The 241,226-nt window shown below is 40.6% G+C and overlaps 2 protein-coding genes across 6 annotated transcripts; one reads left to right on the forward strand and one right to left on the reverse strand.

Annotated features, from left to right (window-relative positions):
* The first annotated feature begins 28,117 nt into the window (after positions 1-28,117).
* Positions 28,118-52,588, forward strand: RNPC3 (RNA binding region (RNP1, RRM) containing 3). 5 transcript variants are annotated; one of them, XM_089515791.1, is made up of 16 exons: positions 28,118-28,301; positions 29,243-29,290; positions 31,933-32,051; positions 34,392-34,475; positions 35,216-35,327; positions 36,159-36,227; positions 37,505-37,644; positions 38,144-38,269; positions 40,074-40,210; positions 41,439-41,591; positions 41,767-41,861; positions 41,949-42,007; positions 42,509-42,641; positions 44,951-45,027; positions 51,281-51,324; positions 51,795-52,588. In XM_089515791.1, exons 1-14 carry the CDS (start codon positions 28,131-28,133, stop codon positions 45,023-45,025), a joined length of 1,521 nt encoding a protein of 506 aa, XP_089371917.1. In that variant the 5' UTR covers positions 28,118-28,130; the 3' UTR covers positions 45,026-45,027; positions 51,281-51,324; positions 51,795-52,588. The 5 variants fall into 5 exon arrangements, with proteins under 5 accessions (XP_089371917.1, XP_089371918.1, XP_089371916.1 ...); XM_089515792.1 differs by having other exon boundaries at positions 51,811-52,588; XM_089515790.1 differs by having other exon boundaries at positions 51,281-52,588.
* Positions 52,589-76,016: 23,428 nt separating this feature from the next.
* On the reverse strand, positions 76,017-240,750 carry CFH (complement factor H). Its single transcript, XM_089518312.1, has 28 exons — positions 240,566-240,750; positions 221,901-222,092; positions 220,735-220,840; positions 216,357-216,433; positions 212,175-212,369; positions 211,516-211,686; positions 209,619-209,783; positions 206,946-207,137; positions 205,560-205,742; positions 203,186-203,371; positions 200,944-201,120; positions 199,385-199,558; positions 196,281-196,463; positions 191,551-191,730; positions 190,052-190,198; positions 188,783-188,953; positions 183,964-184,140; positions 140,075-140,251; positions 133,697-133,873; positions 129,629-129,805; positions 124,744-124,926; positions 122,555-122,748; positions 90,603-90,720; positions 85,768-85,959; positions 84,195-84,377; positions 81,572-81,754; positions 79,429-79,628; positions 76,017-76,446 (listed from the first exon to the last, which is right to left on the reverse strand). Exons 1-27 carry the CDS (start codon positions 240,630-240,632, stop codon positions 79,432-79,434), a joined length of 4,524 nt encoding a protein of 1,507 aa, XP_089374438.1. The 5' UTR covers positions 240,633-240,750; the 3' UTR covers positions 76,017-76,446; positions 79,429-79,431.
* Between the last annotated feature and the right edge of the window lie 476 nt (positions 240,751-241,226).

The following is a 241,226-nucleotide window of genomic DNA, read 5'->3' on the forward strand; positions in this document are numbered from 1 at the left end:
ATCACTGGGACTCTGTGCTGATGATGAACTGATTAGGAAACAGATATATTCAGCTAATTTCCTGATGGTTCCTGAAGATCTTGTTGCTTCAGCAGGTGATTCTGTTGAAGTTCTGACTCACCTCTGGAATGGGAAAATGGCCAGGAAAGAATTGTTCTTAAGCATGCTTTCTTGCCATGTGCTCTTGCAACTCAACCTCTTGATTTTCTAAGGAGCTAGTGGTGATGGGGGAGGGAGAGTGAGACCGATATTAGGGAAATTTGGTGGAAGACTCAGGGTCTGATTCAACTCAGTCTATGGTTTCTTTGAAGGTCTGCTCTGTAACAGTGCATGCAGCAAAGAAATTAGACTTTTCTGTCATTATTCTGCCTATAAGGAGCCATCCAAGTGATTTTGAGTTGTCCAGCTTTATGTAGGCTATTAAAGTCGAGGATTTTCCACATTAATGGAAGACAGTTTCATGCAATACAAAAAGCCAGAAAGCATGCTTAGCTTGCATAGTTTCTATCCCTGGTGTGGTATTTTGTATGATCATTAGAAGCAAATGGGGTAGCAGTTTCACAATATGAATCTACTATGCTGATCTACTCAAAAAACAAGTCCCATTGAGTTCAATGGGAGTTAACGCTAGATAAGGGAGTATATCCTCTGGGCTTGTTCACACATGAAATATCTTATCAAATCCCTATGGTTTTTCTATGATAAACTAATGAAAAGCATTGTCTGTAATGCCTCCCAGATCCAGAGCCTGCATGTCCACTGGACAAACTGTAACTTATGGTATGCTCAGTGCTTTGGAGCCCTCTAACGTTGGTTGTTCTGTACTGCTTTGTGTTGCTGCTGTTATCATTTCTATGTTGTTGTTTGTTAAAGCACAGAACATGGTAAAGGCAGTGATGGAAGGCAGTGAGAAACAAATGTGGCAATAGCCTATGGATGCCACTGTAAATGACTATGCACATATTTTTTCCTAAAAAATAAAAAAAACCTTTCTCTCTTGACTATGGATAACGTATTTTGTATTTTGCCTTTGTTTTTCAGTAGTAACATTCAGAGGAATGTTTTACTTTCAAGAAACCTGAAGTAACTGAGGAAAACATTTAATTGCCCAAATGCAAGGTCAATGGTGGCTACTGTCTGCATGGTCATTCCCTAACTATGGTTTGTTGGTTTTGTTAATTGAGGTGTAAATACTAACATTTTGAACCAAAATTTAGAAATCAGAACTGGAAAGAATAATAATAAATAATAAAATATTTATTTTTAGCCCGCCTTTCCGTAGATCAAGGCGGGTTACAGCATATCAATACAACAAAAATTCACATTAAAACAGCAAAAAGATTACATTAAAATGGCAAATGTAAGTTACCATAACACAGTCCAGCTAGCACAATATCCAAAATACATTAATACACTAAAATACAATAACGGGGGGGGGGGGGGGGAGGGGAGGGGAGGCTACATTGAGGACAGTTAGGGGAAAGCCTGTTGGAACAGAAGGGTTTTTAACCCCTTCTTAAACAGGTCAAGGGAAGTGGCCGAGCGGAGCTCGTTGGGAAGCGAGTTCCAGAGTTTGGGGGCTGAGATGGAAAAGCCCCTCTGCGATGTTATAGTATATCTCGAGTCTGGAACTCTAAGCAGTTGCTTCCCAGCCGATCTGAGTGAGCGGGGCGGATTATATGGAGAGAGGCGGCCCTCCAAGTACCCTGGGCCCAAGCCATTTAGGGCTTTATAGGTAATAACCAACACCTTGTATTGCGCTCGGAAGCGAATGGGCAGCCAATGCAGATCTTTAAGCACAGGTGTTATGTGGCTGGCCCTGGAAGAACCAATGACCAGTCTAGCTGCCATATTCTGGACCAACTGTAGCTTCCGAGTATGGTACAAGGGTTGCCCCATGTAGAGCGCATTACAGAAATCCAACCGAGAGGTTACCAGAGCATGCACCACCGTTTCAAGGTCTCCCCGGCCCAGGAAGGGTCGCAGCTGGCGTATCAACCAAAGCTGATAACACGTGCTCCTGATCATCGCGTCCACCTGAGATGTAAGGTGAAGCGACGAGTCCAGGAGCACCCCCAGATTGCGAACAGACTCCTTCAGGGGGAGCGTAACCCCATTCAGGATAGGTGGACAAACCTCCAATCCCGGGCCGGGGGAACCTATCACGAGCACTTCCGTTTTCTCTGGATTCAAACTGAGTCTGTTTTCCCTCATCCAGCCCATTACCGAGTCCAGACAAGCATCTAGAGGAGAGATGCCATCCCTAGTCACTGCATCAGTCGGAGAAAGAAGAATCGACTAATTTAACCATAGCTCATGGTTTTTGAAAGTTAATTCTAATTTGTTCCTTTTTTTTCCCCAGTAGCTAAGGGTTTTTTAGAATGAATTATTTCCTTGCAGTTCTGGTACATGTCTTCTTTTCTTTTCACCTTGAATATGTTTAGATGAAAGAAACTTGCAAGTTTCTGTTCCAAACATACAATCCATCTCTATATTTCATTCAGCCCCACTCCACCCTAATTCATCTCGCTGTTGAACAAAAATACACATAAAAGGAAAAGGGGGAAGCCAGACTCGTGTTTTTTTTTTAAAGAAAGCTCAGCAATAACAAAATCTATGCCTAGGCTTCAGTAAAAGGTGACCAAACATCAATAAATATCCATATGAATTTGACATTTATATCCCATTTCAGAACTTATGTGTGCTGATAAGCACAACAAAGTGGATATAAATGCTGGAAATATTAAGTATACCCCAGGATCTCCTGAGCAGCAGCCATCAAATATATTTTTTCTGTTACTAGCCAATTTTTATTTTTATTTTTATTTTTTGCCTGATAGCCCCTGTCTTCACTTTTAAAATATTAACAGACTCCTTACACATGGGATCAAGTGACTGCCCTGTTCCCTTCACCTGTAAAATTTCAAAACCTACTTGAAAAGGGCCATTGTTTCCAGGAATGCTAGGTCTATCTCAGAAAAGAAAGTCTTCATTTTTTAGCAGAAATTTGGAGCCTGCCTGAGAAGCTCCTTCTAGGTGAAAACTACAGCATTCAAGAGCTAAACATTTCTCTAACTGAGCCTCAGCTTACCTAGGTTTTTCCCCCCTTCTTTTTTCTTCTTCTCCTGCTGAGTGGGTGGGAAAGAGGAGGAAGCCTTCACCACGAAAGCCACTGGGCTCGACTACTATTCAGAGTTTGAGACACAAGTCCCTCTGTTCTGGCTTCTGTCTTGCGCATTTATGGGACTTTTGGACATTCATATGAATAAGCTCATATGTTTAATGATGGTTTTGAAACAGGCTTAGACTTTCATAGGTGGAATACAGGGCAACGCTACAATATGTGTATTGAAACTCTGACAGAAGATGCCTTTTTTCAACCCAAACTAAAAATTATTTTAGAAGTAAAAAATGGGTAATAGAAAAACCCATTTGACCATGTTTGTTAAATTCGCACCGCCATATAATATATACAGTCCTACCTTTCATAAGAGAATCCACCAAGACTTGCCAATGGTGGCTATTTTTAACTGAATTGTATCTTGGTGCTTAGCTTTTGTTGCTATTTGGGCAAAATGATGTGAGTTTTGCCAGCTTTTATAAAAAGCATTTTCAACTGCTGTGTTCCTGTGTCATGATTAATGTTTGTAAATCAGAAAATTTGAGAAGAACAGGCTAATACAGGTTGACTCTCCCTTATCCAAAATGCTTGGGACCAGGACTGTTTTGGATTACCAAAATGTTTGGATTTTGGAATACATATATAATGAGTTATCTTGGAGATCGGACCTACCAACAATAAGATCATTATGTTTCATATGCACATGTACACATAGCCTGAAGTTAATTTTATACAATATTTGTAATAATTTTGTGCATGAAATAAAGTTTGTGTATACTGAACCATCAGAAAGCAATCAGTAAATCTACAGCGTTATTTAAAGTATAATAATAATAAAGCAAAGGTTTCAATATCTCAGCAAGTCATGAAAAAAGTTTTGGTTTTTGAAATATTTTGGATTTCAGTATTCCAGATAATGGAGACTCAAACTGTATATGAAAATAAAAATAGTTGTAGATGATAGCAATGAGTTTGCAAAAAACTAATTTAGTCTGTGGGTAGAGTGCTACTGAGGAAGGAGATAAATGTTTGTAAAAGGACAAGCATCCTTTTTTGAAAATAATTTCTTTTTCAACCTGAATAAACATTGATGATAATTGGTTCTGTACTTTCTTAGCTGATGCTTTGGAACTGATATCTTTTGGCACAAATGGATTTTACCTCTGCTTTTTTTGTTAATAACTTTACTCAATCTCAAACTGAAACAAATGTGTGGGTATTAAATATTCAGGCTGTGACAAATTGCAGGTAATTATTTTCAAAATGAGTTTACCAGAAAGTAATAAAACTTTATAAATAATAGATGGAGAACAATGTATCTGTATAAGGTGTGTCATTCCTCACCTTGTCCTTTAAGATAACTGTCCTGTGCTGTAGTGAAAAGAAACTAATATTTAACCATGCAACAAGTATAGGTGCTTTAGACAAGGAAACTTGTCTTTGGGAAATTCTGGCTTTGAATCAGTTGTGACTCCCGGAATTTAGGAATGAATTTTGGCACACCTAGCCTTTCCCACAACATGACAGCTATGCAACTATAGCCTACAACACAAAGGAGCAAAGCAGGCCTGCAAAAATTGCCAGCTTCAGGGTGGTATGGGGGCATAGTGTATGCATGCCGCATGCCCCAATGCTCCCCCCCAGCTGGCATCATGCTGCCCTGCTGACCACACAGTGACCGGCGTCATTGTGTTTCTGCTGTGTGGCATTTACATGCGCCACACCACAGAAACACAGAAAAACTGTTTCCATGGTGGAAAGAGTGGTTTTTTTCCACCCTGAAAAGGAGCTGCATTTTGCCACTTCTTTTCGGGCCAGAAAGCACTGGATAGGGGCCGCAGTGTGTGGTTGCTGCAGCCCCAATCTGGTGCTCAAAGTGGTGGCATTCAACTGCCTCTTTTCAGCCATCTCTTTCAGCCCATAAAAAGAAAAGGATAATGAATAGGTAAGGTATCAAGAAACATCCAAGAGATTGGCCTGTGCAGATCTCCTGTGTGTCTCAAGAATTCTTAAGTCTGAAAAAAATTCCAATAAAGACTGCATTAACAAAGAGAGAAAGAATGGCAGAGACAAGCCTCTATGGAGGCTTCCATATGCAAGTCCTGTTTCAATGAAAGAATGGTGTTGCTGTTGTGCTTTTACACAAACCATACAAATTATGGTTTACTTGTGCAGAGATAGGCATGACATTCTGAGATTCATGACTTCATCCCTTCAGGACAGATAATTAATAATAACAGAAATTTAATTTTTCAGGATTGCTACACCAGGGGAGCAAGAGTTATTTCCCCCTCGTGTCATTTTCCAATGAAAATCTCCTCTCTCCCCCATCCCAACTTAAAGGTGAGATTTTAAATGGAAAGTGGGATAATGGAAGGCATGAAGACAGACCCAGGTACCCAAGCCTGGTCAACCCACTGTGGTCACAACAAGGCCCCCAGTCATATGTTTGATGCTGGGTGCCTTGTTTGTAGCCTTGGAGTGACTGGCGCCAATGATGAAAGCAGGCAGCAGTGCAGGATGCTGTACAAAGAGCTGCCCAGCATCACCCTGGAATATGTAAGTAATGGGGAATTTAGGTAAGCTTCCGGGCCAGAATACTCCAGGAGCATTTTGGACAATGTAGACCTGTCCTTAGAACTCTGTAGTTTCTACACCTCAACTAGACCATTAACATTTTCTGGCACCCACTTGCCCAATAAGTCAACATATAAGTGTTGACTTCTATCAGTGAACACTTACAGAAGTTCAGTTGATTCGTTTGGTTTAATCTAATTGGGACTAAGGGGCTGTGTAGACTGCTCCTAAGGGGTGGCCTGCAGACACCCATTTTACAGCCAGATCGGGACCATGGCAACTGCACACCATGGCCCCAATAAGGCTATTGCAGGGCACAAAAATGAGCCGCAAAAAGCAGTTCCTTTTTGCACCCTACAAAGGGCACAATAGCTGTGGCGCTGCAGCTTTATAGCACTCCTTTGGCATTGTGTTGTGCAGACGCAGCTTCAGAGGAGTGTTGTGATGCCGTGCAGTGTGCAACATCACGTTGACCTAGGGGTGGAGCCAGGGTGTGCATCATATGGACACTATGCTCTGCCTCCAACCTGGCCTTTCCTGCCGGTGTGCACAGCCCCTAAGAGTTCAGTTTAGGACTTTCTGAGTCATTCCCAGTGAATTGAAAGTACATCCAGTTTTGTGTTTCAGGTTTAACTCCACTTTGACTCCCAGCCTCTAATGACTGTTAAGGATAAACCACTGTAAATTCAAGGCATCTTAACCACAATTTTAGTGTACAAAAGTTAAAAACAAATAGAAACAATATACCTATGATATAAAACTGCATCTCCTATCCATAAGCAAAATGTGGTAAGTTTTTTTTTTCCAGCACAAAGATTTACATTGAGGATTCATTTTGTGTAAGTGAAAAATTACTCTTTTAGTGTATTTCGTATTGTATCCCCCCCCCCCCCAATATATATCCAAATGCTGAAAATAATGTAGTCTATTCAACACATTTGGGACACAATAACTGATTCATTTTCATGCATAAACCCCGAGTAGTTCAACTAGTCTGATGAGAAATAACTTCAAATAATTTTAACACCTCCTGCCTTAAGCAAAACATGCTAAAAGCATTATCAATCAGAATCAACCTCAATCTACTTTACAACCTGGATACTATGTGAAGGGAGTGGCAGGGGGAGAAAGAGAGACATGGAAATAACAGAATCCACATTGAAAAGTTTGTCACTTTGAACTTTCCCATCACCTTATCAGTGTATCCTCCCAGTCTAAAGGACAACTCTGCAATGTCTGAATGAAACAGCACACAGTAACTCCTTCACACATAGGTCTTTAATTGATTACAGCTGTGTTTACAGAAGCAGAAGAGAATTTACACAAAATGATAGATTGCCTTCAGATATGAAAAGAAGCTCCTAAAGTTAAGGGTAGGGATGTCCTTTGGAATGTCCTCTTCAATAATGGAAAAGATGAGCTTCTTATGTCATCTCACTTCTGCTGTTCCTTTGTCTCCTGTCCTCCACAGCCTTCTGCTCTACAAAGGCTATAAAATTTTACAAAGAAAAGAACATCACATTGCTCAAAAGTGTGGAAATATTTCTGTTTTTAAAATGGTAGCACCAAAGATCCAATCAGAGGTGAATGAAATATGAACCAAAGCCTACTGCAAGTCATTCATACAGCATCTGTCTTGCATCAGTCAAAGTACCATCAGAAAGTTTAATTTGGAATGGCAGCATTTTACATCGCCAATCTTATCCTAAACATGTTGGTTACAATACTCTTGTTTTTGTCTAGCAGATAATTTTTTGATACGTGGAACTGAGAACACTTTTATGCATGTGATACATTTCCTTTTATCCAAAGGTTTGCCTGTAGATGGTACAGATTCCTAGGGAACTGGCAAGTGTGAGGTGGTCACCTCAGGCAGTAGAGTCTGGAAGGTAGCTGTAAGGCTGTAAAGTGTACCATGTGGTCTGCCTGCCCTAAACATCCCCAAGCAGGTATCAGTGGAAGATGGGATCCCATTGTCAGTACTGAAGATTCCAGCCCAGTCAACTTTTCTACATTGATTGGGGGGAAAGGTGTCCCCGCTTTCTCTAATCACATAAAGGTTGGAAAGTTACCTTTTTAAAGTACATCTGCCATAATTGTAGGGCTAGTCCAAACATTGACTTTGGGGAAGCTGTAGTCCAAATAGTAACTTTTCTATGCTCTGGCCTCAGGCAGCAAATGTCTCAGGCTGGCCCTGCATCAGACTGAAATTGTATTGCAAATAGGAAAAAGCATTCCTAACAAGTTGTCTAGTTTCTCATAATTCTTGGATCAGATCAGTGTTGCCTAAAAAAACCAACAAACCTTCTAGGCAGGAAAGGGTCTCCATTATATGAAGTCTGCAAAAACCATTTGGAATGTAAAACATCCAACTGTGACTTGTTTGCTCAGCAATTTGAAGCTACACCCAGAGAAACATTGTACCACCTGAAGTTCATATTGAATCATCCAAATTAGGGCAGAGCCTGCCACCAGAGGCAGCCACGTCTGGTCTTGAATGTCATGATAGGACAGCAAATTCTTGGTTACTTAATTTGCTATTATTATATTGCTGTTGTGGTGTAGTGCTTTGAGTGTGGGACTACGACTCTGGAGACCAGGGCTCAAGTTCCTGCTCGCCCGTGAAACCCACTGGGTGATCTTGGGCAAGTCACATGCTCTCAGCCTCAGAGGATAGCAATAACAAACCTCCTCTGAACAAATCTGGCCAAGAAAACACCATGATCAGTTTTCCTTAGGGTAAGCATAAGTCAGAAATGACTTGAAAACACACACCACCACCACCATCATTGTCAAACAGAGGAAGAAATATTCATACCACACCTCATCTGCCAAAATAGCTTTTCTGGTTCTAGGTATCATGACCATGGCTGGGGCAGAAGAGCAGTTGTTGCTCCACTGTAAGTAGATGGATATCTTGGTCCCACTCTGCTACAAATGCAAAATATCCTTTAGAGCATGAATGAGAAGAGTGTGGAGCATGTGCTGCTCATGACTCCCAGACCTCACTTTAATGGACCAAAGCCCCATGGCAATTTCTTGATCTGATCCCCCCCCCCCCAATCTTTTGGCATGAAAACTGCACTCAAACTGGCCCATATGTGGAAGATCTTTCATGCGTGGATTATATTTTTATTTGCCTGTTTAGAGTGACCTCTGCTGGGCAAATGAGAGAAACACCAAACACATTTCTCAAATACAATGAGAAGTACATTCTGTAATACAGAAACACTTTTGTGTGCACATGCAGCTCGAAACCTTAAAGATAAGATACACAGCTGTTTTCTAGCTCTGGTCTTACAGTATAATTACAGTCCTGGACAAGGTGTGAAGCTGTTACTGTTAGCTATGTGAGATTCAAGAACTATAGGCTCAGTATTTAATCAAGAGTCATCTTCCTACTGAACTATGGAATTTTTTTTTAGTAGTTTGTTTGAAGTTAAACCAGATATTTAAAAGTGATATCACCCGTGCTGTGCATACACACAAGTGACCAAGTACATCCAAAATGGGAAGCCTGCGATCTTATACATTTTACTCAGAGTAGGCCTAATTGAAAACAGTGAGCCTTCCAAGTAAATATGCATTGGATTGTTCTGTCAGTCTCGTGTCTTTTAGATCAGAGGTGGGGAAGGTGTAGCCTGTGGACCACCTATGATTCCTAGATCCTTTTTTTCCCCCTAGTTTCCACCAGTTCCCCAGAGCCACATGAACCACTGTTTTGGGGTTTGGTGGTATAGGTTTTGAGTGGTGTTTGTTCCCAAACCCTCATCAAAACCATCCTACATGTGTGAAAATGCATGGCAGCAACCACTCAACCCTACACAACCAGCTCTTTCAGTCACATCCCACCTTAATTTGCACCTGGAAGTGATACAACTTAAGTTTTGGTTAGGAAGAATTTTTTGTTTTTGTCTTTTCAAAGGAAACAACAAGTAATTTTAGCAATATTCTTCCCACTGCAAGAAAGTCTTAAACTTTTTGAAGACTATTCACAATTCAGAATTTATTCTGCACAGAATTAGCATTTGATGTTTTTCACAGATAATAATATTTCTGCATGGAAATACAATTTCCTGTGTAGCAGCTGCCATATGGGCACAAAAATGCCATGTGCAACTTTTGCCCAGAATAAGTCCCAAATTGCAAAGATTCTTGTCAGTCCAGGATTCTTCTCATCAGGCTTTTTCAATGCTCAAGAAACAGGTTTTTCAAACATGTTATGAATATTTTAAAATTAGTCATTCCATATCAACTTCTTGTTATTAGCTTGGATGGGATATAGGTAAAGATGGAGATATTTGGGGGCACTTTTGTACAATCCCCTAAGAGGTTGCCAACTTTTGTTTTAGATAAAGATGGAGCAATAAATGTTACAGAAGTTGCTGTCCATATTGCTACACATTTGTTTGATTTCAAATATTGCTCTATATTGAGGGTAATTGCTTGTTAACCAGTGTTGGTGATGGACTATGCACTTTGGAAAACTGCTTATTTTAAAGCCGAAATCATATCATCCATTCTTTATATTGTAAAAGTAAGTCACTGTGGGTGGATTTTGGAGAAAGGAGAGATTGTCTCGCATTGCCACAATTTATTTGTTAAGAGCCACAGGAATCTGCAAGACACTAATAATATTCTTCCAGAATGTCTTTAATTCTATTGGATGTGACCTTGGACAAGTCAAATGCTCTCAGGATATTATCACATGGGTATAAGAAATGGAAGAGAAACATAATGCTGCTGCCATAATAGTACAATGGTGCTAAGATTTTTACACGACATCGCACTTATCCAGTACTTCTCATGTACTAACCTCCCATTAATAGCTTGCCAATAGCCTGAATAAAGCACTATTGTGAAGGTGAGGAAGTCAATAACGTTTCATTCACACTATTGCAGAGCAATCTGGCACCTTATACAAGAATGCATTTTATTACAGACAATTTGTTGTCATTGCTAAGATATTTTTTTTGGCATGGATTTTTCTTGTATTTTGAGGTGTAGGGTATGATTTTGTTTTAACTGTATGTAAATAATGATGTAAAATATACCAACTTTAATTTGGGACAGAACCAGGATTTTCACACATGCGCAGTAGCGGTGAAACGGAGCATGTGCGAAACGTTAAATAATTATATGTTAACAATACAAGACTGGATGTAAATGGAATGCAATTGCATTTCTCTTCCGTTTTTGTATTGAAAATATCTATTACTGTAACGCTATTGTTACGTTATCTTCCAATAGTGTGATTGTAATGAAATTGGCCCTCATGTGATAATCTCCTCAGCCTTGGGGGAAGGCAATGGAAACCACCTCTGAACAAATCTTGCAAAGAAAACCCCATGATAGGTTCGCCTTAAGGTTGCCATAAGTCAGAAACTACTTGAAGGCACACAACAACAACAGATTTCATAAGATATGATGGAAAAATCAAATTACTTGTGATTGCATACTATAGCAGAAGTTCAGGCTAGACTCTTAGGAGTAAACCCTATTGAACAGTGGGGCTTACTTCCAAGTAATCTTGCTGCAAAGTCAATGGCTATTCCCTTATCTCCAAAATAGTAACTTACATGTCCACATATACAATTATATTCACAATTTGTTGGTGAAAGAGTGAGGGGAAAAATTCCCCAAGCATTTCTAACAGGTCACCTTGAGATTTTTACCCACCAAGGCAATTTTATAGGCCTGCTTAAGCTCATTTTTAGAGCTCTTTCTAACTGGAAATGTTTTTCCCTTAGTGTAAATTGAACCTCAGTGACTGCTCTGTAATCTTTCCTAGTTAATAGCATTGAAAAGAATGTGTGTGAGAGAGAGCGGGGGGGAAGCAGAAGGAATGGGGGACTGAAAAATATTGTTCAATGAGACCTGAGTGAGCTATTTGGCACAAACATAGATTCAGCTGTGTCTTTTCTGAAGCTTTTATTACAGTCTCCAGAGTTATGCGGTTTCTTTCCTGGGACTTCCTGGGTTTTATACCACAAGTTCAAATCGTTCTGCACAGTATAAATGCTACAAAGCAGCACTGTACAACCATATGGCTCTCATCCATTTTGCAGCTTGTTAAATGTAATTTGTGAGCTTGCTTATTCAATTAAGCCCCACATAGGACTTTTATCCAACATTCAAGAAGATAATTTAAATAATAAAGATATGTTCTCTCCCCCATTACCATGATTTGACTAATGTAGTGAACACATTCAATGCTTTCAACTAACTTGCTAAATTAGCTGACACCCAAATTAGAGCAGGCAACTCTTTCATCAGTGATAGCCATACTGAAAATGTTACTAGGTAGGGAATTATAACATATTTCCATACCTTGAGGGTATTAATTTAGCCACCTTCTTGTGGCATGTGTTCAGTCATCAATCTTAACATTAATTTAGTATTAAAACTTCCGGATTCCAGTCCAACATGATATTCTATTGGGATCCATAATACAAGCACTTTAAGAATGTGGTGGCACTGGTTCCAAGTTCATAACCACACAATGCTCACATGGATGTGCTTTCTATGAGATTTTGCAACGCCATAAGTAAACTGTACACATAGCTCACACAACCAGTGAAAATCCTGGTTGTCAGTTGTGACGACGTCTATGTGAAAACACTTACATTTTTCACAAGCAGTAATTTGGTGTGAACACTGCATGCAGTACTGCTATGCTCCCAAGGGAAACTCCATAAATGTGTCCCAGCCTTAGAAGACCAGTTCCTCAGGATATCTCATCAAGCTCTACCAGAGCTGGTACATGGGAACCCTGAATTACTGCCCCCATTATGTGCTGCCACTGGTCAGGCTGCCTAGAAAGGAGAATAATTGGGATTTTAAGTACATCTGGAGAGCTACATATTTCCCAGCCCTGTTCTGGAGCAACCCAAATTCTCTTCCGAAGTTATGTGTGTGTTTGTGTGTGCGTTTGAGTTGCCTAGCAACCCCATGAATTTTATAAGCAAGAAATGCTGAGAGGTGGCTTATCATTGTTTTCCTCTAAAATATAGGCCACAGAACCTGGTACTCCTTGGCGGTCCCCCATCCAAGTACTAACCACACCTGACCTTGTGGCACAAAAGACATGAAACAATAGTTTCTCCCTTCCAGGAATATACCTGAGTGTTCAGGGATAAGAAGTACAAATAAGCTCTTGAGCAGAAACAGTGGGTTAATAATGGTGGTGAAATGATGGTTATTGCACTGTGTGTTTGGCACACAAGCATAAATAGCTCTGGTGCTGCTCATACGTGGCACATAGCATAGTTATTTTCTTTCACCCCAGCAGATATTATTGGAGGGTAGGTCAAGGGCTGGAGACAGGGCTTACAGCAGCAGGTGCCACCATTAACTGATGGCCTAGACGCAATGTCTCCCACAATTAGGCTGACCATGGCGTGGGACAGACTGTAAAAAAAGGACGGTCTCCCAGCACCTAGTTTTAGTCTGCGGGCAAGCCACAGCCTCCAGACTGCCAGACTTCCCCGTGGACCAAAAAGAACCCACAAAAAGCGAGTTCTTCTTATGATGCCATTATGACATCACAGTGCACCAATGGTGCACTCATGATATCATAATGGCGCCGCGATGTGCGGACACTATGCATCTGGCATGTAATTATGGCGGTGCCCATCTGTACAGGGCGCCACCATTTTGATGCCCTTGTCACGTGCAAGGGGTGAGGGGCATCTAGAAGCATTGCCCCTCGCACGTGTCAAGGGCATCCTCTCGTGTTCATCTGGACCGGGCCCATATTTCCTTGAGACAAAAATGGGATGGTGTTATGTAATATTTCGTTTACTTTTTTCATGAAAAAAGTAAAATGATAAATTTTATTACATGAACATATTGAACTAACAATTTGCCTTTAGTGACAGAATTCATACAAAAATTAAGGTAGATCTTGGCGAAAAACAGATGGCCCTAAATTGGTGGCTTCATGCTGCCCCTTTGTGCACCAGATTGGGACCACAGCAACCACACACCGTGGTGCTGATCTGGCCTTTATCCACTCCTTTTTGCACCAGGGAAATGGCGCCCCTTTTGTCACCACTGCGGCTCTCCTCCACTCCTGTGGTGTGCAGTGTTTGGTTGCTGCACTGTAGAAACATTTCCACACTTCCCACCATCTTGTCAGGTGGGCAGCGTAAGCCGGATTGGTGGCAGAGTTTGGGCATTCTATGCCCCCATGCCATCCCCTAAACAGACTCTTATTGCCAGTCTGTTTTGCCCCATAGAAGGAGACTGTATTTCACCATGATTGTACCATGAATATTTCACCAAAATATTCTCATGCAGCAAAGTTTGGTCTTTCAACACCTTATCATAAAACTTCTCACACCACTCCATGACAATTTTTTTTTACAACCAACATTTCAAACAGGGATCTTCAAATCATTTTTGCAACTTAATAGGGCATTTTTCTTGAAAACAGGACAGAATTGACATTTATATTAAAATATTGGGATGGCCTGGAAATATGGGAAAAAAATAGGTACTGTCCCGTTTAAAATGGTACGTACGATCAGCCTACCCACAATTCAGTGGTAGCCATAATAGTATTCTCTGCAAAGCCATCTGTTAAGTACTAGACGACATGGGATGAGCATCACTTTTGAAAAACTGGGGCAATACTGACACAGATATGAACTACAATATAGGCTTCCACACAGAAGAGGAATCGCTAATGAACTATACATATAATATTACAAAGATGTAATGTAACGTCCCTGAAAGAGACCTCTTAATGCACTTGCCATGGGGTTTTCTTATCCAGATTTGTTCTTAGAGGGTTTGCCATTGCCTTCATCTAATGTTGCGAGAGTGTGGCTTGCTCAAGCTCATCCAATGATTCCATAACCAATTGAGGATTTAGAACCTGGTCTCCTGGATCTCTAGTCCAACGGTCAAACCACTACAGCACTTTCTTTGAATGTGCACACCATGTTCAATTTAGCAAGGAATTGTTTGGTGACAGATCTCAGCATGAGCCTGATATGGAGACAAGGTAGATCTAGACCAATTTCTGAATGGGTTTCTGTAGATCGGCAAGGATTTCTGACACCAAGTTGTTTAACAACAAAAGCAACAAAATGATTCCCCCCACCGTCTAAATTTCAGAGTCTAAATTATATTGCTGAAATGAAGAGAACTTGGAGTAGTCAGGCATACATTTTGGTGTGGAGAGACTATGAGCAATATTCCAAGTATGTATGATACTCTGAGCAAATTCCTGGACTCAAGAGTTCTTTAATTCTACGTACAGTTGGCCCTCCATATCATTAATATTTTATCCACAGATTCAACCATCCATGGCTTGAAAATACTCAAAAATATATATAAATTCCAATAAACAAACCTTGATTTTGCCATTTTATATAATGTACGCCACATTACTATGCCATTGTGTTTAATAAGACTTGAGCACCCATGGATTTTGGTATCCATGAGGGTCCTGGAACCAAACCCCAATAGATACCAAGGGCCCACTGTGTATGCCTTTTGTACCAGGCTCTGCTTGGTAAATATTGATATTTCAGGGTGGCTTTTTTAAAAAATAAAAATAAAAAGATATTTTAGACTACAATTCCCAGAACCCCAGTGATATAGCAATGAGGATGGAGGCAAATGAAGGCATTGCCTCTCAATAAGATTTCTGTCACCCCCAATGAAATTTTCTTATAGTCCTTAAATTTCTAGCATTGCAACTGTGCACTGAAAAAATGTAGTTTGGGCATTAAAAAGCAAAGATATGGTACAGTCTTGCAATACTCCAATGCTAAAATTTCATGACCTTTCTAAATCATTTTACTTATACAAGGAAGCCTTACTGCATATGAACACTTTGTATGCAGCAGGACTCACCTTTCGTACATCAACAGCCGGATTTGAAAATTAATTCTCCACTTTGACACATCTGCTGACACCAAACTGGCATTCAATGCTTCATCAGAGAAAAGCAAATTTAGTAATCTTGGCTTCTGAATGTAACATACTTGAAGGAATTTAAAGTGAACAATTTCTCTGCAGACTTGCAGAGAAATCACAAAACATTAGACTTTATTAATAATTCAGATCATCACTGTAACAGGATGACTTATACAATATATATTCACCTCCTAGTCACAGTTGTTTAATTTACACAATTATTTTGCTTGTGGAAAATACTGTATTTTAAATTTGTTTTGCTTTGAAGACGCTTCACCACATACTTTCTAATTAACATTACCTGGGTGCTATTTTTATCATTACCTGTGCATACCTTTTCCCTCAGAAACATCTCCTGTATTGGCTAATGCCCACGCCCTTCTGTTCCCCTGCCCGATTTTTGTCTATCCCCATATGAAAATTGTTTTGCTACACCACTGTATAACCCCCATCCCCAGCAAAAGTAGTTAGAGGATCCCAGGAGTTTTAGTTCAAAAAAGCAACTCTTCTGGGCTCTTTAAATAATAAAATGCACAGTTCTGAAGCTTTTCCATACTGCTCTAAGCACTTATTCTAGACTACATGGACTTTCTTAAGGCATGATTGCTATTTTAAGTCCCAAGAGCCACTTTTCATCCCTCTCTAGGAGAAATGTGGCATACAAATGAAATTAAATAAATAAATAAATGAATATTGCCAGATGTGATGAATATGACAAATACACTGTGTTAACTTGTAATGAGAAGTAATGCAAGTATATATCACCACAGCCAAGTTACAAGAGGTAAACCACGTGCCACCAAATATCACTGTCAACAATTATAGGTTAAATATAAAAATTGCCTAGTCTAACTCTAGTTTCCTCATCATTTTATCAACATAAAACTACATCTTTCTTGTTTGGAAGAGTTTATGGCCTGACCACTGCATTCCAGGTGGTTATGACAACTAAAATTACCCACAGATCAGATGTCATCTTATCTTGGAAGAGAAATCCGCCATACAGAAAAGACATAAATTATCCCACTTGCTACAATATGTTCTTTATGAATGCATATAGGGGGCAAGTGGAAATGAAAGAATTGAGTATATTTAGAGTTGAAACTTTGTGGCCAATGTGTCAGAGACAAGTTTTTGACCCCAAAAGCAATTCAAACTAAAATGATTGTGTTAGCAGATACCAGAACACTTGTTAAAACAAAGTTTGGGAGAATATATATGTTCAGGGAGTTGAATGAATGATGGATATCAATATATAAGAAACTTTCAGTGATGTAAATTATTTCAGTAAGATGGGGAAGGCAGAAGAAAGATTGGGATCTACATATACATCTCTGGATGGTTTAGACTACATGAGCGAAGGGTTCTTATCCACTGTTGTCTAAAAACTGCAAAACCTAAAATTTCCCCTACCCCTAAATAAGGATGTTGAAAAAGAATGTTTGGGGTAGAGGGAGAGAATTTGAATATGAAGGAAGCAGTGATTCTGAAACCAGTCATACATTATTGGGCTAAGTATATGTTCATAGGCAACTTTCCCTTTAATCTGTAGCATGTGCTGGCCTGCCTGCTATTACTACTATTACTGGATGTGTTTGATGGGCCAGACTGTTCTAGTAAAATCAAGTGGGTACTGCAGGCTGAGCATTACAGTGAAGCCTGTTAAGCTGTTCCATTGGAGTGATACACACACTAACAAATAAGCATTATGAGTATGTTACAAGTTAAATCACTATGATTTCAATTTCACAGCTGAGCTGAAGCTAACTGATAGTGATTTGGTGCGACAAAGCTATACGTATGTCTGCATTTCTAACCCTAAAAGGGAGTACAAGCTGCAAGGCATAAGTTTGTCTATATACTTCATAGACAACGCTAGAACTACTTGTGTATTTAACAACTCCTATGTCCTGGACACACAAGAGCCCAGACCTATACCATTACAGTCATCCCTTCTTATACACGGATTTTTTATACACAGAGTCAGGCAGTCACGGTTTAAAAATGTTCAAAAAAAATATAAATTTCAAATATCAAACCTTGATTTTCCATTTTTTACAAGGGACACCATTTTGTATGTCATTATATTTAATGGCACTTGAGCATCCACGGATTTTGTTATCCACAGGGGATCTTGGAACCAAACCCCAGCATATAACAAGGGTCCACTGTATGAGGAAGAACAGGTACTTTAGTTGGACAGATCCTTTTAAACTCTTTAGTTGCCAGGTCTCATATATTTTTTGGCCAAGTGTGACTGATATGAATAAAGCCAACTCCTGGGTTATATAGGCTAAAATGGTGTAGTGGTTTGTGTGTTGGGCTAGGACTCTGGGAAACCAGGATGCTACTACTGTTCTGCCATGGAAACCCACTTAGGTGCCCATGGCAAGTCATATTCACTCAAGTCAGTGACTAAGGAGATTATCACACTACACTCTTAAAGTGTTGTTATTCCACTTTAACCACTATGGCTGCCTCCTGCTGCATTCTGGGATGTACAGTTTAGAGAGGGAAATTCAGAATTCTCAGCCAGAGAGTTCTTAGGCCTCACTGAACTACAAATTCCAGAAGGCAGCAAGAACAGTTAAAATGGAATAGCAATGCTTTAAGAATGTAGGGTGATAATCTCCTAGGAAGAGCTGTATGACTCAGGATGTCATCCTGGAAAAGCAAGCTGATCTTGGATGTATAATTGAAACTAGGAACTTCATCAAATCAGAACCTGTAACATTCCCAACGAGTTCTGAAAAGTCCTGTGGCAGAATGATCTGGGAACGGGACTCATCGCATTCGAGAAGAATGGGATGATAATGTAATGGGAACACATTATATTGCACAGCACCCCCTTTGAATGCCTTATCTGATGTTTCATCACACTGCTTGCTCATGCTATACCATGACATAGCATTAGATTTCTGTGCTGCAGCATCACAATACTGTCTCTTCATCTAACAAAGATCAATAAATACCTGACGGAGCTTTCTTAATGGGAAGACTGAGACCCAGTATAAATTAGTTTTTCAGACAAATTCCAAAGTGTTTTTTTTTTTAAACCTGAAGCTTGAAGATGAGTGATGGAAGGCAAATTGAGTTCACTGAAATGTTAATTAGTAAGTAATGTTAGTTAGAATAGAGTAAAGCAAGAGTAGTAGGGAACAATTATTGTATGTCTCTTGAATACTTATGGAATATTTAAAGAAACACTAATTATATTTAGAGAGCCCTGGTGGCACACTGAGTATATATAGGGAGCCCTGGTGGCGCAGTGGTTAAATGCCTGTACTGTAGCCACTCACTCAAAACCACAAGGTTGCGAGTTCAAGACCAGCAAAAAGGCTCAAGCTTGACTCAGGCTTGCATCCTTCCGAGATTGCTAAAATGAGTACCCAGATTGTTAGCTTACAGTTGTAAACCATTTAGACACTGCTTAGGTGGTATATAAATGAAGCTTGTTTATATTTGTGATGATGTGATGGATAATATTTTAAATGTTCAATAAATAAATAAATAAATAAATAAATAAATAGGGCCAACACAATCTAAATCTAGTTACTGTATAGAAAGAGAGATAAATAATGGCTAATAATCAACTTTGACTAGAAAGAAAGTGGGATGATAACTCAAGGTATAGATAGGTGATAGTTTTAAGTCATATTTAGGGAGAAACAGGAAGTCTTTTTAATAGGGGAAAGCATGGGAGGTGGAGAGGCACAATAGTATAAAGTAAAATTGTGTGTATATTGTATGTATATCATATGTGTTCTGTTTTGTTTGTATGTGTGTATGTGTGTTTATACGACTTTCCTCCTCCTCCTCCTCCTCCCAGTTTTTTTTTTTTACTTGAAATGCCAAATTAAAAAAAAAAATACTGAATTAAAAAAGTAATTTTTCCAAGTCAGGTTATTTGTCAAGTCACCTCTTCTTGCATCATTCTTCATAAAAATCTGAAGAGCTAGCTAACACATCCTAAATGAGGGGGGAAATGGAACAGCTTGGAATGATTTTTATTTATAATTCACACATTTTAAAGCAGATTGAGCTTTTTGACACATATAATTGAAAACAGCATCATGAGCCAGATGAGCTTGGTGTAAGACATGTGTGAAGAAAGAAACGCGAGGGTGTAAATTTTCTACCTCGTAATGCACTCCTTTTTATCTCCACTCTGCTATTGGATCAGACACAATATGGCTTCTGAGAAACCATTCTATCCTGTGATCCAGCTGCAGAGCAAACAGCAAGGAGCCAGATGTACAGGAAGGAGTGGGCAGCTTGCACAAAAGGATGGTGTGACATATACACACTCCCCTTGAAAAATGTGGAGCTGGGGAATCACTGCACTTCCTAAATTAATATATCAGTAACGTCATCTGGACTGAAGGGAGTGAGATGGAGTGAAAAGGTCATCTAACCATCACTACATTGACAAACTTTCCTGGCAGCAAGGGTGTTTCATTTATAGAATAATGTAAGAAAGGACTTTAAATTATTAAGGATGGTTAAGGGGAGGAGAGGATAGTAGACAGTTCTAAAAGGATTTTGCTCTCGATGCCACACACATTGCTCAGTATGTTTCTAGTCAAGCATTTAACTAATATCTCTTCCAAAGCTGGGAAATATTACACTTTTGGACTGTAAATCCCAGAATCCATGACCCAGCTAATTGGGCAATAGCTGGGCAATTTGGGGAACTGTAGTCCATCCAAAGAATGATTTTCAACCAAGCTCTGATTCGTCCGTGCTTTGTTTTGAGGAAAGTTGATTATGTATTGACCTCAAATTTGGATAGCAATTAATTAATAAAGGAGGGAGAAGGTAACCAACAGGTAAAGTTGAAGTAAAACTGGGATTAAAGAATAGTAGGATGACCTAGATTTGAATGTTGAATGAGAACTCCAGGATTATTATTTTTAATGTGCCAGTCATTTCTGATTTAGGGTAACCCTAGTTTGGCCCTATCACAGGGTTTTCTTGCCAAGATTCATTCGGGGGATGCTTGCATTGCTTTTCTATGAGGCTGAAAGAATGTGACTTGTTCAAGGTTACCCCATGGGTTTCCATGGCCAAGTGGGGATTTGAACCCTGGTCTCCACAGTTGTAATCCAATGCTCACAGCACTACATTACACTGGCTCCAGGAGGCCAGGGTTCAAATCCTCACTTGGCCATGGAAACCCACTAGGAGACCGTGGGCAATTGACACACTCTCAGCCTCAAAGAAAGGCAATGGTAACCTGGAACAAATCTTGTCAAGAAAACCTCCTGATAGTTTTTCTTTAGGGCTACCAAAATGGAAACAAAGAAAGGTAAGAAGAGTGTGATAAGGGCAAAATAACAATGTAGTGTAACAATTCCTATATAGGCAGAAAAGACCTCTCCAAAGCAGAAATGTACATAGTAAAATTATTTGATCCTTTTGGAGAGGTGGGATACAAATAAAATTTTATCATCATCATCATCATCTATTAAATGGCCAGCGCGTTCCAATGAAAACCAGTCTATAGGCCATTTTGCAATACCTGCACATATTTTTGAACCATCTCTCATACCTTCCAACATTTCCTACATGAAAACCAGAAAAAAGAATGAGATATTCAACATTGCCCACACCTTGAACTCTTATATGTACTGTGTTTGCATTCCCTTGATAACATTACCTGCCCATTTTCTTGGGATGCCTAAAGTGTGTGTGTGTGTGTGTATTTCAAAATGCTCAATTTAAGTTTTATGTTGTTGCAGTGCTATAAATTTGAGGACTGAAGAAAAAATTCATGGGGTGGGGGCAGATTTCTTTTATCTTATTCCTCAAATTTGCCCCCCCCCCCATAGTGATACACCTGTTGTTGTTGTTGTTGTGTGCCTTCAAGTCATTTCCAACATGTGGTGACCCTAAGGCACCCTATCACATGGTTTCTGAGGTTGTGTGGTTCTGGGGCTGAGAGCATTTGACTTGTCCAAAGTCGCCCAGTGGATTTCCATGGCCAAGCAGGGAATCGAACCCAGGTCTCTTGAATAGTAGTCCAACACTCAAACCATACACCACACTTACAATCACCCCATTTTACCCTATGTTTATATGCAGTGTCTGGAAATAGCCCTAAAAAACCATGTCAGGAAGAAAGCAGGTATATTTTTGTCTCAAAGAGTAGCAGAAGCAAAATTTCAATGGACCTCAGTATTAGACTGAGAAAAGCATCCCTATTTGTGGCTTCTCTACAAAAACTGTGCAATCCATTCAATTCCATTAACCCAATTAAATTAATGATTGAGGATGGGTTTATTTTTATTGTTATTTTATTTTGGGGGGAGAAACCATCTCTGACAACTAGCCATTCTCTTTCATGGAAAATACTGTATGTGTCTAACTTGGTTGTGTCAAATGGCCTTCAAGGTTCCCCTTCAAGGCTTAGGATATGCTAAAATGTTTTCTTCCTTAGACATCACTGTCATTTTTATTAGATCAGAGAATACTGGTGATTGCCTCATGTTGAAAAAGTGGGGACCTTTAAGGTAAGCTCTAAAATAGCTCTGAAAATGGAAGGGGGAAAAAGCTTTATATCCCAAGGGTGGGTGTTAACATTTTAAAGGTTTTACGAATGTCAAGGTTGCTTCAGCATTTTATTTATCAAAGTCAGTTAGTAAAGATTAACATGTTCTCCCAAAGGATTTCAGTGTGAATGGAGTGTTGTCTTTGTGATATTGTTCATCTTCTAAAGAATATTGGAAGTTTATTTGTTTCACAGAGAAGGCACAACAGAGGATGTTGGCTAAACTGTGCCAGTTTTAATTATTTTTACTTAATCAAAGATATAATTTGAAGAAAATGAAAAAGTTTCATTCCCCTTTTTCCGCACTTTGGAGTTAAAGCAATGGAATGTATCTGATAATTCTCTATGACCATACCCCCCCCCCCCCCAAAAGCAAACATTTGGGACAGCATTTCAGTGCGTCATAGAAATCTAGGTTTCCGGAGTTTTCTTGAGTTGTAGGATATTCATAGAAAGCGGGATGCTGCTTTGTAGACTGTGCCCGTCATCTTGGGCTGTTCTACAACCCTGGCTTGTCCTACATAGGAGTGTCGTCCACATGTAGGAAAATCCTACAAATCAGGATAATCCTACATAGGGCTGTCCTCCACATGTGGGACAGTCGTACAAATCAGGGTTGTCCTATGTAAGACTGTCCTCCACATCTTGGACAAGCTAACTAGGGCTTCTACAAGTTGAAGTCGAAAATACCTGGAGTACCAAGGAAAGATCTGTTCAGGTTAACACAGTAATGATGCCTTCTCTTCTGTGGCAATGTGGGACATGTCCTGGAAATATAGGTCAGGTCCTGGAAATGTAGGACGGGAGCCCTAGAAATGCTGGACAGTCTCCACCTGTAGGATGTGTCCTCCACATGATTGTCCTTCAAATCTAGGTTGCCCTACTGCACTTGTAGAAGATGTCCAGGAAACGTGTTGACCTTTGAGTCGAAAGACCGATTATGGTTCCGATTAAGCAAAAAAAGTTAGGACATGCTATATGTTAGAAGTAAGCCCTTCCCCAAATTTGGTCCTCCAGATGTTTGGGACATTACTATCCAGAACCACTGATTTGAAGTTAAAACCAAAGAGGAAAGATCAAATAACAAATCCTACTGTACTTGGGCAAAGTTGGACGTTTCGGGGAAATTTAGGTTGGGTCCTGGAAATGTGGACGGGAGCTGTCTAAAGTTAGGGTGGCCTTCATCTGTAGGCTGTGTCCTCCAGACATCTGTCGTAGAAATCTAGGTTTCTGTAGTATCCTGGAGTTGTAGGACATTCATAGAAAGCAGGATGGTGCTGCGTAGGACTGTGCCCATCATGTTGGGCTGTTCTACAACCCTGGTACTTAGGAGCATCCTCCACATGTATGACCATCCTACAAATCAGGATAGTCCTTTATAGGTCCGTCCTCCACATGTAGGACTGTCCTACAAATCTGGTCTGTCCTATGCAGGACCGTTCTCCACATGTAGGACTGTCCTACAAACCTGGTTTGTCCTACATAGGGCCATCCTCCACATGTAGGACAATCCTACAAAATTACAAATCAAACACCTAGGACTATTCTCTACATCTAACACTACCCTGCAAATATGGCATGTGTCCTACACATTCAGGGCTCTCATAAAAAGGTCCTCAGCAGCGCAAGCCCTAGAAATTTGCTCCTCCAAACAAACATACTCCAACGCAATCCTTAATTCTACTCTGCTGTCTAGATGGGGGATATTTCTTGGATATCTAGGATGTCACCTGAAAACGGAGGACAACTCCTGGCAATAGAAGATGGCTCTAACAATTCTCCGATCTGTTCGGCCTAATGAGCCAAGTCCTGACTTTTAGCCATGCTCACTGGGGCATTCGCACAATTACTCTCCATTTTCACTTTGTTCGCGGGATGTTTTAAAGGCGCTTTAATCTCTCTATAATGCCGACATTAGCCCAAGTGTGATAAACCCCTCAGAAGTCAGCCGTTCCCAAACTTTGGGCCTCCAGATGTTTTGAACTTCAGCAACCAAAACTGTTCAAAGGGTGCAGGGACGTAGCCAGGATTTTGGGAAGGGGGGGTCAAGACTAAGTGCCACCATTTTGAGAGGCTAAGAGCCCCCCCCGCCAAGACACAAAAAGAGGGTCGAGCGTTTACCCTGGACACCTCGATGGCACCACTTTAACTTCCGTTATGGCTTCGTGCTATGGAATCTTGGGATCTGTAGTTTTGAGGACCTGTTGGGTCATCTGTCAGGTGCCACAACAAACTACAAATCCTAGCATTTCATAACAAGGAGCCAAGGGCAGTTAAAGTGGCATCAAACTGGATTATTTTTTCAGTGCAGATGCAAACTGAGTCCTTCCTCTGAAGGTGTTTACATCAGATAAATTCAGCTCGATAAAGCAAAGTGCAGCTGCTCAAGCAACGAGCGGCAGCCACTCTGTTCATGCTCAGAGACACTCTGCTCATGCTTTGAGACCCTGTATTCCAACTTCTGAGCTGAGCTAAGAACCCAGGCTGCATCCACACAACATTTCATTCCCACTTCCAAGAGGGATTTTTAATTTTAAGACACACACACACACTTTTTAATTCCAAGACTTATCTATCTATCTACCATAATTTTTAATTCCAAGCCATTATAGGTTCCTTTCTTTTTATAATAAACAAAACCCTTTAAGAGAATCCTATTTTGGGAGAAAGGCAGGGTATAAAATCAATCAATAAAAATTATAGTGCAATAGTCCATCAGTGCATGGCTTGCATTATAAGACTATAACTTTAAAACTTTATACATTTAAAAACAATTAAAATCACAGTAGGCTCAGAGTGCTATAGAATCATGGAATCATAGAGTTGGAAGAGACCCCAAGAATGGCCATCCAGTCCTACCCCATTCTGCCATGCAGGAACTCCCAGTCAAAGCATCCCCAACAAATTATGTAATGGGGGTGTCCATCTACATTGTAGAAAGATATACTATAGATTAATGCTATGGAAAATCACCACCTTGAGTCTGTATATTGGGAGAAAGGCGGGATATAAGAAAATAACAACAACAACAACAATATCTGGGTATTGTAGTTTTTTGAGACATTTAGCATTCTTTGTCAGAGAGCTCTGGTGGCACAACATACTACAAATCCCAGGATTTTCCATAGCATTAAAGTAGTGTCGAACTGGATTATTTCTGCAGTGTGCAGCCTTATTAGACTGCAGTTCCCAGCAGTCTGTGGTGCTGCTGGATGATGGGGCCTGCAGTCTAGCATTGCCTGGAGCAGGGCCATAGGACTCCACAGCCCCGATTCATCATCTTAGATTGATTCCATATATTAATTAATTAATCATAAAATCATAGAGTCGGAAGAGACCCCAAGAAGGGCCATCCAGTCCAACCCCATTCTGCCATGCAGGAACTCTCCATCAAAGCATCCCCATTGACATGCTAAAAAGGGGCCAGCTAACTGTATTGTATTCTCTTTGTCTTTTAAAAAAGAGAAAAAACAAGGCTGGAAGGAAGCCTCTTGCTTTTTGCATCACAGACCCTCCTCTTTTTTGTTGTTGCAAAAATCCAGAAATGACTGTTTTTGAAAACATGAGTCCATTCTCAGGAGAAATGTCCAGAGCAGAGTCTGAGGCCTGATACAAACAGCCAAAATAAAGCTGCTTCAAGTCACTTTGGAGGTATGCTGTTTCAATGATACATGCATCCTAAGAGTCCAGAAGTGGCACCAAAGCCACGCTCCAGTCCTAAGGACTGGAGTGCAGCTTTGCTGCAGCTTCCAGACTCTTAGGACGCATGCATCATTGAAACACCATACCTCCAAAGTGACTCAAAGCAGCTTTATTTTGGCTGTCTGTATAGGGCCTAAGTTTCCTTTCTCTGGACTTCTGAAACCTGAATTTATTCCAAAACCCAAAACTGACCCTGAGAGCATCTGGTCTGACCCCAAGAAAAGGAAACCTGGGAATCCTGAAGGTTTAGATCAATGACTGAATTATTGAATTATACAAGGAATAGTGGTCTCAGGGTTTTGCTGAAGCTCAGTGTACAGAAGCACAACATTATTTTAAAAACATTGTGTATTAAATTACCTTCAGTCTATGTCTATGAGATGCATATGAAACATACATGGATCCCATCTACCATTATATCCCATTAGACATATGTAAATATACCAAACTCTGAAAAACTCCAAAATCCAAAATACATCTAGTCCTCAGCATTTTGGGTAAGGGATATTATTATTATTATTATTATTATTATTATTATATTGTACATAGATATAACTGCTGAAAGTTAGAAGTCACCTTTTCTTTCTTTTATATTTCCTTTTAGAAGCTTCCTTCCTTTCTTTTTCTTTCTTCCTTTTCCCCCTTCCTCTTCCTCCCTTTCTTTTCCTTCTTTTCTTCTGTTCTCCCTCCCTCCTCCCTCCCCATCATTCTTCCTTCCTTTTTTGCCTTCTTCCCTTCTTCTTCCTACAGGATGGAAGAGACTTTTATTCTGGCAAAAGCACAAGGGAGGAGGAGGATTGGAAGCCAGACTCTGATGGAAAGGAAAGGGAAAGAAATCATAGGGACCCACTCCCTCCTCTCTCTCTCTCTCTCTCTCTCTCTGAGCTTGCAACTTTTGCTTTATCTTTCCCCTTTTCCCTCTCTGAGTTCTCCGTGGTTTTAATGGGGGGGAGGATGGAGGAGGAAGCAGCTTGAACACCCCCAGGGCCTGAAGGGGGGGGGGCGGACCCCCCCCCCCCTTAGCTACGTCCCTGAAGGGTGTTTGCCTTCCTCTGAGGCTGAGAGAGCGTGACTCACCCAAGGCCAATGGGTTTCCATGACTGAAACAAAGTCTCGCAAATCAGAAAGGCAAAGGGAGATTTTTATTGGTGATAATTATTGCACTGACAATTTCCAGTTTTCATCTTTCAGACGAACGACACCCTCCAAACAATAGTTAAACCAATGAATAATGTTTTCTTAGCCTATATAGGTTTAGTTTAAGTCTACAGCATGTTTGGGGAATGCAACAAAGAAACGGCTATGTAAATCAAGATGTCTCTTTAGTACGTAATGTTTTTAAATGTAATAAAAATGAAGCTTAAAAAAAAAAGAAATGGCACTAATGTCCATGGTTTGTTAATTTGTTGTCCTAATTAGTGTTTAGCCTAGTTTAGTATCTTAGCATGCTTTTAAATCTTAGGTTAGTGTCAATCGCAGTCTTATATATACATTTATTGTCGCATATGCTCTCGCATTTGCTCTACTTTCTCTCCCTCTTATTTTCCTATATCTTTTTGAGTTTCTTTCTGAACACTTAGTAAGTACTAAGTACAATAAATACATTGCAGGCCCATCCTGTGAGTAGTTTTACAAGGCCTTTGGGTGTTTTTTTCCTGCCAAAAAAAATAAAAATGCTGGTGCCTCCCAAAACCACAAATCCCAGGCTCCTGTAGGATGGAGCCATGGCACTGCAAGCGGTGTGACATTGTGTTATTTCCACACTTTAGAGCAGTGTAGGTCCCCCACATTGTGCTCTTTAAGGGATTTTGGACTTCAGCTCCCAGAATCCCACACTTTTGGCCAACATGTCTGAGGCCTCTGGGAAATGAAGTCCAAAATCCCTTGAAGGGCACAAGTTTGGGTACCTCCGCTAAATCTCTCCCGCAGTGGTCCCCAAACTGTGCCCTTTAAGGAATTTTGGACTTCAACTCCCATAATCCCAGGCCATTGGCCAACATGGCTGAGGCTTCTGGGAGATGAAGTCCAAAATTCCCTTAAGGGGCACAGTTTGGGGACCAACACTGCTTTAGACTACACCCTCAGCTCCTTTTGTGCTTCAGTGTTTCTAGTCTCGCGAGATTTCGTCTCCTTCTTTTAGGGAAGTGTCTGCGGACGCTGCGAAATCTCGCGAGATTTTTCCTCCAACAGAGCTGGCGGCCGGAGGCGCATGCGCGTTGTATCCTCCGTCGCCTGGGCGGCCTCTCCAAAATGGCGGCGCCCAGCGCTGAGGAGGTTTCCAGGCAGCTGAGGCCCGGGAGGAGCAGCCGCACCCTGTTGGTGCGACACCTGCCCTCTGTCTTGACGGCGGCGGAGAAGGAGGATCTCCTCAGGCACTTCGGGGCCTCGTCGGTCCGAGTCCTCTCCGACCACGGCAGGCTGGTAGGGAAGCTCTTGGAAGAGAGGAGAGAGAGGAGCCATAGGCAGCTAGGCTGCATCCAGACTGGGGAAATAACCCGGTTTGGCCCCGCTTTTACTCTTTGTGTGGCTGAAGGCTATGGAATTATGCCCCGCTCTGGGCCCCACGACAAACTCCAACTCCCAGAATTCCATAGCAAAGAGTCAGACAAAGCGGTGCCAAACCGGGTTATTTCTCCAGTCTGGATGCAGCCATAGGCACTTTGGTTTTTGTAGCTTTCCCAGGCAGAGAAGGCTAAAGAAGACCTTAGAAAAACTACAAATCCCAGGTTTCCATTGGAACCATGGCCATAGAAGCAGTGCCAGGCTGCACTACTTCTGCAGTGTAGACGATGCTGCCTTCCCCCTCACTTAGATGAAAGGATGACATAGGAATTGGATGATCTCATATAAGAAGAGACAGCTAAGGGTTGAGTAGGTGTGTGTGAGGATGATCATGGGTTTAAAATGGAACCGAGAGCTGAACAAATGAAAAGAAATTCAAAATATAGGGGGAAACAAACAAAACCCTGCAATTTGGCTCAATAGCAGCAGATCCTAAAAACCCTGTGTGAGTCTAGATGATCACAAGCAGCGGATGCCCTTACCACTAGAGTCCTTTGGGACTGGGGTTGAGCAAGTTAAAATGTCTTGCTAACAAGTCTACAAGTGGTTCTTTTTTTTGCTAAGGAATTGCTAATTCTAGGACAGACCTAGAAGATAAATCGTCCTGTCCATGCACCAGAATGAAGGAATTCTGTTTTGGTCCTCCGTTGTCTTGTTTGCTTCCATTCTAACATGCACTTACTTGGTGGGATTATGTCCCTTGCTTCATTTCTGTTGGTACTCAAAAATTCTCCAATACTGTGTATTTTATGTATTAAAAGTGTTTGTACTAACGATTCTACGTTTGATTTGTTTTCCAGAAACATACAGCTTTTGCTACTTTCCCCAATGAAAATGCAACAGCCCAGGTATGTATCGTGGTTACTTATTATTGTTTTCATTTTGATTTTTTTAATCATTGTAGGTCAATGTATTTCTCAGTACATAAACAAAGTATTAAAGGTTTATACTCAACCAGCTCTTCAAATGATAATGATAGTGGGTAAAATTGCCCTTTTATGTATACAATTTCACCCCAATCCTATCCTCACCTATATAACTGCATTTATACCTAAGACTGCAATATTGTGCTCTTATCAGCGCATTCTGAGGAAGCAGATTGTAATCCATAGAAGTGCGTGCTAAAATATGTTAGTGTCAAAGATGCCCCAGGACTCCTTTCCTCTCTTTCCCTTCCTTTTATACTGAAGCAGATTAACACAACTGTCTCTTGGGGGGGGGGGGGAATACAGTCCACCCTCCATATCTGCAGACTTGCCATTTGTGGGTTTCAGCATCTGTGGACAGCAAGCCAACATGGGAGGAGGGAGGTGGTGGTGGCAAGAAAAGGAAGGAGTAGGAGGAAGGAAGAGGCAGAAGCAAGGGAGGGAAGATGAGGGAGGAGGAAGAGGCGGTGAGGGGGAGGAGGAAGGAAGAAGAGGGAGAGCAGTGGCAGAAGAGTAAGAAGAGTGGAGGCGTCGGAGGTAAGAGGAGAAGGAGAAATAGGAGGAGCAGTAAGGAAGAAGAGAGAGGAGGAAGAGCAGCAGTAGCGGGGATAAGAGGAGGAGGAGGACGAAGGAAGAAGGAAGAGGAGCAGGAAGAGAAGAAAGAGTGATGGTGACGGTGGAGGAGACGAGGAGGAGGAGGGAGGAAGAGGAGGAAGAGATGGTGAGGTGATGGGAGGAAGAGGAGGAATGAGGAGGAAGAGTGGCAATGGTGGAGGAGGAGGAGTGAGGCAACCACCTGCCACAGGGAGGCAGGCTTTGGGAGGGCAGGTTGGCAAAGTCCCATTGTCCCCAATGGTGGCTGCACCACTATTGAGGAGAATAGGACTTGAGCATCTGTGGATTTGGGTGTCAGCTGTGGGATCCAGAATGGATTCTCCATGGATACTGAGGGCCCACTGTATTAAAGGAAAATGTTAAGATTATAGTCATTTGTATGACCCACTGGAAAAAGTGGAGGTTGAGAGCACACATACATATTCTTCTATAAAGAGATACTTAAATTTTAGCTTTGCTAAAAGTAGAGGTACTTCTGTGAAAGGTGGGAAACTTTTTTCCAGCAAATAAGATGCCATACACAACAGTTTCAGTTTTTTATTGCAATTCCAGTGGAGTTGCTTTGTTTAAAAGAAATTGTTTTGAAGGGAGGGTATATCATTAAGTAATAATTAGAGAAACAGAAGATTCAGTTCTTCACAAAGAACTGACAAAGTGTGTCAGAAAGCTGTAGATATTCTGCCCTGCATATGTAAAATGCTAATGTTGGCATTATTGAGACATTAAGAAAGATTAGGGGGAAGAGATTGGCCTCGTTCACACTAGAGTTGATTACAACCACGAGTGTGTTTGGGGTGAATCGACACAAGCATGCATGAACGAGTTCTTTTGAATACGGAGTTGTCACAAATGTGAACATCCTAACAATCAGATTTGGGGCATCCAGGAAGGAGGGGCAATGGGCAGAGGGTGGGCAGAAGGGTGGAACATACCCAAAGGTCTGGCCAAGCATTCTTTGTCCCCTCTCAATGCTTGTGGTTCTGTGGAGCTCTTTGTGATTTCAAATTTCCTGCGCTGTCAAAGTGATCCATTTAAATTACCATGCAGCTATTTTCTGCTTCTGCTGATGAATTGGTTCCCTTTTACCCTGTGGGCCAGAGGTACGGGAAGTTCAGGGGGGGATCCTTGGGGGGACATGGTGTGGCGTGTTTTTTTTAAAAAAAACACTTTGACAGATTCTGTACACTGTTGCATTTGTGTGAGTTCATGGGGGGAGTCATGGGTGCCGTGGGGAGATGCTTTCCTGGCATGCATGGAAGAATACCCCCATGGCACCCATGGATTCATGCATGCCAGGGAAGAATCCCCCAATGGCATCTATGACTCTCCCACCCCATGAACCTATGCAAATGCAACAGTGCGCAGAAGCTGGCAGTTTTTTTAAAAAAGAAACATGCTGCACCATGCCCCTCCAGGATTTCTCTGAACTGTGGTCCATGGGGAAAAAGGGAACCAATTCACTGGCAGAAGCAGAAAACAGCTGCACAGTGCTTTAAAGGGACCACTTGACAGCACAGAAATTTGAAATCACAAAGAGCCCCAAGGAACCGCAAGCATTGAGAGGGCAAAGAGAATGGTGGTTTGGCAAGACCTTTGGGATGGGTATGCTTTACCCCTCTGCCCACCAACTGCCCCTCCCTCTAGGGTGCTTGCTCTAATCACCATTTTCAATTGGTAACAAATTTAAAGGTGAACTTTAATGCGAACACGGACAGCTTCAATCGTGGCAAGCAATAGCCTGAACATCTATTTGGTGTTAAATCGCTACATCGGTTTGAAACGATCCAGTGCAAAAATTCGTTTATCAACTAGTGTGAATGAGGCCATAGAAAGGAGAAGCAAGGAAATTTAAAATTTAAAAATTTGAAATTAAAAAAAATGCTGATGAATTAAACTGTTTTGAAATGCATTTAAATAGTGATTTATTTGAGTGTTGTGCTTCATTGAAGGCTTTATCCAGATTACATCAGCTGAGCCTTCTTGGCCATACTCTAGTAGTTGAATATGCAAAGGACCAAGACAGTGCTCGTGCTCTTAGTCAGTCGTCTTTATCTGAAAAGGATAAAAGGTATGTAGAGATTGCTGTATTTTCATACTGCAGTAGATTTATAAAACATTGAAAAATGTTACTAAGAGTTATTTATAAGTTCCACAGTTCCACAAATATGGAAGTACTCAGATAACATATGTTCACATTCAGTTCATACCAACTTTGCAATGTCACTTCAGCTCCACAGCCAACATCATTCTTTTTCACTCATTTGTTAGCATGAGCTTTTTCACCTTGTAACTGAATATAGCTCTACATATTTCAATTTTTGTATGCAAGTTAAATGATAGTTTCCCAAGGAGTATGAATTAAAAAGTGAGTAGTTCTGACATGGAAACAATACCCATGTTTCAATTTTCTTTGCTCAGAAAGCATAGTGGGAAGGGAAGGGAACAAAATGGAGACCTATCTGAATTTTTATATTGTGACTTTAGCACCTAATGTGGCTGGAAAGCATTACATATAAACTTAAGTATTTAATATGTGACAAATAGTTTTGAATGGGGATTTATATTTGGGAGCCAAAATTAAACTAATGACTTCACAGAAATGTCAATAATTGATCATCCATTTTAATAAGATGTTAAAAACTGCCATTTGTTTGTTTGTTATTTGCCATCAAGTCGTTTTTGAGTTATGGTGACCCTATGAATGAGAGATCTCTAAGGCCCTGGACAAACAGGCCTATAGTGCGCCCTCACCATACGTGCCTCACTCCTAGCACGCATCAAAATGGCAGCGCCCTGTACACACGGGCGCCGCCATTTTGACGCAACGGACACTTAGCGTCCGCACATCGCGCCCCCTTGTGATGTCGCGAGTGCACCATTGGCACATTGCGGCATCACAAGGATGCCGTAGAAAGAAACCACTTTTTGCGGGTTCTTTTTGCCGCGTGAGGAAGCTGCACGGTTTGTCTGCTGCGGCTTACTCGTGCAGCAAAACAAGGCACCGGCAGACCATCCTTTTTGGGCAGTTTGTACCCCGCCTAAGAGATATGGTCATCAGCTGCCCTGCTCAGATCTTGCAAAGTCAGTCCCAAGACTTCCTTGATTTAATCAGTCTACCTTTAATCCTTGTTTTTCATTTGTATTCCACTTGCTTAGTGTTTTCATCTTTTCCAGTGAGTCACATCTCATGAAATGTCCAAAGTATAACAACCTCAATTTAGTCATTTTCGCTTCTAGTGAGAGTTCAGGCTTGATTGGCTTTAACACTTATTCATTCATCTTCCTGAAAGCCCACAGTATGCTTAGAACTCTCCTCCAAATCACATTTCAGATGAGTTTATTTTCTTCCTGGCCATTTTCTTCACTTGAAAGATTTCATACCCATATATCGAAATTGGAAATACTATGGTCCAGATGTTTCTGACTAGGATATATAATGATAAGTCTACAGCTACCTTTGCAAGTCTTTGGGATGAAACAGACTGCCCCTTTGCACTGCCGTCTAGGTAGCTTCAGAGCATGGTGTTTTGACGTGCACACTCTGAAACTGCCCAAAAGCCATTTTCCTTAAATGGAAATCAGTGCAGTAGTCTGATCGTTACTACACTCTTTCTTTTTCTAAGGAATTGGAATATATGTAGAACATTTCCAATCTATAGATCTTTGTTTTGTTTTCCATATTTATTGACAGCATTTTTAAAGAAACAAGAGTGGATTCTATATCTAGCTTGAAACAGCTCTATTAGTATGCCATCTGTCCCTGATCATTTATTTCTTCCAAGTGCTTTGAGAGCTTCTTCCACTTCACTTTCCAAAATTGTGGGTTCCTTTTCAGATGTTTCTTACTTGAATAAATTTCTCATAATTTATTTCTTTTAATTAGTTCCTCAGTGTTCTACTTCTATCAAGTTTTTATTTTGTCCTGGTTATAATGTGTTCCCTGATTGGTCATATAGCATCTTCGTTGGTTTGAATTTTGCTTTAATTTCTGGGATCTTGTGAATGATGTCTCAGGTTCTACTTTTTTGTTATTGTCTTCTATTTCTTTATGTTGATTCTACTGTCCTGTATGTGGAATTTCTCCAGCTAGATTTTAAACTCAGGTAAAGAGTGATCAGTTCCAAAATTTACCTAAGCGAATACAGTTGGCCCTCCATTTTTGCAGGGGATCCGGTCCGGACCCCCCCTCCCCCCATGAGGATAGGCTTGAATGGGGCGTGTTCCTGGGTGCAGGTCACCCCTCCACAGATATTCGAGGTTGCGGATCTCAGATCCATAAGTTAGGAGGGGCAACTGTAGTTTGTTTTTTAAAACATAGTTTGTTACAGTATAATATTACCTAGATTCATTCTGGTATGCTATGTTATTTTGTAATGTGGTTGATTCTTTTATATTATTTATGTTTTAGCCTTGAAGAACCAGTAAAAGAAGAGAAGGAACAGAAAGATGTAAGCAGCCTCAAAATTGAAAGTGGAATTGCTCCTAGCCATGGGTTAGTATTTTGGTTCTGATGGTATAAGCTGAAATGGTTTCCATTTTCTGGGCCCCCACAAACATCTGTCTAAAGAGGTACATTGGTATATGAATATCTGTTTTGTACAGTGGTCCCTTCTTTTATGCGGGGATCCATTCCAGACCCCCCCCCCACCACGTAAAAGAAATTGCGCATATGCTTGAGCCCCATTAGAAATAATGGGTCTCATGCTTGCGATGGCACGTGCATGCCATGGGCACACACACTATTGTTCTTTCCGGTGCACAGCGCCAGCTTTCAGCATACACTGAAAGCAGCATATAATGGGCCCGCGTATGACGCGGGTGCACTGTATATTCAAAATCTCCCCACTTGTAATTGTCATTGTACATTGTTGGGATCTAAAAAGCCCTTATGGTTTGCATATGCCCAGGGAAGTAGTTGACCTTGAGTCACCATGACTTACCTTTGAAACTTTCCTTCATTTCAAAGGTGGTTTCCTATCTACCACCAGGGACTACCTTTCAGGAAAGAAAAATGTATGTGATTCCTTGCATTGTTCTTGTAAAACTGACAGTGGTACTCCAGTTCTTAGATGGAAAATCTTACATCCATAATACATTAGAATTGTTAGTTTGAAAGCTAAAAACGTAATTATCTACTTGTTTTAAAATCAAAACATTATATTCTACTTTTTAATATGCTCACATTGCTTTTGCCTCTTAAAATTTTTATCTCTTATTTATTTTCCCTAACAGGTTAACGTTTCCCATAAATTCTTGCCTCAAATATCTATACCCACCACCTTCAAACGCCATCTTAGCTAACATAGCAAATGCCTTGGCAAGTGTACCCAAGTTTTATGTACAGGTACGTGTAGATTTGACTTTGAGACTTAAATCTTGATACTTTAAAAGTTTGTCTTTGACTTCTCCATCTAAAATAATATGGGGTTGTTACAAGTAGACGTGTGAAAGTATCTTGGTACATTTTTCATCTAAACAGGCAATACTGGGTGTTGCTTCTAGAATTGGAAGACAGATTTTGCTTTACTATACAACATTCTTTCTGGCTACTTCTTCAATTTATTGTATGCTTATTATATTTTATGAATGTTTTATTGTTAGCTGCTTCGATCTTTATGGAAAAGCAGGAGACCATTATTATTATTATTATTAGTTTATAAATAAATATAGTTTATTGTATGCTTATTGTATTTTATGAATGTTTTAATAATAATAATAATAAAAATTATTTATATCCCACCCCTCTGTGCAACGTAACCTGGGCGGCTTATTTTTATTGTTTTATTGTTAGCCGCTTCGATCTTTTTGGAGAAGCGGGAAACTATTATTATTATTATTCAACATATCACTTTCATTTCTCTACTTTTTAGAAGATTATTTTATCTCCATCTTTTTTTAAAGTGAGAAAAAGATAAATAAACATGCTTGGATGATAAATAAATTCAGCTTTGTCATGCAGCGTTATTTATATCTTTTTGTGGTCCCAGAACTTGCTCTTTATATGCAAATTTCCACGTATTCGAAGTGTGGAACAATTGCAGAAATCTGTTTTTGCTCTTGTTGCATTTGGAGTGCTTTAAATGTGGTAAAAAATGTTCTAAGGATTACTAACCTAATGACTGATTCTTTGAATACAAAAAATGTTTTATGAAAACTAAACTGATATTGCTTTTAGGTTTTGCATTTGATGAACAAAATGAATCTTCCTCCTCCTTTTGGGCCAATTACTGCTCGACCTCCCACGGTATGTAACAAAGTGTAAGGAAAAGCATCTTTGGATATATGTTTTAATTCCTTGAAGTTTATGGGGAGGAGCAAAAAAACTGATTGGTTTCTTAGAAGTAATTACATGATCCAATTGCCATTTTGAGTCTGTTTTTCTTCTTAAAAGATCTGATCTCCTTACAATATTGCAAACTGTTTTTTGAAACTATTTTGTCAAAAATATAAGGTAAATTTTGCCTTGTATATCTTTGGTTCCTGTCCTCCCACACCCAGATGGATCTGTACTAGAGTGAGCTAAAGATCCAGATAAAGTTTTATTTGAGGGATAAAACTGGACATTTCCTGACAGTATTGAAAAAAGAAACTCACATAATGAATTTTCTATAGACAGCTTCTCCAAATAAGCAAAAACACAGATGTGGTCAAATTCTGAAGTCAGAATTTGCCAAAACTGAACATCTCTATTCCTGTCACCTCATCACAATTAAATCTGTAATGGTGGTCACACATTCTGCTAGTACAGTGATGGGAAAAGTGTTTCATGGCTACTTAGAAGTAGATGTTGAAGGGGAATGAGTGACATACATATTGCATCAATACCAGTACCTTTGTCCTTAAAGGGATTTTATTGCCATTGAATTATACCTTTACATATTGCTAAATGCAAGAGGGCATGTAATATGCCTGTCTGAGGGTAGAGGTATGAAGGAGGGGTACTCTTCTCTGTCCCGCCATTGGGAGCTAAACTTGTATGAAGGGATGGGAGAGGACCTTCTCGGCTGTGGTGCCCTGGATGTGGGATGTCTCCTCAGGCAGACCTGAGTAGCATTGCTTTTTATATTTTGGCACAAAGTTTTAAAATATCTTTTTATTCAGGCTTTTGGAGCCTAGTTGTCTTTTCAACTGTTTCAACCTTTTCCAGTCGAGAAGGGAGGAACATTCTTTGGATGGGTTTCTCCTCCCTCTCTCTCCCTCCAGTAGGCAAGAAGGGTTAGACCTTTTTGCTTTTTCCACCAGTGAGAACAACCCCAGAAAGGTCAAACTTATCCTTGCCTGCTGCTCTGATAAGATGTGTTTTCCCTAACTCTTGCTCCTGAACTTCCTACTCTCAATCTTGCTCTTGTTTGTAATCACCTTCCATTTTCCAACTCCTTTCGAAAGTGTCCTGAGTTCCTGGAAGACAGATCTGGGTGCGGCAAAACATATATTTAAATGGAAGAATTGTTAAATGTATGTTTACTAACACACACGTGTTCAGTATCAGAAGCTTTGCATGTGTTTTTATTCCTTATTTAGTATGAAGAATATATCCCTTTACCACCACCTATTCCACCGTTGCCTCCTGAAGAGCCTCCTTTACCTGAAGAAGATGAGAGTCAAGATTCTAGCAAAGATGAGTCAGAATATGAAAGTGCTGATGAAGAAGACAAAGAAAGGTTGGTAATATTTTAGAGTAAGCTCCTGCCTTAAGACTTGGTGTCCTCTTCCCTTTTGGAATACAGATAGTAAAGGTTTGCTATTACTATCTTTAGCTGAAATTTCTATATAGGTCTTGACTATGTCATACAACCTCAGAAGTGACTTCCAGTGAAATCAAAGCAATTTGTTTCAAATATACATAGCAGGTCTAGTCTACTGCCACATAATGGGGAAAATCTGTAACTTTATATATACGTTACTAAAAATTTGTTGTTTTTCTTTAGTTTACCATGGCAACGGAAAAGCTAATACTCCATTAAGGTGGGGAAAAGAAAAAAGTAAAGACAAAATCAAGGGACTCAGCATAATTTTAGATTGTATGTACCAGGCATTTGTGGGATTTCTAATCTCAGCTTTTTTCTTGAGAAACGAAATGACCCCAGGAGAGGTGTCAGAAGGGATTGAGTAACTAGCATAGCAAAACTTAATGTGTGTGTTCAATGTGTTAAAATATAGGTTTACAAAACTGATGGAATTAGCAACTCTTCAACCAAAACGGCAGATGCCAACAAAACAGCACCGCGTGAGAAAAAAGAGGAAGATAAAAGACTTATTAAACAGCTCCTTAGTTCCTTCCACCAGGTATGGACATAATTATAGCAGTATAGTCAGCTCCCCTTATCCACAAATTTTTTAATCTAATGATTCAGTTATCCATGGCTTGAAGACATTAAAGAAAAAATGAATTTCAGTAAGCAAACCTTGACTTTGCCATTTTATATAATAGACATTTTACTATGCCATTATATTTAATGAGAATCAACAGATATTGGTATCCATGGGGTGTCCAGGAACCAAACCCTAGCAGATACCAAGGGCCCACTGTACAAAATGTTGCTAAAAATGCTTTCTTTAGTATGTTAACTCAGTATGTTTGCTGTTTGAAACAAATTTATTGTCAGAAATGTGTAGGAAAAAACATACAGATTACCAAACACTGACAATAAATGACAGCATATTCTCATAGCACAGAACAACAATCTTCTCTGTCTTAGCTACAGTGAGCTTCGAAGTATTTTGATTTTTTTAAAATCCCTTCCTATTGAAAGAGACAAATTTTGGCTCACCTAGTGTCTCTGTGTAAAATCAAAGACGTAAATCCTATCTTTACAGTCATTAACTCAGCTTCTGAATGATAAATTAACATTATATATTTCTATATAGTGGGTTTCCTTTACTTGGAACCAGGAGTTCAACTCAGGCTGCTGTCTCTGCTTGAGCCCAGTATAGTGATAATTCTCTGACACCACTGTAAAGATAACAAGATAAAGTCTCATTGTAATGCTGTATAGATTCTCTGAATTTTTTCATAAATGTATTGTTAGGTATTGCCATGTAATATCTTATATTACATATTGTTTTGGGGGTGTTTTGGATGGAGTCATGTGGAATACATGGGGATTGCATGCAGAGGATCCTTGCTAAAGGTTGGTCCATAGCTGATCAGGCTAGTTGCCTAATCAAGGACAAGTCTTTTGCATTCAGTTCTCTCTTTACTTGATGTCATCCACAGTCCCAAAGGGTTCTGTGAAGAACTGGAAAAAAATCCCATTCAGCTCCCCAGGGTTTGCAGTGCTTTTGAGATCAAGTTCTTATGTGCAACTCTTACCAAATAACTGTCTTCATCCCTGTTCCTTTATGTGAATGAAGGGAATGAAGGGTTGAATAAGTTAATGCCCACACTGCCTGTAAAAGTCTGCAAATCAAGGCCAATAATTCTTGTTAGACTTACTTGAAATAAGAAATGAGTCACAACTGGAAAAGAGAAATGGCCTGAATCCTTGAAAGTGTACATGTGTTTGTATGTGCCTTTAAATCGCTTGCCAGTACTCAGAGGTCACTTTACCTGTTTCTTCCTCTGAGATGTAGATTCCAGCAGTGTAAAGTGTAAAACTATTTTAATTTTTCTAGACTAAAGGTACATAAAAATAGTATCTGTTGGAATTTCACCACAGATCATACATTTTTTTCTTCTGTAACTGCTTTATATTTCTGTATCTTGTCAGCCTGAAATCATGGGATTTTCCCTGATTTCCACAAACATTCTTTTTATCCTAAGGTGATAAACAATGATGTCTCAGTATTTGATCATGCATAATGACTGAAAATTGAATTTTTGAAATTAAATTAATTTCTGAATTAGTGTGGAGGAACCTGTAATCTGATTTTTCAGATTATATCACTCAAAGTGATTCATAGCAGAAAATTATTTTTTAAATAATTTTTTTAACATTTTAAAGGGCTGTTTTTAGACAGCTTGCTATTCCACTTTAATAAACAAACAAATATGTCAATAAATAAATGTAAATTATTTAGGAGTAGGTATTTGGAAAAAAAATAATTCAGAAAGATAACTTTAATGGTCTTAACGTTGTATTTTAAACAGTAATTTGCACCCAGCACTCTCGCCTTCAGATGTGTTCGAGCAGCCGCAGACTGTAGGTCTTAAAAAAATTGAATTTCACATTTCGGCTGGCACACCTGCTATTCTTCAGCAAAGCTGGGAGAAGGAGCACAATGATGGTATGGGATGAGCATCTGTCTTTGCACCACTTCCAAATTACAAACAGTTAAAAACAGTTGCAGCCAAGTGGTTAACAAACTGAGCTATAAGTCTCTTACAAGTCTGAGTGTCCCTTCTTTGGTGAACTCATGAGTTGGCCTTAGGCGAAGCATTCTTTCCCTTTCCTATCTGTAATATTGGTGAAAGTATGCATGGCTGTTGTAAGACAGTTCCCTGATTGGATGACACAAGAAATCAAACTGTAGGACCCCTGGCTTGGTGCTTATGAACTGTATAGTGGTTAATGCAGTGTAATTGCTCCTATTTGCAGCTGGAGCAGCTAAACAAACTTCAGAATGTTTTTCCTCATTGGTTTAGCATGTTTTATGAATGCCGGTGCTTTCTCTTTCCGATTTGTTTCTCTCTTCACAATCTAGAGAAATGGGGAGAGGGAGAGGGCTTTGCATTTTTTTCTGGTTTGTTAGGAAAGGAGCAGATGACAGAGGAAACAGTTTCTGTGTTCAGACAGTGTGCATCAGTAAACTCTTCATACACAACAAACCAGAGTTCCTGTTGTTCCCTGGCTTACTGGATGTATAATTGGACATTTTAAATTATGATACAGATGTTGAATTTATGAATTATGATTTAGAGCTGTATCATGTTGTTGTTTGTGCTATATCTGTTCAGTAGATGCAGTGGCATTTTCAGTCTGCAGGTTTGTCAAAGACTGTAAATGGTCCAAAATACACTGCAGAAATCCAGTTAGAAACCACTTTAATTGCCATGACTCAGTGCTAGGGAATTCTGGGAACTGTACTTTCTTCTGGCACCAGAGCGCTCTGACAGGGAAGGCTAAATGTCTCAAAAACTCCAATTCCCAGAACTCTCTTTCATTGAGCCAGGGCAGTTAAAGCGTTCTCAAACTGGATTATTTCTGCAATGTGTTTTGGACTATAGTTACAGGCTTTTATTACTCTAAATTCTGCAGTTTCTCATATGCTTTACCATTGCAGCTTTTTGTTTCTGTCTTTTTTCATTGCTTCATTCAGTATTTTAATGACAGTGTTCACAGTCCAGAACAGACTTAATTGTATTTAATTTATTTATTTAAGTCTACTGAAATCACTCACTGTAGGCATGCTTAGATTTACATGGGATTGTAATATTCAAGTTAAAGGTAACATCTCTTGTGTTTCTTGCTCTCATCCCATTTTTTTTTTTTACATTTTTTCTTCTTTATGCAAGCAATTGACGAAGTAAATAATGCAGGCTTTGGAAAAATCTTTCCTGCTCCCAGTTCCAACCATAAAGACCAGATGGAGGAAGAAGAAGATGATGAAATACCTTCAGAATTCATTTCTAAAAGAGAGCTAGAAAAAGGCAGAGTATCTAAAAAAGGTAATTTAATTTTAACCCTTTTATAATATACAGGGTAAATGCTAATATCTTTTTATGCTAAAATGATTGCCTTGTTTGGATAGAACCCTTGTTTAATGTTGTATAACATTTAGTAAGGAAATTGTTCTTTTAAAAAATCACATTTACAAATAACTTTCCTCTTTTTTTGTTCAAGAAATGGAAACACTTTCTGTCTTCAAGAACTATGAGCCTGGTGATCCAAATTGTAGAATATATGTGAAGAATCTCTCTAAACAGGTTCAGGAAAAAGTAAGTAGGAATTGCTCAAAAATAATTTTGCTTAATTTGTCTAGGACTCTGCTAGCTTTTCTTTACAAGATTGTCTTTTCATTCCAGGACTTGAAGTTTATTTTTGGAAGATATGTTGATTTTTCATCAGAGGTTGAACGAATAATGTAAGTAATGGCTCTATGACTTTTTGAATAGGTTGGACTAGGGTTGGCTACTTGGGCTGTGATACATTTGTGAACATCACATCTTTCTCCTACTTTCTTTTCTTTATCTGTTTAACTCTTTATCTATAAAAGTTATTTTCTTTATCTGTTTAGCCCTTATTCCAGTGGTTAAAAAAAAATCAACATTTGCATTGAATGACTTTTGGAGTATTTTTACAGTATGTGGGAGTTGTAGTGTGTTTCAGGGAAAATACCTGAGGAGAAGAGCATGGAAGGTAAATAACCACTGAATCTGTTGAAAAATCCTTTGAATCCACAGACTTTTTATTCCATCACTCATCTGTTGGGAAACTGATGTGGACAGTGTGGATTTGTTTCTGACTAAAAGAAAGTTCTGTTGGCTCTGCTTATGTTCCAAGAAAATGATTTAATGAATCATCACTGTGGCTTATTTACATGAATGATCTGTTGTGGTACTTAATGTCTGTTGACTTACCCTAGGTTTGATATACGCTTGATGAAAGAAGGCCGCATGAAAGGACAAGCATTTATTGGGCTTCCTGATGAGAAAGCAGCTGCAAAAGCCTTGAAGGAAGTAAATGGATATGTTTTGTTTGACAAGCCCATGGTGGTTGTATCCTTTCCTGAAGGTCTTTGTTTTTATTTAAATGTTGCCATCTGAAGGTGGGTTGGATCATCTCCTTGTATGTATTGGGGAATCTCTTCTTGGAAAGCACACCGTTCTGAAAGTTAATACCTTGCATCCATTTTGTTAATACCTTGCATCCATTTAGTACTTCAAAGCTCTTGAAAATCAGTTTTCTCTAGTGTTCATATCTCTCAGGAGTCTTGCAGTGTTAAGAGCTGATACAGTCTGCCTGTGAATAGTGAACACATGTATAAATAGGGAAACGGAGTTAAAAAGGCCATGCAATGTGCCTTCCCCCCTAATGTTCAAATAGTCCAGCCTGACACTAGTTGAAGAATTCTAAGATCGGTCCACAACTCTGTGTGCAGCTTTTTAATGACAGGTCTTTTTAGGAGTAATTGAGATTGCTTTGAGAGCCCATCAGTGTTTCACAGTCTTAAATTACTTTTTATTTGCCTTATAATGAAATATGCATTAACACTGCTTGTGTAGTTTGCGTGTTAAACACTTTACAGTGTATTCTCTCTCCTTTTACTTTGATTGTATGCATTATGCAATACAAATGAATTCAAAAACATAACCATGTTAGTCTGGAAAACCAGTATGCAAAGGGATCTTGTGGCACCTTTGGGACAAACTGAAAGAAAGAAGCTGGTCGCATGGGCTTTCATAGACTTGTGCCTACTTCCACCACATACATCTGAAGAAGTAGGCTCAAGTCTATGAAAACTCATGCTAATAACGTCTGTCTTTCATTTAGTCTCAAAGGTGCTGCAAGATCCCTTTGCAAAATGTAAATGTGTATTGAATTAGGAGCATAATTTGTTTGACATATTAACAAACAAGTCATTCCACAATAATAATAATAATAATAATAACAACAACAACAACAACTTATTTATTTATAGCCCACCCAATCATGAAGAATCTGGGTGTGTTACAATAGTAAAAATATATGGAATACAATAAAATCCAAATTTAGTCCCTTCCCAACCCATCTCCCAATTCTAAAATTACAATTACACAATTTAAAAACAGTTAAATACAATCATTTAAAAATCGGAAAAAATAGGTAGGCAACCGACATAGTACAGTGGTACCCCGGGATACGAATTCACCGCGTTACGAAATTTCCGGGGTACGAAAAAGTTAGATTTAAAAAAACTGTTCCGGGTTACGAAGGATTTTTCGGGTTACGAAAATCTTTTCGGCGCGAAATTCAAAGCGCGGCTAGCGGCTTTCCAGCGGCTTTTCGGGTTGCGAAATGTATCGGGTTACGAACGGCGCCGCGGAACGAATTAAATTCGTAACCCGAGGTAGCACTGTATGTGGGAAGAGGAATTAAGTTAGGAAGGCCTACCAGAAGAGATCCAGCTTCTTAAAGGCTGCGACAGTGGAAATATGACATATCTACTCTGGCAGGTCATTCCATAGCTTAGGAGCAGCAGTAACTGAAATTAGTCTAGACTTTTTCGGCTGAAGTAAGTTCTTTCCTGAGGACCTTAGTGTGTGGGACCAACTGTACGGGAGAAGGTGATCCCTTAAGTATTCTGGTCCCATGCCATATAGGGCTTTAAAGGTAATCACCAACACCTTGTACCTTGCACAGAAACTAATTGGCAGCCAGTGAAGGGACTTCAAGACCGGTGTTATATGGTCATTACGAGAAGTTATTACTTATATGTCCAAAAATCAAGTTCTCCTTTCTTATAGAGACAGTATTATTTACATAATAACATAAAATAGCCCAGACCATAATCATTGAATCATTCAGTTAATAAATCAGAAGTGCTGTTCTTCTAATTTTGGTTGTATCAACATAACGTCTTCCCTTTGTATCCATGGAGGATCTGTTCTGGATCCCCTCCCCCCCGGGAAAAAGAAAAACATGGGACCTTAAGCCCTCATTGATTTCAAACATGTGCGCAGCCACTAACATGGATGTGTGCATGTGCCCCCACTGAAAGCAACAAGGATTGCCTTCTGCGGATGGTTAAATTCATGGATGGCAAGCCCACTAATATTGAGGGCCTTCTGTAATATCTCTTTGCAAAACAAATTATCTTTGGAAGTCTAACAGACCAAAGTACAGTAGTGTTAGATTGTGTCAAGCTGTGGAACAATTTGTTCTAAAAATGATGAGTTTTTTTTATTTGTAATAAATGACTAAGATAGTAGTTATGCACTGGGAAGTGTCATAATTTTCCATAGTATTTTATTTCCACATTCTCTGTTGTCAGTGAATCATAGTTGCAATCACTTGCTTCCCTTCCTTTTCTTAATAAAAATCTCAGCAATTTGCCCGATCAGCAAGGCCTAAGCCAGATTCCAAAGAAGAAAAAAGAAAAGACAAGTTGAAAAAAACCTGAAGGTAAGTAATTCTTTAACATACCACTTTCCCTGAATAATCTTTTTTTGTAAAAATTGCAGAAGTTATGAATTTGTTTTCATTGAGGTAATAAATCTTTTTTTAGACTGTCCATACTGTAAATTCAGACTCTAATAAATGAAAAGTCTTGTAAGTTTCACACGGAAAGGTTGGGAAGATGGGAAGTATAGTAATAAGACTCATTTTCTATATCTCTAGTCTGACATCTTTTTTTAAGCTTGTAGGGAAGCTGCGAGACACCACTTCAGCTCCATTTTCTTCATGCTTGACTCCCCCATACACTTTACTATTATGGATTATTTGTCCAGGAACACAGGGAAGCTGGGAGTAGAGAAGGTGGGGCTCGAACATGCTTCTCTGACCCACTGTATGTTCTTAGAAAACAAAGTTGCATTAATAAGTCATCAGTGTAAGGACAAATCTTTCTATTGGGAACTAACTTAGCATGTGGCCTTACACTTCCAGTATGATATGATATAATCCAGACATAGCTTCATTGTTATCTTGGTTATAACTACACTAGGCCTTTACATCAATGCTAGCTATTTTATTAAGCTACTTCTTACCTGGTTGCAGCAATATGTTTTTTACATTGGAATGAAAATACCTTATAGTCTTTTACATGTCTTATTTTCTCCACTTAGAATGTAAGATCACAAATAAATCAGTTCCTGGTGTTTTAAGGCAGGATTCTAGATTTACCTCTTAAGAAGGTTCACCTTGTACCTACAATGTTGTGCTTTTATTAGGGGGTACAAGCCTTCTGCCTATTTTAATTGTTTAAACACTTCTTGAAGCAGGATGTTACCCACCCTGATGATTTGATTGCTAGAGATGCAATACATGAACATAAGTAAATAACAGGCTGCATTTCAAATGAAGGAACAGACAAAACTATCAATTTTTCCTGCCCGTGAAAACCCTATGAAATTCATGGGGATACCATTAGTCAAAAGGCGACTTGAAGGCACATTTACCGAATAGGTCATGGCCCCAGCTAGTCACTTCTATTTTTTAAAAATGTACATATCCATCCATTGCAACCTGCTGGTCTCCATTTGTTTGAACCACTGCTTCCATAATTCCTTACTGTTGGTCATGTGGGAAGATGGAGTTCAAAATATTTGAGTGGTAGCAGATTACTTAGTCCACAGTAAAGTTTGAATATATATTGTAATTTAGATGGCATCCTGGAATGCACACCAACAATATGTTTAGAAAGTTTTTCTTCTGGCCAGATCTGGAGTGTTTGATCCTCAGATTCTATAATTACCTAACTAATCAAGGTGTGCAGTTTCTAACAGTTTGATTACTTTGATCACACTTGTCACATTAAATCTCTGGTAATGCATGTTACAATATATTCCAAGTAGTTAGTAATAGGTTTTTGTTTTTGTATTTTACATATCTCAAACCCTCAGTTTGGGACCCTAAAGCACTGACTGGAAGAGAGCTTTCTGTGTATGTACACCGTCCCTCCTTCACTCACACACAGCTCTGTGTTTAATGCTATACAGCTGCTCTCTGATAGAACAAAATATGTGTAGAAGACCTTCACCTCCCTTTGCCTGTACTCAGCAAACAACTGAACAGCATTGAAGAAGAAGCCGCTTCGCGAGCCCAGTTATCTTTGTAGGGCTGTGGAGCACTCTGTCCCTTGCTTAGCCAGCATGGAAGCTGACTCGGGTCATGTGGCGGGTTGTTTTACCTTTTAGTCCCATTTGCGTTGAACTCTTCCACAGGAAGTAAGAGCAAGTAAGACTTTCTGCTCCTTCAGGCCCACCTCCTACTTGCTTTGGACTCAGATGGCCTGAGCTGGCAATAGCTTCAAACTGCTTTAACACTACAGAAAGAGAGCCAGCTACACCTCTTTCTTTTTTCTCTCCTGTCTCTCCCATTGTCTCACCTTCTCCTGTTGATCACTGGGTAGTGAATCCCATCCTTCCCATGACTCCTCACATTTCTCCTAACCTGATCCCCATTCAGCCTCTCCCTGTCTCCCTGCTTCCATTCCTCTGTTCACTCTGGAACTGTTGCTCTGCTGCCCCTAAAGCAGCAGCAATTCATGACCTTTTTCTCTCCAAATCCTTTAACCTCCTCGCTCTCACAGAAACCTGGCTCCCAGCCCACAATACTGCTACCTCCGCTGCCCTTTCTCTTGGTGGTCTCTCCTTCACCCACACAAGCCACCCTGAGGGTCGAGGAGGAGGGGTTGGTATCTTGCTGTCTAACTCCTGCCAGTTTCAAGTTCTATCTTTTCCCCCCAGCTATCATTTCTCTTCCTTTGAGTTTCATCCTATTAGACTCTTTTCTCCTCTACAGCTCCGGGTTGCAGTAATCTATTGCCCTCCTGGTTCTGCTACCCAGTTCCTCGCAGACTTCGAATCATGGCTGACATTCTTTCTTTCAGATTCAGTCCCCACTTTGATCGTAGGTGACTTTAATATCCACGCTGATGATTCCAATAACCCTACAACGTCTCGCTTCAACTCTCCTAGCTTCTTTTGGCCTCCAACCCCATTCCAACTCTTCAACTCATTCTCTTGGTCACTGTCTTGACCTAGTTCTTGCTGCAAACTGCGCCATTTCTGACTACCTGGCACTTGACTTTCCACTATCTGATCATCACTTAATCTCCTTTGCTCTCACTTATACTCCACCTCCTCGTCATACTGTTCAACGCCATTTTCATAACCTTCAATCTGTTGACTCTAACCGTCTTGGTCAGACCCTGGATTCATCTCTCTCTTCCCTAAATCTCGGGAATTCTGCTGATTCAGCAATGTCTTTATTTAACTCCACTCTTTCGACTCTTGACCATTTTGCCCCTGTCTCTGTACACACTTCTTCCTCTAAGACTAGGCCTCAGCCCTGGCTTACTCCCATCATTAGATTTCTCTGGTCCTGCTCTAGAGCAGCTGAACGTCTTTGGAGAAAGTCCAAACAGCGGCCTGATTTTACCCATTTCAAATTTGTTCTTTCTTCTTTCTCACGCGCCCTCTCTATGGCAAAACAGAATTATTACAAATCATTGATCTCTGCCAATGAGAGGCGCCCGCAGCGCTTGTTCTCCACCTTCAACTTTTTGCTTAAACCTCCCTCTCCTCTTGTCTCTTCATCATTCTCTCCTAATGACTTTGCTAATTATTTCATCCCTAAGATCACCACTATTCGCTCTGAGATAGTCCCTCCCAATTCTTCTTCTGCTCATAATCTTCTATCGCCCTCACCTAACAAATTTTCTGTGTTTCTTCCTGCTTCTTTGGATGAACTCTCTACACTTCTGAACTCTTGCAAACCTGTAACCTGTTCTCTTGACCCAATTCCTACTTGTCTTCTAATCTCTATAGCTCCTTCTTTTCTGCCCTCGCTTCTCCATATCTTCAATCTCTCTCTCTCTACAGGCTCTTTCCCGTCGGACTTCAAACATGCTCTCATTTCCCCTATTCTGAAAAAACATTCTCTTGACCCCTCCTCTTTGTCTAGCTATCGTCCGATTTCTCTTCTTCCCTTTCTTTCTAAGGTTTTGGAACGGGTTGTTTATTCTCGCTGTCTTGAGTTTCTTGAAGCCAACTCCATTCTCGATCCCTTTCAGTCTGGTTTCCGCCCACGGCATTCTACAGAGACAGCTCTCACTAAGATCTCGAACGATCTTTTACTGGCCAAGGCAAATGGCCTTTACTCTGTTGTCATCCTTCTTGATCTGTCTGCAGCTTTTGACACTGTTGATCACTCTCTTCTAGTTAATATACTTTCTGACCTTGGGTTCTCAGACTCTGTTCTCGACTGGTTTCGGTCTTATTTGTCTGGCAGATCTTTTGCAGTGGTTGCTGGCGGTCAGACTTCTTCTCCTGTTCCCTTATCTGTTGGAGTTCCCCAGGGCTCTGTTCTGGGTCCCCTTTTGTTTTCTCTCTACACACTGTCTTTAGGTAAACTCATTAGCTCTTTTGGTTTTTCCTACCATCTGTATGCCGATGACACCCAGTTGTATCTTTCCACCCCCGACCTTTCTCCAAGGCTTGAACAGCAAGTTTCATCATGTCTCACAGCTGTCTCGCAGTGGATGCGCCATCGGCGTTTGAAGCTCAGCATGTCCAAGACGGAGCTTCTTGTCTTTCCTCCTAAGCCCTCCCTTCAACACTCCTTTTCTGTCTCTGTGGACAACATTTGTATTCAACCAGTCCAGCAAGCCCGCAGTCTTGGTTTCATCTTTGATTCTTCTCTGTCGTGTATCCCTCAGATCCAGACCACAGCCAAGGCTTGTAGATTCTTTCTATACAATATTGCCAAAATCCGACCATATCTCTCCGCCTCTACTGCCAAGATCCTGGTCCATGCCCTAGTGGTCTCATGACTGGATTACTGTAACGTCCTCCTGGCTGGGCTTCCTCTTTCTCACCTCTGTCCTTTAATCTCTGTCCAGCATTCAGCTGCACACATTATCACATCCGCCCACCACTCTGACCACATCTCTCCTGTGTTGGCATCCCTTCACTGGCTCCCCCTCCCTTTCCGTATTCAGTACAAGCTCCTGCTGTCGATGTTTAAAGCCCTCCATGGGCTGGCCCCTCCTTACTTATCAGACCTTCTTTCTCCTCACCTTCCCACCAGGGCCCTCTGTTCTGGTAGTCAAGGTCTACTGTCCCAGCCCAGGATTTCCTCTGCCCCATCCCGGATTCGCCCCTTTTCACTTGCTGCCCCTCACTCCTGGAACCACCTTCCCCCACGAGCAAGGGCCATCACTTCTTTAACCAGCTTCAAAACAGAGTTGAAGACCATCCTGTTCAGAGAAGCATTCCCAGGCATTGCATAATCATCGCTTGCTATTTGATGTTCTTTCATTGCCTGTTTTATCGAACCATTTCCTGTATTGCTATGTACTTTATATGTATTAGCCTACTAGCCCCACCACCTTTCCCTTCTCCTTTTATGTCATGTCTTTTTAGATTGTAAGCCTGAGGGCAGGGAACCGTCTAATTAAAAAGATTGTATGTACAGCGCTGTGTAAATTTACAGCGCTTTATAAGTAAAGGTTAATAATAATAATAATAATTTCTGTAAGATTAAAACATTAGTCTGGATCCAACACTACAGAAAAAGAGCTAGGTTGGGTTTAATTATTCATATTGCTTTAAAATCTAATGTTTTGTTTATTCTTAACCAAAATTTATTTCCACAAATGCTGTCTAGTATAATGTTGGCTTTTGCATTTGAATTCTGTTGTGCATGGGGGGGCGGGGGGGAGTTAGTTCTGGTCTGAGAGTGTTTTCATTTATTTTATTATCCAAAATGCTTTTCTTTGTATGTCAGTCTTTGAGGCAAAATTGATCATTGCCATAAGTGGAAACTGGGTTGCCACAGATTGAAGAACCGGTTTAAGTGCTGACATTTTAAAGTCAAATTGCCTTCTGCTGTGTTAATGACCTCCATAACTTAATCTCATGTTAAACTGATGTTATCTCATGTTTAGTACTGGGAATGTTGCTTATTTGTCACCAAACATAGCTAGTACATATGGTTGCTTCCAGTATCTTTTCCTTAGCACAAGTTCAGGGAAATCCTCCTCTGTCCCAGCCAGGAAATAGATCTACCCAGCATAAATAAATGACTTTGGCAGGAGATGATGGTCAGTACATTTTTTTCAGACCTTTTGTCTGTAGCTTAATATATAACCATAGCCTGTGCAACACTCAAAGTGGAGGAATTCTCCATAGTGTCAAATAAGATGAATGTTAGGAAAATTGCTCTCCACTCCAATTTTATTTCTGTGATTATAATGAAGAATACAAAGTAGTTGATGTATATTGTCCTGAGATTAATGCTTTCCTGATGTGTCATTTCACTGAAAATGTTTTGAATAGATACATTAGGCATAAATGAGTGGGAAATGGATTAGAAGCTGGACCATGCTGTCATATTCTTGCAAAAATATGAAGGTGTTGAGTAACTTCTGCCTAAAACTGCAATCTTGGGCAAAACCACACTGGAACAAGAGAGAAAAGCTTAGCTTTAGTAAATGGCATAAAAATATAATTCTGTTGTGAGCTCTGCCATTACATTGATATAGTTGTTAAAATATATATTTGTGGGTTTCAGATCTGTTTTGCACATTTCTTCCTCTTTTGTTTTGTCAGAAGATTAATAAGTGACAACTTGTTTACATTAGGCAGTCTAAAGAATGAAACCTGTAACAGAGAATAAAAGGATTAAACCATATTCTGCTGTTCTTCTTTAGAAACATTCCTGCGTAAATACTGCAGTAATACTGTCATGCAAAGTGTATCCTTTCTTGTTGTATCCTTTTTTTGTGTATTTTCCCTGCATTTCTTTTCTAGAATTGCATTAGAGAGTAAATCAGTAGATCTCTAATGACACAATTTCAGTAAGCCATGTGCTTGTTATTTAACAAGGTCCCTAGAATAGGGTGAGCCAGCAATAGGGGGGTTAGGGGGGGCTGTATTAGCCCCTAAGGGGACCTTAGGGGAACCACTACACCTCATACCCCTATACTTTTGAGAACTTTTTAAATGAGGGGGGCTGTGGGGCCACAGAAATGGCCACACTTTCCTTACCCTTGCTATAGAAACTCGTAGAGTAAAATGTAACTTTTAAAAACTGCATGAGCCAATACTTTGACTACTAGACCTTCAGCCAGTATACTTTGCTCTGCTTACGTTCGTAGAGCTTAAATGCTATATACTGACTGAAGGCTTCAATTATATATACTGAAATTATTTTGCATTATACAGTCTTCCAATATGACAGTGTCTTGAGGAGACAAAGCTCTGGTAAAACATTTTGTCTTATGAATAACAACTTTCAGAATTTTTTTTCTTTTGGATGCTTTTCCCCCATATTAATTTGAAGTAGCAGTTGAAGCAGTATTACATAAGCAGTAAATGAAATTACTGACTTCTGGTTAGCTAGACATGTTCCTTATTTGGACTAAGGCTGATGTTTTGTATCAGCTGTTCGAGTTGGATCCAGACTTGCCTTTCTGCATATGGAAAGACTCCTTCTCTTTTCATCAAGGACCAGTCAAAAGGACATTCCTATTTGAAGAGAGAAGAAGATACTTTTCATTTATTTCCCTCTTTCTTACACTGTTTGGAAAGGTTATACAGCTCTAGAGCAAATTTACAGAATACTCCAAGGAAAGAGTCAGTAAAACTCACCTCTCCCTCCCCACTCCATCTTTCTTCAGTGGAATCAACCTGTGAGCAAAGTTCTCTCCAATAATTCTGGATCCAAAGTTTAGTTTGTCACATTATTCATAATTCTAAGCTTTCTAGTTGAGAAGTATGTGTATATGTTTAATGTGCCTTTAAATCATTCCAGGTTCATTTTCAATCCCATGTCTTTCAAGCTTGTTCAAGCTCTGGACAGAAGATACAAGATCAGCTGGACTGCTAGACAGTTTGTAAAAGTACTTAAAACATCGCACATGTATGTATGTACTTTTAAACAATAAAAGCTTTTCAATGTGCCACATAGCTGTGGAATATGTTGTAACTAAAGAACTAATAAACTGTTTTTCAAATAGTGCCTATTTTTTTGATAATGATTTTGTTTCCCATTGCTAGAAAAATTCAAGCACTGAACAACCAAATTTTCCCAAGGGGCGTGCGTTTCGTCCTGTTCCAGTACATACATATGAACACTTTCCTGTAGATGCTGAAGCTTTTGATGATGAGGGTAGAAACGTCATTTAGACTTAATTCCTATGCGTAATTGTCATCTTGAATGAACAAATAGCAATTATGAATGATGCAGACTTAACCAGCAGATCTTTTGAAAAATAGATTTATAATGGAGCTAGATGTTTCTATCTATCTTGGATCTACTCTTGTATTTCCAGGTAATCTTTTTTTGCACACTTACATAGTAATCTCACCTTGTACAAAGAAATTTTCATGCTGTAGTTCCCCATGCTTAGAAAATGTTATGGGAAGTTGGTACACAAATGATTAAATGATGCATTTGTAATCAAATATCAGATCTCAAACTTTTCATGGCTCTTTAGTCACAATCCTGCAAGGCTCAGTGTTGCATAGTAGTTCTGTATATAGAACTATTGTTTTGTTGTTGTGTGCCGTCAAGTCATTTCTGATTTATGACAACCCTAGGGTGAACCTATCACCTGGCTTTCTTGGTAGGTTTGCCATTTCCATCCTGAGACTGAGAGAATGCAACTTGCCCAAGGTCACCCAGTGGGGATTTGAACCCTGGTCTGCAGAGTCACAGTCCAGTGTTTAAACCACTATGCCAAGCTTGCTCCTGCTGAAATATTTATAATAGGTATGAGGAGGAAGCAGTCATCACTTGGTAGGGAGAAAGAGACTACTAGCCTCCATAGTGACAAAAATGAAAAATACACAAGTCAAATTTTAACTTATGCCTATGTATTCCACTAGCAGGATGCCAACTTTGGTTTGAAAGGAAAGTGAAGCAGAAAGCCTCTTGTTCCTCAGTTGAAATGCATTCTAGAATCTTATGCTTCTTGAGATACACAAAAGTCACTTCCTTGTCTCTTTGCAGACTTTCCTCAATGCCATGCTTTTCTCTGTGGTATCATGTGAAATTGGCCTCAGTCTTAACTGGAGATGAATTTGGGGGCCTGAGGAAAAGTAGCAGAGAGACCAGTTAATATGAGTGGATTATGGAGAAAAGCATGGAAAAGAGAACTGGGCCCGAAGCTGTCATCTGAACCACTTAAAAAGCCCCATTCCCTCAGAGCTTGTTCATTAGAAATCCTATGAGACAAGGTGAAAACGGAAGCAATGTTTTGTGCAATGTAAGCATTCTCCAGAATTTGAGAATCTAACCTGTGCACACAGCTCCACAGGGGAGAACAACAATACTTCAAAGGTGAGCTTATCATAGTTAGAATAAATCCCTCATTGTTTCATACCTCACCATCACCAAATATAAACATGTTAAGAGTGTACTATAGCTCACTAAATAAGCTTTTAGTACAGTGGTTCCTAAAGTACACTGCTGCATGTTGTTGTGATGTAAGAGGCTGAAGCTGAACTTAGTAAATCTGTGGAAACATTATTTTCCTTTTAAGTGTGAGGCCAAGAATGTTGTTTAGTAATGAGTGTAAGCAGGCTGACTCTGCATCCCTAGTCAGTAATGGAGCAGGTGCGATAGCAGGATATGATAGACTTTTAAAGTAAGTGGGACTGCATTATGCTTAAAGGGCTTCATTTATTCAGATTAATGTATCTATGAGTAGCCTTATAGTTGAAGCTCTCAGGGCATACATAAATGAGCAGGATAAAACAATCATGAAGCCAAGAAGCTTTCAAAATATTCAATAATAAAAAGCAGCAGCAAAAGCATAGTAGAAGCAGCAAATATCAAATAAATGTAATCAGAATTTAGTTACACTAGAACAAACAAATTGGGATTAGGGAAAGATTTAGGCAGAAATGAAAACTGCCAGGATGGTGTAGCATTTAGCATTCTGGTGCTCTTAGAACAGTGCAGTACATACACAAACAATGTATAGACTGGATAGGCTAAAGCTAAACCATTTCTTGCATGCATCAAGCTTTATCAGCATTTTAAAAATATTTTTTTACAGACGAGTGAGCCACAGGAACACTGCTATAGCTTTAAAATGACGCACATTCTACATAAGGCTTAGCGGGAGGCAAGAGAAGAATACTTAAGTGCTACTGTTGAAGTCCCGGTGTCAAGGGAAAGAGACCCTGAATGCCTTCTTTAGTTAGAAAAATAGCTACCATCTGTTCCATGTTGGAATCTGCGAAAAAAGGTTCTGAAACCAGATGTATCGACTAACCTTGTCTAGATAAGTGTTTGATTTTACTTTAACTATCCAAGTCAGAGGGCTAGTTCACGAATTCAGTATTTATCAAACATTAGCTTACCTCTGAGCCCAGGTTATCACACTTTTTTATTTTGATACTACTTCGAGCATTGACCTTTACTACATGTAGTGGCATCCTGCTTTCTACATACACTAGGCTGTTCCATGTGATGTAATGAGATTATGCATACAGCTTATTTGTGCAACCTCTTTCTAGAAATAAAGGGTATAGTAATTCCATTTATTATTTATGTGTGAATTGACCTACCATGAAGAGGGTTTATTCACAAGGGCAGGGTGGGGGACGGAAGGGGTGAACTTTTTTCTTGCACTGCATTGATATTTTTAAAAACCTCAGGCTCTTTGGCTTAGAGCTGTCAAAATCTACACTTCTTGAAAAGTACTGAGATATTGATAGCTTCTCTTTTTCTTGGAGAGTCAAAACAAATGCCTTTAAGTTAGGAGTGGGGAAACCTATTTCACTGCCTTTTGGGACTTCTGTTCCCTGAAGTTCTAGCCAAGGACTATGGGAGTTGCAGCCCAAAAGATCTAGAGAGCCAAATTTTGTGCTCTTTCTGCTCTTGTTTTGTACAAAGAGTAGTGAGGAATCCCCCAACTGTTGTCATTGTGTGTGTGTGTGTGTGTGGAGGGGGGATGACAAAATCTAGAATCCATCCTGTGGTGACACCTTTGCAGAGCCAACTAAAAGGTGCTAACTTTTGAAATTTCATCAAGCAAAAACAGTGCAATAGCATATGGGGGGAAGAAAGTGGCAGTGGTATGGTCACATCATCTACACAGAGATGTAAAGACATCAGTTAGCAAAGCCTCTGACAAAGAAGCTCCTTTTTACAAAGTTTTTTTAATGCCCCTTTTTCCTTTAGCTGAATTTTTAAAAGTCATCAGGATTGCAAGGGATGATGAAGGAGCACTAGAGAAATGCAGACCTTTAGTTCTGAGTTGCAATAGTGTCTCTAGAGTAAACAGTGCAAGAAAGCTTGAGCTGGGAAAGAATAGGATTCTGCTTTAGCCTGTCCTAAAGTAACTGTGCTTGCAACTGGCAAAGGAAACAGTAGCTGCCTCTAGACCCCTCAGCATGTGTGAACAGCAAAACAGAGAAAAGGGGAAAGCAGATAAACCTCTCATCGGTTGGGACAAGCAAGAAAAGTCACTTTCAATTGGTCTCCAGAAAGTTTGAAAAATGTTTTTTGTTTACTTATGCACAGGTTACCTGAACTAGGCATTTCAAATGTATGTACTGTTTTGAATAAAGTTTGATGTACCATGTTGCACTGCTCTTTTACTGGACTTCGGGAACTTATTCTTTCCATGTTATTTCTGCCGCTGGTACTAAATTTTCTGTTAAAGAAATGCCCAGAAACACATCAACTTCATTCATGGGGGTATTCCTGTGAAAGAAAAATGGAATTTGGCTTCTTCCTTTGAGGTTACAAAGCACCCTCCATCCTAAGAATTGTATTTGCACTGAGACAGAATGATTTGTTTCCTTTGTTTCCTCTCCATTTACAGCTATGAGGGCATCACCTTTCATTGGCATATGCTTCCCATAATGTCCAATATATAGACCTTTAGTGATGTCATTAAGTATCAGTCATGGTTGCACAGACTCCACTGATCTGCTAAAGTCCTGCAGGTTCAGGCCCATGGCCTCTCTTGAGTCCAACCATCTCGCTTATGGTTGCTCTCTTTCTACTTGCTGTGTGCCTTCATTTCTGACTTAGGGTGAACCTAAGACAAACCTATCATGGGATTTTCTTGGCAGGATATGTTCAGAGGAGGTTTGCCATTGTTTTCCTCTGAGGCTGAGAGCATGTGACTTTCCCAGGATCACCCAGTGGGTTTCATGGCCAAGCTGGGAATCGAACCCTGGTCTTTGGAGCTGTAGTCCAACACTCAAACCATTATGCCATGCTGGCTTTCTTTCTACTATTCTCTATATTGCCTAGTGTTATTGCCTTTTCTAATTATTCATTTTTCTCATGATGTGGCCAAAGTATGATGGCCTCAATTGGATCATCCAGGGAAAGTTCAGCTTTGATTTGTTCAGGGACTCATGTGTTTGTCTTCTTGGTCGTCCACGGGATCCTCAGCACTTTTCTCCAGCAAATAAGCTGATTTTGTTTCTGTTGGCTTTCATTTCAGTCCAGCTCTCACATCCGTACATGGTGATGGGAAATATGATGGCTTGAAAGTATATATAAACATTTCAACCCATGACCCTGAGATCCTTCCCTTGCCCAGGACTTAAGACTCAGGGTCACACAGGGAACAGTATTAATGGCCAGCAAGGCTGCCCTGAAAAGGTTTAGTGGGCTGCATCCACATTGCAGAAACAATCCAGTTTGACACTACTTTCACTGTCATGGCTCAAGGCTATTGAATTCAGGGAATTATAGTTGGTCGTGGCACCAGAACTCTGTCAGAGAAGGCTAAATGCCCCACAAAACTACACTACCCAGAATTCCATAGCTTGGAGCCAGGGCAGTTAAAGCGGAGTCAAATCAGATTATTTCTGCAGTGCGGATCTAGCCTTCGTCTCATCCACACTGCAGGGGGAAAAAAAATCCAGTTTGACACCTGGTTAACTGCCCTGGCTCAATGTAGTGGAATTCTGGGGACTGTAGTTGGTTGTTGCCACAACCAACTACAATCCCCAGATTTCCATTGCATTGAGCCAGGGCAGTTAACCTGGTGTCAAACCAGATTATTTCTGCAGTGAGGATGCAGTGTGAGATGGCTATTGTATTGGGCCTCAAAGCAGATCTGGCAAGGGAAAGTGTGATGAGATGGATGGCCACAAGAGGGCAACCTCCAAATACAGTACTTGCACTGGCTGGAAGGCTTGAAAGTGACCTTTTAGCCATAGAGCTGGATTGCAGCCCTTGGCGTTTACCAGAAAGGGTTTCTGCAGCCCAAATCTGGGGCTTCTGCGGATTGGGCAATTTGAAATGACGTGTTATCCAGAATGTATTTCCATACCTCATTGATTTCAATGGGGGCTTCTGCGGGACTTCCGAACTGGCTCCTCATTTTGGCGCATTTTGGCGAGTCCACTAAATAAGGGGATTGACGGGATTCGCATTGGGGCTCTGTATGATCTCACTGCGAATTGGTCTGGTGTGGAATCCCAGTTTGCTTGTTCTCCTGACCACCATTGCAAAGACCCCCGGGTTGCAAATCTCCCATGATGCCCTGCTGCAAGTTGCCCCATTTGCTTCCGCCAGGGCTGGGGAGCGATCATGGCTCCATGGGGCTCTCTCTCTCTCTCCTTCCCTCTCCTTCCCCACTGGAGCCGGCCAGCGAGTGCTTTCTCCCTGCCCCCCCCCCCTCTCTCTCACACACACACACATTTCAGCCACATCTATATTTACATCTATCCTCCTGTCATTCTTATCTATTTCACATACACACACACTCATACAGACAGACAGACACACACACACACAAAGGGGGGGGGGAAGGTGCCTGATGGGAGCTCCGTTCATGCCCTGCCTTTGGCCTGACCTGACCTGACCCCTTTCCTCCTGCTGACAGGTCCCTGAGGCTGAGAGAGAGAGTGACCTGTCAGTTTCAACTAAAGTAGACCCATGGAATCAATTGGGAATAAAAGGGAAATGCAGAGCAGGCATATAACACTAATAATAATAACAATAATAATAATAAAGGCTCTTAAGTTCCAGGAAGTGACGTTTGCAGCACTCATTGGGGCATTCCCCTCCTTTTTTTTAGAGCCAGATGCCAAGATGCTCAGATTCTGTCATCAGATTAAAAATCTCTGGTGTGTGTGTGCTTGTGTTGTGGTCATTTGGGTCTGCCCTTGGCCCCATGTTCAATCCCAAAATGCAAGCTAGTGCCATCTCTGTATCCTGCCTCCCACTCCCTTGCCAGCCCAGAATGCCTCATACACAGGTAATAATAATAGTAATAATAACAATAATAATAATTCCTCACCTCGGAATGCCAGAAAAGGATGAATTTTCTTTCTTTCCCTAGGCTCTCCCCCAATTTCCATAGAGCCAGTAGCAAAACCTGTATCAATTTGACAATATGCCAAATTGGACAGAGAAACATTTTTAACATTCAGATTGCAACATCCCTTCAGATTGAAACATTCCTTTGGATTGCATTGCAGCAATTGATTCCAAGCAGCTAGCCACATTCCATCTAAATATAGATCTATCCATGGCAAAAAATATCGCATTGCCAGAGAAAATTAATTTTTAAAAAATAAAAACCAAAGGGAAAGGTCCCTGCTTTGCTGTGCTCCCCTGCCCTGCCCTGAAATGACCCCCTTTTTAAAACCTCCAACGGAGGAGAGCTGGCCACAACCTGAAGCAGTCCTTTCCACTGTGGGGTTGTTCTCACTAGGTGAAACCCCGCATTCTGAATCGAATCCAAGGAGTGGCGTTCCTATTAGGATCCGATTTAAACCTAGAACGGTTCTAGAGCAACCCGCAATCGTCTCCACTACAAATCGAATTGTAGAGCGGAATAAAATTTTGATTCGAGTTTTCCTCATTTAACGCGTGTTAAAAAAACACTAGGGTCCGACCTACGTTTTTCCATTGATTCGATTTAGGAACCGGAGCATTTAAATAGGAACGACAGCCTTTGAAATTGCGTTAGATGAATGGGAGGAGCGGAGTGCGATGGGGCTGTCCTTGGGGGAGTTGCCCTTTCTGTCCCCATCCGTCTGGCTGTCGCCATTTTTGCTTCCCTCACCCCTTTGTCCGCTGTGGTCTTTCAATAAGAGATAAGGATTATTTTTATTTTTTATTTTAATGGTTTACAGGCGCTTAATCTCTTCAGCGCTTTAAGCGCCTGAAGTCCCGGCTGCTCAAGCGCCTGCATCTGCCAAAGGAGTACAAGGCTTCCCCCGGTGGATTGCAACCTCCCCTCTGTGTGGGGAGAGCCCATTTCTAACGGAGGAGAGGCAGGAAGGGAAGGCTCCTCTCAAAGAGGCATTCCCTGCCCGCTTGGGCTCTGATCTCGCCCAGGCAGGGAAGGGAAGGGAAGGCTCCTCGCGAGGAGGCATCTGATCTCGCCCAGGCAAGGAAGGGAAAGCTCCTCGTGAGGAGGCATCTGATCTCGCCCAGACAGGGAAGGGAAGCCTCCTCGCGAGGAGGCATCTGATCTCACCCAGGCAGGGAAGGGAAAGCTCCTCGCGAGGAGGCATCTGATCTCGCCCAGGCAAGGAAGGGCTCTGATCAATGGGGGGGGGGGGGGATAGAGCCTTTCTCCCTCCCTTTCTCAAATGGAATCTGCCTTCTCCTCCAACCCTGGAAAGAGAATCTTTGGGAAGAGTGCTCCCTCCCTGCTTTTCCAGCAGCCTCCTTCATTGATCTCTGTGCTCTCTGAAGGGATTCTCCCTGGCTGTCTTGGGAGACAGGATGCTGCCCTCCAAAACCTATCCCATAGTTCCTCTGGAAAGAGCTTCGCTTTTTGCCAGCAGCCTCCTTCATTGATCTCTGTGCTCTCTGAAGGGATTCTCCCTGGCTGTCAATGAAATGGAAACGATGCCAAAAGATAAATCGCTTCCAAATATTCCGGATTAACGTTACGTCATTCTGACGTACTATTGATTGACAGCTCCAAATAAGGTATGGAGGAGAAGAATCGCTTTATTTAAACACCGATTTCATGCCAAGTAGGAACGCTTGCAGGTAAAAACTTCGATTTAAATAACCAGATGGGAACGATGAACAAAGCGATTCGGATAGCGGGATAAGAACAGTGTTATTTTGAATCGATTTTATTAAAAACGTTGTATTTTAAATCGTTTCAAATCTTAAGTGGGAACAACCCCTGTGTCAGATTTCCCTCTTTTGCATTCCTCCTTCGGCTCTTTCCTCTCCTCCTCCTCCTCCTCCTCCTCATTCTCGGATGAAGGGGAGGGAATGGCAACTGCTACAAAGGGAAGGAGAGAACTCCCAGAATTCCACAGCATTGAGCCAGGACAGTTAAACTGAATCCCCAGTGTGGATGCAACCTAAGAGAAGGCAACTGAATGACAGGAGGATGGGGGTCTGACACAGAAGATGCTTTGAATTTCGCTGCCAGGGATGGGAAAAAAGGGGCAGCTGTCATTGACATGAGGAGCATGAAAGTGGAGGCAGGCTCCCTTCTTGTCCCCAGAAGTGCAAAGGTTCAGGATGCCTTCAGGGCTCCACTGGGCATGTGCAAGGGTCCCAATCTGAATCATTGAATCCCCCATGGTCTGCACCGGTGTGGAACTACCATTTGCATTCACTCCGCTTTCCCTGAATCTGCATCACGTGACTTCCTTCAATTCGATTCCCCGTCAGTCCGGAAGGGTCACGTAACAGCAACCAGGTATGAAAATAAATTCTTGTTATCACGTCAATCTGAATGGCCCAATCTGCAAAAGCCCCTGCAGAAAGCTCATCTGATAAACACCCTTGTCTTTCCAGAGGAGGTCATGCTGCATTCAGCCCATGGAGCAGCCAGGCAAGGATGCACGCGATTCCTAATTCATTTACACAGGCTGCCTTTCATCAAATGTCAGGTACAATGTAATGGCTTCCCTTTTCCCGGGAATGGGCCTCCTTTAAAGTTTGTGTTTTAATTTTCATTGTATTCTGCTTTTAAATCGCAAGCCACTTTGAGTCCCAATTTTGGGGGCAAAGTGATATATAAATAAATAAAGATGATGATGATGATGATGATGATGATGATGATGATGATGATGATGATGATATAATTGTGCTTCTTTAAATCCAGGTTAATCATACAGTGACCAGGGTTCAGTTTGGCCATGGAAACCCACCCTTGGCAAGTCACTCTCTCAGCCTCGAGAAGGGAATGACAAACCTCCTACAAACAAATCTTGCCAAGAAAACCCCATCATAGGTTCGCCTTAGGGATGCCATAAGTAGGAAAGGACTTGAAGGCACACAACAACAACATTAGTTCATATTGGAAACAGCCTCCAATCCCACTGCAAACCTAGCCTAGTCCCTGTTTCAGTGAGCATGGATCCAAAACACACTGCAGAAATAATCCAGTTTGAGACCACTTTAACTTTCCTGGCTCAGTGCTAGGGAACCCTGGCAATTGGAGTTTATTCTGGCATCAGAGCTCTCTGACAGAGAAGGCTAAAGGTCTCACGGCCATCTGCCGGGGGTGCTTAGATTATGTATTCCTGCATGGCAGGGGTTTGGACCAGATGGCCCTTGGGATCCCTTCCAACTCTATGATTCTACTTCCTCAGAAGCAAAAATACCTAGTCTATAAAATTTTATGCTGCAGTGTTTTTTGAATGGTTAGACTCAAATGTGCTAAAAGATCTCTTTGCATTTAATATGGCAGATTAACATGGCTATGTCCCTGAATTCTGTTCCAGCTGTTTAGGATTGCGATCACTTGTGAGCCCATAGTTCTCAAATCCTGCTCTAGAATGAACAGTGCTTGGTGGTGATGGCTCAAGCAATTCTTCCCACCCTCTTATTATTATTTGGAAGTCTCCCTTTGGAGTTCTGTGTGATTTTGGACCGTCTAAAGCTGGGAAAGATCCCTAAGACTGTGTTACCCCAGCCATCAGTTATCCATTTGAGCTAAATACAATTCCCATCAATATAGACTGGTCCTGGAGTGTCTGCATTAAGGGTAACAAATAGCTCTCAGTGCTACACTGTTTTTGCAACAGTTTGTTTAAAACAATTGACCAAAATCTTGCAACTAGATTACACAACAACAATATTTTATCAACTTACACAGACATTGAGGATTTGGGCTCTACCCATTCAATGTGCATACTGCTTGGCCACCTCTTGTGTGGTTAATGCTTTCATATTCATGTGAACATTCAAAGAGTACTTTTTCCTCTAACAGTGCAACTGGTTTAGTTGTGCTGAAGACAATGCTTTTATCAGCTGGCTTTGGGCATGCCTCTAAGGAAACAAAGGACAGATCTTATTAACAAGCAACATACTAATTTGGAAGGTTTTTTACAATCACTAGAATCCTATTTCTTAACATAATGTTATATATGCTTAGGTAAGTATGGTGCAGTACAGACTGCCAAAAATGGAGGTTGTCATACTTTGGCGACATCATGAGAAGGCATGAATCATCGGAAAAGACAATGATCCTAGGCAAGGTAAAAGGCAATAGAAAGAAAAGAAGACCACATATCGCATGGCTGGTGTCAATCAGAGAAGCCATGGTCATGAGACTACAGGACCTGAGCAAAGCAGTGGAGGACAGGGTGACTTGGAGATGTTTCATCCACATGGTCTCCAGGAGTTGAGGTCAGTTCAAGAGCAATTAACAACAATGACTAAGTAGCAGAGATGCTAAGAAACCCTGTTAGTGAATTATGAAGATGCATATTGGAAGAATGGCAGGAGTGCCTGATGTTCATTAGTGTCGCATGTGCTTCAACTCCATTGTGCATTTTTCACTTTGCCCACTCTGCTAAAGCAACAGCAGCCAAACCTGCCCAGTTCTAATTGTTACATATGTAAATTCACTTATGGAAATGTAATTTCCAGACAGGATTAAAGATAGCTGCTTTGAGGTTTGTTGTTTCTCTGGACAGGGCAGGCATTTTTTATTTTTAAATAAATAAATACAATAATATAGATAAACAATATATTAAAATGGGATTTTATCTTCTTTTTAAAAACAAAATTAGTTACCTTATTTCTTTTGGAAAGCTCAGATCCTGTGAGCAACTTCTTCACAGTGTTGTGAGGGATGTGAGGGGGATATCTATGAACAGGACATTCTTGAAAACAGTTTGATTTGCTTTGGTTATTTTTTTGTTTTTTGTTTGTTTGTCTGGTTGTTAAGGAATATTTAAATTCAGAACAAACCATGTGGCTCATGAGTTAAAAAATAACAACACAGAAGTGGGTAATAGCTTTACTAGGGCCAATGAAAAAGTTTGAAAAGTGTGTAGACAGAGCCCTTCCATCAATTAGATGGTAACAACAGCAACAGCAAATTGAAGGATATATATATTTTTAATGTGGCAGAGACAATGGCCACATCTTTAGATTTCTGTGCTTCCCGCATCCAGCATCATATTATCTGATCAGCAGATATGGGTACCTGAAAGCTTGCACATATTGGTTGTGCTAGAAATATTGCCCAGTTCTTATTTCCTTTTCTATAAAGCACTGTTCTGGAAACATGGCATTTCTTGAATCCAGTGTTTTACTTCTTGTAAATAATAACCATATTTGAAGGCTATCTTTCAGTTTCCTTACTGTATCTCAAATCATCAAATGCTTCACCTGTCTGGAGACTGGGCTATAGAAAGTTGTCTGTATATTCTCAAAAGTCAAAGCTAGTCAAGTTAGCAAAGTCACTCATATATGGTTAGAAGTGATAATAAAAAGAGTCAATCTACTACTTGAGGGGAAGTGGATCTTTTTAGCCTTATGCAGGGCCACCCTGGTATGCTGTGGGTTGAAGTGACATGTGACAGGGAGTGTCATGAAGGGAAGAGGCAGAATTTGCATCTGAGCAAAGCAGCAAGACTTTTGAAAAACTGTTGACCCTATCGGAGAGCAGCATCTAAACTGAACTTCACATAGGAGTATTCAGAAACATATCTGAGATTAATACATGGTGCTCAAGAGCAGGGATGTAGCCAAGGGGGGGGGGGTTCTTGGGGTCCGGATCCCCCCTTCCATTAGAAAAATGAATGGTGTGTGCTGCTGCGCCGCCGCACCCAAGCCCCATTATAATGGTGACACTTAGTCTGGACCCCCCCCCCCTTCCTAAAATCCTAGCTACGGTCTCTGTCAAGAGTACTGTCTGAGAAATTTATACAATAAGCTGATATGATGTCACTGTTAATACAGATCACAGATAAGCACATATTAAATTGTATGGGTGGGCATTGTTTATCATGTATACCTCTTTTAAGAGTTGACATAGATTTTTTCAGTGCTAAATCAATAGGGTTTTCAATACTATCCCATATCAGAACAGTCTTTTCCCCTGCATGCAGTGTATGTATTGCAGAATCTAACATCTTTAAGGATGTTAACCTACACACATGTACCTGGGATTGAGCCTCATTTAAGTGACCATGCCTTCCTTCTGAGCAGAGATGTATTGGATTATACCAAAAAGCACTTACTGATACACTCTGGGTTTGGTATCCATCCACCTGGAAGACATGTTATCTCTCCCCTGTCAAGTCCTTGTGGCATTGTGAAGCCACTTTGGCAGCCATATGTTGTTGTATTACCAAGCTGAAAACTTCTACTTGGCTTCATAAAAAAACCATTGGGTAAGTCAAAGAGAGTACAGAAGACTGATTCTAAAAGAGAAAAAAGAGGGAGGAAAAGAGGAATGTTACATGTATTACAAAAATGCTCTATTGGATCAAATCAAAGCGGTCCTCCAGATGCTCCTCTGTAGCTCCTTATTTCTTGCTCAGATGATATATACACTTAGGTGGGATACACACCGCCATATAGTACGTATTGTATACGTACTAGGGTTAGGAAGGGGGGTGCTTCCGCACCCCCCTAACCCTAGTACGTATACAATACGTACAAGATGGCGGCGCCCCTTCCACATGGACGCCGCCATCTTTACGTACTGGATGCATAGCGTCCAGATGTGTCGCAGCGCCTATGATGTCGTGAATGTGCCAGCGGCGCTTCGCGACATCATCAGTGCGCCACAAGAAGAAGCTCCGAAATGGAGCTTCTTTTTTACTCCGCGCGGGAGCCGCACGGTTTGGCTGCTGCGGCTCCCGCGCGGAGTAAATGGCGCCGGCGGGGAAGCACCGCAAAGCGGCAGTTTGTATCCCGCCTTAGATTAAATACAGCGGAACAAACTGTTGTTTCACCATAAATTGTTATTGTAACTAATTTTAAATTCGAAAGCACAATTAATACTCTCAAATTCATTTGCTTGTCTTCCTCAGGCTTCCCAGAGTTCCCAAATAGTATGGCCAAAGCTAATGAATGCCAGGGCTGGTAGGCACAGACAACTGGAGGGCAAGTTGGAGGAGGCAGTCTCATGCAACAGCCATGTGAGGTAGGTATGTCATCATTATCCTTGAACTACACAGACAAAGCTGTCCAGTATAATTGACTCAAGGAGGAATATAGGTAGTATAGCAGCTTGAGCACTGTACTAGATCTTTGGGGGACCAGAGTGTGAATATACAGTGGGTGACTTTGGGCAAGTCACATTCTCTAAGCCATAGAGAAAGCCAATGGCAAATATTCTCTCAACAAATCTTGCCAAGAAAACCCAAGGACAAGTTCCAATTAGGCTTGCCATAAATCAGAAATTATTTGAAGACACACAACAATAAATATTACATAGTAAGAGAAGATTAATGTCATGGCTTCATCCTGCATAAACCTAAGATTAGTAATTTGGTAAAATGCTTGGAATTATCTCCAGCACAATGCTAATGCTTGCAGTTCAGGAGACAGGTCTTGTGCTTTCTAGCACAGAATTCAAAGTATCTCACCCAAGTACCAATTCAAAGTTTCATAGAATGAAGCCATGCCAGTTGAAATAGTATCAGACTGATATAGTGCAGTGCTATACTACAGTGTACTGTATAGTGCAGACGCCATCTCAATTCCTTGACCAAAATAAGGTCTTTAGTAGTTATGGTATATCCCTATGTGTTTTAGTACTCTCGAATTAATTACAAAATCAATTTACTTTTTACAACACTGTTATAAGAAACACCTGAACTATAAGAATCCTATAAGCCTTTCCTGATTTTACTGCATTGCTTTTTAATGCAATACTAATGTATTATTATTAAAGCATTATTTTTAACTGTTTTAATGTTGTTGTTTTTGTTTGTTTGTTTCATACAGATCTTTGACGGTAATAAAGTATATTCTATTCTATATGCTTTTCCTTTATTTTTTTGAAGAGCAGTAAAATAAATAAAACAATAAAAACAGACAAAACAATCAACATTAGAAAAATAAGGAAATTATTTTGTCATCTCTGGTCCTCTATAGTGCCAGGTATAAAGCAATAATTCCCATAAAAAGAACTGAGAAGACAATGAAGATTAGGAATTAACAATGCTGTCAGATACTGCAAATAGGCTCACAAAAAAGTCAATCTGCTATATGCTCTTTAGAAGAATGTGGAGGAAGTAAATATATGAACATTGTATCTATATTAATTATTCTGAAAGGAAATAATTATTCTGAGAGGAAAAAAAAGTTAGGGGAAAAACAGAGGGGAACCCCCCCCCCCAAATATTTTTCCCCCGCTCCCTGAATTTTCTTATCTCTAGGAGCAAACATTTTCTCTTGGAGGAAAAAAACCCTCTTTTGTCTTACCATTTAGGGAAGTACAACATCTTGACAGCAGAAAGAAAACCGTACAGACCAACAAGGGCTTCATAGTGCTCCAGGCAACTATACAACTGGTTTGTTTGATAAAATCTTCACTTTCAGTTAATAATCACTTGAGGGACTGATTCTGCAAGGTGCTTTATTTTGTTTTTTCACCAATACTTCCTTCTAATTGTGTGCCTACATTTTTTGTGCTGTTTCTGCTTTGCATGATACTCTAACCAAAGAGGAGAAAGGCTTACGGGAATGAGGTACATAAACTTTTAACCTCAAGGCTATTTGCAAAAGGCTGGGAGCTTTGTGTTGTAAATTTGACATGAATGATTAAAGCATATCTATTCATCAGTCAACAGCAGCCAAATGTTTCCTCTTCCCAGTCACACACATAAAACAGATTTTTGTGCTTTTAAATCCAACAAGTTTTTGTGTTTGTTAAAACACCTCGGATTACAATGTGTAAAGTACTTCATAGCACTGAGATAACTGAGCTGATGCAACAGCCAACATTGCTTTATTTATTTATTGCTTTAACCAGCATTGTAATGATGAAGGTTGATGGGAATAGCAATTCATCAACATCTTTCAGGGGCACAGGTTCCCCAACCACAATCCAAAGGCAAGGCCTTTGTAGTCAGTTCATACCGCATAGGTCCAGACTATTTGAGAAACCATATCTCCCCATATGAACCTGCTAGAGCCCTAAGATGTTCAGGAGAAGGCTTTCTCTCAGTTCGACCACCATTGCAGGCTTGCTTGGTGAGGACACAAGAGAGAGGCTTCTCAGTGGCTGCTCCCACTTCTGGAATGCCTTCCACAGAAGGCTAGGTTGGCTCCCTCTCTACTAGCCTTTTGTTAACAAGCAAAAACAGTTTAATTCAGGCAGGTTTTTAATATATAATCATGGGATGCGTCCATCTATTTCTTTAGATATATAAGAATGACACCATTTTCTGGGACTTGGGGAGGAACTCCTAGGATATTTTGCAGGATGCCTTAGTAGGTGTGCATCTTGCCATAAGGACACAGCTAGATGCTTCCCAGCCCCAGCACCCAGTCTGACATGGCCACTATATGACAACATCAGGGAGAGTAAGTGGAAGATGAGTCTTGTGTGGAGGGAGGAAACAAGATTTTACCTTGGCAAAACTTTGTATTTCATCTCCCCATGCAGGATGTCAGCTAAGAATGACCCATGGTGGAATGTGCATGAATTTTATATTCATTGGAATATTCTTTTTGTATTTTTAAAGTAGTTGATCGTTAGCCTTCTGCCTTTGGGATCAAAGTCACTATTATGTTTAAATAAAATAAATATTGTCAACAGTTTCCTATAAGGTAAAATATAGGAGGAAACAACCCATTTCCTGTGGACTTTTCAACAACATTCAAATACCTTTTGGCCTTTGGTTTTTAGCTTATTCCAGCAAATGGAGGTTTTAGTAGGGTGTAGTGTCCATATTTGATTAGGTTTAAAATGTGTTTTTAAAAAACTGTTTTAAATTTGTTTGTTTTTTTTAAAAAAACAGAATTGTGGTTTATTTAATTTTTAACTTTTGTATTACTGTTGTTGCGGCTGAACTGTGTTTTAAGTAGTTGTAAGCTGCATTGAATTCTGAGCTGTGAAAAAGGTGGGTTATAAATTAATTTATAGTAATGAGATTTATGTGAGATATTTTCTATCTTCATATATAACACACAAGTTAAAATTTCATGGGCAAAAATTATGACCCATTGTCAAAAAAAGAGAGAATGCTATTCAATATTTTCATTCCTTGTTATTGAATCTTACATATTCTATCCTATTGAATCCATGCAGTATCAAGATCTTTTGTTCTTAAAATTTGCCTTCACCAGTTAACACTTCATGCCATTATTGAATCAAATTTTGCTGAATGATAAATTAAACAGAGAGCTTAATTTAGAAAGATGAAAGTTTCCCCCACAAAACCAACTTTTATGATGACCCAAACTGATAATAAGTATTGCAACGTGTCAACAGAAAAATCCAGAATTGCAACACAAAGCTCACAAACCATCTGCAAATAAATCAAATGGGGTTTGAAAGTTCATGTGTCTCTTTCCAGTAATTCTTTCCCCTCCCAGTTTGCTATTGGCAGAAGAGAATCAACTTATATCAACAAAAACTCAACAACTATGGCACAGTTTGATAAAGTGGTGATGGAAACTGAAATAAGATAAGGATGCTTGCAGCATAAGTTTATTAAAATAATGTCTTGAAATGATAGATATGAAGATATATAAAGTGGAAATAAATAAAGCCTAATGGGGCTTTAGAAGGGATTTTCTTTCAAACCACAATCCACATCATACCACACAATGAACTCCTGGTATAATAGTTCATAACTGTGATGTGTGTGAAAATGTTAATTGCGATGGTGCGATTTTCACATGATTTTTGCTATTTAACACCCCCCCCCCCCCCATTTGCCATGTGTGATAAAGTCCATAGGCAGGACAAATGCATCTCCATGTGATAGAAGGTTGGTCCATCCCTGCTCAAGGAGGCAAGGGCAGAGAGAAATTTGGGGTAGTTGTGTTGTCGTTGTTTTCCTTGGCTATAGGTCTGATGTGTGTGTATGTGCCTTCAAGTCAACTGCCAATTTCTGCCTCTCATGTTCCTTGGTTCATGTTTGAACACTGCATTTGGTGATCCCTATGTAGACTAGTCCACAGCTGCATGGTATGTAGTAAACTCCTGCAGCTGTGAGAGGGATTCTCTTGTCTTTTGCTTTCAAGGAATACAAGACACACTTCAGATTGGGTCAACCAGAAAAATCAGCAGTAGCAAAACATGCTGTAAACAATGCTGGGCATAAAATGCTGTTTGATAACACTGAAATTCTGGACTATGCCAACAACTATCAGGTCAGAATGTACAGAGAAGCCACTGAAATTCATAAACACCTGAACAACTTCAACAGGAAAGAAGAAACCCTTAAAGTAAACAAAGTTTCACTACCAGTCCTGAAAGACACCAAACTTAAGACCCAGCAATTGCAAATAAAAAACACCCAGGATGAGGGAGTTCCCAGAAAGCAATAGATCATTAGGTAAATAGACACCTGGAGGTCTTGTCATTCAGCAACAGAATAATACACAGGTTAACATGTAAATCGCTTCCTCTCAGCCAACAGTATATATACACCACTCTCTTCCATGCCAGCATTCTCTGATGATGCCTGCCACAACTGCTGGTGAAACATTAGGAATAAACTCTTCTAGAACACGGCCTGATAGCCCCAAACCCCCACAAAAAACTATGGATACTGGCCGTGAAAGCCTTCAACTTCACATCTGAAGATTCTCACACTTGGCCTGAGAAAGTAGTAAATTTCTCAGCTGGAAAATAAAAAATTAAAGGGGGCAAGAAAACAGAAACCCAAATGTTGTAGTGAAAGGAACCTATTGCACAAAGACAGAAATCTAATGACAGTAAGATTGAAAGCTTATTGATGCGTTTTGCCTATCAATGAAAAGGTGCATAACAGTAAAAAGTGGAATTAGAGGCAGCAGGACAGACATGACATCCTGTTAAAATTCCTCTTTTTATCCTCATGTGTTAAAGTCCTTTTTTACAACTGCATAACCAGGTACCATCTCCTAGCCCAACCCCACAAACCTACCTTAACAGTCAGCAAAGCAATGGAGACCTTTTCTGCTGGTGATCAGGGTGCATTAGGAAGACATTTCCAGCCCCTTTCTGCCAGTGATCTGTTGTGGAATGGAGCAGGACGACATGGGTGCTGCTTCTGATTGTCAGAACCTCATTAACTGACAATAGGGGAATGGAAACATCATCCTACTGTACCATGGTCACAAGCAGAATAGAACTCCATTCCAGCTTTCTGGAATTTAAATAAAGTGAGATGGGAAAGGTTACAACAGTAGCAATAGTGCCAGAGTCATGAATACACAATATAATTGAAAATAGTAGTTATAGATCCAGAATTCTGTTATGAATCTATAAGTGCAAAACAGGATGTCAAAAATAGTCTATGCAGGTCAGATTTCCATCTCATTTGCTGGCCCTTGTCTCCACTCACTTCTGGCATCATGTTAGCAGTTCACTCACCTTTCAAACACTATGGATCTTGTAAAAGAGAATGTCCTAAATCTTGCAAAATTCTTATCAAAATGGACCCAAAGATGTCCTTTAACATGTCATGCCCAGCCTGGAGGAGGACTCTGAGAATGAACCAGAGCCTCTGGGACCTGAGTCTGCAGCTGTGGAGCTTGAGTCCAGCTCTAGCTCTGCTGTGCCCACTTCAGCAGAGCCTGTGGCATCTCAGGAAGCTCAGCAGAGTCTGTCTGTGGACAGGGAAGAGGATCAAGGGAGTGTACCTACCTTCAGTCAGCATAGAGCTGAAAGGGGAGTGCTTTAGTAGGTTGCAGAGGCTTTATCAGAAATGTGCTGGTAATCAGACACACCTAAGTGCCTGCAACATGCCCATGTAAGCATCTGTAAGATGTTTGCTTAGTTGCCAGTGATTATCTGACCTTTTTGGGGAAAGTACTCTGTCTCCCATTGCTCTTTGGATTGAAACCTTGCTTCTTGGACTGTTGACCCATCTTGACTTTCTGGAATCCTTGACCTTTGGACTGCCTTATCAACCTGTCTATCTGATAGCCTGGACCTCAGACTTCTTGACAACTCTTTTGGTAATGCCTCTTGTGATTCTGCACTCAGACTCAAAGACTTTGTTACTTTGCCAGTTGGTGATTTATTTGTTTGAGACCTGAGCTGGTCTTATCAGCCATTTGGCTGCTTTCCTGGACAGAATAATCACTGGCTACTAAACGAACATCCTACAGCTGCTTATATGGGCATTCTGGGAGCTTGCAACTACAGAACTTATTGGAAGCCCTCTCCTTATCAGAGATGATGAAGGAGGGCAGCAGAGACAGTTTTCAGGAAAATGCAGGAGATCTTGGTAGAATCAGTTGAGGGAATGGCTGCTGCTAAGCCTTGGAGAGGCATGTAGAGGTTGTGGGGGGCTCCTTGCTGAGGGGTATAGTGGTTTGTGAACATGACAAGATGTCTCAAGAGGTGTGCTGTCTTCCTGGGGCAAAGACATATGATGTGATGGAGAGACTGACAAGACTTGTCAAGCCTACTGACTGTTACCCCTTTCTTTTGTTCATGTGGGAACCAATGATACTGCACTGCACAGCCTTCAGAATATCAGAAGGGATTATGATACTCTGGGTAGGAAATTGAAAGAGCTGGATGCACAGGTTGTCATCTCATCTCATCACCCAGTTGAAGGGGATGGTACAGGAAGGGAGAAGAAAATAGCGGATGTGAACAACTGGCTTCTCATAGGGTTCTGCATATGGTGCAGCAGAGAACGATTTGGATTCTTGGATCATGGGCTGCGATTCCATGATGGGGGACTTCTGGCAAAGGATGGTTTCAACCTCATGCCAGTTAGCAGAAACATTTTTGCTAATAGTCTGAAAAATTTGATCAGGAGGGCTTTAAACTGAGTTATGTGGGGGAGGGAGACAGTAATTTGGAAAGCAGGATTCATCAAAGGCTGAAAATAATCATCATACTGTTAGAGAGGAAACAAGGCAAATAGTGAAAAGACCCAAAAGTGGGAGGCAAAAAACTTTACACAGGCACCAAGTGGGGAGGACCCATCATTTTAGATGTCTCTACACTAACACATAGAGCATGGGAAATAAACAAAATGAACTTGAACGCTTAGCACAATAAAGCAAATATGATACAATAATAAGCTTCACTGAAACCTGGCGGGATGAGTCTCATGACTGGAATATAGTAATAGAGGAGAATAACCTTTTCAAGAAAAATAGGCCAACCAGGAAGGGAGGTGGAATAGCATTATATGTCAGGGATGTTTACACCTATGAAGAGATCCAGGACATATATCCTGGAAGCCAGGTGGAGAATATCTGGATAAAAATGAAAGGGGGTGGAAAAAACAGGGATGTTATTGTGGGAGTCTTCTACAGAATCCCAAGTCAAGCTGAGGAATTCGCTGATGCCTTTCTAGAACAGATGGCCACACTGACAAAGAGAGATGTAGTAGTGATGAGTGACTTGAACTATCCTGATATTTGCTGGAAACTATATTCAGCCAAAACCTCAAGGTCTAGCAAATTCCTTATGTGCCTGGAAGACAGTTTCATTGTCCAAAAGATGGAAGAGGCAACAAGAGGATCAGCTATTTTAGATCTGATCCTAACCAACAGGGATTACCTGGTTAATGGAGTATGGGTAACGGAATCCTTAGGTGGCAGTGCTCATGTTCTCTTGGAGTGTGTTATACCGTGGAAAGGAAAAGTCAGGCATAGTCAGACACATTCTAGACTTTAGGAAAGCTGATTTGAGTAAACTTAGGGAAATACTTAGGGTGATCTAGTGGTCAGGAATAGTAAAAGAGAAGGAGTTCAGGATGGATGGGAGTTCCTCAAAAGGGAGCTACTTGAAGACACAATTTCAAACTGTTCCAACAAGGAGGAAAAATGGAAGGTGTCTCAAGAAACCAGGATGGATGACTAAAGAAGTTTCAATGGAGCTATGTTTTAAACGGGGCATTTTTAAGAAATGGAAAAAGGGGGGAGTAACCAAAGAGGAATTCAAACAAATAGCGAGCATCTGTAGGAATGTGTAAAGTCAGAAAAGGTAAAGTGCAGAATGAGCTCAGGCTTGTTAGAGAGGTTAACAATTACAAGGGCTTTTGGGGGTATGTCTGTAGCAAAAGGAAGAAGGAGGAAATGGTAGGGTCACTGCATGGAGAAGATGGTGAAATGCTAACAGGGGACCGCGGAAAGGCAGAACTACTGAGAACCTTCTTTGTCTCAGTCTTCTCAGAAAAGGAAAAAGGTGCTCAGCCTGAGGAAAATGGAGCAGAAGACGCAATATAAGTTCAGGAATACTTTACTAATCTAAATGAATCTATTGAACAGACAGGCTAAAATAAAGCTGCTTCAGGTCACTTTGGAGGTATGCTGTTTAAATGACATTAGCATCTTAAGAGGCCAGAAGCTGTGCCAAAGCTGTGCTCCAGTCCTATGGACTGGAGTGAGGCTTTTGTGTGGCTTTTGGACTCTTAGGATGCATGCATAATTTAAAAAGCATCCTTCCAAAGTGACCCGACTCAGTTTTATTTTGGCCTGTCTGTTTGGGCACTAATGCCCGGAACAGATGGGCCTTTGAGGCACCCTCGTCATGTGTGAGGGTTGCCTGGTGGGAGGAGTGCCCACATGCCTGGCAGCCATCGCAGGTGGCGAGGGCACCGCAGCTGCAGCGGCACCCTAAGTGCAGTACCATACATTTCTCCGTGTTGAAATTCAGCTTGTTAGCTTTGGCCCAGCTTTCTAATCTCTTACGGTCATTTTGAATTTTGATCCTGTCCTCTGGGGTATTAGCTACTCCTCCTAGTTTGGTGTCATCTGCAAATTTGATAACCATGTCCCCAATTCTGTCATTGGTAAAGATGTTGAATAGCACTGGGCCCAGGACAGAGCCCTGTGGGACCCCACTGGTCACATCTCTACTGGATGAAAAGGAACCTTTGGGTTTGGCCAGTCAACCAATTACAAATCCATGTAACAGTTACTTTGTCTAGCCCACATTTTACAAGCTTGTTTACAAGAATGTCATAGGTAACCATGTCAAAGGCCTTACTGAAATCAAGATATACTATATCCACAGCATTCCCTTCATCTAACAAGTTGGTAATTTTATCAAAAAAAGAGATTAGATTTGTCTGCCATGACTTGTTTCTCTGAAACCCATGTTGACTTTTTGTGATTATGGAACTGCCTTCTAGATGTTCATAGACTCTCTGTTTAATGATCTGCTCAAGAATCTTTCCTGGTGTTGATGTCAGACTAACTGGACGATAATTGTTGGGATCCTTTTTTTCCCTTTTTCAAGAAGGGGACAACATTTGCCCTCCTCCAGTCTGCTGGGACTTCTCCTGTTGAAGGCTTGCTCAACCAGCCTGGTGGGGGATGGAGGCTAAGCAGATGCATGATCCATATCCATGGCTGTTATTGAGGGAAGATATAGCATTTAGGTGAGCACCAGTGGCACCCTCTCTGGAACTGCCTCTTTATGTCATGTAACTAAAGGGCTAGGGAAAGAGACTTTCCTTGGGGCTGACCTGAGGCATAAACCCTCACTTTAGTCCTGTGAGTTGAGTGAGGGAATCTTGGACTGGTGTTTCAGATGCAGGTGGGCTGGGGAGCAATCCAATCCTGGATTATTTTAGGGGCTCAGGTGTTTCACCCAGGGGAAGCTGGGGACGTGGTCAGGGGAAAAGACTGCCTGTTCCAGCTGCTCCTGTACTGGGTTGCTCCCTCTATTTTGCAGATCTCAAGAAATAAATAAATGAACAGTACAATTTAAATAAAGTGGCCCATTTTACAAACTAAGGTGCAGTACAGGGTGGTCTGTAGACACCCATTTTTGGTCCATAGCATTGTCATAGCAACCAAACTGTGAGGCTCCTTTTTGGGATGTCATAAGGGCTGTGTCACAGCCTTTATGATGTTGCTTCCTGTACATGATGTGTGGATGCGGCAACACCCACATGTCATGCACACGCCGCCCGTGTGGGCGGGGCGGCACTATAATGACACCACCCATATGTTGTAGGTAGGGCTTGGGGCATGTGGTTGGTGCGCGCTCCGAGACCTACTTTTGCTGCCAGGACATCACATTCTGGTGGTGTGTACCACACCTAAGTCTCAGTGTCTGGTCTTCTTATTCCCCAAGTTTGTCAGCAAAATCATTTTTGCAAATAGGTACTTTTTATTTTTCAACATAAACAAAATTCTTACAGATGAAAAGTAACTGCTGAAATGATATACTGTATCGTTTAGGGTTTTTAGTCTCCTTTGCTAGTTTTCATGCAAAGTACATGGATTCTCAGCTTCTGGGTTTTTTTCTTCTTCTTTTAATAGATTTGCCTTGTTTCAAATATTAAATGTGGACTTGGCCTATGATTCTTTTAACTTCATCTTTTATAAATATTCTGTGAAGTATATGTAGAGCAGAAGGTTCACAATCCATTAAAAGTAGCTGCTACAATCTTTGAAAAATGTATTGGAAAATATAGTGTAATTTTATGCTATTAAAGACAGTTGATCTATGGTTTCCAATGATGGCATGCTGGTTAAAAATCTCTGTTGTAAGCTTCTCCCCATTCCTTGTATTTGTACCTGTAAAATATAAAGTGAACAGGTAAGGTTATGTACATTGTTATATGTATAGATTTTGTATAAATATCCTTTATATAGATAATAATTTATTGCAGAACAGAGTCAATTCATAAATTGCTTCAGAAATAATTGCTTCAACCATAATGTTCCCATAAACAAATAACAGTATATGAATATTATAAGATTGTTTCAGTGTCTAACATGGGTAGTGTTTTCTTTTCATTGGCAGGTAGTGACCTCCTTCTTTAAACAGAGCTTCAGCTTTCAAATGGTTGCAGGAATGCAACAAGTGTGTTGTTTTTTTAATCTGTAATATGTTTTAAAGTGTTTCTAATTGTTCTAAGTTAATGTTTTGACTTGTTTAATTAATTTTAAAATTTTGTATTACGTATTTCACAAACAAAGCTATTTTTTAAACCTACAACATAAGTTACACTGGGTCCCATATGGGAGAAAAACAGGATAAAAATAAAATTATATAATTACAAGGGGAGAAACAAATGAACCTGTCACTGTGTACAGTGTTATCTTATTAGAAAAGTCCATACTTCTACAGATGTTGACACTTTCTGGTCATTTTTATCATTTTAAGATCTAATTCTGATAAATGCTAATAACTTAAAAGAGAGAGAGAGAGAGAACCATCAGAAATATTGTTCCCATACTTTCTGAATAATATGGCTTTTAGTGTGATAAATGAGTATATTTCCAAAACTGGCCTTATTGTACTAATATTTTTGTTATATAAATGTTTTTCAACACAAATTTAATATTTTGTATCATTTACAGTACCAGTAAATACGTAATTTCTTCAGCTGTATAGAAAAGAATGAGGCAGGGACATTAGGACAATCATAAGTGTCAGTGTGACAATCAAGAATAACCAAACCAAAATTGTGTCCCTAACTTTTCAATATATCTGACTAGCTTTGACACAGATGAGTTTTGTGAGGAAAATGACCGCCAGTTGCTGCATCCGGGAACCACAGCGGTCAAACCATGCAGTTCCTGGATGCAACAAAAAGAAGCCCCAAAATGGCACTTCTTTTTGCGCCCCGGAAGTGGCGCTGCTGCACGATGTGCAGACGCTATGCGTCCGCTACACCATGATGGCGGCGCCCGTGTAGAATGGGAGCCGCCATTTTGTATGTCCTCAGGATGTACTAGGGTTAGGGGCATGCGTAAGGCACACCCTTTCCTAACCCTAGTACGTCCTGAAGACGTACTTTATGCCCGTTTGTAATGGGTCATAGTTAGCCTGAGTGGGAATATTATTAGCTTGTAGGCTAGGAATATAAGCAGAAAGGATAGTGTGAGTGTCCTTGAAAATTAGTAATACTGACATTCTGTAGAATGTTGAAGATTTGTAACAAAGGCGCTTTACAGACGGGCCCTATGGGGCGCTGTCATGACGTGCTAGGGTTGCCTCGGGGTGTCCTTTACAGATGCCCCACAACCCTAACATGTACCTGCTGTGCCATAAAGGCGGCACCCTGTATACATGGGTGCCGCCAGTATGACATCACGACTGCACCACAGCCAAATGGCGCGGCATGGGTGTGACATGCTCACGCTGCTGCAGGGTGCCGGAAGAAGCTATTAAACAGAGCTCCTTCCTGGGAAGTGCTTCATTCCCTCAGCCACCTTTCTCTCCCAGCAGTGGCTTCCTGGGGTGTCCTGGGGCATGCATCCCACTTCCTGGAAGATGAATGGGAGAAGCTAGACTGGGCTCTACAGGCTAATGGTTACTCCAGCGCAGACATCATAAGGGCTGCCAGACCCAGAAAAACCCATAAGAGTGAAGACAATAGAGAAACCGGTGAGGAAGCACAACCTACAGACACAGAAAATCCAGCAAATGCTGCACTCAGCAAAGGACAGGAGGGACCCTCTCATGGTCACAGGAGATTACTGCATAACGTGAACCTGCAGGTAAGTCTACATAGGGACCACCAAACACAGTGTTCAAACATGAATCAAGGAACATGAGAGTCACTGCAGACTGGTTCAGCCAGAAAAATCAGCAGTAGCAGAAGGCATTCTAAACCAGCCAGGGCATAAAATGCTGTTTTAAAACACTGAAATTTGGGACAATGCCAACAGCTATCGAGTCAGAATGCACGGAGAAGCCATTGAAATCCACAAACATCTTGACAACTTCAACAGGAAAGAAGAAACCCTTAAAGTAAACAAAGACACTTTACAGACCACCCAAAAGGGCAGTCTGTTGGCGCCCTTGTTTGCTGCACGAAGGAGCCGCAGTGAACAAACCACGTGGCTCCTCTGTGCAGCAAAAAGAAGCTGCAAAAAGCAGCTGCTTCTTGCGGCGCCGTTGTGACGTTGCAAGGTGCCAATGGCGCCCTTGCGGTGTCACAAGGGTGGCGAGACGTGCGGACGTTAGCATCCGTCACGTCAAAATGGTGGCACCCATCTGTATTGGGCACCGCCATTTTGACGCCCTCGTAACATGCGAGGGGCAAGGTGCGTCAGGAAGCACCGCTCCTCATGCATAACAACGGCGCCCCATAGGGCTCGTCGGAAACGCACCAACCAAAGTTTGGCTTCCAGTCCTGAAAAATACCAAAATCAAGACCCAGCAAATGCAAATGAAAACCACACAGGGGGAGGGTTCCCCCCACAGAGACAATGGATCAATAAGTAAATAGTCACCCTGAGGCCTTGCCATTCAACAACAGAACAATTCATAGATTAACATGTAAATCACTTCTTCTCAACCAACAGTATATATACCCCACTCTCTTCCATGCCAGCATTCTCTGAAGATGCCAGCCACAGCTGCTGGAGAAAAATCAGGAATAAACTCTTCTAGAACATGGTCTCAGCCTGAAAAACCCACAAAAAACTATGGATGCTGGCCGTGATAGCCTTTCACGGGATTTTTAATTCACAACTTTCTACAGGATACACAAAAGCTCAAGTAATCTGTGCTGGATAGTCTTTTATTATTTTTAATATACTTACATATCATATACATTGTGGGTATTTAATTGTGCCATTTACACATCGTACTAAGAATGGAGGGGAAGATGGAGCTGGATCATAAGGCCTCCTACAGATGAATTCTATTTGATCTCCAGCTTCCAAATACATTTTTTCATCTCTTGACCACCTGAACCTTATATTGTTACGTTGCATGTCTTCTTGACTTGCTGTACATGGAACTGCAGAAAGACAGAGATTATTTAATGTTTTAAAAATAGTAAATGCACTGGATGGAAGTTTTTTTTTTTCTGAGCACATAGAAATACAAAATAAGATAAGGAAACAGTTATACTTTTAGGAAAAAAAGAAAGGAGAAAAAATAGAAAGGAGAAAGTGACACAGTAAAATCTGAGATCATTCATGGCTGTAACCTTCAAGAGATGAGAGATGAGAGTCCAACTGTGAATATATTGGATTATTGTCAGCTGTCAACCTGTCAAAATGAATACAATAGGCCCTTCCCAACCAGGGACTTGTCATCAACAGATTGGGGCATACATGGATGGCGCCACCTCATTCTCCTCAAAGGCGTCACATGGATGTGGCCACACCAGCACAGTCATGCATGTATAGTGGCACCATTAGGAAGAGCAGGATTTAAGGTCCCACATTTTTTGCCTTCTGCGGAGTGAGGTAGTGGTGAGGAAGGGTCTAGAATGGAACTGCCATGGATATGAAGGGCCAACTGTACACGTTACAGGTTTTTTTTCCCTGCCAAAAAGTCAGAATGAAAGTTAACATTTCTGTATTTCCAAAAATAGTGAAAATAAGTGTATGGATAGAGAGCCAGTGTGGTGCCATGGTTTGAGCATTGGATTACAACTTTGGAGACCAGGGTTCAAATCCCTGCTCGGCCATGGGAACCCACTGGGCAATCCTGGGCAAGTCACACTCTCTCTGCCCCAGATAAGACAAAAGCAAACCTTTGAACAAATCTTGCCAAAAATAGCTTGCCTTACGGTTACCATAAGTCAGGAACAATTTGAAGGTACACAACAACAAGAAGAATATGAACTCTTCTGGGGAGGAGTGACAGGAACACATATTAAAAGAATATATTTAAGAATTTTCTTTTTAGTCAATTCAGTGAAAGAAAGACTAGGATAGAGACTAATATTATGCTAACATCAAATTGTTGTCTAAATCTCAGACTTGGGCCAGCATTGTGGTGATTATTTTCAGTCCCCAGGCCTAGCTGTGTGATGCATAAGTCATGAATAAAAACTGCATTTGACTATTCTTTCAAAGGCATGACTTCTTCATTAAGTAGCCAATGATGCAAACTAAGAAGGCAGTTTTGGGATGAGGATCTGATCTGCCTAATTTCAGTCCTAACATATCTCACATTTGAGTAATTTCAAATATACACACTTTTATCTCATATGCAAAGTGTGCCGAATCAATATACAAAGGAGAGGAATGTGCTAGCCCTGCCTCTCATTTCAACTTGGTTAGTTTCCTCATGCATACAGTGGCAAGTCTGAAGAGGAGAGCTTCCCCTGTGCATTCCCAATGACATTAAACAAAACCCGAGAGATGAGAGTGCTATGTGTAGGAGAAACTCCCCATAAGGATGGAAACTGAGATAAGGGAGTGGGATCGAGGGTTTCCCCCTCTTTGGATATGGATTCAACATGCTTTGTAAACAAGTGAATAGGACTACAGTTAGGATACAGTTCACTAACCTGTGAAATCCAAAATATCCTATAGACTCAAAAATTAATTGAAAGAAAGCCCCTCATTGCTGTCTGTTCTTCTGCTCATTCTTCTCTATGGAGTAATATATACCTACTGCAGTGATCCTCCCCCCAAGATTACAAAAATAACCATAACTGTTTATGAGTAATGTAGGAGGAATAAGAACATTTGAGTATATGAACTCCAAGGGTTTTTCCAATTCTGTCATTCTGTGGGATGGGGATTGGTTGTCAACTGGATACTTGCAACATGGGATGGCTAGAAGTCTATGCTTCAGTTATATAAAATCCATCTCTCGCTTTCAATGAATAGATAAAAGCTGAAACACCTCTGCTATCAAAACCATGACATAGAGATTAACATTTTTTCCACATTTGCAAGATGTATTCCATCCAAAAATGAAGATCTGAGCTCATTTTCATACCTGTACACTTTGGTGTTTCTGACCAATGTCCATTGAGACAGCGCACTACTGGATTGCCTTCCATTCTGTAGAAACGTTGGCATTTGTAATGCACAACTTCATCTGAATTATATGCTGATTTAGACATTTCAGTAATATCTCCATTTTCAATAGAAGGTGGACGTTGACATTGTCCTCCAGTCTCTATGACATAGAATTCAAAGCAGTGAGTCAGAAAAATACTTTTTTGTGTGACACCTATTTTGATTACAAATACTTTTTGTAATGAGGAGATCATTTTGACTACATATTGTACTCCACACATATGTGCCTTTAACCAACTGTAGGTAATAGTTCCTGATGTGTAAAAAAGAGAAAGAAGTGGAAATACTTGGCAGTTTAAGCACTGTTCATTTTTTAAAAAAAGGAAAACAATCCATCATTGTTTCTTAATCATAGGCAATCAATGGGCAAAAGCCCCTATCAATACATTCTCGTTATTGTTCTCTTTCAAGTATGGATGACATTCATTTGCCATTTTCTTAGTAGCTCAAAGAGACCAAGCAATTCCTTTTTTGTGGATAAAGCATGAGCTTGAAGACAGATTTGCATTTTGCTCCTCTGTTTACTGTCAGTGATTATCTTATTGATATTAACTGCTAACAGTAGATTCTGCAGAAACCTACACTAGTGTGTAGTATTTGTGCATGCAGGCCTTCTGCTTCCTTAAACACCTCCATCCATTCTCCCACTTTAATTAAAAGTTCTGGAATTCTTGCCCTAGCCAACTAAGCCATGATGACATTCAATCAAAAAACCACCATTTTCATCAATACTTTTGGTTCACTCATAGCATTAGGATCAATTCACTTTTCAGAATATTTTTGATATGTTTGTTTGTGAGAAGATTGGAAAGGAAAGGGCAGAAATCCTGTTCTTAATATGTATGTTTAATTGCTGAGGCATGTTGTGGGAGGAAATGTAAGGGGCCATCCAGACTACCTTTTGTATCGAATTGTAACCTGGATTAAAAGTCGGAAATTCCCATTGGCAACAGTTTAAACACATCAGAATTAGGGTTTTACACACCCAAACCAGAGCAAATCCCCCTTAGAGCGGTTTTTCCAAAAATGGATTATTTCTCTTCCAAACGCCCCAACCCTAGTATGTACACGGTACGTACAAAATAATGGGCGCTGCCATTAGGATGTCACAAACGTGCCACCTCCAAACGGGGCGGTGCAGACATGACGTCCTCACGCCGCACGAGGGCAGTTGGGACGCCTTTTTCGCGGCCCCAGAAGGAGCTCCGAAACGGAGCTCCTTCTAGGATTTGTGACGCTGGCGCAGCCTTTAGATGGCTCCGCCAGTGACGCAAGGCAGAAAGGGACCAAGCAGCCCCTTTCTCCTCCTCCCCGCTGCCGTCGGGTGTCCTTGGGGCATGAAACCCCAAGGACACCCCTTTCCAGGCCGCTGGGAAGTGGCCTTTTGCTGCTTCCCTGTGGCCTGGAAAGTGGATTGGGGCCTCAGAGGCTGCCGCTGTGGCAGCTGAGGCCCTGATCCGGCGGGTAAAGTGCCGGATACAGGTCGCCCCAAATGGGCGGTCTGTAACGCACCGTAAACTTGGCCCTGGTCATGATTGGGTCAAGTTCAGGGGAGGGATTTAGGTCAGAGGGAGAGCAGAGGGCAGAACATGCCTCCCCTCTCGCACTGGCTTTTTGCAAGTGGCTTTCTCTCTCTCTCTCTCTCTCTCTCTCTCTCTGTCTCTGTCTCTTTTTGTAATTTTTATTTTTGACAAATTATGTGACTACTTGTTCTACAGGTTGATACAAATTGATAGAAGGTATCTGCTTGTGCTACATTTCCCTTTCGTTTTCTTGCTGTCGGCATGGCAGGTCACTTTGCAAGTGGCATTTTTTAAATATTATTTTTTGTGTGTGTAATATGCGAATGCTACAATGCAAATGTTACAAATGTTTCCCTTTCAATTTGGCAAATTGATACAGTGTGTGAATGCTTGTGCTACATGTGTGTATGTAAGGAGAGGTGGCATTCTGAGGTAGCAATCGGAGGGAAAGCAGATGCAGAGATGGCATTCAGGTGGCCTCCCCTGCAAGTGACGTTGTTGTTGTTGTTGTTGTTGTTATTATTATGACAGATTATGCGAATGCTTTGGGCTGGAAGGGAAGAGGTTCCAAAGAGGAAAAAATGCTGGGCTGGAAGCAAAGGGGAAGCTAGAGGCTGGCATTCAGAGGGAAGGTTGTGGAAACCCATGACTTTGGGGGAGTCACACTCTCTCAGCCTCAGGGCAAAGGCAATGGCAAATCTCATCGGAACTAATCTTGCCAAGAAAACCCCAGGAGGGGGTCATTTTAGGGTTGCCATAATCTGTAATGAGTATGGAAACAAAAAGTCTAGGGGGGATAAAAATGAAAAGCTCAGTAATTTTATTAAAACAAAGTAAACCAATAGGAAGCAAGAGGAATGAGAGAAGATAAAATGTATGCAATCCTTTGGACAGACAGGCTTGTGTTGGCCTGTATGCCACGCCCTAATGTAAACAAGGCTAGTGTTGCCAATAAGTACTAGGCTTGAGAACTGCAAATCCCAAATAGTATAACAAACAAAAGGAAGTCCACCTTACCTACTGGAGCAATACATCTTGGAGTGGGTAACCAGCCATTTTTTGTGCATTTGACTGTTGCTTGCTGATTTGCAGGATAGTATCCCCTATCACAACGAATTGAAATATCATCACCCTCTATGAATACAGCATTCCATGAATAGATTAGTCTACCATGTTGAATTTGTTGTGGATTACACTTTTCTAAAGGCAGGAGAAAAATTATGTTGTATCATTTATAGAAGTCAAAACTTATTTATACAACAGGCAGACAGGCATTATTGTATACATGTATTCTTGGCAAATGTTTAAAAAATGCAGGAAATCATACCTTTTTCTTTTTACATTGTCATTCTTGACTAGGTTGAAAGGAATGCTGCAAAGCTAAGTGTTAGGTGAATCTCCAGAGACCCTCTATGGCTGAAGATCAATTCCGACAAGACAAAGATGGTTCTGGTGAGCACTTCTTCTTTTGATTCTTTTGCCTTATGTATTGGTGTTCAACCCGATCAGTAGGACAGAGTTGTATTCCCACTGAAGGGTCAGATCTTATTTGTTCTTAGAAGCCCATGTTAATGAGAGTGGTTAGCTTTGGTTGGCATATTGGCTGCAACCTGTTCTTCAAAGAAATAGCCTTTCCCCAATAGATACACTACTGGGATTCATGGCATGGGGACTGGTGACTGCAGTGGCTTTTTGGGATTTTTGCTTTTTATGATGTTTTCTTAATCTTTCCTCTAGGAAGGATCATCCCATTCTCACATTATCTTTCCAGGCCCAGATGAAGGCCCCAGACTTTTTATTTATTTATTTTTTTAAAAAATTAAAACTGTTCTCCGTTACATTTGTTTTATGGCCCTTTTATTTTTTCAGGTATTTTACAGTGCAGTTACTCGGTCTAGTACAAGTCATTTGACTGAGGCTAAGCAGTAAACCTCCACTATCCATCTCTGTCAAGGAGCAGAACCCTCTTTCTCTTTCCTTTTCCATAGTTCATTCTCCTTCCTCAAAACTGCAAGAGAACTTTATGCCTTTAAGAGAAAGCAATGTATTGATGCAAAGCCCATAATAGAATATCTTTTCCAGGAAGACGTATAAAACCCAGAAGTGCCATCTCCCCCATTACAAACCACAACCCAAAGGCCCTGAACTACCACCTCCTCGTGGAAAATAGCAAGAGGGATCCATCTTTTGCAGCACAGATCAAGGAAAAGACCCCCCCTTTCCCTCTCCCTTTCCCTTACCCTCTCTTTTACACACACACACACATTTGAACTTCCCCTCCCTAGGGCCATTCTGCACATTTCACAGCAGCAGATTTTGGACTGGCAAGGGAACCTGCTTCTCTGAAGGGATTTACCTCATTACCAAAACTTGTCTCCAGTTCTGCATACGTCAATAATTTTGCATTTTACAACTTGAAACAGAGTGTGGAAAGTGACCACAACAAATGGCCATTTCTCTTGCCCCTGTTTCACTGCTTTTTAAAAATGAACTTTCCACAAAACTGAAATGAAACAACACAGAAGATGCACGTTAGGTTTAAACATGATTATTTCTATCCTTGTTAGGGGAGTAGAAAACATTTACTTACTGAAGCATTTGGGTTTTGGATTCCAACCATTTTTAGTGCATGTCATACTATGCCATTCATTTTTATTTTCTGCCAGAAATCCCCTATTACATTTGAAGTAAAGCCAGTCATTCACTCTCTTTGGAAACTGTGTTTCTGGCTCATCGTAATATAGTCCTCCATTCTGTATACGAGGATATCCACACAGGTTAACTTTGGAAAAGAACAGAGAGGAATAAATTAAGCCATAATAAAGATGAATATTCCAATCATCTGTTGCTTTCCTTCTCAGTGTTTCAAGATTATTGCACAAAGCTTCTTTACTGATGCTGTTTCAGCTTTTTAAACACCCAGAACAGCAACAATTCTTATCACATTGCCATGCAATTGCAAATTGATAACAGGTTGACTATGGATCTTCTCATGCTACTCTTTGGTTTCCCCATTAGCTATTTGAGATTATATAAGTATAGGTATTGTCTTTGGCAGTGGGGTATGTGGAGTGAAAGTTCTTTAAATCCCATTTTTACTGCACAGGATGAAACAGTTGGCTACTCAGCACTAAGAAGTTTTGCTTTCAATGGGAATGGTGTGTGGGTATGTTGTCCATGCAGTGAAAGCCCTTTAAATCCCCTTTCAAGTGCCCAAGACGGATTGCCTCCCCAGCAGTAAGAAGTCTTCGGTTCTTTAGGAATGGGGAGGGGTGCGGTGAAACCAATTTAAATCCTCTTCTCTCTGAATTACCCCTGAATGACCTTTGGCATATACGTCAATAATGAGCTAACCGTGGGATTGAAAGCTATTCACGGAATTTTTGCCATTTATTAAAAGCAGCAGCAGAAACACAGATTGACTACTGGATACCTATTGCCTAGACACAATGTGGTGCAATAAGATCCCACGATTACAGTTTCGGTCCCACTTCTATCCTGCTATTGAAGAACCATGCAATCTCCTTTATGTCTTTTGTACTGGCATTCTCTGCATAGGTCTAGAGAAATGGGGTGCATAATTCTTGCATTTTTAAGCTTGAAAGAAGCAGATTTCTTCTGACCTGCAATGAAAAGGACTGCATCCTTGCCCACTGTTCTGATTTGGAAAGGATAGAAAACAGTACCCAAGCTCTGTTACAATTGCCTCCCTCTTTTTCACTTTACCATGTCATATAACTGCACATTGAATACTTACTTTGTCATTACATAATGACTGAGTAATGAACTAGCAGTTGAAATAAGGAAGGCTAACAAATCTCAGAAAATGTGAGACTGTACAATTTGTACAATGACCACTTTTTTTCCAGGCCAGAGAGGCAGAGTAAAGAACCAGGATTTAGAATGAAGAAGGCTAAGAGGAGACTCAGTATCAGCAATTCCCATTATATGTATATGAAAGAAAGCAGGGAAATGTTTCTCCTCTTTTCTCCTCCCTTCATTGGCTCCCCTTCCCCTTCCACATCCGGTACAAGCTTTTGTTACTGACTTTCAAAGCCCTCCATGGATTGGCCCCTCCTTACTTATCTGACCTTCTTTCTCCTTACATTCCTACTCGCACCCTCCGCTCTGGTAGTCAAGGTCTCCTGTCACAGTGTAGGACTACCACTGCCCCCTCCCGAATTTGTCCCTTCTCGCTTGCTGCCCCTTACTCCTGGAACCTTCTTCCCCCACATGCACACCTCGTCACTTCTCTACCCAGTTTCAAAACTGAATTAAATACTATATTGTTTAGAGAAGCATTCCCAGAGGTGAGCCCCTCTCTGACCCAGGAAGCCTCCTTTTAAGCATCCATTAAGAAGCCAAGCACTTCCTCCAGTCCGTCTGCCTTGGTCCAGGCCTCGGAGGTGGAGAAGAACTGCTGGACCTGATCCTATTCCCCACCACCACTCCCTTCTCCTTTTGTGTCGTGTCTTCTTAGATTGTAAGCCTGAGGGCAGGGAACCATCTAACTAAAAGATTGTATGTACAGCCCTGCGTAAATTTACAGCGCTATATAAATAAAGGTTAATAATAATAATAATAATAATAATAATAATAAATCAATTCAGCAAATCTGACTTTTGCTAGTTTCTGAATTCCTGTTGGCTTACAGTTCCTATACAAAATGTCACACAGTTGTTCATCCCCAAGAAGTTTCTTGGTCTTTTGCATCTGGCCCAAGCATGTGCACAAAAACAATGTGCACATGAAAGAACTATGCGTTTTACATCTCTTCACAACTGTTCATTGCACAAGCTGTCTTGTCCTTCCCACCATATTCCAAAAGGCTTCATTACCAGTAGCAGGGAAGAAAGCAGTCCTGGAGGCATTCTTGTTTCTCTGGCCCACACTGAGAAAAGGTGTGGGAACACAAATTACCTGCATCCACAGTAAGATCAAGACATTTGCACACGTTTGTCATCCTTATTTTTGTTATGAGTGCCCTCCTATATAGGAAATGAATGCGAACAGCATTCAGTTGGGACTTCACATTGTCCTTTCTCTGTGGAAAAGCTACATGGCTAAAGCAATGTCTAATACTTCTGTTCCTTTGTCACTATAAATTCCCCTCTCCAATTCCCATGAGTTCTGGGTGGAGGAAGTAGAGGCTGCATATGGGAAGCCCAGAAACTCTTAGACTAAAAACTGAGGTTACCCTGTCGTATTCCTTATTCCAGTGCTTCCTTCACATCTATGGATGTCACATGTACTTTGTAAAGGTGTTGGGAAAGTAAACACCATTGTTTGGCTAACTCTAGGCAGGATCAGGAGGAATGCAGTTCACTTATAGTCTGCCACAAATAAGCTGTGCCTCCATTTATACTACAAGCCACTGTCCATGCCTCCTTCCCCTTTCTGAAGTTTGGAAACAGGATATGGGGCTCGGAAAGGAAACAGGTGGGATTTTTCCCCCTAGTACTGGAACTGGAACTACCACAGCCACAGACAGTTGCTCCTATGGAAAAACATTCCACCAGGGCTTGAGAAATGCTTTCTTCTCTTCTTGTTCCAAGGTAATGCTCTGGCCTTAATATAAAAGAAAAAGGAGACAGTAGAAGGAACTTTATAAGAGGACACAAAACTTTAGCAAGCATTCAAATCAAAGGTGCTGAAAAAATTCTTAAGCCTTTTGCAATATAAATGAAGCGATATACTTGGAAACAACATTTCACAGGGCAAAAATCCCAGTCTGACCACATATGATAGGCAAGAAAATTTTGGTCCCTGAGCAGCTTCTGAAGAATATGAATATGAAGAATATATGTATAGAATGTGACAATTTTAATGGTGACAACTTAATATGAAAGAAGAGAGATTTGCTGCTAGTATTAAAATATCAGAAGATCGTCAGAGTCCCAAAGGAGTTAACCTTAGATAGGATTTAAAAAGTATGGAATCCTAATTAACTGAGAGTTCTTAAAACACTGACATAAAGAATCAAGGAATTAGTGGAGCTTGTTAAAGAAGCCTAATTTGATCACCATCGATGTTTAAACCAATCAGTTATATATTCATATTCAAACAAATATGACTAAAAGAAGAAATACTTTAGACCACTAAACTAGTATTGTTTTGAAACAAAAATGGCATCATGTTAAAGCAATTTGATTTAATTCTACAAAAATAATTTCAAGTAAAACAAAGTGTTCTCATACCCAAACTTCTTTGTGAGGAGAGACAGTAAGAAGGAAAAATCCCCACCTTGGGCTCTCATAACTCCCATATGCACAAGAAAGGGCAGGTGCTTTTCCTTAAATATTAATGGGTTTATAAAGGTTTATATGACAAATAAATGAAATGATAAACATTTTTAACTTCTCCCCAAATGTAAGAGACATCTTTTTCAACCCATTAACCCAGGACTGGCAAACTGCAGCAAAAACTAACCCCCTCCCCCCAGTAATTTCCCTCTGATGGCCTCTGGTGTCACATTTTCCGCAGAAAATGGCCCCAAAAGTGTGACCCAATAGTGACTGGAAATCTATTTTCAGTTAGCACTGCCTGTATTTTCAATTAATTTTCTGTATCTCTTTTTTTTTCTTGAGCTTTTGGGGAGTTTTAGAGTTTTTGAAAAGGAAAACTGCCAAATTCGGGTGGTGCTCTATTGTGTTCTGGGCCACTATTAAAAAAAAATGTAACCCCCAAAACTTAAATTGGAGTGGTGTCTGGGGGCTTTGGGAGGGTTTTAAGGCTTTGGGCATCCAAAAAGGGAGGGATCAACTGATCTGCATAGACATATAGACATAAATTGGATTAAATCAATTATCCCATTTCGCTCGGTCCCAGTGAGTTCAAAGAGGCCTACTCTCAGAACAATTTGTTTAGGATTGCTGCCCAAGTATCATCAGGCACACAAAATGATATATTGAGTGATGTAAATATTTATTTGTAAACCACTCTTTATAAAGATGTCCTTTGCTGCTATATGGGACAATGATGCAAATTCATGCAGAGGAATAATATATATTGCACTCTATAGGATGTATTTCTGGAGAAAATATGTACGGCTGCATTACCCAAACTCAACCTCAAAGATATACCAAAATTATGACCGATTCAATTATATAATAGACATTGAAAAGATATTAACAAATAGTCAAAAGGGAATTGAACAGCTATTCTATTTCCTCATCTGCAGTGGATTTTGTTGGGGATAAGATTTTTGGAGGAAAGAAAATAAGAGAAGAAATGGTGGGATAGTTTATGAGGGAAGGTTGCAGCAAAATAAAAGCCTCATCTCGTAGGATTCCCTTTGAATCAGAGGTGCTTAGAATTAGAACTTTAATGAAGCCAAGTAGAGACTGATCAGACATAATGGTATATTGTTTCAACACTGACCTGTATTATAACATATAAATGATTTAAAATTTGAGAACTACTTACCTTCCTGTGCAGTGCAAAGCACAAACAGGAGAAGCAGGGCAGTGGAGCACAGCAAAGTGCATGCCATCCCTGAGCCTCCACAAGGGCCCTGCCTCCCTCCCAATAGTTTCCTCCCAGACTAGTTCTTCCTCTGCCTTTTCATAGTGCACTGTGCCCTTTTTAATATTGCAAGGAAGGACCTTGCATAAGCTTTTTTCTCCAACTTCCACTACCCTTTTAATCCTATTGCAACACACAAGCAAAAAAACTTTTATTTTTTTTGGCAGAGAAAAATGCAAATAATGTAAAAAAGGACTTTCCCAGTTTCTTCACTGACTAGTTTCTGACTTTCCTGGAACTGCGCATCAGTGAATAATCTCACCTAGTCGACAAAACCTCAAAAGTGATCCTTTTGGTTTATCAATTACCTAAAGGAATCCACTTTTTTATTTTTATTTTTGTTTTGTTTTCCCCCAAACCCTCTATTTATCAGAGCTTTCTTTTCTGATAACAAATGATTAAATGTTGAGGAGGTAGATTTTAAGGAGGATTACTTCACAGGTCATGGGATGGCAACTGTCCAATGAGATGGGGAGTTGAGCAGAACCACAAACCCTTGAGATGCTTCTGAAACAGAGGTTTTAAGATAAAGCCTGGAAGCAGCATAAGGCTTGAGTCTATCAAAATTATCAGATGGGGAAAAGGACGTCTTTGTCCCACCTTTTTTCCCATCCTTATCGCGTGATTGCAATAAGATTTTGATATGATGTCACGCTTATTCTGCCATTGTCCTGTTAGTGAATTGTAATTGACTGCAATTGTGTGGGACTTTCAAATGATGTCATGATGATCCTGTCATTGTCCCATCAGTGAAATGAAATTCTCCTTGTCATTTTGTATTAATGGAAATTTCCATTAAAATAAAATGACAGGACAATTCCACTTCAATGCCAGGATATTGACAGGATAAGAATGTCATGTGACTGTCTTTCATGCGACCATGATAAAGATGGACTCCCATCCCCATCCCATCCCCATCTGAGAATCTCCTGAGAGAGTCTGCGTTTTGAGGTCTGGCTATATAAGTCTGCCTGCCTGTTGGCTGGCAGGGGGAGGAAGCTGATGGAGCTGGATAATGGAATTGAGGCTCCTAGCTATCCAGAAACATCAAGGACTACAAATCCCATCTGAGCTTCACGTAAGATTAGGAAATGTACTAGCTAGTGGCATTAGGATTTGTTTTGTTTTACTGGCTTGGCTGAAATGACTGTATTCTGTAATTTACATTTTTCTTTGTGCCTGTAGGACAAGTGGTGCTGCATATTGTGGTATCCTTTTGCTCTAGAACGCCTTAGTAAGAATAAAGCATTTCTTTAAAGTACAGTGTGCCTGCGTCATATGCGGGTGTGCTATATGCAGCTTTCAGCATATGCTGAAAGCCGCGCAGGAGCGCGCGGGGCACAAGGGGCAGCGTGTCCCATTCGTATGAATGGGGGCACACCCGTGGCACGTGTAAGCTGTGTGGGAGCACGTGGGGCGATGTGTCCCATTCGCATGAATGGGTGTGCCCGTGGCATGTGCGCGCCACCGTGCTGCTGCACCACCGCATACACGAGCCCCATTCATGTGAATGGGGGCGGAACGAATGGAGCAGAACGGATCTCCCACGTAAGCCGAGAGCGTGCTGTACTCAACATCTCTTGTACTCCTTTTCACATGTTTTTAGCTCAGCTAGTTCTTTCGTATGTTGGCAAGGGAAAGCATCTGTGGAATTCCCCAGCAAAATTCCTGGTGTGTTGCTGAGGGGGCAGAGGCTAATTCATCACTTGGTGGCAGCAAAAAAGGTGGTCTCAAGGAATCCCATCCAGCTCAGCAGGAGTGGGAGAGCGCAGACAACCTTCACACCCTGAACCTAAGCTTGACCTGCAAATAATCATGAGTACCCTGATTAGTTGGCATGGTTTCTTGGGTGGCTAAATTTTTTATGCAACCTACTACACTTGGAGGGGGGTAGTCATATCTAATAAAGAAGTGAATATAAATATAATATACTCAATAGAAGAATTCTTAACAACCAAAGTTTATAAATAAAGAATATAACTGAAGCACATGGGGAATGTAATACACAAGTATGATAAACATGAATGTAATTTATAGATCAGTGCAAAGAGAGCAAACAATAAATATAAAATAAATGTCTGGATTAAAGTTCATTATACAAACAAATGTCACCTTAAAATTATTGCTTATTAGTCTTCACACAATCGTTAAAAACTCTTCTTACCATATTTTCTTTAATAATATGAGTAAAAGCAGCTTGCATGAAGAGCTGTAATAGTAACTTTTTAAATTGGTTTTATTCTCATGTACAATATATATACAAATTAGCATCTCAGCTTAATAGTAACTTTTAACAAAATTTCAAAACATGTATCCTTCAATATTTGGAAAAAGGAGCTGTAACAGCTTTCACAAAGAACTGGAAATGTAAGTCCAACACACATTGCAGACTGCTTTAACTGTCCTGGTTCATTGCTAGGAAATTCAGGAAACTGTAGTTTCTTATGGTACCAGACCTCTCTGACAGAGAAGGCTAAATGTCTAACAAAACTACAGTTCCCAGAATTCCCTAGCATTGAGCCAGGGTAGTCAAAGTGGTCTCAAACTGGATTATTTCTGCATTGTGTATTGGACCACAATTTAACTAAAAAGCTATTGTTGTAATATGACTACCTCCAGAACTATGAAGTCATTTCAAAAAGATCTTCATCAGTAATGATGGACAGATAATAGTATTCATAGTATTTTCCAGACTCCAAAAAGCTAGTTCATACAGAAATTGCACATACTGAACATAAAGAACAACCAAAAATAACTTTTAATAACATATAAAATAACTTTTAATGAGATATAATATCGAGCTGCACTCAATCTGCTTGAATAGTTCTTGGCTTAATTTATACTTATCTCCAGGTTAATTCATTTTACACTCTTTTATCAGGACTATAACCTTTTTATAGTCCTTTGTCAAGATATTATAGAACAGTCTCTCTGGGGTAAGATAAATGGATATTTCAAGTGCTTTAGTATATTTATGATAGTAGTTGCTATATTATCATAAACTCTATGAAAAGTAACATCAGTTCTTGTTGTAAATAAAACCTATTTTCCTTCTTGTGCACAACCTAGTGGCCTTTAATAACATCAATATAAACACGTTACCAAAAGTAATAGGAAAAACTGTTATTAAAGACACTTCAGTTAATGGCAGTGGGTGGATAGCTGTCACATATAATTGGTGCCAAGCATTGGGATTTATGTGACAGCAGAGACAGAGCCAGTGGTGTGGGGTCAACACATATAAATTGGTGGTAGCGCTGGCACACAGTGAGAAGGGGTTTAAGAGATCTGGCACTGATAAGAACTCCTACAAGCTCTATATTTATGTTCCATTATTATTATTATTATTATTATTATTATTATTATTATTATTATTATTATGAACCTTTATTTATGAAGCCCTGTAAATTTACACAGCGCTGTACATGCATTCTTTTTAGTTAGACGGTTCCCTGCCCTCGGGCTTACAATCTAAAAAGACATGACACAGAAGGAGAAGGGAGTGGTGGAGGGAAAGGGTAAGAGGTCCAGCAGTTCCTCTCTACCTCCAAGGCCTGGACCAAGGCAGATGGACTGGAGGGAGGGCTTGGCTTCATAATGGAAGGTTAATCTTCATCCAGGGAAAATATATACTCTCAAGTAGGATAATACATATACAATACATAGCAATACAGGAAATGGTTCGATAAACATTCCTGATAACAACTCTTATTAACTCTATATTCATTTCGACAAGGGTTCCCACAGACTCAATAGTGAAACCAAACAGCATTTTATATGACCTTTGGTTTACCATTATTCATTATTTATTCAACATATCTATGTTTACCTTGATTATTATTCCTTCAGATTCAAATAACCCATTGACTATTGACTAAACACTCTTCAGATGCATGCGCTTTGCTCCTTGTACTGTCCTTTATTTATATTGCCTGGAAAGGTACAGTTTGGAACATTTTATTGCCTTCTGGCTAATTACAAAGTACATATTCTACTTACAAAGAACACCTTCTGTCACATTCTACTATGAGGATGAAATTCCAATGAAATTATTTCTATTTCTTTCTTTGTTTTTCCTCCTTAACCTTGCCACTTCCTGCAGAACCCCTGACTTAAACTTGCTTGAGGTTCTCTTAAAAGCTGTTCATGCTTTTTAAATCCTTCCTTAAATTTAAAATCTGTTTCTCTAACTTCCTGATCTATTTTCTTTATTCTATCCCTTCTCTCTTTCTTTGCATTATCTTGAGAAGCATCCCTAAGACACCGACATGTTCATGCAGGATTCCTATTTTGAAAAGACTCATTGATACTGTTGCACAGTCAAGATTCCATTATGAGAAAACATACAGCTCTGATATGTGTGTATGTATGTGTGGTGAGTTTGTGTCCAAAAAGGCAAATTAAAAAAACACACCTTACTTCCATTTTGTTCAGGTTCAATGCATTTTATGTATAATACCAAGACTGTCAGAATAGATCTGCTATGTGTTGACTACTCATGCGCACTACAAATTATTAATGTGTATTAAAGACAGATGATATTTATCATAGGTCCAAAACACACTGCAGAAATAATCCAGTTTGAGAATGCTCTGGCTTAATGCTAGGGAATCCTGGAAACTGTAGTTTTGTGAGACACCTAGCCTTCTCTGCCAGGTCTGGTGTCACAATAAACTACAACTCACAGGATTCCCTAGCACTGAGCCAGGGCAGTCAAACTGGATTATTTCTGCAATGTGTTTTGGGCAATAACTTTTCATTTTGGTGCTGAGTATTTCCCATCCTGCTGAGAAGTGATGAACTAAAACACCTGGGCAAATAAAATGGTTTTCAGCTGCTTTGAAGGTGGGGTGTTTAGATAACTCAATAAGCGGAAGCAGGTGGGAAGAAGGCTTCATTCTGGGGCTAAATACTGGGGCACAAAGAAGCAGGGATCTGCCAATTTAGCACAGGAAATGTACATTTTCGCTCCTGCATATAAACCGCCTAGTGCAGTGGTGGTGGGGGTGGCAAAGAAAAATATGAAAGTGTGACAAGTTAAGTAGAACAGATGTAATTACACCATACATATACCAGACAGTCCAACAGGGGCATGGGGGTAAGGGGGCATGTATGGAGGCCTTCATGATTGTGCTTTGTGAATAGGGTTGCCATAATTGTCCACTTTTACCAGGGACAAAATGTGGAACAAATTCAAGACCAAACTGTAGGACAACTGCAGGACAAAACTCAGCCCAAAATGTAGGACATTGAAGAAAAATGGTGGACCTTAAATGTCCTACATTTTGAGCTGAGTTTTGTCCTGCAGTTGCCCTACAGTTTGGTCTTGAATTTGTCCTACATTTTGTCCCTGGTAAAAGTGGACAATTATGGCAGCCCTATTTGTGAATGTATCACTTGGCACACTGGCACACCAAATGGCCTGCAACACCAGTGCATTGCACATGCCACTTTGTCACCAATCAAAGGGATGGCCACCCAACAGGCTGGATGTGGGATGTAATTGGAGGTCACAGGTGGTGTATCAGTGCAATGATGACCATACATAGTACTCAGTGTGGCTTGACACCGTGCCATGCTTTATATAGGACTTTATGTGTCATAATCTATAAGTTTCCAACTTTGAAGGCCAGGAGAAGCCAGGAGAGGAAAGTTCTGATTAAGTCAAGATGCTGTAATGCTGAAATGCATCTACATTATTTTGATCATTACTGATTATGCAAACCTAGTCTACTAATGTAAGGTTTAACATTAAAATGAACATAATGTAATTCTTAAACATATTTTACTTCTAATTGTATTGTTTTCATATCAAATCGTCACTTTATCCACATGAAACAATGTAAATATAAATATATTTAGGTTGTGCATATGATATTGTAATTTAAAAGTGTCCAGTTGGGCCTTGGTATCCACAGGGGATCTGTTCTGGACCCACCCACCCCAGATACCAAAATCCGTGGATGCTCAAGTCCCATTTTTCCCAATAGCAGTGCGGCCATGTAGCCATGTCACCACTAGGAACAACAGGGCTTTTTGCCTGCCTCCCCACTGAGGGCTCAGAAGGCCAGAGAAGCTGCTCCTGGCTGGAACACAAAAGGTTAACTTGGGACCTGCCAGGCTGCCTCTGCCCCACTTCTTCCACATTCTCTTCAGTCAATGGTCAGAGCGGACAGTCAATCAGCTGGGGAGGAGGACCAGGTGACTGACGACTTCCTCCAACCAGTGATGAGAATGTGGAAGAGGTGAGGCGGAGGCAACCCTGTGGGCCCCAAGTTATCTTTTTGTGTTCTGGCCAGGAGCAGCTTCTCTGGTCAATAGGGAGGTAGGTAAGAAGCTGTGCTGTTACTAATGGTGGTGCAGCTTTGTGGCTGTGCTACCATTGGGAATAATGTGGGGTTGCCATTCATGGATGTCTAAATCCTCAAATCCATGAGTTGGTTTCCTTAGGGTTTTGAATTGTGCCTAAAAACAAACTGTTAGCCAGTGAAGCTGTTAACAGGGCTTATAACTGGCCCTGGTCAGTATTCTGGATACAGCATTTTGTACCCATTGAAGTTTCCAAACAATTTCCAAAGGCAGTCCTACACAGAGTGCATTACAGTAATCCAAACAGGATGTAATCAAGGCATATGTCACCATACCCAGATCTGACATCTTAAGGAATAGATGCAACTGACTCACTACTTTTAACTGTGCAAGTGCACTCCTGCCCATTGCTGAAATCTGGGCATCATGGCTCCGAGTTGAGTCCCAGAGACTACGATAGGATGTTATAGTGGGATGTAGGAGAAAGTGGCCCAACTCTCTGTTGAAAGCATTTCGGTTTTCTCAATTCACTCTTCTCTGGGTAAAATAAATCAAAGCAATATTTGGCATGGCAGAATAACAGACCAATGAATAACCACTCAGGCCATTTATGCTGAATAGAGTGGAAATCATTTAAAGCCTGTAAAATGAGGACCTTGCCCTTCAGTAAGCCCAAGCCATTCCTGCCTTTGTGAATAACTAACACATGAAGAGAATACTCAACATGCTCCCCAAAAAGAAGAGGCAAAAAATCATTCTAATGGAGGCCTCTTTCCCAAAGGCACTCTGTATTGATCACATTGCTCAACATGTCATTCCAACTCCAGAATATATTGCTTAGTCATTTTTTTCCAGTTTAATTGCATGATATGTGCAGCACTAAATGTGTAGCATTAAAACATTAGTTAGCTTTACAATTCACAAATTGCATACACCAAAGGGATTCTAGGAAAACTCCTTTGTGTTTTAGCTGATATTGGTCTAAAGCCTTAAACAGATGGCCAATGTCTTCTAAGCCAGACACTGCCATGTAGTTAGGCATTTGAGGTTTCTCTTCAGGAATTTCATATAAACACGTGGTTAGGATATCAGAAGTAGTCCGACCTCCTGCTAGACAAAAGGCAGACATATTTGCAAAGTTCTTAGCTAAAGGCTCCCATATGTTAACCTTGCTATCCCAAAGGATTGAAAACAAAACCAACACCATAGATATACAGAATTCAAAGCACAATCCCTTCATATTTGCTTGTAGAACAGATATTTCAGTCCTTCAAAATGTTCTGTGATCCACTCCTTCCTTGCACCTGCTTCCGGTGAGGTGCTATGTTCATGGGCCTTGTAGTCCTTCTTGTTTTTGTCATCCAGTTTCCCCAGTTAGCTTCTGAACACAATGGTCTTCTTTCTGGTGAGCTCTGCAATGCATAACTGTGACTTCTTTAGGTTTCATAACTGCTTCAAGCAACTTTGGGATCTCATGACCATGTTTAATCACTTTTCCTCCCACTGAGAGTAGTCCTCTTTCTTTCTGAATACTCCCAAATGAATGCAACACACAAAATGCATACATTGAATCACAGAACATACTAACAGTCTTTCCTTCTGCCAATTCTAAAGCTCTTGTCAGGGCTATCAACTCTGCCTTTTGCACTGAAGTGCCTATGACTAGAGGTTTAACCTTCACAGTGTCCCACAGAGTGACTACTGCATAGCCTGCTCTTCTGGCCCCATGTTTGACATAACTGCTTCCATCTATATAAAACTGATAATGTGCATTCTGGAAAGGACTTTTCTTCAAATCTGGTCTACTGGCATAAACAGTCTCTTTGATGCCTTTACAATCATGGTTCAAACCATTCTCTTGTTCAGTGGGCTTAAGTGAGGCTGGATTCAAAGTGTTACAGGTCTATAGAGAAATTCCTTCAGCAAGCAGGATTGCTTGGTATCTCCCAATTCTGTCCAAAGTTAGTCAATGTTGTCCTTTTGTCTCTAAAAGAGTAAGAACTGCATGTGGCGCATAAGTGGTTAGTGGCTGTCCAAAAGTCAATTTGCTAGCTTCTTGCACCAACAGAGCTGTCGCTGCTATGGCTTTCAAACATCCAGGCCAACTTTGTGCTACAGAATCAATCTGACTTGAGAAATATGCCATTGGCCTCTTCCAGGCACCGAAAATCTGAATTAAAACCCCTGTTTCCCGCCCACTTTCTCTCATGTACAAACAGCTGGAATGGCTTGGTTAAGTCTAGCAACCCTAAGGGCAGGGCATATATCAAAAATTCATTGATCTCATAAAAATCTGCAGTCCGCTCAAACTCCTTTTCAGAACATCATACAAGGGTTTTGCCATCACACTAAAGTTTGGGATCCAAATTATGCAGAATCCTGCCATTCCTAAAAAAAACGCTCTCTTAACTACTTTTTGATCCTCAAGACATCTATCCTGCAGACAGCTTCTTTTCTCTCAGGTCCTAGCTTCTGCTGGTCCTGGGACAAGTCAAATCCCAGATATCTCACTTCTGTCCTTACAATCTGTGCCTTCTTTTTGGATACTTTATAGCCAGCTAGGCCCAGGAGGTTCAACAATGAAATAGTGTTTTCCAAGCATATATCCATGGTTTTCCCACCAACTAACATATTATCCATATAATGCAACACATTCTTGTTGAGGAGGACACCATTTGGACAAATCTGAACTCAGAGGTGTTCCAAACAGAGTGGGACAGTTCTTGAAACTATGAACCTGAATCCTTCACTTTAATTGGACTTTCCAGCCCAAATCTGACCCCCCCCCCTCCATTCAAAAGGAAACATTTCTTGAATGTCTTGCTCTACAGGGATGCAAAAGAAATGCATATCTGAGGACTCATTCTCACCACAAAATAACCCAGTGTGGAAACCGGATTATTTTGTAATCGAATCTCTCTGGGGCCGTATACTCCCCTTTTACTCCCCTTTGTCATTCACACTCAATGGCTGCCATGGAGAGAAGAAGAGGAGAAAGAAAGAAAAGGCAAACTCATGAACAAACCTTGCCAAGAAAACCCATGACAAACCTTTGAAGGCTGGTGGCATGGTGGGAAGGCTTAGGCCCCAGTGGCTCCTCCTCCACCTCCTCCAGATGGGCTGTCCTCTGGTGTGCTACTCGCCTTACCATTGCTCCACCAGCCTCCGAAGGACCCTCTATGTCCATGGCAGTGGTGGCGGCAGCGGCACTTCGTGTCCCTCTCCTTCCCCTGCCAGCTCTCTTGCAAGCTGGCCTGAAGCCTCCTTGTCCTGGCCCCGCTTCAGCTCCAGAGGTCAGGAAAGGAAGAAGAGGAGGAGGAAGGTGTTGGGCATGGAGGGAAAGAGGGAGGAGAGGAGCCAGGAAGAGACCCCAAGAGGAGTGGGTGAGCAGCCGCCTCAGAAGAATCAGGGCGCTAAGCTGGCTCAGCCTCACCCGCTCCTCCTTTTCTCATGCAATTTCCAAAATACGACACTTTCAGTTTAGTCATTTTGAATTCTAGGGCTTGATTTGCCCCAGGCTTGATTTTCCCTGGGACCCATTTATTTTTCTTTTTAGCAGCCCACAGTACCCTCAGAATTCTCTTCCAGCAGCACATTTCACATGAGTTGATTTTCCTCTTGTCAGCTTCCTTCAGTGCTCAGCTTTCACAACCATATATAGAAATAGTAAATATGATGGCATGGAGAATCCTAGCTTTAGTATTTAATGTTATATCTTTACACTTCAATATGTTGTCTAATTCGTCCATAGCTGCCCTTCCAGGTTCTTGTCTTCTTCTGATTTCTGGACTGCAGTCTCAGTTCTGATGAATCACTGACCCAATTTTTTTGAAATTCTTCAACTGTTTCAACGTCTTCTTCCTTTGCTTTAAAGTTATATAAACCCCCAGTGATCATTATTTTTGTTTTCTTAAGGTTCAGCTGTAAAACTGCCTTTGTACTTCCTTCCTTGATTTTATTCAATAGCCATTCCAAGTCTTTGCTATGTTCTGCTAGGAGAATGGTGTCATTTGCATACCTTAAATTGTTGATGCTCCTTTCTCCAAATTCACACCTCCTTCCTCTGAGTCTAAGTATCCTAGCCCTGACTTACCCCCATTACCCCAGGCCCTCTGTTCTGCAAAGAGAGTGGCAGTGGGCAACACTATGAGATGCATTTTAAACTGCCACCTGACATTGCAATGGAGTGATCTGAATCTTCCAGAAAGATCAGGAGCAAACAGAGTTTTTTAGTCCATATTAATGGGACATATCCTGGGTTTGGCACAGAACAGGCTGGATGTCATATTGTCTGTTCATACCACGCTTGCATGCTACAATGGTTGTGCATCAACCAGACTCCCTGTCAAAAGGATGGGAGGAGGCCAGTTTATTTGGCCTGTGCAGACAGTGCCTACACATTGACTTTTTTGTGTAAGTCTTTGAGTTTTCCCCCACTACTGCTAGTGCAGGAACTCGGAGACAAAACCAAACACCTACATGAAGGCTAAAAGGGATTTAATCATTTGCAATCACTATAATCCTCCACTAGATTTTGCTTGTTTTCCCAAACATATCAATGGAACATTTGATGGTACATTGTAGGAACCCTGATCCACACTTGGACCAGAGGAGGGGCAAGGATGAAAGATATCTACTTGTCATACTAAAATATTAATCTGGATTAGAGACCTCAAATTGACAGCCTAAAAAAACCCCCATAATACCTTCATTGAAGGCCAGAACTGTGCAGGAAAGGTGAAGTGTATTTTGGATCCCTAAATCCAAAATTTCCTACTTTTTTTTTTTTTGCTTTCATATTCTGAATTCTTTTGTCTAATTAATCTTTTTTCTCTCATTTTTTCTTCACCTCTTCCAGCCAGCTATATGCTTTAGCCATCTGAAATGAAATTTAAGAGTACTTTTGACCTAAGGATAGTCTGGGGGTATCCTTTCTCGGAATATAAAAGCAAACATTCTTTTTTCAATGTTTGCTGACCAAACATTGCAGAACTATCAGGCAGTGCAAGGGAAAGGGAAAGCAGGTGTTTATTTTGTTTACCTTGTCATAAATGGCAATGAGGAAACTGTCTAAACATTACATTAGAATCAATAGATTACTGTTCTTATAATAATGTTGTTTGTCTCTAAACAAACAGAGAAACGTTAATACTAGGTTGAATTGTTCAGTTATCAGTTATCTAGTTTCAAGAAAAATGAACCTCTGTGCAGCCGCCCAGATACAAAATGATGATGTTGACCTACTCTCATTTTTCTTTTTATAAATATCTCCCTTATTTTAACATTTTCAAGCTCTGAACAGGTTAAATACAAGTATAAACAATTTAAAACTGCAACTGAATTAAAAAAAAAAAACATGTAATAAGTTCAAAGGCCCTTATCACATGATGGTTTTTGCAGCTCCAATCTGAAGCCATTCTGGGTTAAACCATGAGAATTCATGTTATAACGTGATAGATTATCACATGCAATTGCTTTCTATGGGGAGTCATTCCGATCCTGATTCCAAGTCAGTCCAAAGTCACTTCTGATGTAGGTGAATTCGGTGAACTAGTGAATTCAAAAATCTTTTTCCAAGGTCAATTCAAATTTCCAAGGTCAATTCAAATAAGCTGCTCTGAGAGCCTTTTGGCTGAAGAGTGGGGTAAAAATATTCTAAATAAAATAAAATAAAAAATAAATGTATGGATCTGCAAAATAACATCAGAAAGAACAGTAACAAAATCCGGGACTTTCTGATCTGGGATTTTCTGTACCCATGTGAAGTGGATGGCAGAGGCTATGCTCCCTCTGGCAATGGCATGAAGCCATTTTATGCTTTCTGATCTTTTAAATCAGACCGGATGTACCTTAAAAAAAGAGTTTCTGCTCTTGTATGTTTGAGTTGCTTATTCTCTTTCTGTATGAAATTAAATATTTATTTTTGAAATTTGAAAGTGCATGGACCATTTCAATTCCTCCTTTTTTTTTTTAATAATTTTTATTATTATAATAAACATACAAAATACAAATCACATCTTCCAAAAAAAAAAAAAACAATACGAACAACAACACAATACGTTCTTATACAAAAACATAAAACACAACTGTATCTAGATTTCACTTATCTTCTAACAAAAGACTTCCTCAAAGTTTTGTATTTAAATCATCTCTTTAACATACATCATAAGTTTTCTACATATTAATTCTTATTTCTTCTTAATTCTCCTCGTAAACTCTTTCCTATAAATCCAATTCCTTAAATTTTTTTAAACAATCCCATTCTTTCTCTCTTTCTTCCAGTTTCATGTCATCCATACGTGCTGTGAGTATGTCCATTTCCATAGCCTCTGTTAAGTTTTCTAACCATTCCTCCACAGCAGGAGTCATTCGTGATCTCCAATATCTGGCAAAAGTAATTCTGGCTATTGTGATCATATATAATATTAATCTTCTAAATTTTTTTTCCATTTTTTTCTCTAATATTCCCGTCATATTCAAAAGAAACAATAAAGGGTTTAATGGTATTTCAGTTTCTAATATTCTTGACATGAGTTCCTGAATTTTTCCCCAGAAATTTTTAGTCTCTTCGCATTCCCACCATAAATGATAGAATGTACCTCTTTTTTTCCCACATTTCCAACATATTCCGCTCCCCACTTTGTACATTTTATTTAATCTATTTGGAGATAAGTACCATCGATGTTGGATTTTAATATAATTTTCTTTATAGTTCTGACAAAGAGTGAATGAATGTGAATCTCGCCATGATTTTTCCCATAAATCCAATTCGATTGTTTCGCCTATATCCTGTGACCACTTTATCATACTTTGCTTTACTGTTTCAGATTCCAGCTCTCTTTGTTTTAATATTCTGTAGTATTTGGATATATGCCCTTTTTTTTCATCAAATATAATGTTGTCAATTTCATTCCTGTCAGTTGTTAATTCATGATCTTTTTTATCTATTCTAAATTTTTCCATTAATTGTCTTTGCAATAGCCAATTCCTGTTAGTTAATTTTTCTATTTCATCATTGGATTTCATTACTAGTTTTCCTTTTTCATCTTTTAATAGATCTTTATATGTTAACCAACACTGATCTTTTGGCTTAGATCTGCTATAAAACGCCTCTTGGGCTGAGATCCATAGTGGCCATTGATGATAGAACATTTTTTTTATTTTTGACCAAATCCTATACAATGAATTTCGTATAAAATGATGGGAGAAATCAGAATTCGCATTTAGTTTGTCATACCATAAAAAGGCGTGATATCCAAATCTCATTTTCGTACTCTCTAGTTCTAACAATTCCTCATTTCTCAACAAGACCCATTCTTCTAACCATTGGAGGCATGCTGCATAATAATACAGTTTCAAGTTTGGTAAATTACAACCTCCTTTCCTTTTGTCTTCTGTTAACAGTTTCCACCCAATCCTCGCTTTCTTTCCCTGCCAAACAAAATTGGAAAGGATTTTTTGCCAATTTTCAAAATATTTATCTTTACACAAGATGGGTAGGTTTTGGAAAAGAAAAATGAGTCTTGGCAACACATTCATCTTTAAAATTTCCATTCTTCCCAACAAGGAAAAATTCATTTTTGACCATTTTAACATGTCTCTCTTGATCTCATTCCATATTTTTTCATAGTTATTAGAGTAAAGATCTATATTTCTTTTAGTAAGATATACGCCCAAATATTTAGTTTTTTTAACCACTTTAAATCCTGAGATGTTGCTTAGTTCTTTCTCTTCCATTTCTGACATATTTTTAGTTATAATTGCTGTTTTATTTACATTAATCTTGAAACCTGCCAATTCGCCATAATTATTTAATCTCATTATTAGCTGTAGTATTGATTTTTTTGGATCTTCTAAGAATATGATCAGGTCATCGGCAAATGCTTTAAGTTTAACATTAAATTTGCCTATTCTGGCTCCTTCTATATTTCTGTCATTTCTTATACTGTTATTTAATATTTCCAATGTCACAATAAATAGCAGAGGTGATAAAGGACACCCCTGCCTGGTCCCTCTCATAATTGGTATGTATTCTGTTATATCATTATTAATTAATATTCGTGCTTTTTGCTTTTCATATATTGCTTTTATCCATTTCAAAAACATTTCTCCAAATTCCATTTTTTCCAGTGTCTCTATCATGAAATACCAGTCCACTCGGTCAAATGCCTTTTCTGCATCGACCATTATCATTGCAAACTTCTTATCGTTATTATGCTCATAGTATTCTATTAAATTTAAGACTGTTCTTATATTGTCTTTTATTTGTCTTCCTGGTATAAATCCATTTTGATCTTCTTTTATTAATCCCTTAATACATTTCTTTAATCTAGCCGATAGAATTGATGTAAAAATTTTATAATCTGTATTGGTTAAGGATATAGGTCTGAAATTACTTACAGTTTGCTTCTCTTGATGTCCTTTAGGTATCAAAGATATATACGCTTCGTTCCATGATTCTGGTATTCCATTATAATGTATATCGTTTAATGTTTCTTTGAATGGTTCTAGCAAAATATCTTCCATCTTTTTATAATATAATGCCGACAACCCGTCTGGACCTGGAGCGTTTTGTGTTTTTAAATTTTTTATAGCCTCTGTAATTTCCTCTGAGGTGAATGTCTGGTTTAAATAGTTTTTTTGATCTTCTTTTAATGTTGTATTTACATTTTCCTTTATAAAGTTCTCAATCTTGCCTACACTGCTTTGAGGTATTTCTTTACTATACAGTTTCTTATAGTAGTCAGTAAATGCTTTTTTTATACTATTACAGTTTGTTATTGGTTCTCCATTTTCATATATTTCTGTTATTAATTTTTTTCCTTTTTCCTTTCTTATTCTATATGCCATCAATTTCCCAGCTTTATTTCCGGACTCAAATTGTCTCTGTTTTAATATTCTTAGTTTTCTTTCTATCTCTTCTGTAGCTATTACCTTTAATTGTATTTTTATATCTTCTATTTCGCTTTTAAGCCGTTTATCTCCTTTCTTCCTCCATTCCTCCTCTTTTTTATTTAGATCTTCTATTAATCTTTTTTCTTTTCCCTTTTTTAATTTATTTTTTTCATACTGTAATTTAATCAATACGCCTCTTATAACCGCTTTACTTGCGTCCCAGATAGTTTTTAAAGAAACATCTTCTGTTCTATTTTCCAAAAAGTACAGCTTCAAACTTTTCTTAACTTTTTCTAACATTTTCTCTTCCTTCAATATATCTTCTTGTAACCTCCATAGATATTGTTTCTTTTTCTCTAAAATATTCAATGTTATTAAGTTGTGGTCTGATTCATAGTTAGATTTGATATCCATAGAATCTATAGCCGGTAATAATGTTTTTGATGTTAGAAAAAAATCTATTCTGGAGAACGAATCATGAACCTCTGAATAATATGTAAATTCTCTTGCATTCTGATATTTATATCTCCATATGTCTGTTAACTTAAAATCCTCCATCATTCTGAAAAATGATTTGGGTAATTTTCCCTGATGTTTTCCAATTGTCTTATTATTATTTGATTTCCTATCTATGACTGGATTAATAACAGCGTTAAAGTCCCCCATTAAGATGATATTTTCATATTCTAGCTTAGACAACTCATTGTATAGTTTCCCAAAAAATTTTTCTCGTTCTTCCAGTGGAGCATATATACCAACTATCAACAATAATTGGTTTTGAGTTTTAATTTCTACTCCTAGGTACATCCCTTGATTATCATTTAATACTTCTTTTGCTTGAAATTTTTTGTTTACATAGATAGTTACTCCTTTTTTCCTTGATTTCGATGTGGATGAGAAATTAGTTCCTAGATTAATATTATTTATATATTTCATTTCTTCTTGCTTAATTTTTGTTTCCTGTAGACATATTATTTCTGCTTTCATTTTTTCTAGTCGATGAAAGATCATGTTTCTCTTATATTTTGAATTAAGGCCCTTTACGTTCCATGAAATGATTTTAACCATTTTATTATAGTAGAAAAAAAAAGACTTATAATAATGAAATTCTTTTAATACAATATATAAGTAGGATCTGAGCTACTTGTTATTTACTATTTCAATTACCTTCTGTCTCCAATACAATCAGTTGCTCCTCTTCTCCCACGATATCTTTTGTTTCTGCTGGGCCCCTTTCTTCTTTGTTCTTCTTACTCTCTTGTTTATATAGGCTATTCTTCCATACTCTGATATTATTTTTCTCCTCTCTTTTATCTTTATGCTCATTTTTAATTTTTTCTTCCATCTCATTTGCTTTATTTATGTTGTCAATTTTGTATCTTTTTTGTTTATAGAAAAATGATAAACCTTCTATTCTGTCCCATTTGTAGCTTATGTCCATTTTGTTTAGCATTTGAGTTAATGACCTATATTTTTGTCTCTCAATCATAATTTGCGGGTGGATATCTTTGAAAATTTTTAGTTCTACATCATCTATTATTAATTTCTTATTATAGCTTTCTTGTATTATTAGTTCTTTAAATTTGGTTCTCACAAAACAGATAACCACGTCCCTTGGTAATTTTTTATCCTTTGCTTGTAGTGAATTAACCCTAAATAATTTATCAACTTCCAAATTCATTATTTCCTCTTCAATATTTATGAAGTCTGCCAATGATTTAATTATTCTTTTTTCCAAATTTTCTCCAGTTGTTTCTTTTAATCCTCTTATTTTAATACATCTGTCTCTATATCTTAATTCGTTTGTCCAGTCTAAGGTCTGTTGTGTTTCCTGTTTCTTTGATAAGTCCATTGATGTTTTTTCTATCATGTCTGTTTTGTCTTTTAACTTTTCTATCTCTTTCTGATTTTTGCTTAGTTCATTGGAGAATTTGTCCATTCTTTTACCCATATTCTCTAATTCTTTTTAAAAGTCTTTTCTTATATCTATCCTTGCTTCCTTAATCTCCTCTCTTATGTCCCTGATAGATTCCTTCAAATCTTCCTTCATTTCTTGTCTATTTTCTCTTAATTCTTGTCTTAAACTTTTAATTTCTTCTACCAGCGCTGCTATAGGGTCTACTATTTTTAATGTATCCTCTCCTGTACCTCCCGAGCCTCTTCTTTGCAAGAGAGTTTGGGATTGCGCATAACCTTTTTTGACTAGTGCCATTTTCTCTATTTTCCCTTCTTTTTCAAATCTTTTCTTTGAACCCCTTGTTTCCATAAATGTTTGGGAATTAATCCAGATTTGTATTATACAACTTAATTTCGAACCATTAATCTCCGTATGATATTCAGTTTTTTCACACCTTTGCCATAATTGTTCTTTTTATGAATGCAACATTTGGTTTAATAAGGAAGGAAAAAAGAAAAAAAAAGAAAGAAAGAGAGAGTTAAAAGCAGATTAATTATGTTCTCTTTTGCAGGTTCTTCAAGGTGATAGGTTCGATTATTACAGTAATTACCTATATTCAAAATACAAAACTTCGTTATTGATTCTTTTTTTTTTTTACTACTTTTGTTCAATAATGTCTATTATTAGTATGGGAGTCAAATTACAGTCCCCTATTGGGGTGGCAAAGGAAGGGAGTCAGGATTTATTGTGCTAAGTATCCCTTCACTATCAGAAGGGGTCCTAGCTAGGGGTAAAAAGAAAAATGGCCCTAATTAAATCCCAAAGATAATTCCCCTTGCTGGGGAAATTAAGGACGGGTAACTTACGGTCCCGTTCCTACAAGAACCTTCCTTGCGAAGTGGGAAAGTTGGCTCTTTTTAAAGCTGTCTTCCCCTTCTATAACTCAGCCACACTGGAAGCCTATATACACGGGAAAGGAAAAGAAAAAAAAGGAAAAAAGAGGTAAATCTTCTCTTTGGCCTATGGAGGAAAGGTGTTCCTGCTGGGTCCTTGGGCCCGCGCTGTTCCCCAGACGCCTCCGCCGCTCGTGGAGGGCTGGTGGTGAGGTGGGGGCTTAAGTGCCTCCCGCGCCGCTCCTCCCCGCAGCCGCCTTCCTTGGAGGAAAGGTGTTCCTGCTGGGTCCTTGGGCCCGCGCTGTTCCCCAGACGCCACCGCCGCTCGTGGAGGGCTGGTGGTGAGGTGGGGGCTTAAGTGCCTCCCGCGCTGCTCCTCCCCGCAGCCGCCTTCCTTGGAGGAAAGGTGTTCCTGCTGGGTCCTTGGGCCCGCGCTGTTCCCCAGACACCGCCGCCGCTCGTGGAGGGCTGGTGGTGAGGTGGGGGCTTAAGTGCCTCCCGCGCCGCTCCTCCCCGCAGCCGCCTTCCTTGGAGGAAAGGTGTTCCTGCTGGGTCCTTGGGCCCGCGCTGTTCCCCAGACGCCGCCGCCGCTCGTGGAGGGCTGGTGGTGAGGTGGGGGCTTAAGTGCCTCCCGTGCCGCTCCTCCCCGCAGCCGCCTTCCTTGGAGGAAAGGTGTTCCTGCTGGGTCCTTGGGCCTGCGCTGTTCCCCAGATGCCGACGCCGCTCGTGGAGGGCTGGTGGTGAGGTGGGGGCTTAAGTGCCTCCCGCGCCGCTCCTCCCCGCAGCCGCCTTCCTTGGAGGAAAGGTGTTCCTGCTGGGTCCTTGGGCCTGCGCTGTTCCCCAGACGCCGACGCCGCTCGTGGAGGGCTGGTGGTGAGGTGGGGGCTTAAGTGCCTCCCGCGCCGCTCCTCCCCGCAGCCGCCTTCCTTGGAGGAAAGGTGTTCCTGCTGGGTCCTTGGGCCCGCGCTGTTCCCCAGACGCCGCCGCCGCTCGTGGAGGGCTGGTGGTGAGGTGGGGGCTTAAGTGCCTCCCGCGCCGCTCCTCCCCACAGCCGCCTTCCTTGGAGGAAAGGTGTTCCTGCTGGGTCCTTGGGCCCGCGCTGTTCCCCAGACGCCGACGCCGCTCGTGGAGGGCTGGTGGTGAGGTGGGGGCTTAAGTGCCTCCCGCGCCGCTCCTCCCCGCAGCCGCCTTCCTTGGAGGAAAGGTGTTCCTGCTGGGTCCTTGGGCCCGCGCTGTTCCCCAGACGCTGCCGCCGCTCGTGCATTTCAATTCCTCCTTTACAACTTCTATTGGCCTTTTCTCATTACATAATTATAGCACTATGATTCTACTTAATCACCATGGTTCTGTCCTAGGGAATCCAGGGATTTGTAGTTTAGGGAGTATCTAGAGCTGTCTAGCTGAAAATTCTAAATACTCTGCGGTGTGAATAGACCCTGTACTGTGACTGTTCCTATTCACAGACAAGAAAGATTCACCTCTAAGGTGATCCTTATAGCAGATATTTCTCTCTCTGCATGTTAAATATCTCCTATGTTGGAAAGCCTAACCTCCAGTAGATGGATAGTTATTGAATACACAGGAGAATGCATTACCTAGGTGATTATGGCACTTTACAGACCACCCAAAAGGGTGGTCTGAAAAGCACCTTCATTTGCTGCGCGGAGGAGCCTCAGCAAAATGCAGCTTCTTCCTGCGACGTGCTAATGACGCAGCAAGGCGCCAATGGTGCACTTGCAGTGTCATTACCGCCACACGACATGCGGACGCTAGGCGTCCGCGATGTCAAAATGGCGGCACCCATGTAGAATGGGCGCTGCCATTTCGTACGCGCCGAGCGCGTACTAGGGTTAGGGGCATCCAGAAAGGATGCCCCTTTCTAACCCTAGTATGTGCTCAGCACGTACTTTCGGCACGTGTGTAATGAACCTATATTCCCAGCTCCAGATCTGGTTAGTTGCCTTAGTGCTGGCATACATACAGACAATGAGTAAAGACTACATTCTTTTTTTTGTATATTTTTAGCAATATCAATAGCAGCTACATTTCTATACTGCTCCATACTGATCTAAGCAGTCTCTAAGCTGTTTACAACCTGTAAACTAATTGCCCCCAACAAGCTGGATATTCATTTTAGCATCCTCAGAAGGGTGATAGGCTGAGTCAACCCTGGAGCTTGTGGCTGGAATCGAACTCATGACCTTGTGGCTGTGAGTGAGTGACTGCAATAGCAGCATTTAACCACTGTGCCATCAGGGCTCCCTCCTTGTGTTTTAAAGTGTGTGGTATTAAAATAATAGTTTGGTGCTGTGTTGCTGACTTTTTTGCTCTATTTAAATTGTATTTTTTCAGCTATTGCTGTGCATTTGGCATTCCAGTGATAAGATAGAGGTTGTTGTTGTTGTTGTTGTTATGTGCTTTCAAGTCATTTCCAAGTCTAAGGTGACCAGAGTCACAGGGTTTTCTCAATAAGATTTGTTCAGAGGGGTTTGCCTTTGCCTTCCTTTAAGAGTGAGAAAGTGTGCTTTGTCCAAGGTCACCCAGTGGGTTTCCAACAGCAAGTGGGGATGTGAACCCTGGTCTTCAGAGTCATAGTCCAGTGTTCAGACTGCTGCACCATGCTGGAGCTCATAAGATACAGTAGCAGGATTAAGACATATTTGGGAAATAGTTTAAACAAATAACTGCCATTATAGTTTACCCATAAAGAATGTCAAAATGCTCTCTAATGTTGCACTGGAAGAAAATAAACATAAGTTACCAAAATTTCATTATCTGGACCAGAATCAGGTGTATCATATAGAGAAATTTAATACTCCCCACTTTATATTACATATGACATATGATTGCTCTCAAAAGCCTCTAATCTCTGGCTGCTGTGAAGTTTGAAAAAATAAACCATAGTACTCTGAAAAGAGAGTGCTCTTTTTTAGCATCTGTAAGGATACCAATAAGTTGTCCCACATCAAGATTATCTTTGTCCCTGAGAGCATGACACTTACATAAAAATGGTGGCACCCATGTATACAGGGTAAATAATAATAATAATAATAATAATAATAATAATAATAAATTTATTTATACCCCGCCCTTCCATGAGTATGATCAGGGCGGCTTACAAAATTTATAAAAACATTTCAATACAAAGTTAAAAATTCAATAAACAGTTAAAACAGTTACTACAAAAATGGGAACAGGAAAACAATAAAATACACATATCAAGGGCAAATAAGAGCAAAAATTTACATCGGTCCGGAGTTGAAAAGGAAAAAGGAGCAGGAAAATAAATAAACAATCTAAGGTGGGAAGGCCAGCCGAAATAGATATGTTTTCAGCTGTTTTTTAAAGACAGCTAATGAGGCGGCGGAGCGAAGCTCTGCAGGGAGCTTGTTCCAATGTGAAGGGGCAGCAATAGTAAAAGCCCTCTGTGAGGTCCGTGTAAGGTTAGACCTAGGGACCTCCAACAGTTTAGTCCTGGAAGTTCTGAGTGTGCGAGGCGGATTATATGGGGAGAGGCGGTCCTCCAATTGTTATGCCCTCATCACGTGCAAGGGTTGCGGGGCATGTGGACGCTCTGCCCCTCGCCCGTGATGAAGGCGCCTGAAAGGCTGGTATGTACTGGGCCTAATGTTGCACTTTCCACTGCAGAGGCTGAGTTTGCAGCTCTGTCAGAATTAGCCCGCAAGATAACAGTGGTTCAGACAGTTGTTCAAGGATATGGAAGAAAAGTATGAGTGACCAGTCAAGGTCAACAAAGATTGCCAAATGTGCATTGCCATGGCAGAGGCCAAGAATCTGAAAAGTAGGCTAAATACATGGGAGTGAGATACATGAATGTCTGACAGCTGATACCAGAAAATGTCATAAGGATGGAGTACTGTGAATCAGAAAGGAACATTGCGGGCATATTCACTAAAGTGTTACCTGTTCTGAAGCATGAGGAAATGGTAACAATGCTTGGGTCAGAAGCATATAGTAATAAGCACACTAAACAAAAATGTATGTATCAAAAAACAGCAACACATATGCATATGTGGTCTGAAATGTATAAATAATGTATAAAATGTCATATCAAAATATTTTGGAGGACAGTGTTAGAATAATTTTGCTTTAAACAGAAAAAAGGAAAAATATTTTGATTGACAGGCAACATGTGATGACATGTATCCTATCGGACATCAGCAGAATAGCTGGGTGATAGTTGATGTATTGGTTGGAGAGAAGTTGGAATGGGTATATATGCTGTATTGTACACAATGTAACTGAAGATAAAGCCTCCATATCTCTTGGAAGAACCACTACATTTGTGATTCTCATTTTGTGTGTGAATAGTCAGAGCAATATTGGTAGCTGGTGTTTTGTTTTTGTTTTTGGTTTCCCCCCACTGCTACAGTATTGATTGGCTGCATCTGAGTTGGTTTGTCCCTAGCTTGAGCCAGAAGTTGACTTTTCCCCTGGCTATTAGTTCCCTGATGATAAGTTACAGGATTTGAAATTTAGGGTGTCTCAGTTTAATTTGTTTAGGAAGGCCATGCTTGGCAAGTTCCAAGAGCCCATTGGCCATTTAAATTTCTCTTGTAAGGTCATGGACCCAGCAGAGTTTTTCTCCAACATCTTTGTAATGCTGTAGTGGGAGTAGCTAAACCACACCATATGTTGAGACTGACTAAGAGTATTAAGGAGGATTTAGACATTTTGTTAGAGTTTCTGAAGGGTTCTTCAGGATGCGAGGAAAAGAAATTTAAAAATGCATTTCAGGTTGTGTCTGATGCAGCCAGTTCCTTGTTTATTTCCAGAGATGGTGGTGTGCCCAACTTTGGCCAAAAGATTGGACCGAGACAGGGGTTACAACTGATTTAATTTCTTTGGATTTTTTCCCCAATCTTGATACCAGTAAGGATTTGGGTGGATAAATTAGCTAATTCTTCCATACATTTCTGGTGTGAAATATCTGGTCACCGTACAGGTGATAATTTCCTTAACAGCTAAGTCTCCCAGGATCATAACACTGGTTAGAAATTTTACTTTACAGTGTTTACATTATAACATACTAATTACAGCGCACCATGTGCCAGGAACTGATAACAGGATAGCTGAGTTTTTCTCCCTCACACACATAGAGTGATTCAGATAACTGGCTCCAGGAGCTGTAGTCACACCAGGTCCAATATCAGTTTTGTTGTTGTTAACTGCCCTCGAGTTGATCTCGACCCATGGCGGCCCTGTTGATGAGACATCTCCAAGATCCTCTGTCTTCCACTGCTCTGCTTCACCTCCTGCAAACTTATATTTGTGATCTCTTTAATAGACTCCATCCATCTTGCATGCTGCCTTCCTCTCTTTCTACTTCCCTCTACCTTTCCTAGCATTACTGATTTTTCCAGTGATTCATGCCTTCTCATGATGTGTCCAAAGTACAACAACCTGAGTTTTGTCATCTTGGCTTCTACGGAGATCTCTGGCTTGATCTGCTCCAGGACCCATTTGTTTGTCTTTTGGGCTGTCTGTGGAATCCTTAGCATGCAGATCTGTGGAAACCTGCCAGCAGGAAATAATGTGGGCAATTGGTGTGTCTGTAGCACCAAACACCAGAAAGAGTTATGGGCAGCTTTTTGGTATTGTGAGAGTGAGAGAAGTTGTGACAAATTACTGGTGTCTGTTGCACATTTCTTAGAATATTGTGTAGTGTTAGGAAATGACATGTATGTGACCACAAGATGGAACTGTGGCGGAACCTATTACAGTTCCAGTGGCAGTTGACACTTGTATTATGGAACGTTGATGCAGTCAGTCCTTCTGAGAGAGAGTGTCAGTTATGACAGTTGGTGTTAGAGTAACTGCCTCTCTGTTTTGTTGTTATGGTTGTTTGGTTGGCAAAGTAACTTATTTATTAAAGCCCTCGTGTAGAGTGAAGGCTTGAAGTGCTCTTGTCATTATTTCTCAAATCGGGAGCTCAAGGCCGTTTGCAGTGCTGAAGGAATATTTTCCTTCTTGGCTTGAATACCTTTGCAGACATCTCTTCAGATTCCTTCTCCCTGGCATCCTGTTGATGTGGTTCAACTCTGCAAGTGGTCGTGGTGGACACAGCGCGTCTTTCTATGCCCCAACATGTAGTGCTCCATTGAAGGGTTTTCTCACCCAGACAATTAGGAGCAAGTTGTCAGCTCTTGTTTTTTGGTTAAACATACAAGATACCACTGACAATACTGGTGATTTTCGAATATGTAAAGTTCTAGATATGTGGAAAGTGGTGGCTTAGTGGTTAAGATGCCAGTTCTGACAATCAAAAGATTGGAAGGTTGGCAGTTCGAGGTCCGGGTACTAAATGATGGGTTGAGCTCCTGTCACTAGACCCAGCCTCTGCCAACCTAGTAGTTCAAAAGCATGCAAATGCAAGTAGATAAATAGGTACCACTTTGGTGGGAAGGTAACAGCGTTCAGTGCAGTCATACTGGGCACATGACCACTGGAGTTGTCTTCGGACAATGATGGCTCTTTGGTTTAGTAACGGAGATGAACACTGCCCCCTAAGTCAGTTACGACTAGACATTCATATCAAGGGACCACCTTAACCTTTTAATAATAATAATAATAATAATAATAATAATAATAATAATAATTCATATTCCACTTAATCTTGAGGAATCCAAGCGGATTATAGCAGTAAAACAAGGTACAGTGTTGAGCATATGCTCAAACCCACTGGAGAACCATGCGGGAGCGTGCAGGGTGCAAGGGCGGCATGTCCCATTCACTTGAATGGGGCATGTGCATGTGGTGGCGCTGCCGCCACATGCACGAGACCCATTCAAGTGAATGGGGCTCGAGCATACACATTTTTTGGCTTACACGGGGGTCTGGAATGGATCCCCCACGTAAGCAAAGGGTGCACTGTACAATTAAAAGAAAAAAGCATTAAAAATGCCCAAATCCCCATCCATCCCCCTGTCATAAACACATAATAAATGCTAAAAAGAGATTAAACCAAAAAAAGAGGTTAAAAACAATGGTGTACAATAAGAATTAAAATGAGATAAAATTTCAAGCGGAGACCGGGTACAGTAAAAGGTAAAGATGGAGAATAATGGGGGGGGGGGGGGAGGGGGGATGCAGGTCAACAAGGAAGTTCTAATCTGGAAAGGCCTGCCGGAAGAGATCCATCTTAATAGCCTTTTTAAAAGTTTCCAAGGTGGGAATCTGACAGATTTCATCCGGCAGGTTGTTCCAGAGTCTAGGAGCGGCTGCAGAAAAGGATTGCTGGGTCACTGCAGAAAGTCTGGTCCTCTTTGGTTGAAGCAAATTCTTCCCAGCAGAACAGAGAGTACAAGGAGGATGATATGGGAGAAGGCACTCCTGCAAGAAGACACTTTTACCTTTAAAGTTCTAGAGGGATTGGCTAGGGATAGGAATAAAGGGGGAGTTGATCCATGTAAGCCATTGTCCCTGCATATACTCAAAGGATTGGATGTGGTGTGGTCCACTATTTGTACTTCCCCTTATGAAGTCCTGCTTTTCCAGGCAGTGGCTTTAACTGCTTTTTTCAGGGCATTAAGGGTTAGTGAGCTGGTTGCGGTATCAAGGGGTAATAGATTTAGTCAGACGTTACTTTTTGGAGATCTGTTTGTGACAGAATAGGTGGTCACTCTGACCCTTTTGTCATCCAAAATGGATCAACTTGGAGCTGTTGTGCATTTGCAACTCCAAATATGTAGTAATCATTCCATTTGCCCTGTTCTGTCCTTGCAGCAATATATAAGGGTCCAGGGGTCTAACACGGGCCTGTTTTTCTGTCACAAGGACTTGTCCCCATTGACAAAATTCTAGTTCTGGTCCATTACATCCAGTTACATTATTTAGCTTACATGGTGTCAAATTTGGGACACTCTTTTTGAATTAGGGTTGCATCTACTGCTGAAAAGTACAGCCCTTATTTTGCAAACCACCCATGACATGAAATTGATCCATGATTGATGGCCTCATGTATGAATATTGTGGTCACCTATGCTAATACAGAATTTTGGTGGGTATCCCCATCTAGTTAACAGAGCCCGTTGCCAGGCCAATAATGAAATGCATATTGTGATGGAATGGGGGTTGGGCCACTATTTGCCACACATGAACATTGCATTACAGTGGCCTGAGCTCTACTGGGTGGATAGTATCCATTTCAGTGAAATTTATAGTATCTTTCTTAGACACCTGCAATCAGGCATAGAATCATAGAATAATAGAGTGGGAAGAGATCCCAAGGGCCATCCAGTCCAAACCCCTGCCATGCAGGAAATGTCAGTCAAAGCATCCCCAACAGATGGCCATCCAGCCTCTTTTTAAAGACTTCCAAGGAGGGAGATTCCACTACACTCAGAGGAAGGAGTGTGTTCCACTGTCGAACAGCCCTTACTGTCAGGAAGTTCCTCCTAATGTTGAGGTGGAATCTCTTTTCCTGGAGCTTGCATCCATTGTTCCGGGTCCTAGTCTCTGGAGCAATAAAAAACAAGCTTGCTCCCTCCTCAATATGACATCCCTTCAAGTATTTAAACAGCGCTATCATATCACCTCTTAACCTTCTCTTATTCAGATTAAACATCCCCAGCACTTTAAGTCGTTCCTCATAGGGCTTCATGGTTTCCAGACCCTTAGTCGCCCTCCTTTGGACATGCTCCAGTTTCTCAATATCGTTTTTGAATTGTGGGACCTAGAACTGGACATGATATTCCAGATGGGGCCTGACCAAAGCAGAATAGAGTGGCACTATTACTTCCCTTGATCTAGACGCTATATTTCTATTGATGCAGCCTAAAATTGCATTCGCCTTGTTAGCTGCCGCATCACACTGTTGACTCATGTTCAACTTGTAGTCTACTTGGGCTCCCAGATTCCCATTCACACGTAGTCTCATTCAGTTAGGTGTTGCCTATCCTATACCTGTGAATTTCATTTTTTCACCCTAAGTGCAGTACCATACATTTCTCCGTGTTGAAATTCAGCTTGTTAGCTTTGGCACAGCTTTCTAATCTCTTACGGTCATTTTGAATTTTGATCCTGTCCTCTGGGGTATTAGCTACTCCTCCTAGTTTGGTGTCATCTGCAAATTTGATAACCATGTCCCCAGTTCTGTCATTGGTAAAGATGTTGAATAGCACTGGGCCCAGGACAGAGCCCTGTGGGACCCCACTGGTCACATCTCTACTGGATGAAAAGGAACCTTTGGGTTTGGCCAGTCAACCAATTACAAATCCATGTAACAGTTACTTTGTCTAGGCCACATTTTACAAGCTTGTTTACAAGAATGTCATAGGTAACCATGTCAAAGGCCTTACTGAAATCAAGATATACTATATCCACAGCATTCCCTTCATCTAACAAGTTGGTAATTTTATCAAAAAAAGAGATTAGATTTGTCTGCCATGACTTGTTTCTCTGAAACCCATGTTGACTTTTTGTGATTATGGAACTGCCTTCTAGATGTTCATAGACTCTTTGTTTAATGATCTGCTCAAGAATCTTTCCTGGTGTTGATGTCAGACTAACTGGACGATAATTGTTGGGATCCTTTTTTTCCCTTTTTCAAGAAGGGGACAACATTTGCCCTCCTCCAGTCTGCTGGGACTTCTCCTGTTGAAGGCTTGCTTAACCAGCCAGGTGGGGGATGGAGGCTAAGCAGATGCATGATCCATATCCATGGCTGTTAATGAGGGAAGATATTGCATTTAGGTGAGCACCAGTGGCACCCTCTCTGGAACTGCCTCTTTATGTCATGTAACTAAAGGGCTAGGGAAAGAGACTTTCCTTGGGGCTGACCTGAGGCATAAACCCTCACTTTAGTCCTGTGAGTTGAGTGAGGGAATCTTGGACTGGTGTTTCAGATGCAGGTGGGCTGGGGAGCAATCCAATCCTGGATTATTTTAGGGGCTCAGGTGTTTCACCCAGGGGAAGCTGGGGACGTGGTCAGGGGAAAAGACTGCCTGTTCCAGCTGCTCCTGTACTGGGTTGCTCCCTCTATTTTGCAGATCTCAAGAAAGAAAGAAATGAACAGTACAATTTAATTAAAGTGGCCCATTTTACAAACTAAGGTGCAGTACAGGGTGGTCTGTAGACACCCATTTTTGCTCCATAGCATTGTCATAGCAACCAAACTGTGAGGCTCCTTTTTGGGATGTCATAAGGGCTGTGTCACAGCCTTTATGATGTTGCTTCCTGTACATGATGTGTGGATGCGGCAACACCCACATGTCATGCACACGCCGCCCGTGTGGGCGGGGCGGCACTATAACGACACCACCCATATGTTGCAGGTAGGGCTTGGGGCATGTGGTTGGTGCGTGCTCCGAGCCCTACTTTTGCTGCCAGGACATCACATTCTGGTGGTGTGTACCACACCTAAGTCTCAGTGTCTGGTCTTCTTATTCCCCATGTTTGTCAGCAAAATCATTTTTGCAAATAGGTACTTTTTATTTTTCAACATAAACAAAATTCTTACAGATGAAAAGTAACTGCTGAAATGATATACTGTATCGTTTAGGGTTTTTAGTCTCCTTTGCTAGTTTTCATGCAAAGTACATGGATTCTCAGCTTCTGGGTTTTTTTCTTCTTCTTTCAATAGATTTGCCTTGTTTCAAATATTAAATGTGGACTTGGCCTATGATTCTTTTAACTTCATCTTTTATAAATATTCTGTGAAGTATATGTAGAGCAGAAGGTTCACAATCCATTAAAAGTAGCTGCTACAATCTTTGAAAAATGTATTGGAAAATATAGTGTAATTTTATGCTATTAAAGACAGTTGATCTATGGTTTCCAATGATGGCATGCTGGTTAAAAATCTCTGTTGTAAGCTTCTCCCCATTCCTTGTATTTGTACCTGTAAAATATAAAGTGAACAGGTAAGGTTATGTACATTGTTATATGTATAGATTTTGTATAAATATCCTTTATATAGATAATAATTTATTGCAGAACAGAGTCAATTCATAAATTGCTTCAGAAATAATTGCTTCAACAATAATGTTCCCATAAACAAATAACAGTATATGAATATTATAAGATTGTTTCAGTGTCTAACATGGGTAGTGTTTTCTTTTCATTGGCAGGTAGTGACCTCCTTCTTTAAACAGAGCTTCAGCTTTCAAATGGTTGCAGGAATGCAACAAGTGTGCTGTTTTTTTAATCTGTAATATGTTTTAAAGTGTTTCTAATTGTTCTAAGTTAATGTTTTGACTTGTTTAATTAATTTTAAAATTTTGTATTATGTATTTCACAAACAAAGCTATTTTTTAAACCTACAACATAAGTTACACTGGGTCCCATATGGGAGAAAAACAGGATAAAAATAAAATTATATAATTACAAGGGGAGAAACAAATGAACCTGTCACTGTGTACAGTGTTATCTTATTTGAAAAGTCCATACTTCTACAGATGTTGACACTTTCTGGTCATTTTTTATCATTTTAAGAGCTAATTCTCATAAATGCTAATAACTTAAAAGAGAGAGAGAGAGAGAGAGAGAACCATCAGAAATATTGTTCCCATACTTTCTGAATAATATGGCTTTTAGTGTGATAAATGAGTATATTTCCAAAACTGGCCTTATTGTACTAATATTTTTGTTATATAAATGTTTTTCAACGCAAATTTAATATTCTCTATCATTTACAGTACCAGTAAATACGTAATTTCTTCAGCTGTATAGAAAAGAATGAGGGAGGGACATTAGGACAATCATAAGTGTCAGCGTGACAATCAAGAATAACCAAACCAAAATTGTGTCCCTAATTTTTCAATATATCTGACTAGCTTTGACACTGATGAGATTTGTGAGGAAAATGACTGCCGGTTGCTGCATCCGGGAACCACAGCGGTCAAACCATGCAGTTCCTGGATGCAACAAAAAGAAGCCCCAAAATGGCACTTCTTTTTGCGCCCCGGAAGTGGCGCTGCTGCACGATGTGCAGACGCTATGCGTCCGGTACACCATGATGGCGGCGCCCGTGTAGAATGGAGCTGCCATTTTGTATGTCCTCAGGATGTACTAGGGTTAGGGGCATGCGTAAGGCACACCCTTTCCTAACCCTAGTACGTCCTGAAGACGTACTTTATGCCCGTTTGTAATGGGTCATAGTTAGCCTGAGTGGGAATATTATTAGCTTGTAGGCTAAGAATATAAGCAGAAAGGATAGTGTGAGTGTCCTTGAAAATTAGTAATACTGACATTCTGTAGAATGTTGAAGATTTGCAACAAAGGCGCTTTACAGACGGGCCCTATAGGGCGCTGTCATGACGTGCTAGGGTTGCCTCGGGGTGTCCTTTACAGATGCCCCACAACCCTAACATGTACCTGCTATGCCATAAAGGCGGCACACTGTATACATGGGTGCCGCCAGTATGACGTCACGACTGCACCACAGCCAAATGGCGCGGCGTGGGTGTGACATGCTCACGCTGCTGCAGGGTGCCGGAAGAAGCTATGAAACAGAGCTCCTTCCTGGGGAGCGCTTCATTCCCGCAGCCACCTTTCTCTCCCAGCAGTGGCTTCCTGGGGTGTCCTGGGGCATGCACCCCACTTCCTGGAAGATGAATGGGAGAAGCTAGACTGGGCTCTACAGGCTAATGGTTACTCCAGCGCAGACATCATAAGGGCTGCCAGACCCAGAAAAACCCATAAGAGTGAAAACAATAGAGAAACCAGTGAGGAAGCACAACCTACAAACAGACACAGAAAATCCAGCAAATGCTGCACTCAGCAAAGGACAGAAGGGACCCTCTCATGGCCACAGGAGATTACTGCTTACCGTGCAGCTGCAAGCAAGTCTACATAGGGAACATCAAACACAGTGTTCAAACACGAATCAAGGAACATGAGAGTCACTGCAGACTGGTTCAGCCAGAAAAATCAGCAGTAGCAGAAGGCATTCTAAACCAGCCAGGGCATAAAATGCTGTTTTAAAACACTGAAATTTGGGACAATGCCAACAGCTATCGAGTCAGAATGCACGGAGAAGCCATTGAAATCCACAAACATCTTGACAACTTCAACAGGAAAGAAGAAACCCTTAAAGTAAACAAAGACACTTTACAGACCACCCAAAAGGGCAGTCTGTTGGCGCCCTTGTTTGCTGCACGAAGGAGCCGCAGTGAACAAACCACGTGGCTCCTCTGTGCAGCAAAAAGAAGCTGCAAAAAGCAGCTGCTTCTTGCGGCGCCGTTGTGACGTTGCAAGGTGCCAATGGCGCCCTTGCGGTGTCACAAGGGTGGCGAGACGTGCGGACGTTAGCATCCGTCACGTCAAAATGGTGGCACCCATCTGTATTGGGCACCGCCATTTTGACGCCCTCGTAACATGCGAGGGGCAAGGTGCGTCAGGAAGCACCGCTCCTCATGCATAACAACGGCGCCCCATAGGGCTCGTCGGAAACGCACCAACCAAAGTTTGGCTTCCAGTCCTGAAAAATACCAAAATCAAGACCCAGCAAATGCAAATGAAAACCACACAGGGGGAGGGTTCCCCCCACAGAGACAATGGATCAATAAGTAAATAGTCACCCTGAGGCCTTGCCATTCAACAACAGAACAATTCATAGATTAACATGTAAATCACTTCTTCTCAACCAACAGTATATATACCCCACTCTCTTCCATGCCAGCATTCTCTGAAGATGCCAGCCACAGCTGCTGGAGAAAAATCAGGAATAAACTCTTCTAGAACATGGTCTCAGCCTGAAAAACCCACAAAAAACTATGGATGCTGGCCGTGATAGCCTTTCACGGGATTTTTAATTCACAACTTTCTACAGGATACACAAAAGCTCAAGTAATCTGTGCTGGATAGTCTTTTATTATTTTTAATATACTTACATATCATATACATTGTGGGTATTTAATTGTGCCATTTACACATCGTACTAAGAATGGAGGGGAAGATGGAGCTGGATCATAAGGCCTCCTACAGATGAATTCTATTTGATCTCCAGCTTCCAAATACATTTTTTCATCTCTTGACCACCTGAACCTTATATTGTTACGTTGCATGTCTTCTTGACTTGCTGTACATGGAACTGCAGAAAGACAGTGATTATTTAATCTTTTAAAAATAGTAAATGCACTGGATGGAAGTTTTTTTTTCTGAGCACATAGAAATACAAAATAAGATAAGGACACAGTTATTCTTTTAGGAAAAAAAGAAAGGAGAAAAAATAGAAAGGAGAAAGTGACACAGTAAAATCTGAGATCATTCATGGCTGTAACCTTCAAGAGATGAGAGATGAGAGTCCAACTGTGAATATACTGGATTATTGTCAGCTGTCCACCTGTCAAAACGAATACATTCGGCCCTTCCCAACCAGGGACTTGTCATCAACAGATTGGGGCATACATGGATGGCGCCACCTCATTCTCCTCAAAGGCATCACATGGATGTGGCCACACCAGCACAGTCATGCATGTATAGTGGCACCATTAGGAAGAGCAGGATTTAAGGTCCCACATTTTTTGCCTTCTGCGGAGTGAGGTAGTGGTGGGGAACGGTCTAGAATGGAACTGCCATGGATATGAAGGGCCAACTGTACACGTTACAGGTTTTTTTTCCTGCCAAAAAGTCAGAATGAAAGTTAACATTTCTGTATTTCCAAAAATAGTGAAAATAAGTGTATGGATAGAGAGCCAGTGTGGTGCCATGGTTTGAGCATTGGATTACAACTTTGGAGACCAGGGTTCAAATCCCTGCTCGGCCATGGGAACCCACTGGGCAATCCTGGGCAAGTCACACTCTCTCTGCCCCAGATAAGACAAAAGCAAACCTTTGAACAAATCTTGCCAAAAATAGCTTGCCTTACGGTTACCATAAGTCAGGAACAATTTGAAGGTACACAACAAGAAGAAGAATATGAACTATTCTGGGGAGGAGTGACAGGAACACATATTAAAAGAATATATTTGCGGAATAGCGGTCTATAAATAAAAAGTATTATTATTATTATTATTATTACATTTAAGAATTTTCTTTTTAGTCAATTCAGTGAAAGAAAGACTAGGATAGAGACTAATATTATGCTAACATCAAATTGTTGTCTAAATCTCTGACTTGGGCCAGCATTGTGGTGATTATTTTCAGTCCCCAGGCCTAGCTGTGTGATGCATAAGTCATGAATAAAAACTGCATTTGACTATTCTTTCAAAGGCATGACTTCTTCATTAAGTAGCCAATGATGCAAACTAAGAAGGCAGTTTTGGGATGAGGATCTGATCTGCCTAATTTCAGTCCTAACATATCTCACATTTGAGTAATTTCAAATATACACACTTTTATCTCATATGCAAAGTGTGCTGAATCAATATACAAAGGAGAGGAATGTGCTAGCCCTGCCCCTCATTTCAACTTGGTTAGTTTCCTCATGCATACAGTGGCAAGTCTGAAGAGGAGAGCTTCCCCTGTGCATTCCCAATGACATTAAACAAAACCCGAGAGATGAGAGTGCTATGTGTAGGAGAAACTCCCCATAAGGATGGAAACTGAGATAAGGGAGTGGGATCGAGGGTTTTCCCCTCTTTGGATATGGATTCAACATGCTTTGTAAACAAGTGAATAGGACTACAGTTAGGATACAGTTCACTAACCTGTGAAATCCAAAATATCCTATAGACTCAAAAATTAATTGAAAGAAAGCCCCTCATTGCTGTCTGTTCTTCTGCTCATTCTTCTCTATGGAGTAATATATACCTACTGCAGTGATCCTCCCCCCAAGATTACAAAAATAACCATAACTGTTTATGAGAAATGTAGGAGGAATAAGAAAATTAGATTATATGAACTCCAAGGGTTTTTCCAATTCTGTCATTCTGTGGGATGGGGATTGGTTGTCAACTGGATACTTGCAACATGGGATGGCTAGAAGTCTATGCTTCAGTTATATAAAATCCATCTCTCGCTTTCAATGAATAGATAAAAGCTGAAACACCTCTGCTATCAAAACCATGACATAGAGATTAACATTTTTTCCACATTTGCAAGATGTATTCCATCCAAAAATGAAGATCTGAGCTCATTTTCATACCTGTACACTTTGGTGTTTCTGACCAATGTCCATTGAGACAGCGCACTACTGGATTGCCTTCCATTCTGTAGAAACGTTGGCATTTGTAATGCACAACTTCATCTGAATTATATGCTGATTTAGACATTTCAGTAATATCTCCATTTTCAATAGAAGGTGGACGTTGACATTGTCCTCCAGTCTCTATGACATAGAATTCAAAGCAGTGAGTCAGAAAAATACTTTTTTGTGTGACACCTATTTTGATTACAAATACTTTTTGTAATGAGGAGATCATTTTGACTACATATTGTACTCCACACATATGTGCCTTTAACCAACTGTAGGTAATAGTTCCTGATGTGTAAAAAAGAGAAAGAAGTGGAAATACTTGGCAGTTTAAGCACTGTTCATTTTTTTAAAAAAGGAAAACAATCCATCATTGTTTCTTAATCATAGGCAATCAATGGGCAAAAGCCCCTATCAATACATTCTCGTTATTGTTCTCTTTCAAGTATGGATGACATTCATTTGCCATTTTCTTAGTAGCTCAAAGAGACCAAGCAATTCCTTTTGTGTGGATAAAGCATGAGCTAGAAGACAGATCTAAATTTTGCTCCTCTGTTTATTGTCAGTGTTTATCTTATTCATATTAACTGCTAACAGTAGATTCTGCAGAAACCTACACTAGTGTGTAGTATTGGTGCATGCAGGCCTTCTGCTTCCTTAAATACCTCCATCCATTCTCCCACTTTAATTAAAAGTTCTGGAATTCTTGCCCTAGCCAACTGAGCCATGATGACATTCAATTAAAAAACCACCATTTTCATCAATACTTTTGATTCACTCATAGCATTAGGATCAATTCACTTTTCAGAATATTTTTGATATGTTTGTTTGTGAGAAGATTGGAAAGGAAAGGGCAGAAATCCTGTTCTTAATATGTATGTTTAATTGCTGAGGCATGTTGTGGGAGGAAATGTAAGGGGCCATCCAGACTACCTTTTGTATCGAATTGTAACCTGGATTAAAAGTCGGAAGTTCCCATTGGCAACAGTTTAAACACATCAGAATTAGGGTTTTATACACCCAAACCAGAGCAAATCCCCCTTAGAGCGGTTTTTCCAAAAATGGATTATTTCTCTTCCAGACGCCTCCAATCCTAGTATGTACACGGTACGTACAAAATGGCGGTGCCCATTCTAGATGGGCGCTGCCATTAGGATGTCACAAACGTGCCACCTCCAAACGGGGCGGCGCAGACATGACGTCCTCGTGCCGCACGAGGGCAGTTGGGACGTCTTTTTCGCGGCCCCGGAAGTAGCTCCGAAACGGAGCTCCTTCTAGGATTTGTTTGTTATACTATTTGGGATTTGCAGTTCTCAAGCCTAGTACTTATTGGCAACACTAGCCTTGTTTACATTAGGGCGTAGCATACAGGCCAACACAAGCCTGTCTGTCCACAGGATTGCATACATTTTATCTTCTCTCATTCCTCTTGCTTCCTATTGGTTTACTTTGTTTTAATAAAATTACTGAGCTTTTCATTTTTATCCCCCCTAGACTTTTTGTTTCCATACTTGTTGTTTTGGGTTTAGGGTATCACCTCCAAGTTTTCCTCTCATATAATCTGTAATGACCCAAATACACACAACACACACACCTGGAGGTTTTCAAATATGACAAGTTGACAGAATATGCGCACACTGCTGCCAGTTTTTTTTTTAAAAGGAGGGGGGAAAGCACCCATTCAGTTGGCCAATGGTTGTAGGATATGTCACCTTTGATGAAAGCGGAAGTGAATTTGATTGACAACTAAGGAGGCTCCATTTTAAAGCGGTACTGCAAATGTAAACTTCAGAGGGGCAAATTACCCTGATCAAGGTAAAGGGTTGTGGGCACTTGTAACTGGGTTGATTTGGTATGGGGCAACCAGATCTACCCAGTTCTATCCAAAGCAAATGGGCTAAGTTAGATGCAGGGAATCTGCGTTTCCCTTAGATCAAGTTTTGCCTTAGTCCTTTGAACCTTTTGATGACACATACAGCTGCTTTGCTTTTCCATGGATGGGTATGCATAACAAACCAAGAAGTTTTCCATTATCACTATTTTCCAATTTTGTGCATAACAACAAACTAAGGCTCACTGCTTCAGAACATGTCATGATATCAAGCCTCAGTATGAAGTAGGCTTGATAGGTTGGCTTGTTCCAAAGCCATTAACTATAGGTTTCCAAGGCAAATATCTGAATAATCCAGCAAAGATATAACACCAAAAATACATTTTCTTTAACATATTCCAGTGTAGCCACAGGTGCAAAGTTTTCAAACGAATGGATTCACATCGAAGATGGTCTAATGAAAAGGTGGTCATGAACAAAATATAAACCATTTCATAAAATACAAGAAATAGGTCCCTTTTCTCATGACATTTGGGTTTTATTCAAATATAATATGGAAGGGAAAAAAACAGGACCATTCCCTCCCCAAGAAATTGTTACTGTCCAGTGCAGCAGTGGAGGTCAACTTGATTTGGTTCATACAACCAAATGAATACAAACCAACCTAATTCACACTTACTGAATGAGGAAATTAAGATTCACGGTTGTCAAATCTAGTGGTACAATTTCTGTTTAAAATGAAATGTGTACAAAACTGTGTATTTCATAGGAAATGCATTTTAAAAAATACATAACTTCAGAGAAATGCAAGCAGAAAACTTATGCTGAGAGACATGCACATGGAGCCCTGGTGGCGCAGTGGTTAAATGCCTGTACTGCAGCCATTCACTCGAAACCACAAGGTTGCGAGTTCAAGACAAGCAAATGGGCCCAAGCTTGAGTCAGGCTTGCATCCTTCCGAGGTCGCTAAAATGAGTACCCAGACTGTTGGGGGCAAATTAGCTTACTTGCTAATTAGCTTACTTGCTGTTCACCGCTATGATCTTTGGAATAGCGGTATATAAATAAAACAAATTATTATTAATTATTATTATGTGTATGAAGAGTTTTTAACCAAAGAAATCTCAAAACAGAAATGATACAGAATGAATTTGTTCATATATACACTTTGAAAGTTGTAAAAACCAAAACCTAGGTTTCTTAAAATCTAGTTTAACAATAGTCAAGTTGCTATTTCTTGCTATGACGTGTAGATACCAAAATGGGTATGGAACAGGCAAGTCCAGGAAAGCATGAGACGATAAACAGGTGGCAACCGATTAAAGAAGAAAAGTTGATTTGCATAAGCCTTTCAAACATCCTGATGCTAAGAAAGAGTAAAGTGACCTAGGGAGTACTTCTTCCCCTTTAACTTCTGTATTGTGATGCCCTCATCATTAATTCTGCTCAGTCATCCCACAAGGACCCCCTTGCTGCATACATATTAAGATAAGCAAGGTGGTTGACTCAAATACACCTTCTTGCTTGTGATGTACACTTCTTTTATAACCACTGTGTTTTCCTGGATGACAGCATCCTGAGTCTTCTTTCCCCACTGCTGTCCCCAAACTAAAACAGACCTTGTTAAATATCTCTGTAAAAAGGGGGTTTGTAATGGTAATGTGGATGTAATTCAAGATGTAGACAAGCTTTTACAAAACTTTATTGTACAGATGTTTCTAACAAAAGTTACTTGAATAGGTGTAAATAAACAATTGTTGTTACAGGCACTTGTGTTAATTATTTCAGATAGCAAAGTTTCTTTCTTTGGCTCGGGACAGACTGCTTAGATATGGCGGCCTGCTGGCACCCATTTTTGCTCTGCAGGGACAGCGCAGCCCCCAAACGGTGCGCCGCCACTGCTGAGCACAATGAACCTGGTATTTCTGGGTTCTTTTTGTCATGCTGCAGTGACGTCGCGAGTGTGCCACTGGCGCACTTTCAACATAAGTGGCGCACAGTGATGTTTGGATACCACGCACCATTTACGTCACAATGGCGGCGCCCATACGGACGAGATGCCACCATTGTAGTGCCACCGCACCGTACTAGGGTTAGGGACCGAGCAGTTGCTGCGCAGTCCCTAACCCTAGTATGGTGCCAACATGGTGATTTTATGCCCATGTGTATCGGGCCTTAGTTATGACTGTTAGAATAATGGTTTCTTTATATGAATCTGCACAGAACCTCAGTGTTATAATCTTTAAAAACACTCACACCGTCTTTATAAGGAATATTATCTTAAGCCAAACTAATAATTATGCTACTCAGGCTAACTATATCCCTCAGGACAGCTCTTTAATAAAACTCCTTTACTTGGAGCTCTAAACAGGAACTAAGTGCTTCCTCTCCAGACTTTAGCCCTAAGGTCCTACCCTGGAACTCTCAAAATCTGTCCCTTTCTAGACACAGCAAAACCCTTTCACTCTGAAAACCAAACCCTATCCAACTTCCAACTGACATTGATGGGGTTTTTATCTCCTCCTAGCCAAAATTTTATTGGCTACTGTCAGCTGGCTCGTGATTGGCTGTTGCTAGCCTAATCCACATCTGCCTTTTCTCTACATTGCTTTGTACATATAGCACATATTAGTGGACCAGGCAAATTATAAGCCAATTGACCTAACCCCCCCCCCCATCCCTCCCACTCTATTACAGAACATGTGAAAACTAAATGATTTACAGGTAAAATACTACCCTCCACCCATGGACCAGGACAGATGATTAAATATCCCTATGCTCTTTGCAATCCTGAGTAGGCAATAAAATGGAAGGCGGTTCATCATATCCCTATGTCAGATGAAATGCCTTCACGTTGGTGGGTCATAGTGGCTTTAGCCACTGACAGAAATCATGGGGCCATTTTCTACCACTCTTTTATAGCTAATCAAGTCTGCAGAGCAAAAAAAGGAAAGATTCCATTTCCAACTATATCATCACCTTCAAAATATTTATGGGATCAAATACCTCTGCATTGTGGTGCTCCTGTCCATCGTTTCTTTAAACATGTTATTTCAGCAGAACCAACAATACTGTATCCTGGGAGGCAGCGATAGCGCACCTTCTCACCGGGCAGATAGTTTGGTTTTTTATGTCCATTAATCCGACCTTTAAGAATGTCAGGTGGAGAAGGACATCTGGTATCTGAAATATTAGGTAAAACATTGCTTGAAAGATGGTTTGAAAAATAAAAGCAGTATCTACATATTTATAAAGGCTGTTTTTATGGAAGACTTGCATTAGCACACTCCCACTCACCTTCAACAGAAGTGAATTACATTTCCAGGCATATTAACTATATCCTCCAACTGTGCCAATCTGACAATCCCAAACTGTGCTTCACAGTCTTAGTATGAAACACAGAAAGAGGTGACAAACTGAAATATCTTTGGTAGGCAGTTGTCCAATTACAGCTGAGGTCATCAGTCTACAGTTGAGATCTTTTCAGTATTCTTAAGAAGATAATGTAGCACACATCAGTGCACAATGCTGTAGTTGGAGCATTAAAATGAGTTGAAATTTTTTTGTCTGCTTTATTCTTAGTTTTGTATGTCTGAGCTTTGTAGGGGTATATAAAAATTAGCCCCTCTCCTTTGCTGACCATTTACCCATGTTATTAAAGGAGGGGAAATAGAAGACAATAATAGAATCATAGAGTTGGAAGACACCACAAGGGCCATGCAGGAAATCATAATCAAAGCATACATGACAGATGGCCATCCAGCCTCTTTTTAAAGACTTCCAAGGAGGGAGATTCCACCACACTCCGAGGGATTGTGTTCTAAGAGCGGCTTACAATTATTGTTATTTTTAATTGAACAGTTCCCTGCCTTCAGGCTAACAATCTAAAAAGACACAACACAAAAGGAGAAGGGAATGGTGGTGGGGAAGTGAATCAGATCCAGCACTTCTTCTCTCCCTCTGAGGCTGGACCAAGGTAGATGGACTGGAGGGAGGGCTCTTCTTCTTAGTTCAGGCCAGGCCTGATGGCATTGGGCTGTCTTTTCACTCCTTCCCAGGTCAGATGATGACAGCTGGCAAGGAGGGAGGGCTCTTCTTCTTCAGGCCAGATGGAGTTGGGCCTGCCTTTTCAGTCCTCTAGGCCAGAAGATGACAGTTTGCCTTCTAGATGTTCACAGACTCTCTGTTTAATGATCTGCTCTGGATGTTTTCCTAGTATAGATATCATACATGATAATTGTTGGGATCCTCTTTCTTCCCCTTTTTGAAGATGGGGATAACGTTTGCCCTCCTCCAATCTGCTGGGACTTCTCCTGTTCTCCAGGAGTTCTCAAAGATTATTGCCAATGGCTCCAATATTACATTTGCCAGTTTATTCCTTTAGATTAACAAGGTATTCTTGTACAATCTCTTTAATTATTCTGTGCTGAATTTCCCCTATTCTGTCCTCTGCTCCATTATCCTCAGGTTGAACACCCTTTGCTTTTCTGAGAAAACTGATGCAAAGAAGGTGTTGAGTAATTCTGCCTTTTCTCTGTCTCCTGTTAGCATTGTGCCATCTTCTCCACATTGTGGCCTTACCATTTCCTTCTTCTTCCTTTTGCTGCAAACATACCTCAAAAAGCACTTTTTATTGTTCTTAACCTCTCTAGCAAGCCTGAGTTCATCCTGTGCTTTAGTTTCCTGACTTTACCCTTACCCATGTTCGCTATTTGATAGAATTCCTTTTCCGTTATTTCCCCCTTTTTTCATTTCTTATACATGTTCTGTTTAAAACGTAGCTCAGTTGAATGTTCATTAGTCATCCATCCTGGTTTCTTGAAACACCTCCCATTTTTCTTCCTCACTGGAAATGATTTAAATTGGTGCCTGCCAAGGACTTCCTGTCTTCACATCATTTTGTTGATCCACCATAAAAGGTGAATAGGGGAAATGTTGCAAATATTGTTCAAGATCGCTGAACTACACACACCAATACAAATCACAATTCCACAGAGTAAGAACTTAAATCGATGGAACTTGATAGTCACAAACAAAATACTGGAAAATTAGTTGGAAAATTGGGCTATGGAGGCAGAAACTGTGTGAAGAGATTGGGTTGTCTTGTGGTTATTTTGCAAGTGAGTGAGCCAGACATTCCAATAATGGAAATTTATGCTTCTTTGTGATATGAATCATCCATATCATGCTACTACTGAATGTAGCTCACCCCAAGTAATCTAGGTCAGCCAGTTATATTTCTCTTGTTCTATGTGGCAGAAGTTCCAGAATGAATGAGAAAGAAAAAGTTACCTGTAACCATGATTTTTTGAACTCAAACAAACTTATGGATCTTGCACCTATATGCTACCTTGAATAAGTGGGAACCCTGTGTCTTCTGCTCCATTTTCCTCAGGTTGACCACCCTTTTCCTCTTTTGAGAAGACTGAGGCAAAGAAGGTGTTGAGTAGCTTTTTGTGGTTTTTTTGGGCTATGTGGCCATGCTCTAGAAGAGTTTCTTCCTGACATTTCGCCAGCATCTGTTGAGTAGTTTTGGCTTTTCCCTGTCCCTTGTTAGCATTACTCCATCTTCTTCACACAGTGGCCCTACCATTTCCTTTTTGTTCCTTTTGCTACACACACATCCCAAAAAGCCCTTTTTGTTGTTCTTAAATTCTCTCGCAAGCCTGAGCTCATTCTGCTCTTTAGCTTTTCTCTCTTTACTCCTACATGCATTCACTGTTTGAATTCCTCTTTGGTGATTTCCTCCTTTTTCCTTTTCTTACACGTGCCCTCTTTAAAATTTAGTTCAGTTGAAAGGGTTTTTTTTGTCATCCTACCTGATTTCTTGAGACACTTCCAATTTTTCCTTGTCATTGGAACTATTTTAAATTGTATCTTCAGCATCTCCCTTTTGAGAAACTCCCATCTGTCCTAAACTCCCTTCCTTTTAGTATTCCTGACCATGGGATCACCCCTCAGTATTTCTCTAAGTTTAGTGAAATCAGCTCTCCTAAAGTCTAGACTGTGTGTCTGACTATGCCTGGCTTATCCTTTCCACTGCATAACAAAGTCCAGGAGAACATGATAACTCCCATTTACTAGGTCATCCCTGTTGGTTAGGATCAGATCTAAAATAACCGATCCTCTTCTTGCCTCTTATACCTTTTTGACAATGAAATTGCCTTCCAGGCAAGTGAGGAATTTGCTAGACCTTGAGGTTTTGGCTGAGTTTGACTTCTAGCAAATATCAGGATAGCTGAAATCACCCATCACTACTACATCTCTCCTGAGTGTATGCTCATCTGTTCTAGGAAGCCATCATCCAATTTCTCAGTTTGATTTGGGGGTCTGTAGTAGACGCCCACAATAACATCCCCGTTGTTTCTCTCCCCTTTAATTTTTATCCAGATGCTCTCCACCTGGCTTCCAGGACTGAAGTCCTAAATCTCTTCATAGGTGTAAACTTCCCTGAAATATAATGCTATTTCTCTTCCTTTCCTGTTTGGCATGTTTCTCTTAAAAATGTTATTACCCCACTATTCCTACATTCCAATCATAGGACTCATTCCACCAGGTTTCAGTAATGCCTATTATATCATATCTGCTTTGTTGTGCTAGGGGGTGAAGTTCATCTTGTTTATTTCCCGGGCTCTGTGCATTAAATGATATAAATATGTTGGATAAAGATGAGGAAAAAAGACATTGGAAGATGATGCTATATATGACTACCACTCCCAGAAATTTATTTACAAAAAAACTGAAAACTGAAACTAACACCTAAAAGATAAGATTTGTTTGCTAAGATGTTAGAAATGAGAGATAAAGGCCTGAAACAGACAGACCAAAAGGAGCAGTGAGAGGCCGTTCTGGCTGCGGTTGGGCTGAGACTGTGGAAACTACATAGCCCACTCTCAAAGAAAGAAGGAAGGAAGGAAGGAAGGAAGGAAGGAAGGAAAGAAAGAAAGAAAGAAAGAAAGAGAGAGAGAGATTGTAGTAGAAACTGGGAAGCCCTGTGTCTCTTTCCCTCCATTTCCCCTTCCTTTTTCTTTTCCAGGCTACCACTGAAGAGGATTTGGAAATATACACTCTTACCTTCACATGTGGGTGATTCTGACCACACCTTATTTTCACACCTTATAGTGTCTGGTCCAGATATTTCAAAACCTTCATAACATTGGTAATGCAACTCTTGCCCAGGTAGATAGACTTCTGCTCTGCCCTCCAAAATAGAAGCATTATCAACCACTGGGGGCTCTCTGCAGGTTGCATCTAAATAGGGAGGAGAATGCAAAGAACAAAGAGTTTTACAAATTTCTGCCTTTTACATTACCTCATAATAAATGCTCATTCATTATTGACTCACTACTACAGAAAATAGTAAGGATGACAAGGGTGCCAAAATGTCAGCACGTAACAAGGAGGGCAGTCTCACAATGAGCTGATTCTCCCCCTTTTTGCACATTCAACTGAAGTTCAGAATAGAATCTGTGTTCCTAAAACTGTTGTTCATATTATCAAATGTTCTATCGCTTTCAGAGAGCAGTTTACATTCAGCTGTACATAGCCAGGCTGTCTTCTAGTCTTTCATTGAATGGATGCAGATTGGGAGGTGAGGAGAACATAAATGTTCTTTCTGTCCCCCTTACAAATTTAAAATATTTTGGAGGGGTTTCTTTACAAGAAATTCATGTCTGCTCATGGCTAAGAGTACTATCTTTCGTATTGGAAGCAAAGTAGAACATATCTGGGCTGAATTTGTATGCTGAGTGCTGTGTTGGATGTGGATGAGTAAGGATTCTAGGCTCTGATTGGATAGTGGCTGTAGTCCCCAAGCACATGATATCCCACCTCTTATGGCACCTCACCCTGCCATTTTACATGGATGGTAATGGTGCACCCATGTGGGCAAATGCTAAGGTGCTGAGAGGGAAAGCTAGGGTTTAAATATATATTTACTATTGTATCTACTATCATTTGGTCCTGAAAATAACACACCTCAGTTTTAAAAAGCATACATAAAACCAGTAAGAACAGGAAATTAAAAATCATAAATGCATGACCCACTCCCTGCAAATTCTTAGGGGAGGGGCATCCATGCCTTTCTCCTCCTCATGGTTCAGCCATTTCATGATCATGTGACTACTGCTGTCAACCACATTAAGTACTCCCTGTTGTTTCAATAAAAGTCACTCAAGCTCTGAGCAACTCTGAATTCTTAAAATACAAAAGAGTTAAGTGATCTAAATTCCAGTGTAAATGTTGTTACAAGATCTTTTGCATCTGGTTTGGGCAGGAGGATCCAGTGTCGGCGTTAGCATAAAAAACCTCCTTCACCATCTGAAGTAGTGGCAGGATGAGCTCCGGCATTGGCTTCAAAACCACCACCCCTTCCTCACCATCTGAAGCGAGGGCAGGGGGAGCTCCGGCTGGTCTGGAGGCCTTAAAACCCTTACAATAATCACCAGTGGGAAATTACTCTTAATAATTGGTTTACTTGTTTATTTGATTTAGCAGCCTGGTAGCTCAGTGGAGCTTAGAAGCAATGTTTTTTGTGGTAGCGGCTATTACTGCCTTCCAGCTTCCAGTCTATTCACAGCAGCACACTCCCAGTGTCTTGATAAACCGCATAGCTCCAGCTCGGCTGTGGGATTGGATCTTGGAGATGTTGACAGCAATGGTAGTGGCAATGGCAGAGACAAAATAGCCCCAACACTTGGCTTACCACTAGAAGCCCAATAGCTGAATGGAGTTTTTTGCAGCAGCGGCAGCAGTAACTATTGTGAGAAATCTCTCCCCCTCCACATCCAGCTTACTTCCAGCAGCCTGGCAGTAGGTAGAGTTCCCTGAGGTGTTTGTTCCGCCCTACCTTTGTTTAAGATTTACAGCGGAGTAGGACTGATGATAATTTGCCTCCTGGTATTGGATCACTATTACCTTTAGTTTACACAACAAGAGGGACAACACTGTATTGACAGCTACAAAATCCAATCAGATTGTGTAACACATCAGACATCATTAACAGGGTCTTTTAGAGTGACTTTTGGTTACAACAACTATCGGAACAGAACTACTTACTTGAACATTTGTGCTTTAGTTCAGACGATGTTTGTGACCACTACCAACTATAGCATTTTGTTGTTGTTATTGTCTCACTCTTTAATATTGATCTTTGTTATCCTAATTTACTCCCTCTTATGGCCCCTGCTATCTTTTCTAATCTGGTCCCCATTATGTGTATTCCTCTCTCTCAGCTTCCTTTTGTTTGTTCTCTCTGGAATTGTTGATCAGATGCTCCTAACGTGATGGCAATCCATGATCTATTTTTCTCCAGTTCCCTTCAACTTCTCACTCTTACTGAAACCTGGCTTTCAGCCCATGATAAAGTCATCTTTACTGCCCTTTCATTTAGTGGACTTTCCTTTACCCACGCAAGTCATCAAAAGAGTAAAGGGAGAGGGATAGGCATATTGATATCAAAGTCATTCTAGTTTCAATTACTGTCTTTTCCTCAGAAACATTGTTTCTCCTCTTTTGAGCTTCATTCAATCAAACTTTTCTCTCCTTTGAAGTTGTGGGTGGCTGTTATCTATCTGTACCATCCACCATGTTCCTCTTGAACGTTGCGAGACATGGCTGATGTTTTTTCTGTTGAATGAAATCCCCCTTTTGATCATGGGGGGCTTTAATATCCATACAGAGAGCCGTACACATCCTGCAACTACACGCTTTTGCTCTCTGCTATTGTCTTTTGGATTTGAACTTTGTTCCAATTCACCTCCTCATTCTCTCAGTCGCTGTTTTGATTTAGTTCTCACTAAAAAGTGTGCTATCTCTGATTATGCAGCCACTGGTTTTCTTTTATCTGATCATTATCTTCTTTCTTTTACACGTGCTCATCATCCACCTCCTCATCAAATCGTTCAATGCCTTATTCATGAACTCTACTATGTTAATTCTCAGACCTTCAGTCAGGCAATGGACTCTTCTTTATCTTTTTTACATTTTGGGGACTCTGTGGACCCAGCAATTTCTTCACTGTACTCAATTTTATCAGCAACTCTCAAAAGTTTTGCCCCTTTATCAATATGCATGGCTTCTTCTACTAAGCCACAGCCCTGGCTTGCTCCTATTGCTTGGTATCTCCGTTCCTGTTCCTTAGCAGCCAGAAATGTATGGAAAAATACTATCACGTTTGGTGAAATTGCAAATTTGCTAAGAAATAATGGTGGGTTACAAGCAGCCATAAAATACGTATTGACTATGTATTAGGGTTAGGAAGGAGCGGTGCTTCTGCACCCCCCAACTCTAGTACGCAGTCAATATGTATAATATGGTGGCAGTGTCGTGGAAATTCCTTGTTGAAATAAAAAACTATAGAAAGATGGAGTCACCTTTGTCAGCCAGAGAGATGGTTTTTGAAATAAAGGCTTGGAGTTTAGAGAAACTAGAGCAAAGGAATAAGGAGTGCATCTTGACCTGGATGGAAGCTGGCACCAGTAAAAAGACATAACATAAACTACTGAGATAAGGACACATAGTTGACATTCAGAAGCAAGGTTAGGAGGAAAGCCACTGAATTCCTACAGGAGGGGGTAAGGAGTGATGATGCAGTTTTAATGTATGCATGTATTTCTGTTCTGATTGTAAGAATTCTGTATGTTTAAATTGTAATTAGCCAATCAGGTGTATTGAAGAAGCTTCTTTGTCTTGAATAATATAAAAAGAGCCATTTTGTCTTGTTCGGGGCCTCAGCTTTTGGAACTTGAATTCCACTGAGTTCATTGTTTTCCTTTGTCGACAATTGGAAATAAACTTATGGATTTTCAATTACTAGGTCCTCTTGCCAATTCTATTGCTCTGCAAATCCTAGAAATTTAAGTTTCCTGAAATTTCTGTTACAGCAGCTGTTCCACACGGCCGCCGCCATATTGACGTAGCGGACGCTGTGCGTCCGGATGTCACGAGTGCGCCATTGGTGCCTCGCAGCGTCATAACTGCGCCGCAGGAAGAAGCTCCATTTTGAAGCTTCTTTTTTGCTCTGCAAGGGAGTCGCACGGTTTGGCTGCTGCGGCTCCCTCGCGGAGCAAACAGCAGCGATGGCAGACTGCCGCAAAGCAGCAGTCTGTAACGCTCCACTGGAAGGCAATTCATGGGGTGGTTACAAAAATGCTTTGGTATAATTTACAGATGGACCTTAGGCTTTTTGTGTTAAGTATTTGTGATAATGAAGAACTGGAAAATAGATATGGAAAGTTATTATTTTATATTACAAGAAGCCCTAGGGTTATGTATGCTAGCAATTGGAAATTAGTGGCCTGCCCAACGGTAGAAAACCGGTTAAGTAAGTTAATGGAGTTGGTGCAATTGGATAAACTTACCTGTCTCTTGAGAGGACAAGGCTAGGAAATATATAGCAAAATTTGGAAACCTCTATACATACATACATATATATATATATATATATATATATGGAGTTAAAGATGATAAAGAAGGTTTAGGTTTAAATTAGATATGACAACTAAGTTAAATTATATACCTGGATGTAGGTAAAGGGAATTGCTTATAACTTGGAAAAAGACTGGATAGGAAGAAATTTATGATAAATTTGACTTGGAAGTTATTTTTTATGTTGTATGTAGTTTGTTAGGATGAATGTGATATATGATAAATTGATGTTAGATTTATGTTAGGTATGTGGATGTATGATTCTTATGGTTGTATATGTATGAAATGATATGTTTGTTTATGTTTTCCCCCTTTCCTTCACTCTTTGTTTTTTCTTAGTGTGTTTACTATTGTTGTTATATGTCATTTTAATTTAATAAAATTCAATTTAAAAATTCATGGAAAAAGACCGGCGAATGGGCTTATTTTATCCATTATTAATTTGTCCTTTCTTCTTTCTCGCGTGTTATCTCGATGGCAAGACACAATTATTATAAAACATTAATGTCATCAAGCAATGACCACAACATCTTTTCTCCACTTTCAATTCTCTGCTAAGATTTTCCCCTGCACCAATTCCTCCTCTATTTTCTCCCAATGATTTCAGGACACATTTCATTACCAAGATTGATACTATTCGTTCAAATGTTTATTCTTCTTAATCTTTCTCCACTGTACTACCATCACCACTCACAATGGAAAAATTCTCTGGTTTTTGGCCAATCTCATTGGCTGAGCTACCTAAGTTGCTGAATTCTTCTAAACCTACAACTTGCTCTACCTCCTTCTCATCTTTGAATCTCTGTTGTTCCTTCTATTCTTCCTGACATTCTCTATGGTATTAATCTTTCTCTTTCTATTGGTACTTTTCCCCACTGCTTTTAAACATGCCTTAGTTTCTTTAACCTTGAAAAAGCTTTCTCTTGACCTTCTTTCTCTTTCTTACTACTGTTCTATTTCACTTCTTCCCTTTCTCTCAAAGGTCTTGGAATGCTTTGTTTATTCTCGATGTTTTGAGTTTTTTGCTGCTAATTCCATTTTGGATCCTTTTCAGTCTGGCTTCCATCTGATGCACTCTAGAGAGACAGCCTTATGAAGATCACAGATGATCTTTTGATGATGAAGTCAAGAGGCCTATACTCTGTTCTCATTCTTCTTGACCTCTCCGCTGCCTTTGATACTGTTGATCACTGATTCTTCGTGGATTTACTCCCAAATGTAGGATTCACATATTCTGTTTTAAATTGGTTTAAACCATACCTTTCTGATAGGTCATTTGCTGTGGTTACTGGAGATTAGGCTTCTACCCCCCATTCCGTTAGCAGTTGGAATTCCACAGGGATCCATCTTGGGTCCTTTGTTGTTTTCCCTTTACACATTGTCCTTGGGTGATCTTATTAGCTCCTATGACCTCCAATATCACGTATAAACTGATGACACCCAGCTATATCTTTCAACTCCTGAGCTTTCACCAGAATACCTGGAGTATCAGAGTTTGGGAATCACTGCACTACAACCTGGAGTGTAAGACTGCTTACAGGAATATATACTCAGAGTTCATATTTGTCTCCTAAAATCTCCTGTCAAGTAAAATCTACCGTCTAGTACTCAACTGCAGACATGAAAAGGAGTCACTGGGGGCAGGACTATTGCCACAGCATGGTCTGCAGGATTGCTTAGCTTTCACTTTCTTCAGCAATCAATATGGAGTCACCACAAACCACAGTAGATCATTCACCTGTCCTTACATAGTAAGGTAAACTCAAGGAGGCAAAAGGTCTCCAAAGCAAATGTCTCAGCAGAAGTCATTCCCACAATTTCTGCCACCTATTCTTTTAACTAGGAGATATGGTGGCATAGTAGTTAAGATGCCAATTGTGATGATCGGAAGATTGGAAGGTTTGATAGGTTTGCCTTAGAGTCACTATAAGCCACAAATGACTTGAAGGCAAACAACACAACACACAGAATTTAAGCAAATAATTAGTCTGAAAAATGTAATTCAGGAAAAAACATGGAACATACCTTCACAGGTGGAAGGTTGTGACCATTCACCTCGTTGGCATGTCAGAGTCAGGGGTCCTTCAGCAGCAAAACCATCATGACACTCATAATTGACTGTTTCTCCAGGCTGATAATAATTCTTTATCTTTTTAGGATATGAAGCATGTTCAATGATGGGGGGCTTCCTACATGGAATTTCTAAGAAGATATGAAAGAGAAAATACAACTTGAATTTTCCTACCACAATAATGACAGATTAATCATTTTATTAGAGATTTCTTATAAATGCAATTCAACACAGAAACAATAAATAGTACATATCAGATCCAGAGAATGGAACTACAAAAAGAAATAACAGAGTTATAAATAACATATATAAAACAAATCCAATTCCTGGGATGGATTAAATTCTTAAAACTGTTTTTATTTAAAAAAGAACATACTAAAGAAGACCAAAATATATATTTTGCATTCAGATCAAAAATAAGTGATACAGTGGAGTATATCAGACAGGGGAAAATTGGGGAAGAAAAATATATACTCCCAGCAAAGTCATGCAGTTGCACTGAGGATTATCAGATGACATCACATTTATCCATGACTTAACCCATGAAGATCCAGGAATGCTCCAGCAGCAAACCATTCCTGGGACTTCCTTTAGAATTGTTTGTTGCTGGGGCATGCCTCAATCTTAAAAAATTAAGCCACATCTACATTAAACTTCTGGAAGAGATCATCTATAGGCATGGGGCAAGGGGCTATCAGTATGCTACTGACATACAAAAATATTTCTGCATGCCTTCAAAAACAGATTCAGCTAAGGATAGTGTGTCTCCTCTGAATGAATACCTGGAAGAAGTAATAGGATGGATGTGGAAAAACAAACTGAAGTTGAATCCAGACAAGATGGAGGTGTTTACTGTCAAGGGTCCTAACCTGGGTTTGCAGATGTGCCAACCACTCCTGGATAGCATCATGCTCCCCATCAAAGACTGTATTTTCAGCTTCTGGATCCATCAGTCCAAATGACAGCTCAGATATATGTGATGGCTAGGGGTGCTTACTATCTGCTTTGCATGTGAAGCAAGCTGTGCATCTACCTAGAGCTGAAGGAGCTTAAGATGGTAGTGCGTGCAGGAACTAGTAACTTCAAGGGTGGACTTTTGCAATGTGCTGTTCATTGGGCTACCTCTGTAAAAAGTTCCAAACATGGGAGTCAGATTGGTAACTGGTACATCAAGGAGTGGTCGCATCAGCCAATATTAAAATCACCCCACTGGTTGCCAATTAGTTTTCTGCCAAGGTACAAAGGGTTGGTTATTACAGCGGGCACGCCTCATAGGAGGGATCCCCATATGCGGACTCAAGGTCACGCGGACAATGAGCCCTCCTTTTATCAATAGTGCATGTGTCCGTGGCATATACAAGAGCGTGCTGCCATTAATAACAATGGGATGTGAGGTCCCGCAGTACTTCTTATGCACGGGGGGGGGGGGGGGGGAATCTGGAACAGATGCCCCACATAAAACAAGGGTCAACTTATCTTTAAATCTTTACATGCTTTGGGTCCAGGTTACCTATGAAATCACCTCCTCCCATATGATCTGCCCTGTGCACTCAGGACCTCCGGGAGACATTTACTCTAGTCTAGGACTACATTGGCAATTATCACCCAAAGGACTTTTTCTTCAGCCACCTCTAGACCTGCCTGAAGAGACGCGACAGCTTAATATACTGTCTGAATTTTAAAAAGCATTAAAGACCACTCTCTTCTGCCAGGCCTATACAGATGATCTTTAAACTGTGCATTTTAAATTATGAATTTTAAAATATGGATTGATTATTTTAATATGTATTTGTCTAACTTGTTCTTTCAAAATGATGTTGTGAGTTTTTAACATATGTGGTGCATCTTTAACTGATGTTTTATGTTGTATATTAATCTGTTGTTGTTTTCCCTGGCTTGATTGGGGCAAGGAGGTGGGTAAGGAAGAAGAAGAAATGAAAAATCATGAGCAATGTAGGGAATGTTCTTCTTTTCAAAGAAAAAAAATTATAACTGTTCATTTTATTTTTATTTTTGAGTCACTACAGAGAATGTGTGACAGTTTCATAAAGCTGTGGGTTTAAATAGCTTCCTTGCACAGCGTTACAAAGCCTTATGTAAAATGATCCACTCTCTTTCATTTTTTAATGGAAGGATATTTGTTTACCTTTGCAAGTTGGCAGTTGAGACCACTCAGTATTCTCTAAAGGCTGTGCCAGCATCGCAAATCCAGCACCAAAGAGAAAGAAAGAGGAGGTCTGGCTCCTCCTTCCACTATTTTCCCATGGTCCCTGGCAACCCTGGGAAAGAAAGGAAGGGGTCCGGCTCCTCCTTCTGCTATTTTCCCATGGTCCACCAGCACCCAAGGGAAAGAAGGGAGGGAGTCCGGCTGCTCCTCCTGCTATTTCCCCACGGTCCCCTGGGACCTGCGGCAAAGAAGGGAGGGGGCACGGCTCCTCCTCCCGCTATTTTCCCATGGTCCACCAGCACCCAAGGGAAAGAAGGGAGGGGTCCTGCTGCTCCTCCTGCTATTTTCCCACGGTCCCCTGGGATCCGCGTCAAAGAAGGGAGGGGGTCCAGCTCCTCCTCCTGCTATTTTCTCACGGTCCCCTGTCATCTGCGGGAAAGAAGGGCGAGGGTCCGGCTCTTCCTCCCCCTATTTTCCCATGGTCGGCCGGCACCCCGGTGAAGGAAGGGAGAGGATCCGGCTCCTCCCGCTATTTTCCCAGTGTTCCCTGGCACCCGTGGGAAAGAAGGGAGGGGGTCCAGTTTCTCCTCCCGCTATTTTCCCATGGTCCCCGTCACCTGTGGGAAAGAAGGGAGGGGGTCTGGCTCCTACTCCTGCTATTTTCCCATGGTCCCTGGGCACCAGTGGGAAAGAAGGGACGGGGTCTGGCTCCTCCTCCCACTATTTTCCCACAGTTCCCCAGCAGCCTCGGGAAAGAAGGGAGGGGGTCCGGCTCCTCCTCCCGTTATTTTCCCACGGTCGCCCGGCACCCACGGGAATGAAGGGAGGGAGTCCGGCTCCTCCTCCCACTATTTTTCCATGTTCCCCTGGCACCCACAGGAAACACGGGAGGGGGTCCGGCTCCTCCTCCCGCTATTTTTCCACAGTTCCTCGACACCCGAGGGAAAGAAAGGAGGGGGTCTGGCCCCTCTTCCCTCTATTTTCCCACGGTCTCCTGGCACCTGCGGAAAAGAAGGGAGGGGGTCCGTCTCCTCCTCCCGTTATTTTACCTCAGTCCACTGGCATGCGTGGGGAAGAAGGGAGGGGTTCCGTCTCCTGCTCCTGCTATTTTCCCACGGTTGACCGAAACCCCTGGGAAAAACAGGAGGGGGTCCAGCTCCTCCTACCTCTATGTTCCCACAGTCCCCCGGCACCCGCGGCAAAGAAGTGAGGGTGTCTGGCACCTTCTCCCGCTATTTCCCACGGTCCCCTGGCACCAGCGGGAAAGAACGTAGGGGGTCCAGCTCCTCCTCCTGCTATTTTCCCACGGTCCACTGGCACCTAAGGGAAAGAGGGGAAGAGGTCCGGCTCCTCGTCCCGCTATTTTCCCACAGTCCACCAGCACCAAAGAGAAAGAAAGAGGAGGTCTGGCTCCTCCTTCCACTATTTTCCCACAGTCCCTGGCAAACCTGGGAAAGAAAGGAGGGGGTCCGGCTCCTCCTCCCGCTATTTTCCCACTGTCCCACAGCAACTGCGGGAAAGAAGCGAGGGGGTCTGACTCTTGCTCCCGCTATTTTCCCATGGTCCCCCAACACCAGCGGGAAAGAAGCGAGGGGTTCCGGCTCCTCCTCCCACTATTTTCCCACGGTCCACTGGCACCTGAGGGAAAGAGGGGAAGGGGTCCAGCTCCGCCTCTCGCTATTTTCCCATGGTTCCTAGGCACCTGAGGGAAAAAAAGGAGGGGGTCTGGCTCCTCCTCCCACTATTTTCCCACATTCCACTGGCACCTGTGGGAAGGAGGGATGGGGGTCAAGCTCCTCCTTCCGCTATTTTCCCACATTCCCCTGGCACCCATGGGGAAGAAGGGAGGGTGTCCAGCTCATCCTCCCGCTATTTTCCCATGGTTGTCCGACACCCCTGGGAAAAACAGGAGGGGGTCCGGCCCCTCCTCCCGCAATGTTCCCACAGTCCCCTGGCCCCTGCGACAAAGAAGTTAGGGTGTCCGGCTACTCCTCCCGCTATTTTCCCACGGTCCACCTGCACCTGAGGGGAAGAGGGGAAGGGGTCCGGCTCCTCCTCCTGCTATTTTCTCATGGTCCACCAGCACCAAAGAGAAAGAAAGAAGAGGTCCGGCCCCTCCTCCTGCTATTTTCCCATGCTCCCCCGGCACCTGCGGGGAAGAAGGGAGGGGGTCCGCCTCCTCCTCCTGCTATTTTCCCACAGTCCCCCAGCACCTGCGGGAAAGAAAGGAGGGGGTCTGGCTCCTCCTCCTGCTATTTTCCAACTGTTCCCCGGCAGCCTAGAGAAAAAAAGGGAGGGAGTCCGGCTCCTCCTCCCGCGATTTTCCCATGGTCCACCAGCACCCAAGAGAAAGAAGGGAGGGAGTCTAGCTTCTCCTCCTGCGATTGTCCCACATTAACCCGGCACCTACGGGAATGAAGGGAGGGTGTCCAGCTCCTCCTCCCACTATTTTCCCACTGTTGCCCAGCATCTGTGGGAAAGAAGGGAGGGGGTCCGGTTACTCCTCCCACTATTTTCCATGGTCCACCGTCTCCCGTGAGAAAGAAGGGAGGGGGTCTGGCTCCTCCTTCTCTTATTTTACCACAGTCCACCTGCACGCGTGGAGAAGAAGGAAAAGTGTCCATCTCCTACTCCCGCTATTTTCCCATGTTCGCTCGACACCCCTGGGAAAAACAGGAGGGGGTCCGGCTCCTCCTCCCGCTATGTTCCCACAGTCCCCCGCCACTCGTGGCAAAGAAGGGAGGGTGTCCTGCTCCTCCTCTCGCTATTTTCCCACGGTCCCCCGGCACCAGCGGGAAAAAAGCAAGTGGGTCCGGTTTCTCCTCCTGCTATTTTCCCAATGTCCACCAGCACCAAAGAGAAAGAAAGAGGAGGTCTGGCCCCTCCTCCTGCTATTTTCCCACGGTCCCTCAGCATCTGAGGGAAAGAAAGGAGGGGGTCCGGCCCCTCCTCTCGCTATTTTCCCATGGTTGCCCAGTACCCGCAGGCAAGAAGGGAGGAGGTCCAGCTCCTCTTCCCACTATTTTCCCACAGTCCTCCAGCACCAGTGGGAAAGAAGGGAGGAGGTCTGGCTCCTCCTGCTATTTTTCCATGGTCCACTGGCACCTGTGAGAAAGAAAGGAGGGGTTCCGGCTCCTCCTCCCGCTATTTTCCGATGTTCTCCCAGCATGCGCAGGGAAGAAGAGAGGGTGTCCGGCTCCTCCTCCCGCTATTTTCCCACGGTCACCCGACACCCCTGGGAAAACAGGAGGGGGTCCGGCTCCTCCTCCCGGTTTGTTCCCACAGTCCCCTGGCACCTACGGCAAAGAAGGGAGGGTGTCTGTCTCCTCCTCCCGCTATTTTCCCATGGTCCCCTGGCACCTGTGGGAAAGGAGGGAGGGGGTCCATCTCCTCCTCCCGCTATGTTCCCACGGTCCACCTGCACCTGCGGGAAGGAGGGGAGGGGGTCCGGCTCCTCCTCCTGCTATTTTCCCATGGTGCCCCGGCACACCTGGGAAAGAAGGGAGAGGATCCAGCTCCTCCTCCTGCTATTTTCCCACGGTCCCCCGGCATCCACGGCAAAGAAGGGAGGGGATCCGGTTCCTCCTCCTGCTATTTTCCCATGGTCACCTGGCACCCGTGGGAAAGAAGAGAGGGGGTCCTGATCCTCCTCCCACTATTTTTCCACGGTTCCCTGGCAGCCTCGAGAAAGAAGGGAGGGAATCCGGCTCCTCCTCCTGCTTTTTTCCCATAGTCCACCAGTACCCAAGAGAAAGAAGGGAGGGAGTCTGGCACTTCCTCCCGCTATTTTCCCACATTCCTCTGGCACTTACGGGAAAGAAGGGAGGGTGTCCAGCTCATCCTCCCGCTATTTTCCCACGGTCCACCGGCACCTGCGGGAAAGAAAGGAGGGGGTCTGGCTCCTCCTCCCGCTATTTTCTCACAGTCCTCAAGCACCAGGAGGAAAGAAGGGAGGGGGTCCGGCTACTCCTCCTGCTGTTTTTCCACAGTCCACTGGCTCCAGTGAGAAAGAAGGGAGGGGGTCCGGCTCCTCCTTCCGTTATTTTACAACAGTCCACCTGCGTGCACGGAGAAGAAGGGAGGGTGTCCATCTCCTACTCCTGCTAATTTCCCATGGTTTCCCGACACCCCTGGGAAAAACAGGAGGGGTTCCGGCTCCTCCTCCCGCTATGTTCTCGCAGTCCCCCGGTACCCGTGGCAAAGAAGGGAGGGTGTCCAGCTCCTCCTCCCACTATTTTCCCATGGTCCACCAGCACCAAAGAGAAAGAAAGAGGAGGTCTGGCCCCTCCTCCTGCTATTTTCCCACGGTCCCTCGGCATCCGAGGGAAAGAAAGGAGGGGGTCCGGCTCCTCCTCCTGCTATTTTCCCATGGTCCACCGGCACCTGTGGGAAGGAGGGGAGGGGGTCCGTCTCCTCCTCCCGCTATTTTCCCATGGTTCCCGGCACCAGCGGGAAAGAAGGGAGGGGGTCCGGCTTCTCCTCCCGCTATTTTCCCATGATTCACCGGCACCTGAGAGAAAGAGAGGAAGGGGTCCGGTGCCTCCTCCCGCTATTTTCCCATGGTCCACCAGCACCAAAGAGAAAGAAAGAGGAGGTCTGGCCCCTCCTCCCGCTATTTTCTCACAGTTCCCTGGCACCCGCGGGAAAGAAGGGAGGGGGTCCGGGTCCTTTTCCTGCTATTTTTCTACATGTCCCACTCCCAAGTACGCTTAGCATTTGAAACTGAACAGCCAGTCTCTTGTGCCGGCAAACTACATGCCCCACTCCCAAGTATGCTTAGCATTTGAAACCGAACAGGTAGTCTCTTGTGCCGGCAAACTACATGCCCCACTCCCAAGTACGCTTAGCATTTGAAGCAGAACAGGCAGTCTCTTGTGCCGGCAAACTACATGTCCCACTCCCAAGTACACTTAGCATTTGAAACAGAACAGGTAGTTTCTTGTGCCGGCAAACTCCATGTCCCACTCCCAAGTACGCTTAGCATTTGAAACAGAACAGGCATTCTCTTGGAGGGGGAGGGCTTAGAGAGAGGGGGGTAAATAAAGGGTTAGATAGAAGGGGGTTAAATAAGAGGGTTAGACAAAGGGGGCTAGATAGACCAGTTATGGCCTTTTCTAGCAGTCAGTCCTGATCTGCTGGAATTTCTCAAAAGTGGCCTCTTCCACAGGATTGCCATAATCCAGAAATTCTGACATACTCCAGCTCCCAGAATTCCATAGTCTTGAGTCAGAAAAGATTTAAAGCATTGCCAGCCAAACTGGGTTACTTCTCCAGTGTGGATGCAGCATGATTGGCTCCCTCCTGGGCTCCCTTTTGCCTGGTGCCTCCCCCTCAGCCCCCCCCCATGACCCCCACAAGTCCTGGCTTCCCTCTTGTTGGGAAATGCAGGCCAGGCTAAGGAGGGAGTTGGGCACACAACGACAACAACAACAACAACAGCACAGGCAGAAGGGGGGAGGAAGAGAAAAAAGAAAGGAAGGAGAAAGAAGAAAAGGAGGAGAAAGAAGAATAGGAAAAAAGATGAAAAGAAGAGGAGGAAGAGAGGAAGAAAAAGAGGGTTAGATAGAAGGGAGTCTCTTGTGCCGGCAACTCCAGCAGAGTTGTTCAGGGTGGTCAGGGAGCTAACTCAGCTCCCTCCCACTCTGAACCAGATCCTTGAACCTTCTAAGGCCTGCTGTGACCAATTTAACAACTTCTTCGTGGATAAAACCTCTCGGATAAGCGAAGGTCTTGACGCTGGCATTAGAGCAGAACCTAGGGTAGAGGCATCCAGAGCCTCCGTGGACTCTATTAAACTGGATCAGTTTGAGTTGGTCAGTACCGAGGATGTGGACAAGATCCTTGGAAGTGTTCGGAAGACAACTTGCTCTCTCAATCCCTGTCCCTCATGGCTAGCGGCCCAGGGGGGTCCGGCAGTAACATCTCTGTTACGCCAGATTATTAATACATCCTTGAGGGAAGGGCAATTTCCAACTGACCTGAAGTTGGCCACTGTAAAACCGTTACTTAAAAAGCCCTCCCTCGACCCCCTGGTACATAGTAATTATCGGCCAGTCTTGCTGCTGCCATTTTTGGGGAAGGTGATCGAGAGGGCGGTTGCAATCCAGCTTCAATCGGTCTTGGATGAAACGGATTATCTGGACCCATTTCAAACTGGCTTTCGGGCGGGTTACGGGGTTGAGACGGCCATGGTCGCCTTGGTCGATGCTCTCCGTCTGGGCATCGACAGGGGAAGCGTGTCCCTGCTGTTGCTCTTGGACATCTCAGCGGCTTTCGATACCATAGACCATGGTATCCTTCTGGAGCGCCTGGTAGAGGTGGGAATCGGGGGCACTGAGCTCCAGTGGTTCTGGTCCTACCTCTCCGGGAGGTTCCAGATGGTGCAGCTGGGAGATGTGTGCTCCGATAAGAGGGCCCTTACATCTGGGGTCCCTCAAGGAGCCATTCTGTCTCCCATGCTTTTCAACATTTACATGAAACCGCTGGGAGAGATCATCCGGAGTCATGGGGCACGGGGTTATCAGTACGCTGATGACACCCAAATAGTTTTCTCTATGTCTCCGACTGATGCAGTGACTAAGGATGGCGTCTCTCCTCTCGTGGCTTGTCTGGAGTCGGTAATGGGCTGGATGAGGGAAAACCGACTCAGTCTGAATCCAGAGAAAACGGAGGTACTTGTGATAGGTTCCCCTGGTCCAGGAATGGCGGTGGTTCCACCTGTCCTGAACGGAATCACGCTTCCTGTGAAGGTCTCTGTACGCAGTCTGGGGGTGCTTCTTGATTCGTCGCTTCACCTTACAGCTCAGGTGAATGTGACGGTCAAGAGCACCTGTTATCAGCTTCGGCTCATTCGCCAGCTGTGTTCATACCTGGCCCAGAGGGACCTTGAAACGGTAGTACATGCTCTGGTAACCTCTCGATTGGATTTCTGCAATGCACTCTACATGGGGTAACCCTTGTACCATACTCGGAAGCTGCAGATGGTACAGAACATGGCAGCCAGACTGGTCACTGGTATTCCCAGGACCAGCCATATTACACCTGTGCTTAAAGATCTGCATTGGCTGCCCATCCGCTTCCGAGCGCAATACAAGGTGTTGGTTATAACCTATAAAGCCCTACATAGCTTGGGCCCAGGATACCTTGAGGACCGCCTCTCCCCATACATTCCGCCCTGCACCCTCAGAACATCGGGGCAGCAACTACTGAGGGTTCCAGGGGCTAGACTAGTCTCCACAACAAGGAGATCATATTCCATTGTCGCCCCGACCCTCTGGAACATGCTGCCCATAGAGCTCCGCTCGGCCACCTCCCTGGACCAATTCAGGAAGGAATTGAAAACCTTCCTGTTTCAAACAGCATTCCCCAATGTAAGTTCCAGCTAGTCTCCCCCCCCCCCCCCCCCCGACAGCAAGGGTAGCTGGCTTTAGGGGTTTTAATATCGGTTTTAACAATTGTATGGTTATTGTAATGTTTGAACTTGTTATATTGATTTTGTTAATTTATGTGATGTGTAATTGTTATATTGTATTATTTTGATCTGTTGTTCACTGCCCTGATCATGGGAAGGGCGGTATATAAATAAAATTATTATTTATTTATTTTATTTTTATTTATTAATTAAGGGAGTTAGAGAAAGGTTGGCTAGAGGCAGGGTTGCCATAGGTCAGAAAGGAGTTGGGCACACAACAACAACAACAAGAACAAGAACAACAGAGGAGGAGGGGGGGAGGAAGAGTAAAAAGAAGGGAAAGGAGAAAGACGAAAAGGAGAAGAAAGAAGAATAGGAAAAAAGATAAAAAGAGGAGGAGGAGGAGGAACAGGGGAAGAAAAATAAGAGGAGGAGGGGGGAAGAGAAAGAGGGGAAGAAAAAGAAGAAGAGGAGGAAGAGGGAAAGAGGAACAGGAGGAAAAAAGAGGAAGCAGCTTGTCTGCAAAGCCCTCTCCAGGCTCCAGCCTTGGCCCCACGCGAGGCTCGAAAGAGAGGAAGCTCCTCTTCCTCAGGCTGGCTGGCCAATGGGGAAGACTGGAGCTGGGACAGGCTCCTGCAGCAGGGGCAGGCTGTCCGGCCATTGGCCAGGCAGCCTGAACAGGAAGAGCTCCTGCTCAGTCCTGCGTGCGGCCACGCAAGAACATGCAAGGCAGCCCAAAGAGGGCACAATGAAGCAGCACCAGCAGGGGCTGGGCGGCGCACACAAAGGCTGTGCTGCCACGCTGCCGCACCTCTGCGTGCATACATGGGCCAGGCTGGCGGGTGGGCACACGCAAGGGCCGCGCTGGTGGGTGGGTGTGCGCACGCGAGGGCTGCATTGGCAGCCATGGCAGCAGCCATATCAGTAGCTACAGCTGCAGAGCGGCTACGGTTGCTGCTGCGGCGGCCGCGGCAACCACGGCCAAGTCCCGGGCAAGGGCCAAAAGCGGGACGGCATGTTCCCAACCCCCCAAAAAGCAGGAAAGTCCCGCCCCCAGGTGCGATATGGCATCCCTAATTATGGATCACACTCCCTTAAGGCAAAGAAGTTTGTTATAAAACTTTAACTGTTATGTGACACCACATTTGTTGCAAATCTTGACCTCATATGATGGGCAAGAAAATTTTGGTCCTGGGAAAACTTCTGAAGAATAACATGCTCCCCTCTCTCTCTATATATAGAATGTGACAATTTTAATGGTGACCACTTACTATTAAAGAAGAGAGATTTGATGCTAGTGTTCAAATATTAACTTCTCCCCAAATGTAAGAGACATCTTTTTCAACCCATTAACCCAGGACTGGCAAACTGCATCAAAAACTAACCCCCTCCCCCCAGTAATTTCCCTCTGATGGCCTCTGGTGTCACATTTTTTGCAGAAAATGGCCCCAAAAGTGTGACCCAATAGTGACTGGAAATCTATTTTCAGTTAGCACTGCCTGTATTTTCAATCAATTTTCTGTATCTCTTTTTTTTTCTTGAGCTTTTGGGGAGTTTTAGAGTTTTTGAAAAGGAAAACTGCCAAATTTGGGTGCTGCTCTACTGTGTTCTGGGCCACTATTAAAACAAAATGTAACCCCCAAAACTTAAATTGGAGTGGTGTCTGGGGGCTTTGGGAGGGTTTTAAGGCTTTGGGCATCCAAAAAGGGAGGGATCAACTGATCTGCATAGACATATAGACATAAATTGGATTAAATCAATTATCCCATTTCGCTCGGTCCCAGTGAGTTCAAAGAGGCCTACTCTCAGAACAATTTGTTTAGGATTGCTGCCCAAGTATCATCAGGCACACAAAATGATATATTGAGTGATGTAAATATTTATTTGTAAACCACTCTTTATAAAGATATCCTTTGCTGCTATATGGGACAATGATGCAAATTCATGCAGAGGAATAATATATATTGCACTCTATAGGATGTATTTCTGGAGAAAATATGTACGGTTGCATTACCCACATTCAACCTCAAAGATATACCAAAATTATGACCGATTCAATTATATAATAGACATTGAAAAGATATTAACAAATAGTCAAAAGGGAATTGAACAGCTATTCTATTTCCTCATCTGCAGTGGATTTTGTTGGGGATAAGATTTTTGGAGGAAAGAAAATAAGAGAAGAAATGCTGGGATAGTTTATGAGGGAAGGTTGCAGCAAAATAAAAGCCTCATCTCGTAGGATTCCCTTTGAATCAGGGGTGCTTAGAATTAGAACTTTAATGAAGCCAAGTAGAGACTGATCAGCCATAACGGTATATTGTTTCAACACTGACCTGTATTACAACATATAAATGATTTAAAATTTGAGAACTACTTACCTAACTGTGCAGTGCAAAGCACAAACAGGAGAAGCAGGGCAGTGGAGCACAGCAAAGTGCATGCCATCCCTGAGCCTCCACAAGGGCCCTCCTTCCCTCCCAATAGTTTCCTCCCAGACTAGTTCTTCCTCTGCCTTTTCATAGTGCACTGTGCCTTTTTTAATATTGCAAGGAATGACCTTGCATAAGGTTTTTTTCTCCAACTGCCACTCCCCTTTTAATCCTCTTGCAACACACAAGCAAAAAAACTTTTATTTTTTTTGGCAGAGAAATATGCAAATAATGTAAAAAAGGACTTTCCCAGTTTCTTCACTGACTAGTTTCTGACTTTCCTGGAACTGCACATCAGTGAATAATCTCACCTATTCGACAAAACATCAAAAGTGATCCTTTCAGTTTATCAATTACCTAAAGGAATCCACTTTTTTATTTTTATTTTTGTTTTGTTTTCCCCCAAATCCTCTATTTATCAGAGCTTTCTTTTCTGATAACAAAGGATTAAATGTTGAGGAGGTAGATTTTAAGGAGGATCACTTCACAGGTCATGGGATGGCAACTGTCCAATGAGATGGGGAGTTGAGCAGAACCACAAACCCTTGAGATGCTTCTGAAACAGAGGTTTTAAGAAAGCCTGGAAGCAGCATAAGGCTTGAGTCTATCAAAATTATCAGATGGGGAAAAGGATGTCTTTGTCCCACCTTTTTTCCCATCCTTATCACGTGATTGCAGTAAGATTTTAATATGATGTCACGCTTATTCATTAAAATAAAATAACAGGACAATTCCACTTCAATGCCAGGATATTGACAGGATAAGAATGTCATGTGACTGTCTTTCATGCGACCATGATAAAGATGGACTCCCATCCCCATCCCATCCCCATCTGAGAATCTCCTGAGAGAGTCTGCCTTTTGAGGTCTGGCTATATAAGTCGGCCTGCCTGTTGGCTGGCAGGGGGAGGAAGCTGGTGGAGCTCGTTAATGGAACTGAGGCTCCTAGCTATCCAGAAACATCAAGGACTACAAATCCCATCTGAGCTGCATGTAAGATTAGGAAATGTACTAGCTAGTGGCATTAGGATTTGTTTTGTCTTACTGGCTTGGCTGAAATGACTGTATTCTGTAATTTACATTTTTCTTTGTGCCTGTAGGACAAGTGGTGCTGCGTATAGTGGTATCCTTTTGCTCTAGAACGCCTTAGTAAGAATAAAGCATTTCTTTAAAGTACAGTGCGCCTGTGTCATATGCGGGTGTGCTATACGCAGCTTTCAGCATATGCTGAAAGCTGCACAGGAGCGCGCGAGGCATAAGGGGCAGTGTGTCCGATTCGCATGAATGGGGGCCCACCTGTGGCATGTCCAAGTGAACAGGGCTTGAGCATATGCATTTTTCGGCTTATGTGGGGGGTCTGGAACTGTACAATTAAAAGAAAAAAACATTAAAATGCCCAAATTCCCATCCCTCCCCCTGTCATAAAAACATAATAAATGCTAAAAAGAGATTAAACCAAAAAAAGAGGTTAAAAACAATGGTGTACAATAAGAATTAAAATGAGATAAAATTTTAAGCAGAGACTGGGTAGAGTAAAAGGTAAAGATGGAGAATAATGGTGGGGGGGGGGGGGGAGAGGGGAGGCAGGCCAACAAGGAAGTTCTAATCTGGAAAGGCCTGCCAGAAGAGATCCGTCTTAATAGCCTTCTTAAAAGTTTCCAAGGTGGGAATCTGACAGATTTCATCCGGCAGGTTGTTCCAGAGTCTAGGAGCGGCTGCAGAAAAGGATTGCTGGGTCACTGCAGAAAGTCTGGTCCTCTTTGGTTGAAGCAAATTCTTCCCAGCAGAACAGAGAGTACAAGGAGGATGATATGGGAGAAGGCACTCCTGCAAGAAGACACTTTTACCTTTAAAGTTCTAGAGGGATTGGCTAGGGATAGGAATAAGGGGGGAGGTGATCCATGTAAGCCATTGTCCCTGTATATACTCAAAGGATTGGATGTGGTGTGGTCCACTATTTGTACTTCCCCTTATGAAGTCCTCCTTTTCCAGGCAGTGGCTTTAACTGCTTTTTTCAGGGCATTAAGGGTTAGTGAGCTGGTTGCGGTATCAAGGGGTAATAGATTCAGTCAGACGTTACTTTTTGGAGATCTGTTTGTGACAGAATAGGTGGTCACTCTGACCCTTTTGTCATCCAAAATGGATCAACTTGGAGCTGTTGTGCATTTGCAACTCCAAATATGTAGTAATCATTCCATTTGCCCTGTTCTGGTCTTGCAGCAATATATAAGGGTCCAGGGGTCTAACACGGGCCTGTTTTTCTGTCACAAGGACTTGTCCCCATTGACAAAATTCTAGTTCTGGTCCATTACATCCAGTTACATTATTTAGCTTACATGGTGTCAAATTTGGGACACTCTTTTTGAATTAGGGCTGCATCTACTGCTGAAAAGTACAGCCCTTATTTTGCAAACCACCCATGACATGAAATTGATCCATGATTGATGGCCTCATGTATGAATATTGTGGTCACCTATGCTAATACAGAGTTTTTGTGGGTATCCCCATCTACTTATCAGAGCCCGTTGCCAGGCCAATAATGAAATGCATATTGTGATGGAATGGGGGTTGGGCCACTATTTGCCACACATGAACATTGCATTACAGTGGCCTGAGCTCTACTGGGTGGATAGTATCCATTTCAGTGAAATTTATAGTATCTTTCTTAGACACCTGCAATCAGGCATAGAATCATAGAATAATAGAGTTGGAAGAGACCCCTAGGATCATCCAGTCCAAACCCCTGCCATGCAGGAAATGTCAGTCAAAGCATCCCCAACATCCAGCCTCTTTTTAAAGACTTCCAAGGAGGGAGATTCCACTACACTTAGAGGAAGGAGTGTGTTCCACTGTCAAACAGCCCTTACTGTCAGGAAGTTCCTCCTAATGTTGAGGTGGAATCTCTTTTCCTGTAGCTTGCATCCATTGTTCCAGGTCCTAGTCTCTGGAGCAATAAAAAACAAGCTTGCTCCCTCCTCAATATGACATCCCTTCAAGTATTTAAACAGGGCTATCATATCACCTCTTAACCTTCTCTTATTCAGATTAAACATCCCCAGCACTTTAAGTCATTCCTCATAGGGCTTCATGGTTTCCAGACCCTTAGTCGCCCTCCTTTGGACATGCTCCAGTTTCTCAATATCGTTTTTGAATTGTGGGACCCAGAACTGGAAATGATATTCCAGGTGGGGCCTGACCAAAGCAGAATAGAGTGGCACTATTACTTCCCTTGATCTAGACGCTATATTTCTATTGATGCAGCCTAAAATTGCATTCGCCTTGTTAGCTGCCGCATCACACTGTTGACTCATGTTCAACTTGTAGTCTACTTGGGCTCCCAGATTCCCATTCACACGTAGTCTCATTCAGTTAGGTGTTGCCTATCCTATACCTGTGAATTTCATTTTTTCACCCTAAGTGCAGTACCATACATTTCTCCGTGTTGAAATTCAGCTTGTTAGCTTTGGCACAGCTTTCTAATCTCTTACGGTCATTTTGAATTTTGATCCTGTCCTCTGGGGTATTAGCTACTCCTCCTAGTTTGGTGTCATCTGCAAATTTGATAACCATGTCCCCAATTCTGTCATTGGTAAAGATGTTGAATAGCACTGGGCCCAGGACAGAGCCCTGTGGGACCCCACTGGTCACATCTCTACTGGATGAAAAGGAACCTTTGGGTTTGGCCAGTCAACCAATTACAAATCCATGTAACAGTTACTTTGTCTAGGCCACATTTTACAAGCTTGTTTACAAGAATGTCATAGGTAACCTTGTCAAAGGTGTTACTGAGATCAAGATATACTATATCCACAGCATTCCCTTCATCTAACAAGTTGGTAATTTTATCAAAAAAAGAGATTAGATTTGTCTGCCATGACTTGTTTCTCTGAAACCCATGTTGACTTTTTGTGATTATGGAACTGCCTTCTAGATGTTCATAGACTCTCTGTTTAATGATCTGCTCAAGAATCTTTCCTGGTGTTGATGTCAGACTAACTGGACGATAATTGTTGGGATCCTTTTTTCCCCTTTTTCAAGATGGGGACAACATTTGCCCTCCTCCAGTCTGCTGGGACTTCTCCTGTTGAAGGCTTGCTTAACCAGCCTGGTGGGGGATGGAGGCTAAGCAGATGCATGATCCATATCCATGGCTGTTATTGAGGGAAGATATAGCATTTAGGTGAGCACCAGTGGCACCCTCTCTGGAACTGCCTCTTTATGTCATGTAACTAAAGGGCTAGGGAAAGGGACTTTCCTTGGGGCTGACCTGAGGCATAAACCCTCACTTTAGTCCTGTGAGTTGAGTGAGGGAATCTTGGACTGGTGTTTCAGATGCAGGTGGGCTGGGGAGCAATCCAATCCTGGATTATTTTAGGGGCTCAGGTGTTTCACCCAGGGGAAGCTGGGGACGTGGTCAGGGGAAAAGACTGCCTGTTCCAGCTGCTCCTGTACTGGGTTGCTCCCTCTATTTTGCAGATCTCAAGAAATAAATAAATAAACAGTACAATTTAATTAAAGTGGCCCATTTTACAAACTAAGGTGCAGTACAGGGTGGTCTGTAGACACCCATTTTTGGTCCATAGCATTGTCATAGCAACCAAACTGTGAGGCTCCTTTTTGGGATGTCATAAGGGCTGTGTCACAGCCTTTATGATGTTGCTTCCTGTACATGATGTGTGGATGCAGCAACACCCACATGTCATGCACACGCCGCCCGTGTGGGCGGGGCGGCACTATAATGACACCACCCATATGTTGTAGGTAGGGCTTGGGGCATGTGGTTGGTGTGTGCTCCGAGCCCTACTTTTGCTGCCAGGACATCACATTCTGGTGGTGTGTACCACACCTAAGTCTCAGTGTCTGGTCTTCTTATTTCCCAAGTTTGTCAGCAAAATCATTTTTGCAAATAGGTACTTTTTATTTTTCAACATAAACAAAATTCTTACAGATGAAAAGTAACTGCTGAAATGATATACTGTATCGTTTAGGGTTGTTAGTCTCCTTTGCTAGTTTTCATGCAAAGTACATGGATTCTCAGCTTCTGGGTTTTTTTCTTCTTCTTTCAATAGATTTGCCTTGTTTCAAATATTAAATGTGGACTTGGCCTATGATTCTTATAACTTCATCTTTTATAAATATTCTGTGAAGTATACGTAGAGCGGAAGGTTCGCAATCCATTAAAAGTAGCTGCTACAATCTTTGAAAAATGTATTGCAAAATACAGTGTAATTTTATGCTATTAAAGACAGTTGATCTATGGTTTCCAATGATGGCATGCTGGTTAAAAATCTCTGTTGTAAGCTTCTCCCCATTCCTTGTATTTGTACCTGTAAAATATAAAGTGAACAGGTAAGGTTATGTACATTGTTATATGTATAGATTTTGTATAAATATCCTTTATATAGATAATAATTTATTGCAGAACAGAGTCAATTCATAAATTGCTTCAGAAATAATTGCTTCAACAATAATGTTCCCATAAACAAATAACAGTATATGAATATTATAAGATTGTGTCAGTGTCTAACATTGGTAGTGTTTTCTTTGCATTGGCAGGTAGTGACCTCCTCCTTTAAACAGAGCTTCAGCTTTCAAATGGTTGCAGGAATGCAACAAGTGTGCTGTTTTTTTAATCTGTAATATGTTTTAAAGTGTTTCTAATTGTTCTAAGTTAATGTTTTGACTTTTTAAATGAATTTTAAAATTTTGTATTACGTATTTCACAAACAAAGCTATTTTTTAAACCTACAACATAAGCTACACTGGGTCCCACACGGGAGAAAAACAGGATAAAAATAAAATTATATAATTACAAGGGGAGAAACAAATGAACCTGTCACTGTGTACAGTGTTTATCTTATTTGAAAAGTCCATACTTCTACAGATGTTGACACTTTCTGGTCATTTTTATCATTTTAAGAGCTAATTCTGATAAATGCTAATAACTTCAAAGAGAGAGAGAGAGAGAGAGAGAGAGAGAGAGAGAGAGAGAGAGAGAACCATCAGAAATATTGTTCCCATACTTTCTGAATAATATGGCTTTTAGTGTGATAAATGAGTACATTTCCAAAACTGGCCTTATTGTACTAATATTTTTGTTATATAAATGTTTTTCAACACAAATTTAATATTCTCTATCATTTACAGTACCAGGAAATACGTAATCTCTTCAGCTGTATAGAAAAGAATGAGGGAATGACATTAGGACAATCATAAGTGTCAGTGTGACAATCAAGAATAACCAAACCAAAATTGTATCCCTAATTTTTCAATCTATCTGACTAGCTTTGACACTGATGAGATTTGTGAGGAAAATGACTGGCTTTCCAATTTCCCCCCTTACAGTTTTGCTTAATAAAATAGTTCTGTGTGGTCTTGCAGAGTGGACATCAGTTCCTAGCTCTATCTCTTCCAAGTTATAGCAGACTAAATATGGCCTTACCCAGTGCAGTTAGTGGTGAAGAATGCTGGGAGTTGCAATTCTACACTCGGACAAGTCTGAACCCTGGATGAAGAGTAGGGTGACATCAAATGTACTCATTGATATGCTTCTATTCAATCTGATTAACAACTAATTTAAACCAGCTATACATTGGTCCCCATTCCCCATCATCAAATTAGATGCATCATTGGCAAAATCACATGCCACTAGTTTTAAAATGTCGTACAAGTAAATGTTACCAGAGGGACTTTTAAAATTCTTTCACATTCTTCTTTCTCCTGAGGAAGATTGCATGAGTTTTTATGCACTTGTCATTTTTTCTTTTCTACAATGTGACTGATTTTGTGAAAATTTCAGCAAGTTCATATTACACAAGCAACAAGGTTTAGGGCAAAATCCTTCAATTTGTGCAAAAAACATTGTTTTTATGCAAAAATACAATCTCTATGCCAAAAACCTCTCGTGTCTTGTGCCTATGACTGTTACTGATTTTAAAAAGACACCAATCTGTGCAAACAAGGAGGCAAATAATCTCTAGATTATTGACATTTTTCCCAGTGCTTTGAGGGAGGCACCATTTTCCACAGAGGATGAGAAAAACTGATGTTTTAATTACATATATAAATATTCCAATAGTGGGCCTATGAAGATAAAAGGATGGTTACGTTTATGAAGGAGAACGCTACTGACAGAAGCTCTATCTATTCACAATACTGAAATAATGTAAAAAAATGTTGTTATATATATGCCCACACCCATCCATAGTAAACTGGGGTGAGCAAACTTTGTCCCAAGGGTCTTTATTTTGTGCACCTCAAGTCCTTCAATCAACACTTTTTTTCTGGCCAAAACACATGAATTGCATATCTTGGAAATCTCTCAGAGGACCTTTTAAATCAACGAAAACCTTCTATGATAATTTACATAGCTTGCCTTGAAAACAAAACAAAACAAAAAACAAAACAAAAAGTGTCCTGGTAGTCTGGGAAGTTTGGGAGGATCTCAGGTAGAAAACTGTCACCCACAAAATGCTGAGCTTGTACACCCCTCCCTAAGTAGTTTAGCTTGGCAGAAAGAACCACAACCCAGAAACATCACCCAAGGAGACTTTCTGCTGTGCTTTCTGCAACCGGTCTTGTTTATCTCGGATTGGCCTTTTTAGTCATCAACGTGCTTGTAGAAAGCATGGCATGAGTCCTTCCTGAATCTTCGTTCACAAAGTAAAGCCAGAGAGAGTTAGCATGTATGTTACCTCAGATGTATGAGCTGCTTGATTAAATACAACCAGAAAACAAAGATTTCAGAAGCTGCAAAGATTTTTGGCTGTGTTTTCCTAATGAATGTAATGGGTAAATAATATTTTTTTGGAAAAAGAAATCAGAGGTTGCTACAATGACTGGCTTGACAACATATTAGTAAAGACTTCCAGACCCTGACATGGTGACTAACCAATGGTTACTGAAGAATTCGCAAATTTAATCAGAATTTAAGTACTGATAACAGATTAGGTACTACATTCTGTTTTTAGCCTTGAGCAGAGTAGATCGACTGAATCGATAAAATTTATCTATATGTTCAATGGCTTGAACAAGTGTATTCTAGCTGGGACTAAACAACAGGATGACAGCCCAGGTGTGTTAAGCCCAAAGTCTAAAGTGAGGGACTTTTAACCAATGAGTTACTCCAAATAGGGAGTTAATATAGGCACGTTACAGAGCTCCCAAAAGGGGCACTCTGCCGCCGCCGCCGGTTGCTGCGTCCAGGAACCACAGCGGCCAAACCATGCGGTTCCCGGATGCAACAAAAAGAAGCCCCAAAATGGCACTTCATTTTGCGCCCCGGAAGTGGCGCTGCTGTGCGATGTGCAGACGCTATGCGTCCGCTACACCAAGATGGCGGCGCCCGTGTAGAACGGGCGCCGCCATTTTGTACGTCCTCAGGATGTACTAGGCTTAGGGGCATGCGTAAGGCACACCCTTTCCTAACCCTAGTACATCCTGAGGACGTACTTTATGCCCGTTTGTAATGGGTCATAGTTAGCCTGAGTGGGAATATTATTAGCTTGTAGGCTAGGAATATAAGCAGAAAGGATAGTGTGAGTGTCCTTGAAAATTAGTAATACTGATATTCTGTAGAATGTTGAAGATTTGCAACAAAGGCGCTTTACAGACGGGCCCTATGGGGCGCTGTCATGACATGCTAGGGTTGCCTCGGGGTGTCCTTTACAGATGCCTCACAACCCTAACATGTACCTGCTGTGCCATAAAGGTGGCACCCTGTATACATGGGTGCCGCCAGTAGGACGTCACGACTGCACCACAGCCAAATGGCGCGGCGTGGGTGTGACATGCTCACGCTGCTGCAGGGTGCTGGAAGAAGCTATGAAACAGAGCTCCTTCCTGGGGAGCGCTTCATTCCCTCAGCCACCTTTCTCTCCCAGCAGTGGCTTCCTGGGGTGTCCTGGGGCATGCACCCCACTTCCTGGAAGATGAATGGGAGAAGCTAGACTGGGCTCTACAGGCTAATGGTTACTCCAGCGCAGACATCATAAGGGCTGCCAGACCCAGAAAAACCCATAAGAGTGAAGACAATAGAGAAACCGCTGAGGAAGCACAACCTACAAACAGACACAGAAAATCCAGCAAATGCTGCACTCAGCAAAGGACAGGAGGGACCCTCTCATGGTCACAGGAGATTACTGCATACTGTGCAGCTGCAGGCAAGTCTACATAGGGACCACCAAACACAGTGTTCAAACACGAATCAAGGAGCATGAGAGTCACTGCAGACTGGTTCGGCCAGAAAAATCAGCAGTAGCAGAAGGCATTCTAAACCAGCCAGGGCATAAAATGCTGTTTTAAAACACTGAAATTCGGGACAATGCCAACGGCTATCGAGTCAGAATGCACGGAGAAGCCATTGAAATCCACAAACATCTTGACAACTTCAACAGGAAAGAAGAAACCCTTAAAGTAAACAAAGACATTTTACAGACCACCCAAAAGGGCAGTCTGTTGGCGCCCTTGTTTGCTGCACGAAGGAGCCGCAGTGAACAAACCACGTGGTTCCTCTGTGCAGCAAAAAGAAGCTGCAAAAAGCAGCTGCTTCTTGCGGCGCCGTTGTGATGTTGCAAGGCGCCAATGGCGCCCTTGCGGTGTCACAAGGGTGGCTAGACGTGCGGACGCTAAGTGTCCGTCACGTCAAAATGGTGGCACCCCTCTGTATTGGGCACCGCCATTTTGACGCCCTCATTACATGCGAGGGGCAAGGTGCGTCAGGAAGCACCGCTCCTCGTGCATAACAATGGCGCCCCATAGGGCTCGTTGGAAACGCACCATCTAGAACATGGTCTCAGCCTGAAAAACCCACAAAAAACTATGGATGCTGGCCGTGATAGCCTTTCACGGGGTTTTTAATTCACAACTTTCTACAGGATAAACAAAAGCTCAAGTAATCTGTGCTGGATAGTCTTTTATTATTTTTAATATACTTACACATCATATACATTGTGGGTATTTAAATGTGCCATTTACACATCGTACTACGAATGGAGGGGAAGATGGAGCTGGTTCATAATGCCTCCTACAGGTGAATTCTATTTGATCTCCAGCTTCCGAATACATTTTTTCATCTCTTGACCACCTGAACCTTATATTGTTACGTTGCATGTCTTCTTGATTTGCTGTACATGGAACTGCAGAAAGACAGAGATCATTTAATCTTTTAAAAATAGTAAATGCACTGGATGGAAGTGTTTTTTTGAGCACATAGTTAGAAATACAAAGTAATATAAGGACACAGTTATTCTTTTAGGAAAAAAAGAAAGGAGAAAAAAAATAGAAAGGAGAAAGTGACACAGTAAAATCTGCGATCATTCATGGCTGTAACCTTCAAGAGATGAGAGATGAGAGTCCAACTGTGAATATATTGGATTATTGTCAGCTGTCCACCTGTCAAAACGAATACATTAGGCCCTTCCCAACCAGGGACTTGTCATCAACAGATTGGGGCATACATGGATGGCACCACCTCATTCTCCTCAAAGGCGTCACATGGATGTGGCCTCACCAGCACAGTCATGCATGTATAGTGGCACCATTAGGAAGAGCAGGATTTAAGGTCCCACATTTTTGCCTTCTGCGGAGTGAGGTAGTGGTGAGGAAGGGTCTAGAATGGAACTGCCATGGATATGAAGGGCCAACTGTACACGTTACAGGTTTTTTTTTCCTGCCAAAAAGTCAGAATGAAAGTTAACATTTCTGTATTTCCAAAAATAGTGAAAATAAGTGTATGGATAGAGAGCCAGTGTGGTGCCATGGTTTGAGCATTGGATTACAACTTTGGAGACCAGGGTTCAAATCCCTGCTCGGCCATGGGAACCCACTGGGCAATCCTGGGCAAGTCACACTCTCTCTGCCCCAGAGTAAGACAAAAGCAAACCTTTGAACAAATCTTGCCAAAAATAGCTTGCCTTACGGTTACCATAAGTCAGGAACAATTTGAAGGTACACAAGAAGAAGAAGAATATGAACTATTCTGGGGAGGAGTGACAGGAACACATATTAAAAGAATATATTTGCGGAATAGCGGTCTATAAATAAAAAGTATTATTATTATTATTATTATTATTACATTTAAGAATTTTCTTTTTAGTCAATTCAGTGAAAGAAAGACTAGGATAGAGACTAATATTATGCTAACATCAAATTGTTGTCTAAATCTCAGACTTGGGCCAGCATTGTGGTGATTATTTTCAGTCCCCAGGCCTAGCTGTGTGATGCATAAGTCATGAATAAAAACTGCATTTGACTATTCTTTCAAAGGCATGACTTCTTCATTAAGTAGCCAATGATGCAAACTAAGAAGGCAGTTTTGGGATGAGGATCTGATCTGCCTAATTTCAGTCCTAACATATCTCACATTTGAGTAATTTCAAATATACACACTTTTATCTCATATGCAAAGTGTGCCGAATCAATATACAAAGGAGAGGAATGTCCTAGCCCTGCCCCTCATTTCAACTTGGTTAGTTTCCTCATGCATACAGTGGCAAGTCTGAAGAGGAGAGCTTCCCCTGTGCATTCCCAATGACATTAAACAAAACCCGAGAGATGAGAGTGCTATGTGTAGGAGAAACTCCCCATAAGGATGGAAACTGAGATAAGGGAGTGGGATCGAGGGTTTCCCCCTCTTTGGATATGGATTCAACATGCTTTGTAAACAAGTGAATGGGACTACAGTTAGGATACAGTTCACTAACCTGTGAAATCCAAAATATCCTATAGACTCAAAAATTAATTGAAAGAAAGCCCCTCATTGCTGTCTGTTCTTCTGCTCATTCTTCTCTATGGAGTAATATATACCTACTGCAGTGATCCTCCCCCCAAGATTACAAAAATAACCATAACTGTTTATGAGTAATGTAGGAGGAATAAGAACATTTGAGTATATGAACTCCAAGGGTTTTTCCAATTCTGTCATTCTGTGGGATGGGGATTGGTTGTCAACTGGATACTTGCAACATGGGATGGCTAGAAGTCTATGCTTCAGTTATATAAAATCCATCTCTCGCTTCCAATGAATAGATAAAAGCTGAAACACCTCTGCTATCAAAACCATGACATAGAGATTAACATTTTTTCCACATTTGCAAGATGTATTCCATCCAAAAATGAAGATCTGAGCTTATTTTCATACCTGTACACTTTGGTGTTTCTGACCAATGTCCATTGAGACAGCGCACTACTGGATTGCCTTCCATTCTGTAGAAACGTTGGCATTTGTAATGCACAACTTCATCTGAATTATATGCTGATTTAGACATTTCAGTAATATCTCCATTTTCAATAGAAGGTGGACGTTGACATTGTCCTCCAGTCTCTATGACATAGAATTCAAAGCAGTGAGTCAGAAAAATACTTTTTTGTGTGACACCTATTTTGATTACAAATACTTTTTGTAATGAGGAGATCATTTTGACTACATATTGTACTCCACACATATGTGCCTTTAACCAACTTTAGGTAATAGTTCCTGATGTGTAAAAAAGAGAAAGAAGTGGAAATACTTGGCAGTTTAAGCACTGTTCATTTTTTTAAAAAAGGAAAACAATCCATCATTGTTTCTTAATCATAGGCAATCAATGGGCAAAAGCCCCTATCAATACATTCTCGTTATTGTTCTCTTTCAAGTATGAATGACATTCATTTGCCATTTTCTTAGTAGCTCAAAGAGACCAAGCAATTCCTTTTGTGTGGATAAAGCATGAGCTAGAAGACAGATCTAAATTTTGCTCCTCTGTTTACTGTCAGTGATTATCTTATTGATATTAACTGCTAACAGTAGATTCTGCAGATACCTAAACTATTGTGTAGTATTGGTGCATGCAGGCCTTCTGCTTCCTTAAACACCTCCATCCATTCTCCCACTTTAATTAAAAGTTCTGGAATTCTTGCCCTAGCCAACTAAGCCATGATGACATTCAATCAAAAAACCACCATTTTCATCAATACTTTTGGTTCACTCATAGCATTAGGATCAATTCACTTTTCAGAATATTTTTGATATGTTTGTGTGTAAGAAGATTGGAAAGGAAAGGGCAGAAATCCTGTTCTTAATATGTATGTTTAATTGCTGAGGCATGTTGTGGGAGGAAATGTAAGGGGCCATCCAGACTACCTTTTGTATCGAATTGTAACCTGGATTAAAAGTCGGAAGTTCCCATTGGCAACAGTTTAAACACATCAGAATTAGGGTTTTACACACCCAAACCAGAGCAAATCCCTCTTAGAGCGGTTTTTCCACAAATGGATTATTTCTCTTCCAGACGCCCCAATCCTAGTATGTACACGGTACGTACAAAATGGCGGCGCCCATTCTAGATGGGTGCTGCCATTAGGACGTCACAAACGTGCCACCTCTAAACAGGGCGGTGTGGACATGACATACTCGCGCTGCACGAGGGCAGTTGGGATGCCTTTTTCTTGGTTCCGGAAGGAGCTCCTTCTAGGATTTGCGACGCTGGCGCAGCCTTTAGATGGCTGTGCCAGGGACGCAAGGCAGAAAGGGGTCAAGCAGCCCCTTTCTCCTCCTCCCCGCCACCTTTGGGTGTCCTTGGGGCATGAAGCCCCAAGGACACCCCTTTCCAGGCTGCTGGGAAGTGGCCTTTTGCTGCTTCCCTGTGGCCTGGAAAGCGGCGGATTGGTGCCTCAGAGGCTGCCGCTGTGGCAGCTGAGGCCCTGATCCGGCGGGGAAAGTGCCGGATACAGGTCGCCCCAGTGTCAAACACATTAAGCACATTAAGCCCAATTATAACTGAAAAATAAACTAACAAAGACCAAACGCGTTTTGACTAGACATGTGTTTTTAATTATATGGTCTCCCTTATTGTTTATATCTTGCTGGTATGTGATCCATACCTATTTTATCTTTACAATTTACCATGACCACTGATGAAGACTTCTAGTCAAAACGCGTTTGGTCTTTGTTAGTTCATTTTTCAGTTATAATCGGGCTTAATGTGCTATCCCTTTTATTTACCTTCTGGGAGGTGTAAAGAAATTTATCTGCTATTGCCTCAGATGTTGCTGTCAAATAACCACAATACAACAGGTTGGAAGTAAGGCCACAACCTTATTTGCAAACAATTGGTAGGGTTGGCACAAAGCATAAGGTCAGGATCTGTGAAATCAAACAACCCGATGTTGTCTGATTATCCAAACCTGGCACCCACCTGGTGCTTGGGATGACCTAGGGGCTAAGGAACACAACTTGACCACAAACATAGTCTTGCGTTCACAAATTCACTAAGCCCCTAGTCACCAGGAGGCGCTCCCGCGTTCTGGCCCCCGCAATGGCCAAACGCCCGCCCTATTCTCTCCCGGGTACCTATTGACTCCCAAACCAGAGCTCCATAGCCCTGGTACAACAACGTGCAGATCCTGGCCTTTGCTGCCGCCAAAGTTGTGACGAAAAAACACCCACAAAACAGTGGTGGGTGGGCGGGAGAAGCTCAAAGTCTTTCTCCCTTCCTCAGCTTGGCTCTGCTCTGATCGAAGCCAAGTGCCAACTGAGGGCTGGGGCCGGCAACGTGGCCTTAAATAGGCCTAGGCCCCGCCCATATTGCATGCTGTGCGGAGCCCCTCCTCCAAGGCCACCCAACCAATGGGCAGCCCTGGAGGACCGGAAACTCTGCACCAATGAGCCCGGCTCCCAGAGCGTCGCGGAGCGATGGGACCGCCCCATCCGCTCCGTGCACCAATAGGGAGCTGGAGCAAGCCCCAGTGCACACTGGGGCTTGTAGTTCCAGCAGCTTCTAGCGGCAAAACAGTCTACCCGCCGAGTCGGGCGACCGTTTTTTGCACTAGCACTTTGTATGTTTGACACTTCCTTTTGTTTGTTATACTATTTGGGATTTGCAGTTCTCAAGCCTAGTACTTATTGGCAACACTACCCTTGTTTACATTAAGGCGTGGCATACAGGCCAACACAAGCCTGTCTGTCCACAGGATTGCATACATTTTATCTTCTCTCATTCCTCTTGCTTCCTATTGGTTTACTTTGTTTTAATAAAATTACTGAGCTTTTCATTTTTATCCCCCCTAGACTTTTTGTTTCCATACTTGTTGTTTTGAGTTTAGGGTATCACCTCCAAGTTTTCCTCTCTCATAATCTGTAATGACCCAAATACACACAACACACACACCTGGAGGTTTTCAAATATGACAAGTTGACAGAATATGCGCACACTGCTGCCAGGTTTTTTTTTAAAGGAAGGAGGGAAAGCACCCATTCAGTTGGCCAATGGTTGTAGGATATGTCACCTTTGACGAAAGCAGAAGTGAATTTGATTGACAACTAAGGAGGCTCTATTTTAAAGCGGTACTGCAAATGTGAACTTCAGAGGGGCAAATTACCCTGATCAAAGTAAAGGGTAGTGGGCACTTGTAACTGGGTTGATTTGGTATGGCGGCAACCAGATCTACCCAGTTCTATCCAGAGCAAATGGGCTAAATTAGATGCAGGGAATCTGTGTTTCCCTTAGATCAAGTTTTGCCTTAGTCCTTTGAACCTTTTGATGACACATACAGCTGCTTTGCTTTTCCATGCATGGGTATGCATAACAAACCAAGAAGTTTTCCATTATCACTATTTTCCAATTTTGTGCATAACAACAAACTAAGGCTCACTGCTTCAGAACATGCCATGATATCAAGCCTCAGTATGAAGTAGGCTTGATAGGTTGGCTTGTTCGAAAGCCATTAACTATAGGTTTCCAAGGTAAATATCTGAATAATCCAGCAAAGATATAACACCAAAAATACATTTTTCTTTAACATATTCCAGTGTAGCCACAGGTGCAAAGTTTTCAAATGAATGGATTCACATTGAAGATGGTCTAATTAAAGGTCATGAACAAAATATAAACCATTTCATAAAATACAAGAAATAGGTCCCTTTTCTCATGACATTTGGGTTTTATTCAAATATAATATGGAAGGGAAAAAAACAGGACCATTCCCTCCCCAAGAAATTGTTACTGTCCAGTGCAGCAGTGGAGGTCAACTTGATTTGGTTCATACAACCAAATGAATACAAACCAACCTAATTCACACTTACTGGATGAGGAAATTAAGATTCATGGTTGTCAAATCTAGTGGTACAATTTCTGTTTAAAATGAAATGTGTACAAAAATATGTATTTCATAGGAAATGCATTTAAAAAAATACATATCTTCAGAGAAATGCAAGCAGAAAGCTTATACTGAGAGACATGCACATGTGTATGAAGAGTTTTAACCAAAGAAATCTTAAAACAGAAATGATACAGAATGAATTTGTTCATTGATACACTTTGAAAGTTGTAAAAACCAAAACCTAGGTTTCTTAATCTCTAGTTTAACAATAGTCAAGTTGCTATTTCTTGCTATGGTGTGGATACCAAAATGGGTATGGAACAGACAAGTCCAGGAAAGCATGAGACCATAAACAGGTGGCAACCGATTAAAGAAGAAAAGTACTTCTTCCCCTTTAACTTCTGTATTGTGATGCCCTCATCATTAACCCTGCTCAGTCATCCCACAAGGACCCCCTTGCTGCATACATATTAAGATAAGCAAGGTGGTTGACTGAAATACTCCTTCTTGCTTGTGACGTACACTTCTTTTATAACCACTGTATTTTCCTGGATGACAGCACCCTGGGTCTTCTTTCCCCACTGTTGTCCCCAAACTACAACAGACCTTGTTAAATATCTCTGTAAAAGGGGGTTTGTAATGGTAATGTGGATGTAATTCAAGATGTAGACAAGCTTTTACAAAACTTTATTGTACAGATGTTTCTAACAAAAGTTACTTGAATAGGTGTAAATAAACAATTGTTGTTACAGGCACTTGTGTTAATTATTTCAGATAGCAAAGTTTCTTTCTTTGGCTCGGGACAGACTGCTGAGAAATGGCGGCCTGCTGGCATCCATTTTTGCTCTGTAGAGACGGTGCAGTCCCCAAACGGTGTGCCGCCACTGCTGAGCACAATGAACCTGGTATTTCTGGGTTCTTTTTGTTGTGCTGCAGTGACATCGCGAGTGCGCCACTGGCACACTTTCAACATAAGTGGCGCGCAGCGATGTTTGGATACCACGCACCATTTACGTCACAATGGCGGCGCCCATATGGATGGGATGCCACCATTGTAGTGCCACCGCACTGTACTAGGGTTAGGGACCGAGCAGTTGCTGCGCAGTCCCTAGCCCTAGTATGGTGCCAACATGGTGATTTTATGACTGTTAGAATAATGGTTTCTTTATATAAATCTGCACAGAACCTCAGTGTTATAATCTTTAAGAACACTCACACCGTCTTTATAAGGAATATTATCTTAAGCCAAACTAATAATTATGCTACTCAGGCTAACTATATCCCTCAGGACAGCTCTTTAATAAAACTCCTTTACTTGGAGCTCTAAACAGGAACTAAGTGCTTCCTCTCCAGACTTTAGCCCTAAGGTCCTACCCTGGAACTCTCAAAATCTGTCCCTTTCTAGACACAGCAAAACCCTTTCACTCTGAAAACCAAACCCTATCCAACTTCCAACTGACATTGATGGGGTTTTTATCTCCTCCTAGCCAGAATTTTATTGGCTACTGTCAGCTGGCTTGTGATTGGCTGTTGCTAGCCTAATCCACATCTGCCTTTTCTCTACATTGCTTTGTACATATAGCACATATTAGTGGACCAGGCAAATTATAAGCCAATTGACCTAACCCCCCCCCCCATCCCTCCCACTCTATTACAGAACATGTGAAAACTAAATGATTTACAGGTAAAATACTACCCTCCACCCATGGACCAGGACAGATGATTAAATATCCCTATGCTCTTTGCAATCCTGAGTAGGCAATAAAATGGAAGGCGGTTCATCATATCCCTATGTCAGATGAAATGCCTTCACGTTGGTGGGTCATAGTGGCTTTAGCCACTGACAGAAATCATGGGGCCATTTTCTACCACTCTTTTATAGCTAATCAAGTCTGCAGAGCAAAAAAAGGAAAGATTCCATTTCCAACTATATCATCACCTTCAAAATATTTATGGGATCAAATACCTCTGCATTGTGGTGCTCCTGTCCATCGTTTCTTTAAACATGTTATTTCAGCAGAACCAACAATACTGTATCCTGGGAGGCAGCGATAGCGCACCTTATCACCGGGCAGATAGTTTGGTTTTTTATGTCCATTTATCCGACCTTTAAGAATGTCAGGTGGAGGAGGACATCTGGTATCTGAAATATTAGGTAAAACATTGCTTGAAAGATGGTTTGAAAAATAAAAGCAGTATCTACATATTTATAAAGGCTGTTTCTATGGAAGACTTGCATTAGCACACTCCCACTCACCTTCAACAAAAGTGAATTACATTTCCAGGCATATTAACTATATCCTCCAACTGTGCCAATCTGACAATCCCAAACTGTGCTTCACTGTCTTAGTATGAAACACAGAAAGAGGTGACAAACTGAAATATCTTTGGTAGGCAGTTGTCCAATTACAGCTGAGGTCATCAGTCCACAATCAATGCACAATGCTGTAGTTGGAGCATTAAAATGAGTTGAAATTTTTTTGTCTGCTTTAGTCTTAGTTTTGTATGTCTGAGCTTTGTAGGGGTATATAAAAATTAGCCCCTCTCCTTTGCTGACCATTTACCCATGTTATTAAAGGAGGGGAAATAGAAGACAATAATAGAATCATAGAGTTGGAAGACACCACAAGGGCCATGCAGGAAATCATAATCAAAGCATACATGACAGATGGCCATCCAGCCTCTTTTTAAAGACTTCCAAGGAGGGAGATTCCACCACACTCCGAGGGATTGTGTTCTAAGAGCGGCTTACAATTATTTTTATTTTTAATTGAACGGTTCCCTGCCCTCAGGCTAACAATCTAAAAAGACACAACACAAAAGGAGAAGGGAATGGTGGTGGGGAAGTGGATCAGATCCAGCACTTCTTCTCTCCCTCTGAGGCTGGACCAAGGTAGATGGACTGGAGGGAGGGCTCTTCTTCTTAGTTCAGGCCAGGCCTGATGGCATTGGGCTGTCTTTTCACTCCTTCCCAGGTCAGATGATGACAGCTGGCAAGGAGGGAGGGCTCTTCTTCTTCAGGCCAGATGGAGTTGGGCCTGCCTTTTCAGTCCTCTAGGCCAGAAGATGACAGTTTGCCTTCTAGATGTTCACAGACTCTCTGTTTAATGATCTGCTCTGGATGTTTTCCTAGTATAGATATCATACATGATAATTGTTGGGATCCTCTTTCTTCCCCTTTTTGAAGATGGGGATAACGTTTGCCCTCCTCCAATCTGCTGGGACTTCTCCTGTTCTCCGGGAGTTCTCGAAGATTATTGCCAATGGCTCCAATATTACATTTGCCAGTTTATTCCTTTAGATTAACAAGGTATTCTTGTACAATCTCTTTAATTATTCTGTGCTGAATTTCCCCTGTTCTGTCCTCTGCTCCATTATCCTCAGGTTGAACACCCTTTGCTTTTCTGAGAAAACTGATGCAAAGAAGGTGTTGAGTAATTCTGCCTTTTCTCTGTCTCCTGTTAGCATTGTGCCATCTTCTCCACATTGTGGCCTTACCATTTCCTTCTTCTTCCTTTTGCTGCAGACATACCTCAAAAAGCACTTTTTATTGTTCTTAACCTCTCTAGCAAGCCTGAGTTCATCCTGTGCTTTAGTTTCCTGACTTTACCCTTACCCATGTTCGCTATTTGATAGAATTCCTTTTCCGTGATTTCCCCCTTTTTTCATTTCTTATACATGTTCTGTTTAAAACATAGCTGAGTTGAATGTTCATTAGTCATCCATCCTGGTTTCTTGAAACACCTCCCATTTTTCTTCCTCACTGGAAATGATTTAAAGTGGTGCCTGCCAAGGACTTCCTGTCTTCACATCATTCTGTTGATCCACCATAAAAGGTGAATAGGGGAAATGTTGCAAATATTGTTCAAGATCGCTGAACTACACACACCAATACAAATCACAATTCCACAGAGTAAGAACTTAAATCAATGGAACTTGATAGTCACAAACAAAATACTGGAAAATTAGTTGGAAAATTGGGCTATGGAGGCAGAAACTGTGTGAAGAGATTGGGTTGTCTTGTGGTTATTTTGCAAGTGAGTGAGCCAGACATTCCAATAATGGAAATAAATTTTTATGCTTCTTTGTGATATGAATCATCCATATCATGCTACTACTGAATGTAGCTCAACTCAAGTAATCTAGGTTAGCCAGTTATATTTCTCTTGTTCTATGTGCGGGATGTTCCAGAATGAATGAGAAAGAAAAAGTTACCTGTAACCATGATTTTTTGAACTCAAACAAACGTACGGATCTTGCACCTATATGCTACCTTGAATAAGTGGGAACCCTGTAGACATGCCCTCCATAATCATGCCTATGCATGCATCAGCTGCTTACCCTCACTTCCAGGTCTTCCATAACACAGAAGCAAGATATGGAAAAGGGAAGCAGTTGGGTGGTATGAGTTAAAGGTAACAACTCAAAAAACATAGTTAAAGTCAAACAGCTTTTTTTCCTCTTTGTGTGCTTTGTCTCGTACAAATGAGTATTTTGTTAACAGTTAAATACAAGAAGCAGGGTCCATATAAAGTGAGAACAGCTGGATGGAAGGATATGTCTGCTCTGGCTTAAACATCTAACCATGCTCTGGATTAAACATCACATGACTGCCCCTAACAGATCAGGAAAGGACACGCAATGGAGGAATGCAAACAATGTCACCATCAGCAATATGGATACAAAACTGATGAGACGGTTACACTACATGACAAATTAATAGCCCTCATCCTCCCCTTCATGAATCACCATACTGAATCAAATCATGCAGGAAGATAATTACCCCAGTAAAGTGGCTCTACCTCAGTAGAAAAGTAAGGAAGAATGTTTACCTTGTGGGATAGTATTTCTACTGGTCAGTCTTATAAGCAATACAGGTCAGCAGCTATATAGCCTCAATAGCTGAAATAGCTAGTTCCCAGAGAATTCTCTGGAAAAAGATTCAAGACATTTTTTCCATATAGATAGAAGAACATGGACTTCCATGCCAACAGGTAAATAGTATGCTAGTCATGTAGTAGATTGTACTTCAAAAGACAAACATTGGTTTGTATTCAGTTGGTGTTATAGTGAACACCAAAACTTGTACAGCCTCCCATTTGATGAGATTCTGGACCTTGGTTTTCTGTGCTGGGTGGGGTGACGATGATCTCGGTGTGGAGGAACTTTTTACAGTTCCGTTGTCATGGACAGATAATTAGCAGGTCAGGCTTAGACTCACTGGGACTCGGAACCTCTGCAGAGGTGGGGGACCGATTAGGATGGTCCACCCCAGGAGGCTGACGTATCCAGATGGATTCCTGACGGCTCTTGGAGAGTTTCCTGTCACCTCCCCAGATTATTCTGTTGAAGGTCTGGCCGACCTTTGTAATGGAGAAATGGCCAGGTCGGTGGACACAACTGCTCCTAAGTGTCCTCTCTTACAAACTAATTTTTCTTTTCTAATAAAAATAATTTATTTTACAAAGGGAACTGGACTTTTATGAATGGCAGAAGGAAAGTTAGCTACCTCAGTAAGAGACACCAAAGGAGTCATGAGAGCTGCCATAAGACTCTTTCACATGGCAAAAAGTGATGAGAGCATAATGGGATGCTCCAGTCACTATAACACAATTGCTAGAAGATTATCAGACAACATTGTGTGATGTCATCATAATTATGTCATTAACCCATTAATAAACACTAATTTTAACACCACCTTTCATTCATGGAAAGTAAATTTTTGCTGTGTGAAAGAGTCCTCAGCGACACCTATGATTTTGGACTATCTTCGGACTATATTTAGTCCAAGGGTCCTACTCAGAGGCTGGAAGTGTATCAAGCAGTTCTGAATGGGGTCACACTCTCCCTGAAGGATTGTGTTTGTAGTTTGGGAGTGCTCCTGGATCTATCCTTCCAAATGTCAGCTCAGATAGATGGGACGGTCAGGAGTGCCTGTTATCAACTTAAGCTGATTCGTCAACTGCACCCCATCCTAGAACTGGAAGATCTAAAGATGGTAGTGCACATGTTGGTATCCTCAAGGCTGGACTTCTGCAATGTGCTATATGTTGGGCTAACTTTGTACCAAGTCCAGAAAATCCAACTAAATATGGCAGCCAGACTGATTATGGGCACACCAGGAGGCGTCATATTACACTGATCTTAAAAACACTTCACTGGCTGCCAATTAGTTTCCAAGCAAATTGATCCTCCCTTCTGGGGTATTAGCTATTCCTCCTAATTTGGGGTCATCTGCAAATTTGATAAGCGTGCCCACTAGTCTTTCATCCAAGTCATTAATAAAGATGTTGAATAGCACTGGGCCCAGGAAAAAACCCTGTGGGACCCATTGCTCACTTCTCTCCAAGATGAAAAGGAGCCATTGCTGAGCACACTTTGGGGTCACGCAGTCAACCAATTATTAATCCACCTCTAACAGTTGCATTGTCTTGCCCACATTTTACAAGCTTTTTGTTGTTCTTAAATTCTCTCGCAAGCCTGAGCTCATTCTGCTCTTTAGCTTTCCTCACTTTACTCCTACATGCATTCACTGTTTGTTTGAATTCCTCTTTGGTGATTTCCTCCTTTTTCCTTATCTTACACATGCCCTGTTTAAAATTTAGTTCAGTTGAAAGTTTTTTTTGTCATCCTACCTGGTTTCTTGAGACACTTCCAATTTTTCCTTGTCATTGGAACTATTTTAAATTGTATCTTCAGCATCTCCCTTTTGAGAAACTCCCATCTGTCCTAAACTCCCTTCCTTTTAGTATTCCTGACCATGGGATCACCCCTCAGTATTTCTCTAAGTTTAGTGAAATCAGCTCTCCTAAAGTCTAGACTGTGTGTCTGACTATGCCTGGCTTATCCTTTCCACTGCATAACAAAGTCCAGGAGAACGTGATAACTCCCATTTACTAGGTCATCCCTGTTGGTTATGATCAGATCTAAAATAACCGATCCTCTTCTTGCCTCTTATACCTTTTTGACAATGAAATTGCCTTCCAGGCAAGTGAGGAATTTGCTAGACCTTGAGGTTTTGGCTGAGTTTGACTTCTAGCAAATCTCAGGATAGCTGAAATCACCCATCACTACTACATCTCTCCTGAGTGTATGCTCATCTGTTCTAGGAAGCCATCATCCAATTTCTCAGTTTGATTTGGGGGTCTGTAGTAGACACCCACAATAATATCCCCGTTGTTTCTCTCCCCTTTAATTTTTATCCAGATGCTCTCCACCTGGCTTCCCGGACTGAAGCCCTGAATCTCTTCATAGGTGTAAATTTCCCTGAAATATAATGCTATTTTTCTTCCATTCATGTTTGGCCTGTTTCTCTTAAAAATGTTATTACCCCACTATTCCTACATTCCAATCATAAGACTCATTCCACCAGGTTTCAGTAATGCCTGTTATATCATATCTGCTTTGTTGTTCTAGGGGGTGAAGTTCATCTTGTTTATTTCCCGGGCTCTGTGCATTAAATGATATAAATATGTTGGATAAAGATGAGGAAAAAAGACATTGGAAGATGATACTATATATGACTACCACTCCCAGAAATTTATTTACAAAAAACTGAAAACTTAAACTAACACCTAAAAGATAAGATTTGTTTGCTAAGATGTTAGAAATGAGAGATAAAGGCCTGAAACAGACAGACTAAAAGGAGCAGTGAGAGGCCGTTCTGGCTGCGGTTGGGCTGAGACTGTGGAAACTACATAGCCCACTCTCAAAGAAAGAAGGAAGGAAGGAAGGAAGGAAAGAAAGAAAGAAAGAGAGAGAGAGAGAGAGAGATTGTAGTAGAAAGCTGGGAAGCCCTGTGTCTCTTTCCCTCCATTTCCCCTTCCTTTTTCTTTTCCAGGCTACCACTGAAGAGGATTTGGAAATATACACTCTTACCTTCACATGTGGGTGATTCTGACCACATCTTATTTTCACACCTTATAGTGTCTGGTCCAGATATTTCAAAACCTTCATAACATTGGTAATGCAACTCTTGCCCAGATAGATAGACTTCTGCTCTGTCCTCCACAATAGAAGCATTATCAACCACTGGGGGCTCTCTGCAGGTTGCATCTAAATAGGGAGGAGAATGCAAAGAACAAAGAGTTTTACAAATTTCTGTCTTTTACATTACCTCATAATAAATGCTCATTCATTATTGACTCATTACTACAGAAAATAATAAGGACGACAAGGGTGCCAAAATGTCAGCACGTAACAAGGAGGACAGTATCACAATGAGCTGATTCTCCCCCCGTTTGCATATTCAACTGAAGTTCAGAATAGAACCAGTGTTCCTAAAACTGTTGTTCATATTATCAAATGTTCTATAATGTTCAGAGACCAGTTTACAGTTAGCTGTACACAGCCAGGCTGTCTTCTAGTCTTTCACTGAATGGATGCAGATTGGGCAGTGAGGAGAACACAAATGTTCTTTCTGTCCCTTTTACATATTTAAAATTGTTTGGAGGGGTTTCTTTACAAGGAATTCAAGTTTGCTCATGGCTAAGAGTACTATCTTTAGTACTGGAAGCAAAGTAGAACATATCTGAGCTGCATTTGCATGCTGAGTGCTGTGTTGGGTGTGGATGAGTAAGGATTCTAGCCTCTGATTGGATAGTGGCTATAGTCCCCAAGCACATGATATCCCACCTCTGTGTTATGGTGCCTCACCCTGCCATTTTACGTGGATGGTAATGGTGCACCCATGTGGGCAAATGTGAAGGTGCTGAGGGGGAAAGCTAGGGTTTAAATATATATTTACTGTTGTATCTACTACCATTTGGTCTTGAAAATAACACACCTCAGTTTTAAAAAGCATACATAAAACCAGTAAGAACAGGAAATTAAAAATCATAAATGCATGACCCACTCCCTGCAAATTCTTAGGGGAGGGGGAATCCATGCCTTTCTCCTCCTCATGGTTCAGCCATTTCATGATCATGTGACTACTGCTGTCAACCACATTAAGTACTCCCTGTTGTTTCAATAAAAGTCACTCAAGCTCTGAGCAACTCTGAATTCTTAAAATACAAAAGAGTTAAGTGATCTAAATTCCAGTGTAAATGTTGTTACAAGATCTTTTGCATCTGGTTTGGGCAGGAGGATCCAGTGTCGACGTTAGCATAAAAAACCTCCTTCACCATCTGAAGTAGTGGCAGGATGAGCTCCGGCGTTGGCTTCAAAACCACCACCCCTTCCTCACCATCTGAAGCGAGGGCAGGGGGAGCTCCGGCTGGTCTGGAGGCCTTAAAACCCTTACAATAATCACCAGTGGGAAATGACTCTTAATAATTGGTTTACTTGTTTATTTGATTTAGCAGCCTGGTAGCTCAGTGGAGCTTAGAAGCAATGTTTTTTGTGGTAGCGGCTATTACTGCCTTCCAGCTTCCAGTCTATTCACAGCAGCGCACTCCCAGTGTCTTGATAAACCGCATAGCTCCAGCTCGGCTGTGGGATTGGATCTTGGAGATGTTGACAGCAATGGTAGTGGCAATGGCAGAGACAAAATAGCCCCAACACTTGGCTTACCACTAGAAGCCCAATAGCTGAATGGAGTTTTTTGCAGCAGCGGCAGCAGTAACTATTGTGAGAAATCTCTCCCCCTCCACATCCAGCTTACTTCCAGCAGCCTGGCAGTAGGTAGAGTTCCCTGAGGTGTTTGTTCCGCCCTACCTTTGTTTAAGATTTACAGCGGAGTAGGACTGATGATAATTTGCCTCCTGGTATTGGATCACTATTACCTTTAGTTTACACAACAAGAGGGACAACACTGTATTGACTGCTACAAAATCCAATCAGATTGTGTAATACATCAGACATCATTAACAGGGTCTTTTAGAGTGACTTTTGGTTACAACAACTATCGGAACAGAACTACTTACTTGAACATTTGTGCTTTAGTTCAGACAATGTTTGTGACCACTACCAACTATAGCATTTTGTTGTTGTTATTGCCTCACTCTTTAATATTGATCTTTGTTATCCTAATTTACTCTCTTTTATGGCCCCTGCTATCTTTTCTAATCTGATCCCCAGATCAGTGGTTAAATGCCTGTACTTCAGCCATTCACTCGAAACGACAAGGTTGCGAGTTCAAGACCAGCAAAAGGGCCCAAGCTCGACTCAGGCTTGTATCCTTCCGAGGTCGCTAAAATGAGTACCCAGACTGTTGGGAGCAAATTAGCTTACTTGCTGTTCACCGCTATGATCTTTGGAATAGCGGTATATAAATTAAAAAAAAAAAACAACAACAAACAATTATGTGTATTCCTCTCTCTCAGCTTCCTTTTCTTTGTTCTCTCTGGAACTGAGAGAAAAGCAACGGCAATCCATGATCTATTTTTCTCCAGTTCCCTTCAACTTCTCACTCTTACTGAAACCTGGCTTTCAGCCCATGATAAAGTCATCTTTACTGCCCTTTCATTTAGTGGACTTTCCTTTACCCATGCAAGTCATCAAAAGAGTAAAGGGAGAGGGGTAGGCATATTGATATCGTAGTCATGTTAGTTTCAATTACTGTCTTTTCCTCAGAAACATTGTTTCTCCTCTTTTGAGCTTCATTCAATCAAACTTTTCTCTCCTTTGAAGTTGTGGGTGGCTGTTATCTATCTGTACCATCCGCCATGTTCCTCTTGAATTTTGCAAGATGTGGCTTATGTTTTTTCTGTTGAATGAAATCCCCCTTTTGATTACAGGGGACTTTAATATCCATACAGAGAGCCGTACACATACTGCAACTACACGCTTTTGCTCTCTGCTATCGTTTTTTGGATTTGAATTTTGTTCCAATTCACTTACTCATTCTCTCAGTTTCTGCTTTGATTTAGTTCTCACTAAAAAGTGTGCTCTCTCTGATTATGCAGCCACTGGTTTTCTTTTATCTGATCATTATCTTCTTTCTTTTACACGTGCTCATGATCCACCTCCTCATCAAATCATTCAATGCCTTCTTCATGACCTCTACTCTGTTAATTCTGAGACCTTCAGTCAGGCAATGGACTCTTCTTTATTTTTTTTACATTTTGGGGACACTGTGGACCCAGCAATCTCTTCATTGTACTCAATTTTATCTGCAACTCTCAAAGGTTTTGCCTTTATCAATATGCATGGCTTCTTCTACTAAGCCACAGCCCTGGCTTGCTCCTATTGCTTGGTATCTCCGTTCTTGTTCCTGAGCAGCCAGAAATGTATGGAAAAATACCATGATGTTTGGTGGAATTGCAAATTTGCTAAGAAATATCGGAAGGCAATTCATGGGGTGGTTACAAAAATGCTTTGGTATAATTTAAAGATGGACCTTAGGCTTTTTGTGTTAAGTATTTGTGATAATGAAGAATTGGAAAATAGATATGGAAAGTTATTATTTTATATTACAAGAAGCCCTAGGATTGTGTATACTAGCAATTTGAAATTAGCGGACTGCCCAATGGTAGAAAACCGGTTAAATAAGTTAATGGAGTTGGTGCAATTGGATAAACCTACCTGTCTCTTGAGAGGACAAGGCTAGGAAATATATAGCGAAATTTGGAAACCTTCATATATATATGAAGGGAGTTAAAGGTAATAAAGAAAAAGCCAGATAAAGTAAGGCATTATAAGGTTTAGGTTTAAATTAGATATGACAACAAAGTTAAATTATATACCTAGATGGAGGTAAAGGGAATTACCTATAATCTGGAAAAAGACTGGACAGAAAGAAATTTATGATAAATTTGACTTGGTTGGAATTCAGGAAGTTATTTTTTATGTTGTATGTAGTTTGTCAGGATGAATGTGATATATGATAAATTGATGTTAGATTTATGTTAGGTATGTGGATGTATGATTCTTATGGTTGTATATGTATGAAATGATATGTTTGTTTATGTTTTCCCCCTTTCTTTCAATCTTTTTGTTTTTTCTTAGTGTGTTTACTATTGTTGTTATATGTCATTTTAATTGAATAAAATTCAATTTAAAAATTCATGGAAAAAGACTGGCGAATGGGCTTATTTTATCAATTATTAATTTGTCCTTTCTTCTTTCTCGCGTGTTATCTCGATTGCAAGACAGAATTATTATAAAACATTAATGTCAACAAGCAATGACCACAACATCTTTTCTCCACTTTCAATTCTCTGCTAAGATTTTCCCTTGCACCAATTCCTCCTCTATTTTCTCCCAATGATTTCAGGACACATTTCGTTACCAAGATTGATACTATTCGCTCAAATTTTTATTCTTCTTAATCTTTCTCCACTGTACTACCATCACCACTCACAATGGAAAAATTCTCTGGTTTTTGGCCAATCTCATTGGCTGAGCTACCTAAGTTGCTGAATTCTTCTAAACCTACAACTTGCTCTACCTCCTTCTCATCTTTGAATCTCTGTTGTTCCTTCTATTCTTCCTGACATTCTCTATGGTATTAATCTTTCTCTTTCTATTGGTACTTTTCCCCACTGCTTTTAAACATGCCTTAGTTTCTTTAACCTTGAAAAAGCTTTCTCTTGACCTTCTTTCTCTTTCTTACTACTGTTCTATTTCACTTCTTCCCTTTCTCTCAAAGGTCTTGGAATGCTTTGTTTATTCTCGATGTTTTGAGTTTTTTTGCTGCTAATTCCATTTTGGATCCTTTTCAGTCTGGCTTCGATCTGATGCACTCTAGAGAGACAGCCTTATGAAGATCACAGATGATCTTTTGATGATGAAGTCAAGAGGCCTATACTCTGTTCTCATTCTTCTTGACCTCTCCGCTGTCTTTGATACTGTTGATCACTGATTCTTCGTGGATTTACTCCCAAATGTAGGATTCACATATTTTGTTTTAAATTGGTTTAAACCATACCTTTCTGATAGGTCATTTGCTGTGGTTACTGAAGATTAGGCTTCTACCATTCCATTAGCAGTTGGAATTCCACAGGGATCCATCTTGGGTCCTTTGTTGTTTTCCCTTTACACATTGTCCTTGGGTGATCTTATTAGCTCCTATGACCTCCAATATCACGTATAAACTGATGACACCCAGCTATATCTTTCAACTCCTGAGCTTTCACCAGAATACCTGGAGTATCAGAGTTTGGGAATCACTGCACTACAACCTGGAGTGTAAGACTGCTTACAGGAATATATACTCAGAGTTCATATTTGTCTCCTAAAATCCACTGTCAAGTAAAATCTACCGTCTAGTACTCAACTGCAGACATGAAAAGGAGTCACTGGGGGCAGGACTATTGCCACAGCTTGGTCTGCAGGATTGCTTAGCTTTCACTTTCTTCAGCAATCAATATGGAGTCACCACAAACCACAGCAGATCATTCACCTGTCCTTACATAGTAAGGTAAACTCAGGGAGGTAAAAGGTCTCCAAAGCAAATGTCTCAGCAGAAGTCATTCCCACAATTTCTGCCACCTATTCTTTTAACTAGGAGATATGGTGGCATAGTAGTTAAGATGCCAATTGTGATGATCGGAAGATTGGAAGGTTTGATAGGTTTGCCTTAGAGTCAGTATAAGCCACAAATGACTTGAAGGCAAACAACACAACACAGAGAATTTAATTAAATAATTAGTCTAAAAAATGTAATTCAGGAAAAAAACATGGAACATACCTTCACAGGTGGAAGGTTGTGACCATTCACCTCGTTGGCATGTCAGAGTCAGGGGTCCTTCAGCAGCAAAACCTTCATGACACTCATAATTGACTGTTTCTCCAGGCTGATAATAATTCTTTATCTTTTTAGGATATGAAGCATGTTCAATGATGGGGGGCTTCGTACATGGAATTTCTAAGAAGATATAAAAGAGAAAATACAACTTGAATTTTCCTACCACAATAATGACAGATTAATCATTTTATTAGAGATTTCTTATAAATGCAATTCAACACAGAAACAATAAATAGTACATATCAGATCCAGAGAATGGAACTACAAAAAGAAATAACAGAGTTATAAATAACATATATAAAACAAATCCAATTCCTGGGATGGATTAAATTCTTAAAACTTTTTTTATTTAAAAAAGAACATACTAAAGAAGACCAAAATATATATTTTGCTTTTAGATCAAAAATAAGTGATACAATGGAGTATATCAGACAGGGGAAAATTGGGGAAGAAAAATATGTACTCCCAGCAAAGTCATGCAGTTGCACTGAGGATTATCAGATGACATCACATTTATCCATGACTTAACCCATGAAGATCCAGGAATGCTCCAGCAGCAAACCATTCCTGGGACTTCCTTTAGAATTGTTTGTTGCTGCGGCATGCCTCAATCTTAAAAAATTAAGCCACATCTACATTAAACTTGTGGAAGAGATCATCTATAGGCATGGGGCAAGGGGCTATCAGTATGCTACTGACATACAAAAATATTTCTGCATGCCTTCAAAAACAGATTCAGCTAAGGATAGTGTGTCTCCTCTGAATGAATACCTGGAAGAAGTACTAGGATGGATGTGGAAAAACAAACTGAAGTTGAATCCAGACAAGATGGAGGTGTTTACTGTCAAGGGTCCTAACCTGGGTTTGCAGATGTACCAACCACTCCTGGATAGCATTATGCTCCCCATCAAAGACTATTTTCAGCTTCTGGATCCATCAGTCCAAATGACAGCTCAGATATATGTGATGACTAGGGGTGCTTACTATCTGCTTTGCTTGTGAAGCAAGCTGTGCATCTACCTAGAGCTGAAGGAGCTTAAGATGGTAGTGCGTGCAGGAACTAGTAACTTCAAGGGTGGACTTTTGCAATGTGCTGTTCATTGGGCTACCTCTGTAAAAAGTTCCAAACATGGGAGTCAGATTGGTTACTGGTACATCAAGGAGTGGTCGCATCAGCCAATATTAAAATCACCCCACTGGTTGCCAATTAGTTTTCTGCCAAGGTACAAAGTGTTGGTTATTACAGCGGGCACGCCTCATAGGAGGGATCCCCATATGCGGACTCAAGGTCACGCGGACAATGAGCCCTCCTTTTATCAATAGTGCATGTGTCCGTGGCATATACAAGAGCTTGCTGCCATTAATAACAATGGGATGTGAGGTCCCGCAGTACTTCTTATGCACGGGGGGGGGGGAATCTGGAACGGATGTCCCACATAAAACAAGGGTCAGCTTATCTTTAAATCTCTACATGGTTTGGGTCCAGGTTACCTATGAAATTGCCTCCTCCCATATGATCTGCCCTGTGCACTCAGGACCTCCGGGAGACATTTACTCTAGTCTAGGACTACATTGGCAATTGTCACCCAAAGGACTTTTTCTTCAGCCACCTCTAGACCTGCCTGAAGAGACGCGACAGCTTAATATACTGTCTGAATTTTAAAAAGCATTAAAGACCAGTCTCTTCTGCCAGGCCTATACAGATGATCTTTAAACTGTGCATTTTAAATTATGAATTTTAAAATATGGATTGATTATTTTAATATGTATTTGTCTAACTTGTTCTTTCAAAATGATGTTGTGAGTTTTTAACATATGTGGTGCATCTTTAACTGATGTTTTATGTTGTATATTAATCTGTTGTTGTTTTCCCTGGCTTGATTGGGGCAAGGAGGTGGGTAAGGAAGAAGAAGAAATGAAAAATCATGAGCAATGTAGGGAATGTTCTTCTTTTCAAAGAAAAAAATGTATAAATGTTCATTTTATTTTTATTTTTGAGGCACTATAGAGAATGTGTGACAGTTTCATAAAGCTGTGGGTTTAAATAGCTTCCTTGCACAGCGTTACAAAGCCTTATGTAAAATGATCCACTCTTTTTCATTTTTTAATGGAAGGATATTTTTTTACCTTTGCAAGTTGGCAGTTGAGACCACTCAGTATTTTCACATCTTGCAGTAGGAGATCCAGTAATTTTAAAACCTTCTTGGCAATGATACGTCACAGTTTCATTGGGAAGATATTTTCTCTGGGTACCATTTTCTATTTGACCATTCTCAATGGGAGGGGGATCTCCACATCTTTGATCTGGAAAGGTGGATTTACACATGTATTGTTAGTGAACATAACCAAACAAGGGATATAAACAACACTTTCACTGTGCTTTCAGTATTTATGTGATGCCTGAGATGTACACACTGTGGATGGTAGAGCAGACACATACAGTTTCTTCTGTGGAATAGAATGTAGGGTCAGTTTACTTTAACACAGAACAAAGTGGGTTAATCCAGAAGTTAGTGTAATTTGCTTCAGTGGAACGTCTTTCAATAAAAGTCTGTTCAGAATCACAATGCAAATTTGCATTTCTTAGCTATTTCAGGCTTTAGCCTCAGCCATGACTGTACTTAGATGAATTTTACTTAGAAGAGACCGGTTGAAAACCGGAATATTTATAGAATCATAGAATCATAGAATCATAGAGTTGGAAGAGACCACAAGGGCCATCCAGTCCAACCCCCTGCCATGCAGGAAATCCAAATCAAAGCATCCCCGACAGATGGCCATCCAGCCTCTGCTTGAAGACCTCCAAGGAAGGAGACTCCACTACACTCCGAGGGAGTGTGTTCCACTGTCGAACAGCCCTTACTGTCAGGAAGTTCCTCCTAATGTTGAGGTGGAATCTCTTTTCCTGCAGCTTGCATCCATTGCTCTGGGTCCTAGTCTCTGGAGCAGCAGAAAACAAGCTTGCTCCCTCCTCAATATGACATCCCTTCAAATAATTAAACAGAGCTATCATATCACCTCTTAACCTTCTTTTCTCCAGGCTAAACATACCCAGCTCCCTAAGGCGTTCCTCATAGGGCAAGGTTTCCAGACCCTTCACCATTTTAGTCGCCCTCCTTTGGACAGGCTCCAGTTTCTCAATGTCCTTTTTGAATTGTGGTGGCCAGAAGTGGACACAATATTCCAGGTGGGGCCTGACCAGAGCAGAATACAGTGGCACTATTACTTCCCTTGATCTAGACACTATACTTCTATTGATGCATCCTAAAAATGCATTGGCCTTGTTAGCTGCCACATTGCACTGTTGACTCATGTTCAACTTATGGTCTACTTGGACTCCTAGATCCCTTTCACATGTTGTCTCCTTAAGCCAGGTGTCCCCCATCCTATATCTGTGCATTTCATTTTTTCGCCTTACATTTCTCCCTGTTGAAGTTCATTTTGTTAGCTGTGGCCCAGCTTTCTAGTCTATTCAGGTTATTTTGAATTTTGATCCTGTCCTCTGGAGTATTAGCTATTCCTCCTAATTTGGTGTCATCTGCAAATTTGATAAGTATGCTCCCAATTTTGTCCTCCAAGTCATTGATAAAGATGTTGAACAATACTGGGCCCAGGACAGAGCCCTGTGGAACCCCACTGGTCACTTCTCTCCAGGATGAAAAGGTGCCATTGTTGAGCACCCTTTGGGTTCGGCCGGTCAACCAGTTACAAATCCACTTAACAGTTGCCTTGTCTAGCCCACATTTTACAAGCTTGTTTGCAAGAATGTCATGGGGAACTTTGTCAAAGGCCTTACTGAAATCAAGATATACTATATGCACAGCATTCCCTTCATCTACCAAGCTGGTAATTTTATCAAAGAAAGAGATTAGATTTGTCTGGCATGACTTCTTTCTCTGAAACCCATGTTGATTTTTTGTGATTATGGCATTGCCTTCTAGATGTTCACAGATTCTCTGTTTAATGATCGGCTCTAGAATCTTTCCTGGTATAGATGTCAGACTAACTGGATGATAATTGTTGGGATCCTCTTTTTTCCCTTTTTCAAGATGGGGACAACGTTTGCCTTCCTCCAGTCTGCTGGGACTTCTCCTGTTCTCCAGGAGTTTTCAAAGATTATTGCCAATGGTTCTGATATTTCATTTGACAGTTCTTTTAATACCCTTGGATGTAGTTCATCTGGTCCTGGAGACTTAAATTCATTTAGATTAACAACAAATTCCTGTACTATCTCTTTACTTATTTTGTGCTGAAATTCCCCTATTCTGTCCTCTGCTCCTTTCTCCTCAGGTTGAGTTCCCCTTGCCTTTTCTGAGAAGACTGAGGCAAAGAAAGTGTTGAGTAATTCTGCCTTTTCTCTGTCCTCTGTTAGCATTTTGCCATCTTCTCCACGCAGTGGTCCTACCGTTTCCATCTTCTTCCTTTTGCTGTGGACATATCCATAAAAGCCCTTTTTGTTCTTCTTAACCTCTCTAGCAAGCCTGAGTTCATTCTGTGCTTTAGCTTTTCTGACCTTATCTCTACACTTGCTAGCTATTTGTTTGAATTCCTCTTTGGTGATTTCCCCATTTTTTCCATTTCTTATACATGTTCCGTTTAAAATTTAGCTGAGCTGAAAGTTCCTTGGTCATCCATCCTGGGTTCTTGCGACACCTCCCATTTTTCTTTCTCACTGGAACTGTTTTAATTTGTGCCTTCAGTATCTCCCTTTTGAGAAACTCCCATCCATCTTGAACTCCCTTCTCTTTTAGTATTCCTGACCATGGGATCGCCCCCAGTATTTTTCTAAATTTACTGAAATCCGCTCTCCTAAAGTCTAGGATGCGTGTCTGACTATGCCTGGCTTCTCCTTTCCATTGTATAACAAACTCCAGGAGAACATGGTCACTTCCACCTAATGATCCCACCACTTGCACCCCATTAACCAAGTCATCCTTGTTGGTTAGGATAAGATCTAAAATAGCTGACCCCCTTGTTGCCTCTTCCACCTTTTGGACAATTAAATTGTCTTTCAGGCAAGTGAGGAATTTACTAGATCTTGAGGATTTGGCTGAGTTTGACTTCCAACAAATATCAGGGTAGTTGAAGTCACCCATCACTATTACATCTCTCCTTTCTGAGTGTGTGGTCATCTGTTCTAGAAAGGCATCATCCAATTCCTCAGTCTGACTTGGGGGTCTGTAGTAGACTCCCACCATAACATCCTTGTTGTTTCCCTCCCCTTTAATTTTTATCCAGATGCTCTCCACCTGGCTTCCATGATTGATGTCCTGGATCTCTTCACTGGTGTAAATGTCCCTGACATATAGGGCTATTCCTCCTCCTTTCCTGTTTGGCCTGTTTCTCTTGAAAAGGTTATACCCCCCTATTTCCACATTCTTTCTCTTCCTTTGTTATGATTTGTAAGGTGCCATTCTATTGCAAATTTCCCTGCTCATAGAAACAACAGTCAGTGCAATGGAGTGGAAGCATTATTCAAATAATAATAAAACAACAGAATTAAGACAGTCTGTTTATTCCTTTAGTAAAGTTGTGCATATGGGAACAGTGCCAAGCTCCACCCTATCCTCTACTTCTTCATTGAGAGCCTAAATTTTGCAGCCCTCCAGTTGTTCCTGCACTACAGTTGCCATTGTTTCTCACAATTTGGCTATGTTATTTGGGACTGCTGTCCAATAGCATCTGAAGCTGCATAGTTACGATGTTTGAACTTTTAACTGGCTTTAAAAAACCCTAAACTTTATAGATCAAGGGTAGAATACACAAGGCTTATTTATATTTCTAAAGATGTTTAAAATGCATTCTTTGAGGGAAAACCTCTTCAGAAATGCATATTTAAAGGGGGGGAAAAGTTTACCAGAGCAATCCTAAGTAGGACTGAGAGTAAGGGACTTGGCAGATCTACTACCAGTTATCCATAGCCTTACTCATTCACACAGGGGAGAAGGCTAAAGTGTTTTAAATCTCTGCCCTTGCAGTATAAGGGGTTAGATTCCACCCCCACCCCCACATCTTTTAGCAATGAGCTAAAATATATGCCACCAGCTCCAGGCTTTTATAGTCTCTCTCAAGATACCCACAAGGCTCTGGATCTACACCATTATGACGCATTTCTGGGCTTTCCACCAGCAACATCTCTCTATTAGCAAAGCCTTCCATGGGTGGAATGGGGCTGCAAAATCTTTTGGAACACTTCAAGTAGCTGTCAGAACCCAAAAGGGTTTTGGTTCTGTCATTATGGATGAAGTGAGGAAATGTATATAAAAAGTCTGTATTGGTGTTGTTGTATGTGTGTGAATGTATGTAGATAGATAGATAGATAGATAGATAGATAGATAGATAGATAATGTTAAATGTACTAGGTGAGTGTGAATTTTAGCACCATTTTAAAAGAACATTTGGGAGGAGTTTTAGTACAGTTGCCAGGCAGAAACCAAAAGGCTGCAAAAGCAGTGACCAGGCAGAAATCCAAAGGTTACATTACAGTTACCAGACAGGTGTCAAAATGTGACATTGCAAACAGGCACAGCTAGGTAGCTCCAGTCTATATATAGTGACAAGAGGGCAGGGAAGGTTAGTACCAACTTAAACACTCGTTGATCACTATTGTTCTTGGCCTGCAATAAAGTATTTTTGTTTTTTCACCAAGACTATTGTCTGAATCCTTGGAACAGAGCTAATTGGTAGTTGACAGTAGACTAGCTTTGGGGATTATGATTCCTCTAGAAATATACATGTCATACTATTCAGATGTGTGTAGGAATATTCCAGACCAATAACAGACTAATTCACATCTGGCTAGATATAGTAATTATTAAAGAATAATATATAGCCTACAATTATTCCAGAGATAATATAGTATTTTGTCACATTCTTCTTTATATTTTCCTTTTGTCATTCAGTTTTTGCAAGCAAAGGCAATATCAAAAGTGAAGCAAATACAAACCAACACAGCGTGGTGGTGTCTGCCATCTATCAAATTCACAAGATATTTTTGGTGGCCCTTGAAGACGGAAATATTCCATACAGGTGAAGCCCACCTCTTCGCCATTTCTGTAGTTTCTTATTTCTGTTATGTTGATAGCATTTGGAAGCTGTGGTGGCAGTGGACAAAGTTCTTTAACAAAAATAAAATGAAATATTTCAGATAGAACTGAATGATTCAAAAATGATGTAGAATTTCTTGCAGCACAGAACAGTAATCCCCAAAAGTGACATAGGGAAGAAGAAAGGCCTTGATCAAGCTCTGTGGAAAGACAAGAAGTGATGGCACTCTCATCTTGCTGGGTTTATTTTTGACTGTTTTATACCTGTGGTCTGTGACTGTTCTTTATTTCTCAGACTAGCACTTTAAAAGATTGAATTTATTGAAGAACTGGTGAAAAGCATGGACATAATCTGAGACTGAAAGCAAGTCTCAGCCCCGGTCCTCTCTAGGTGTTCCATTTCCATTTTCTAATGTTCGGAAGTGTTGGGTAATTTAGGTTTCCCAGGGGTTTAACCCTTTTCAAGGAAACAAAAATATACAAATATGAAAACTAAGCCTGTCAGACTGTGGCTTTCATTAGCAGAACAACAAAAGTATGACTTTGCCTCACTATGCTTTCCTAAGTAGTTAAGACTTACTCAAAAAAGATAACAAACATGTAGCTTGTAGTTTTTGTTAAAAAAATACAATGGCATATATATCTATATCTATCTATCTATCTATCTATCTATCTATCTATCTATCTATCTCCTATTCTAACTAGTGGTGGGTTAGATAAAGAGAGAAAATCTCACCATCTTAAGTCAGCAGGAAAATGAGGACAGAAACTGTTTAGAATCTTGAGAGAAATAAATCAGCCTCAAAAGACAGTCTTAAAGGAGTATTGACCTATCTATAAAAGGAGGGGAAAGGAGAATGCAAACACATTCTAACAAGAAATAATCTTCTTCCCAGGGTTCATTCAACTTCCCAACTTCTGTGGGAAAAACAGGGAGAAATAAATTGGAATTTGACAAGAGGAACTTGGTAAAAAAAATCCCAATATGTGAAAACCAATCAAGAAGAATTCACAAGAACTCCCATAATCTCAGTTTGAGGTGAAGAAACATTGCAAACAAGATGGGAGCTTTGCAAATAAACTGTGCCCCCAAGGAGGAGACAATACTTTTTCCATATCTGTCATCCTATTCAGGAAACAGGAACTTATACAAATCATGCAAAATGTACCTTTGCATTCAGGTTCAGGTGACCATTTCCCATTAACACACTTTGTCTGATGCACGTTGGGACCACAGCTGTAGTTTACAACTGTATTGTTCACAAACTGCTGTGAAAGAGGGTCTTTTGGTATAACGTTTGGATGTCTGCAATTTTCTGCAAAATAATATAGTCAAACAATGTTCAATTAAGGATTGCTCAAGTAACAAATGTCACAATTTACAATGAAAAATACTTAACTCGAAACTTTCAGTGGAAATCTTCATTCATGTGGCATGTTTTGGAATGCTTTACAGAAGGGTGAGTGGCACCTTTCTGACATCAAATAGTGCTGGGAGACAGACCAGAATCTGCACCATGTATATATACATGCACATACTAGCAAATGAACTCTTCCAATCTCTCCCCTAGCCATGCTTTGATATAAATAAGTTCTCTTCCCAGAAAGCCATGGAAGAAAAGGGACCCAAGAATTATTCTGAATGCACACATTTTTCCTTAGATAATGGGAATGTCAGGAGTCATGTCATGATGGGAATGAGTGCATGCAGAACGTCATTCCCATGCGCCCTCCTTTCCAACACAACCAAGCTCTTGAATAGCTGGCTGGCACAATATTAGAAACCTGATCATGTTGGGAGAGAAGAAAGGGATGGATCTCACATGGCCTATTTTTTCATCATTTTCATTCTTAAAGTAAGTAGAGAATAATTTTATATTTTTCTTCTCACTGCAAGAAAGGCTTCAGAAAAGGTGCAATTTTCCAAGGCTGTTCATTGTTTAGGTTATATTCTACACAAAGCTCATCACTGGGTTTTGTATGGAAAACATCATTTTCTGTTCAGGAATCAACATTTTTACATAGAAAATCAGAAATATATATATATATATATATATTGCACAAAGAATGCTGTTTCCTACACAGAAAACTGTTGTAATTTGGGATTTACTCTGTGCAAATTACTTTTTAATGCAGAAAACAGGATTTTCTTTTCAGGAAACAAGATTTTCTATGATGTAAGTGCGGACCCTGAAGGTCCAGACACTGCGCTGTGCGTGCATCATGCACATGCAGTCCATATGGATGTAAAGATGGCACAGCACATACATTCTAGGGTTACGGAGCGTGTGGATGCTGCGTGCTCCGGAACCCTAGAATTGGCTTCAGGCTGCTGCAAACTGGCAGTCTAGTCTGGACCATAGTTTGTTGCAGTTAAAATATCACAGACTGTTATGGTAGTTTGGCATATGTTTCCACAGTCTGTTGTCCATTTCATCTGATCCAACTTTATTTGATATAAGCTTTCATAAGTGCATAAAAATTATGCCATATGAAACTTGTTAGTCTTTAAGATCTAAGCTTGTATTATATATTTCTGTGTATTTTTAAAAATGCAAGAAGTTAATCTTTAGGTCTAAAGTTGTGTTATTTGTTTCTGCATATGTTTACAAATCTAAGAAGTGGCTCCTTAAATTTTAAATAGTTCATTTGAAATGCTGTAGCTTACCAGTGCATTCTGGTAACTGCCACTCTCCATGAAAACATCTGGCTGGATTGGTACCAACAATGAAAAAATTTTCTCTGCAGTTATAGTTCACAGTATCATTATGCCCATATTTGTTTGAATCAACACCGACAGGATATCCATGTAAAATAGCGGGAGGTCGTCCACAGGTTTTCACTTCCTCTGTTGGAAAAAAATGTGAATGAAAATAAAAGTTCCTCATTTCCTTTCAAACCCACCTATCCTATATTTTTAATTGCTGTAGCAACTCTACTTTCCCCATCCTTTTCTATGTTGTTGAGAAAACAAAAGATACACTGAGTTACTGCTACTGTGTTGTTGTTTTTAATACTCTGAAAATGCTGACAGACAATTAGATATAAATTTAACAAATGGTCAGCACAGCATCTGGACAGATATTCAGGAAGAATTAGAACGGAACAGGTATATTTCCCTCTAACCAGCATTACCAGCAGAGAGCAACTCTACTAGAATGTAGAAATGGGGCACCGGTACAGGATTCTACATTTGTACCAGCAGTGTTTACCCCAATGGCAGGTGCTAAAATGGGCTATTCCAGGAACAGGGCAGTGATGGATTCTCTCTCAGTTGTTTACATAGCCAAGCTAATAAAAAGCAAATTCCATGACAACCAAAAGAGAAGGTTGGGCTTGGATAATGCCTTCTCTGGTAACAAGAATATGCCTTCATGGTGAATGCTTAATGCACCATTTGCTGTTTACATTGAAAAAAACCTGGCAAGGGTGGGGTCTGCCAAGCTAACATCAGGAAACAACAGGATCCCCCCTCTACTTGCTCAGAGAAAATGAGTCTGAGACTTGGCTGGGTAGAAGAGCCAAATTTGGAGATGCTGTATTTAGACTAGATCCCATAAGTGATGCCATTCTGGAGCTTGGAAAGCTAATTTTCCCCTTGCTGCCCAACATTAGTTTAGGAGGGGATTATTTAAATAACACCTACCAGTCTAAAATAGCCAATAAAGCCTGCTTCTATATATCTCCTATTCTGGCTAGCATGAAGCAATACAGCTTTAATAGCATCAAAGGATTAACACAGGATATTCTTGCAAACAAGATAGTAAAATGTGGACTAGACAATGTAACTATTTGGTGGATTTGTAATTGGCCTACTGCCCAAACCCAAAGGGTGCTCAGCAATGACTCCTCTTCATCCTGGAGACATGTGGCCAGTAGGGTACCACAGGGTTCTGTCCTGGGCCCAGAGCTATTCAACATTTTTATCAATGACTTGGGTGAAGGAATAGAGGGCTTATCAAATTTGCAAAGGACCCCAAATTGGGAGGAATAGATAATATCCCAGAGGACAGTGTCAAAATTCAAAGTTTTAGAAAGCTGGGCCAAAACTAACAAATTGAGTTTCATCACTGAGAAATGTGAGGTACTGCACTTGGGGCAAAAAAAATGAAATGCATAGATATACAATGGGGGACACTTGGCTTAATGAGACTGTATGAAATGGATCTAGGAGTTCTAGTAGATCACAAGTTGAACATGAGTCAACAGTGTGATGCGCCAGCTAAAAAGCCAATGTAATTCTATGTTGCATCTATAGAAGTATTGTACCTAGATTAACGAAAGTTATAGTATCATTGTATTCTGCTTTGGTCAGGCCTCATATGGAATACTGTGTCCAATTCTGGGCACCACAATTCAAAAAGATGTTGACAAGCTGCAGTGTGTCCAGAAGAGGGTGACCAAAATGGTAGTCTGGAAACCAGGCCGTATGAGGAGCTACTTAGGGATCTGGATATGTTTAGCCTGAAGAAGAGAAGGTTAATAGGTGATATGATAGCCCTGTTTAAATGTTAAATTGATGGGATATGTTGAGGATGGGGAAAGCTTGTTTTCTGCTGCTCCAGAAACTAAGAGAAATGGATGCAAACTGCAGGAAAAGAGATTCCATCTCAACATTCAGAGTGTGGTGGAGTCTCCGTTTTGGGAAGTTTTCAAACAGAGGCTGGATGGCCATCTGTCAGGGGTGCTTTGATTGTGTGTTTGTGCATAGCAGAGGGTTGCACTGGATGGTCCTTGAGGTCTCTTCCAACTGTATGATTCTATGAACAGCAGCAGGGTGAGGCAGTAACCAAAAAAAGCATCTAAAGTATTATGTGCTGCAATGCATGTCTACCTAAAACTGATTTAGAGGAAGCATGCTTGTGTAATTTATAAGGATTATTCCAAGTAGCCACCATAAAAATCCTCTGAAGAGGAGGATTTCTAGACTTCTAGGAAAAGGAACCAAAGTTGCTGCTGAATGAGTGGAGTAAGTTATCACTTTGATTGGTTTAGGAGATCTTAAACATATGGGGGGCAATGTAATAACGAAGTAACACAGTGGTCCATAAACTGCTCAAAATGAGTCACATTTGGTTTACAAAAGGAAAAGCTGCATATTGAATAGGACACTAACATGCCTTGCCTCTGTATCCTCCATTGAATTCAGTGCATTACAGTATGAACTGGGGAGGAGGAGAAAGGGAACTTGAGAGACAGAGAGAGTTAGAACTTGGAAAAGTTTTGGACTACAGCTCCCATAATCCCTCCCCCCACCTATGGAAGCTGTAATCCAAAAAAGGCAATGTTTCCAAAATCTGATAGGTATGGATCAAAGCAACTGCATGAATTGCAGGGAGCTGGCTGTGAGGATTAGTATCACACCACTGTGTGTGTGTCTGTGTGTTTCGTGATCTACACAGAGTTTTTTTTTCAACAGACCATTTTGGTTAGAGTGGAACATGTAAGGAAAACTGATCCCAGCTTGTTTTCACTGTATCGTTCTCAAACTATACCAAGGTACTTTTAAGAATTTGAATCCAGTCATTTGCAAAAACAAAACACAATTTCAGTATCTCATTAGCAATACTCTGAGAAAAATTAACAGCTTCCTATATTAGACATTTCCAAAGTGAAGATGCACAAATGCCAATATCACTATTATCCCTAAAGGAAATAAAGACTTACTATACCCTAAAAATTATTGTCCAATCTCCTTACTTAATTTTGATTATAAAATATTTGTAGGTATTTTGGCTCAGAGATTTTAAAAAATATTATCAAATTGGATACATGAAGATCAATCAGGCTTTCTCCCAGCCAGATTAATTAAACATAATATTAGAAATCTATTAAATCTAATTGAATTACATGAGAAGACCATGGATAAAAACTGGCTTTATTATTTATCGATGTGGAGAAAGCTTTTGATAATATTAATTGGGAATTTATGAAGAGAGTTTTGAAGAAAATGGAGATTGGAACAAATTTTGAAAATTGGATAGAGAAGATATATGAGAAGCAAGAGACTACATTAATAATAAATGGGGGAAAAACAGAATTTTAAAATACAGAAAGGCGTTAGGCAAGGATGCCCTCTTTCACCCTTACTTTTTATTACCACAATGGAGGTATTGAACAACAACATCAGGGGAAACCAAAAAACTGAAGGTGTAAAAGTCAAAAAGAGTATAAGGAGTATAAACTACGAGCATACGCCAATGATTTGATGTTTTCTATCAAAACCCCCAATGAGCGTATTGAAGAATCCTAGGGATCTAGGAGTCCAAGTAGATGATAAGTTGAACATGAGTCAACAGTGCGATGCGGCAGCTAAAAAGGCCAATGCAATTTTAGGCTGCATCAATAAAAGTATAGTGTCTAGATCAAGAGAAGTAATTGTGCCATTGTATTCTGCTCTGGTCAGGCCCCACCTGGAATATTGTGTCCAGTTCTGGGCACCACAATTCAAAAAGGACATTGAGAAACTGGAGCGTGTCCAAAGGAGGGCGACTAAAATGGTGAAAGGTCTGGAAACCTTGCCCTATGAGGAACGACTCAGGGAGCTGGGGATGTTTAGCCTGGAGAAGAGCAGGTTAAGAGGTGATATGATAGCCCTATTTAAATACTTGAAGGGATGTCATATTGAGGAGGGAGCAAGCTTGTTTTCTGCTGCTCCAGAGACTAGGACCCGGAGCAATGGATGCAAGCTGCAGGAAAAGAGATTCCACCTCAATATTAGGAGGAATTTCCTGACAGTAAGGGCTGTTCGACAGTGGAACAAACTCCCTCGAAGTGTAGTGGAGTCTCCTTCCTTAGAGGTCTTTAAACAGAGGCTGGATGGCCACCTGTTGGGGATGCTTTGATTTGGGTTTCCTGCATGGCAGGGAGTTGGACTGGATAGCCCTTGCGGTCTCTTCCAACTCTATGATTCTATGATTCTATGATTCTAATTGTTAAAAACATTGAAAGAATACGGAGAAGTATCAGGTTTTTGGATGAATAAATTAAAAACAACAATGCTCCCTATGAATATCTTGGAAAGAGAAAAAGTTGAACTGAAAGACAAAACTCATTTTCAGATTCAAAAGAAGGTTAAATATCTAGGAATAAATATCTCCACAAAAGATATAAATCTATTTAAAGACAATTACGAGAAGAGACCTATGAGACCTAGATCAAGAGAAGTAATTGTGCCATTGTATTCTGCTCTGGTCAGGCCCCACCTGGAATATTGTGTCCAGTTCTGGGCACCACAATTCAAAAAGGACATTGAGAAACTGGAGCGTGTCCAAAGGAGGGCGACTAAAATGGTGAAAGGTCTGGAAACCTTGCCCTATGAGGAACGACTCAGGGAGCTGGGGATGTTTAGCGATTTACAAATACAGAGGTGAACATTTTTTATACAGAATGGTTTACCTGTGCATGATGGCAAAGACGTCCATTCTCCATCAACACATTCTACTGTATTTGATCCAGTCATTGCAAATCCAATATCACATTCATAAGCCACTTTCTCACCATGTTGATATTCTCTGATAAGATCACCAGTAACAATGCCATTTGAAATGTTAAATGGTTGCTGACAACTGTTGACTTTTTCTGTAAAGAAGCGAGAAGTAATTTGAACCTATTTTCTCAAATTGGTGGAGTGGGGCAGGAAGCCAGACTGGAGTTGTGGCAAGCACACACCATGGCCCTGATTCATCTTGAAGCCGGTTGAAAAAAGAGCAACAAGACTCGCTCCTTTTTCAGCCAGCAAAAAGCTGACTTTTCTCAGTTCACAGTGGTTTAAAGCTGGCTGCAAGCCACTCTGCCTGTATGTGGTGTATAAATGCTGCATGGCTGGAGCATCTTGAAGCTGCCCACATATAAACAGCTGGGTGGCTTCAAGACATCTTGGGGACATGGGGCATCTAAATGCCATGCCCCCAAGCCACCTGAAAGACAGCTTTATTTGTTTCAGCCCTTAGTTACAGTGGGTCATTATTAAAGACCATGGGCCATATAATGATCTCAAGCACTGTACCTCTGGGATGCACTGACATCTACTCAGTTTAGATGGTGACACTTGGACAGAAAAGACAAAAATAACTAATACCCTCCAATTAGTTGTTAATTTCTGACATTACAACAGTACTGTGGAAGAAGCCAGGGGACAATTATTACTAAGCAACTGGCAAATAAGAGTGAATGAGTCCCAAATGGAATATTCCCTTGATGTGTACTTAAATTCTTGGGAAAACAGTTAAACAATCAGTTAGGCTCAAGATAACTTAATTCTTCTGTCTGGGCAGAAATCTAAGGAAAAATTTCCTAAGTGGGATACTAACAAGCTCTTATACATAGGCCCCATTCCCACTAGGTTATAAAGTGACAAATCTTGCTGCGAGTCTGGTTTGGATCGAGTTCTCGAGTTGTATTCGAATTACGTCCATCATTCCCATTACAAAAGAGAGCAAACAGACTTGGTTTTTCTTGACCCATGTTCTCGTTCCCACTGATATTTCTCCACTGAATTTTGACGCAGACTTTTTTGTTCCCCCTTCCCTTTGTCTGTCTTGAATTGTTTTTCTCTTTTTTAAGCTGCCAATCAAGCGCTTAGGCGATTAGACGTCACCGTGACATCAGTTGCTTCGATGTATTTTGACGTGGGCTATTTTTGTTCCCCGTTCCCATTTGTGTCTTTCAAACCTGGTGTTTTTTTTAGCAGTCAATGGATCTCTGAAGCACCTGGGTGCTTGGTTGGCTAGGCGTCATTGTGACTGGAAGAGGGGAAGAAGATGAGGAGGAAGAAGAAGAAGAAGAGGGGAAGAAGAGGGGGCTGGCTTGGTGGCTAGAGGATTTGAGGAGACAGACTGGCCATGCAAACCCACTGGGAGACCTTGGGCAAGACACATTGTCTCAGCCTCTCAGGAGAAAGTAAAGGCAACCCCCCCCCCCCCAAAGAAACTATGCCAATGGAACTCTGCATGGTTGCCATAAGTCAGAAAGGAGTTGAAGGCACACAATAACAACAACAACAAGAACAGAAGAGGAAGAGGAGGAAGGGGGGAGGAGAAAGGAGGAGGAGAATAGGAAAAATAAGATAAAAAAGAAGAGGAGGTAGAGGGGAGGAAGAAGAGGAAGAGGAAGAAGAAGGGAGGAAGAAGAGGAGGAGGGGACAGAAGACAGGAGGAAGAAGAGGAGGAGGAGAAAGAAGAAGAGGAGGAAGAAGAGGGGAGGAGGAAGAAGAGGAGGAGGAAGAGAGGAGGAGGAAGAGGAGAGGAAGAAGAGGAGGAGGAGGAAGAGGGGAGGAAGGAGGAGCAAGAGGGGAGGAAGAAGAAGAGGAGGAGGAAAAATAAGAAGAGATCCAATTCAGATCCAAAGGTCTTAGTGTGTGTGTGTGTGTGTGTGCGCCCAGTCCCACAACAAACTCCCACTCCCAGGAGGGGCAGGCAGGGGAGCACGCAGATGCGTGCACACCAGAGATAGAGAGAGAGACTGAAGCTGCATCTACACTGGAGAAATCACCCGGTTTGGCACTGCTTTTAAGCATCCTGACTCAAGGCTATGGCATTCTGGGAGTTGAAATTTGTTGTTGGCCCAGCTCCCAGAATTCCATAGCCTAGAGCCAGGAAAGAGTGAAAGCTGTGCCAAAGCTGGTGATCTCTCCAGTGTAGATACAGATTTATTCTGTGCAAAATTTGCACTTGGTTGTTTTGCACAGAAAACACATTTTCTGAAAATAATATTTCAATGTAGAAATATTAATTTCTGTGCAGAAAATGTTGTCTTTTATAAGAAATTGTTTTTTCTGTGACAAATTCACACATGATTGTGTTGCACACAACAAAACAGCATCTAAAATAATATTTCTATGCATAAATATTAATTCCTGCAGAAAAACTGCTTTTTTGCACAGAAAGTACTATTTCTTATAGAAATCATCCATGTGTGAATCATAAGCGGTATATATCTCCAATGTCATCTTTTACTCTGTGCAGAAGAAATAAAATATTTCTGAGCAGTAATAAATACTTCTGCACTGAAATCTTATTTTCCACGCAGAAAATACTGTTTCATGTACAGTAAATGCTGTTTTCTGTGCAAAAGCTGAGAAGAATCTCTTCAGTCCAGGATTTGTGTCATCATAGTCACTTGAAAAACAAGGGGGGTTTTAGACAATTTTTTTGAATATATTCAAATATTTTTGCCATCCATAGAACCAAGTCAACAAAGTGTGGATACAAAGTGTTAGTGGATAAGCTGACATCATAGTCAGCAGAGGCATTTGTCCAATAATCTTTCAGAGCAGTCTAGTAAAATCTGGAATCGTCAAGATGACTGAAAATAGTAACCAAGGAAATTCTGAAGACTCGATCATGAGGATCAGAGTTATTTATATAGTTTAAGTATATTCGGTTTCACCAACTCTTTTGGAGGAAGAAGGCCTAGACCTTGAAAGACACTGAGATTCCCTTCTCCTAGGACATCTTTTCTCAAGTACATTGCTAACTACATCTTATTTGCAAAACATGTACCTTTGCAAACTGGAAGCTGTGGAGACCATCCAAAGTGATAACACTGAGCAGCATCAGGCCCAACCCTTGTGTATCCTTTGTTACAGGAAAATTTCACCACGTCTCTGTTCACATATTTCTCTATCCTTGGATGAATATTTCCATGCTCCAGAAGAGGGACATCACATTCTATGGCTAAAGAAAACATTGAACAAAATATTTAGTGAAGTGCTTTGGGGGGGGGGGGGGGAGGCTTAGAATCACATCTTTGTAGCTATTTATATGTGATCTATGTAACGTATGTTAATGTATGTTAATGTATGTCTTTAGATGTTAATAACATTTTCAATTGATAAAAAATGACATATTATGATCATGTTTCCTCAGCATTCATAATTTTTATGTGGTAGACTTGCCTAATCCACTTATTAGGATAATACCCTGTTGGTGCAAGACTGCATACTTTGTAAATATCCAGCATACCACAGACAGCCTAAAATATAGAACACAGAATGGAAACGGCTGGTGGCCCATGGCAAACCAAAGTTTCTCTTGTGTTAATGCCAGATGCAGATAGTAGGGATGTGCTTGTTTAAATTATTTTTCCCCAGGAGATAATGGATAATTTAAACATTTTTCACCCTGTAGACTTGTCTGCATCTGCACAGTATGAGGTAAACTCTTGCAGCCGTGAGAGGGTCTTTCCTGTTTTTTGTTGAGTGCAGGATTTGCTGGATTGACTTGGACAGTTTGTAAAACATTTGGAAGTTGTGTTTCCTCACCAGTTTCCCTATTCTGCCAGTGATTCCTTTGATGTATGGCAAAAATACCTTCCATTTGGGTGGTTGTTTGTCTTCACACCTATAGTTTTTTCTGCATCTGGCAGCCCTTCTGATGTCTGAGCCAGAAAAACCAATAGCATGTAGAGCCCAGTCTAGGTGCTTTGAAGCTGTGTGCAGCTGCAGTCAAGTCTACATAGGGACCACCAAATGCAGTGTTCAAACACAAATCAAGGAACATGAGAGACACTGTAGACTGGGTCAGCCAGAAAAATCAGCAGTAGCAGAACATGTTATAAATCATCCTGGGCATAAAATGCTCTTTGAAAACACTGAAATTCTGGACCATGCCAACAACTATCACGTCGGAATGCATGGGCAAGCCATTGAAATCCACAAATACCTAGACAACTTCAACAGGAAAGAAGAGACCCTTAATGAACAAAACTACTAGCCCTGAAAAACACCAAAATCAAGACCCAGTAAATGCAAATAAAAATCATCCAGGGTGAGGGGAGTTCCCAGCAGATAATGTATCATTAGATACCCTGAGACCTTGCCATTCAACAATAGTACAATACACAGATTAACATGCAAATTGCTTCTTCTCAGCTAACAGTATATATACCTCACTGTCTTCCATGACACCATTCTCTGAAGATGCCAGCCACAGCTGCTCACCAAACATCAGGAATAAACTCTTCTAGATCACAGCCTCATAGCTCCAAAACCCCACAAATAACTATGGATGCCAGCCATGAAAGCCTTTGACTTCACAAACACAATATTGTATTAACTTACACAGACATAGAGGCTTTGGATTCCATCCATTTTCTGTGCATTGGATGCGGTCATCTATGGTCTCTTTCATGGTTTGAAAACCCTCTTTACATTCATAGTGAAGTGTTTCCTTGAACAAGAAAACTGATTTGGTTGTCTCAAAGACAACATTCTCTTCAAATGGCTTTTGGCATGTTTCTGGGGAAACAGAAAAATGCATATTTTTAATTATCAACTGTTTTTATCCATAGTACGAATTTATATGCTATAAAAGCCACTACAAAGAGTGGCCTCCAGGCTGTAAGTAAAAGTAAGCATCATCTGCCACACAAGCAAATTAACAGATACCACTTCCAAATCGTAGTTTTCATGAGCATAGTTGCTTGATTTTCAGCTGTGCCAGGAAATGGGTTCTTACTAAGGCACGGTACATACTGCCCTGAAAGGGTGGGCTGGAGATGTCTGTTTTTCCCCCAGAGGAACGCCGCAGCAGCCAAACCGTGCAGTGTCCCTCCACAGTAAAAGGAACAGGGAAAATCCAGGTTCTTTTTATGACACTGTACAGATGTCACAAGTGCACATTAGAGCACTCGTGATGTAAGTGACGCACAGTGACATCTGTATGGTGCGCATCGCTTACGTCATGGCGGGGCCCTTGCAGACAGGACGCCGCCATGATGCTGCCATCATCATGTGCTAGGGTTCTGGAGCATGCGGATGCTGCGCACTCAGGAAACCTAGTATCGGTGGTGGCACGCCACTTTCAGCCGTCTGTCTCGGGCCTAATATAGTATTGCCCTTCATACATTCCTTCTTCAATGAGGGTTGCTCTACAGAGATGGATTTAAATGCTTATCATTTAAACAATATTGAGCATCAAGTAAATTATTAAATTGCATTCATTAATATGTTAGATATGTTCCTCATTGGAGTTTCCTGCTGCAACATTTTCAACATGACCATGAAACTCTTTCATTTGAAGGACAGAAATTCATATTTTGTGGGGATGGGGGGTGGGGGAGAGGACAGGTCACGAACCACATATTTGTCTTGCAATGTGGCTTTGTTCTCTCATCTCCATAATTCCTTCTTTGCAAATCTCTATTCCAGACAGGATCCTGTTTCATTTTCAGCTATGAATCTGGAAGTGTAATTTAACTTATCTGACACAAATATCATGCACTGGGGAATTATTGTGGACAATCTATAAGAATAGAGCGGAATAATAATAATAATAATAATAATAATAATAATAATAATAATAATAATATATTTTTATTTCCCGCCTCTCCCTATGGATCAAGGTGGGATTACAAGAGTACATACATTATACAGAATAAGATGCACTTCACCTTTTCAACTCTAATAATTTCCTCCAATTCTCTTCAAGAAATATCTAATCTGCCCTTCAAAAACACTGCTCAGTAAATGCAGGTATACCAACACAACTGATAAGACTGAGTGAAGTTCAACCCAATTCATGAAATTTAAAGTACCTGTGGACGTGACAGAAAGCCTTCATGAAAGAGTTTCTATTGCCCTATCTAGAAGCATTCCTGTGCAGGAAGTATTTAACCACTGCTCTAGTTAACCTTGCAGGTTACCTGATACACTGGGGAGAAAAAGATGTGAATTGTACTATTTAGATAGATTTATAATGTTTTTGGTATTATCGGTTTCTCTTTGTCTTTCTACAGATTATAAATATTACTTAAGGCCCAAACATTTGGCCATAAAGGGGAGGTTTAGCACCTCCTCTTTGATTGCCAGATGGGGGCTGCAGGAACCATACACTGCAGACCTGATCCATTGTTTTTCTGGCACAAAAAGAAGGTAGCTTCTTTTTGTGCTGGGAAAACCCCCCGCCTTTTCCACCACTGCTGCAGCTTTTTGATGCTCCTGGGTGTGCGGTGTCTAAACACCACACTGCCAGAGCACCAAAAAGCTGCTCCCATGTGGGCAGGATGATGTTGGCTTCAGGGATGCATGGGGTGTGCATCGTCCGTACGCCACGCCCCCATGCCTCCGGGAAGCCAGCATATTGTGCTGCTCTGCACCAGCCCAAAAACAAGTAACAATTTCATCCTAGACACAATAATCTGCTTTCCTTGTAATTACTGACATCTGTGCGCAATTGCTACAAGGTTCTGATGGAGGTACCTGCATGCATACTGGATAATGGCTAAGATACACAGGTTCACAGACTTCAAGTAAGTTGAAGGTAACTTGACAGCAAATATATATATTTAAAACAACTACTTACTGATACACTTGGGCTCTGGGCTCCATCCTGTTTCAAGACACTGTGTCTCTCCCTCCGGACTTCCACTAGGAGTTGTGTAGCCACTCCGACAGCTATAGCGTGCATACTGTTTAAGAGAAAACTCAGGCCTTCTTTCATTGAAAAAGCCATTAGACGGAGAGACATTTTTACATCCACGTGGAATTTCTAAAAGTGAAGAAAAAAAAATATTAAGTGTGTGTGTTCATGCGTGCAAATATATATATATATAAACAAACTTAAACCTGGATTTTGTATCCATGTACTTTTTTTTTTACATATCAATGACAATATTCAGACTTATTGAGTCAGATCCCCCCAAACTGTCCTATGAATGTATTAATGTAGGTGAGAACCCAAAATTCTAATTTTTAAAAAAATGTATCTGAGAATCCATTACCAGGAAAGTTGGCTAAAATTTCTGTGTAACCTATTTTTTAATAGGCTGAACATATGCACAAAGAAAGTGCCACTGATTGGAAAAAGTTGGAATGCTGTTCTTCTGACATTTTATTTTTTCTAATACTTCTTCCATGTTTGAAGAAGAGAGAGGCAGATAAAGGTCAGCCTCTCTCAGCCTAGCAATTGCAGTGACCTCCTGAGAGTTCTTCACTCCCCTCTCCCCAGTCTTTGAGGAGGAGGAGAGAGGAAGAGTGAGGAAGAGCAAAGTCAGCAGCTATCAACCACTGGACATAGGCTCTGGCTCAACTTCTGTCTTGAGATTCAAGTGATACTTAGGTCTGGAACAGACAGGCCGTTCGTGATGGCCTCGTCATGTGCTAGGGTTGCCTCAGTGCGCTCCACTCACATACCCCACAACCCTAGCACGTGATGAGGGTGTAATCATGGCAGCCTCCTGTCTACATGGGGCCCACCATGATTACATCACACATGCACTGAGTCCAAATGGTGCGGCATGTGTGTGACATCTCCGCGCTGCCCCATGCCGCTTACGGCAGCCTGAGCACAGCATGGGAAGGAACTTCAAAACAAAGCTCATTCCAGGCATGCGCCTTATTCCTGCAGCCACCAAATGGCTGCAGGAATGACGCCAGGGAGAAAGGGGATGAGCAGCCCTTTTCTCCCATGGCTGGCTGCATCTGTCGGGGTGTCCTGGGGCATGAAGCCCCAAGGACATCCCTTTTCGGGACCACAGAGAAGGGTCATTTTGCCGCTTCTCCATAGGCCTGAAAAGCACCGGATTGGGGCTTCTGGGCTGCCAGTGTGGCTGCCCTGGCCCCAATCTGTGCTGCAAAGCAGCAGCTGCAGGCTGCCCCTAAGGGGCGGTCTGTACTGTGCCATATTTACCATGCTTTGTGCCTTCCCTCTTTCTTTCTTCAAGTTTAGTTCTCAAGTGCATTTTCCCAAGATGGATCACGGAAACTCTGTCCACTGCATTTGGAAAACTATACCAGAAATAAATTATTTTAAATTAAATTGGCCTGTAACAGAAATTTCAGGAAATTTAAAGATCTAGGCCTGGCATAACAACGATTGACAAGAGGACCTAGTAAATTGAAAATCCATAAGTTTATTTCCAATTGTCGACAAAGGAAAACATTGAACTCAAATTCCAAAAAGCTGAGATCCCGAACAAGACAAAATGGCTCTTTTTATATTATTGAAGACAAAGAAGCTTCTTCAATACACCTGATTGGCTAATTACAATTTAAACATACAGATTTCTTACAATCAGAACAGAAATACATGCATACATTAAAACTGCATCATCACTCCTTACCCCCCCCCCCCTCCTTTAGGAATTTAGTAGCTTTCCTTCTAACCTTGCTTCTGAACATCAACAATGTATCCTTATCTTAAATTGTGTATATTATGTCTAATTTTGTTGGTGCCAGCTCCTTATGGGTCATGATGCTCTTTTACTCCTTTGCTCTAATTTTTTCTAAACTCAAAGCTTCTATTTTAAAAACCTATTTTTCTTTAACCAAAGCGACTCCATGTTTCTATGGATTTTTATTTCAACAAGGAATTTCCACCACAGACCTTTCTTATGAGAGCCCTAGGGCTCCATAGCTACAACTAGGTTAATCAGTTCAACTACTTATTTATCTATGTGTTTGCATACACAAACATGTACCTATTTATCTCACATTACATGTCAGCAATAGTGTTCCTGTGTGAATATGCTTTATGTAAAAGTGTCTGTGATGGTTTTTATACGTTCCTCCTCTATCATCATTCTTGGTGAACTACCATGGGTTTTCAGCTGTAAGTGCATCACTAACCTCTCCTTCAGCTGTGTAAAGAAGACCAAGAAAGCTATAACCTGCAAGAGGTCAAAAGGAGTAATGTCAGACGAGATATTGTTGGATAAAATAAACTAAGTCCACCTTACCTACTGGAGCAATACATCTTGGAGTGGGTAACCAGCCATTTTTTGTGCATTTGACTGTTGCTTGCTGATTTGCAGGATAGTATCCCCTATCACAATGAATTGAAATATCATCACCCTCTATGAATACAGCATTCCATGAATAGATTAATATACCATGTTGAATTTGTTGTGGATTACACTTTTCTAAAGGCAGGAGAAAAATTATGTTGTATCATTTATAGAATAGTATAAGGAGTCAAAACTTATTTATACAACAGGCAGACAGGCATTATTGTATACATGTATTCTTGGCAAATGTTTAAAAAATGCAGGAAATCATACCTTTTTCTTTTTACAGTGTCATTCTTGACTAGGTTGAAAGGAATGCTGCAAAGCTAAGTGTTAGGTGAATCTCCAGAGACCCTCTATGGCTGAAGATCAATTCCGACAAGACAAAGATGGTTCTGGTGAGCACTTCTTCTTTTGATTCTTTTGCCTTATGTATTGGTGTTCAACCCGATCAGTAGGACAGAGTTGTATTCCCACTGAAGGGTCAGATCTTATATGTTCTTAGAAGCCCATGTTAATGAGAGTGGTTAGCTTTGGTTGGCATATTGGCTGCAACCTGTTCTTCAAAGAAATAGCCTTGCCCCAATAGATACACTACTGGGATTCATGGCATGTGGACTGGTGACTGCAGTGGCTTTTTGGGATTTTTGCTTTTTATGATGTTTTCTTAATCTTTCCTCTAGGAAGGATCATCCCATTCTCACATTATCTTTCCAGGCCCAGATGAAGGCCCCAGACTTTTTATTTATTTATTTTTTAAAAAAATTAAAACTGTTCTCCATTACATTTGTTTTATGGCCCTTTGATTTTTTCAGGTATTTTACAGTGCAGTTACTCAGTCTAGTACAAGTCATTTGACTTGGGTTAAGCAGTAAATCTCCACTATCCATCTCAGTCAAGGAGCAGAACCCTCTTTCTCTTTCCTTTCATTCATTCTCCTTTCTCAAAACTGCAAGAGAACTTTATGCCCCTAAGAAAAAGCAGTGTATTGATGTAAAGCCCATAATAGAATATCTTTTCCAAGAAGATGGATAAAACTCAGAAGTGCCAGCAGCAGATTTTGGACTGGCAATGAAACCTGCTTCTCTGAAGGGATTTACCCCATTACCAAAACTTGTCTCCAGTTCTGCATGCAAACGTCAATAACTTTGCATTTTACAACTTGAAACAGAGTGTAGAAAGTGACCACAACAAAAGGCCCTTTCTCTTGTCCCTGTTTCACTGCTTTTTAAAAATGAACTTTCCACAAAACTAAAATGAAACAACACAGAAGACACATGTTGGGTTTAGACATGATTATTTCTATCCTTGTTAAGGGAGTAGAAAATATTTACTTACTGAAGCATTTGGGTTTTGGATTCCAACCATTTTTAGTGCATGTTATTGTATGCCATTCCTTTTTATCTGCTGCCAGAAAACCACTATTACATATGAAGTAAAGCCTGTCATTCACTCTCTTTGGAAACTGTGTTTCTGGCTCATCGTAATATAGTCCTCCATTCTGTATACGAGGATATCCACACAGGTTAACTTTGGAAAAGAACATAGAGGAATAAATTAAGCCATAATAAATATGAATATTCCAATCATCTGTTGCTTTCCTTCACAGTGTTTCAAGATGATTGCACAAAGCTTCTTTCCTAATGCTGTTGTAGATTTTTAAACACCCCAAACAGCAACAATTCTTATCACATTACCATGAAATTGCAAATTGATAACAGGCTGGCTATGGATCTTATCGTGCTACCGTTTGGTTTACCCATTAACTATCTGAGATTAATCAGTAAAAGTCTTGTCTTTGGCAGTGGGATATGTGCAGTGAAAGTCCTTTAAATTCCATTTTTACTGCACAGGATGAAATAGTTGGCTACTCAGCACTAAGAAGTTTTGCTTTCAATGGGAATGGTGTGTGGGTATGTTGTCCATGCAGTGAAAGCCCTTTAAATCCCCTTTCAGGTGCCCAAGATGGATTGCCTCCCCAGCAGTAAGAAGTCTTCTGTTCTTTAGGAATGGGGAGGGGTGCGGTGAAACCAATTTAAATCCTCTTCTTTCTGAATTACACCTGAATGACCTTTGGCATATACGTCAATAATGAGCTAACCGTGGGATTGACAGCTATTCATGGGATTTTTGCCATTCATTAAAAGCAGCAGCAGAAGCACAAATTAACTACTGGATACCTATTGCCTAGACAAAATGTGGTGCAAAAATCCCATGATTACAGTTTCAATCCCACTTCTATCCTGCTGTTGAGGAACCATGCAATAATCTCCTTTATATCTTTTGCACTGGTGTTCTCTGCATAGCTCTAGAGAAATGGGATGCTTATTTCTTGCATTTTTAAGCTCGAAAGAAACAGATTTCTTCTGACCTGCAGTGAAAATGACTGCATCCTTTCCCACTACTCTGATTTGGAAAGGGTAGGAAACAGTACCCAAATTCTGTTCCAATGGCCTCCTTCTTTTCCACTTTTCCATGTCATATAACTTCACACTGAATACTTACTTTGTCATTCCATAATGACTGAGTAATGAACTAGCACTTGAAATAAGGAAGGCTAAGAGATCTCAGAAAATGTGAGACTGTACAATGACCACTTTTTTCCAAGATCAGAGAGGCAAAGAACTAGGATTTAGAATGAAGAAGGCTTAAGAGGAGATTCAGTATCAGCAATTCCCATTATGTGTATATGAAAGAAAGCAGGGAAATCAATTCAGCAAATCAGACTTTTGCTACTTTCTGAATTCCTCTTGGCCTATAGTTCTTATACAAAGTGTCACACAGTTGTTCACCCCCAAGAGGTTTCTTGGTCTTTTCCAACTGGTCCAAGCATATGCACAAAAACAATGTGCACATGCAAGAATTATGTGTTTTACATCTCTTCACAACTGTCCATTGCACAAGCTGTCTTGTCCTTCCCATCATATTCCAAAGAGCTTCGTCACCAGTGGCAGGGAAGAAAGCAGTCCTGAAGGCATTCTAGTTTGTCTGTCCCACACTGAGAAAAGGTGTGGAAACACTAATTACCTGTATCCACAGTAGGATCAAGACAATTTACACAAGTTTGTCATCCTTATTTTTGTTACGAGTGCCCTCCTACGTAGGAAATGAATGCAAATAGTTGGGACTTCAGACTGCCCTTTCTCTGTGGAAAAGTTACATGGCTAATGCAATGTCCAGTACCTCTGTTCCTTTGTCTCTATAATTTCCCCTTTCTGATTCCCATGGGTTCTGGGTGGAGGACAGGGAAGCAGAGGCTGCATATGGGAAGCCCAGAAACTCTTAGACTAAAAACTGAGGTTACCCTCTGGTATTCCTGATTTCAGTGCTTCCTTTACATCTAGGGATGTCACATGTACTTAATAAAGGTGTTGGGAAAGTAAACACCATTGTTTGGCTAACTCTAGGCAGGATCAGGAGGAATGCAGTTCACTTATAGTCTGCCACAAATAAGCTGTGCCTCCATTTATACTACAAGCCACTGTCCATGCCTCCTTCCCCTTTCTGAAGTTCGGAAACAGGATATGGGGCTTGGAAAGGAAACAGGTGGGATTTTTTCCCCTAGTACTGGAACTGGAACTACCACAGCCACAGACAGTTGCTCCTATGGAAAAACATTCCACCAGGGCTTGAGAAATGCTTTCTTCTCTTCTTATTCCAAGGTAATGCTCTGGCCTTAATATAAAAGAAAAAGGAGACAGTAGAAGGAACTTTCTAAGAGGACGCAAAACTTTAGCAAGCATTCAAATCAAAGGTGCTGAAAAAATTCTTAAGCCTTTTGCAATATAAATGAAGCGATATAATTGGAAACAACATTTCACAGGGCAAAAATCCCAGTCATCATCTTGACAGTGGATTATCTCCATCAAGGAGACAACCCCACCCTCAGCTTCTTCCAATATATAGAGCTCCAAAATCTTCCTTCTAATGATAAGTAGGCCATTCATGAACTATGGAGTAAACCACAATAATTATAAGTTGTCTGTATTTTGAAACAACAAAGCTACTTACGTATACATGTTGGAGGAGGGTGCCAGCCACGTGCAGTGCACACAGAGGTACCACTGCTCTTGTAGCCATCTTCGCACAATATATTGATTGATTCTTGATATTCATACTGCAACTGCTCTGGTTCAAAGTTGCCATTAAGAATTTGTGGTGGTGAACATACAATCTCTATGGAGGAACATAAATAGAGTTGTCACTTGGTCAACAAAAATTTTGAAGCATATTACTCTGTTGGCCCTCACCTATTATTGACCATATTCCCACTATGCCTCGTGTGAGAAATTAAAGTACAGGATTTTCTGATGCTTGGAACAGAGCAAATAAAACACATTCAGTGGATAGGGATGAAAATGAAAGACAGATTGAAACAACAGGCTATGTTTTGTCTAAAAGAGGGTTAGTCAACTGCTAGTCTATGTTGTATTCTTCCCCTAAAGTAAGTGTAGATGGCTACATCCTGTAGAACTACCAATACTTGTACATTGTTTCCACACACATAAAAGTGGTTTACAAATGTTTACTGTTAGATATTGAACCCTTTAGAATTTTGGGTTAAAAATTCCTTAAGGCCAAAGAAGTTTCTTATAAAACTCTCACTGTTATGTGGCACCATATTTATTGCAAAGTCTTACCACATATGATAGGCAAGAAAATTTTGGTCCCTGAGCAGCTTCTGAAGAATATGAATATGAAGAACATATGTATACAATGTGACAATTTTAATGGTGACAACTTAATATGAAAGAAGAGAGATTTGCTGCTAGTATTAAAATATCAGAATATCGTCAGAGTCCCAGAGGAGTTAACCTTCGATAGGATTTAAAAAGTATGGAATCCTAATTAACTGAGAGTTCTTAAAACACTGACATAAAGAATCAAGGAATTAGTGGAGCTTGTTAAAGAAGCCTAATTTGATCACCATCGATGTTTAAACCAATCAGTTATATATTCATATTCAAAAAAATATGACTAAAAGAAGAAATACTTTAGACCACTAAACTAGTATTTTTTAAAAATAAAAATTACATCAAGCTAAAGCAATTTGATTTTATTCTCCAAAAGGATTTCAAGCAAAACAAAATGTTCTTGTACCCTAACATCTTTGGGAGGAGAGACAGTAATAAGGAAAAAATCGCCTCCTTGGGCTTTCATAACTCCCATATGCCAGAGAAAGGGCAGGTGCCTTTCCTTAAATATTGTGTTTATAAAGGTTTATATGACAAATAAATGAAATGATAAACATTTTAAAATTTCTCCCCAAATGTAAGAGACATCTTTTTCAACCCGTTAACCCAGGACTGGCAAACTGCAGCAAGAACTAATTTTCACTTCAGTAATTTCCTTCTGATGGCCTCTGGTGTCATATTTTCCGCAGAAAATGGGTCAAAAAGTGACTGGAAGCCTATTTTCAATTTGCACTGCCTGCATTTTCAACCAACTTTCTGCATCCCTTTTTTTTCTTGAGCTTTTGGGGAGTTTTAGATTTTTTGGAAAGGAAAACTGACAAATTTGGGTGGTGTTTTACTGTGTTCTGGAAGGAGCAAGTTTGTTCTCTGTTGTTCCAGAGACTAGGACCCGGAACAATGGATGCAAGCTACAGCAAAAGACCTTTCAAGGGTTTTTACCCCACAACTTAAATTGGAGGGGTGTCTGTGGGCTTTGGGAGGGGTTTAGGGCTTTGGGCACACACAAAGGGAGGGATCAGGAGTCTCACGTGGCACATGGGCCACACTTTCCCCTCCTCTGCCTTACTTCAACCTCACTCACAATAAAGTTGCAATCCTGTGGACATTTATTAAGAATTAAGTTCCTACTCAATACAGTGGGATTTTATTCCAAGTAAATATATCTAAGTTTAAACTGCAACCATAGAAGCGCTTTGAGTTAGAAACATACAGACCTATACATTCAAGTCTTGTATTCCATCCATCTCGAGTGCATGTTGCTTCATCTCTATCTGCAGGTTTATAGCCTACTTTACAGTCAATTTGTATTCGGTCACCATTCTTGTAAATGGTCTTTGAAGTTCTTATACTGCCATGAGCAATACTATCGGCTTCACATGTTATTTCTATAACAAAATATAATCAAACATTTTTGAGTAGAACTTTCTCTTATTATCTGAAGATAAATGATCTGAATATAGTTTTCTCAGAGATACTGTTTAAGATAATATTACTGCATTGCTATTTCTTTAGTTTTAAGTTCTTCTCTGAATGCAGTATGAATCACATAACTATACTGTAATAGTGGATGAAAATCTTCTTATCCTTCTAATTGACAAATGAGCCATATCCTAGCCTAGCAAAAGGAAGTAATTGAATAATTTCCAATCAGTAATTTCAAAGGTTCATCAAGCCCTCACTTCAGTCAGGCAAAAATTATCAAAATGTATGGAATTTCAAATAAATAATATCCATATAAATATAAACTTCAATGCTTCTTTTAAACATGACATTTTTATTCAACTAGGAGTATTAAGCTATGAAACTAAGCTCTTTTAACTTCATACTTTGAGTTGCTGCTTTCCTTTTCCCTTTCCTTGCCTACCCCACTAACCGATGCATGTTGGTACATCTTCACTCCAGTTTCCATCAGATGTACAAACAATTTGATTGGAGCCCTTGATTTTGAAGTTCTCATTACATTCAAATCGTAGTAGGTGTCCATAAAGAAAATCTTGATCCAGATCCATTATTCCAGTCATAAGGATCTTTCCATTTTTTGGCTCTTTTACAGGGTAACACTTTGTTACTGGAAAAGAAGTAACATTGTAATGTACAGTTTAGCAGGATGAATTAAAGAAAAACAGAAGAAAAAATGACTTCGGAATACAGTGAATGTAATATAAAGTTTACTCTATCCTCTCTTTACTTTACTTTTGACTCTTTATTCTATGTCCCAATAGTTTAAAATAATACTCCCTCTAAAATTTTTAAGAGTAATTGGGAAAAGGAAATTACATAAATTATATAAATTCAACAACAACAAAAAAGAAAAAAAAAAGAAAAGAAATTTATAGAAGCCAAACAATTTTTTGTGTCTGTTTAACTAATTATTCCTTAATATATCAGTTGAATTCAAAGAATAGTAAATTGATTAGATTTTATTGGGAATAGCATGAATGCATGAATTATAAATTATACTATATTTGGAATTTTTGAAATCTTTGTAGTTAAGGGATTGTAACTACAGCAAAAGTACAAGATATATTGTCTGATTATTGTTGCTTGCTGTTAATATTGATTCAATTGATTTCAGAATCTAAATTTGTGTTAAGTAAAATTTTATAAAATAAGAAGGCATCAGGGGGAAAAAGGATGGACTTAGTCCCAGATTCAAGTAACAAACCAAAGAAGAGGCTCAATGGAAGGAGCAGCAAGAATAACAGACCAGAATATGCTACTTCTATAAGAAATAAGGAAAATGAGACCAGAGATGAAAGAAATTAAACTTGAAATGAAAGAAGAGTCAAAGAAACTAGACAAGAATTAAGAGGAGAAATAAAAGAACCAAGGGCAGAGATAAGAAAAGACCTGAAAAACGAACTGGATAACTTTGGGAAGAGAATGGAGAAGATATCTACAGATTTACTTAATACACAAAAAGAAGTAGAAGAATGAAAAGAACAAACTATACTTTTGGAGAAGACATCTAAGGATACAATTCAAAAACAAGAACAACAAAAATGGATCTGACAAACAAACTAAGATACAGAGAAAGATGTATAAAAATTAGAGGTTTGCCGCAGATAAAGAACAAGGACTTATACAAGAGAATAGTAAAAACATTAGCAGAATATATAGGCTACACCAAGGTAAAATGGAAATGGAAATAATTTGAATTCACTCCAAATATTTTTTTCTATGTCAAAGAAAGAGGAATAGCCAGAGACATAGTATTATGCTTAACAAGAACATGAAGAAGAGAGTTAATAATTCAAAAAAGCTATGAATCAGAAGTCTGGAATGAAAATAATGAAATTAAAATATTCAAAGACATGCCACCAGCAATTATGTTAGAAAGACATAAGTACAAAATTTTAACACAGCTCTTAAAGAAAAAGAAAATTGGCTACAGATGGGAAAGGATAGAAGAACTTTCTTCCTTATGGAATCAGAAAAGATTTAATATTGAAACAGTGGAAAAAGCAAAAGAAATTATACAGAAAAAAGAAAGAGAAAAAAAGAAGAAGGATTAGGACTTCAACAGATAACATGCTTTGGAGCACAACAAAAGAAGAAAGGACAAGAGCAGAAGGAAAAGTCCAGACTGGAAAGGGGAATAGAAAAGGAAGAGGCACCGATAAGACAAGAAAAGACAAGACAATTTGAATCAGATCAGGAATTGGAAAAGGAACCAGAAGAAGAAAGTGAAAATGAAACAGAAGAAGAAAAAGACAAAGGACAAGAAAATAAAGAGAAGAACAACACAGAATAATACTAAAACAGAATAAAACAAAACACACATTTAAAAGAAAAAGAGATAAATAAATAAACTTAAAAATGAAATGGCGAGATAGAATAAATTAAATGTGTCCTGGATGGGGAAAATCTCAACTATTAAAATGAACCTTTTGTGAAGGATGTTGCTTTTATTTCAAAATTTGCAGATTATAACTAATTATGTCCCTTTCAGCACGTGGAATAAGGATGTTTCAAATTTATTATGGTCAGGAAGAAAGCCAAGGGTAAAAATGAAATTGATGCTTGATACAATTGAAAGAGGTGGCATGTTGTTACCAAATTTAAAATTATATTATTATTCCTGTAGTTTAAATTGGATTATGGATTTGGTATATTTAAAAAGAAAACGATTATTAGAATTAGAAAGGCCTGGCATGAGATATGGATGGCATAGATATCCTTTTTATGATAAAATAAAGATTAATAAAGAATTCAGTACTCTGAATATAATAATATAATAAGAAAATATTGATAATCTGACAAAAAATTAAAAATAGATTGGGAAATAAAAATTCCAGTATGAGCATCTCCAAATGAAGCCCTATTTAATAGAGCCCAGATATTCCAAAATAGATGGTCAACATATGAGGATATAACAAAAGAGGAAAAATAAGAAATAAGAATGAAATCAGAAATCAGAAAAAAAAATTGATTGAAGAGGAAAGTAAAAAAATTGTTTTATACAGACAGTTGAAGTTAAGGTTTATGGAGAATAATAAGGCAAAGGGGATTGGAGACTGGGATAAAGAATTTGAAAAAATTATAAAAGCAGGGGGCTCACATCAGGTAGCCAAATTTTATAAATTACTGTTACAGTATGAACTAGAAGATGAAACAGTTCAACATTATATGGTGGAGTGGGCAAAAGATATTGGACAAAACATAGAATTACAAGAATAGGAAAATATGTGATCATGAAATTTGAAATTCACAATGAGTTATGATCTAAAAGAAAATTTTTATAAAATGCAATTCCAGTGGTATCTGATGCCTTATAGGAGAGCAAAAATGTTTTAAAATGCAGCAAACACCTGCTGAAAATGTGGTTTTGAAATTGCTACATTTTACCACAGCTAGTGGCAATGTCCTATGGCCAGAAGCTGCTGTGAGAAGATTCAGAAACAACTGCAGAAGATTCTCAAAGTGGAATGTTGGCTGGATCCTAAAATGAATCTTTTAAGTATAGTTATAGATGAAAGCCTAAATAACAAATATGGGAAGCTTACATTTTTTTATATAACGACAGCTGTTAGACTGTTATTTGCAGCTAAATGGAAAATGAATGGAATCAGATAAATTAACCCAATTGTTAAGATAAAATTCTTTGGACAAATTTAGAAAAGACTGGGAGCCATTGATAAATTATTGGAAACTCAATTGGGGCCCCATATTGCTGTTAGAACTAAAATAGTTAAAGATTAGAGAAATCAGAAGGAAACAATAGAAAGGAAAATTTTAAATGAATATTTTTAGAAGAATAGAATTTAGTGGATAGGATATAGGAAAAAACCAGGTAAGGATAGATTATTATAGTTGATTATAGATTAAAATAGATTAGATTATAGATCTATTTCTTATAGATTAATGTATGTAGAATATAGAATTTTATAGAATAATTGAATATTATAAATCACAAATTAATCATAATATATCAATTATAGAGTATGGATAAGATAAAACTTTGGTGTTCAAATATTAATGTAGAGAATGATATATTTCCAATGTACTATAATTAAAGCTGTATTAACAGTACCTATGAAGAGATAAGAAGATACAGGAGTGGGGTTGATGTTGAATGTTGTGTAGAAATAATTTTCATTAACTTTGTAATATTTGTTTATTTATTTGTGGTATGTATTTTGTTTTGTTCTTGTCATTTGGTTTTTGTCTGTTTTTTAAATGATATTTGAATAAAGTATTAAACATTTTTAAGAAAACCAAATGAATTCTAATAACTTGACCTAACTTTTGTCCCTTTTTTAGGTTCCAATGCTTACTTCCCAGAGAAAACTCAACAGAGCTAAAATAGAAATAGAACTTATTTTCAGACTCATGAACAGGGATATTCATGTTACCCTCACCATCCCAAAAACAAACTGTCCCAGATTCCTGAAAAGCTACCTGGTAGGATCTTGATCTCTTTGGAGGAATTTTTCAGGGGCACAGGGGACAGAGTTGCCCGTGGAACAAAGAAGACAAACAAGACCCTCTGTGTAAGCTGAAGGAGTTTTGTGCTACTTTGAATACAAGTCATTATCTCAGAAAGACCACTTACTTTCACAATGGGGGACAGCATTGCTCCATCCATCTGCCCGACATTCTCGGTAATTTGTATGGCTGAGCATCTTATAACTGAAAGTTTTTTAAAAAGCCAAACATTTTCAAATTGCAGTACAGTTGCACACTAAAAGCTAATTGTCTAACAATATGAAAGATGCTATGTACTTCAACCCTACAGAATTCCAAGTCATTCACTTTTACATTTACTGGGAAAATGACTATCTTAGCTGAGTTAAGTAAGAGATGGTAAAAATGAACTAGATGAGGGCAAACCAATGGAGGCTTTGCCCATACAAGGCAGAAGTGCTCCTGGTCAATCAAAGGAAAAATTGGGGAATAGGGTACTCAATAAGAATTCTTCTAGGAGTCTTGGAATGAATGATTTTTGGAAGTGAAACTGAGTTGCAGATTTATCCTGATTATATCTTAACTCTGATTTAAGAAGAATCAATTTTAGCCCAATAAGAAAAAAAGTTGAATGGGAAAATGCTGATAGTGATATAGTGTTACTTTCTGTATGAATCTAATAGACACATATTTTCTGTTTACTGGTAAACAATGTGAATGTATAGTACACAGTGTAAAGTAAGACAACTGCGCTACTGCTATATAACTTACATCCATAGCATAGATGTATTCCCAGGAACCCAGTTCTCCCAACAGTGAGGTGAAGTAGATGGGCAGGAAAGAGCACCCCAAAGCTGCTTCTTCAGAAAGTGGATTGAGACCCCGTTGATTGCACCATCCACTACCAAGGTGGGCCCACATGTGCATGCCATAACCACAAGGCATGGCATCAAGCATCTATATGCAGCTTTAGCGTTAGGGGTGCAATGGAGCACTAGTATTATATATGCAGGATTGAAAGTGTGCACTTTCCAGGCTATAGTGGTTTATTTCTGCTTTTCAGCCCAGCTTTCCATCCCTTAGAGTGGCTGCAGTGCAGTTTCTGGGGGCATGTGTCATCTAAATGCCACACTCCCAAAGCAGCTTGAAACCACTTCTTTTGGCCTGTTTGTTTGACCCCAGTAAAGTTCATTCAACCTACTTCAGTCTCAGCATGGTTTTGTAGTTTGGCTGTACTCCAGGATTCAGTCCTGAACCTGGATCCTCAGGATTCAGGAGTGGTCAAGACTGCGTTTACACAATGAAATGTAATGCACCAACCATGAGGATTCCTAGAGACAGCTGATACAGCAATGCCCTAGTTACATTCCATTTGGATTATTGCAGTACTGTCTACTTTAGGCTGCCATTGAAGAATGTTCAGAAACTTCAGCAGATTGATTGTTAATTGCAGCTGGTTACAGGTGGCACATGGCTTCTTTGTTGGAACACCTCCACTGTCTGCCAGCTTTTTCTGAGAACAATTTAAAATGGTGGTTATGGACTATAAAACCCTATATGGCCTGAGGTTATATGAAAGAATGTGTCTCTTCCCCTATGAGTCTGCCCACACTCTGAGATCTTCAGGCAAAGTAATTCTCTCAATCCTGTCATCCTCACAAGACAGCGATTTCGTGGTGGCTACTCCCACATTCTGGAATTGCCTTTGAATTGTCAGACTGGCTCTTTCCTTGTTCCCAGGCTTTAGAACTGTCTTCCAAAGAGTCTGGGCTGCCTCTCTGCCTGAGGTTTTTTTCCTCCTTCCATCAGACCATATCCCTTTCTTCCAAGAGATTTTAAGGACTATTTTACAAGATAAGGGCCTGTTACAGACTGCCAAAATAAAGCTGCTTCGGGTCTCTTTGGAGGTATGCTATTTAAATGATGCATGGGTCCTAAAAGTCCGGAGGTCGCACCAAAGCCACACTCAATTCCTAAGCACCGGAGTGCAGCTTTTGGTGCAGCTTCCGGATTCTTGGGATGCATGCATCATTTAAATAGCATACCTCTAAAGAGACCCGAAGCAGCTTTATTTTGGCAGTCTGTAACAGGCCAAAGGCTTTTCTTAGTCTGCTGAACCACTTTTATCCTTTGCTTTTAAACATATATTTTAACTGGTTTAATTCTATAGACAGTTTTAAACTATTTGAAACAGAACTTCTGGTATGTTTTTAGCTACATATTTTTACTTGTGTTTCTTTTTCGCTTGTAAGCCACCCTGAGGCCCATATTTGGAGAGAAGTCTGGCATAAATAAATACAAAACAAAATAATCTCTGTGAGTTATTGTTATTGTTATATCCTGCTCTTTTCCTAAAATTGGGGCTCAGAGTGGCTTATAATATTAAAAAAGTACAAGTAAAAACATACAAAAGTGATACATTAAAATAAAGCTGTTACAATATTAAAAAAGATTGCATGTTAAAAGAATAAAATACAGTTTAAAAGATAAAAGTGTATCAAACACTTTAAAATAATACAACACCCTGGCCCATTTTTTAAAAACTTCTTGTTTTAAATGCCTGTCTGAGCAGGAAGGTCTTAGCCTGTCGGACGGGCCTGGCATGGAACGAAAGCGGGTGGGAACAGGCAAAGGACGCGTATTACCACACGCTGGAACGCCGCCAGCACTGCCAGAAGTGCCTATTCCATTCCAAAAACATCCCCCAGAGGTCAATTTTCAGGAACTGTTCAGAAGCGTTCCTGAAAATCGGCCTCTGGGGGAAGGATTTAGAATGGAACGGGCACATCCAGCAGCGTTCCAGTGTGTGGACTTTGCCCGTCCCGCTCCTTGCCCACCCCCTTTCATTCCATGCCGGACATTCTAAAGGGCCCGTGCGGTGACCTTAAAGGTCTTAGCTTTTAGCCCTTTTTCTTCGTCAGAAATTCAGATTTGGCTATGTTTGGCTGAAATGATTATTACTTTGTAACTCATCTTTAAAGTTTGTGCCTGGAGGACCAGTTTTCCTCCATGTCTTACTCTTTAATGTTCTTTACTTCATAGTAAATCTTTTTCTTCAGTACTCTGCTTCCTCATTCCTTTTAATGGCCTTAGCTTGGCTAGTGTCTATTCTCACTGCAGGTTACCAGTAGAAGGCCCCAGCAATGTCCCAATGCATTGCTGGGGTGTGACAAGTTAAATCATTGGGTCATGGCAGCATGTTGTTGTTGTTGTTGTTATTGTGGTCTCAAGGAATCCCATCCAGCTCAGAATAGTGGAGTGGGACCATAGAGAACCTTCACATCTTCAAAGACAGCCCCAAATAGAGTGCATTATCATAGTCAAAATGTAACCAAGGCCTGTACCACAGAAACTAGGTCTGATGTCTCAAGGTACACACGCTTTAAATGTGCAAAAGCACTCCTGGTCACTGCAGAAACCTGGGCCTCCACATTCAAATCTGAGTCCAGGATTCCCCCCAAACTGCGAACCTGCATTTTCAGGCAAAGTGTAACCCCATCTAACGCTTACTGAATCCCTATTCCCTGATCTGCCTTCTGACTGACCAGGAGGAGCTCTGTCTTGTCTGGATTAAGTTTCACTTTGTTTGCCCTCATCCACTCCATTACTGATGACAAACCCATTTGTTTGTGTTACTGACAGTCTATGCACAGCAACAGTCCTCAAGAAGCACACTTCAAATTAGTTGATCCTCCCCCTGTCAGCTTTTTTCACATTCCAGATTTCACAACCACCTCCAGACATTAGAAATACAATTTCATGGATAATTCAGTCTTTGGTATTTGGTGGTATAGCTTTACACTTGAGAAACTTACCCAGTGTCCCTTTCTCAGAATTGAATTGTATATTGAGCATTTTCACTTTGTGGGCCATTACTGTTATTTTCATATTTGTTGTAAGATTTTTGTTAGAATGTGGGTGGATTATGTCTCTATGGGTTAAAACAACTGCATCGTTATTCCAACTTTCTAAAATTGTATGTAGCTTGCCAGAAGGTCCTGCTTTGAAGGAATCTACTATTCTTTAATATTTCGTGTATAGTTTTTCCCCCAATATATTGTTTCCATAATTTTTTCCCCATTTTGTTCAGACCATGTATGTTCCCAATTGTTCATTCCCCTTCTCTGTTTAAATTTCCTCTTGATTTCCTTGTGAAAATAGACTGTTGTTCTACCTTTATTGTTGACCTGTTCTGTTTCTTTGCATTTGTTATTATAATAGTTCTCTTTATATTTGTCAACAAGTCACTGAACAGTTTTCTTCACGATTCCTGCTCTATTACTGTCAATTTTTCTGTCCTTAACTGTCATTTTATTAGTCCTTGAATAAATCTTTTTTCTTTTTCTTTTACTACTGAAGCCAAAATTCTGCCCTGATAATGTCCTTGGTTACAATATTCTGACATTGCATCACAAGGGTTTTAACACAGCCAATTATTTATATATGTTATGATGTACTAGATTTCCATTATGGAACTCTTTCAACATAAGAGGTAAACATTAAAAAACAAAAGGGGGGAGATTTACCCTTCATCACATTGATACACAACTCGAGCACCAAAGGAAAAATCTTCTCCTTCAACAAGTTCAAAAGAGCCATACTGCAGATCTCCAGGATTTCCACAAGGTTTTCCTGTAAGTTAAAAATGTAACATATAATATAAAACGGACTGTTAGAAAATGAGGCATTTTGGAGCCAAGCAAGAGGTTGTGAGGAGCATAAGAATGATGTAAGAGGTTGCTGGTTTTGGTGTTATACTACAAAAATGTTTAAATAACTGGAAGGCTAAGCTACAATACATATCACAATAGCATGGTGTTTAAAATTCCGAGTTTTTAAATACTTAAATAATAACAAGCACATGACTAGGAGAAACTCAGTTGGCCCCTACACCCAAAGCCATAAATGCCCACGGTCTGGGAGATTCCTTGCATGATGATGGTTTTTCCAGTTTAGAAGAGAATAGGCATGTGACTTACACTGCTCATCTGAAGGGACCCAGGCTGAGTAAGGCCACTTATGTCATATACAAAATACAAATATTGAGTAGCAAGAAGGTTAATGGTTACAATCAATCAATCAATCAATCAATCAATCAATCAGTCAGTCAGTCAGTCAATCTGTTAGTATCTCACCTTTTCCTAAGAGTGAGACTCAGAAGGAAACAAACAAAAATGCATAAAAAGTATAAGTGAACATATATCTTAAAATCTTATGGTACTTTTTTTATATACAGTGGCCCTTGGTATCTATTGCAGTTTGGTTCCAGATCCCTCCCTTCCACTGGATACCAAAATCCATGGATTCTCAAGTCTCATTAAATACAATGGCATAAGGTAATGGTGTCCCTACTATAAAATGTTTGGGATTTTTTTTTTTTTTTGGAATTTGTATATATATATGTGTGTGTGTAAAATTTCAAGCCATAAATAGTTGAATCTGTGGATAAAGAACCCATTGATAAGGTGGTCTCATTGTAATTTATTTTGTTTTTTTGTAAGTTATATTGTACACCCTTTGGGTCTTACATTGGTAGAAAGGCAGGATAAGAATTAAATCAACAGACAGACAAATAAATACAGATTTAAAATGTTAAGAAATAGGACTAATTGCTGATTTCAAACAAACAAGATATTCATAGCGTTTGCTATACCCTGATAGAATGAATTTTACAATTATTTTGATGACTTACTTCTGCATTCAATGAAAGGTGGCATTTGTTCCCATCTTCCATTATTACATCGCATTCGAAAGCGTCCAACTTTTATGTACCCAGGTCGGCAGTTGTACAGCACTTGTTCATCATGTGAATAGGAATCCTTGACTGACGGGTCTGAAAGTTCTTCACGATCTCTTCTAGGTGGTGGACCACAGCCATTTTGAACTAGATATGAATGAATATCAAGAAAAACAACAAAAAGTCATGCTATTTCCTCATCTGATATGTAGACTGTTGTACTGCAAGGAATCTACAGTAAAAGGTATGGTTGTGCAACAGCATCTGCCGTTAATGGTTGTGAGGTTCTGGAGTACTCCATGTTCACATGTGAAAATCTTAGACTGCTGTCATAGCTTGTCTTCTGCTGCCTACAGAGTGAGTCTTGTCTACCCAAATAACTGACATATTGAAATGAAATGGTAAACAATACCTGTGAAATGTTAAACTTGCCAGATGTCAGACAGATTGGACAAGGGCCCCAGTGTACTGTCAACATTTTAAATACAAACATACTATAAGCTTCTCAGTGATTTACATCAAAGATTCGGTGCATTTCTCCTGTTTACAGCTATTGTGCTTGTATGAAACCATTCTCCTGTCTTTCATTCACAGATGTACAGGAATTTTTTTTAATGAATAAGAAATCAATTTAACTGATTTAAATATTAACAGTGAAATGCTATACTTATATAATCTCAAATAACATCTACTTAATTCACAGGGACTCACTCTTAGGCAGGTGTATACGTGATTGCACCAAAACACTGGTGGATTACACACCGCCATTAAAGTACGCTCGGAGCGCGTACTAGGGTTAGGGAGGTGCGGTGCTTCCGCACCTCCCTAACCCTAATCCGCGCTCTGCGCGTAAAAAATGACGGTGGCTGTTCCAGACGGCCACCACCATTTTTACGTAGCGGACGCTGTGCTTCCGCACGTGTCGTGGCGGCTATGACACCAAGAGTGTGCCAGCGGCGCTTCGCGGCATCACAGCCGCTCCGCGAGAAGGAGCGCCATTTTGGAGCTCCTTTTTTGCTCCATGAGGGAGTCGCGTGGTTTGCAAGCAGCAGCTCCTTCACGCAGCAAAGAGCAGCGCTGGGAGACCGCTGCAAAGCGGCGGTTTGTAACCCACCACTATTTTCCTTTTTTAAAAAAGTATTAATACTTAAATAAAACACATAACATAACATATAAACACACAAAGAGTTATACAGAAAGAACATCCTAAGCTATGCAATTGAATCTCCAGAATCACTATTTTTTTTCATCTCAGACTTGTCTATCAAATTATCATCAGAAGATTGAAAAGGTAGTCAATTATACTGAGACTGTTAATACATATTTTTCCAGGTTGCCATTCCTATTCAACTCATTTTTTGGGCCTAATTATCTATTGTATATTTATTATTATACATATAATTATTTTTATATATATTCATGTACATATCATATAGCTATATGTGATAATAAAAATCTCAGAAAAAAATGGGACTTATTAAATTACCTTCCTTCTGCATATTTACACTAAAATTTTAACTATACACATGTATATCACATACCACCAAATTACACAGGTAAGCTTACCAAAACACTATTTTCCTAATGTGAAGTAAATTGCACCACACAGCATGGATATAAGATTGATTTATATTCCTCATTATACTGTTTCTGAAATTGCAGAAGAATAATACTGAGAAAAATGGGTTTCTTCTGCTTTTGAAATCATGCAGTTGGATTGAATTAATTCCCACTAGAGGGTGCTGTCATACTATCCAAACCAGGGAACACTATAATAAAAACTTAGTCTAAGTCGTTGTTGATTTTCTTTTCTTTTTCCGATTAGTATGTAGGGATGATGATATATAAAGGAAAAGAAGCAAATTCAGAAATGGATTCTTTGCAGTAACATGTTTTGTTACTAGTTGGAATGGTACAGAGGAGGAGGAGGCGGCAGCAGAATGGAATGGTTTATTTAATAATAATAATAATAATAATAATAATAATAATAGATTTTATTTTTATCCCGCTTTTCCAAGATGATCAAAGCGGCATACAGATTAAAATTTCAACACAAAAATACATACATATCGATAAAAACAATGTAAAAAATATCACATTAAAAGCTATTACACAGCCAGCTTGGTTGAATTGATCCAAAAACATTGCGAAAATCGTTACACAATAGGGGGAGAGGGCATAATATCACATGTCATGGGGGGAAAGCTTGGTGAAAGAAAAAGGTCTTAAGGTTCTTTCTGAAAAGGTCCAGGGAGGTGGTGGAATGGAGCTCATCGGGAAGGTTGTTTCCACATTTTTTGGGCAGAGATGGAAAAGGCCCTTTGCGAGGTTGCCACATATTAGGCAGTTGGGACCTTCAGCAGATTCTTCCCGGCTGACCTGAGTGTGCGGGGCGGATTATATGGGGAGAGGCGGTCCTCCAAGTACCCTGGGCCCAAACCATTTGGTCACACAGTTCTCCCTCTGCTGCATTCAGGTGAAATGGTCAATACAGAATAACAGTTCTGAGAGAGAAATTGCTAATTCTTTGGTGCAAGACATACACTGAAATAAAACCAACAGTCTTGTCCTGAAACTTCTGCCAAAACAACACACATGATGAGGTAATGACAATTCCTTAGTTAATTTTATTTTAAAGGAGGTTGAAATGAATTCACGGAGAACTGTTCTATCCGCACCTATTAGCTATGATAGATAAACGTTGATCAATAGTATGTAACCAGTTATTGGAGATAAGAAATAAAGGTAATTGTCTTAGAATTCTTTGAAACATCCAGTTAGGCCATACTTGGCAAAAGTGTGGGGCGTAAGTATGCACCCCATTATTTATGCCGGGGTCTGCCTTCCGCATATGCTCAAAGCTGCAGAAGGAAAGCTCACCTATGGGGAGAACTGACTGTATTTTGTACAATTTAAAAAGGGAGACAAACCTCAAGTATTACATATGTGTCTGAGTCATTCTTTCAAGAAGTATGGAGTCTGGTGTTCTTGAAGTCCGACCACACACTACTTTGAGGCCAGGGAATTTCTCCCCTTCCTCTACAGTTCAAAACTAGGTCAGTTCACAATTTCCCTTCACAACAATGGGGTGTAACTGTAGTCAGGACAAACTCTAGCACTAGTAACAGTAAGACAGGTGGCACAGAGAGAAGAGTCTGAGTGTTATGAAAGAACAGTGAAAAAGGTGGCTTGGTGCTCTCTCCCCTCAATTGTCTCTAGGTGGTTATTTTTCTACTACCTTAAAACTCTTTCAGATTTCTCTTCAGAAACATCTTCCAGGATTAAACCAACATCTTCAGTCCTGTAGAACAGTTCCTAGGGTTGAGAGGGGCAAACCACTGATGTTCTGCAAGGAGTTACACTTCACAAGATGGCATTTAATTTTGAAAATAGATGTAAGAACTGTTACCATACTTATATCAGCCAAAAGAGGAGTAGCTAGAATAGCATGGAATAATGTGCAGAAAGAAGAAGTCTTCAGTTATAAGCCTCTGAACACCGTTTAAAAAGCAGGGAAGGACAACAAAATTAGAGACTGGAGAACAGTAGACCTATATTATAAAACGAATTATAACTTGGATTATAATTTGGATTACATTTCATCTGGACTGTGGCCGACTGTGTAGACTGTGAATTATTTGGTTTGTAAATTTGAAGCACATTTTGATCAATTTGTATTACAAACTGGAATACAGCCAGATTAAATTTGATTACAACTTGGATTACAGTTTGTGTGATTTCAACAATCACAGTTTGAACAATGTTCACCAGGAGCCCTGGTGGCGCAGTGGTTAAATGCCTGTACTGCAGCCATTCACTCGAAACCACAAGGTTGCGAGTTCAAGACCAGCAAAAGGGCCCAAGCTCGACTCAGGCTTGCATCCTTCCGAGGTCGCTAAAATGAGTACCCAGACTGTTGGGGGCAAATTAGCTTACTTGCTAATTAGCTTACTTGCTGTTCACCGCTATGATCTTTGGAATAGCGGTATATAAATAAAACAAATTATTATTATTATTATTATTATTATTATTATTAATGTGAACTTTGAATTATAAATTGGGACTACAAGATGAACACCTCTGACTGTACTAAATTTTTTCTTTTTCTTTTCTTTTTCCATGCTTCATGAAACATGAGTAAGAGAGGAACTTGTGATGCTTGTGATACTGACAAGTTAATTTTGTAGTCCTAAAATAATTTGAAACTGACTTTATTGTACTCTGGGACTGTGTAAATAAAAGACAAAACACAAGATTTATTGTGAAAACTATTGAAAAGAAAGAAGGAGATAGAAGAAAATAGAAAACAGAAGACAGTAAAGAGGGTAGAGTGGAGCTGGAAAGTTTGGAGGGAATTTATAAAGGTGGTGTTAAAAAATTGAGCTATCTGTAAGTTGCTGCTGATTTATGAATAGATGAAGATTCATTTATTATATTTATGAGTTGCTTATCCAGAAATGGTTACAAGAAGTGGGTGCCTATCTGTGAATAATTTAAATCATTAAAGTACAATTTGATACAGATTAGACATAAGAGAAAATACAAAGGAGAAGGAGGGAGTTGTCAATAAGTACCAAGAAATTAATTTGTGTTCTAAACTATAAGTTACTCAAAGGATAGGCAGAATGGCAATGACTACATGGAAACAACCCAAATACAAATAAAGCCACAAGCCCAAACATCTGCTCAAAGACCATCTATGGAGTCAAGTACTAAACCATCAGATTCAAAAATATTAGTTGCAATCCAAAGAATAGAATCTGAAATATGATAAGAACTGAGAGAATCAAGACTGGAAATAAGACAATATTTCGAAAGAGAGATAGATGAATTTAAATAAATGATTATGTCTGTTATAGAAGATGTGAAGGAAATAAAAGACAAGTTTTCAAGCTATGACCTTAGAGAAAACAACTAAAGAAATATCAGCTGCACAAAGTCAAGAAAGAGATATGAATTTGACAAGATAAATAAGACAAGAAAATGTCTGAAAGTAAGAAGCCTAAAAGAGAATGTCTGAAAGTAAGAGGCCTAAAAGGGAATTACAATGAAGATCTTTATGATATAGTGTCAGGCCCAACCTGGCTGAGGATTCAGAGGAGGCCTCTGAGGCTATGCTGGAGCCTCAGCCTGAACCTGAACCTGAGCCTGGTCCTAGCTCTGCTCTGAGAGCTCCAACAGGGACTGTGGCTTTAGAAGACAACCAAAAGCCAGTAATATGGAGATGGAGGAGGATCACATACCTATCTTCAGCCATAGAAGATCAGAATGGGTGTGCCTCCAGTGCACCAAGAGGCTTTATGAAAAATGCCAGCTCATAAAAAAAAACACTTGCACTAATAAGGGCTGAAGATAAAAGACTGGAAAGGATGCCAGAGCTTTTGTCAGATGTTCTCTGAGTTCTCTGGGGGGAAAACTTGTTTCCTGACTTGGTACTGATTTCTCAGCTTGACTCTTTGGACTATGGACTGACCTGACTATGCTACTCTTCTGGAACACTTGACCTGGATTGTCTGACTTCACTCTTAGCGTGATCTTTTGGCTTATACTTGGACTGATTCCTGACCTTGTCTGCCTTTGTCTGTAAGTCTGCCTTTCAAGACTTATCTTGCTTCACAAATTCTGTGTGGAGTCTTTTTGTATTCATTTAGACTCTTTACCAGCTGTTGGCTGCTTTCCTGGACACATAATAATCCAGACCCTAGCAGATCTGATGGCATTATCCACAGATATCTAGATGCCGAGATTTATAAAATATTCCTTATTAATTCCATAATTGCTAAGAAGAAAAATTTACCCTGGTCCTTTAAACAGTAAAGCAAAATTCTACAAAAAGTTAACAAAAACCTCGACAGATCAAGATTACAAACAATATATAATGATGGGAGGCTGAAACAAGGTGAGGAACCTTCTGATGATTAGGAAGTCAACAGCAAATAAAATAAAGGATAATCAAGGAAAACTACCACAATCATTCTTTAATATGATAGAAACCTTGTCACTGATAGACGTATGGGGACAAAGAAATGGAAACTCAAAATATTTATTTTTCTGAATATTACAAATCTTATTCGAGAATTGATATGTTCTTGATACCTTTTCAAAGAAATTAGAAATATGGACATTTAAAAAAAATCTGATCATAATCCAATTACAATAGAGCTGAAAGAAGGTAAAAATGAATATTCATGGAGATTGAATGAATATCTGTTGAGAGATAAAGAGACCTCCAAATTAAGCCAAAAAAAGTTAGAAACCAAGATTAAAGTAGTTTGGGGCATAAGCAAGGTGGTAATGGGGGGTCTTTATTAAAAAGAATGTAGAATGGAAGAAGAAAAAATCAAGAAATCATAGAAATAACAGATAAAATAAAAATTAGAGAACAAGAACTTCAAAATAAATCAATGAACCAAAATTTAAATAAAGAAATAAAATGCTCCAGTAGCAGTTATCATTGGAAAAATGGAAGAAACAGAAAGGAAACTGACGTACATGAAACAAAGACATTTTGAGTCCAAAAATAAAACTGGGACACTTCTAAGTCATAGATGAAGGAAACAAGGAGAAAAAAAAAGACAATCTTAGAAATTAAAGAGGGGAAGAAAATAGTACAGGACCAGAGAAGAATATAGAAAGTCTTTGAGAGATATTTCAGCTCGCTTTTAAAATAAATAATAAAAGAAAAAAATGATCAGAAAACGTTAGAACAAGAACAAGATTTACAATTTAAATTGAAAGATCAGAAAACAATTCTTTGGCCCTTTACAAACTGTCCCGAAAGGCTGGCCTGGGGGCAGAGTCAGCGTGTCATGTCCATAGGACATATGCTCGACTCCACTCCCCAGAATGCCATGATGCCATGCACCACTCCATATGGTACATGGCATAATAGCACTCCTCTGGTCCTGTTTCCATACAACACAGAGCCGAAGGAGTACCACCAAGCTGCAGCAACACAGCAATGGTGCCCTTTCAAGGGCTCAAAAAGGAACTGCTTTTTGCGGCTTCTTTTAGCACCCTGGAATGGCCAGATTGGGGCCACAGCATCAGGTTGCCATGGCCCGTTCTGGTTGAAGAAGGGGCTCCATGCTGCCCCTTCGAACCTATATGTACAAACTCATAATCAGGAAATTTCAACAATGGAAATTGTAGAAGCGATAAAAGAAATTAAAAGTGGAAAGTCACCAGGGCTGTATGGTTTCTCCTCCGGCTATTATAAATTACTAGAAGATGAACTAATAAACCCATTTTATCTAAGATTTAAGGAAATTCTAAAGGAAGGCCCTCCAGAATCATGGGAAAATGCAAATATTACATTAATACCAAAAGAAAATAACATTGATGTTACCGTAAAATTTTAGACTTATATTGTTTCTGAATCTGGATACCAAATATATATAATCGAATTTTGTGATAAAAATCCAGGAAAAAAACATCAGCTTTATTATTTTTGGATTCAGAAAAGGCCTTTGATTCAAGAAAAAGAACTGATATAATCACTAATTTGTAATTGGATTTTTCTTTAATGATTTGTCTTTCTGTTTCTAAATTGCAATAAATCTGTTCTAACAAGTTCCACTGAATGTCCATAAAGCTGGATTTGGCCTATGTAATATTGTGAACACAATGTCCATTGCATAAAATGTTATTGTATAATGTATGGTTGCCTCTGAATGTATGGAATGGGAACATTTTTGAACATCTTAGATTTGGAAAAAGAAAAGGATTTTTATTTTCAGAAAAGCTATCAGCATCAGTTCTCTGGGACTAGAAAGCATGTTAAAATGATAAACATTGATATTAGACAAGATTACTATAATCACATAGGACTCCTGAACAACAATACTGATGAAAAATCCTAACCTTCTCACAAATGCTTATTCCTTCTCCCACCATTGCCATTTTCAAAAGTGTCTGATGAGCAATAAAAAATAAACTGTATGCTATGATTTGTTATATTACACATGAAGGAATAATATTGAAAGCTTGACTTGCATATTAGGTGAAGAAGATAATATATCTCCCTGAAAAATAAGGCCACCTAATGTTCTTACCCAATATTAATCTTGAAATTAAGTTTTGTAGTCCATGGTTATGAACAAGATTTACATTTAAATGCATACTCTAGAAGGGAGAAACATATGATGCACACAATAAATTATGTCAGGCAGATTATAAGGTTTCCTGGATTACATCTATTCCCTTACATGTACAGTATCTATGCCCTGTTCCAACTATCTGCATATTATGACATATAAATGTCCATCCGTAAACCTTCCATGCAAGAGGAGACCTAGGACTCTTTCACAACACACAACTATAGTATTATACTCCACTTTAATTTTTGACAATGTCTCCCATAATATTCTCACTGACAAGCTAAGCAGTACTACTTTATGGTGGACTGTAGGCTAAGCAGTACTACTTTATGGTGGACTTGTAATTGGCTGGCAGAGCAATGGGGCTTGGTAGATATTGGGATAGATTCTCTACCTGTCATAAATAGAAAGATGTGCTGTATGTCTCCAGAAAATCCTGGAATCTGAAGTTTAGGGTAGGGCATTTAGAACTCTCAAGGGTTGTCCACACTGGGAAAATAAAGCAGCTTCGAACCAACTTGAGAGCAAGCTGTTTATTTGACATGAAGCTGTGAGGGAATCGATATGAAGCTGCACTCCAGAGCTAAAAACCTGAGCAAAAAGAAGCATAGGCACGTTACAGACCGCCCAGAAGGGGCAGTCTCGCACCGCTGCTGGTTGCTGCGTCCAGGAACCACAGCATCCAAACCGCGCGGTTCCCGGACGCAGCAAAGAAGAAGCGCCAAAATGGCGCTTCTTCTTCCGCCCCGGATGAGATGCCGTGAGGCGCTACTTGTGCACTTGCGGCATCACATCCGGTGCGCGACGTGTGGATGCTATGCATCCAGCACATAAAGATGGCGGCGCTCGTGTGTATAGGGCGCCGCCATCTTTACGCCCTCATCATGTGCTAGGGGTGAGGCTGGTGTGGATGCTAGGTCCTTGGCCAACCCCTAGCATGTGACGGGGGCACCGGAAGAGCCCGTCTGTAACAGGCCTTAGATACTTGGATTTAATGCAGAAAATGTGCATCATTGCATATGCATATAAACAAGCATGGTGTGAGTGCAGGTATGCAGCAAAAGCAAAAATTCAAAAGTACATAAAAAGGGGCAGGTCACCAAAATGTAATAGACATAATTACAACATACACAAACCTGACAATCCAACAGGGGGCATGGGTGAAGGGGGTGAAGGTGGCATGTATGGGGGGGCCTCCATGAGAGTTCTTTGCCAATGTGTCATTTGGCATAATGATGCAACAATGCAATGTACAGGGCACACGTGCAATTGTGTGGCTGATGATAGGGGCTCCCAATGGAATGGCATCTGGGTGGAAAGAGGTTGGTAATTAGAAGTCACAGGTGGTGTGTTCATACAATGGTGTGCATGCATGGTGAGGAGGTGACAAAAAATAACTATGCTGCATGTCTTGACCCCATGCAGTGAGGACAGCCCATAGGTGTTTGCATCACCTTGGGAGTTGCTTTCAGATAACCCAGGATGAGCTGTTTTTTTCTCACTTTCTGCTCAGGCCCTCGGTCAAAGAGCTGGAGTACCTCACCAAACTACATACCCCAGAATTTCATAGGACACAGCCATAACACAGTGGAATCATAGTTCTATGATTGCACAGTGTGAAAGGGGCCGCTAGCTAAATCAGTCCCCCCCCCCCATCAAAGACATATATTATCGAGGCACATTGGTATGTATATAGAATCTCTTCACAGATGAGCTCTTCAGGAAGGGCTGTCATTATCACATATCAGTGGTGGAGCTATGCCATCTGGCCTTAGAAAACCCCTTTATATATCTGTTTCTTTCAGTTCATGTTGTCAGTTGTCTGACTTCTCTTCCTTTTAGGTAAAATCTAGTGACCCAAATATCTGGTTGTCTGGTGTTTCAGAACAATGTGCACGAACGTAGCAGTATTCAAACCTATTCACATATTATAGTTGCCATGGGGATGCTGTCACTGGGTCATAATGCATCTCCATTTGGCCCAAAAGGTCTGACATATTTAGCATATGACATCCATACTTATTTTATTTATATGAAGCTAACAATATAAGGTGAACAAGGAGTGTTGTAGATGTACATTCTTTCAAATGTTAAGGGCCAGTTGGGAACTGCTTGCCAAAAGAGATCATTTTTAATGATATCCCCATAGTAACCCTAACATGCACCATGTCCCTGCTAAGAATTTAGCAGAGTACCTTGCTCCTTAATAAGCACTGAAAAGTTTAAATTAGGGATGGGAAAGAATTTAGGATGTGTCAAAAATTTGTAAAATTTGATTGTGGGGGAAAGCAAAGCTAATGGCTTTGTCCGTTCAAGTTTGCTTGTGTCACAAATAGCAAAAATATAAGTCAAGCTGCTTTTGACCATAGTCAGTTTTAGTATATGAATATAAATTCAGAGCAATTATCTGTTTTCTATATTTGTTTGTCCCATCTATGTTGCATCCCTTGCCATGTCCACCTTTCTTGTTTCCTCTGCTCCAAAACCAAGATGAAACACGAAAGCAAAACATGGCTGTTATTAACAGAGGTTGAAAAATAGTCTTTCTTTCTTTTTTCCACTGAAAGTTTGAGACTTTTGTATGACTTTGTCTGGGAGTAAACCTCACTGAACTCACTTCTGAGTAGAGATTTATAGGATTTCAGACAAGTGTAATTGCTTTAAATGTATTAAATATCATTTTACTTAACAGTGTCACTAGTTTTATTTCCTGAACATAATATACATTCATTTGGAAACATTTTGATCTGCTCACTTCACAGAACTGGTAAATCTAGCATTAGATATTAGTAATAATGCATTGATATAGAGTAGTAGCTAAGGCAGTTGATAAATATTTTGTGTCTGTTAAACTGGTTACTATTAAGTCTTTTTTTTTAAAGTGTATATCTCAAGTTGATACAAAATTCATTATGACATGGAGCTGCATGCATGGGCCAAAAGCTCTGTGTTCCTCTTTGCCTTGTGTCATCCGGTAAGGACAATGTAGGTCAATAGCTCCATGCAAACACACTGAATGCCTAGCCAGCATTTTCAGTCTGATCCAGACACAAAAGGCCCTTAGCACTGTCTAAAAAGATGAGCTGTTTGTGATGGAATTACCTGGTAACTCTGCTGTGACAGTCAACAGACCACATGAGTGTGCACCATCTTACCTGCTGCCTCTGCCATGTTCCTTCTTAAGGCTCCAGTCACAGCCTGTGATGTGGTGGTGGCAGCAGATAAAGGGAGTGTGGTAGTAGCAGCTCCACAGTGGTAGGAATGTGTAAACACCTGCACATTGCTGTGCCAGCCAGGCTGTCAAAATGGGTAAGAACTGTGGGAAGGATACCACAGGGTTGGCCCATGGTATCCTGCCCATGTGTTTGGGTTCACAGAGAGACTTTGAAAAGGGCTCATTAAAGAATGTACAAAATTACATATCTTTAAAATATTGTCAGTTTCTCACTCCTGCCCCATAATAATGTTTCTTGAAATACATTTCTATCAAAACACAACATTTCGCAGTATAAAACAGCATACAAAGAGAAAAACTTCCTATACATTACAAAAATGACAGTGGCAATAACAATAACAAATAAGTATACACTACAGCCTAAACATGTGACTTCCAACTTAGCAATTATTAAATTTTCAATCTTCCTCTAAATAAGAATATATAACACACTTTTTCTTGCTAGTCTGATCTACTATTCTTCAAATCCTAAAATGACTGTTGTCCCCCAGTATTTTCTCATAAAATCAATTATCACATTCCATTCTTACCTTTTTTAAATCTTGAATTAATGTTTCATTCCATCTTTTATCCATTATATATATTTAAGGTTAAAGAGACATGATTGTGATCTGAGAAAAGTTTTAGTAAAACGTCCATATACCTAATTCTGTCACACAATGCCTTGGAGATCAGGAAAACTATGTCCATTCTAGAGAAGGGTTTGTGTCTTTCTAAGGAAAAGGGTATACTCCTTTGCCTTTTTATATTTAAACCTCCATCCATCTTGAAGCTCCAAATTGTCCATTAAATGATAAATTAACATTTTGGGAGTTTTTCCTGGTTACCTTTCACCTTATTTGACCTTCTATCAGTTTGTAGTGAGTTCTCATAACATTTGGGCTTTTCAGTCAAAAAAGTGTTGTTATTGTTTTTAAGATGCCAGATCTGACTTTTTAAGGAATGAGCATAGCTGGCACACAAGCTTTAACTTTGCAAATACATTCCTAGACACCACTGAAACCTGAACTTCAAGGATCAAGGCTGAATGTAGGAGCATAACCAGTCTGCAAACCTGTGTCTTCAAGGGGAGAGTAACTGCATCCAGCACAGGCTGAATCACTAATATGCCTTTTGACTCACAAGGAGCACCTCCATCTTGTCTGGATAAATAAGTTTATCACACACATCCTTGGAATGGAAGGTGAATGGAACGGAAGGAAGCTGGGATGGGTGGGGAATGAGTGGGGGACGCATTTTATTGCACACAGAAGTCCCCATTCCATTCTGTTCCCTTCCCTTCCATTCCCAATCCATTCCAGAGGATGCGAATTTTGAGAACTGTTCAGTTCTCATTTTTGTATTGTATAGTACATTTTCATATGTATGATAAAAAGCATGGGGGAGGAGAGAGAAGAACCAAACCTGAGGATCCACAGTCCAATGGCCAAGTGGTTGAACAGGAGTCCCCCAACACCACCTTCTAGGTTCACCACTGCAGGAAGAAACTGTAAAACAATGTCCACAACTCCCATTCCAGCAAGGCAACTCAGAATGATACCATAGTTGATGGTACTGAAAATCTCCAAGAGATCCAGCAGAACCAACAGGGACACGCTCACTCATCTGGCATAGGTGACCACGGTGACCAGAGCATCTCCATCCCATAACCAGGCCTAAACCAGATTGAAATGGATCTAGATAATGTTTTTCATCCAGAAACCCCCTGAGTGGAGAGGGCACCATACACTCCAGAATCATGCCCAAAAATGGAATGTCAGAGACTGATCAATAATGATTCAGAATGGTGAGGTCCAGGAATGGCTTTTCTAGTAATAGCTTTATACCAGCCTCCTTCAGGCAAATTGGAATCTTGCCTTGTTTTAATAATAATAATAATAATAATCATAATAATAATAATAATAATTTATTATTTATTATTAAATATTATTATTATTTATATTTTCCCGCCTCTCCAAGATGGATCGAGGCAGGATCACAACCTGGTATAAAATACAATATGAACCACAGCAATTCAATAAAATATTTGAAAATTGACAATTAAAAACGGGGTAACACAAAGCAACAGTGGAGCAAGGATGTTCTCATCCTATTCAAGGAGGTGGATCTATGTCTTACATGAAGTCAGGGGGATATGCTCACCGGAAGAGCTCCGTCTTAACCGCCCTCCTGAAAGTTTCCAGGGAGGTAGTAAGATGGATCTCTTCCCAGAGACTGTTCCACATTCTTGGAGCAGCTATAGTAAAGGCTCTTTGGGAAGTTGAAACAAATTTGGTTGTTGTTAATTACAGCAGATTCTTCCCCATTGTTCTAAGAGTGCAGTGTGGAATGTATAGGGAGATACGTTCCCGCAAGTAACTCGGGACCGAGCCATGTAGGGCTTTAAAGGTGATAACAAACACCTTGTATTGTGCCCAGAAGCAAATTGGGAGCCAATGGAGGTCTTTTAAAATTGGTGTTATGTGGTCATTAACCACTCCCTGTACTACTCAGCTGGTCCCACTTTAGCTTTTTTTTAATAAGCCAGGAAGGGCAAGGGTCTAACACACATACAGTGGCTGTCGTCTCTCCAAGAATCCTGTCCACATCTTCAGGTTGCACAAATTAAAAAGTACAGTGTGCCCTTAGCTTATGCGGGGGATCCGTTCTGGACCCCCCCTTGCCGTAAGCCAAATTGCACGTATGCTCAAGCCCCATTCAAGTGAATGGGGCTTGTGCACGTGGCAGCGCGTGTGCACCACGCGCATGTGCCCCATTCATTTGAATGAGACTTGTGCCCTGCGTGCTTCCATGCGGCTCTATGCAGCTTTGCAAGTAAGCTCAAAGCCATGTATAGCACGCCTGCCTATGACACGGGCGCACTGTATCCATTGTCACTGGACAAGGAGGGGCCAGGTTTATATCTTAAATGAGATTCCATTTGAGTCATTTCAGCTGTCATCTTTCGTATTTCTTTAAAGATCATCTGTCATTTTATTAGCTTGATCAACAGATGTCCTTCTTAATCCTTGCATCTATCTTGTCCCCGTATCTTAAATCTAACTCTTGAAGCCATTTTGACAGCTGTCAAAAACTAGAGAAAAATAATAATAACAAATAAATTCTTTCTCAATGTAAATAATCCATTTCACCACTAGAGAGCTCTGTTTCATTCAGCTCTCATCAGGCTAGCTATAGTCCATACACATCAAACAGGAAACAAATCTCCTACATTAGCTTCTTCAGCCACCTGGGGATAACATCTTTTTCACTGATGATAAGCATTAAGGTAAATAATAAATTCCCACACTTCCACTAGTTAACTGTTTAAGTACTGTAGTATTCAGTTTTAATCAAATTGTCTTAGTAGGGTTTTAAATATCTGAACACACAGCATTTTAATGCCTATTACATGTCCAAATTTATTTATTTTTTATAAAATAAATAAAGGAAAAAACAACACCATCTTCCAACTTCAAATTCTGGCTGAGGGGAATGGAAGGAGGCCACAGAGAAGCTGGGGAAGCCGGCTAGAGGCTGAAGGAGGGCAGAAGAAGATGGTAAGGAGGCTGGGCCAGGGACAGTCGGGGCTAGGAGAGGCCAAGGTGCCTGATCCGAATTGGTAGAATCGACGTAAACATAGTGGGAACCAGGAACTATTTTTTGTGCCAATTTATCAATTTGGATCAGGCACCGAATTCTCCGTAAGTGGGAACAAGGCCAAAGTGTCTCCATTATACAGTAAGTTTTTAATTCTTCAAGTTATATTCTTAGGGAAACAAATAAAGTTGAGTTCAGTGTTAGGTTTCACTTCAGTGGCTGGATCTGGTGTGATATTGTTGTTAGGGTTTCCTTCACTGTTTTTACATATCAGCAACAACAACCCTTGTCATCTGGATGCTAGGAGTGGAAGTCATATTCAGGTGAAGCGCCTCTGAGTCTCCCATATCAGGGAGGCAGTTTTACTCAGTCAGGGTTTATACCAGCTGGCAATGCCCCTCCGCAATACCACTAAAGTAGGCTGCAAAATAATACCATAGTCAATCCATATGTCCTTTCCTGAACACATACTTGTTGATACTTTAATAGAAGGTTCAGTGGCATCCCTGGGCTTGGTGTTACCCAGTGCATGGAGCTTTTCCAATCGCTCACTGAGCTGACCAGAACTACAAGGGAGGGGCAGCCGGACAAGTGAGGAAGGGGAGGGGAGCTTGCTCCTCCTTTGCCATCATGAAGTTCCCTCCTCATGAGGAAGTTGCATGGAGGCAAAGCTAGAAGGCCTGGGCTTCCACATAAGGAGGGAACAGGGCAAAGGCAAAGCCAGAAGGAGGCAAAGCCAAGGGGAGTTTGCTTGTCCTTCCTCCTCTTCCACTGCCTTGGCTTCCTCCTCAGAGAGCCATGACAGCAATGAAGAAGAGGTGGATGCCAGCAGCAGCACTGCACATGCCCCACAAAGGGGGAAGAGTGAACATTTAGATTTACTTTGTTATTCATAAAATTATAAATGGTAAAGTCTCCCCTTTGATTGTCTATTGTGTCTGACTGTAGGGGGCAGTGTTCATCTCTGTTACTAGGCTGACAGATCCAGTGTTGTCAAAGACAACTCTGTGGTCGTTTGGTCAGCATGACTAAACTCCGAGGCACATGAAACACTGTTACCTTCCCACCAAAGTGGTACCTAATTATCTACTTGCATTTTTACATGCTTTCAAACTGCTAGGTTGGCAGAAGCTGGGACTAATGACAGGAGCTCACTTCATCATGTGGCACTTGGGGTTCAAACTGCCAATCTGCTGACCTTGTGGTCATCAGAGTCAGCATCTTAACCACTAAGCCACTGTGTCTGCATCCCATAAAATTATGCCTATATCTATAAGCACAGCTACAGAAGAAAAAGAAGAAAAACAGTTACTGGATAATCCTATATCTATCTAATCAGCTACCAAACTGGGACAGTTGGAGGGCATGAGAGAGCAAATCTGGGCATCCAATCTTTCTGGGCATCCAGGCTCTCAGAGAAAGAGCTTCCTTCCCTTCCATGCAGTAGGCAGCCACTGTGATATAGGCACGGAAAAAGCAAGTAATTTCCTTCTTTGTGCCCAAATGGCTGACGTTTTGTTCTGCATGATGAAGAAGAAAGATGTTGCTCCAGTATTGCACAGAAAAAAACTATGATCTTGGCATATTCACCCTGTATCTTTCAAATGTGAAAGGATGCTAGGGAAATCCCCATGTTATCTCATTTCAAAGACATGGGATAAGGGGGGGATGTACCTCACTTGCCTTCCCAATTGAAAAGAGGGACAATCCCATGTTATCTGCAACCAGAGAGGACCCTCTTGTTTTCACAATACCCAGTTTAGGACCTGTTAATAAATCACTGATACCACTGAGCAGTATGACTTAAGTACTTATATATAAAATGGTTGGAGTGTGTGTGTCCACATTGGGGATTTATATCTTCAACTATTTCTTCTTTGCATGTGAGGATTAATAGTTGTGACAGTTTTCTCCCCACTGTGGGAAAAAGGATCACAGGCATACTACAACAAACAAAGAAACTCCTTTTTCCAAAGTCTGTTTTGAACTCACCCAGCCCCACTTTTTTATTCTTATCCTCTACTGAGCTAGATGTTTTTAAGCACTTTAGTACTGGGAGGAGAGTGAAGGACAGCTGGAGAAATATTGATTCTCAGTATCAAGTTACAGAACTGTCTACAGTAAACAATGCAATAACATTTGGGTTGAAAAAGAGTGGGATTCTACGGCCTACAGCAGACAATGTGAATAGCAGCTGCCTCCACAATCCCTTACTGAGCATCAGTGAACAGCATAACATAGAGGAAATGGTTAAGGAGATAAGCTCACCTCACCTACTCCTACCATGTTTTGTTTTAAACCTACCTACACAGATATATAGGTTTGGCTCTCAAAATATAAATCATAAGAAAAGTGGAGAATGGTGAAAGACAAAATCATCCTCGTTGCATTTTGGAAAAAGCTTTCAGGTGGTTTCTAGAAGGTTCAAAATGTCTGTTTATTTGTTTACTTATGCAAGGCTTACATGACCTGGTTGTTTTCTTTCACATGGGAAAGTCTAAACATGAAATTCATTTATGGCTTATATACACCTTATACACATAGCTTGAAGGTAATTTTATACACAATATTTTGAATAATTTTCTGCATGAAACAAAGTTTGTGTACACTGAACTATCAGAAGTTAAAGGTGTCACTATCTCAGCCACCTTTAGTTCTTTGAACAGCAGACAAGGTAATTGTTGTGTAGAACAATAAATTATCAGCATTCTTAGTGAATAGCTGTAATATCCTCCCATTGAGAACATGAATCACCTAGAATTGTGTGTGTGTTTGTGTATGCCTATGTGCATATAATATAATTATATAGAACCTCTTTCTACATAGTCTATCAGAATTTATATATTCCTAATGCTATCCTTTGTACATCCACACAGAATTTGAACCTGCTATAATTTACTGCAGAAATATTGCAACTTGACATCACTTTGCCATGAATCTAACCTATGGAATGCTGAGATCTGTAGTTTGTTGTGGCACCAGAGCTCCCTGGCAGGGAAGACTAAATATCTCACAAAACTGCAAATCATATAATTCCATAGCATTGAGCCATGGCACTTAAAGCAGTATCAAATTGCACTATTTCTGCAGTACAGATTCAGCCAAGGCCTACTCTCAGTTCACTTTGTTTAGTACTGCTGCCTAAGTGTCATCAGGCACACAAAATGATACATTAAAATGATGCAAATATTCATCTGCAAATTACTGTGTTTTTACAAATCTGCCCTTTGCTAGCAGAACAATGGCAAGGATACAAATGCATGCAGAAGAATAATATCTATGAACTCCACGAGAACTCCATGAGACTTATTTTGGACACGGGAAGGAGTTTACAGTTACATTACCCAAGTTCATCCCCAAACACAACTAAAATTATAGCAGATTGAATTATACAATGGAATTCTGAAAGGGATTTCATTTTTTCATCTGCAGTGCATTTTGGACAGATAAGAGAAAAAAGACAGAAGAAATGATAGGATAATTTGAGAGTGTAACAAGTAGAAAGTGTTGATGGCTTATTCTCCTCAAAATTAAATTACTACAGAAAAGTGAAAGCATAGTAAAATCCTTATTGGGTAGCACTCTCTTTGAATTAGGGGTGCTTAGCCTTGGAACTTTAGTGGAGCCAATCAGCCATAACTGTGTATTGTTTCAACACTGACCTGTATTATGACATATAAATGATTTAAAATTTAAAGACTACTTACCTTTCTGTGCAGTGCAAAGCACACACAGGAGAAGCAGGGCAGTGGAGCCCTGCAAAGTGTATGTCATCCCTGAGCCTCTACAAGGGCCCTTGCTTCTTCCCAATAGTTTCCTCCCAGTTCTCCCTCTGCCTTTTCAAAGTGCACCCTGCCTTTCTGAATGTTGCAATGAATGACCTTGCTTAAGCCTTTTTCTTCAACAGCCACTCCTCTTTTAATCCTATTGCAACACACAAACAGACAACCTTTTCTTTTTTCAGTGAAATATGCAAACGATGTTAAAAAGGACTTTCCCGATTTCTACACTGGCTCTGACCTTCCTGTTTACTTTCAAGCTCTGGCACTGGACATCAATGAATAATCTCACTGAGTGAAGCAAACCCCAACATGTTGCTTTTGGTATACCAGTATTAAATAGAAACTGGCTAAAGGAATCCAGTTTTTCTTTGGCAAGCATCTGTGGTTTCATGCTCCCTTGTTAACAAAGCAAAGGATAGAGTTACAGCTGGCACTGACAACTCTAGTGTTCCACTTCCACTGAATTTTAGCCACACATCAAGGTAACCACAAATTTTCCAATCCTTTGTTTTTCACAAATAATATTGAGTACCTCTTAAGACATAGGAGAATGCCTGGATGTTCTTTTCTATGATTAGTTCGCAAT

Source organism: Sceloporus occidentalis, unplaced genomic scaffold (assembly GCF_023333645.1).
Source record: "Sceloporus occidentalis isolate IW3139 unplaced genomic scaffold, rSceOcc1.0.p SCAF_3, whole genome shotgun sequence".
NCBI classification, from domain to species: domain Eukaryota; kingdom Metazoa; phylum Chordata; class Lepidosauria; order Squamata; family Phrynosomatidae; genus Sceloporus; species Sceloporus occidentalis.

Coding starts and splice junctions, on each gene's coding strand:
- RNPC3 (XM_089515790.1), top strand. CDS start 28,131: ATGGCGGCGCCCAGCGCTGAGGAGGTTTCCAGGCAGCTGAGGCCCGGG. Junction 28,302..29,242: donor TCTCCGACCACGGCAGGCTG/GTAGGGAAGCTC, acceptor TTTGTTTTCCAG/AAACATACAGCTTTTGCTAC. Junction 34,476..35,215: donor GGAATTGCTCCTAGCCATGG/GTTAGTATTTTG, acceptor TTTCCCTAACAG/GTTAACGTTTCCCATAAATT.
- CFH (XM_089518312.1), bottom strand. CDS start 240,632: ATGACATACACTTTGCAGGGCTCCACTGCCCTGCTTCTCCTGTGTGTG. Junction 209,784..211,515: donor TACAAGACTTGAATGTATAG/GTCTGTATGTTT, acceptor GTTCCTCCATAG/AGATTGTATGTTCACCACCA. Junction 188,954..190,051: donor ACCTGAACCTGAATGCAAAG/GTACATTTTGCA, acceptor TTTTTGTTAAAG/AACTTTGTCCACTGCCACCA.